This window comes from Osmerus eperlanus, chromosome 12, assembly GCF_963692335.1.
Source record: "Osmerus eperlanus chromosome 12, fOsmEpe2.1, whole genome shotgun sequence".
Lineage (NCBI taxonomy): Eukaryota > Metazoa > Chordata > Actinopteri > Osmeriformes > Osmeridae > Osmerus > Osmerus eperlanus.
The window spans coordinates 13,999,400-14,236,010 of record NC_085029.1 but is presented as its reverse complement, the minus strand read 5'-3'; the positions used below and the strand labels follow the sequence as shown (position 1 = coordinate 14,236,010).

The window sequence follows — 236,611 nt, the reverse complement described above, 5'->3', positions numbered from 1 at the left end:
ATGTCCCTTGTTTGATCTCGTTACATGTTACTTATACAAAAAGTTCATTAATGTTTGGGGAGGGGATAATGGAATTAAACGTTTTCTAAAAAAGGAAAAATGTTAAGTGTGGTTTGTCACTCAATACTTGTAATACTAATAAGAATTATTCAACAACTATTTCAGTGTTATTTGTCACAACTCAGGGAGCCTTGGCATCTGTTTGTATAGTACAGTAAATGAATAATGTATTGTAAATGTTAGATCAGCTCACGTGACCAGCCTTTACTTTTACTTTCATTTCACCTGTTGTCCAAACAACCTATATTAATATTACTGCTGCTGACAGACGAATTACTTTATCTACAAAACACTGGGTCTCAGCTTAGAGATGAAAAAGTTAGTGCTTATACAGTTATATTTTCTATCTTTAAATGAGTTGATTTTATGTACATTCCAGCAGTCTGCCTTCCGTGAAACCTTTGATGAATTGAATCAGTGTAACATACCATTTGATTGTCAAGAACAGCTGGAGCCTTTCTACTCTGATGTAATGTTGAAATACCTGAGCAAAACCTTCTCAACTGGTGAGTGTCCAATTTGTAAAGGGTTATCTTTAAATGTGTCATGTACTTTCAGTTGGACCCACTGACTAAAGCTGTATTATTTCTAGGAGAATACAGTGGCGAAACACTGATTGACATTGGAACAGGACCTACCTTACACAGTGTGATAAGTGCCAGCTCTTACTTTGAGGACATTATTGTTACTGAATTTACAAACCATAATTGTCAAACAATTGAGAAATGGATTAACAAAGAAGCTGGACATTTCAACTTAAGCTCAGCAATCCAATATGTGCACAAATTGGAAGCAACAAGGTAGGCCTAGTATATGCTAATGTAACAAGTTCAGAGATTTCGTGAATTTATCATGATATAATGTGCTCAAATACTAATACATTGGCTAATGTTGATCAATGAATTTGTACAGGAAGAATTGTTTTATCTTTGAAATGTCCATTGTTGATTAAACTAGGACCCCAGCCCATGTCGAACAGCAGCTGAGACAGAAAGTGAAGGTACTGAAGAGTGACCTTCACCTGGAGAACCCCTTCGAACCCATCACAGTAGGATATGCAGACTGTGTAATAACCAGCTTGTGTTTTGATCCTGTTTGTGATGACCCAATAATGCATCTTCAAGCTTTGAATAATGTGACATCCTTACTCCGCCCATGGGGGACATTGGTGATGGTTGGAGTCAAGATGGATTGGGACTACAAGCTACAGAACACCATTTTTCTGGGTCGTGAGAACATAATACAGGACATTCTGAAAGCCCTGTGGTTCCACATAATTGAGTTTAATACTGTGTATGATCCTAAAGGTGTGTTTGTTTATGTGGTGGCAGTTAAGTTAGGCTGATATCACTGCTGTATATGGGCTAGATTACAGTTTTCCTTATGTAATTTGTAAACCTTGTTTTCACTGTAGTTACTGGCTAGGGGGGTATGAGGATGTAGTTGATGATTATGAATCAGCCTTTACTATGTACTTTACTCTTATATTAGATAATGAATAAATTGTTAGATAGTGGTTATAGATGACTGAGTAATGTAAAAAGTTTGCATCATTGATGAACTTGATAAAGATAACTTGATAACTCTCCTCCTACCCACCTCTCCTCCTCTCCCCTCCGGATATACTGAAATGTCTTCCAAATATGCTGCACTGACTTCCGGATATACTGATTGTTTTTTATTGCACAATATCAATGTACAATCTCAATCAAGGAACAGCAATATGCATATGAAAATATATATACCTATATATATATACACATATCGTAATTAAAGCACCATTTGTACCTATACACTTGAACAGGTTTGTGTAAGAAAACATCTGCCTTATCAGAACAGTAAACAAAAACTCAATTTTCAGACTTGTCAGGGGGTGTGCAAGAAAAATAGGAAAATGAAAAACACCGGATATACTGAAATGCCTTCCGGATATAGTGAACATTTTCTCACACTTACATTCTTACTCATCTTTATGAGACTTGAGCGTTTCATACACGAGTGTGAATGTGTTTCATATGCGTCTGTGCCAGCATTTCATATGAATATGTATGTAAATGTTCAGTAGTATGAATGTGTGTAAACATTTCACGTGAATGCTTTTCATATGTGTCGATGCGAGCATTTCACATAATGTGGATGTGAGTTTTTAGTAGTATGAATGCGTGCATAAACATTTCACATTCAAGTTTCATATGCGAGCATTTCACATATGTGGATGTGAGTTTTCAGTAGTATGAATGTGTGAACGTTTCTTATGTGTTTCTGTAAGGACTGAATTATTTCCTAAACGGCCCCTCATATGTTGTTGCTCACTTGTGATGTACATTTAGTTGCTTAGTGAGAAAATGCTTGATTTCTGATGCGAAGTCAAATTAGTACGTCATCTCGTGCTGGTCCAATCGCATTGCACGTTGTATGGGCGTGATCATAGATATATATATCTATGGGCGTGATACTGTAGCATCAGACATAATTACGGAAATGATGCACTCAGTTCGACGCTTATTTTTTCCAACAAGATAGACACATAAAACGGGAGAGAAGTTAGACAATGGTTACTCAACGCCAAAAAAGCATTCTCTCCGCACTCGTCTTTGTAATTGTCTCCATTGTTATTGCTATTGGAAAAACTCAGGGTAGGCGACAATGACGAACATCACATCATAGCCTGTTTGGCTACAACCTGTTTCAGTGTTCGTGACACTATTCCTTAAATTATGGTGAATAATATCGCTAATCCAAGTCCATAATTAGAGTAAAAACATTTGGCAAATACGTTTCATTATTTAATAAAATATTTGATGTTATGTTTAACAGGTTTGTCCAAGTTGTTTTGCTCAACAGTGGCCTCAACTGACCGATTCAAATGTTTACATCCTTGTGTAACAGAGCTCCTGAGCATGCCGAGTCCTTTAGCGAGTACGCTTGGAATCCTTTCTATTGGTGGAATGACGCTCCTTTGGCGAGACATCAGCTCCAAAATTAAAGGACAAAACCGAACATTAAGTAGTTTTCTCAGCCAGTATTTTGCAGTGAAGTTCGTTGGTTGGCTTGGAAAGCGGCAAAGAAGTAAACTAGAAGCCGACACACTGAATGTACGGCAAGTCCAAGAGGAAACTCTACTGAAGCGCTTGCGTAAGAACGCGCAGACATATTATGGAAAGCAGTATGATTTCAGTTCAATCAAAGGTAAAAGGACCTCTTGAACATTGTAACTGTTTACCTGCAAAAACATGCATGAACACTATGCACTGAACACTATGACACACACATATTTATGAGCTATTTATAATATCTCTTAGCTTTGAAAAGGTTGCTAATGAATGAGTACGTAGGTGTAAGCCAGTACAATACCGTACCTATATAAATCTTGTTGAGGTGAAAATATACTTTGCAAGGGAGTCAAATAGTAGCCTACACATTTCCAGAAAAACTTTTACCAGAATTCACAGCTGTGACACATATTAGTATCAGGATTTGTCAAAATGTTTTTTGCATTTATTCTTTCTTAGATTGTGAAACGTTTTGCTTGCGGCATCCTGTAACGACCTACGAGCACTACAGAGAGCTGATAAAACGCATCGCCCTGGGTGAGGACAAGGTCATCATTGCTGATAAACCTCTGATTCTTGCCTTGACCTCCGGTACATCAGGAGCCAGTGCCATGCTACTGAGCACGAAGGACACCAACACTGAGTTCTTCTTACAGGTCAGTGTACAATTGAATAATATCTCTGATTTATACAAAAAACAGTCCTTGCCATTTGCTATTTCTACTGTGGCTGTGTGCAGGTTTGTATTTGTCCCTCATGTCCCTGGGCTAGGGTGTGGCAGTCTGTCTGGATGCCGTGCGGGGGGCCTTCCCTGCCAGCGAGAGCCTCCAGCGCACCACAAAGCTCTTTTACACACCAACGTTTCGTCAGTCAGAGGCAGGGATACCCATCGGACCTAACTCCTCCACCCCAGCCTCCTCACGTCACATGCTCAACCTCTACACCACCCCAGCACCTGCCTTTCAAGTAGGATTAATACAATAACCTGATGTCCCTTTTTGTTTTACCCTGCCTGCTATGCCTGGGTTAGTGACAATAGTAAAAAGATATATACTAACTTCCACTTTTTCAGACCTCTTTTATGTTTCATGGTTCCAGAAATTTGTCTGGCTGCTCCAAAGTGGGGAAAAAACAGCAAGCACCTTGCCAGAGCGCTTGCAGAGCACTCTTCTGTGTTTTTTGAGGCACTTAAAAATGTGCTTCGTTGAAAACAAATTAAAAGAATCTGTATTGTTTTCTAAAGAAATGCCAAGTGGATCCAGGTCCCCAAGTTGACATTGATATTGATGTAGCTGTCCTGCCAATCTTTTTTCCAGGTGCCCAGTGAGAAAGACACCCTTTACTTGCATCTTCTGTTTGCCCTCAAAGACCCAAGTGTGGGCACTCTTGAGTCAAACTTTGCCTCTACAGTCTTCTACGCCTTCAGTGCCCTGCAGGTAGGTGTGACAGTGAGAACCAGTGTGTGTTAGGTTCTTCATATTCATAATTATTTCTGTATCCAAGTACTCTCGAGTAATATGTTAGGAAACCCACCTACAATCCATGACTATATCAATGGCTGTTCCTTCTAGGATTGCTGGCAGGAGTTGGTGGAGGACATTGAGCTGGGTCATATCAGCCAGAAGTTGGCCCTGGAATCTGCTGTGCGAACCAGCCTGGAGAGTCTGATGAAACCAGACCCAGGGAGGGCGTCCGAGCTCCGGGCCCAGTTCCATCAAGGGTTTCTGGGCATTGCCAAGCGCCTCTGGCCCCAGCTTAACCTGGTCTTGACTGTGGACTCAGGCTCCAACCAGATCTATGGAGAGATGCTGAGAGATCACTACTGTCAGGGAGTGCCATTCTACTCACCCTTCTATGCTGCCACTGAGGGTAAGGTGTATTTGTGTTTGTACAGATTACACACAGAGTATTAATGGAGAATAATCTCATTTCCTGTATGTCCGCCTCTGCAGGTCTCATCGGGGTGAACCTGTGGCCTGAGGAACAGCACAGGCGTTATCTGCTGTGTCCTCGCTCAATGTTCTGTGAGTTCTTGCCTGAAGCCAACCTGGACCAGGAACAGCCCAAAACACTCCTTATGGACCAGGTGGAGGAGGGACACAACTATGAGTTGGTCATCACCAATGCTTCGGGTCTCTTTAGGTAAAAAGAAAAGCATGCAGTTTAAATGTGTGGTGTACAAGAACTACATGCTTCCTCTGGCAGGTTGAAGGGAGTAAGAACATTGTCTTTCTCTGTTTTTCAGATATCGTATCGGAGACATTGTGAAAGTGGTTGGGTTCCACAACCAGTGTCCTGTTGTGGAATTTCAATACAGGTGTACAACAAACTTAAAAACATTTAGTGCAATACACATTCTCACACAAGTCCAATGTGGTGTGTATTTAAACGTGTATATGTTAGGGCCTTTATAACGTATGTTTGCGTGTTCCCTTCTTCACAGACGCGGTCAGATGCTGAGCGTACGAGGGGAGAAGATATCGGAGGCCGTGTTTTTGGGCGCTCTAAAGAAAGCCGTGGAACAGTGGCCCGGAGCGAAGCTGCTCGACTACAGCTGTGCTGAGAGCGGCCTTCTGGGTAACACTCCCTTCTCATGGCTCTACTTATGTTTCAAAAGTAGTCACGTTGCATGTACTGTATGTACATTTTGAGAGTGGAGTAACACTTTATTGATCCCCGAAGAGAAATTGCTCGTTGCGACAACAAATGCAACTAAAAATACTATTTGTGAACACCACAAATTGAATTTGTGGTGTTTTGTTCCAGGTGACTCATCCGGAGGCTCAGACCCTCACTATCAGGTCTTTGTAGAGCTGAAGGGAGTCAGGAACATTTCAGAGGAGCAGCGTTACAAGGTACAGAACCACAGTGAGGATTGTTTAGGAGGCTCGTTGCAGAACAGTAGAGGGATAAGATAAAATGGGCTACAATTCAAATTAGTACCAACTTTTATTCAATTGTACTGTGAGTTAATGATGACCACAATGTTATAAGCAATGGTATAATCTTTCTCTTTACATTACATTTTACATTTATGCATTTAGCAGACGCTTTTATCCAAAGCAACTTCCAAGAGAGAGTTTGCAAAAGTGCATAGGTCACTGATCATGACAACGAGATATCCCCAAACATTGCGGGTAGCCAAACATGAAGCATACATTGTGAAACCAAATAAGTCCCAAAGGGAAGAACAATAAGAGCATGTGGTTAAACAAGTTACAATTAAACAGCAAGAACCTCAAAAGTGCAAGAGTGTACCTGTGGAAAAAGCAAGCAACAATAATATATTTCACAGCGAGTACAATAATTTTAAGACAGTTACAACGAACCAACAAGAGCAACAAGTCTCTCAATAAGAGTTATTGTGATCCTGGGGGAAACTAACATCAGGTCCAGCCAATCATTCCTAAGTGCCGTTGTACTCCCGGAACAAGTGCGTCTTGAGCCTTTTCTTGAAGGTGGGGAGACAGTCAGTGTCCCTGATGGGGGTGGGGAGTTGATTCCACCATCTTTCTTGAACGCATACCTTTGTCCTCCCTCCTCTCCGTCAGTTGGACCAGTGTCTGCAGGAGGACTCTGCTGTCTACAAGTCGTTCCGCCTCAAGGGTAGCATCGGTCCAATGAGGGTACACCTGGTGGCTGGGGGGGCTTTCAATGAGCTACGCAAACAGATGATGTCCTTCTCCAACACCTCACCAAACACCTTCAAAATGCATCGTCTGCTGCGCAGGAAAGAGTATGCTGACTTCTTGTTGGGGAAAACCGTTTCCTGAATGTTTGTTAAAAGGCTGTGAGGGAATTTGATTGGACTGAAGACTTTGTCCACCAGGCAACGTAGACATTGCTTGTGGTAATGGAACAGGCCTGTCATTTATAATACTCAGTGTGATCAAAACTGATTTAATTTATCAACCTTTTCTTTTCATTTTAACAGTATTTCCCTGTTTTAATGCAGAGAAAGGTTCATTGCACTGCAGTCTTTCTTCAGGAATTTAATTTCCATGACAATAAAGAAGACAAAATTATACATGGGCTTCAGACTAGGAAATTGCTTTTGCTTGCACATTCTTATGGTTTAACATTGGAGAGCGAGTTGATGCTTTTGCAACAGATTAATTTTATTGAACCTCGGTCAAATATAAACTAAGTATGTATAACTATGCCATGTCACAATAAAAGTGCAATATTATATTTAATTGTATTTATTATTTCAATGCTTTAAAACTAGTCTTGCCTAACAGTAGAGGGCGCCAGTGCCTTAATGATTATTAGTCTTCTGATTCAATCATCTGGATTCATCTGTCACATTCCATCCCTTGATTGAAAATACATTTTCCAATGTAATTCTATGGAGTAACATGGTGAGAAGGCCTATGTATGTATCTCTGACAACACTCAATACAAGCTGGTTTGCATTGGTGTAAATAACCAGTCAGTCCTAGGTTCCCTTTAAATTTCATCCCGAGAGCCTGCCAAGTGCCAATTATTTAATATTAATCTGAGTATGCTGGAAATTGTCATTAGAGGCAAAGCTGTCCAAAACAGTTAGTGTACAATTTTGTTAACGTCTATAGGCTTTGGTGTGTTACATCCCACTCGCCTGCAGTCCTGTGTTCCAAATGGGCCCATATTTTTAGCAATGTCCCATTTCTGCTAAGAACACAGCTCTTGCTCTATTCTCACTTTCTCATGTGATTACAAAAAATATGAACAGATGACAACCTAAATGTACCTCACCAATACCTTTTATCTCTATCCCCTCTGTTGTGTTGTTAGTCATGACATGTACTGTATGTTTGTCATGGTGACCTTCCTATTTTTACAACCCTTGAGAAACACTAATATACATTAATTACAACTAATTACAACATGAATGTTACGTCATGTTAGCTCTTTTTCAACATGTTTCATGTAAAGTATCTGTGACCTGTCGATGTCTAGGCTAGGTTCAAAGATTATTGATTAGAAGCTTTATCTTATGAAATAACAAACCAACGTGTCGGAGCAAGTGAAGCTGGCGACTATGAGACGGAAACTTCTGAATGAATTAATGAATCCTCATCATGAACATGAACACACTTTTGACTTCACCACTGGTTGTTTAGGTATAAACAAGTGATGAGCATCTAAATGTTCAAATATTTTATCCTTTTGCCATACATGTTGGGCAATATTCAACTAACCTAGATATTGTTGGCACCAAGAACCCTTGGGAAATGCAGTTAATCTGCGCTAATAATTACACATACTGTATAACAATTATTTCAGCATGTGGCATTAACCTGGGGGTGGAAAGGGGAAGAGGGGAATCTATAATAGATTACACTCTTTATTTGTGACAAGGGGAGATGGATTAACTACAAGAAGGGAGGACAATGAGTCTCCATTAAAAATTGATTTAACTGAATAGCTGCCAGGGATTAAATAGTATCTGAGAAGACGAACATTACTCTTTTACTCTCTTTGTCTCTCCTGCTTTCTGTTTGTCTCTGTCAGTCTACCCTTTACATGCTATCTCCTTCCAAATTACCATGTTCTTTTTCCTTTCCTGTCACGTTTTTTGCTGTTGTGTCTGTCTCTTTTTTTTTTTGTTATTTACCCCTTTGTATCAATCACATCTCAATTGCTCTTTCAGTCCATGTCTGTAGCTTGGACGTTTTCTAGGTCTATCCCTCCTCTTTACTCTCTCTCTCCCTGTCTGTATTTATACTGTCGGTCATCTTTTCACTGTCTCATTCCAGCGTTCCGCCTCACTGCGACGTTGGGTGCTGTCTGATCCATCGGCCGCCGATATGCCCACAGCCTGTATCCCTTCCCGCCCTCCCTCCGTGTCTCCTTTTCACTCTCTCTCTCTTTACTGCTATATCTCTCAGCCTTCATCTCTCTCTCCCCCCATCTCTCTCTCTCTTGACAGTCTTTCCCAGTGCCCTTGCACAGATCTGCCCATCTGTCTGACATGAGTAAGTAGTGGACCCATGGTCTCCAGTGTCTGCCTTATTCTTAGCCCTGAAACCAGAGAGAAACTGATTAAGAATCGATATACATTATTTTTCAATTCTAACTGTTCTTGATTATTATTATTAAAATTGGTTATTATGAGAATTAGAATAAAAGATTAAGATAAGATAATACATTTTCCCTCAGAAGTATTAGTTCAGATGTATTATTCTGTGATATCTGAAGTGCTAAATGACTAAATGTAAATGTAAGTGCCAAGAGCAGACTGTTTTGGCTTTTGCCCAATTTTATCACATCATAATTTATTGTATTTATTATTATAGTAAAAAATACTTCATATAATAAATTAATGAAAATATGTTGAAAATATTTTCTAATATTACGTTTAATGAAGTTGGTTCTTAAAAAAACGCATCAGATTCTTCTGATGTGTATCAGTAACAATACTCTCACTGATACTAAGCTGTTCAGTCTGTGCGTCAGTGTGAATTAAGATCTGGGGTCAGTTTTGCTAAAGTCTTCACTAAAACATCTCCTCATCTATCCTTTTAATCCGTTCTTAGCAGCTTTCATTCTGGACCCTTAATTCTCTGACAAAGATATGAAGCTAGGGGCATCAGAAAACCAATCATCTCTGCAGGCAAGTTCAAGAAAGAATCCCTCAAAACTTATAATCGAGGAAACGTTTATTTGCCAGGATATTGCTTTGTATTCGGTTGTGCAAATTGACTTGTAGACAAGTAATTTTTTTTGTCTTTAACTTTTTTAGTGTGAGTGTGGGAACCCTTTATGAGTCATTTAGACAGTTTTTTAAAAACCATTTACAGTATGTAAACTGTAAATTAACAATGCAAATTGTTGATTTAAAAAATGTAATTACCATGTAATACATGCAATAATCTGTATATTATACTTTGGGATACCAATAGTATTTTGAATTGATAGTAGAAGTATGGAGTGTAGCCAGTGCAGAAGAATATTATTCTCTCTCTCTCTCTCTCTCTCTCTCTCTCTCTCTCTCTCTCTCTCTCCCTCCCTCCCTCCCTCCCTCCCTCCCTCCCTCCCTCCCTCCCTCCCTCCCTCCCTCCTGTCCCACTGCTTCTCTCCATCTCCCAGAAGAACACAGGTTTCTATAGTGTCAGCAACGATTCTCATTGGCTGAGCCTTCGCAGGAGTGGATGAAAGAGCGGAGAGAAGAGAGAAGAGAGAGAGAGAGAAGCGGCGTGAGAGAGCATAAGAAGATGTAACTGTTATAACTGCCACAGCATTTTGGTAAAAGGGAAGAATGGAGTAAGGGGGGGCACAAGCACACACAAAGACAGAATATGAAAGAAAGCTAGATTTTGGATTCATCAGAGTGAAGCGCATTGGACCAAGAAGAACACTTGCTGCTAGGACTGTTTACATCAACAGGAAGAACAAGACCAATATTACCTGAATGGGCACACCTCAGCAAATCTCTGCCGGATCTCTACTACTCTGCAATTAATCTGATTTCTCTTTGAATCTGATGGCGAATGACCCCCCACTTCCACATTCAGTCTGCATGGAGAAGCATCATCTCTTTTAAATGTGCCTATCCCCCCAAGGTACCGGACCACCCCTGCGCCCAACCTTGACAGACCACCGTGCGGTTCTGAAATGGTGTGACTGGCAGGGCAGTTGCTGACTCTAGAACAGGGTCAAGATGCCAGTGATGAAGGGGCTTCTGGCCCCCCAGAATACCTTTCTGGACACCATTGCCACCCGCTTCGACGGCACCCGTAAGTATTAAGTAATCCTATCATTGTGTTGCTGTAGTAATACTTTTATTAGTTGTAGTAGTGATGGATAGGTCCCCAGTCTTCTAGAATCTCCATGGATGCCATCAGTATTTTAAACTGTTCTGTATATGAAAATGAAATTAATAATGTTTTGGTAAAACAACAGTACTACAGTAGTCTTGTGATTCTGGCAGTAGAAGTTGAAGTTGCAGTATAGTAGTGCCAGTAATGTTAACATGTCTCTATAATATTGTAGATTGTCATAAACATAAAGGGACATTTTTATTTCAGGCCTCAGTGAACATTTTGTAATTGTAGTATTATATCACATACAAGACCAATATCTCTCTACATATGTTGCACAACAGTATTGTCTGTGGTAACGGTTATGAATTAGAAGTTTACTCCTTACAGCATTTTTTTTTTTATCATACAGACACTGCTCTGCTACTGTGCAGCCACACATCAGTATGATGTCTGCATGGCTTGTGTCTCTTGTTTTGTACCTGGTGGGAAGACTCATGGGAGGCTGTATCTCTTTGTAAACAAACACCAAGGGAGGCTAGTGTTTACTTGCTGTCGCCTTACCCCTAGTTCTGCATATAACCCTCTCAAATGCTACATGTTTTGTTTCCTAACAACACTAACCACTTTGGAGCATATTGGACAGTCAGACAGCAACATTTGAATATTTTAACTAGTTTTTCGTTGCTTGGATGTATGTAAGCATAAAGGGATGATACAACTATTATTGCTTTAGTACTGTATTAATTGACATGGTCGGTGATTGTGATACATAATTGCAGTTTCCTTCTTAATAAATCAGCCACTGTAATGAGGGCAACAGTTGTTGATATTAAGGTTTTTTCACTTGCAATTACTGTTGGTAATTTCGAAGAACAATTTGTTCAGTGCTACCCAAATTGATTAATCTCCTAACACTATACAAGATGAGTGTTTACTCTAGCTATTTAATGTCTTTCTAGGTTATAGATAAGTAAATTTATCAACACTGCTGTATCAACAATTTATCAACCCAATATGCCCAATATTATATGTGTTGAAAGATTGATCTGTAAGCACAGTTTGATATAAGAGGGCATAAAACAATTCACGAAATAGCTGTTTGTGGAGAAAACCAAAACAAACCTGTACCCAATCTATCCAATCCGTTCAGATATTAACGAAACTGAGGACGAGGTACAAAATCAACACACCTCTTTTGTAAGTATGGACTGTGCTGTAACTTCCCTATTGGTTTATCACGTACTTTTGATGTGTGATCACTATCCAGCAGTGAATGAAGCCATGATTATCTTAGAACTGATCTCTGTTAGGCTGCCAAAAGGAAGGGAGGCAATTTCCTTTCTGTGCTCTAGAAGTGAGGTCATGACCCAAACTTCAAGTTCACAACAACCTAAGCCAAAAGCCAAAATGCAAAACATATAAACATATAATTTAAATTGATTGAAAATAGGCTCATTTTACTGAGCTGGTCAAGCTCTATCAATTGGTAGGTTCTATAGCCACAGTTGCGGAAATTGTTGTTGATTCAATGTGCTCAACTCATGTTATGGTACTTAGACATTTGTCAGACTTTAGAATCTTTATAAGTTACGTGTGCGGAAGCCTTTTTGAGTATTGAATTGCGCTTGCGTTCCTACAGTCTGCAAGGCAACTTTCCACAGAAGACCAATCGAAACGCCATCAGGCTTTACAATTATCCTCAATCGGCAATTTCCTCATCATATACCTTTCAATTTCGTACTAGTGGCTACTGTTCAGAACTTTGTTTACTTCCTTAAATTAAATTGCGACCTCTAATGAGGACAACCCAAGCTTGCATGAAGTGCATCAAGGAAATAATAAGGCTAGAATAAATGGAAATTGCGGGCTGACGGACACACGCTTTTGATCGTGTTTGCTAGACACCAAACCTGCGTTTCAAAGACTCAGCAAGCTTCTTCCACAACAGGGTTCTTCTGGGTGGCAGCTTGCCCGTGGCTGAAAATAGCTTCCCGCGGTTGCCCGGGAGACTGGGTGCAGCGGCGGTTGTTGAGGGTGCTCAAGCATTTTGGGTTAGTCTATGTGTGACTGATGAGACGTTTGAAGAGAGATTTAGTTTGTTTGATAGAGTAAAATTAGTTATTAAACCCCACACATGGTTTCATCAAAGTAAAGTAGGCAATTGTTTAAGAAAGTCGTCATTTGGAAAATACAGTCTTCAGTTTGTCATGGTTGTAGTCTAGAGACTAATCTTTGTAAGCACATGGCTACAGTAGGTCTACACAGTAGTAGGCCTAATATACTGTTCAACTGGAACTCACATATGAAATGGTCTGTCTATACATTGGTTAGTTTGCCTTTAATACATTAGCATATTTAACCAAAGTCTCAATAGTACAATGTGCGAGTACGAGTGTATATCAGGCTACTACTTATAAATGAGTGTATATAGAATGTGCACACACTCATATATGTGTGTAACATGTTGGCACACATGCTTGCGGTCCCCGTCCCACAGGCGCATAGCTCCACAGTGCGGCCTCGCCAGTAGCAGCAGGCAAACATGGACAACCAGGCTATAGGGCAGCTGTTTGCAGAGATAAGAGTAGGGCTCATTTGCTCCTCTCACACTTTTCCTTGTCAGGCGACTGATAAACCAAAGGGAATGGGCCAGTGTCAGAAGATTGAACCCGGTGGTGTTCATTGTTAGCAGGGTGATGAATGGGTCTACGTGGTCCGCCACTAAGGCTTGAATAGGAAAACAGCAGACAGCAGGCGGACAGTTGAAGTGATTGGGTTGGTTGCTTCTGTCTCTCAGTGTTGCATTTTGTTAAGCAGTGGGATTGGGAAAGGGTAAAGTAACACAAGAGCCTTCTCTGGCATTTAGCTTCAAAGATTTGAGATTAAGTTTGATCAACTGGTTTACAGTATCTAAATCGAGCATAGCACTTGAAACAACGTGGTAGTTATATTAATTGCAAAGCATGCTAAAACCTTTGAAGGATTTAAGTAACTTCGGTTTTAATTGATATATTTGTTTTAATCAACGCTTTGATTTAACAATGTAAAACTCAAGACTTTATGCTATTATAGATTAAGCTACTATAGGCCTACTACAGATTCACCTGATCGCAAACAAAGACAACATTCTGGTCTAAATCACCAGTGACAGGAGACAAACATCCATTTGACCTAATTCCATGTTAACACAGTAATCTCCCATGCTGTCTCAGCCTACTCATTATGTTAAAGGTGCTATTAACCGGTAGACAATGTCATGTGCTTTGAATACCACACTCTTTCACAATATTTTCAATTGATCGACCCATTCAATAGAGAGCGTGTGAGGGCAATGCTACTGTTGTTGTTTGTTTTTAGCATCTAGCTTCCCAGATTACAATTCTTCTATCCGCTGTGCAGATGTGTAATTAAAAAGAAAGGCTACAGCACATCCATTCAATGCAGAATCTGTAAGAGGATTAGATTAGGGTGAAGAACACATTCACAACCACACGAACCTGGCTTGGTTGCATAAAAAGTCATTCAGAAATTCCATTGCATTCTTATTGAGAAATAAAATTGGACACCAACACTTGTTTTCCAACAAGGCACATTGTAGGAGACCTGATGTAAACCTATACCTCTCATCTTTGGATGTTTTCTTCCTTTTTAAGACAACTTTGTGAAGAATCTTGCAAGTGGACAGGAAATAGTATGGGTGTGCTAAAATGAACTTTTCACTCAGAATAATAAGCATTCATCATCCAGAAAGGATGATGAATGCTATTCTTTGTTTACACTGTGGTGCTGCAAAGCATATACATATGGGCTACACAATGATAAACTACTGTCCTATCCTTTGACCCATTTAGGAGACAGATATAGCAATGCTGACTAGAGATTGTTTAAGATATCTTTAGACAAATTTGAATTAGCCAAAGAGATTAATGCTACCCTGAATTGTATTCTACAGAAGTTCACAGTTTACATGGAAGCTGTCGGGATGTGTGTGATTTATTTGTGAGAAGGGTTTTTGTCTCTGCCTGTCATTGTCGATCACAAGGCCTATGTTGGTTTTGTTTGGCCCATTATTCTTTCAGAATGAGACACTTTTGGTGGTTGTCCATCTAGCTATTTCAAGCATAAAATGATCATGCTTGGGCCAATTAATTGAGCAGAGCAGATTCCTATAAAAAGCAAGAAAAGCTTTATGAGATCCAGTTTAGCGTTAAACGCTTGTGTAACGATCACAGACAGCTTGCTAGAGGCCAAGCAAAAAACATCAATTGAAGGCTGCTGTCGAAGTTCAGGATCCGGTTGTTGCGTCTCCTTGTGTAATTCCTCTGTGGCGCGTTTGTTACTGCTTGCTGCACGCCTGTGAAAGCTGTCATCGCTCAGAAAAATCCCCTGTCGACGACTTCCTGTCAAGGACGGGCAATTAAAGAACTAGTATGTGGAAAGAGCTGCTGCAGCTACTCAGCTCATTCATGCTCCTGTGCCTTTCACTTAGGCTCAAGCCTTTTGACATGTCTGAAGAATATGAAGTGGCCTGGTCTGATGCATTGTTTCTCTCTTTAGTATTTAAATGTGGCTTAGTGTGTTAAATAAATCCAAGTGTAACCATTAGTATTTTTCCAATGTCAAAATGGGGGTCTACAATTAAGTCCCCAATGTACTGGTAGTAGGCTAATTGATATTTCTATTCTCCAGTGATTTTAGGGTATTACTTTTTAAATGTATACTGTAGAGTCTTTTACCAACTCCTCCAACAAATACTTTATGCATTCGATTGCTCTTTATAATGGATTTTCTGAGGTACAACAGCTACTGTGCAGCATGCAAGTCTTAGGACAGACATACAGCCTGTAGGTATCAGACAGACCAAGCCATGGATACCTTACACTGATGTAGTCCCCAGAGCGGACTGCTGTTTAGTCCTCTGTAGTGTCAGAGCCTGAAGGCACAGCTAAATGAATGGAGATGGAATCCTAGATAAATATACAGTATATTGTATTATAATGTGGCTGTCTATGGTTCCCCGCTGTCCAAGGTCCTGAGAAGAAAAATACATTAACTGGGGAGAGACCATGTGAGTCTGAAGGGACAGCCATTCCCACTCCTCTCCATCCAGCCTCCAGCCATGCCCAACCTCACACTGTCCCCCTTCATAAATATGCATAAAGATATTATGTTGTGTTAGTCACGATAAACCACCTCTTTTACGCTTACATAAACAATATGTCTTGGGTTTTTTTTGTTCGTTGCTAACACACAGACAGCAACTTCCTGCTGGGCAATGCACAGGGTCACCGTGGCTACCCCATTGTCTACTGCTCGGATGGCTTCTGCGAATTGACGGGCTTCGTGCGCACCGAGGTGATGCAGAAGAACTGCAGCTGCCGTTTCTTATACGGGGCTGACACCAGCGAGCATGTGGCCCAGCAGATGGAGAAGGCTCTGGAGGGCAAGGAGGAGTATCAGTCCGAGATCCGCTTCTACAAGAAAAATGGTGGGTGGAATTTCACATCTCATAATACTATGAGAACACATATTGTTTTTGGAAATGTAAAGGTCCATCAGGAAAAAAATGATCTGTACAAAAAATATGTTTTGTCACGAAACATACTGTGTAAGCTGATGAGGCCCTCTGAGAGTTGTTTAGTAACACAGACAGCACTGTGAAAGTGGAATGTCAATGTATTTATTTTGGAGTAGCCCGCTACTTTCCAGCCAATTATGGTCCAGCAGTTCTGTCCCAGCCAATTGCCTTCGGCAAGGCGGGCTTTCCTCTTTGGCTTATTCAGTGAAACCACTGTCCATCAAACTCAAGCTTGAGTTAAGCATGGAAGTTCAAACAAGGATTAGGAGCACTGTTTCACTTTAATTGTAACAATGGCAGTTTTAATTAGTAAAATGTCTAGTTTCAAGATTTTGCACAAAAATGTTTCATAAAAAAATTCTGAATGTAGGACACAAATTTATTTTCAGTAAAAAGTACACACCAATTTAAGTTTTGTACTTTTTAAATATGAAGAGAGTCAAGTGTACTGTCCCTTTTAGCCAGTGCCATTAACTATGGCAAAGATTTACAGTAGTTCAGAAACAAGCAATCACACCGTAGCAAACACTTATTAGCTTGAAATGGTTTCATTTAGATTTGAATCTAAAGTATCATTTCAAACCCTATACAAGAACCTTGTTATAGTAGAATGCCATGCATGCAGAGAGACTACGGTTACACCGGTTTATATTCCCACAGAAACTTAAACTTTCAGGAGGAAATGGTGTGAAACTCTCTGTCACTTATTACTGAAAGATATCACCAGAGCTGTGCAGGAGGTGATAAGCGCTGTGAAACTCGACCATAGACCCCATTAAACAAGATACTTGTACATTCTAACACGCGTGCACAAACACAAACATGTATGCACACACACTCTTTCTTTAACATACTAGTGTAGTACTTTAACATTCTCTCTCACACATCCTGTCTACCTCCCTTCCTCTTTCCCTCTCTCTGTTTCTCTCGTCTCCCTGTCAGACACACATACATACACATTCTTGCTCCCTGGGAGATGTCCAACATCTGTTTGGAGGCAGAGCTCATCTCTTCTCTAGTTGCTAATGAGCTAGCTAGGTCCAAGAGAGGGTCTGGATAGATGCCCCTTCCTTCTCCAATCTGATTGGCTCGCCTTGTCTGAAATAGAGATTAAATCCTTCTCTAAGCTTGCTTGAACATTAATGGTGTATTGGTTTTATTGCAGCACATTTTCGATTTCGGTTTTGTCTTGTCAGTCTTTACAGTTCTGATGAGTGAATCTAACACAGAAAATGTGTAATTACAAGATATTTGTAATGCTTCAAACGTTTGTTATTTTTTTACGTCTGTCACTGTCAGCATCTTTGCAAACAAAATGAATGCTGTGCATGTTTGTAATATTTTGTTATAAATGTTTGTTCCAGGGATGGCCTTCTGGTGCCTGCTTGACATTGTGCCCATTAAGAATGAGAAGGGGGAGATGGTGCTTTTCCTATTCTCATTCAAGGACATCACTGACACACACGGCAAAGGTCACCACAGCAGCAAAAAAGAAGGTAGGCTACAAAACCTCCAATTGTTTTTAACCAAAAAATGTTTAGTTCTTTGGTCTGGGCATGATTTATGACCCAAACCCTCCTTTGGCCCCAGGCTTTCATTTGGACAGAGTTCCATTGTTTGTCATTGTCACATTCTACTGCAATTGTTTCTTGGCTTGGTATTCAACTGTTGGAGATGAGCCTGCACATGCTCACATGTTTTCACCCAGGCAATAAACAAAGGCAGAAGCAGGAGGTAGTTTCACATGTTTGTGACACCTACTGTAAATATGCATTTGAATTGGGATGGTAAAAGGTACAGGTGAAGCAATTTATGAGTGTGTGAAGAAGATGCGATGTTTCAGTGGCATTTCAGTGCATTGTCAGCACTTTGTATTTACATTCATTGGGTGAATAAATGTTGTTGTCATCTCATCTTGATTCTACAAATACTATTGGCATTAATATCATTGCATGAATTTTAATCAAGTTATTTCATTTTCACATATGAATACATTGGCACCACGTCATGCTTGCCTACTGTCTAAGACCACATACGAGATGAATGGTCAAATGTAGAGGACCTTATGGTTAGGTAGCAAGAGACCTAATGAATAATATCATACAGGTTTTAATCATTGCCTCCTTGATCTTTTCGAACAGTTTCTGAGGACAAGAGGCAGAGAAGAAAGAGTGGCAGCTCTCATTTCAGTGAAGCAAGGAAGCGTGGCCGGACTGTGCTGTACCATCTTACCAGTCAGTTCTCTAGGGGAGGCAAGAGAGAAGTCAACCTGGGAAGTGTAAGTACCCAAACCCCGCCCTCATGCATTATAATTGGTTAATTGATCGATTGGCAATTGGCTATGTGCTTGATTACTTGTTTTGATTGTTTTGAATATTTTTTATTTTTTTCTAGGGAAACTTGAATGATTAGTTATGCAAATATAGCATATATATTAACAAGCTACCCTTTTTGACTCAATGGAGCTATTGGAATTTTTTGTTATAATTAAAAACAGTATACATAATTTGGAATGATTTCTCTTTCCCCATTCACTAATTGCTTGCACTAAGTGCGTGCAGTAGGGTGAGTTCATTACATCATGCATCTCTGCTATAGAGCAGTATATCCATGCGATAATAGATCCCTGGTGAACGCCTTACCTCATGGGTAATTAATATGTCTGCAAGCCTGCTTACCACACAGTGCATTCAGATGTTTTTGAAATTAAGAATGCAATCAGTATCTAAACTGAATAATTTCCACACAAATACATGCAATAGTCTCCTGTCCCCATGTGTTGCAGTGTTACCAACAGTACATTCTGTTAGAGAGGTTTAGCCATCATGTCAAAAGTACTATTATTTTTTATGCAAATATTTTCCACTTTCCCTTTAACTTCCGGGGGTCAGATGGCTGAGCGGTTAAGGAGTCGGGCTAGTAATCAGAAGGTTGCCGGTTTGATTCTCGGCCGTGAAAAATTACGTTGTGTCCTTGGGCAAGGCACTTCACCCTACTTGCCTCGGGGGAATGTCCCTGTACTTACTGTAAGTCGCTCTGGTTAAGAGCGTCTGCTAAATGACTAAATGTAAATGTAATTTCTGAATGAAAGCCATTGTGGCAGAGCACGTTGAGCTTTTCCCACGGCGGGGGGGTCTGTCTCCTACAGGGTGGTGTATGAACCCCCCCCCCCCCCCATGTGCAGTAGTGTCAGATCCTCACGGGAAGTTCGAAGAAAGGTGTGAGAAATGTAACATGAATGCAAAAACTTAAATATGTATTAAAAGAAAGGGATACAACAGACAGTAGCGTGTTTTAAGTCATGAGAATTTACAATTATAACAAGATAAATGATAATCATCTAAAATTAACAGTTAGGTTTTTTTCAACCGTACAGACACCTCACACATCTTACTACAAACTGAGATGAAGGAGGATTGTCACTGTATGACTCAAGTCATGTGTCGCACTCCACTCCTCCCCCAAAGGGATCCTCCACACCTTCAGCCTGAGGGGGATGTGTGGTTTATTTCAGGCAAGCACACCTAGCCCTTTCCTGGGCAACAGTGTGCTATGCCTCCCCCTCGTCTGCCAACATCCTGGTGCTATGCTTCCGATCCCACCTTCTCACAGATGGCACTGTTTACCCAACAGATTCAGACATGCACACACCTGCTTTGAAAACAGACACCTATATATAAACAGACACAACCACATGCTGAGAAACAGCTCACTAGACAAACGCACTCAAGCAAATATAAATACAGAGAAACACCACCTTCAAAAACACTTACTGGTCATTACTTGGCAAACGTATATTAAAGAATGCAATACACTGACAATATTAATGTATTTTTACTCAAATACTGTAATGCCACCCTCAGCAAAGAAAAACCCCACACCTCTTTATTATTATTATTATTTCTTGCTATTATTATTATTTGCGGTAAGATAATGACAACAACTACACAGCCAACAATGAAAACTATTCAAATTAGTTGTTGGTTTCTCTAGTGCCACGTATCTTGACAGCTCATTCAACCGAGTCTTCTTAGTTCCCTTTAAACATTACTTTTTAAACTTCTTGTGAAAATGTCACTGGGGCTAACTCAATATGACAAAATGTCGGCACCAACGATTTACACAAAGCTCCAATTATACAGGAATGCACCAAAGATAACATAAGGAGTTTGTGTGTGTGTGTGTGTGTGTGTGTGTGTGTGTGTGTGTGTGTGTGTGTGTGTGTGTGTGTGTGCGTGTGTGTGTGAGTTTCAGTGTGCGTCTCAGTACAGCAAGCAATTCTGTCTGTACAATTCTGCACACACTGTACACATTCTTTTTCTTTCTGAATTTATCTTCGTATATTTATTTTTATATTTTTTTCTCACACACACGCACAAACACATTCAAACAAAAACTTAGTCACTATCACTTTTGGTCAAAACATCCCAAAGGCCCCTTTTACGTCAGATACATTCAGCTATTATAACCGCTCCCCAAAGCTACGTCTTCCCAGGCTATTCTGTCCCTACAATCTGTATCATCTACATTATTAGATACCAACAGAGAATGGTAACAAGATGCTATTTTTTAAAGAGCCAACAGTTTAACTCTCTTCTAGAACTGTTTATTAAAAAATACATGTCTATATCATCTGTTTATGTAAACGTTTGGATATACTGTGGTCAAAGATTGACATTTTTGCCATGGCTGCATCTGTTCTCTGTTCTACCTGAATGCCCATGTACAAGCCCATGTAGAGATGGATAGGCTACATACAGTACATTCAATACAAACAATCACACCTAGACACACACAGACACACATACCTCCAGACAAACACACACACATTCAGATACGGTCATTTTCAAAGTAATTCTTATCTTGGGCCTTGCCGTTGCGGTACCACTAATTAGTATGGTACACACAGTGCAGACAGTACACACTGTACTGTATGTTAAATAATTAGATTATTATGATGTTTATGTTTGATATTTTTTTGATGTTTTGAACAAAGCAGCCTATTGTTTTAGAACAAACAGTTTTTAGAGAACTATGACAATGCCTTGCAACAAATACTACAGTGGTTACTGATCTTGATTGTACCTTCCTTGCTCGCTTTCTCTCGCTTTCTCTGTCATCTTTCTCTCTCTCCTCGTGTTTAAAGGATTTCGAAATGTTTGTCAAAGTGTTTGTTGTCAAAAGGAATTAATCTTCATCATATAAAGAGCTAAGAAAATGCTGATCACATGGGTCGGCGTTCCTGGTTCTGCCCTTGGAGTTAACAGAGTTGCATACTTAGATTCATGAAAATCTTGTTCCTTTATTCATGGGATCACAGAGCATTGAGCTGAGCAAGTTCTTTCTTCTTTCCATTCTTTCATCGTACCCACCATTATCCATCTTTTCCATGACATCCCCCTGATTGTGCAGTAACTGTTGGCAGTGAATGTCCCCATACCCACGTCAGCCATGCTTGGAATAGCTCTCTAATTGTAGCACATCGTTCCGTGCGGGAAAGGTAGAGAGGCAAGCATGAGAACACCTGTGCAGCAGAAGAACCGGGCTATTAATCAGAAGGTTGCCGGTTCGATTCCGGCCTTGTCAAATTACGTTGTGTCCTTGGGAAAGGCACTTCACCCTACTTGCCTCGGGGGGAATGTCCCTGTACTTACTGTGAGTCACCCTGGATAAGAGCGTCTGCTAAATGACTAAATGTAATGTAATAAGTAGGTAACGAACCATTGGTGCAATTTTGCTAAGAGTGGGCTGCATTCTTTCAAAAACGATACAACAAAACTTACAATAAAAATTTATCATGCTACTATTATTTATATTACTTGAGCTTGACTGGCATTCGGTTTACTGAACAGCATTCAACCAAGTTCTGTGACAGCCTTTGTATGAGTATGTGCAATACACAATACAAGACAGTTAATCAGTGTTTTGCCCTGGTTTCTCCTTTTCTCTTTCTCTCTCCCTCTCTCTTTCTTCCACTCTCTCTCTTTCACTATCTCTGTCCTCTCTTTACTTTGTCTATCTCTCTCTTTCTCGTCTCTGTGGGGTTAAGAACATGCTACTCTAGTCTCCTCCTGTTTTTATATAATCTCCTGTAACCCATTTTCAAATGAGTACACCAGTCTTGACCTGTTTCTTCATGTGAGCGTGTGTTCTGTGGAACGAGACGTATAGGATTGCTTAAGATGAAGTTGAACATGATAAAGCAAGTATGTGGAGTTTTCACAGAAGGTACATTTAATTTTGTGATATTAACGTATTTCTAAGCACAAGCAGATGTTACACAAAACCTTGCTTTGAGTAAAGCTTTACATCTCTATAAACAAGGTTTCTTTACAAGGTTTCTTGCACTGTTTATCTGAAAACCCAGACTCAAATTTAATATGTCCTCTGACTAGCTTCTTTATAGGTCTATGATTAAATGTATAGTATACCAATTCCATAATACAGTTAAGTAAGTAATAAAAACATTAATTATGGTAATGAAACTAAACTAACTAAATGTATTTTGGAGACCCTTCATTTTAACTATCTGCACTTGAGGGACGTGTCGTGGGCACATGCTGTCCACAACACCAAGGACGGCATGTCTATTTGTCACACAGCTGGCTTCTCAGAGCTCAGAGCGTGCTGGGGGTTGTAGTCGAAAGGGATTGACGGTGTTAGGCTTAATGAAGTGCAAAGATCAGATGTAGCCGTGTGAGATTTGGCGACATGTGACCCCCTCAGCTGTACTGTTTTCCTCATCCATTCATCCGACGTACTTGGTCAGATGCTTAAGGGGCCAAAAAGACAAAGGGGTGACCTGACTGATGATTTAAGATCAAATAAATAATTAAATAAAGTATAATCAGCTATTGCTGACTTCTCTGAAATGACATCGTTAAAATAACAGTAGCAGTGGATGGTGATTAGGCTGCTTTGGCTCTGATCTTCACAGAAATCAGGGAAACATCAGAGATTAAATATATATAACTGAGACATAATGTAAAACTGTGACTCTGAAATGCCCCTCTCTCCCTCCCTTTTTAGTTTGCACACTTTGATTCCAAAAAGCAGACCGTGTCAGCATATCAAGGGTCATTAGTCCTGAGACAATTCGCCATATTCCTCTTTACCCTTTCGAAGAGGAGATAAATGGGCTATTGTCCCCCATTCTTCTAGCTGTGTGTGTCCATCGGCCCAATTATCTTCGTGAGGAAAGGCTAACCATCCACCCTGGAGTATCATTTAGTAGATTATACAGGCTGGACACCTCTTGGCAGCTCCTGGAAGCATACCAGAGAAATTCAATTTAATACTTCATTACCCAGACTCCTGGGGCGCGCCTCCCACTACTTTCAACCAAGGCAACATTGTTCTTCGATGAATTACCAGCCATTTGGTGTATTCTCTGTTTCGCCCCCACCCCTTCCCTGTCAAAAGTAATGGCTTTGCTCAATCTCCTCTAAATATTGTTATGTCCATTGTGTGCCAAGTATGTGGTACCATTGGCAGATCTGTGGTGTCATTACGCCAGCTGCACACTCTCACATTTGCCAACTCATCGACAATAACGGCTATTAGATTTTGTAATCAAAAATTCTAATGAGGGCTTATGAATATCAGCATCATTTTTTGAAGTTAATTGTAGTGCTCGGTCAGTATGGCGTTTTCCTCATTTCCTTTAATGAGACTAGATATAGAATTTCTGATGGCATTTAGATGACAGGGAAGCTGGAAAGAAAAGTGCTAATCAAATGATATCTTTTTATGGGTACAGTTTTCCCCTCCATTACTTGCATCCTCATATATGAATCCCTTATTCCATAAAACCACACAAGAACTGGATATATTTCACAGAGTGTGACTTTATCACCGCGTGTAGAGCTCTTCTGCAGATGCGGTTCAGCAGTAGTGTCAACAAGCAGATCAAGTTGATCAACTGCTGAACTTACTGTTGGTGAAACCATTCATTCAAAATTTTTGTATGTCATGAAAATGCCTCATCCTCCACAGCCCCCACAGAGAACCAGAGCCCACACTGACTGGCAATGGCTGTCCTTTTCACCTTAACAGCTGAGCTGTTTTCCATATTGAAATATCAGCTTCCTGTGAACTCCCCAAGTGCATATCTTGACATTTGAGTCATCTATTTTGGAAAAACATTACAGTGTATTATCATCACATTACAATATATTTTTGACAACCGTAGCAAATCTCCCTTCACTGCCTATATTCCTGATGTGTCCATGTTTATTTATAACTGGATGAATTTACTTGACAAGTTATTTGACTATTATTATCCACTCAGTCACTCCATATCGATAATACAAATAAATAAAGCCTCACAGCAGCATGTCTATATGCAGAAAAAAGGTTGCGTTGGTTGTATGTTAAACATTAGCTGGCGCTTTCTTTAGCAGTTTCCATGTTCAAAATGTGCCAAAAGTGGGGTGTGATCAGACAGCCTAACCGTAACCCCTCTCCCACCCCCCTCTCCCACTCTTTTCGTCCCCATCTAGAACATGTTTGAGAAGCCTTCTCTCCCAGAGTACAAGGTAGCAGCAGTGAAGAAGTCTCGCTTCATCCTGCTCCACTATAGTGTCTCCAAGGCTTTGTGGGATTGGATGATCCTACTGGCCACCTTCTACGTGGCTGTTACAGTGCCCTATAATGTCTGCTTCACGCCTTATGACGAGCTGGACAATGCGGCACGCTCCACCATCGTCAGTGACATTGCTGTGGAGATGCTCTTCATCCTGGGTAATATGGGAGATGTCAACTTTAACATATTATATTAAAGGACCGGAGGTAGGAAGGAGGGTACAAGATCATGGGAGTAAAGGGGTATAAGATTGAGTTTTCAGAGCTGGGTTTGAGTGGGTCTATGGTTTCACTTCAAAGGGAAAAATTGTATTGATGCCTACAGTTGGTGTGAAAATACACTATTCATAGTAGAGCACAGTACATAGCAGTCAGCCACAAATACATTTCAAAAAGAAAAAACGAATTTACACCTAGTGATGTGGATGGTTTTTCATTTCTACAATTTACATGCGTTTTCAAAATAAGATCAGCCTTGGGTCTGTTTGCTGTATTCTTATGTGGCACAACACCATGTGTGATCAGTATTAGATTATATCCTTGGTAAATACGCCTGTAGAGGGGTACTCAGACAATGATGAGTCATCGTCATCCAAGCGCACTGTGTCGTTCCTCCAGTGACTGCATGTTGTTCAAAAAGTGTTGGAAGAGGCAGAATCATGTTGGAAAAAGAAAGAGGATGAGGTAGAAGATTTGATGACCTATATTGATGATTCACTTCCTGTTCCCTTTTCAGTCAGTCTTGGCTTTTGATTAGGAACATACAGTATATCCTTATTTGTTGGGGTGGGGATGACATCCATCCTCCTGTTTGAAGCAATCAACACCAAAGAATTAGATAGCAATTAGTAGCCTACATACATAATTTATTATAATGATTTTCAGTCTCCTCAAAGTACTATACAAATGTTTCAAATGACCAATATCAATGACCTAATAACTGCATTGTGCCACATTGTCTTTTGATTATTTGTATTTAAAGTATGGGATTTTGATGTGCAGAACTACTTATTTGGCTTGGAAAAGGAAACTGAAACCAAATCTCCTTTTCCCAGACATCATCCTTAACTTCCGCACCTCCTTCGTCAGCCAGTCGGGTCAGGTGGAGTATGAATCACGCTCCATCTGCCTCCACTACGCCACCACCTGGTTTTTTGTTGACCTGGTGGCAGCATTGCCCTTTGACCTCCTCTACGCCTTCAACATCACTGTGGTGGGTACAGTCCACGTGTGTCAGGAATCATCCAGTTAATGGTGGACTTTAAAGCCATTATCAACAGAAGGGGAAACTGGGCCACTTTGATTGTGTCTCTTTCTCTCACCCTCCTTCTCCTTTTCTGCCTCTCTCTCTCCCGCCCCTCTCTCCCCTGCTCCCTAGACCTCCCTGGTCCATCTGCTGAAGACAGTGCGTCTGCTGCGCCTGCTGCGCCTGCTCCAGAAGCTGGACCGCTACTCCCAGTACAGCGCCATGGTGCTCACCCTGCTCATGTCCATGTTTGCTCTCCTGGCCCACTGGATGGCCTGCATCTGGTACATCATCGGACGGAAGGAGATGGAAAACAACGACCCTGACACCTGGGACATTGGTGGGTGAGGGTGATGTGACTCAGACAGACTGGACCAGTACCTCAGAGGCAAATTAAACTAAACGAAACGAAACCGACTTAAACTAGTATGATATTTTTAATTGGTGGCAAGGACATGGCCTACTATATATTTAGGAAACAGCTGGGTTGAAGGGACATGGCAGAGGTGTGTACTATGTATTTGAGTTACATACTGTCCTCCACATAAATGTGAAATAAGTCTATCTAGAGGATCACCATTACCCACCCACAAAACATACCTCCCTCTGACTAACGCAATACACAGTAACACACATAACTGCATAGAAGGTGAACTTACAAGGACATACAGTATTACTGTATGTCTCCACCTTCCTTTTCACAGACACGAACATTTTCCCATTATTTTGCTGTGGGGCTGCATGAAGAGTCCTACAGGGCCACAGTCCCTCCTTTCTGGGGTCCTAGGGTTATTAATTGGAGAACAAAGTTGGGGCTGAATTACTGCTTGTAATTAGGGACACACCACAGTGAGGGCAAGAGGCCATGGGAGAGAAGGTGAAGTATGTATAATGTGCATGTCCGTGTTGGGGGGAAAGGGATTGTTGTGTGTGTATTGTGTATCCATGTCCCAGCTGTTGAGTGGTGTAAATATATGTGTCTGTATTTATCTGTGCTTGTGGGACTGTACATCTGTGCATGCTTATGCATTCTGAAGGACTGATGCTTTAGTCATTTTGTATGCTGTGGTTTCCAATGTATGCAGTGGATGTGTGTCTATCTGCATTTCTCTGTCTCCAAGGACAGTGTTACATTAGGGTACACCAACCAATTAACTCCAGGCCCTATTAGCCCCTGGAGGACCAAACCTAATTCAGCTCTCTCCCCTGCCAGCCGTTACATTCTGTGGATCATGGTTGTCATGCCAGCTAGCAAAGAGCCAACCAATATCCCACTCATTATACCTAAACATTGAATAAATTGAACCAACAGCTGTCCATGGCCAAATAACTTTTTACACTCTCTCTTTAATTGCGTAGTACTTAAGCCAGACTCACACTGGACAGTTATCTGTGCAAAACACATCACTTTAACAACATGATGGAAGTCAATCTATTTAAGCAACCCTCCATCTAAAACACTTATGATAAGCCTGCAACACTGAAAATCTGGTTATAAACCAGATTATAATTTATATTTTACAGAATCAATTCAAGACAAAGCTGACTAAAACTATGCTTGAAAACATTTTGTTCTGTGTTCCATAGGGCTCTGATCTGTGTGGTATTTCTGGGCTTGACAATGCATTTTTTAAATGAATCTCTATAAAAAGATTTTGGAAATAGACTAAAAACAGACCCACCCCTATGGCCACTACTGTTTTTAGCATCTGTGTCCCATCTATATTAAGTAGCTTAAAATTTTAATTTCATTCAGTTACTATCCTCTTCACTTTCCCCCAGGGGCTGTCTGGCCGTAAGCAAGGATTCTTTTAGGCCCCCATGAGAAAATCCAACACTAGGAGAGTCCAGGGACAGGCTCCCTCAGGAAGGCTACTAGACATCCAATCCAAAGGAAGATGTGCAATCATCCTTACCCAGTCTACTACCCGGCTTGGGGGAAAAACGTGTCGATGGATTGAAAAATGTACATCAAGTACAACAGAAGTGAGGAGCCCACAGACCTTGACCTTCTCACTCAGTTTGCGTTCTTTTGCCCCTCGACATCGCTCCACCTCTGCAGGGTGGCTCCATGAGCTGGGGAAGCGTCTGGAGACTCCGTACGCCAACAGCACGGTGGGCGGGCCCTCGGTGCGCAGCTCCTACATCGCCGCCCTCTACTTCACCCTCAGCAGCCTCACCAGTGTGGGCTTCGGCAACGTCTGCGCCAACACAGACGCCGAAAAGATATTTTCCATCTGCACCATGCTGATTGGGGGTGAGTCTGTCTGGCTACTGCCCACCGGGGGACACCCCCAGGGGCCCCTGGCATGGTTTCTAAGTGAGGCCATGCTAGGGGCACTAACGCAGTAGGGGGGAAGATGACATGCAGTCTAACAGCTTGAAACTAGACTTCATGGTGATTACTTTTTTTTACTGTTTGTTGCAATTACTAGGGAACTGTGTGAAATAGTACCTCTTCTTCGAGACAACTCGAAGAAGAGGTTGTAAAGATATATCTGTAAAATATATCAACTGTGAATTTAACAAGTTAATTTGGGTTTACTGTCCTTTTATAAACTTACAACCCACTCTCCTTCTCCCCTCAGCATTGATGCATGCGGTGGTTTTTGGAAACGTGACAGCAATTATCCAACGCATGTATTCTCGCCGTTCACTCTACCACACACGCATGAAGGACCTGAAGGACTTCATACGTGTGCACCGCCTTCCCCAGCAACTAAAACAACGTATGCTGGAGTACTTTCAGACCACCTGGTCCGTCAACAATGGCATTGATGCAAATGAGGTACAGTAAGATGGGAAGGATTCATGATCCCAGCAGAGATGAACTGTACTGAATGCATCATGGGATTTTTCAGGGATGTATTAACTATATAAGCATAAAATAAGACAGAATTTACCTTTAATCCAATTGGTATCTGGGTTCTACAATCACGCTGTCCCCATTCTATACTGTCACTCCATCAGCAGTAATAAATGAGTCAGCTGACAGTGTAAGCCAACATGCACCACAATCAGTCTTAGACACCAACCTCCTATTCTCTCCTCTTCGCTGTTTAGCTCCTCCACGACTTCCCAGACGAGCTGCGGGCGGACATCGCCATGCACCTAAACAAGGACATCCTCCAGCTGCCCGTGTTTGAGGGGGCCAGCCGTGGGTGCCTGCGCTCCCTCTCCCTGCACATCAAGACCTCCTTCTGCGCGCCGGGGGAGTACCTCATCCGCCAGGGGGACGCGCTCCACGCCAACTACTTTGTCTGCTCTGGCTCCCTGGAGGTGCTGAAGGACAGCATGGTGTTGGCCATACTGGGTCAGTGTGTGTGTGGTAGTGGTGGTGGTGGTGGTGGGGGGGGGGGGGTCAGTGGTGAAGGTTCAAGGTCAGGGGTCATGATTATAGGGTTGAAGATGTGCAAAGCAGATGTTACATTTAGTCATTTAGTAGACGCTTTTATCCAAAGATGTTATAGAATAGATTAGAATGCCATAGAATAGCCATTTCTGAAATTTAGTCTTCTTGCACTGATGTAACTATTGTTATGTTTTAAGATACCAGTTCATTCAGAATGTTTGGCTTCGTTGTCATGAAGAAAGGTTATGTGATACATTGTTCTTAATGTTGGAATTAGGGAAGGGAGATCTGATTGGTTCAGATTTACCAGACACAGATCAAGTGATCAAAACAAACGCAGACGTGAAAGCGTTGACCTACTGTGACCTGCAGTACATCAGTGTCAGGGCTCTGAGGGAGGTTCTGGAGCTGTACCCTGAATACGCCAGCCTGTTCACCGCAGACATTCACCAGAACCTCACCTACAACCTGAGGGAGGGCAGCGAGGCTGAGGTGAGACACACACACACACATACACTATTTAATAACAAATATTTAATATTGCCCCTCAAAAGTTGGAAGGGTGATTTAACAGTAACTGTTTTCACGCAAATGTTGTGTCTGCGTTTGTCACTATCCTTGACTCCCACTTTTGATCCTGCCAATGGGGCTGGCAGTGGGCACATTGTCACAACGATTACTATGCATCAGTGCCAGTGACATGAGTAGTCTCACACAACTGCTAACAGCTCGATGAACAGGATGGATGATCCAATGTATGTTCTGATTGTTGGGATTTGGGAAAAAGAGGCTGACTATGTGTGATTTTGTTGTTATAGTAAACACACACTTCAGTAAACATACCAGATATTTTGAGCATTTCTACCAGGTATTCTAAATAAACACACTTTTTTCATTTCCATGTGTTTTATTAGGACTATTCATGCATTAAAAACAAATAACCGCTACTATCTGGGAAATATGACTGACAGGCCAGACAAAATATTAGGAGAAATTGTCTCTGCCAGACAATGGAGTCAAATGAAGGATATAATCCCTTTAGGTTTGACAATACAACAAAAAAATACAGACTTAAATGACAGATTTCATTCATCTTCCTGCATAAGCTTTTATTCATTTTCCTACAAGCCTGTACAGTTATTAAGACCATATTTCCAGTCGCCTAAACAGTCTTTTGCTTAATTTTATTTTATGTTACTGACTTCCTGGAAGAAGATTTTCAACCTCAAGGATAATGAAATTGTGCTTGCATTCCATTCATAGATCTGAGTTTCCCCTGTGTGCTCTGAAAGCAATTTCAAAGCCAGGCTATAAAAGAAATTCCTCCGAAATAAAATTATAATATTCTGTTGTTATTGCAGTGGTTGTATGAATGGTCCGGGTAGTATGTGGAGACAGGAGAGAGTTGGTGTTGAGGACAGGGTTGGTTGGAAAGAGAGGGTTGTACATGGTGGTGTGCTGCAGCACATGAGCAGTGCTCTAGTTCTCTTCCACCATCTGCTAGGAGTGGGGTCTCTGGCTTTAGGCCAGAGGCACAGGCTCAACCCCTGACAGAATGAAGGAGCGCTAAGTACTGGGGACCTGCTGTGACGTACACACAGTGCTGCAATTTCCACACAATAGCCAGGTTTGTATTTGCAGTGGCAGTGTCTTCCTTAGCCCTGTTCCTGTAACTACTGTCTTGACAGCAAGTCCCACGTACAACCCCTACCACTTATGCATGCTGATTCCACAGCCCCCAAGCATGTTTTAGCCTGTATCTTTCCCACCTCTCTCATCTCAAACCTGTCATGTGGTCTTCTTTCATACTACCGTATTTTACGGAAAATAAGCCGCATCGTGTATAAGCCGCACCCTCCCAGAATGAGGACTTTGAGTTTGTAAATTGGAGTACAAGCCGCACTGGAATATAAGCTGCACTTTCACTTTCATTACGAATCATTCCTCTTTCAAGTAATAAGCCCACGTTCAAGTGTTGAGAATTAAATTAGCTGCACGGTCTGTAGAGATCTTGAGACTAAGCCACTTTTTTGTTCTAAAACCAGACTATAAGCCGCTTCGAAATATAAGCCGCACAAGCACAAGAAAACTGTAAAATGGCAGTACAAGCCGCGGCTTATTTTCCGTAAATACGGTACACTCTTGTCTATATTTCAAATTCTTTACATTACCCATTATTTTATATAATGCCAAGGCATGCACACACATGCATACATATTCAACATACACTAATCCAGTGTGTCTTTATGGATAAATATTGGACATTTTACATAAATCTTTCTCAAAATATATTGTCGACAGTATGTGGGTCAGTGGTGGCATTAGTGTCCCACTGATTAATATTGATGTGCCTTCATGTCTTTGCTGCAGTGATATTAGACAATGGCTAATAAATCAGTCCTGTTTGTATCAGGAAAGGTTTTAATCTTCCTGGGAGTATTTTTCACAGTCCTGAGAAAAAGACTGAAGTACAGGAGATCAATTGGCAGAAGTAAAAAGGTTATTAAGGGTTTTTCCCCTTGCTGCTGAACATAATGTTTAAAACAATGTTCTCTGACTCATATAGCTGAATGTCCACATCCAACTAGTAACCTATTTATAAAATAGTTTGATCAGCACTGATCTCACTCACTAGGATGAAAAGACAGTTTTGTTTGTACTGTCATGTACAGGAAGGAGTCTCTCACATGGGAAGACAAGCCGCCTCACACCAATGCAGCTTCATGTTTGTCATCCTTTCAGCTAGTAATTGCCGTAAATTGCTAACAATTTCCCACCATGGTAGCGGAAAGAGGAATGTTCTCTGAGCTCCTGCTGCCATCAAGTGCAAAAAAGGACCAATTATGTGATTCAAGGGTGCATGGCAATGATCTCATTTCTGGAAACAAGGGATAAGACACTAACAAGGCGTTGCATGGTAGACAAATCTAGTGTTTTAAAGCACAATTATAAGAGAGTTGCAGGTCATACTTTTTAAAGAAAAATTGAAAAGATTAGCTGGATGAACACAAAATCCTGTGCTGCGTAGTTTAAACATTTCCATTCTCTAAATGGTCTGACAAACGAGAGGGATTTAAGATAAATAGAATAGGCTACATAAAATGTCCAGTTTTCTCTATAAAGAGTAAATGTGTAATATCAAGTCTATTGTTGCTTTTACAGGGCCTCACTAGGTTCTCAAAGTCACCCAGACTTCCACACGTGAGTTGCATAACCTTCAGTTTTCTATCTCTGACCACTCAGTCGTGACCATTACTTCCCCATTGTTTATCCATCATAAACCTGCCTGCCACTTGCAATATATTTCAAATGCACTGCTCTAGCCTCAACACAATTGTAAGGAGAATTGCATACATTATTGTAATTGTAAATTTTCAAGGGTGTGTGTCTCGGTTTTCAAGGTAAAAGCCCTCATTTTCTGGGGCATGTTGCTAGTGAGAGAGCTATTGGGGTTAGCACCAGTGCTAGGACCTCCCCTACAGGTTGAAACTCATTTGGAGCAGAGAGGATGGTTTGGTCCCAGGGGTCGACCCACAAACTAGGTCGATAGCTGTTCTAATGGGGAACCTTATGAGCTACTTCAGGCTATAGACTAGGTTGTTCATACCATGAACTTGTCCATATGTTTTTACATTTTTTATTAAGACATTTTCCCAAATATAATTTGCAGGAATTCAGTGGCAGTGAAAAAACTATACCTAACTATAAATCAATACACGTTTTTCTGTGACTACCCGTAAAACTGCCTTTCTCTCCCAGACCACCAGAGCTTCAACCGAACACAAGCTGCCCTCCATAATAGAGACCAAAGGAGACGATCCAGACGACTACTTCCACCCCTCCCCAGGGTCTCGCTCTCGACGCAACCTCCTCCTGCCCAGTCTGAGCAGTCCCGTTCGCCGCACCTCACTGGGTAACCTGCTGGGCGACGAGCTTCGCCAGTTCAATGCCCTGCGACGCTGCCGCTCCCCCAACCTGAGCCGTGGCCTCCGGGGCCAGAGTCTGTCCCCCCAGTCAGCCCCCAAGAAGGAGCACTGCACCCCCACTGCGGTCTCCTCTGCCAGTCCCCCAGCTCCATCAGGGGAGTCTGGGAGTGGGAAGAAGCCCACCAAGCTTCTGATCCCCAAATTCAGCTGCTTCGGGCCCCCGGACCTCAGTCCCAGGTAGAGAATAACATAACTTATGTTCCAGTTGACAAACTCCCCATAAAGGTGTTTTATCAAGATAAAAACATTAATTAAGCAGCACAAATAATGGATGGCAAACACGGTTCCCAAATATGTTCCAATATATAATGCCGGTACTGTCGTTCATAACAACCTCATGGTGTACTGTACCTGCAGCAAAAGTGTCAGCAGCGATGCATAGCTAATGCTAATGGATTACATTCACAGAGCATCTTTCATCATCTTTCAGCCATCAGAACTCTACGGTTACTTTATCAACCATGCACCTTATCCACCTCCACCAGCCGTCCTTACATATTTATAAAGTATCGGTAGGTTACCCAGTAAGCCTCACATGTACATGTGGGTAATACAGTAAAGTGGCCCAGTGGAGTCCGGTGTCCTGCAGTCCCAGACAGGTAGCAGGGGACTCGCCTCCGGTTAACCCCAGATGGGTGCCTGCCAGTGCAGGTTTTCATCATCGGCGCCTGCTGCTTGGGTCGTTTGGCAATGGACGATAATTGAAAAGGCTCTTCTGTTACTTCACCCTACCCTCCATTCTGTCCCTTCTCTCTCTCTCTCTCTCTCTCTCTCTTTCTCTCTCTTTCTCTTGCTCTCTCTTTCTCCCCGACAGGGTTGTTGATGGTATCGAAGACAATGGACAGACTTTCCTCTTCAACGTAGAGCAGAGCGAGCCCAAGGCAAGCACAGAGGGCGGTCTTGCTCAAGGTAACTCAAACCTCCTTCAACCACACACTGACTGCCTTGACCGCACCAACAGGGAATCTCATTTGGACACCAGCTGGCTGAAGGTGAAGATAGGGTTCAAACCGAGGCCACCATAATGTGGTGCCCTCTGGAACATGGTAGGTTAGGAAAGATCAGCTGGCAGCTGAAGTGTTGAAATGAAGGGACCCAGTGCACTTGAGGACAACAGGGTACAAAACAACATTAGGGATTTTTACTTAAATGAAAACAGTCATTTGTTGTAAAACAAATCCACATTCATCCCAAATGCTGCAAAGTGGAAATGAATGCAGTCAGCCTTTGCTTTATTTGGTGACAATTCTTGGTTTCTGGATCCTGAACATTAAGATGGGGGATTAGGCTTTTAGGCTTATAGGCAGGGTCCACTGTCCCTCCCTGCCCATCATGTTTCATGATATGGTAACAGACTGTAGCGTTGTTATTGTAACTGTCCCATTGAAAAAGTGCTTACTGTACAGTACAAGTATAAGATTCATTCACCCATTTGCAAGGGAAGTGCATTGACAAGCATGAAATATGTTCAACACACACATTTCATGCTGTGTACTGTATGACTCTCCTCATTTCTGTCATTTCTGTCTCACCTGAACAGACTCCAGGCAGGTGAATGCCACCCTGCTCCTGGAGACAGAGGAAGTCCGACAGAGCATCAATCAACTCAACCAAAAGGTACAGTTAACCTCAGCCCAGATAGACCACCGGCTGAACCAAATGACTCATCTATCTGTAGTCCTAAAGAGGCCACGAGCCCGGGTCTCCTTTACAGTTGTCTAAACATCGAAAGGTTCTGATAACTTTAAAGGGAACACATCCAATATTAAAGCCTTAATGTATTTCAGAACACGTTATCCTCCCATATGTGCGGAAATCACCATGCCTTGCCATTTCAAAACTCTCCACATTGAAACAATATTTGAAGATACAAATTGTGTTACTTTAAATAAATAATATCAGAATCTCAAACACAAAAATGTGTAGATCATTTATAGTAGGTATCTAATCTCTGTATTACAGGCACTTATTGAAGAAAGAAAACAGCCTACTTAGTGTACTAAGTAGTAATTAGTCTGCAGATCAAATCTTAACCCCCAATTATAAACCGACAGTGATAAATTAATTCCAAGATAATAAATAGTCTCTGATATCTATCTTAGGTAGCGCAGTGCATCTCTGCGTCCTTATGGGCCAGTACTAGGCAGGTGTGGGGATACAGATGGGCTTGGGTAGGTACTGTCTGAAGGAGGTATGGAGGTATTAATTAATCAGCAGGGGTTCTTCTGCAATGCAGAGGAAAAGTAAGGAGTCGCTGACTCAACAATACTTGGAATAAAACAGATGAGAAGCCAGCCTTACTCACCCTCCCACCCCAACCCCCCTCACCGCATCCTTCCATGTTTCTGTCCACTTTCCTTTCTATTTAGGACAGGTATCGCCTTTCCTTCTCTCATTTGAATTTAGCATTGGGATCCTATTTGAACTAACATTTCACTGTACCACTCACCACAGATGGGCAATTTGAACCAGGAAGTGTCACAGCTGACCAAGGACCTCCATCACATGATGCACCTTCTCCAGGCCCATGTGGCTGTGAACCACTACACTGCCTCCCTGTCCTCCTACCCCTACGGTGTCCACATGGTCTCCAATCCCACCTCAGCCAGCAGCGGCATGGCCTATAACTTGGCACCAAGCCTGCACCTTCACCATGACGCCGGAAGCCTGGAGGGACAAAGCCACCACAGCCATCACCCTGGAGAGCAGTGGATCTACAGTGGAACACCAGGGGGTGCCGACTCCGGTAGTACCCAGCCAGAGGGACACTACCAGCCCCAATCTTCCAGCCCAAGGCTCTTCTACCAGCCCCATGTCATAGACTCCACACCCAGAGAAGGCCCCTGCCAAAGCTCCGGTTGCTTTACGCCACACCATTGGACAAGCCCCTCCTCACATAGCCCAGATTTCCAGGATTGCAGCCCTGGTCCAGATCCTCTGACTGGGCTTGAAGACCCAGAAGATATGGCTTTGGGTGCTACTCCAGTTGGCATTAGCCAGTCCCATCATAACTTGTGTCTCCAGCCCCCCAGTGGCAGTGGCGATTACTTGCCTTTCCCTCCCACGTCTGCCCATAGTCTCCTGGAGTCCTCGCCCAGCTCCAGCCCCTACCTTTACCTGCCTTCTAAAACACACCTGCAACCCCCCAGGCCCACGCACCGGATGGATATTTCCACCGTTAGCTCGGACTGTCTAGGTCATGACCTCACTCACCAGGATACAACCAGTCTCATGCTGGAGGACACCCACCTCTCCATTCACCCCGTCCCTGCATCTCCCCCCTCCTTCCTGGGGCCGTCCTCAGTCTGCTTCCAGGACTTAGGGTCTGACGGCTGTGATGCCAACCTTCCCCTGGGGGAATCAACATCTGTGGGACATACCAGTCTGGAGTGCCTTTTGGGTAATGGGGGGTCCACCGAGAGCCGGGACAGTGCGAGTCCATCATCTCGGAGATCGAGCATTGGTGTTCAGACTCAAAGCACAGAGCAGTCTTGGTGTCTGGACCTGACAGACTAGATTGTATGGTTATATGCTGGTCACCACAATTACATTGTCTGTCTATAGGGAGTTTCAATTCAGTTCACTGAACAATTTAGTTCAGTTTGAAGTGACTGCACTGTATTCTTATGTATGGTGTGTTTTGCCCCGTTTTGGGGGATATAATATCTGACAAAATCTGTGCAATTACTGCAATACTATGCAACAGCATGTCATTTGTGCATTACTTTGGCTTTGTTAAAGTGTGCTTTGAATTTTTCTCATTTCAAATACTATTTTGTCTTTCATGAGGCCAGTCAGGATAGTTTTTAATATCAATGTTGAGAAAACATTTCAAGTTAGAAGTATTTTTTATGAATAGCTGGAAACAGGAATGTTTTGATGCTAAGTTGGAGAGTAGTTCTTACATAACCTTATTGACTGAAACCCCCACAACTAACAGCAGTAGTAAGCAGTTCTCATAAACACACTATGTCACACAGGTATAACATTTTGTAAATTAGTAACAGATTTGAAGCCATGTCTACATAATGTACATTGTGCAACCAAAATGTATTCAAGTTAAGAAAATGTTATTTTCTTATCTATTTAGTGAATCTTTTATAAAAGAGAGAAATCTGTCAAGGCATTATAAGGCATCATTAAGAAGCCAGATCCTGTTATACACTTATTGTCATAAAATTGTTAATGATGCAAGATTTATTTATGTATTTGCCTAATATTTATTTATCAAAGACTACCAGAGGCATTACTGTAACTAAAATATTAAGTTATTACAACTTAGTGTAATGTTTAAGTGGAAGTGGTTGGATATCATGAGGTTTGATCCCTTATGAATACAATAAATTATAGTTATCTATATTTACCCAAATTTGAGGTAAGTATACAATATGTTTACCCTGTTCCACCTTAGCATGGCATAATGCACAACATACATTATGTGAGATTTTTTGAAATGTAAATAAGTGGAAAAAGTAGACAAATAAATTGTCTACCTTCGCATCAACAGTCTAGCAATGTGTTCTGTTAAGAACTGTGTATTGCATTTTTTTTAAACTCTGAAGTGAAATAATTGTACATAAACTTGAGGAGTTTGCTGTTGATATTATACCCGTTACCTTCTTGCATGGTAAATTAGCTCACTCTTTTTCCTAAGGAAAAGGTATCTGGTATTTGCATGACTGATTGAGACAGACTGATTAATATGGTTGGACGTTGTTACCTACAGTGTACCAATGTAGCAAAAATGTAACAACATCAATATACATACTGGGAATGTAAATTTGCATAATACAAAATATACATATTTGTTGTTTGACATTTGTTTGTCTTTTTTCTAACCAAAAATAATGCTATGGATACAAGTATAATCCTGCTTCAAAACATATTCACATCTGTATTTAGGAGAAAATCTTAAATAACATCAACATCCAGGATCATAAAATAATTATAGAGTAATAATAAGAGTTATGCTCAAGACCAATGTCAAGCAATTCCCAAAAAACCACACAACAAAGGTTTTCAGTCAAGCCACTGGTGACATATCATTTGTGTCTGTTTACCTAAACCCCGGGCTTATTCCTTACTGTTTAACATGTGTCATCAGAGATGTATTGTTAGCAATTGATGCCACTAAATGTCCAGTAATTAACAGCTTACATAGTTTCAAAGGCCTTGTAGTACCTATTACGTGAATGATTTAAAAGTTGTCAGCTTTTCAACAATGGCCGGCTTTCATCAAGTCGGAATTAGTGACAGTTCAAAGGCAGTTGCACTTGCAGGGCACAATGGGATAGTCGTTTTGTAACAGACAACTTCTTACTTGCAGCAACAAGTGTCTGTACAATGTATATCCTAATACTTTTCTGAAACTCTAAGATATATTATACATGAAAAAATAATACCTGGTCTATACGAATTGTAGCCTACCTTGCTTTTTTTGTGGTAAAGGGATATAATGGAATGTATTTTTAATTACATTAGTAGGCTATGCAGTACAATGCAGCTTTAATCTATAACATTCAAAGTGTTTTATTATTGTGTTTCTGCTTCAGAACAATTTGTACTCGTAGGGAAACGTTTGTCTCTGTATGGAACAAAAAGATAAAAATAGACACTGGTGTACCTGCATTAGAATAATAATCGCATTTATCTGACTGCAAGACACCAGATCTCGGTACACCTCCACCGTTAATTAGACCATTGATTCGTGTTACAGGCAATTAATGACCAAATTAGGAGAGTCGGTATATTCCCCTTTGACTATAGGCAACGTTGCATTGCAACTAGGATTGTATTTTATTTGCACGTTCTCAAACTAAACAAATCCCAGTGGATTGCCTCCTGTTTATCGCGCTCTCACCTGTCACTCACGGAGCCACAGCAGCAAGTGATGGCGCATAATGGCCCGTCACTTTTTCACCTGCTTGTCACTCATCTGCTGTCGCTTATGATCGTAGCTGTCCCCCTCACCGCTGCAGATATCTAATGTCTTTCCGTGTATCGTGTTCGCAGTGCCCTCAGCAACTGCCACTTCTACTAGCTCTTTTGGGTGGCACAGTGGCAACGGTTTCAGTGCCCAAAGCCCTCAACCTGGTAGGTTGTAATGGTTCATTTATAGTTTGTCTGTAACCAACAGACCACATGGTGTTCGAGGTTATTAGATACACTTACCTGCTCAACATCCACAACTTGAGAATTGGGTTGGCTAACCATGCTAATGGTTTGTTAATGAAAGTGCTTTATGCACTTGAGTGGGGTAGTTGGCGAGGGGGTAGCGTTGAGGACAGCCACAGGCAGGGGCCGTTAAGTCCTGTATCGTATCTGCCAGGTGGTCAAAGGTGCGTGAACTTACAGTAGTAGGTCACGTCATATCAAATCTAATTGTGTACGGTTAAAGCCCTGAATTAGCCTAGCCCCTACGCTTAGTCAACAAGGATAATTCATCCCTTAGGGTTAAGGAATCTTAGATCAGCCCTTGAAAACTGTCATGGCAAAAAAAGTATGAATTACACATTTCAGTGGCTATTCTGACGCAGGGGCTATTCAGCGAATTTGCATGTATACTATCCTACTGGTTCGAATAGTGTACAATAAATTACCTGACCACATTTGGTACTAAGAAAAAAATCAGCAAAAAACCTGTCACCAGTTGGACACACAGGCCTACACTTGGAAAATAACATTAAATGCGAGAGTGAAAGAAAAAAAAAGGTCGTTGAGACAGCCTCCAATGTTCGTCGAGCAGCGTTTCCATCGGGTAGGCATGCATAGACGCTTCTTAAAGTTTTTAAACAAGTAGTGCCATCCTGTGGTGAAACACGGTCAGTAAGGTTCCCATCCTCCAACAGGCTTGTATAGTTAAGGGAACATGTACAGAATGAGTACAGTCCAATTTAACACAAAGCAGTGTGATGTATTTTGTACCCACACACATACAGCTCTCTTTGACTGGCATGCCAATAAACATAATTCCAGTGTATCTCTATGTCATTTTGTTTCCAGGAATCGCATTGAATATCATAATCTCCTTGATGTTAACTATTAAACGAAAGTCTAGCATGGGATTGGTCAAGAGCTCGTATCAGGTGATGGGCGAATCCCGGAATCTCGGTTATGCAAGGCGGAAGTAAGGACTGGGTTATTTGCTAAACTGAAAAGTGTCCGAAATAGAAAACACAAGAAACATATACCATTGGGAATCCTACTTCTACGATTTATGTCTGTTTTCTGATTTTGGTAAGAAAATCTCGTGCATCTCTACACCATTCCGACATGTTTATGTATCCTGCGACATATTTGTATTTTCCAGTTGTGCTAAGCTAAATAGCTAATGTGGCTAATGTTAGCTCTCAAGCGAAAAAGCTAGCCAGATAGTATGAGCGATTCCGACTAGTAATGTGTCACGAGATATGCCAAAATAACCGAAACTAATATGAAAACTAGAAAGTTAACTAGCCAATAGGTGATCTGATTACATCTGATCTTCCTGTGTACACCTTTGCGTGCGTTGAAGTGTTACCTAGCCAATAGAATATGGACAGAAAAGGAAAGTTAATGTTCAAATAACTGTCAAACCGTCCTTACCTTAGCCACAACATTACTAAGTCATTTAAAGCCACATTTATTTCGCAGACTACAAGTATTAAAGCTGGCTGGATACATGCAAAGTGAGCCAGGTCTAACGTTAGTGGCCCTCTATTAGTTCCACTTACACCTACACCTTGAGGGACTTTCCAGCCAGCCTACACCAGGAACTGACCACCGAACAGAGAGTGCATTAGTCAGTTAGACAGGCAGCTATTTTTAGACTAGATGTCCTAAAGGTAATTTTCAACCACATTTTAGGGCTTTGTCAGACTCTAAACTAACCTCTTTACATTTTTACCAGATTCCAGGTTCCAGATATCTCTGATTCTACTACCCTTGCCGTGGCCTCCAAAACCTACCAACAACTTTTCAAAAGACTTCAACAACCTCCACCCGTGCTGCCTAACTTTTTGTGGCCCAGTCCAGGCACCTCTCACCAAGGGTAGCCTCCTCTCAGCTCCATGGCGGGTCGTGGAGGACCAGCGAGACCCAACGGTCCAGCAGCTGGAAATAAAATCTGCCAGTTCAAGTTGGTGCTTCTAGGGGAATCAGCTGTGGGGAAATCCAGTCTGGTTCTGCGCTTTGTCAAGGGCCAGTTTCACGAATATCAGGAGAGCACTATTGGAGGTAAGGCATTGCATTTGGGTGGTTAAACCATTTGTCTTATCAACCTCTGTCAAAACAATCTGGTGGTGGTTAAAGTGTTTTTAAAACTTTGGTGCTATTTCTGAAACAAATGATCAGCTCATGATCCTAGCATTTACAGAATGAAACATGGTACAGATGGTCATGGTTCCAAATAGATACCAGGGCTTTGCTCACTCGTCTTCATTGATAATATGTCCGATGACAAAAGCAGGGTAAATTGCGTCAAGCGTCCTCTGGTCTGTTTAGACAACACAATTGATGCAGCTTCATTATGCAGTAAGACTGCAACAAAAACATCAAACTATGTATCTTTTGCTGCATAAACGCACACGATAACCATCACTGACCCACAACACAATGTGCATAAAAAAATGTATCCTATGTATAAAGTATGTGAGGGGTCAAAGGATACAACTTGCGTTATTGGGCTGTTTTACTGCCAATGGCGTCAGGTGATTGAAGAATTTTTTGCTAGCCGAGTGAAGTGTTAAAAGCTTACATCCAGTAGATTCTGTGTTGGATCTTTAACTCTGAAGTCGCAGGGCCAGTCTAGTGAGTTCATTGTGACAACTCAAGACCTGTCTGACAGGCTTGGGTAACGTGGTAAGATTCAGTACCCTGAAAATGTTTGCTTTTCTAATGTTCATACTGTTTGTGAAACTGTGGGGCTTAGTAATTCCTGTTCCTGATGAATCCACTTGTCAGTAGCTTTTTTCCTCTTTTATACTGTCCAATATTCGTTATCTTCGTCGCCTTACACAATTGAAGTTATGTAACATAAAGCCCATTGTATCAATGTGTTTTGTCAGAATATCAGATGTTATTAAATACCATGGTTGGGATTGGAATACAGTTCATTGTTCCTCATCAAGGCCTTTGAAGTTTGCTAATGTTGACTCTACTTGTGTGTGTGCTTCTAAATTCATTTAATGTATGTGTACCTAACCTATTTTGCTTGTTGGCTGACTCAAAGCAAAATAATAGCCTCATTTCCATGGTCCACTGTCCTGATGTGAGGAACTGCAACTGAAAGCATGTCTCCGCACAAAGGCCCTTCATTGATGGCTAGGCTTTAGTATCAAGTTACAAAAGTAAGGTTGACAATGGCATCATTGATCGAGTCAGACGTTAAAAAAACAAAATTAAAAAAATCAAAGTTTGTCAGTGGCTGGGAGACAATGCAAGCTACGACAGTATTGGTATAAGCTAATCTCAACTGATAAACCTTTTTTATTTTTTTATTCCAGAAAACATTCTTGTCATTTTCTGTGCGGTTCTCTTTTTCTTCCTTCTTTCCAGCTGCCTTTCTCACACAGACGGTCTGCTTGGACGACACGACAGTCAAGTTTGAGATTTGGGACACGGCCGGACAAGAGCGCTACCACAGTCTGGCTCCCATGTACTACAGAGGAGCCCAGGCGGCCATTGTGGTCTATGACATCACTAACACAGTGTGTTTGATTGTTGGTCACAATTTGTAGCCCAGAATTAGTTAAATTGTGAGATGAAAAGTATTGAAACAAATCTAAAATGAACATGCAAGATACGAATAAATAAAAATCCTCTCATCCTAAAAAAAGTCACATTCTATTAAATATCAGAAAACAACCTTATTTGGTCAATTGTATGACAATTTTCTGACTAAATATACAGTTGAATAGCATGAATGAATAGATTGTCATGTTTTTTCCAGTTAATGAAAATAGACTGAATACAAACTGATTGTTGTTGGTCATGTTATGGCAGGATACTTTCACACGAGCAAAGAACTGGGTGAAGGAGCTGCAGAGACAAGCCAGTCCCAACATAGTGATCGCTCTGGCTGGCAATAAGGCAGACATAGCTAACAAAAGAGCCATTGACCAACAGGTAAGTGTGATATCAACTATGTGTGTATTAGTCAGTATGATATATCAAATGTGATATCAACTATGTGTGTATTAGTCAGTATGAAATGGTATACTACATGGAGGTTGATGTTTACCATAGACTGAAAAAATAAACTAAAAAAGGGAACATGTATGCCGTGATATGTATACTCGAGGTTAATGGGCCACTCCGGTAACAACAAAAAGTGTAATAGCGTTGTTGTTTTTTTTAGGAAGCACAAGCGTACGCTGATGATAACAGCTTACTCTTCATGGAGACCTCAGCCAAGACTGCCATGAACGTGAACGAAATCTTCATGGCCATAGGTAAGAATAACATGACAGTTAGACAGCTTGTCTAAATGAAAGAAAAACCATTGAGAAGTATGAAAAGCAAAGGGGGTTCGTTACTCGGAATCTTGTTAATTAATTCTCATTCTTAGTTCTAAGTTGTCTTTTGCTGTGGCTAAGAAGTTGTTGTTTTTTTCGCTGCAGCCAAGAAGCTGCCCAAGAACGAGCCACAAGGTGGAGCTGGAACAGGGGGCCGGACCAGACCTGGTGTGGACCTACAAGAACCTGCCCCCCAGGGTCGCAGTGGCCAATGCTGTGGTGGGAGCAACTAGCCAATGGAAATGAACTTACCAAGCGAGCCCTGAACAACAATGTTGTCAGGATGACAACCAATTAGAGCCCAGCGAGGGCCGGAGACCGGAACCACTTAGCCCTCCGCACTTAAACTGAGATTACAGATGAGATTTTCTCTTCCCCTTTGATTGAAAGGAGTGTTTAAAAAAAATCATAAGCTACCACAGCCCTCTCTTATTTCTTTTCCATGTTGTTCTCTCTATATATCTCTCTCTATGTCTCCCTATATCTCTCTCTATATATCTCGATCTCTCTCTCTTTTTATATCACTCTCTCTTCCCCTCACTTCTTTGAATCTTCTTCTCCCATAAGCAACCTATTTGTGTTATTTAATTCAAATATTACCTGGATTATGTCTTAATGCTCTTGAGGAGTGTTATCATGGCCATTGCTGTAACCTTCTTCGTGTCCAGCTGATGGGTGCATGCTACATTTTCTTTATTTTCTACCCCACTCCGATCTTTTCCTTCCGTGTTGATCTTCCTCATCTGGAAACCCCCAAAAGATCCTCAAAGGGGAAAATGTGTCTTAACACCTCCCAGTTCTCTCTCTCCATTTTTGTAAATTAACAACAGCCTTCATTGCAAAGACCCTCAGTTTGTTCCTGGTCAGGAGAGATGGTCAGGAAAACCACATGGGCCTGGTAAAGCCACTGTTGTGGCGCAGTAGTGTATAATTTCATTGGATACACCTAATGTGATATCTCTGATCTGTGCATCAAATTTAATTATGTACCCAATGTGCATTAACACCTATGACATCAGTCATTTTTAGCATCTTGTGTTTTTTTGAATCTGTAAAGTAAATGTGAAAATAAATTCTAAGGCCAGAAGAAAAAGTTTGTATGTGGTGAAAATAATTGTCTAGAATGTAGATGACTTCTACATCTTTATGAGTTCAGATTGGACTATATATAAATACTTTTCATGAATAATTAGCAGAATAGGGCATACCAATGATAAAAATGTCATTTTAGTAAGAAGTGCAGCTATTATAATAGTACTACATACGTTTTACGTTTCCAAAGAATTACATTCCAGTGACATTCAATTTAAAGTATCCCAAAAAGAAAAATCCTCTGAAAAATATTTTTAACTTTCATTGGCTTGCTGTTTCTGCTTTGTGAAGAACCCCTACCGTGGTCCTTAAAGGAACTCTACCAACCAATCTACAAAGGGATAGTATACACAGAAAAATAAGGGTCACCTCGCGTCACATGACAATCCTCAATCTTCTGTTTATTTGTGTTTTGCTTAAATAGTTCTGCAGGTTGAAATTATTTTACCATATCTGACATTGTCTCTAAATGGCCTTTGGACTTCCCCAAGACTGCACGTCATCTCTTTGTTAAAGTATACATGTCAGGGGAATGTCCCTGTACTTACTGTAAGTCGCTCTTGAGTGTCTGCTAAATGACTAAATATAAATGTGATGTATAATAACAAAAGGTTTTATGCTGTGGCATCAATAGTAATTTTGCCTGCTGCAAAAAAAAAAAAATCAGGTCCTGCAACAAAAAAAAAAAGGATAATTTTGTTGTCTAAATAGTTGTGCTTATTGCATTTGACCAGTAGATGGCAGGACAGCACTAACTTTGCTTGTAATTTCTTAGTTTGCCAAATAATTCCCCTGAAATGCATTTTCCATAGAACACATTTTTCATAGAATATACCATAATGTCTGCAATGCTCTGGTATGTTACGTAATGTTTTGTGTAGAATTATTTTAATTGAATCACCAAATAAAATAACTCCAATGGTAGATAGGTTGATTGAATAATGAGAGCCTATTCACTTTCTTTACTAAATAAAAAACGTGATCCGGAATTTAGTACAAAAATGTGTCCTTTTAGGCTATCATTTGGCTGAAGAGAATATATGTTTGTGTGTGTGTGTGTGAGAGAGAGAATCTATAGTGTACTTTTGTTACCGTGAAACAACATTGAATATATTAGTGTGTGGTTTACCTGTGAGTGTGTGTTGCTTTGTGAGAAAAGGCTTTGTGTGTAGCAAAAAACTTATCTAGTGTCTTGCAGGAGACCTGCCAATTCACAGCTGTAGCTATAATCCTCTAAACTGCCTTTTTTGTTTCTCCAGGTTAATGCAGTGACTCACTCTTTAGATGAACTGTGCTTTTATGCTTGGCCTTGTTTTTTTTTGTACAATGGTACTGTGAATGGCATTGGTTATAATGTAGTGAACTAATGACAATGTGTGCTCGCCTAGTAATTCAATATCCAATTTGCAATTGTGCTAATTGTGCTATTGTTTTCTAATACCATAAGTGGTTAATCTGTTTGAAAAATCCTTCTTGCATACTTAATTTCTTGTATAGTGGTATATATGTTGGATGGATTCTGAAATAGACTACAGAGTAAAGTCTTTCAAGTCAGATATCAAATGCCACTGAAAACTGTGGATAGAGAAAATCATGACACCTAAACATAAAAGGTTAAAAAATTGTGGTTTGACTGGCATCCAAAGCATTACTTTAAAGTTTCAATTTTTGAGAAGGTGCAACAAACTGGCACTGTCAAGATTTTAAATTGGAATGGGCGTATATACTGTATCCTGTCAGATCACTTTATGGTTGAGATTGCAGCTCAAATAAAGCACCTTTTTTACAACACGTACAAACATACTTTTTGGTTGGCCTGCCACATGCATGCAGACACTGTTCCCCGAGTAAATGATTTCTGATTTGGCAGTACTGTCAATCTTTCATTTTGTGAAAAAATAAATTAATTTCATACTACACTGCTGTTGTGAATCACAAAGGCAAGCACTAGTATGAATTTAAATGTGTAGATGTAGATAGAGAAAGAGTGCAAGACATGGAAAATGAAAATAAATGCTTGCCCTATAGATTTGATCCTAAATAATATTCTCTTTATTTTCCATTTTCAGCCCATCAAAATGGCTTAAATTGGTAGTTTGGCCCATAACTACCATGAACATTGGTTGTCATAACAACAGGGATTTTTGAATTAACCTCCCGGCACATTCTGTGCTATGGTGGACCCAATGAACCATTTCTGTTCCCCCCCATCTGTCAGGTGTGAGTGCAGGGGGTGGACCCAAAATGCAGGGTGAGGCAAGCAAGTAAGGATGACAACACAAAATATATTTATTTTTGTCAAAAACTCAGGAACAGGAGGGTATACGCACAGGTACGACAACAACAAAGCGACAAGGATTGACAAAGGGAGTCAACACATATACAGGGCAGGGTGATCACACAATGGATAACAGCTGGGTGATTGGAACGAGAGGCAGGAGTGCATGGAGCTAGAAAATTGCGGACCTGGACCGGACACACACACCCAGGGAGACAGACAGAAAACACTAGGGCAGGGAGAACTAAGATAACAAAAGAATAACTGGGGCATGGCCGTGGCCAGGACACCATCAGCACGTACGAGCTTAACTGAGGTGATACCTATAACAAAAGTGGGAGATCCATCAATCACTTGTCTAAGGGAAATGGGTTTGAACCCCAGACTTACAGTACATCAATAATGTGTTAAAAACGTGCAAAGAAATGACCTTGAGAATGTCCCCTTTTATTCAATAAAAAGCATGTCCCTCCTGTTTGAGAAAAAAACGGAGTAAGTGAAAACCTCACCACCAAATCCAGATATGCCAATGAAATCCACAGCTCTACCAGATTTGTAAATTATCTTGCCATTGCAGTGAGCAACACATCTGAGATAGCCTGAGCTGTTCCTGATATGATTCTTCCATTTTCTTAGGTAAACACACACTGGGCAAATGCCAAGGGCATTCAGAGAATGAGGAATGTGTTATCTTCAGCTTTGGCAATGATGATGTACCATATTCTTATCCTGCAGTAACAAGACAAGTCTCTACTATGTTCACTTAAAATATCCCAGTCGGCTGGAATAGTTTGTTAAAAATAGCATTCTTATTTATGTTTCTCTTTTTCATCATTTTGTGTTTACCCAAGCTCTAAGCATTAAGACAACGTGTGGCTCATTTATAGTAATGTTCTCATCAACCTAAATGTGTTTGTTTTGCTACAAACACATTCAAAAACATACAATTTTTTTATTTTTTATAATTCTGATTGTGTACTTGTGTGTGTACTTATGTTAGTGTTGATTATCATGTTGTTGTTTTTTTACCAGATATAAGGCCCATTTGGCCATTCCACATGTTCAAATGTATATCTATTTTTTTACACAATATTTAATGTATTGACCTTATTCAGACCATTTTTTAATCATCAATCAGTTTTAATCCCATCTCAATTGCCACCCATGATCTGGGGTCATACCATTAAGTGACCTTGTTTCATCAAGCAAACTGTAATAAGATCTTTCAGAGCTGCGAGAGGGTCAATATTTGCTTGTCTTTTGCTCTCTAGCTCTTCCTCCAAAGTCTTTGATACCACTCACAATTTAACATTTTTCGTCTAACTTTGAAGGGAAAGATAGATCGGCATGTATGCACTTCAAAGCCTGTTACTGTGACAACCAGGTAAATTGGGACGTAAGGGTCTGTGGGGTGGCAAGGTTGTGATTGAGATAAGCCGTAGGAGAAGTATTGAGGGCAGACTTAAAATGGCTCCAAATTAAACCATTCAAGATAATGCACATGTACAAGTATTGTATTTTTATGCACTTTAACATCTCCTTGCCTTTTAACTCAACCCTATTTTAAAGCACTACATGCTAGAGACTCTGTTCAAACCTTGAGATACTCAGAACAAAAAGTTTATAAAGGTTATGTGTTTCCACCTGCCAGCATCTTGAACTTTTGCAACTATTCATCCTATAAAACTGTATAACTTGTCACCCATGGGATATATTTTCAGTCCCCTCTCAATCATTTCTTCAGATGGATAATCTATTAGCACAAGATTATTGCTTCTTTATACACATTAGATAAGATTTATACTTCCATTATATGGGAGCTCACAAAGCCTGTGGATCAAAGTTATGGGAGCAATACTTTAATTCACTACTCATCAGTTCTTAAAGGCTAGACTCTTCATTAACTTCATATTGATTTTTACTTTTCTCTCTCTCTCTCTCTCTCTCTCTCTCTCTCTCTCTCTCTCTCTCTCTCTCTCTCTCTCTCTCTCTCTCTCTCTCTCTCTCTCTCTCTCTCTCTCTCTCTCTCTCTCTCTCTCTCTCTCTCTCCCTCTCTCCCTCTCTCTCTCTCTCTCTCTCTCTCTCTCTCTCTCTCTCTTTCTTTCTTTCTTTTGTGTGTGTATGAACACACACTTTATTTTTAGGGGAGCCTTCTCGCTGGTCAAGCAGGGTTGCCAGAGGACTTCCAGTGCAAGGACATAGCTCAAACTCCAAGTATGTTTCCACAGCACATACATCACTGTCTAGCTGACAGCTGTCCCACGCACAGAGAGCGACGCTGGGTAGAGCTCACACAAGCATGTGCCCGTAGTGGTATGCTTCCAAAGTCACCCACAGGCATCCGCTTTTGAACGCAGCCCAAAAATGTTAATGAGGAGGGGCGATAAGGCCTGCATGGCAAAACAAGGCCTAAAGGTAGAGAGAGATTTTTTTTACATGGTGAAGATGACATGTGGTCTGTATTTACCTTGACCCTTGAAGTCATTTGTGAGTGAGATATTAATAATGGAAATGAATACTTATTAGTGTCTATTAAAAATAAATTCTGAATCATGCGATAAGATTTATATGAAAGACCCTAAAGGATGGAAATAAAATGACCACCTCAATCCCAAATCTAATTTTACAGATACTTTAGCTTCTACATTCTGTAAGCTGGCAACAAACATTTTTGAGAGAAGAATATTCTCACATTCAGTAAACCAATATATATATATATATATATTATGTGGTTCTTAGGTGGACATAGATATCCATAACCAAATATAATTTAGAAAATGTATATTGTCTAAAATACTCGAAACTGTTTGGCCCAAGGTCAATGTGCCACTCAGATAATTGGATCCCACAATCACAGTGTGTTCTTTTACTAGGCTATATTTGACTATAGATTGGACTTGGTCTGTGTATTATTGTCCCACCCATTTATCCTTCTGCATCACATCATCAAAAATCTATAATTGTTTTTTAATGCAATATTTTAACACCCTAGATTGATTTGAACTCTATCGGGATCTGTTGAGTCTGAAGACAGATGACGTTGACCCGTTTTTCTCATGTTATAATCATTCGAGACAACTACTGAGCACACACTGCATCTAGCGGGGGCATAACAAGCGTGGCTGTCTTGGCGCGCTCGTGACACTTCCAACGCTTCCACTGCACCTGCAATTCGCGCCGCAACAGCTGACAGACACCGAAATGTTCAGCGGCAGCGCAAAAGGAGGTACTCTGAAAAGGTCGAGAACAGGTAAGATAACATTCGTATACCAACCCAGAGTCTAAATAAGTGTAATATGTTCAATTTTACCGCAGAATATATCGATTGAAGTGAAAGAAGCAACCAGTCTATTTTGTGCCAGGTGCCACGACATGGCGCGTCTGTGTTTTTTGATGTGGGAGCTTACAGTGACATGTAGTAGACAGTATAACTGTAGAGAAAGGCTACAAACAAGACCGATTTTTAGAACAAAACCTCTTGATTCGACCGTAGGCTACATTGTTTGTCTTAAATTGGTCTCTTCGTCTTAAGTTAAGGTCTTTAAATAAGTTTGAAATGTGTCATGCGCAATTATAGGCTATGGACTTACCTATGTAACTGTATTGAAGCCTAATTTAATAATAGCAGTTGCAAATATTACAATTGATTCACTGCAGTGCAGAGGATGGGTTTGTGATTTACTCTCAAGTGTTTTTGAAAAAGTTAGTAAATAATGTTATTTAGGCTACCTTTTGAAATCAAGTAGCGCCGCCAAATTTCCGAAGCACAGGTCTGGCTGTTCAGTTTACACATTTATAGAGAGTTTGAGTACAACTTCACAGGGCTTAGGCCTATTCATAACAGAAGATGGAGAGAAGACGTCTCTATTGTCCGTAGCTATCTGTGTGTGCGTGCACGCCACTTGTCCATCTAAAATAGGCTGTGCTGGAGAGCTAGAAAAAGATGGGGCAGTGAGCAAAGAGACTGTTGCTAATCATAGACACAACAAACATCATGCTGAATATTTCATTGGGGTTCCATTTGACAAAAAGCTCACTGTCCTGCTGTACTGTCTCAGCGGATGCCAGCGTTCTCCCCTGGCTGTCGAAGGCGGAAAGTGCTGAGCGAGTGGTGCTGTTGAATTCCTTTAAATGGCCTCTCTGTCTTTGATACAGTAAATGTTCGTGTCAGTGACAGCTTTCCCAATTGTTCTGGTGGTTGAATAGACCATTTATATTACAGAAAGTGATTCATTTGAGAGTTTTCTATTAACTTGTACAAACATTGCCCCTCACTTTTGGTAGTGGTAGCTTTACAGAAACAGTAACCGCTCATTAAGATCCTTGATTGTATCATTGCATCACATTATGGTGCACTGATAATGACACGACACAACAAATGATCCAAAAACATTTTAATTGACAACTAGACTTCCTGAGGCCTCCAGGAGATTGAAGTCCTGGGCAGCAGTCTACAAATGATCAACAGTTCATGGGGAGTCCAACTGTGACACACAGGCACAACATATCTCTCACAAATACAGTAGCATCTCTACTCTATCTTTTGACTTCTCATTTAAAGGCATGTTTCTCATCCTGTGAGTGTTGCCATGGATTGCTCCATTTCCACTCAAGCTGAGTGGGCAGGGCATCTCCAGTCATCTACCGAGAGAAAGCAGGATCGTCATCTTATCTGTCCCCTACAGACGACCTCTGCTTCTTAAGGCTCTTCACTGCACCGCCTACAAATGTAAATGTCATCAAATGATCCGTAATGTGTGGACACCTGGCCCATTCCAACGACATGTCCATGCTATTATTCTCAGAATAGAAAAGGAGTCTTGCTGTCTTTAATAAAGCCCCTGTTTTCCCCACTGCCCACTCACTTGGTCGACACAGTTGTTTTCATTTACATTTAGTCATTTAGCAGACACTTATCCAGAGCGACTTACAGTAAGTGCAGGGTCAGTCCCCCGAGGCAAGTAGGGTTAAGTGCCTTGCCCAAGGACACAACATTATTTTGCACGATGGGGAATCGAACCGGCAACCTTCTGATTACTAGCCTGATTCCCCAACTGCTCAGCCACCTGACTCCCGTTTTCAGCATGATTCCGCAAGATAGTGTGGTCACTCTGCTCCAGCGTGTGCCACTGTCCACTGTGCTTCGTAGGTGAGAAGGCAGCTCATCTGAGCCAGCGATCATCTATCTTAGCCGTGTGGCTATGACCCTACAAAGACACAGACTGGGGCAGTGGTCGTTTATACATCGCCACCGTGTGTATCTGATTGGATGGCTGGATAGGTGTATTAACTCTTTTTGATACCTGTCCTCTGTGGCCTTCTGTTTCTCTCGCTCTTCCTCAGCATTCCTCCTCCAGCTCCCTCATCTAACACATGACCGTGCTCGCTGCAGATAACACTCTTTTCTCCTGGGCATGAGCCAGGAGGTTCCAAGCGAATGCACTCTCTCGGTCCCCTCCCCTCTCTTTCACCTCAGACAGAGCATGCACTCTCAGCTCTGGACGAGCTCAATGCCACAGCATTTCATCGCTGTCGTCTGTCTCAGTGAAAACCGTCAGCTGTGAAATTGAGAATAATCATGTGGAACAAGATTGGAGAGAGAGCAGCGTGGGCTCAAACCTTCTCTGCCATAGGATTCATGGTGCAGCTGATAAAGTCTCCCCTACTCCCTAAAGGACATCCTCAACCATCCAAGCTCATTTCCTATCATTTAAAAAATATATATGTTTATTTAGATTTTCAATCTAAATCAAGATTATTTTTATTTTTTATCTTTTATGTGTCGTACTTGACTAGGCATATTGAAAATGGGTAATTTGATGTATTTCGTTTGCTTCTTTAATTACATTTTTAGTTTTTTAATGTTTTGTCTGAAAATTTGGTTTTATGTTACAGTTCGCTTGCTACTAACCCCTTTCTACTAACAAACTTTGTACAGGAAAGGTGTCTGCTTTTCATGTGCTCCAGTTAGCCCATCATGCATTACGTTTCCTAGTTAAATCACTGGGGGGCACGGCATCATAGTGGAATATGTTAACCCTTGTGTTATCTTCGGGTCATTCTGACCCATCAGTCATTGTGACCCACCGTCGTATTGCGACAAATTTACCTCATACAAAAACAAAGTGAAGCATTTTCTTTTAACTGTCGGGCTGTCTCAGACCCCCCACATTGGAATGGTTAAAAGAAAATTATTTTTATTTGTTTTTGTATTGGGTAAAATTGGGTAAACACAACGATGGTTCGTTATGAACCTTTGGGTCATGTGACCCGAAGGCAGCACGAGGGTTAAGGGGACTGGGGGCAGGCTATGATGGGGTCACCCCCTGTCCAATGACACTTGGGAGCCTACAACCATAATCTGTCATGTTTTGCCCTTGCAGACGAAAATGCGTCAGGCTACTTTAAGGGTATTCTTATCACTTTGCAATCACCTGATTGTTATAAAAGACTCCTGAACAGATTGCTTTTCCACAAATCACTCTGTCACCCCATCTCTGTTCCATCTCTGTCAAATAGTCTTCCATCCTTGAAGGGATAGAGCAAAGAGTGATTTTGGCTGTGATTATGAGTCAGTTGCTTGTCTCTCACCACATATTCCCAGTTTAATCCTCTCTTCAGAGCTTCCTAGGACCTTTGCCTGGTGGCACTGGAGGGAAGAGAGTGCAGTTTCCATCATCTCTGTAAATTCTCTGAAAGAAACAGTATATGGATCTTAGGATAGAAATAAAATCTTTTGGGACACTTGAAATGTGAAAATTGCCTAAAAAGGATCAATAGTCAAGTAAAATAATTGAACAAGTCAGTCGATGCCGAGCTGTAAAGTGCTCTCCAAAGAGTAACAACTGCCTGAAACAACTGGCTTCTTCATTTGTACCATTCAGTCCCTGAGTGGACCATTTTCCCAATTTTTGCTTCATCAATTGCACCTCTGCTGTTAAGTAAGCTACAGTAAATCTTTCAGGTTGTCTTTGGTATTTGATATAGTCTAGACCCGCCATCTGCAAACTATTTCTGTGTAAATGCAGTGTTTCACTTAAGCTGTCAAGATTAAGACTTTAGGCTAAACATAATTAAATCTATTTGACATTTAAGCAATACATGAGAGGGAGTACGTTATTGCTGAATATATTAGCAGGGCTGTGATTATGACCTATGACCTACAGCCATGCTGATATTCAGCAATTATGCACAACCTTGAGTATGATATTGATTTCATACAACAATTCTACAAGCTCCATTAGTTAACAAAATGACATCAGATTATGATTTGTTTGTTTATTCAATCATTTATTTGGCTCTGCTAACACAAAATAATTCTGCCACTGGACTGGGATTGGACTGTTGCCAAGCAACACGTAAACATTTTCCTGTCCACTAGTGACAAACGGTTGTTAATGGAAGCAGATTGATAAGTTTAGTTAAAATTCCCTGTGCTGTTAAATATGTTCATGGAATGCCTCGTCACATCAAAATACTTGATCGAAACTAACTTTAATCAAAAATAACCTTATTGTTCCAGTATTACTAATATCCTTGGGCACATCTGCAGTAACACATGAAGGGTGATTATTAAAGACTACTGTATGCATCACAAAGACCAACCTGTCTAAAATATTGTACAAGACACACACAAACACACAGCCCCCCCCACACACACACACACAGGCCTTTAACGTTCCTGGCTTTCCCCATAAGTCCACATGAACCTCTCAGTGTGTAAATATGGTACAGAAAGGCTCTGTATTCTGTGATCTTAGGAACATTCTTTAAAGTCACCTCTCAAATAGGCCATTGGAGACGAAGTGAAAGAGATGTAAAAACGTTAAACTAGATTTAACTCTACCAATCAGGATAACAATGTGGTGTGCTTACGTTTAGTGCAGCAAAACCCTTTATATTGCTAAATTACAGATTCAATGGACTGAACTGAATTAAAAAACATATGCTTTACTGGGACTTAAAATGTATGGAGCTGGTTGGAAGTCTGTTCTACGCTCATGTCGCTGTAAAAGGATAAACCTTGAGGGAGATGCTGGCAGTGGGAGGGTGTGATATGGTTCATTACTTACACATCCCCTAGGGGTGTATGGTGGGCTGGGCATAGGTTCAACACAGCAGGCAGATGTGTCTGCAATCGAGGGGTGCGACTTTGACCTACCCCCAGGAGGAATGTCCTTTGCAGCAGTATGTAATGGCTAGAAATGTAGGGGTTAGTTAAGTGGAAATTGCTAACTTATACGCTTTGTAGCTGTGACTAGCAGCTCCATAGCTCACTCTAGCGGTCAGGTTGGTCGTGACTTGGTCGATCGGTGGGTCAGTCGGTCCGCTAAAATTGCGTGCGTGGTCATAGCTATTGCGAATTTGCACTTGTTTATTACAGATTTACTCACAATTTCAATTCATATACCCAAACTAAATTATATTTCAAACTGTATGTTCCTCATTAAATCCATACAGCTTGAGTGACAAAACCCTCTATGACCTCACAATCACTCCTCTTCCTCGTACGTCCTCCTCTCCAACAGAGGTAAGTCTATACCAGCCTCAGCAGCAAACCTGAATGAGGACAGGAGGGGGCGGTTGGCAGACTGTGTCTCAGATCCAAAGAGATGTTTTTCTCCCTCTTTCCCAATCTCTCGCCTACTCTTACCGTATCATTTTGTCCAGAGGGGAGGATGTATTTTTTTTATAAAACTGTATCCCCAGCTGAGTCAACCGCCATTTATGCATTTGTGCAGTCTAGAGTCTAGGGGAGATCATCGTCAGAGGACAATAATGGATGGTTCACAGTAGGTGAAAACAGCACACAGCCAAAGCTAAGCACCAAGGCCACAGCACGACAAAAGTTCTCTTATGAAACAAGATGGTTTTGTTGAACTTCTTCATCTGAGTGTATCTATTGGCACTAGCAGTCATGTGCACAGTACCTTTGGACATTGTTAGAGAGTACTTCCTCTTCCACTCAAATTCTGTTCTTATAAACTCCTCATTGCATCAGCTTTCTTTTTCTTTCTTTATTTTATTGTATATTTTATTTGATTCTAATTCCACTTAGTACTGCTAGTTTATGTACCATTAGTATAGATAGTCCACATATTTAAATTTTAGGTCCCTATATGTTTATTGTATGCACCTTCCTGCCAAAGTAAATTCCTTGTCTGTGCAAACTTTCATGGCGAATAAATCCCATTCTGATTCTGATTCCCATTGCACTCTGTTTTGAAATATGACATGGCAGCCCTCAGTAAAACTGTAAAATGTAAAATCAAGCAGCTGTGGTTCCAGAAAAGTTTTAGGTTCATGTAACAAAAGACTTGTTGTCAATTCATGTTTCATTTAATTTTGGTCCTGCTCGGCTACTTGACTATCTCAACCAACTTGCTTTGCTCCTGAATTTGTCTTGGGGATAATAATTGTGCTTATTTGATGTATCAATCCGTTTGCTACACTGTAGTCATTTTACTTTTGTAATTGTAATATCTCTGGCATTGATGTTCACAAGAGCTCTGCAATCAGAGAAAATTACACTTGACAGTCATTAGCATGGCTAATGCGTGCCTAAGGGCGTCAGGTGGCTGAGCGGTGAGGGAAGCGGGCTAGTAATCTGAAGGTTGCCAGTTCGATTCCCGGCCGTGCCAAATGACGTTGTGTCCTTGGGCAAGGCACTTCACCCTACTTGCCTTGGGGGGCATGTCCCTGTACTTACTGTAAGTCGCTCTGGATAAGAGCGTCTGCTAAATGACTAAATGTAATGTAAATGTAATGCAGTGCCTTTAGTTCTTGTGATTGTGGTTAAATAATGAAAGACTGTTGAGGAGGGATAGACTCCACTGCCCACTCACTCAGTCTCATTCTGTCAAGCACTGCATCCCACGCAGGGTGCTGCTTTCAGGTCTGGGTAGTAGAGGAACAAACGTCATAACTCTAATGGGGGAAAGAGATGGACAGCCGAGTGTGCGTGTGCACGTTCCTGTGTTTGTTATTCTTTAGTCATGCGTTTTAGACTTCCCTCAAAACTTTCATAACATGAATTGTGTCTTTGTCAACTGAATACAGGATGCTGTAGTGAGGCTATATTTGGAATGGCCATTCACCTAGGTCATTTGTCTGTATAGTGTTACAGGTAGGGGAGAGGAGTGAAAGTTGGCTGGAAGAATATCATTGTCAAGGCCAAAAATAGACTTTGCCTGCTTTCACCTTGTCCTATTTTTCAGGGAATTTTCTCACTTTTAGCAACACACATTGCAAAAGTCACCGTTTTGAACACCTCTGTGTGTGTGTGTGTGTGTGTGTGTGATGGCTAATTAGCTGTGGGACATACTGCACCTCAGTGCTATCAGACAATTCTCGCTATAGGGTTCCACGTCATATTTGTTTTTAAGGCCCTGAGAAGTTCAACTTTTCTGACTTTCCTGTTGTATTTTGAGTTTTCTAGATCCTTTTGCGTCATATATATATATATCTGCTAAATGAATAAATATATACATAAATATATTTGACATTGTCCATGTACTGTAAGCTACTTTCATTGTACCCTAAACAAGCAAGGATTTACCCGACTCTTCCCCCCCCCCTTTCATCTTTTTAATAGGGGTGGGAATCTTGTGGTACCTCACGATTCGATTAGAATCGATTCTTGGGGTCACGAATCGATTAAAAACCTTTTTGCGATTTTTAAAATAACGAAAAATAAAAAAATAAAAAAACATATTAAATAAAAAATTTAAGTGAATCGCTAGAAGACTTAATTGCGATTCAAATGTGAATCGATTCTTTCCCCCACCCCTACTTTTTAAGCATCTTGGCTAGGTTAGGCAGTGCTTCTGTAGGACTTAACACACCATGTAGCTGGAAATTCTACCGATTGGAGTGACAGGTGTTTTCAACAGGGAATTCAGATAACTGAAATGCAATTACATTTTTCAGGTTAGGTTTCCAGATGAGTCATCACTGATAATTACTGTTATTGGGAATAATTGGGTGAGCAGAGGAGAGATGTTGTTTTAGCTAAGTCAAGGTTGGCTGGATCTGCACTGATCCAGACATGATGTGAAAATGGCATAAGGTAAAAAAAGGTACCATGGTGCATTACTTTAACAGATATGTCTACACAAAATCAATTATGATCATTGTGAAACATTGTATCCTATATATAGAGCTGGCCTGAATGCTAAATATGTTAATTAGAGGGATGTGTGACTGAAAAAACACTGATCAGATGTGTATAATTTAATTGCCAGTTATGGGGTATTTACAATGCCAGTTTATGTTCCAAAGGGCATTGTGATAAGTTGTGATAAAGCAGAGTAATGAGAAGATTTTCAGATTTTAAATGTAAGTGTATAACTATGATGCGGGTGTAGTTTCAGAAACCTTGACAAGAGCCATGTTTCCTGGGCCCAGTGCAGACTGAAAGGCCACAGTGCTGAGCAGGTGTGCCTAAACTGACAGCCATGTTAATCAAGGGGGATTAGAACTCTAGGGAGTTTAAATGGGATGGAAAACCATTTAAATGACACCTAACTGTAGTCATCCTCTTAGTCATCCTTCTCTCTACGGCTCGCTTGTGTCACCCTCCACAGCTGGTCTCAAGGCCTATATGTCTGTTGTAACTGTATTCCACTGCTGGTCTGCATGTTGCTTTTGTAGTCAGATGAGGGTGGGGTGTGTGTTGACATGAGAGGAGGGAGTTCTGTACATGACACTTGGATTAAGATGTCATCCGTGCAACTCACTATTGAGATCCAAACACTTAGATCACTTAATCAGTATCATTCAAGGGCAAATGCTGTCTGCTTTGGCAGACAGCATTTGAGGAAGTGGATGGGTGGCCTGGTCTGGTCTGCACAGCTCTGTCATTGATCTAATGGGATGCAGACTTGAAAGACGGCATAGGATTTGGTGTGAAGGAATGTGGAATGCACACTAACATCACAATAAGACCATGGTTGAGTGTGATGTTAGTGTTACACTCTATTATTTGAGGGTCTAAAAGTGAACATGTCTGGGAAAGCTTACACTAAATCCTCTAAAGCCTCTGGCTAATGGAAGTGCTGTTTAGAAAAAAAACATTAAGGAGGAGGAACACTCTTACAAACACCCATCCCCCTTAACAGTTCATTTCAAATGTCAGTGACAAACTAGCAAGATTTATTCTTATCCATTCTTAGATCACAAATGATTCATGTTTCCCAAAAGTCACCTTGCAGGAGTAACAGCCAACAAAGTGTCAAGGAAAACACCTATGTACACTACAAATAGTCTAAAAATGATTTAGATACTGCCTTCTCTTGTTAAATGATCAGTTTACCAAGAGTCTCAGTTTATATTCTATATTATAATATCTCAACACATTTAGGGCATTCTGAATGTAAGTCTTTACATTTTTCAATATATTGTGAACTCTATGGATTACTTCGGTGCCTCAGAAAAAGCCTGTCTCTCGTTCTGTAGCTGATTAGAGGATGAAGGCTCTTGGGTTCCCCAAAGAAGGAGGAGGATTATAATGCTCAAACTATTTATGTGGGATGAGGCATAAAAAAAGAACCCCTTTCACAGCTCACCACTGCAGCACTCCTTATCTTTCCCATTCAAACCAGCATCCTATCCTGCACATGATCATCAAATGGCCTACATTTTGTATGAATCATTAGATTAGACTGGCAGGGTTTCATAAAGAAAGAGAGAACTACGCAAGCAAGCCACTGCTGTGTGCCATGTGTAGCGGCTTCAATGAAATTGAAAAGTCAGGGTGTTTGAGGCCGAGCTAACAGTAATGGCGAATGCAGGTGAAACAAGGATTTTGCCGTTAGTTTGGTGTCAGATGACAACTTGCATTATCGTAGACCATGTTGTGATCCTATTTCTCGTCTGAGGCTTTTTCAGCTCAGGTGTCTGGTGTTGGATGAAGACACTTTATGGACTTGTTAGTAATCAGGCTGACTGATTGAATGTTTGATGACAGCATCTTTGTACACATCATCATTGCGGACAGGTAATGTGGGAATGTTGAGTCAGTCCCAGTGCTAGGGCCAGTGCTCTCTCAGATGTCAGGAGACAGATACCCCCAATCTGTCCTGCCCATGTTTGAGTTTGGGCACTGATCCCGTTCCCTCTCACCCCTGCTACTTCCTACTCTTCTACCTCATTTCTGTAACCCTATTCTGTCTCCCTGCCTGTTCTCCCTGTCTGCATTTCCATCTGACTGTTTGTTCCTCTCCTCTGTTCCTCTTATTTTCTTAATATCCCTCTTTTTGTTCCTCTGAATCCCCTCAGTCTCATGTCAGTTTATCTTCCCACTCGTTTGAGCCTGAGCTTGAACATTGTCACCTGCCTGGACTTGTGGAAATGCTGTTTGTGTTTTCTCCTTGTTGTGTGTTTTCTAGCCCCTCCCCCCCCCCTGCATCCTTCTGTCCTCCACTTCTCCCAAACATCACTCTGATACATTTTCCCTTTCTCATCTGTCTCTCAGTCCGCTGGTCCTTCTCTCTCCGCCCTTTCCTGTCGAGCGCTTTTCCATTCAGCTGTATGGCCTAGCTCTTGTCCTTGACTTGATCCAGTGTTCTTTCCTATGCTGGATGTTTTCCAAGTGCTTTGGCCATGATTAGAGGCTCGCTTGGTGTCCTTAAAGTCTTGTCACCTCCTTAGCACAAACTCCGACTGTGGAACACTCTTAACTTCTATCTTTTTATACAGTAAGCTGCCTGTCTACATGGGTGGGTTTTTGTTATTTTGATATTTGTCCCACTGGACAACATGCAGAAACGCATCGGAAACGTTTTTCTGACCAGTACAGATAATGTCTTCATTGGAAATACCCTTTCTTTCTTTTTGTAGGTTTAATAAGTGTCATGGTATGGTTGAAATAGACTTTCAATATTGAGATTACAGACTGTTAGAGTCACACAAAATTAGATAAATGTGGTTACACTTTCTTTCTCAGTTTTTTCTCAGTTTTCTTCGCATTTTTTGTTTTCACTACAGATGTTAATATAGAGAATCATTGTAAAACTTTTCTGCAGTGATATGAAATCACTGTGATAAAAAAAAATGGCTTACGTTCTATGTGGTGGGGTTTTGATGGTCTATTGGAATGGAAATGTTGCATTGATCTGCCATCAAGGATTCAATGTCTATGGTGAACCCAGTCAAACACACCCTAATTCTCCTTCACACCCTCACCTCTACCATCGGCCATCTTGTTTTATTCTCCCCTTTCCTCCACATCGGCCCTTCAGACATGCAGTGTTTTATCGTTCACAGAGAATGTCAGAAGCAAATGCCACAAGATGACAAACACCCTGCGTGAGTTTACTGCGATCCTCATGAGAAGCAACACAGCATGTGTCTGAATGGCCACAAAGCCAATATGAAAATGTGCCTGGGTAGAGGAGATTGCATTTCTAGTTGTTGTGCCTGGATGTGGTTAAATAGAGCAGTAAAACTGCCTCGGCATGTCAACCGTCTGTGCAAGGTCTGCGCTCTCCTTCACAGGGTACATCACAGACTGTACGGTAGGTCTGTACTTTCCCTCTTTAAGAGATTAAACCATTATCACGTCCGTTTTTTAGACATGTTGCATCGGTACACAGTATTTCAATAAAGTTTACAATCCTAATACCACTTTCGGAGCCAGAAGACCAACATGAGATACTTTTTATGAGACGTCCAAAGATAACAACAAGTTAACACAGAGGTGTAGGGGACAAATACGTCTCCGAGGACACATCGCTGAGGTCACAGGTCCTGCGGGTGACATCTGTTGTGTCTTGGTGGCTATGTTGGATGCTGCTCCTGCCTCTGGTTGGAGGGGCTGGGGGCTAGGCCTGATGAATGGAGAGGCCCTGACTGACATGGGCTGAGGTGTGAAGGAACGTGTAGGCCTGCGGAGCAAAACAGCAACTGCTGCCCACACCCCATTAATCACTCCTCAACTATGGAGGCCCTCGAGGCTCAGACAGGGCCTCATTTTCATGGCTGTGGTTAGAGGGACGGAACTCATAGCCAAGAACTCAAACAGTAGGACAAACTTTTTTTCGTTGTGTGCGTTTGCTAGTGAGCGTGTCCAATTTCAAACTCTTGTGGAATTATTAATATTTGAAGTTGGGTGTGTTGGGGGTGGTGGTGAGTGAAAGTTCTACCGTTGGTCTAGTGAGCCACTAAGCCTTTTGTTATTGTAGTACGATACACAATGCCAACACCGTAATATTTATTCAAACAGTGCTCAAACATAAACAAGTCACCAGCAATAGAAAAAGCTATATAAATTTGACTTGTATCCTAAAGGAGAAGCCATTCTCCTCTGACTTGCCTGCAGTAGGTCATAGTTAGCAGTGGGGGTCTGCTCTTTGTCTAAGTATAGCCTGGGACTGCAATCCCAGAGAGGACGCGTGAAACAGATTGCTTGCTTATAGATCCTATCTATCTCTCCAGCTTGTCATGTTGACCATGGCAAAGACAAAGGACTCTGAGTGGATAGTACTTGGGTATAGAGTGTGCGTGTGTTTTTGAGGTTAAGGGATTGTGTGCTGGTGTGTTGCTATGGGAAAGGGTGTATGTAGACATGAGTACTCTAATTAAATAGATGGCATGTGAGGAACCTGCTGCTTCTTTGCTCTGCTGTTGAACACTGTCTTTACATTTACATTACATTTAGTCATTTAGCAGACGCTCTTATCCAGAGCGACTTACAGTAAGTACAGGGACATTCCACCAAGGCAAGTAGGGTGAAGTGCCTTGCCCAAGGACACAACGTCGGTTGGCATGACCGGGAATCGAACTGGCAACCTTCGGATTACTAGCCCGATTCCCTCACCGCTCAGCCAACAGACTCTGAGTGTCTTTAATCTCCCTGCTGTGTAGAGTATTAGTGTCACGGATGCCAAAGCTTGTGTGTGTGTATGTGTGTGTGTATCTATGTGTCGGTTATCTCCCTGTTGTTGTGGGGTGTCAGTGAAGGATGCCAAACCACTGCAGACATTTGTTTGGATTTTTGCCAAAATGGAAGCAATACTAAGCTAGTAGGCTACTTGTTAGTGTGATCGTTCCTTAACTTGCAACAACATGTGCTGACGTTCGTTTACAGAACACGTATGTATTCCTAAACAGACCCAAACACACTGTTCTCTAAACGATTTGCATATCTGAGTCACACACGCACCAATTCACGCTCCCTCTGCCTCACAGCCCGAACTGAGTCTGTGAACACAGAAAGGGAAGAGCTTTACCCCCACACTGGGTTGACAACAAAACAGAATGAATCAGGGTGTTTAATGAATCACAGTTTTGTTGTTTTCTGTGTTGGTGTGTTTTTGTGTACGTGTATGTGTGTGTGTTTGTGCGTGCATGACTGTGTGTGCATTGTCTAAGAGGTACTGAATATGGCTTTCCAGCCCTGACTCATCCTGCAGCCCTTTCCAGAGTGTCTCCTTGTCCTGTCTTGGCTCTGACTGGGGTGGATGAGTATCATTACATCATAAGGCTATCTCTATGTCATGTTCCAAAATATATCTGAGAATGTGGGAAAGGTTTGAGCCAACAACGACTCACTCAAATATAGATGTGATAGATCTATAATCAGATTGTAATTATCTAATTTAACGTCAAGATGACAGGTTTTCTCTCTCTCTCTCTTTTTTCTCTCTCCTTGTCTCTGTTTCTTTCACCTCTCTCTCTCCCCTCCTTTTATGACCTACCACCAAAACAGAGCAGTGCATAGTAATGCTCCTAATGACAGTAAGCAAATTGGATGAGCCCTTCCAAAACTGTCCCGGTGTCTCCACCCGTAAGTCAGAGGCACGCTGTTATGCTGCCGACACATGGCCCCCTCATATATCTCTGTGGTCTTAGGGTTAGCTTGTCTCTGGTGATTGATATTGGAGAGGAGGTAGGAGTGTATCTGCCAACACAAACACACTCACGCTGATGTGTCCCTTCTCACCAGTGTTACCATGAGGACACACAGGACGATTTTGCTCTGGACTCATTTTTCTCTGTAATCATTTTTCCGTAGAAAGATTTGTCAAATTGGAGGAAACTTTACTGTCATAATACTGAAATACCTTTTTGGGGAATGTTTTGATGGATATCCTGAAGTATCTTTGAGAGGCTACGTAATGACACAAGTATACTGCTTCAATGTTAGTGTCACTGTACATCAGGTTCTCAGAATAACACTTTACACATGCTTCATTTACTAGGCCTACACATTTAAGCTTTGATTAGCTATAGGTACAGGTACAGGAATGTCAATCCTTTGTAACTATCTTGGAAAGGCTTTTGTTTAAGCATAGGATCAGAGTGTAACTCTTTACCCTCCGCCATGCTCTCCACAGTCCTTCATTAGTCAAACCATGTTAGCCCTCACGCAGAGCCGTCACAGACCCAGCCAGCCCATTAAACAGATGGAGAGAGCAGGTGGAGAGAAAGCAAGCCTGTACATTTCCCTTGGCAGTGGGCAGAACAAGGTGCCAGTTTCAAAACTGCCCGTCAGCTCCCTCCTGATCCAGCCCCGTCAGGCTCCTCACTGTGGCCCGCCAGCCTCTGCTCGCCGCTTATCACCCATAATGCCCTTTGAGGAGCGGAAGAGGCTGATTCGTAGCGATGACAAGGCAGCAGCATGCAGCTGTTGGAGGTTGTAAAAGATGACTGTATTTTGATACAGTTGTCAGGGGCAGGGCACATGTACTAGTGGGGCACATGAAGGACTGGGGGTAATAGTCCTCAGATCTTTTTAATGTATTTTTCTAGCATTATAAACAGGTCCCGTTTGGTGGACAGGGCTACAAGCAGCTGTTTGAAGCAGTGACAGATGACTGTAGTTTGATATGGCTTGGCCTACTGTGATTGGTCAGAGCAGGGCGTGTAGGGTCAGTTATCATCGAGTATCAGTTTCATGTACTAACTGATGAGATTTAAAGCCTTCAACACACAAGTCTTTTGAGTGCAATACGTCTCGACCGAGGAATCACAGTAGATCAGGGTAGCAGCAACACTAGTTACACTTCCAGGTAAAAGCCTAGTTCTCGGTATGAATGTGAAGGCTCTCACCCGCTTATAATCTCAGCCTCTTTCCCAGCCACAGACAGACTCACACACCCCTCCTCCTCCTCAGCTCCCTTCATCCATGTCAACTGATCAACTGTCATGGCTCATGTCATGTCATCCATGTCAACTGATCTGAGAACAGCATTCTGTCACCTTCTTTTACGAGGGGGTCGAAGCGCAGAGGGAGAGAGCACTGACATAAACCATCCTTTACAACCTGCTTTTTATGTGCCTGTCTTAGACACATCATGGTTATTCTCTGTCCCCAGCCAGGACAGGCCGATGAGTGTTGGTATTTACAGGAGGGCAGATATGTCATGCTAGCCTGCTGGGGTGGATGTATCGTAGAGAAACAAGACTTTGACAGTATCAGACCCTAGACAGCCCTGCTATTTTGGTAGGTGCGGTGTGTGTATTGAAATTGTGGCATATTTCTGCGTTCCTGTGTGTTATGTACTATGTTGGTCTGGGGGAATACTTGTGAACAGCTGGCACCAAAGAAGCATCCAATTCATTGTTCACGTGATCTTCCTTTTAATTATAGTGCCACTTAAGGTTATGTGTATGGTTTGGCTCTGTGCACCTACCTTAGTGTGTGACTGACTGTACAACTTTATTTGTCCTCAATCACCAGGGTGAATCACAATGAATACCAACCATTCACAGGTAGCCTAAATGGAAAAAAGTGATTTGTATGTGAGTTAAGTATTCCCACACTTCTACATTCAATGAAATGTGTGTGTATGCCCGAGGGGGGGTGGGGGGGGGGGGGGGGGGAGGTCTATAGCATGCTCCAGGTGGTGTATCTCTCCTGTGCCAACCCCTGGTCCCACTGCATTTAGGCCAAGCACTACCCTTCCTGTCTCCACACAGGTGCCAGAGACCACACTAATTGTCAAGGGGAACTCTGCCAAACCACAACCCAAATGGCTCCAGCTGTTCCTGGTCAACCTTTTAAAACCTGTTTGCTAATGTGGCATTCTCTTTGTTGGCTGCGCAAAGCTGGTCCTCAAAGACCCCCCTATGTTCCTGATTTAATTTCAACTAATCACACAATGATGACTAATTGTGCTGGTCACTGTGTAGTGTTGTCCACTTGCTTCCATGTAGGCGGCTAGTTGCAAAAATGGCCAGTGAGATGGCAGCGATATATTCGCCAATAAGGCTCCATCGTGTTGGCTGTGAAAATGGATTTTAAAGCCTTGGAATACCTGGAAGACAAATTAGTTGGAGTAAATTACAGAATAAATGGTGGCTCTGGAGAACCAAGATCAGGACAGATACACACACACACACACATCTTATTGGTTAGCTGTATTTTGAGGCTGTTTTATCAATTCTGAAATAGTTACAATGACTGAATTTAAATGGTCCATGATTGCAGCGGTGCATAGATTAGAACTCATTCAAACAGCATCATTATAATTTCATTAGCATAAGCACAATGCAGAAGATTCAAGTATACTTAACTGACATTCTGACATTTACAACAGACTTCTTATTGTATGGAGTGTGATTTATGCTGTCAGTCATATAATCACAGTATATTATAGGTATTAGGCTTAGTGCTTTTAAAAAGTACTTTATTCCTGAAATAGTCATCCTTATATCTCCATATCACACACCAGATTTCCCACTTTTATTCAAGATAGTATGTAACAATAGGCCTATAGGATTTGTTTCAAATGTGTTTGAGAAGCTTTGGGGATGTTTACAGACTGGCTTCAATTGAAAAATCAATTATCAATTGAAAAATCAAGGAGATACTTATGACTTAGCTTATGTACCCTCTGTATTTGTGTTACAAATAGGTCAATGTTGTGTAGTGGCAGGATGGATAGCCTGTCTGATTGTCATGTTAAGAGCCAGAGATATAAGGTTGAGAGGCTGTTCACCATTCTTAAAACCTTTGGACTGGAGATAATGGTACATGATCACCCCCTTGTGGAAGCTTGAAAAAAAAAGCTCCTAGAAACTGAGCTTTTGCTAAATGTTTAGCTTAGTCATTCTCTCATCATTATTTCACATGGGCCTTAAAAAGTTTTTTTTTGATTCCCTGTCTTTCAGGTATGAAACAACCCAAGACTGCGGGTCTGCTGGAGAACAGCCTGTCTCCGTGGGCTGATGAAGAAGAGGAGGATGAAGGGGAGAGGACTCTGTCTTTGGAGAGACGGCCTAAGCGTGAGCGGCGTCAGAGCAGTGTGACGCTGTGCAAGGTGTGTAACATCCAGCTCAACTCTGCAGCCCAGGCCCAGATCCACTACAAAGGCAAGACCCACCAGAGGAGGCTCCGGCAACACAACAAGGCTGCCGCCCTGAACGCACACACAGGTTGGTCTGTCAGATGGAATACGCTCTCTAGATATGCCCCAGTTGTAGGATCAACTTTTCATGACCTCAGTGACCTCATGACAATCGAGGGGATTTTGTGAGGTGCATGAATTGCTTATAGTACATGTCTACTGTAAAATTCAGGCTGGAGAAGTAATGTTCCGTGTGAATGTGCACATTTCAACCCTGTACAATTTAGCAACCGAAAAGCATATTTTGTGACTAAAGACAGCCACACAAATGACTGGAGGCTCATGATGTGGCCCATGAATTACCCCTCTGTTTCCAAAATGCCCACACCTGTTTCTCTAATGAGTCATTTATCAACTTCCATTTTTACTGCCCGTGTCACCTAGATTCACTAACTCTTCCCACCAATCAGCAAGCAGAAAAACATATAACGTCACAATGGACTTTTAGACAGCACTAGTTAGTTTTGATTCATCACACATTTTCTAAATCTATTGTCTTCTTACAAACTTGCTTCATCATCTTAGAGTTATACTAGCTGAAGTAGATTATCTGAAACAATGTCCTTGAAGAGCTACACCCCTCCTTGTATTTTGTCATAACCATTTCAATCATAATGATGCATCCATTGATCAGGTACTGGATCATAATGATGCATCCATTGATCAGGTACTGGATCATAATTACTTTGCCTCCTTTAGGGGTAGGAGGATGATGAAGAGGTTGTTTTAGGGAAACGTTTTACATGCTGTATCTGGGGATATTTTTAGACTGTGCTTTGGGCTTTGCTTTGTCAGAGGCGTTACAGTTACCCTGATTTCTTAAACCGATTAAATCTTTGTGCACTGTGTGTGTGCTTCCACGCTTTAAACATATATACACAATAATGTATTTACATTTTGTATACTGTATGTGCACCTTGCCAGTCATTTCTCACACTACCAAGAACATTGCTAAAACTAAGAAATCAAATTTTCCCCTGCCCTTTCTGATTTCGTTTTTTTTCTCAAATCTACTTTTCAACCTTGCATTAGTTCCAGCCTTCCTCCATACGAGATGCATCCCTGCAGGGCTCAGCTATGTGACCGTCCCCTTCTCCTCTCGTCTGAAAGGTCACTGCTTCTCTCCTACTTTAGACGCCTGTGGAACACAGGACAGGCTTATTCACCATGGTGCGATATTCAGAACGTTCCCTACACAAATGTCACTGACGAAGCTCAATATGAACTTTTCTCTGTTCTCCTCGAAATAATTCATACTCAATGTTCTGGGGAACACTGTGACACTGTCTTACTTTGTGGTAAACACATTTCATTAGTTGTTATGGCATCTTTTGCCAGTCACCAGTCATCAATTGTCAAATAACAAAATGCAGTAGGATGATGTTTCAGGATGCAATGTTTCAGTTAATATCACTACACAGTAGTAACTTGAAACACATATAGAAACACAGTAGCAATATTTTTTGTCAAAAACAGTTTACCGTGTATTCACAATCACATGACAGTATGACATTTATGATGACATTTGATAGTTAGCTTTACAGCACTTAGTAGGATAGTATGTGTTACATTACCACAATTTTTACGATAACATTTTTAAGATAATGTTTTGAGTAATAGCTCGGTTATAAAAGCAACAGGATTATTTGCAGAAACCCCGACTGATTCTGTGCTTTTCTTTTTAAGTAGTGGTCAAGTGTATGATCCTAGAGATCACACTTGGTGCATCACATCTTCATGTGTAGGAAGAAAACCAACCCCAAGTTAACCAGCCTGACACCACAGAGTTCCTAAGGGTTCCAGCAGTCCTGGGAAATACATGTCTGCATCTCTGGTGACTGGCTGCTTCTATCAACACCTCATGTTCCCTCCTTTCCACACCTGAGCCTAAAGCTGCAAGCTGTTGACTTAAGTGTACATCTCTCTTTAGACTCTTTAGTGTGTGTGTGTGTTTGTGTTTGTGTCCACAGTATGTGTTCCTGCAACTGTAGAATATAGTTGAATAGTGTATAAGATATAATATGTAAATCAACAATATGCAGTATATAGTAGTTGAAATACAAGTTATAAATATGGTGAGAGTTATCCCAAATGAAACGGTAAGCATATTACAGAACTTAAAAAACAAACAAATCATCAGACCTACAGTAATGCTGGAGGCCTGACAGGACAGTTCCAAGGACAAATTGCTCTTGGCAGCTTTGCCAGCAGGCTGGGGCATCATGGTGCACAGAATCAAAAGACCAAACTCACTCAGCCTGGACACATGTGGGGTGTGAGAGAGTGATAGCGTGGCATGCCACTCCAAATCCTCTACAACACACACATACAGGAAATGTACACACACAGACACAGATTCCTTCCTACGGTGTCTTTCACATTATGACAACCAAGTAGGAAAAAGAGGGCAAGCCAAGTTTTCCAAAATGACTGTTGGTTTAATTTAATCTCTAGCATTGAGTCTGTGCCTAATAATCTCCTTGTCTCTGGCTGTGTCTCCCCCATGGGTGAACCAGCCCTTTTTATTTGTCTTAATGAAGTGAGTGCTCAACTGAAAGTGGGTTTTAATAGGATGAGGTCCCGCCGGGGGTCATTTCAAAGAGGAAGACGAGGAGGCTTTGTGTCTCTCTCCGTGTTTCTGCTTCTTGCTGTCTTCCACATTCAGAAGACTGATGTGGCCCAAACTTTGCTGAACTCAATTGCTTGTGCTTCAGATGCGTACCATACCCACTTATTAGTTGCTACATTGTAAACCGCACACACTCTGGGGTCTGTATGGGGATGTGGCAGTGCTGGCAGCTGGCACAGGGGGCACAGCTGGACTGGCGGTCTCCCTGGCAGGGCTGTCGACGGTTCACCGACCCTGGCACCATGATGCCAACTGACAGCGAGGATCTGGGCCCAAGAGTTTGAAGAGAGGCAGGGATAGAGGGAAAGAGAAGAATGTAGAGTGTAATAGAATGTAGGCTGTGAGGTGGTTAACCCCTCAAGTTTCTGGTCAAAACAGTGTTTTGTTGATTGTTACAGTTTATAATGAATTTGCTTTAAAGTGATGTGTATACATTTGATAGATTTTTATCCCTGAACAAGATTTCCTTACTACATCCTCTCAAGGCTTATTTTTGTTCTTCCACAAAAGATGATCTACTATGATGGGAAGTCTATGATATGTACACATGGAAGCAGACCGATACCCACATACACTGCAGTACTTAAATAGAACATCTATCAGCATGAGTCTGTTGTGTGTCCTCATTTCACAATGATGGCGTGAAGAGCCATTCTCCACAGTCACGGATGTAAATGGCGATTAGCTGGTTGTGTGCATGCGTGAAGGGTCTTTATCTAAATACATATCCATATATATATATATCAGATACAGTTTCAGTAGAGCTTTCTCCTTTATATCAATCCTGCATCTCTAAGTCATACTTTTTAATCTCTCTCCTTCTGGTACTTTATATTTGCTGCACCAACACATCTGCGATAGCTTCCCCTATATGTCTGCTCCAGTCAACCTTTACTGTACATGATGTGTGCTCATTTACATCTACACTGGATCTGGAACTATCATTTTAAAATATCTTGATTAAAACCATACACATACAGTACACATGTGCACGCACGCACGCACACACACACAGACACACACACACACACACTAGTGACCATACAACATAAAATAGTCAAATTAATTCTCTGTTCGTGCTTTCTGCGCAGACTGTGATTCAGCTTGGGGGGATCTTTGCAGATTCATTTGAATCCAGTGGCTTGAAATCAAGTGTAAAACTGTCAGTGTGCGTCAGCATTGAGCTCCCTCGCTGCGCTTATTTGGGTCGACAAGGAGCAACAGTGAAGCACAAGCCAAATCCACCCCGGCGTGCATATGACATTGTGTCTGAGGCTGTTGAGGGGGCAGGACAGGATGGAAATAATTCCGCTTTATTCAAATGATATTAATGCATCTGGAATTATAATGTAAATCTATGGTACAGCGACATTTGGGAGTTTTGTGAAAGGCATTCTGTGTTGAGTCTTGGAATGTTGTTGATTGTATCTGAGCTACATATTCTTGTGTGGCCAACAAACTCCTCTTGGAACTGCTGATTAAAACAAGGTTTTCTTGCTATTATATGTTTTTTAAAGGCATGCCCTTAGTAATGACTCAAAATTCAAATTGGACAATACTTTTGAGACCTGAAGCATGAAAACCGTTACACAGTGCTTCAGTGATAAACTTGTGGTTTTCATTGTTCGACCCACTGATGCTCAGTGCAATGAAGCACTGCACTGTTTCTGGACATCATTTGCTTACCTCATTATTCTGATATCAGTGAACTGTATTCTAATTTACTCCTGCCGGCTTCTAAGATTTCCTTTGGAATTGAGTCGACTGCATGCGTAACAGAGGGGTTGACCTTATTTTACCTCATCTTTAGATATGACACAATAAAACACACCATATAGCTATTCTGTCTCCGCTTGTGTAACACCATTGACTCCTGTTTCTGCTCCTTCCTTATTTTTGAACAGTCATGATTGTGTCAGAGACCGTAAAGGGGTATGAGTTTCAACTTTCTATGTGATGTATGAGGACAGTGGTCACACACCCAGTACTCAATGGGAAGTATATGCTGGGATTAATTGTTCCTTTTTTAAGGAATTTTCCTCCCGTTGAAAAACAAATTAATCACACCAATTGAAAAAAAAAATCGGACATCTGATGGCAGGTCTCCACATACTTGAGTCGTCTTCGGGGTGCGTTTTATCGGGTTATTCACATTGTACTGGCTTCATTGGCGCTGGAAGATATGGAACAAGCGGGACTCGGTGCCCTTCTTAGTGTATGTGTACCTTTCCCACACGACTGGGTGCAGATATAATGTTGTATCATAGTCAAATATATGCATTTTTAGGCATGCAAAGAACTTCTTAGAATGTGCATTGTTGTTTTTAAGAATTTCAGTTAGATGTATGTGAGGGAAATTACAATTAAGTGTCTTTGGGGAAACATGTACTGGTAGAGAGAGAGAGCGAGAGAGAGAGAGAGAGAGAGAGAGAGAGAGAGAGAGAGAGAGAGAGAGAGAGAGAGAGAGAGAGAGAGAGAGAGAGAGAGAGAGCGAGAGAGAGAGAGACATCCTGTTTTCAACTGTATCCTCACTGAATTGCTCCACCTCTCCCACTCTCTTTCCCACTCTGCCTGTAGCCTGATCAGTGGAGCATGAAGCTTTTAATTGAAGCGCATATGTATCATTCTTGCGAGCTGCAGCAGATTGGATAAGAAATGTGTCATTGACTGAAAAAAGACTGCCGTTGACTGAAGAAGGCAAAGGGGAATAGAACAGAGGGGACAAGAGACAGCTCTTTTTGGATCTCTCGAAATACTTCACCCCGACTTCGATATGCTTGCAGGACAACGTTAATATAAAGAGAGATAGATAATTACAGAAACTACGATATCATTGTTAAACGCATGTGGCCATGCTGCTTGGTAAGTAACTGCTTCCTCTGTTTGCAAGTGAAGCTCATGTTGTTATTATTTTCATGTCATAATCCAAGTCTTAAAATAGACAGAAGCTTACTCATTGTTAAAGCAAACATGTAGAAACATATTTACTGACAGAATATATTTTTTATATTATTTTAAGAAAATACCCATTTATTTGTATTAAAATGTTTTGCCCTCAGTCAGATAGATGTCATGCAGGTAGAGTGTAAGCCCATATCCAAAGAATGAACAGACTTATAAGTACAAGCTTGGTCAAACCACTTATCTGTAATTTTTTACAAATTAATATTCTGTGGTTGCCATTTAGACTGTGCGGTGCAAAATGACTATTCTTTAAGTCTAGGCTATAGTGTCTGAGTGTGATGTCGCTTTAAAACGACAGTCAAAGCTGATATCAAAGCTTTGAAAAGAAGAAAATCACTGGCAATTATGTAGTCCCTTCCCCTGGGAAATATGCCCTGATTATATCACATAATTGGAGCCTATTAAAGACAATAATTGAGGGATTTATTCATTTTTATTTAGACCTAGATGATTGATGTTGATTGCATTTGGACAATCATTGATTGCATTGTTTAGTATTTAAGGAGTTTAGTCAGCCCCAAGAGACAAGACACAAGACATATACATAGAATAAACCAGCTCCATGTAGTGCTGTAAGGAGAGTACTTCAAAGTGGCATAACAGGATTCCCACCTCAAACACTTTCCACTTTAAATAGAACATTAGCGAGATCAAAGAAAAGCAGTTGGAGAGCATCTTGGTAGTTGCCTTGCGGATGGTGCAGCTGTTTCTCTTCAATGGCTGGTTGTCTACCAGACTACCACTTATTTAGAATTTCATGATTGCAGACATTGTACACATTCTAGCCTAGTCTGAATCTCAATGTGTGAGACATTTGACAGTGTGCCAAAAAAAGGACGAATAAATGAACTCGTCTCTTAAATTTAATTCTGGTTTTAAACGCAAGTCAGGATTTATGCTCCCTTAACCAGACATGGAGCTCCTCAGTAGAGCTATAGTTTCCCAGTCATACTGCTAGTTTGCCTTTGACAGTGCAAAAATTTAAGTTCAATGACCTTTACTGTTAATAGGACATTTTGTAACTGCATAAAAGGCCATTATTGATTGCAAAAATGGTGGTGGATAATTGCACCCTCTCATAATTCTGTCACTGATGTTGAAATCCATTCCTTCCTCATCATCATTCCTTAACAGATTCTAGACCCCGGTAGGTGGTGGCACATCGAGGGTGCAATTAAGTCTCCCTGTGCTCACCATAGTGCCCCCACCACCCTCCTCTGTCATGAGCCACATAGCTGACACTGACAGTCCCCATCAGTCATCACACAGTGGTGACAGCATGGGCTTGATTAGCCTGTCTGATAATGGCATTGGGAGCTGGCACACACAGACAGGCTTGTCTGATTACCCCCCTGGGACTGGCATATGTTACACCCACCGGGGTGACATAGGCAGACAGTGTTCTGGTGACAAGATTATGAACTGTACATTCTAGAATAATTTGATACTCCTTGTCGTTTGTCATAGCTTACGTTTGTGTATCTTTATCAGTAGGTTAGCCTAATTTATGTTTGCCTATCATGAGCTGGTTTGGTTCCTAGCCACATCCCATACAGATAATAGGGGGGTCAGATGGCTGAGCGGTTAGGGAGTCGGGCTATTAATCAGAAGGTTGTTGGTTCGACGTTGAAAATGACGTTGTGTCCTTGGGCAAGGCACTTCACCCTACTTGCCTTGGGGAGAATGTCCCTGTACTTACTGTAAGTCGCTCTGGATAAGAGTGTCTGCTAAATGACTAAAAGTAAGTAAAAGTAAAGTAAATAACTACTCAGCATGTGGTTTGTTTATTTGTCTTAAACATTTACCTCAGCGTGATAGTAAAGTCAGACTGACATGAAGCTAGATTTGGGGGTTTACTGCGCCAGCAGTAGTATTTGATGATTTATTGTAGGTATAGAGAATATTGGAATTTCTGAAATGGCAGAAGTGGATACACCTACATTTACCAGTATTCTGCAGTTGTCCATTACTGCCAAACTCATTGTGCTATTTATTTCCCAAACAAAATACATTTCAGTGTGCTTTAGCTATGACATCCTGTAAACAAAAGCATACTGAGATTAATAATGCTGACTTGGCATCTCACTGTTGCAGAAGATTACCATACTATGTTTCTTTGCGTCCATTTTACTGTGAAATTTGCGGTTGCATATTTTAGGAACACTATTGTGAGACTAAATATATCAAGCTGGGTACAAACTGTGACTCAGTTATGCATATGTGCAACATTTTTAATCCATGCAATGCCATTTGATAACCATATAAATCTCTGAATAGGTAGATTTGCAAATTCTGGTTGCTAATTTTAGTTTTTGATTATTACTGAATGTTTATTCTATACTGAGTTTTAAGTGTATGATAATGAGAGGCACACATGCTACCTCCAAATGACTCATGTGCCCTAACCAAATCAGAACTATGTGTACACAATCTCAAAATAAATCTGCTAACCTACTGTGTCTGCAAGTATTGTGCCTGTCTATTCGTTTAGCTATATCAATTATTTTGTTTCATTTTGTTTTTTTTTCCTCACTGGCCATAGGCCGATTACCACACCTTGTTTGGCATCCCTTGGATAATTGCTTGAGCAAAGGTGCATCATCAATGAAAGTAATTAATCATAGACATAAAGAACATAATCTCCCAGAAACTGTTGTAATGTAAGACACACATAAGAGTAGACTGATGGGCCGGTTTTCAAGAGGTCTAGAGGCAAGGCTGGTGTACCAGGCATAGAATAACAAGCATTGTATAGAAAAAGGTAAATTGGCCAGTTCGACTTTGATTGCCTCCCTATATTTGGAGCTTCTACCTCTTGAAACTATAATCCAGTCATCATGCAGTTGTGTCTGCAATGCTCATAGGTCACCCCTTAGCAGAACAGCCGACATTAAATGCTATTGGGCACTGTCATATAGTGCTATAACATGCTGTGTATAAGCCATGAACAAATATGTAAGCATGTATTTTATGACAAATGGAGTTATTGTTTCGTTGTTGTTATATTTTGTGTATTTTTGTAAGGAACAGCAACCAATCGAGGTCAGAGAAATATATCACAGTTGACTTTCTTAATATTATGCAAGCTTTGTGAATTGGGGACACTTAGGTTTCAATGACAAAAGATCAAACAGTCTGTCTAAATCTGTCAGGGTGCATTGTGCATGTGCATTTGTTCTGTCAGGGTTGCTCATTTCTCTGGCTTGCACTGTAAGGACTCCATAGAGCTTTGCTCTATTCCCATTCCTCTCAGGGATCGTGGTTAGAATTCACTTTGATTCATTAAACAATCATTTCAGACACAAGTTGTTGTGACAAACTATAATTTATAATTTATTTATTTATAATTATAATAAGTTAAGTATTATTTGGATGTATTTTATTATGTTGTTTTGCTGTCATATTTAGACTATTTGACCTTCAGGCTTTTCAGGATAGGAGATTCATAATTAGGTTATACTTATAGTAACATTACTGTAGCGGTTCTCCCTTGCTGACTGCATGTGTGCAGTGGTTGCTTGACGTTTGTATTGGGTTTTCTATCTACTTAAAACAGTGTTTCTTTCCAGTTTTTAAATGGTGACGAAATGGTAAAGCTTTATAGTTTTGGCCAGGTATTTGACTTTCTCAGGTAGTACATTTGCCACTTGCACAATCAAATATACTGTCCACACACACAGTCACACTGACTTAGTCAGCAGTATGGGTTCACAAACTGAATCTGCTTTGGCGCTGATTTGAGTGAAAAGGGTGCCACAGAAAGTGTTGAAGTGCCATGACAACCAAGCAGACATTTTTTTACGTGCTGAAATATGCACGATGTGGGCTGCATATGGCAAACTCACCTAACTTCAACACTGTATGTAGAAATGTCAAACACATTCCGATCGCTTATAATCAATAAGGTGACTAATCCACTGCAATGAATATCAGTTTTTCTCGTCTCTGAAGCAGCTGAGAGAAACTCTTGAAGCCTCTCGGCTTCCCTCTCACCCAGTCTTGTCGAAGCACAGATGAACATTAATACTCTGAATGCCTCTAATTGAGAAGTACATGAGGCGGATAAAGAAACAGACGGATGTGAAATATGTTTGGTGGCGCATCAGCCAGGCGCCATTCACCACTCTGATTGGCCCTGCCTTATCTCAATGGGTACAGATGGTGCTAGTTTATTTTTAGGGGTATTCAGAGGTTCTCTCATTCAGGAGGTCCTGCAGCTCAGTGTGCCAAGTTCAGCCACCAGGGAATTGTTGCAACAGAATCAACAACAAAAAAACGTTAGTGTTGTTCCATACTCTTTTATTAAGAGTGAATAAGCAGGGAGAAAACGGCACTGTTTAGCCGCTAAATTGACAGTGAATCACTTCTTCATCACTTGGGTGTTGTAGCATCTAATCTCTTATTCATGTCCTAGTGTGGAATTGATTAGGAAACTTCTCACAACTGCAACTTCTCCTTGCAGAGATCATCATATTTTTTTACGATTGTTTTATGATTGTTAACTCCTTGTGCATATTAATTACATGGTTGAATATGATCTTAACTAAAAATAAGACAATCACATGACATTCTGTTCTCTGTTATTTGTTGTGTTCTTGAGAGGTTTTCCTGTAGACTTCTGGGTAAGTATTTTTGCTTTGAGCATTACTCTCTAAATAGCCTGTGAACGAGTAGAACAAGCATGACTCAAGGCTGTATAAAATGTACCAGACAAGTATTTGCACCACTGGGCTGTTTCCTGTAAAGCAGTGTCTTACATTTCTTTGTCATTTTCTTGATTGTTGGAGCAAATATCAGTATTATAACAGAGAAAAACGTTTTTACCTGCTAGTGGGAAGGGACATGAATTAGTGTCATAATGTAGGAATAGATTGAAGTCATTTTTTATATACTTGGATTTGACAGAGCACACTGTTTGCGTCAATGACACAAGGATAATAGCAGTGCATTTAACCTTGAAAGATTTATGGCTATGTAGTCTATGTTTCAGGGTACAAGAAGGAATGTCCTGTGTGCCATTGTGTAAAACAGAACAGATTACCATGGGGATGGAGGAATGTGCTAGATGCTGCCCCACAGGTAGACATTCTAACTAAGCCTGAAGGCTTGCATTTGTGTGGACAGTGACAATGAGAGAGAGCATTTGTATATTGTCTGCCAGTTTTGCAGACTAAATTTTCCTGAAGTTAATCTGTTCAAGACCATACAGCATGGAGACAAATTAGCCATTAGTATTCCACTTAACTGCCTCCCTTGAAGATCTCCTTCAACCTTTTAGTGTTGCTGTCAATCCACTTGTCTAATGGATACTACAGTTGAGCTGCACCTCACTAATGTCACCATCATTATTACATAAGCAGAGTGCATTAACAGTTTCTCTTTTGAGAATTGATGGAAAACCATCTTAATATCTTGGTGAACATAATGTGATTTTTTTTTATATATATATATATATATATATATATAATGTATGTGTGTGTATTCTGTGACTGTACTACATTTTTCTGTCGGATTTTGCATACTTTGTTAAAGGTAGTTTAAGACTATTCTATTTGATTCCAAGTGGGGTCTATTTATTCAAGTACTGTAGACTTTAGATAGCTTTCTGTGGCTTGAGGTATACATATTAAGTTGTGCAGTGATTTCTAAGAGATGATGATGTCACAAACAGGAAGCTTCTTGTTTTTCCCCACATGAATTGTGTGTTTGGCCTTGGGGCAAGATGGCTACCTGAGTGATGTGAACAGCTGTCTATCTACTAGAGCTCCTAGCGCTTCCACAAAGCTAGAGGAAGCTGTGATTTTATATTTTTTAACTATAAAATGCTAAATTTGGATGTAGACGAAGATGCAGTATCTTCTATTTGGCTTCAATTCAGGGCCACATCTTTTAAATTAGCCGTCTGGTTCTGGTTCTGGCTCAGGTTGCTAAATTTTGTGGCAAAAAAAGAAGACAAGAAGTGACATTTGACTTCGTAGAGCATATAACATGGACCTCATGTTAGTTTCTTCAAGGATCGCAATGACTCTTGCTTAGAGTCTTGCTGCTCTTGTTGGTTAGTGGTAACTGATTTAAATTGTTGTTCTCGCTGTGAAATATTTTTTACTGTTGCTTGCTTTTCTACAGGTATACTTGCACTTATAGCGATTTATGTTGTTTAATTGTAACTTGTTTAACTACATGCTCTTGTGGTTCTTCCCTTTGGCACTTATTTATCTTGTTGTTCTTATCAGTGACCTATGCACTTTGTAAAGCTCTCTCTTGGAAGTCGCTTTGGATAAAAGCGTCTGCTAAATGAATAAATGTAAATGTAAATATATATTTACAATCTCTTCTGGCAATCTTAGTTTTTTTATTGCATCTGACCGATACAGATTATGATCTAAATACTCAGTGCCATGTCTTGTGTTACCTTTGTCACTCTCTTGATCCATAAAGTGTTGTTATGTGTTGTGACCTACAAAATAATCAAATTCAGCGCACGATCCCATGGTAGTCACATGTTCTGCAACGACAAAGTCAGACGCTGACTTTGTCGTAAAACTGTAAAAAGTACACAAATTTAAAAACTAGAAGTCCCTGTGTCATCATGTTTTTCAAGCATCAGTCTGCACAAGAAAGGTTGAATAGAGTTGTCAAAGGAATGCTTTTATACCAGGTAATGACTAACCCCAGGAAGATGTTCCTGAATGGTAGCATCAGGTATGAAAGAATGAAAGAAAAGCTCTTCTGAGGCCCTGTCACTTGGATTCCTATCTATGAAAGTGTCCTCGCTTCTTTCCTCCTCAAAAGGGTCAATTTTTACTTTATGTGATTGCACTGATGTTTAGTCAACCAATGAGTAATACTAGAAATAATAGTGATTAAGCTACTTGCTGAGATTTCCATGTGCAATAATTTCTTTGACTCATAATCCTTTATCCCTTGCTCTATGACCGTGATCCTTGAAGTGCCCTACAATTTCCATAAAGATAATATCTTTGCTTTGAAATTGAAGTGTGTGTGTGTAAAGACAGAAATTGAATATTTGACAAGGTGGTGTCGACTAAAAAGGTTGTAACAGATTACTAATCAAAATGGGCTCCACACATTTCACTATTCAGAGATTCTCAACCTGATTTTAGTATTTATATGATGACATCATCATCTCAGTGAGCTCTAATCAGTAGACTAATGTACTTTTCTTTCTCTTTCTGTACAATTCTTTTTTTTCCAAAGTCATTAAAAGTAATTGTTCATACATTCTTCCCTTTTTATTCGAAACCTTTTTTTTTTTACTTTTTTTTCCAGCCTTTCAAAAAATATTTTGGGATAAAAGTAAAATACTAAACTTTCCCCCCCCAAAATAATCACCCTTCCCCCCCCCCCCCCCCCCCCAAAAAAAAAAGTGAAACATTTTTTTCTAAATTATTTTATCAACTTTTCAAAGTACTGATATCAGAAAAATCCAGTACAGTAACAGTCCTTCCCATCTCTGGTATAAACACAGACACACACATTCCCGCTCTCCTTTACTGTATTACTGTCTCGGTAACTCTCTGCCTCTCTATCTGATGAACAGTCAGAATATTTGAAACACACACGCAAAGGTGGAGGACAAGTCTATTTAATGATTTCCAAGTGCTATTAATGTGTGTTGGCTTTAATGTCTCATAGGGTCCAATCAATGTCCCATTCACTTCAGTCAAGATCAAGGGGAATGTAATTATCTATTTCATAACTGTCCTTGTTCTCGTTTCTTCCATCCCTACTGACTCACCTCTGGGAGTATAGAAATGCAAGTGGCCTGTTGAACAATAGGTTAGGTTTTTATAATGGAACACTTCACTACTTTTGTAGTCTCCAGAGGAGAGGAAATTGGCTTGGTTCAGTTTTGGACAGGCTTCTGTATAAGCTTGTAATTATTGTCGTAGTTATGGCATTCTAAAACTTGTTCCAAAAAGTTCAGTCAGCCAGGTTTCCATGGTTTTTCAAAAACCCTATTCCTTGTAAATTACTGATTTGTCCCCTGTTGTTGACCTCCCTCAGTCGAGCTACAGGTGTATCATTTATATCTTACTTTTGGACTATAATGCCATAATGGGCTAACACTATCTGTCCTCACAGGTACTATATCTCAGGCCAACCCCCTCCTGGCTTCCCTATCCCTCCCAGGACGGCCCCTACAGCCGCAGCTAGACCTCAAGCACTTCCTGCCTTTACGGGTCAATGGCTCCACCCCCCTCAGCCTGTTCCCCAACTTCAACACGGTGAGATTCTCCAAACACAGAATGCAAGCACAAACGTCACACCCTCACATTCACCTCATATATCCTCACAAACAAATACACAAATACTCTCAGAATGAGAATCCAAGACCCAGAGTGACCCTTAAATCTTGACAAGGGGTGCTAAGAAACATAAGTGCTAAATGTACCAGATGCTTCCGTGCATGTAATTGAAAGTTTGTTGTCTCAAACACTGTCTGTTCTTCCAGAATTTTTAAGCTATAAATATGACATATCTTACACTGTTAATTAATGTATTTCTGCAGGAATCATGCCACAGTGATATTTTATGGTCAATACGTTTCAGGAGTTTTACTCAGGGGGAGGAAACAACAAACAGGCTGCACATTACTGAATAGTATGACTTAATAGTTGGCCAAGCTAACCTCCATCTCCACCCATGACAGATGGACCCAGTCCAGAAGGCAGTCATCAACCACACATTTGGTGTGGCCCAGCCCAAGAAGAAACAGATCATCTCTTGCAACATCTGTCACCTGCGCTTTAACTCCACTGTAAGTCATCTCCTCCTAGCTCCTCGTCAATCTAACCACAGTTGTTACATCTGCTAGATTTAACGCTGTGTATGAGTAGATATGTGTGTGTGTGTGTGTGTGTACATATATGTAGTAATATGAGTATTATGTGATTAAGCTTTTGTAAAGTATGTCTGGAGACTTGCTTGTTTTTGTAATTTGAAAGTGTGTGTGTGTGTCTTGTCATTATTGGAGTGTCCATGGATTCTAAGATTGAGCGAGTCAGTCCACTCATCAGCAAGCACCAGCAGTATACCAAGACAGTGTTGGTGACTGCTTTTCTCAGGCTTTTCAACAAACACACATGCTTTCCCCCGCACACTCATATACACACTACACAACACTCACACAGAAGCCCAGGCATATCAAGGGGATTATCACTGCATCTGCTGGCTGCTCCATTTATAAGAACTCATTAGATTTTTGCCACTGTTCTGCTCACCAAGGGAAAGAATTGGCTGATCTTAGAGGCTACATTATCTAAGAACTGTGTAATGTTTAATTGTTGTATAATCTTTACAATTTGTGACAGACTTGCCAGAGTTTTCAGATCCATGCAGTGAATGCCCTGTGCCCTAACCCTGACTTTGATGAATCCAAACTCATTTCTAGACATTCTACATTCGGCCAATACTTTCCAGGATGACTCGTGCATGTACAAAAATGTGTCTGTGTTAGAATCTTTGGGGATTTTTGGTACATATTTGTTTGTATATAGTGAAAAATAAATGGACAGAATTAGAATGAGACTTAGTGTGGGCCAAGGACATTACATCTACTGTAGTCTTTCCCTATTCTTTATCTTTTCTTGCTCTCTCTGTTTATTGTTCTGTCTCTCCTCCCCCAAAAAATTCTTACTGATGATCTGCAATCACACCTCCAATCTAATACTTCTTTCCCCCAACTAGAAGTGTTCCATAGCAATTTGTTCCATAGCAATTAGAATTAGAATGAGACTTAGTGTGGGCCAAGGACATTAAATCTACTGTAGTCTTTCCCTATTCTTTATCTTTTCTCGCTCTCTCTGTTTATTGTTCTGTCTCTCCTCCCCCCAAAAATTCTTACTGATGATCTGCAATCACACCTCCAATCTAATACTTCTTTCCCCCAACTAGAAGTGTTCCATAGCAATTTGACACTTTTGACACAATTTGACATATTTGGCCACACTTGTAAAGGTCAACTTTGCGTTGCCTGGAGACGTTTTGCTAACGTGCTCTCTTCCCTCTCCGTGTGCTTGCAGCCAAGTCGAAAGCTTCTGAGTGACCCTGGAAGTGGAAGCGTGGATCGCAGGCATGTACAGGCCCCACTAGGGGGCACCACTCACAGGTGGTGAGGTTAGACCCGTAGTTAATGTAAAGTTCCGCCATTTCAGTATGTGATCCAGACACAGGAATTTGTTCGCACTACTCGTAACATTCACACTGTGCCGTGAAACATATTCAATGTTTATAGTGTTCATACTATTTTGACATACTAAATAGTATGATGTTATGTGGATGGGGATGAAGGGCCAGATTCAGTTTGGAAGGCTGGTTAGTCACGCTGAATGGTTATTGCTTGCTGACATTCAACGTAGCCAGGGGTCCATGTACCCAGACCCCTGGAACACACACTTTGACCCACTGTTGTAACCTTTTGATCTTTTTTGACACTGGGTTTAAGGCAATGTTTAAGAAATACAAAAACGATGCATATGGCAAAGGCAAACACTGGAAAGATTGTGTCTCATAATTTTTGTTCTGTTAAAATTGTCAACTTATTTGCCAAGACTACATCTATTTTTTTACTTTATATCTATCTTTATATCAAATTCAACTAACCAATGCCACAATCTCTTGTTTTGAGTTGCACCATGCATTGATTTGCTATGGAAAGGCAGATGTTCCTCCTTTCACAAACTAGTGCAAAGAAGCCTACACTTGCAACCCACATACTTTTTCTTAGCTTTTGACTAATGTCTAGTCTTTTTTGTGCTTCACTCAATTGGGGATATGTTTTGTCAAAGAGGTAGTGTCGGTCCATTGTTTGAAGGCATACCATCTATGCATATGGTTTCCTCTTTGTTTAAATGTATGTTCATGTTTTTTCTGCGTGAAGTTGGCACATTTGCATACTGAAGTGTATTTAAACTTTGATATAACAAGCAAAGTTGGAATGTTGAAGGTATGGAGCCTCTCTGTGTGTGTAGGTGTTTCAACACTTGAGTGTAGTTTGTCTGTGAATGTTTGGCTTCAGTTGTATTTTAGTTCAAAGGATGTCTTTTTTGCATCCTCTGGTTTATTGTGAAAAAAAGAGATATGTCTGGGACAATTGGTCACGTTGGTCTTTTGGGATAATAATTGGGATTTGAAGCCCTTTTAGAATTTTGAGCTCATTCATAAGATGCATTGCAGGCATTGTGGTCAACAACAAATGGGTGGAGGCCAACACACATCGTCAGAGGAGAAATGGACAAAATTATCAGATGAGATTTGGTAACCTCTGAATGTTGACTGATGCGTGTTGGTCTGCCTGTGCAACTGTGTTCCTGATTGTATGATTATCCCCTTCTAAGTCAATATCTCATTATTTTCCAGAACGCTATGGAGCCATGAGAAAACAAGGCCATTGCAGACACAAACCAAACCATTTGCAGCAACTGGAATTATATCATTAGGGTCACTCGGCCATTGTGTGATATGACATGAGCTGGGATCAGTAACCATCGTGATTCCATTCCACTGAGGATTTGAACAAACAAATAACGTTCAAATGTGATAATATTTGACAAAAATGCATCTGCTTTAAACAATCAATTCATAATGGAGACCTTGAGTGTTGGAGACCTACACACTCTGCACAGCACTCCGGTTGTAAACTACCACTGCTCTAAAAATGGGATCTGTGTTCTTTTCTCTCTCATGACCAGAACCAGGCTGAGGCCCACTACAAGGGTCACAAGCACGCTCGCAAATTGAAGGCCATGGACGTTCAGAGGAATCGACAGAGGGGCCAAGGCTCCATGGCCGGAAGGGAGAAAGAGAGGGACAGAGAAAGAGAGAGAGGGAAAACAGGAGGGATGGAAACTATACCAGCACTGCTTGATACCAGTCTCACAGAGCCAGAAGGTATCACACCTTTCAATTTTGAATCACCTTTATCTTTTTTATTTTCTTTTGTTACATGTTTGACTCATCCTACCTCAAAATAATTACTGGTAATTGGATAGTTGAAAGTACTTGAAAACTGTCTTTAACCTGGTCAATTATCCTCAATTAGTGTTGTCTATTATATAAGATAATTGATCACAACACGGTATTAGGACTCAACAAAAAGATGATCCACTCGACTTTCTGTGGCTGTCAGGGGCCAGTTTGGACCTGTCAGCAACACAGATTAATTGTGATGAAGGCAGGGGTAATCATGAGATAATCTTGGTAGTAACAAGGAATTAACAATATCAGATGTCTTCATAAATATTTTGCTATTTCTGTTTGTTCTCATGAAAGACAAAGCATGTATTCCTAGAACTGTGGTGGAAGTACATTTCCATATAGTGTTGCTGCCCACAAATAATACATAATACATTTAGTCATTTAGCAGACGCTCTTATCCAGAGCGACTTACAGTAAGTACAGGGACATTCCCCCGAGGCAAGTAGGGTGAAGTGTCTTGCCCAAGGACACAGCGTCAGTTGGCATGACCGGGAATCGAACTGGCAACCTTCGGATTACTAGCCCGATTCCCTCACCGCTCAGCCACCTGACTCCAAGACAGTAGTCACCTCCCTCCCTAATAGTTTGTATAAGACTGTGTACAGTATGTATATAAGGTCACGTTTATAATTTCTTCTCCCATCAGGCCTCCAGTCCATTCCTAAACCTGTACAGCTTGAGCTAGAGGACACCCAGGGGACCCTGCTAACACCCACGTCCACCACCAAGCCCCCGCCTCTGAACACATCCTCGCCGCTCCCCGCTCACGTCTCCCCTGCCTTGCAGCTTTTTGAGCTGACGCCCAACCGAGGCACAACGGAGGGTCCTGGCCCTGCCACCGATCCAGCTGTTGACATGGACCATCCAGATCCCCTCACGGGCCAGGGAGACTTCCCCATACTGGGAGAAGAAGAATCCAAGGAGGGCAAAAAGAGCCCGGAAAAGCAACAGCTCCACTGTCCTATGTGTAAAGTCACTGTTAACTCCAAGTCCCAGCTGGAAGCTCACTATAGTGGTAGGCTATGTTAGGCTAGTGGTAGTGAACTTATTGATTGTTATTCTCCAGTGGGCTATTCAAGCACCATGAGGGTTTTAGCGTGCTAATGTTCTTTGTTTGGTGTGTCTGTTGGATAAACGAGGCTCCAAACACAAGCAGATGTTGGAGGGGCAGGCTGGCGGACAGGTACGACGCAGGGTCCAGGTGATGTCATTGTCCCGGGTGCCCATCAAAACCAAGCAGCTAATGAGCAGTAACCGCATGGGCATGGTCAACCAGATGTTTCACTGCAAGGTCTGCGAAGTGTCGGTCAACTCTGAGACACAACTTAAACAGGTGGGCAAGAGATGGTTCTGTCGAATGAATGCTTGTGAGGAAATAAATAGTTGTCCTTCGATTCTACTCTCCTGATTGCAACCTCCTACTGGGCAAGATGTGAATACACACAATAGAAGGAACCTACTGTGAGTTTTGACATACTGCTTCTTCTTTTTTTTTGCATTCTACGAGCTGTAGGATTACTCTTATCAAAAGTCAAACTAGCATGAGAGTGTTAATGCTAGAGAGCTAAGAATGTTTACGTATTACATTTACATTTGAGTCATTTAGCAGACGCTCTTATCCAGAGCGACTTACAGTAAGTACAGGGACATTCCCCCCGAGGCAAGTAGGGTGAAGTGCCTTGCCCAGAGGCACAACGTCATTTTTGCACGGCCGGGACTCAAACTGGCAACCTTCTGATTGGTAGCCCGATTCCCTAACCGCTCAGACATCTGACCCCCCTAAATTAACGTTGTTTCACTTCCTTCAGCACATGAGCAGCAGAAGGCACAAAGACCGTTTGGCTGGAAAGCCTTCCAAGCCAAAGTTCAGTCCGTACACCAAGAGCCAACCTAACCCTGTTTTAGCGGTGAGTATCTATCCCTAACACACACGCACACTAACAAACTACCCCTCCTGCCTCGTAGTACGCCCTCACCCCAGTCGTGTACATTAGATGTTCCCAAATCTAGCTAGAGCTCTTACTCTTACTCTTACTTCCATCCCACCATTTTCTCTCCTCTCTACAGACTTTGAGATGGAGTTTTCCATTTGGGGCGGTTACACCCGCCATGGGGAAATTGGCCAACCACTGTCTACCCAACATTTTCTCCCCTCAGGTGAGGGCAGGGGACTGGGTGGACAGATGTAGGCTCAGGTTTGCAGCCGTGAAAGCGATTGTCTGTATTCCTGGTCCTTAGAACCCATTTCAGTGCAGGCATTTGTTCCAGATCTGCACAGTTTCAGTAGCTCAATTAATTTACAATCTCTCAGTATTTGATCAAAGTATCAATTTGCTAAAAAAGATATCGTATTTCATGGCAATACGATATTAAATCAATTAAACAATATAATTGATATAATTAATGAATAAATGATCAATTAACCTAATTTAAAAAGTGAACACCCAGGTAGCTATGAAGATTCCACAAATCTGAAAATGTCTGCATTTCTATCAGATGCAATAAGAAATCATTTTAGACATGCTATTTTTTAGTGAGAATCGATTTTCATGTTTATGTACTACAATTTAAAAGCCCAAGTTAAAAAGTCAATCTGTGTCCTTACCTAACCTAAAATATGCATTTTGTGCCCATTTCAAAAGCCAACCATGATTATCTCAGATGCCGACACAGAGACACACAATATTAGACATACTGTAGTGTACACACACACAAAATGTACACACACATACACATTTTTTCCATGTCCCATCTGTGGGCTTAATTAACTCAAATCTATCCAGCATCATTCCTGATTGAGAAAGAACTTGCACCTGTAGTCTTCTTCCCAATAATACCATCACAACAATATCTCTGCAAAATGGTGAGACCAAACCCTCTGGAGAGGAGGTCTGTTGTCTGCACATAAATAGGAAACATAATATGGCACTTGCTTACACATGGGCACAAAGATACATGTACACATACACTTTATCACAGACACACACACACACACACACAAACACACACACACACAAATTAGTTTGTATTTGTTCAGCTGTTGGGCAAGAGGCATTGTCTCGGGCCCTAGACACATTCTTGTCTGGGATATTTTAGGCCAGTCTTTGAGGTTGCCAGAAATTCACACTGGGTTTACACTCTACAATGGGGATTTACATTGCTTTTGACGGTAATGTTGTAGTTAGCTCAGAAAACATATACCAGAATCAGAATATACTGTATATTACTGTTAGTTGTATTGGACTTGATAAGGAAAATAAGTAAGCTACTGTATGTAATTTGATTTATCAGTAGTTAATACATTGATGCAGTTGTGTTAGTGTTCTTTTTATGGCATAGACATGGGCTAGTCAATCAGTCAGTATTTAGCTAACAAGAGAGGATTCTTTTACAGCACTGCTACAGAACACAAGAATAAAACCTCATAACTGAAGAGTCCTATTGTATTTATTTTCCTTTCCAGACCAAACTAGCTCTGCAGAAACACCTGCCCAAGACCCTGCCAGCAGGCTTTCTGGCCAGTCATCTGAACCCAGCCACCTTGTGCACCATGGCCTCCAGCCCCCTAACCCTCCGGCCGTCACCAAGCCCCTCCACCATCATCCAGACCCCTCTGCTCAGCCCCGCACTCTTCAGGCCCGCCCCGGGGCCCCTGAGAGCCATGCATGCACCTATTATCTTCTCACCATATTAGCTTACCTTAGCTTACTACAACAGCATTGTTTTTCCCGGACTGATCTAACTAATGTTAAACCAGACTGAAATAACCTGGTGGAGCCTGATGGCCAAGCTAAGCGGCTACTTAAGAAAAACTATGCAGTGAGGGCAGCATACCAGCATGCGAAGTATCACAGGCTCAGGTCACTTAAAGAATCTCTTCTTGTGAATGAATACCCTTGTGAGAACAATAAGATATGGCTGGGGTCATTCCCCCACAGCAGGTCTGGACTGGGACTGAAAAACGGGACGGGACTTTGAAACGCAGACCAGCCCACGGCCGTGTATTATTATTATTATATTTGTATTTTTTTTGCATTATGCAGCGGCCGTTTGACCGGCCTTTCGGGAAATCTCCCGACTCTCCCGACGGTCTGCCCCAGAGTGTCACCCCTCTACTCCACGCTCTCCAAAGACTATTGACTCATTCTCCTCGAGGTCTAGATGCTTTTGGAAGCTATGATGATTTTATTATGATAAATTCTTAGATTGTGTTAAAAAATGTGTATATTTATGTTTTGTATGTTAGTGGGTCCATTGCCAATAGTTCCTTTACTGTAGAGTATTGACATTGTTGTGCTCTGGGAGTATAACTTCAGATTTCCCTGTCCAGTATTAGTCCAAACAATACTTAAAGACCATTTTACTTGTGTTTTTTAATGTTTGTTCTTTTAATAATCCAGAGAGCTGTGTTAATATCTTAAGAAAAACATATAAGCTTGAGAAGACTACAGACCTACATCTGACTCGTCAGGGGACACAGAAGAAAATTCATAATGGGATATGCAGTAGGCTAACACTGAAATGGCACAATACGCTGATACAGAGAGATGTTTATTTTTTGGGGCACAATTAATAAACTGACAGTACATCTTAGTTAAACTGCAAAACTGGTTTAGGGTAGCAACACTGGTTAAGGTTTGTGTTAGAATGAGGCTTATAATGTTTTTTGATAGTTAGTTTTGATGGTTAGCATCTCAGAAAATAAAGTTCTTGCAGAAAGATGAGCAAAGGTTTTCCCACTAGCTTCTGCACTTTCCATAGCTTGGTCTCTCTTTCTCTCTCTGTCTTTCTGTCTGTGCATCTCTATACAATCAGCCGCAGTAGAAAAAAAGAGACCCACAGTTCACTGACACATGGCTGGCTTTGGTCCAAAATGTGCAATATAGAGCCTGAGTATCATGTTGGCTGGCTCACAAATCTGAGTGTTTTCACAAAACAATAAAGATAATGTATTTTTAAGCTGCTATCACCCCCCTGTAACATCATCTCCTTTTGCTGTGCAGAACTTTTAAAGCCTAAGCAATATTATGTGTTTTGAAGTTGTATTTAAATGTCAAATGGTGAATCTCATGGGTAGCCTAATTGTCCATCCATTGCAATACTGTACAGTATTATTGGTCTCGATAATGTCTATGTACTGTTATAGTTGTATATGACCTTATAAAGAAAAATTATTTGTTTTTTTTATTGTTTCCTGTGCTACTTAGATTTTACACATTGTCACAGACCAGCCTAGTTAAGACAAAAAGAAAACATTTTAACGGGACAACCTTATTTTAAGCTACGTTAGTGTTGTTAAGCTATATTCACTTTCTAATCGTTATTGTTAATTTTTAGCGAAGTCATTTTTGGTGAATTAGAAGTGCCACGTTGTGGCAGACGCCAGTGGATTGGTCTGCTGTAAGAACCAAAATTACAATTTCATTGGTTACAGTTTTACGTCAGCTTATTCTATTTCCCTATTGGTGGGAATATGTCCTATCCAGTAAAGAACTGACATTTTTCGAAACTCGCAGCGGGCATTGGATTCCTGTTGTGGGTGTTCACTTATTTGGTATTTTTAACAACTGAAACTACCACAAACATACTTTCTGGCTCACTTTTCATCAAGAATCTCGGGTGAGTTTCAGCAGTAACAGCTACAGTAGAAGATTGTTTACACTTAAATCGCAGTGGTTAGCTACGTTGACGCAGTTTCTTTTAGCAAATACATAGTGCTAGCTACAGTAGCAAACAGTGCTGTTGCAAGCTAGCATTAGTACTGTTGCTGATTACCACTGGAAACCCAAATAATGGTAAGCTAATATTATTACAATTTTACCATGAAGCAATTAGCGTTATCTCTATACTGTAATAATTTAAATGTACTGATAAGTTTTGCCTCAGACTAGAATAGCAGTCATTATCAATGACAGTGTGACAATAATTTGATAGACATAAGTTAAATTAAACTTTTGCTATTGTTAGCCAAGCAAACACAGGAACGTATTGTGTCATAAGGTAGGCTATTTCTAGCTAAAAGATACACATTTTCGTCGACGCTTTTATCCACAGCCATACAGTACAGTACTTTACAGTTGTGGATTTGAACATAACGGCTTCTTGATCTGCAGTCAAATAGTCCATACCCGCTATCCCTCCCTTAATCTGATGCCGAGGTCAACGACAAAGTTTATGTTATATTGTTGTACAGTATATTAACTTGATTAAGGGTGTGATAAACACTTAAATGTTCCGGCTATATTACTGTAATGTATTTTATTGTGTAACTTCCTCTTAACCTTCGTTCACATTACCTATTCAGTAGCTCGTGAGATGGTAACACCAAGCATGCGTTTCCATTCATGCGAGGACTGATGGAAGCAACATTTTATTTCATTTCATATTTAAAGTGGTACTCCATTTCTTTTTCTTACAGACCACGGATAAGGAGAATCTGGATGTTTTCCAGGGATTCACACACAACTCTCTGAGTCAGAAAGCACTGAATCTTAACCATGGCTCTGGTCTGCAGAAAAGGGCCTTGAAAGATACAACTAATGTCAAGGAGTCACATTCTACCAAATCTTTGCCTGCAGATAAATTACAAATCTTGAAATACCAGAAAAACTTGCCTATCTTGTCTGATAGCAGTTCAGAGAGGTCTATGGCCAGTCAACCAACTGAGGAAACAGCAAACCTAAGTACCTCTGGTCCAAAAGTATGGGTGGAGAATGACTGCAATGAAAATATTCCTCCTTCCAGGGCCACCTCTTATACCTTTGCTCCCAAGGTCTCAACTGAAGCAGGTGGTCGGGTTAGACCACGCTATATTGTACCACCTGAAGTGAAGGCCCTGTCAGATGCTGTTAATACAAAAAGTATTTCTAATTACTTGGACACTCTAATGAATCCCTCTATGATTGCAGATGAAAACATCACTTTATTGGATGCATCTGTAAATTGCACAGTTAATTCTGCCAGTTTTAAACCTAAAACTCTAGACGAAGATTTTGAAGCAACCGATAGTGTGAGCTATTCACCGCAGAGTGAAGCGCAAAATCTGACTGTAGAGGTGGTCCGGTCTGCTTCATGGACAGAGCCATCCTCTCCTTCAACATCTGCTGCAAAGTGTGACAATACAATGAACTCCCTTGAGCTTTGTGCCGATGTGATGGGTGAGGTCCAAGTTCTGTCAAACTCAAGCATAGGCAGTGAGTCAAGTCAACTTGTTGTCCCAGAAATCGCCACTGAAGCAAGAGGTGAACTGCTTCATATTCTGCCACCCTCTGTGAAAAATAAGACTTTCTCTGACACTACTGACATCAGTGTCGGGGATGCAACTGTAAACAGCACAATGAATGATTTCAGCTCTCCTCCCAAAACTCCTGTATCCATGAGATTAGAGGAAGAGGTGGTCAGTAAGGCAGAGGTTGACAAACCTATAGCTGCGGAGGGCAATTTAACGCAAACCATGTCACTCAATAGCTCAAGCTCCTCGAGAGTGAGTCTCGATGGCACTCACAATATATCTACATTTGAGGATAAACCAGAAATGAAACATTCACTGAAGTGTGAAATACAGAATCGGACTGTAGAGATGTCTGAAACGCCGCTCCCAATGACTGAAGCCGAGTGTAACAGCAAAATGATGCAGGGCACATTTAACCTTTGTGGGGAATCAACGGAGGATCTCCAAATTGGGTCAAACTCAACGATGACCCTTCCCAAACATGTCTCAACTACTGAGTTACCACAGACCAACGTCAAGACCGTGAGCTCCTTCAGCAATACTTTACATCCTCCACTTAATAGTGCAACCACTTTCCTGGAAACTGTCCACCCTTTGAACAACACGTTTGAAGCTCACACATCAAACCTTAATGTTGCCACTACTGAGATGGAAAAGCCCTTAAACACATTTAAAGCTTGTCCTCCAGAGGAATTTAGTGTTGCAACCACAGTGGATGATACAGATGGGGTAACAGCTACCCACCAGAACAACACTTTTGAAACCAACATTTTCAACCAATTCAGTGGCATGACCACAGAGACTAATGGTCAATCAATTAGCCACCAGAACATGGCTGTAGAGGCCAAACCTTCAATGGCAATACTTTCTACAACAACAGGGGCAGAGGCTAGCATCAAAATGATTAGCACCAGGAACAACACCTTTGATACTCAAGCGGCTGACGTTCAATCTTCAATGAAACTCCAAGACACATTTTCAGAGTCAGCAGAAAGTGTCAAGATGGGTAGTCCTCACGACAAGACATTTGAAGATCCAATGTTTCCAAAGCTCGATAAAACAACCAAAACGACGGAAGACACAGTCAGTTGTACAGGCACTGAGGCAGAGGATAATGTGAAGATGGTTGGCCTTCCGAAAAATGCAAATGAAGCTCAAATTCCATTGCCGCTGACTGGCACAAAGGCAGAAGCTAATGGCAAGGCAGAGAATAACCTTATGATTCCCCTGAGCATTACTCCACCATCACTGCCTGTTGAGATATTTACTACTGATGTTGACAACAGTGAGCAGAATATGCATTCCATGCCAGATCGGTCCTGGAAAGACATCTCTGACAGTCTGTGTAATCAGAGTGTGGAAACGGAAACCAATAAAGCCACATTCAGCTTGGATGGCACTCTAGAACTAGGAAATTCCAGCTCACTGATCACTTCTACACCCATGCCTAATTCCAGAGTAGCCCAATTAAAATTTGAATGCGAAGGAGGTAAAACCTCACATGAACAACAAAAGCGCTGTAGTGATGTTCTACTTAAACCGACTACACAGTTACCTACCGAATCCAACATAATCAGTAATCGGAAGACATTATTTAAACCCGGAGCCCCCACCAATGTCAGGTCACTGAAACCCCCTACTAGACCTGCATCCCAGCTTCCATCTTTGGCTAGCCTGCCAAAAACAAAGTCATCCACCTCAGGTACCTCAGAGCTACCAGTCTTTGCTCTACCAGATGCAAGAAGGATCACTCGGGCCATAGCTTCCAGAAATGCTACAGCTGCTGTCTCACAGGAGGTATGAATGGGGAACTAAGGGAAGAAGACTTGACAACAACATTTAGCCTCAAGGTTTTTTACTTAAATGTAATTGCTTTTTCAATGCACATAACAGTGTAGTTGAAATTAGTTTCAACCATGTGTTTTCGGAATCGTTTGATCACAGCATTTTGTACATTGGCCCTCTTAATATTAAATTAAAATACATTTCTAGTGAGATATTGTAGGATTGTGTGTGTATATGTATTAATATATATTATGTATTTTATTTTTTAGGGTTCAATTTCGGCCTTGGGTGTACATACTGCAATTCCAGGTAGGCAATCTTTGAAATCAGTTGGTTCTATGATATACATGTAAACAATACTGCATGTTATCTTACACTAAAATCTTTCTATAGAATCCAAGCTGCCTTCCATTGGCTTGAGGAAACGTCCAACCTGTAGCTTACAGTCAGGCATTCAGAGGTCTTTGCCCCTTCCAATACCCCTCCCAGAAAGGGCCAGCGCAGTGTCCTCCAATGACAAACCAAGTGGCATTGCAGGTATGCTCATTTGTTTTGTAAATGGCTCTGTACACTGTAGCACACACTGTAGCACACACTGTAGCACACACATTTCACTTGCAAATCCTTCCCACAGCTGCCTTGAGGTCAAAATCTAAGACTGTACAAACACATAAGCAAGGCCAGAAGCATCTGTTGACCAGCAGTGAGGCCTTCCCATTGGCAAAGAGGAAAAAAATAGGTAAATATTAGTCATCTAGATAGAATACATTTTTTTAAAATTTTAATTGAATTTAATGAAATTTGCTTTTGGAGATGTAGATCTGCAGATATAGAAGTAGGATCATTTTTGTTTTTAGTGATGGAATGCAGGTACTGTGTGTTGTGCTGTGTGTCTGATGCGAATATGAATTGACTTGGCTCTTGTCTCTACTTTAGTCCCCCCTTCCAAGGGTGCTGTCCCATCAGTCTCAACCCAACCAGCGAACCCTCCAGATGGTAAGGCTATTATATTGAACCCAATGTTTCATATTTTCAGCAATTGTGGTACTGTGTGTTTTGTAGAATTGCTTTTGTAACCTAGTATCCATAGGAAGATACATACAAAGAGAAATGTCTGGTTTCATAAATGCAGAAATTCTGGGCCAATCCACAAGCTTTGGAGCTCAGCCTGCAAGGGGAGCTAGAATCCCGAAGAGACCTGCATCTAGCCTGGCAGTTGTACCAAAGAAACAGAACCCTGGTGAAGTGCTGCACACATTACAATGGGTCCTTTGTCAGTGGAGGGCAATTAACAGGGCTAATAATAACCTAAAACCCTAAATGTTGACATTCATTCACTTATTTAACTATTATAAGTCCATCTAATGGCAATTCAGTATGCATAAGCCACTTTATCTCAGTATCCGATTGCACTATGTTGACCATTCACGCTGCTCATTATTCTTATTTTTATATATATTTTATATTTAAATTGTTTTATTCTTAGATTGTTTAGTTCTTAGAAATAGTTAAACTTTTGTACTTTTACTTAATTTAAGATCTGTTTAGTGTTTTGCACCTCCCTGCCACAGTAAATTCTGTGTTTGTATAACATACATGGCGAATAAACCGAATTCTGATTCTGATTCTAAACATGCATGTTGTTCAAACTGGTACTTTGTTTTCAATTGAAAACACTTGTTCTCTGTCTGTGTTTAACGTTTTTATCCATGTTGTCTAAACTAGGTATCAAACACTTATCTGGTACGTTGACTTCAAAGCAACCCACCAAGTCGATTTACCAAGCAGGTGAGATCCTTGTTTTATTGATGTGAAAAACTGCATGGTTAAAGGTGATATGGTGAAGGCATCTTTTACTAAATGTAAAAAAATATATATAATACACAGAGACAATGACACCAATTGTTTAAACTATTGCCTTTTATAGATATTATTACATATTATTTGTTTATTATTGTTTTTTGTTGCAGCAAATATTCATTTACTTAGCACTTGTCTCTTGTTTAGCTCCCACCACCAGGGGTGCTGTTCCATCAGTCTCAACCCAAACCTCTAACTCCCCAGATGGTAAGGCTCTCATGTTAAAAGTGCTTACTTAACCCTTGTGTTATCTTCGGGTCATTCTGACCCATCAGTCATTGTGACCCACCGTCGTATTGCGACAGATTTACCGCATACAAAGACAAAGTGAAGCATTTTCTTTTAACCGTTGGGCTGTCTCAGACCCCCCACATTGCAAAGGTTAAAAGAAAATTATTTTAATTTGTTTTTGTATTGGGTAAAATTGGGTAAACACAACGATGGTTCGTTATGAACCTTTGGGTCATGTGACCCGAAGGCAGCACGAGGGTTAATCCAGTGTTTCATCATTTCATAATGCCTCTTGTGATACTTTGTTCAAAACTACACAGCACATTGGTATTGGTGTTTGAATAGGTTTTCATTTCAATTGTCCTGCAGTGTGTGCCAATTGCCTTATCCTTCAACAAGAACTGGAGCAGTGTCGTCAAGAAATCAAAAGAGTGCAGGAAGGTATTATTTCATTTTAAATAATTTTTTTCCAGAGATGGCAGTGTGAAGAAAATTTAATCAGATTTAAAGTGGCGAGGCATTTCTAATTTTTCAATCTCATTTGCCACTCTTTTTTCAGAAATGCGAAACCGAGACCAGATGAATATGTGAAGGAATACAAAAACGGATGTTACAGTTTTTACTTTCCAACAATCTAATAAAATATTTGCTGCTATGTCTTGAGTCTGAGTTATTTTTTACTCAAAATAGAATATTATATGCTGAAGAGAATATGTAGGTATTTGTTGTGCACATGTGGAGGAGGCATATGCCCATAGAAAACTCCCAATATCCACTGAGTGTGGCACACACCAGGACAATTAGATGTTGTTCTGACAATGAAAAAGAACAATCCCATTGCAATTGATTCATGATAGTCTCATTACTGGCCCTTAGAGGGGAGTATGAACCACTTTCAATAAAACTAAGTTTATGAGATCCCATTATATAGATACTTTTCTCAACTTGCTATTCTGACCAAAAATTGAAACGTAAAACATGTTTGGTATATTAATGGTATGGTACCATCAAAAACAATGATCTATCAGTCCCTGATGTCTTTCAGTAGGCCTACTTGCAGCTTTGTTTGTGGAATTGATGGAACATTAAGGACGTCCTACGCCAATGAAGTTGATCACCCAGGAAATTGCGTTCCCTCGTTCTTCTGCGGGGGAAAATGGCAGCTGTTGACATCGACATGCCTATGGAAACTGAGGTAGAAATCCTAAACGAAGAGGATATGGAGCGGTAAATATGTTGTGTTTGATCAAAGTTGCTGAGTTTATGTAATTATTTAATTTGATTGTCTTAAGTTTGATTACGATTCTAAGGTGGCCTACTGACCTATTTTTCTATTAAGGCCTAGCTACCAGTAGTACCAAACTGTCCTGCTAGGAGTATAACCAAGCTAGCTAGTGCTAGAAAACATACAATTGAATAGCAGCACAATGCTGCCTAGCCATCCGCATGGCTAGTCTGGCAGGTAGTTGGGTAGTTAGTTAAATATTTGAAGCTTTAGGATGAAATTACTTGTCTGAATAGACAAATAACAATAGATAGTAGATGTAAGGACGATGAGTTAAGTCGATGGCTAGCTATAAGAAAGAACGTCTCCCAGAAAGCCAACCAACTGTGTTGTACTTAGAGCTAGCTAGCTAGCTGACCGAACCTTTCCAAGATTACTAAGATACATTCTCCGAAGCCTCCTCTAGTCTTAATGTTTAGACGGGCAACTACTGTAATATTACCATGACATATATCCGTTAGTTGACTAGCTATTGTTGTAATTTGTAAACTCCCTGATCTTTAAATTAGGCCGAACTTTATGAAGGTGAATTGAAGGGGTAACGCTAAACACCGGCAGTAAGTTGAGTGAGACGCATGAGACAATCACGCTCAAGTCGAGAACCTTCCATAACTGTTTCGACCTTATCGTGTTTAGTAACTGTACTGTAATCTAGCTACTACATACACGACAATACAGAACAGTATCTTAGATTGCTAATTTATCATCAAAACATTTAGTCAGAAGCGTAATACAGTGTCCATCTGATTGACAATGTAACTAGTATTTGTTTGCAACAGCAAGCTACCGCTAGTGAAGCTAACCTAGTGCTAGCTAGTAGTTAGCCGGTGCTGCAACCACTACAGTACTAGCTAAATGGCACAGCTAAATTCATAACCAGTCTAACGTTAGCTTGCTACAGTAGGTGATCATATGTATTAGCATGTTACAGACTACATCTGATAAAGTTGTATTTTGTATCCCCCTGGACCGGGATGGACATGTCCATGATTTGGATTACATAAAGAGGATCAAATTGCCTCGTAAATAAAGCGACGCTGTAGCCGATCAAAACGAAACTTAAGATCACAAATGTCTGTCTTGTCTACTGTCCTTAAAGGCTTATCCCTGTCTTATAGCATACACACACTCATACCTAGTTGTTCTGTTATCTTTTACCCTCCCCAGTGAAGCAGAAGGCTTCAAGGAACAGGGAAATGCTTTCTATGTCAAGAAGGATTACTCTGAGGCATTCAACTACTACACCAAGGCCATCGGTGAGTAACAGAGTATTCTTGATGACACTCAACATAAGGAACAAGTGGCAAGTCTGGTCCTCAAATATGCTGTTTTTCTTTGCCCCATGACTCATAAGTATGACTGACAACTAAGATGCTAAATGTGTTCACTTTGAAATCTTGGTGCCTGCTAGCATTACTGTCCTAGTTGAGAAATGAACCACTTTGTGCCCTTCACAGATGCATGTCCCAAGAATGCGAGTTACTATGGAAACAGGGCAGCCACCCTCATGATGTTGTGCCGTTTTCGAGAAGCTCTCGAGGACTCACAGCAGGCAGTGCGTCTTGATGACTGCTTCATGAAGGTCAGAGTTCAGCAATTGTGCCATCGCAAGAAAGGAAATTGGTCATGTATAGGTTGTCTTATCTGTTCCAATGTTATGATTGACAATTGAACCCTGTAGTAGTTGAATCATGTTGTCCTTTATAGACCTGTTGTATTAATGTGTTGACTCATCTTACCATAGGGCCATCTGCGAGAGGGGAAGTGCCACCTGTCACTCGGAAACGCCATGGCAGCCAGCCGCTGCTTTCAGAAGGTTCTGGAACTCGAGCCCAGCAACGGCCAGGCGCGTCAGGAGGTATAGCCAAGTAGCTTCAATAAGTAGCGAATAATATCACCTGTTTTAGTTTGGCATAGTCCTTTGGCTAGTAACCAACTGATTTGACTGATTGAAATATCTCAATTGTAGATGGTCTGAAAAGTTATAATATATACGTCTTACAAGAAACAAGCTCCCTAAAAGGTTAATCCTCGTTGTGCTTTTCAGCATAAAAACGCATCTTCAGTCCTGGAATATGAGCGGATGGCCGACTTTGGATTTGAAAAGAGGGATTTTAGAAAGGTATGTTACACCTGACATACAATCCAACCAATGAGAATGATGATGCTTCATGCTCTCCTCAGTCCATTCCAATCAGGGCTGCTGATGTTTTTCTTCTTGTCTCATGGTGGTTGGTTGCCTAACATCTGTCTTTCCATGCTGCAGGTGGTATATTGTATGGACAGGGCCCTGGTTTTGGCCCCTGCTTGTCATCGCTTCAAAATTCTCAAAGCAGAGTGCCTGGCTCTTCTAGGCCGCTACCCTGAAGCCCAGTCTGTGGCCAGGTACTCAGGATTTTACAAACACTGCTTTATATAAAGAATTGTTGTGTAAAAACTTCCCATACAAAGATTTCTGAGATCTGTATATATCACTTTGGATGTGAATTAATTTGCTGCCTTAATGAAATCCATTACCATCAACCATGATGTATATTAACTATAATGTTATTTTTGTAAAAAAGGCTACTAATTAAGGTTTCCTTAAATGCTGTTTTCTTTCCAAGTGATATCTTGCGCATGGACTCCACCAATGGAGATGCACTGTACGTACGTGGTCTTTGTCTGTACTACGAGGACTGCATCGATAAAGCTGTGCAGTTTTTCGTTCAGGCTCTTCGTATGGCTCCAGACCACGAGAAAGCTCGTCTCGCCTGCAGAGTGAGTGTACACGTTTTGAACGTGTTATAATTAGACTTTCCTGGCATCTATGAAATGAAGTCTGAAGAAGTTAATTGTTGTGAATATTACGTGCGTTCAGTTATGTTGTCTTCTCCACCCCGTCAGAATGCCAAAGCTCTTAAAGCCAAGAAAGAAGAGGGCAACAAAGCTTTTAAGGAGTGTAGCTACGAAGCAGCGTACAAGCTCTACACGGAGGCCCTGACAATAGACCCCAACAACATCAAAACCAATGCCAAGCTCTACTGCAACAGAGGCACTGTGGGAGCCAAGGTGAGACTGCGACTACAGCATTGTCATCAGGATGCAACCAAGCATCCAGCTATTTATTAATTTAGGTATCCCTCATATGCTGTAGGCCCATTAGGAAGAATGAAAGATGGGGATAATGATAAGCAAGGATGGCTGGTACCGGGACAGTATTGTGAGATGATTTTGTTGAATAATGCAACCACCTAATTCACTTCTCTTCAATCCCACTCTGTTCTATCTGCTCATTCGGCACATGAGCTAAGCTAGTTCAGGCATGGCACTCGGGCAGCGTGCGTCATCCACTCAGTACCACACCCGTGTTAGTCAGCACAAGCCCCTTGGGCCACGTCCGATAAGACGGCATTAAAAGGCCGTGCGGATACACACACACCCCGGTTGTTGTATGATCAGTGCTACTGCCACCATCCCCTTCTCCCCCTTTCTGTCTGTATGTTCTATCCATCAGGGGGGTTATCTCTATTGCTCCCTAGAGCTTCCCTTAGATCATCCACTCCGCCAAAGTCAAACCTATTTCCATGTCATGGTTATCAATGAATGGTCAAATATAATACGTGAGTGTCTTGACTGAACTGTATATGCTGTCCCTCAGCTGAAGAATCCAGATCAAGCCATCGAAGACTGCACAAGTGCAATAAAACTGGATGACACTTACATAAAGGCCTATTTGAGACGATCCCAGTGGTAAGCCATGCACATAATCATGATGCTTTTTAGAAAAGCTTTGTGAATGAACTGAATTTTCACAGTGTTGCTATTCGTTGGACTTTTCTTTCCCCAGTTACTCGTAGGATGGCGGACAAGTCCTTTTATGGTGTACATGACAAGTAACTGTGGTTTTTCCATAGTTATATGGACACTGAACAGTATGAAGAAGCTGTGCGGGACTATGAAAAAGTTTACCAGACAGAGAAGACAAAAGGTAAATAGCCTGGACATAAGGCCGAAGGCCAAATATACCATCATGATCTACCAACATGAGGCAAGTTTGTTCTTAGTCCATGGCCCAAGAATGTAAAGGTGATGAGAGGCATTGAAACATTCTCTTGATATTAAAATCCTAGCAATCCCAGGCAAGTTTCTTGCAAATGCTTCAACACTGCAGCGGTTGTCTTCCAGGTCGTATCTGTTAGTGTATAGTCATTGTGCATCTTCTTCTTGGGGTCGGAGAGCACTGTAAAGGCCTTACCCCCTCTTTGATCTTCCTATCCGCTAATTACAAAAGGCAGTCAGGCAGGCTATTTAATGAAAAATTTACCAGGGAATGCTACGCTTCCCAACTTTATCTTGTTGCCTTAAAAAAAAATGTATTTTCCTTAATATGTTTGCTAATTTCTCAAATTCCAACCCTGTTCCCCCACCCCTTATCTATGTAGAACACAAGCACCTACTGAAGACCGCTCAGTTAGAGCTGAAGAAGAGCAAGCGGAAAGATTACTACAAGGTGCTGGGGGTGGGTAAGCAGGCAACTGAGGATGAAATCAAGAAGGCCTACAGAAAACGGGCCCTCATGCATCACCCAGGTAATCCTACACGCGGGGACTGTCAGCAATATATAATTTGCCTTGAGTAAAAACAATCCCTATAATTAAGTAACCCTCACGTTTGGTTTTTCATGAGGCTTTGCCATGAAGATATTAATAACAAAACAAAAAAATATATATATTATTCAATTTCTCTGTATGAGACAGAAACAGAATTGAGACGGAAATGTTTTTTGAATGAACCATGCGTTTGCCTTTCAGACCGTCACAGTGCAGCCACCCCTGAGGTGCAGAAGGAAGAGGAGAAGAAGTTCAAGGAGGTGGGTGAGGCCTTCACAGTGCTCTCCGACCCCAAGAAGAAGATGCGCTACGACAGCGGACATGACCTGGAAGACGAGGGCTGCGGAGGGGGAGGTCAGTGTTGCAAACTCAAGTTTCTTGGGTCACGGACAAACTCTTGGGCCCAGATCATTGGGCCATGGACAAAGGACAAACTTGCCTCATGTTGGTCGATCATGATGGTACACTTGACCTTTGGTCCTATAATCGGAAGACCAGGCTAAAAATAATGTCTGTTTGTTCTAGTTTCTTCATGCAAGTGAGAAGGTTTATCTAGAATAATATATTTAAAGTAGCTATTTTGCTTTTTACCTCAGATTTCGATGCCAACAACATTTTCAGAGCCTTCTTTGGTGGCCAAGGGGGAGGATTTAATTATGAATCCAGTCAAAGTATGTATACTGTTCTGAGCATGGTATTCCTTTACCTTAGTAAACGAAAAATAACTTGATGTATTTAATCATCAAGGAATCTTTTTTCGTTTTCGTTTCCCCCCTCTCCAGATTCCGCACCTGGAAACTTCTTTTTCCAGTTTGGTTAAGAGTGAAGAGGATACTTCCAAGGAATGCTGCATCCCTCTGGTGGACAAATTAAGTTGGACGCACGCTCGCAACCTGATTTTTATACTTCAAATATTTTGCAAACAAATCTCTTTCACATGCTTAAGACACTCTGAGTTGATAGCAGAAAGAGAGATGTTACCCCCTATGCTTAGAATTATCCTACACAAACACAGTTTACAAATAACTATTCAAATTAAAACCAGCAGTCACTGCAGGGCAACTGGTTTTTATCAACAAAGGTTATTAACTGTTGTTTAATTATAAACTGACAAAGGGGTTTTTAAGAGGTTTAAGAACTCAAATCCTCAGGAAATTTGCTTAGTATCTTTTTTTTCGCAATTAACACAAATGCATGTCTTCTACAGGTGAAATGAGTACAGTATTGCCAAATTCACAGCTCTTCATATAATATAGATAAATAATTTGTGCTGTACCTTGAATATGTTTCATAAGTAAATACATTGTTTATTAAATTCATTAATTGGGAGTTAAGGCCTCTAAATCTTCATAAGTAGTTTATTGAATATGATGCATTCATTTAACAAACATTAGGCAGATTAGGATCTTTGATCAGCTGGCTCGGTCCAAACCCCTGTGTAAAGTGAAAATGGCGCTCTGCAGCATTTGAGGGAAACCTTGTTTATGATCAGTTACTTTTGTTTAGTTTTTTCTTTCACTCCTGCAGACTGCAGGTACAAACTGCAGGTTCATTTATATACCCTTCTGCACATCATCGCATTCATACATTTTACTGGAATGTAAAGTGTTAATACATGTGTTTATAATGTTCAGTTTCCCATAAGTATATTTATTTTTTATTGTATATTCTTATCCATCTTAATTATAGTGTTGATTGGTCTCCCCTGTTTTTCAGTACTACCTAGTCAATAGGCTGTAAACATTCTTTCCTTACCTACTTCTGCTTTAGTACATTTTGTCTGTTATCCTATAAAAAGGCCAAAATCTGTGTATGTGAAGTGTTTAATTTTTTTTCTCTCAGTTTTGTTGACTACTCTGTGTCCTATGTGGTTTCCATGCCATTATTGATGCACCTGCTCTCCACTTCCTCACTTATCGTCACTGGACAATATTACAACTGTCCACTACAGTGGTGCCTTACCTGCAGAACCTGCTGATGTGGCTCATAATCAGCAGGAGAAGGTTGAAAAATTCCCTCTTGATGTGCTAAGCGACTTATGATTCCTTGCAATGTGCAGTTTGAACTAAGATCTGGCAAGCTGTTATCTAACCACACATGAGATGAAGGATATTGCCTATTTGTTACTGGCATGAGCTGGTGTTTGTTCTAAAGAAGAAAAAAATATAACAACCAGTTAAAGGGTGTCTAAATTTGCAAGTGGATACTTGACAAGCAAGGTCCTCTTTTGTTAAGTCTTGGAGATTATCATCACGCCATGTACCTGTCATGCACCTGTCATGCATGTTTGGTCAGTATATTCTCACTGTCAAGCTGCCGGATAGTACGTTGAAAAACGTTTGATACATTGTACATTGTCATGGTCCTAGTACCCGTGTACCATTTTTAAAATGAATATGCCACTGTAATAGGCCTACAGTGTTTTGGTAATAGGAAAATAAAGATTCGTCTTTTACTCTGTAAACATTTATTTTGTTTGAGATGATTTACTTGTTATGTACATATGTCCAGTGACAATACTATCATCAAACAATGTGAAGTATTTTGTTTATTTTAACCTAATTGACAATTTCAAGAATCAGGTTTATCACAGAACTGTAGTTGAGTCATTCGTGCAGGCAGGTGGATTTTTACTGAATACTAAGACTACCAGGATACCGGTAACGTAATTATGACAAAATAAGGTAACCTTCAATAACGTTTTACCCATACATTTCAGTATTGTAAGTTGGCAAATACATTTTCTGAAACTACAGACGAACGAGCGAATTCTTATTAGTGACTTGGGTATGAGGAAATTATTTTGAATAAATGATTTGTCTGATTTCATATTGCGTTATCGACACGTGATTGTGTCGACCAATGGGAACAGCTAAGAGATCGTGTAATCGTATGGCCAGATTATGGGGCGACAGAGAGAAGTGGCATGCGTGGACTTCTGTATTTAGCGCAGACTGGTCCATTTAAAAACTAGACAACAAGCTCTTCAGTTGCTTTAAGGACACGACCCCTCCACTTCTAGGACGTGGAAAATCTCATATAAAAAAGGTAATGTCCCATTTTCACAATATATTTGAACTATTGAAGTGTACGAACAGATCTATATCCCGGACGAACATCTATCGTACATTTAGCCAGCTAGCTACTGTAGCAGCGGTCGCTACATGCGCACTATTAACTTGCGTGATGCAGCTGAAACATGAAGTGACTGCTGGTGTCCGTGCCAGATCTGAGCTGTCTATTGCAAGCACATCTTGATTTTCAGACCAGTGACAATGCATATTTAATCCAAGTCCTAATTAGTGCTACATATTGATGCTGAATTGATATAGTTTTTCCTGCAGGCTAAGCTAACAAACATCCAGTTATTTAGCTAACTGTCTGGGTAGACGACAGCTTTTCTATTCTATTTGTTTCTGATTGATCGGGAGTTACTTTTCTAAAAGTCAGTGGCTGGAATACCGAACCCCGACAAAACTATGCTATACTCGCAAAGTAACCGGCCATGATTGTTCCTACTGTCTCGACTAAGTCAGTGGTTAGGCTTGGGTCCTCAGCATCTTCTCTAACAGTCCCCTCCTTGGCCCAAATGGTGTGTAGCTAGGTATTTATGTTGCCAGCAAGGCTTCAGCCTTTACCGAGCAGTTTACTAGTTTGGTTGCAAAAACAACGATGATGGCATTTATTGCCATCTGTCACTGGGAAATTACCTAGCTGTTAAGTAGGCCCATGGTTTAGGCTTATTGTTGGTTAATGTGTAGATGAAGTGATTGTCGTCATTGTTGGTTTTCAGATGGTCCATAACTTGTCTGCAGTAACTAAGAAACAATCAGTTAACAAGTTAAGAACCTGAGCAAGTCATTACAGGGTAGGGATATGATAGGAGAGTAATGTGCTCATCAATAGCCCTATATTAGTAGTTATGGCATTTCACAGAGCAAGTACAGGAGGACTGTTAAAACAATTTCCACGTTTTGGAGTCTAGAGCCCATCCTGTGTTTCCACAAACGGAAATTGTAAACTGAAGGCTCTAGATTGGCCTTTCAGATCAATGAATGGGTATGTGAGTAAAGCATTGCTAGAGTTGGACAAGCTTAGCTGGTCTTTCAGCTTACATCAATGTTTTGGGAGGAATGTAAACTACCGGTACTGTATCCTTAGCGGAAGTCAACTTTCACAAGAAAGGCCTACAAATAATTTTGTCATAATAACACAATATTCATAATTTCTACTCATCCTTTGTGAATATACAATAGTCTTATGTAAAATAACCTTATAATGTCTGATAGTTGTCATGGAGCTGTGGATAAGCAGTTGTATAATCTTTCAAATCTAATCTAAGGCCTAGGTTATGTATAGTTTGTTCAGACTATCTGTATTGCCTCTGTAGTAGTGAACTCGGTAGCATCCTGCCTGTCCAGTTTTACATGACGTTAAAAAAGACTGAACTGACCAATCCAGTGCTCTTGTTTTGGATGCTTGCTTTGTTAATTTAATTCCTCATTGTGGTGTTTTACACCTATTAATTGATATTGGAATATTACTGACAAAGTATTGTTGGCAAAATCAAATTCAATGGTCGTTCTTTCCCTGTCTCTTTCTGGAAATGTTCTTGAGACTTCAATAAAAGTCATCGTTGTTTGTGCAAAATAACTACCGTGCTGTGTTTAAAAATGTTGGTGAGTCCTTGACATTTGATCTGACTAATAAAAATAAACATGAAGGTCCTTTTCGTTCAGCTCAGTACAGCATGTGTTTTGAATTAGCCTAGGACTCCTACGATTGAGTTTGCATCGGTAATGTGCCACATACAGTGTGCCTTTTATTAGCTTTCTTGGTTTGTGTACAGAACATTCTAAGGTGTTTTGTTGACTGAAGGAAGGGGACCGGAACTTGGTGTGTATGCTAGCTGTAGAAATTGTCTGACTTTTGTTGATGTTTGATTTGAATTTTTGTAGACCAGTTGTTTATATATAGGGTCATTCGGATGATGAAAACCTAAACATGTGCAGACATTGGTGTGCTAGCCTTTTCCCACTGGAGTCACTTGAACAGAAATATCAGACATTCTTTTCGAATGGATGCTTCTAGAGTTGTTTTGGGCTGAACAATTGTGATAGATCATGAGAAATCCCAAAATGTGGGTGAAATACTATTTAATGCTACTTCTAAGCTTAGTTAATATGATTTTTTTTTCATCTTAACAAACTTACTGGGAGTCAGGTGGGTGAGCGGTTAGGGAATCGGGCTAGTAATCAGAAGGTTGCCGGTCCGAATCCAGGCCATGCCAAAATGACGTTGACTTCACCCTACTTGCCCCGGGGGAATGTCCCTGTACTTACTGTAAGTCGCTCTGGATAAGAGCGTCTGCTAAATGACTAAATGTAAATGTAAATGAATTGGTAGTATTGGCTGTACTCTGGTCACCATCACACTACACACATTTTACATGTAAGGCTGGGGGAATCTTCATTGTCAAATGTCTATCTAAAGATCCTCCTTCTTGTTGGTTGGAGTACCTACACCCAGCATATTACTCCTAGACTGTTGCTGTAAACTGATCCAAATTATTAATTTAGCTTAATTGCTTATCTGAAACACAGACCTTCTCTTGATTTTGTTTTGTCTGGTTCCCATGGAGCAGTCCCAATGTGTTCTTTGAGAAACTCTTCACACACCGATTAGCTTGTTTGACTGGACATGTTTTTTTATGACCCCTTGTTCTCCTCAAGCCACGCTGTATGCAAACTTTTGTTCCAAAGCTCTAAATACAGTGCTTTAATAGTCCACTAGGTTGTTAAAAAGTCACATATTCTAAATTCTGGTAGAATAAATTATTGGGACAATTTAATGTCCGGTCCAGTTTGTCATATGGTATATGTTAACAAACCACAAGCTGCCAAACTATCAAAAGATAGTCAGTCAGAAGCACTTCCTGTTCATAAAGGCTATCTCAATTCATATAGGCCAAGATTAACAGACCCCCTTTCTCTCTTCCATTCTCCTCCCCCTCACTTCCTCAGCGAGTAGCAAGTGATTCATCCATGTCTGCCAAGGCCATCTCGGAGCAGACGGGGAAGGAGTTCCTCTACAAGCACATTTGTACCTCGGCAGCCGTTCAGAACCGCTTCCGCTATGCCAGCGTCACCGCGGAGACCGACTGGGGTCGCATCATACAGGACCACCCCTGGCTGCTCTCTGAGGTGAGGCCACTCCGCTCACTCCACTTCCTGTCCTGCATGAAGGGCGTCAGGTGGCTGAGCGGTTAGGGAATCGAGCTAGTAATCAGAAGGTTGCCGTTTCGATTCCCGGCCGTGAAAAATAACATTGTGTCCTTGGACAAGGCACTTCACCCTACTTGCCTCGGGGGAATGTCCCTGTACTTACTGTAAGTCGCTCTGGATAAGAGCGTCTGCTAAATAACTAAATGTAAATGACCAGCTCAAAGCTTTGTTTTCCAGCATTGTTTATAGTTTATGATGCACTTAGACTAGGATGCAATCCAATACATTTCAGTTTTTAAATTACACAATATACAAACAATTCATCATTATAAGATAGGCTGCTATTAGGGCTGTCAAGTAAGGCAAGGCGAGGAACTTTTATATTGCACATTTCATACACGAGGAAGACTCAATGTGCTTCACATAAAAACCCTTGATCAACCGCATCAACTAAAATGGTATTTAGATGCTAATCTCCCCCTCCCGCCCCGCAGAGGTTGGTGGTCAAGCCAGACCAGCTGATCAAACGTCGAGGAAAGCTGGGCCTGGTGGGTGTCGACCTGGACTTGGACGGTGTTCAGGAGTGGGTCAGGCAGCGCCTCATGAGGGAGACCACAGTGAGTTGATGGACCTTTCTCATTCGTTATACAATATTGCAGTGACATAGTTGAGAGGCAGGTACTGTTGGGAATTGCTCGACGTATTCTTCTATGCAGTTGTAGGCAAAAAATAATTCTACTGACCAGTGTTGATTCACACTCTGGTTCATTTCATGTCGTAAAAGGGAAAGCTTAAGGAATGAAACTTGTCTTGCTTGCCTATCAGAACTGACTATGGTGGAGGAGTCGCCTCATCTGTGTGTGTGTGTCTCTCTGTCCTTGTTAATGCTGTGAATGTATGGCATGTGGACGGGTGGGTTTTTTTTCTTCAGGGGTAGCTAATCCACAAAGCACTGTGCAGTGCTATGCAGGCCAGCTAGGGGGGGAGGGGGAGAGGGGGGAGAGGGGGGGGGAGGGGGAGAGGAGGGGAGAGTGATGCCCTAGGCCCAACGAACAAGGACAGAACAAGCAGAATGTGTGTCTCCTCATCAGGCCACTATAGATTAACCAGCCATTTATTGCTTTCTTATTGTTGCCACGTGTGCTGTGATGAGTATTAAATGAATAAGGCATGTTCTAAATTGAAGTAGCACAGTTGACTCCAACTGGAAAATAACCATCTAATGTGGTAATATGAAAGACTGAAGAAGAAGGAAGTGAGAGCCATGCAAGATGTCCCATCTTTACCCCATGAACACAGTTTACCAGCACCTGGACAGGAATTGACAGCATGCAAACATGAACATCTTAGGTTGCCATTGGTCTTTAAATCTTGGAGCCCAGAAAGGTTGGAGTTATGTTTAGCGCTGGAGGGGTTGAAGGGTATGTTATGTCACTGTTGTGAAGCTATTTTGGTTGCTCTAAGAGCGGGACGCTGTCAAAACAGCTGCAATGGGCTGTAGCTTTTCCATTTCCTTTGTTCCTCAAGTGTTGGAAGTACATTTATGCACAAGTTTTCCCCCCAGTATGTGATAAATGAAAGGAAATTCTTCTAAAAGAATGAAGCTTCCATATAATCCTCCCATGAAGTTGATCAAATATATATATATATGTATTCACAGGTGGGAAAAGCAAAAGGCGTTCTAAAGAATTTCCTAATCGAACCATTTGTGGCACATACACAGGTAAGTGTCGGCCTGGCTGTACATTCTCCAGTAAAGTACATCTCCCTCGTACATTCTCTGAGTGTGTCTGCCACTAGCTCACCCCTCTCCACATCTCTGCTCCCGCAGGAACAGGAGTTCTACGTATGCATCTACGCCACTCGTGAAGGTGACTATGTGTTGTTCCACCACGAGGGCGGCGTCGACGTGGGGGACGTCGACGCCAAGGCCCAAAAGCTTCTGGTCGCCGTGGACGACAAGCTAAGCGTGGACTCGATCAAAGAGCAGCTGCTCACTCATGTACCAGAGGATAAGCAAGAGTAAGAACCAATACACGCGCTGTCTGAAAATGATCATTGCGCAAGTGCTCAAATGAATCCTATGGCTCTGACGTTACATTGACTGCATACAGTAGGTGTGTATTTGCTTCATGGGAATCCAGTCTCCAACAACATGCAAGCGTCATGCTTGGAGGATCTAGTTTCCCTTTTTGGAAGAACAGTTCTGGGAATTATCTTTGTGCTTTTGATTAGACATGCTGTTATGGACTTCTGGCCTCTCACAAGCACTATATATTTTATTTGTTTTACTCCTTTACCTGCCAGCTGGGTACAAATGTAGGAGAAGCAGGATGTTGTTAACCATCTAGGCCATTATTATCAAGAAAATACTAATGGCTTTCTGTTTGTGTTTTTCCAGGGTTCTGGCCAGTTTCATAATAGGTCTTTTCAACTTTTATGAAGACCTTTATTTTACCTATCTGGAGATCAACCCACTTGGTACGTCCTCCTGGCTTCTGTGCCTGAAAAACTGTAACCTTCATGCTATTCAAATGGAAGCCTTGTCTAGACTCACAATGGCTTCTTTCCTTCAGTCATCACCCACGATGGTGTGTTTGTTCTTGACATGGCGGCCAAGATCGACGCCACAGCAGATTACATCTGCAAGGCCAAGTGGGGTGATGTGGAGTTCCCCCCACCCTTCGGCAGGGAAGCCTACCCTGAGGTGAGATTTTTGGAGGACAATGATGATTGGGCCTGGGAAAGTGAGAATTTAGACAATATCTGAATTTAATCATGAGTAAGGGCATGCTGTCGACTGATGCACATGCAGACCGTGCTAACTCTTCCTGGGTTATGTGCATGGGTACCCCTGTTTTAGGAGGCATATATTGCAGACCTGGATGCCAAGAGTGGTGCCAGCCTGAAGCTCACCCTGCTGAACCCACAAGGTCGGATCTGGACCATGGTGGCAGGGGGAGGAGCCTCTGTCGTGTACAGGTACAGGGGAGAGGTCGAAGCAGAATGCTAGTGGTTCTCTGCTGGTCACATGGTGGCGAAACCTCACTCCTTCTCCTCGGTGTAGTGACACCATCTGTGACCTTGGCGGCGTGGATGAGCTGGCCAACTATGGGGAGTACTCTGGAGCGCCCAGCGAACAGCAGACCTACGACTACGCCAAGACCATCCTCTCCCTCATGACCAGAGAGAAGCACCACGAAGGTGGGCTGGCATGAGCCATGCTTACCTACAGGCAACTTTTCTTTATTTTTTAGCCCTCTAGCTCTTTCATGTCATGTTCTTTACGACTTTTGTCTCTTTTGTTGACAGGGAAAGTTCTGATCATTGGTGGCAGCATCGCAAACTTCACTAATGTGGCAGCCACGTTCAAGGTAAAACTTGCAAGCAGATTTTCCACAACTACAAGTATAGTACTTTCATGTGGACACAACTGTTAGTTTTGTGTTGAAAGTTGAGATGATTTGAATGAGCCCTGACCTAACCTCAACATACTTGAACTCTTGTTTTGACTCCCCTTTGACCTCTGACCCTCGTTTTTCTTCCGCAGGGCATTGTCAGGGCCATCAAAGACTACCAGGGACCTTTGAAGGAGAACGAAGTGACCATCTTTGTTCGTCGTGGCGGCCCTAACTACCAGGAGGGGCTGAGGGTGATGGGAGAAGTGGGTGAGTTCTGAGATCTAAAATCACAATTTTAGGTCCTTGAAAGTAGAACATTATAACAACATAACAATTTCTAGAACAGAGAGTTCACACATTAGTGTAAGACAAGTTGTTTCTCCCACCACACACAGCCACAAACGGGTTTACCAGAATGGAACATTGTAGCCTTTAATTATAAGAGATTTCTGCGTTTTCAGAACCATAATGGACCCATAATTGTATCCATGTCCCCTACAGGGAAGACCACTGGTATCCCCATCCATGTCTTTGGCACAGAGACCCACATGACAGCCATCGTTGGCATGGCACTGGGCCATCGACCAATACCTAACCAGCCTCCCATGGCTGCCCACACCGCCAACTTCCTCCTGAACTCCAGCAACAACGCTGTTGTACGTCTATGTTGCCTGATTGTTTCCTTGCTTCCTCTTCCCCTCCTCACTCTTCTCCTTATCTCTTCCTCCTCTCACTGTTGCTCACTCCTCACCACTGTCTGTTTCTCTCGTCCCTTCCCCCATAACAGCCAAGCTCTCACTGTCACATCCAGGTGCTGTTACCTTAAGCATTGACATTAGAGCCCCGTCAGTATAGTAAATGTCGTTTTTTCTCTTAAAAATGCAAGCTTTTTATGTTTAAATGCAGATAGTTTTATATTCCAAATGTAAAATTAGTCAATGAAGTTAGAGACACAACCTTCATCTGCTACTCCAGATTTAGATTGTCATGGGTGATCCTACTAATAACTAGCAGTTACTGCTAGTGTATGGATTTGCTTTTAGTACAAAAATAGCAAGCACTCTACTGTAGATCTTTATGTGTCCACCTTTGGTCCCCTCCTTCCATTCAGACTCCAGCCACCACCAGGACAGCATCGTTCTCTGAGCCCAAATCAGCCAACGATGCCACGCCAGCCAAAAAGCCCAAGGAGGGACTCCCAGCAGGTAACCGACACACATCCTCCTCCTCTTGAACCTTAGACTTTTTAAGACCCAGGGTGGCTAGGCCTCATGCGTCGTCTTACACCACACACCCCCTTACATTTCTGCTTTCTCATTCCTGCTGTCCCGGCTTTCCCTTTCACCCTTCTCTCTCTACCTCCACTGTCATCTCACCCTGTGTTTTTAATGTTCTTTTTCCTTCCCCTTTTCTCCCTGGTTTTGGTGCACTTGGCTACCTCCTGTATCATATTCATATCTATAAGACAGTTTAAATTCTCTGCTGTGGCCCTTGAGGAGTGCAGGTTCATTCACAGGAGACTGCAAAGGTATGTTTAGATCTGCATCCTGACTGCCTCCAACCATTCTGGTCCTTTCTGGTGCTTCCAGTTGCACTTTAGACATGCATTGTGTATTGCATTCTGTGTATTATAAGCCTCCATTATAGCATTTCTGAGGCTTTCAGTGAACCAGTTAAAACGCACACGAGAGCCAGATCCCAATGTAGCGAATGTAGTGACATTTGATTCTGATGGTTTTGCTCTTTATTCTTTTGTCTCTTATGTGTCATTATTTTTTTGTGTTGTCCCCCTTTGGGTCACAGAAGCAAAGGCCTCTTCAGGCTGCAGTGGAGGTAGGGAAGGGTGTGCTAGTTTGCTGTTTGTCTTTCCCTTGTCCTCTGTTTCTCCACCCTCCCTTTCTTGATATAGTGCTGGCCTGGGACAAAAACACTGGGACGTTTAACCCTTGTTAAACTGCCTTCGGAATCGGGTCACATGACCCAAAGGTTCATAACGAACCATCGTTGTGTTTAGCCAAATTTACCCAATATAAAAACAATTTTCTTTTAACCTTCACAATGTGGGTGTGGGTCTGAGACAGCCCAACGGTTAAAAGAAAGTGCTTCACTTTGTTTTTGTATGCGGTAGAGTTGTCGCAATACAACGGTGGGTCACAACGACTGATGGGTCAGAATGACCCGAAGATAACACAAGGGCTAAGATGCACTTAATGACAGGGTCTTGCTTTGATTGGCTAGTATGGCTCTTCAACTATTGGACCAGTGTTTTTGACCTGGGTTTGGTACAATGTGGTCAGTGTGGCTTTCCCCTTCCTTGCTCAAACACCAAGTCAAAGACCTGTGCAGACAAAATGGGAATTCATTCCAGAGACTTGAAAATGGGAGGGCTCTGCTCTCAGCCTTGTAAAGGCGTGTTCTTGGTTGCCTTCTCAAAGATATTAGACGATTGCTTGTCTGTGTTTTGTTGTATGTTAGTTTAAAACTGGAAACAAACTTTGTGGGTACACCAAGCCTGTCTCCTTCCATTGTGTTTGTGTCTCCTGTAATGTGTGACACCTTCCTCCCAAGTAACATGTTTGAACAAATAACATCTTAAATATTTCCCTGATATTTGTGTATGTATGATGCCCAAATAATATCTTTACATGGTTGATCTGTTCACGCCTCAGTGTTTAAATTCTTTTTTTTTTGCTTGCTCTCTGTCGCCTTCAGCAAAGGCGACCACACTGTTTAGCAGCCACACCAAGTCCATTGTGTGGGGAATGCAGACGCGGGCAGTGCAGGGCATGCTGGACTTTGACTACGTGTGCTCGCGAGACGAGCCCTCAGTGGCTGCCATGGTCTACCCTTTCACGTAGGTCCCGCCAAAGCCGTGACTAGCAACAATTGGTTACTGCTGTCGATCTCGTTGCAGTACCCATCAACCCAAGCTAGATAACCACAAACCTCAGTTTGGAGCCATTACTGTTTATATTCAATTAAAGTTTAATATACAGCACACAACCCTTTCTTAACCATGCAGTGTGTTGGCATGGGAACTACTTTACACTTTCTCTTATAAGCCATGAATCTGCTTACTTAGTGGCGACCACAAGCAGAAGTTCTACTGGGGCCACAAGGAGATACTGCTGCCTGTGTACAAGAACATGGCCGACGCCATGAAGAAGCATCCTGAGGTGGATGTGCTCATCAGCTTTGCCTCGCTTCGCTCAGCTTTTGATAGCACCATGGAAACCATGCAGTACCCACAGGTAAGGGCTAGGTGTTATGATGTGCCTGATTTTTTACATCAGACACCTACCGTAGACCAGAGAATAATCTTCATTTAATTTTCATTGAAATATTTGCATAAATTGATATACTTTCCCCCTAGATTCACACCATCGCTATCATTGCTGAAGGCATCCCTGAAGCCCTAACCAGGAAGTTGATCAAGAGGGCAGATGAGAAGGGCATCACAATCATTGGTCCAGCCACGGTAAGCCCAGAGGGGAAATGCCATATTCAGCCTTTCATCATTTCTGTGATCCTGAGGTCATACATTGTGTCACTGTCCTACGTTTGGAGTAAACTCTCAGGAGTCGCAGTATACATGGAGTGAATAGAGCGACGTCTCAAAGACAATTGAGTGTTTGATCAGTCTAACGTCATCTGTCCAGGTGGGAGGAATCAAACCAGGCTGTTTCAAGATCGGCAACACTGGAGGAATGTTGGACAACATCCTGGCCTCCAAGCTGTACCGACCTGGCAGCGTGGCCTACGTGTCTCGCTCGGGAGGGATGTCCAACGAGCTCAACAACATCGTCTCCCGCACTACCGATGGAGTTTACGAGGGGGTGGCCATTGGCGGGGATAGGTGAGGAAGAAGAGGGAAGGGGTTTGCAGGTTTTTCTTTTTTTTGTTTTACTTTGTCACTTTTCCTCAGGCTATTACCTGAAAAGTTGATTGCTTGTATTGCTTGAATTCATGCTTCCTTATTACTTATCTCATTGGTCTCCAGGTATCCAGGTTCTACATTCATGGACCATGTCCTACGCTACCAGGACACTCCAGGGGTCAAGATGATTGTTGTTTTGGGAGAGGTAAGACGATTTTACTGTAGATCATGAAAGCTAGTCATGGCTTCTACGGGTATTTACATTTGTCATAGACACTGATTGAATGGTTTCCAAGCATTCCTTTTGCTCTCTTTCTCTCTGTCTCTTAATCTTACTGTGCAGATTGGAGGCACAGAAGAATACAAGATATGTGAAGGCATCAAGGAGGGCAGAATTACCAAGCCAGTGGTGTGCTGGTGTATAGGCACCTGTGCCACCATGTTCTCCTCCGAGGTCAGTGGGGAACTGTGGCAGGGTTAAAGGTTATCAATGTGTCTGTTTGGTTTACCAGTAGGTTGAAGTCTAAACTTGAGGTTGAGATTTGAACATGTGTGCTCTGTACTCTTTCAGGTTCAGTTTGGCCATGCGGGAGCCTGTGCTAACCAGGCTTCAGAAACTGCGGTGGCCAAGAACCAGGCCCTGAGGGACGCCGGGGCCTATGTTCCCAGGAGCTTTGACGAGCTGGGAGATGTCATTAAGTGAGTTCATGAAGTGTGCCATTTGAGATGTTTTGGCTTGTGGTCATTTGGGATTGAATTCCGTTCTTTAAATCCGACCCTATGAATACATGTTGACAACTAATGTTTGTGTTGGTTCAATTTATCAGGGTGGTGTATGATGAACTTGTAGCCAAAGGAACCATTGTTCCTGCTCAGGAGGTGCCTCCGCCCACAGTGCCTATGGACTACTCCTGGGCCAGGGAGCTGGGTTTGATTCGCAAGCCGGCCTCCTTCATGACCAGCATCTGTGATGAGCGCGGCCAGGAGCTGATCTACGCTGGCATGCCCATCACTGAGGTGTTCAAGGAGGAGATGGGCCTGGGAGGGGTGCTGGGCCTCCTCTGGTTTCAACGGAGGTGAGCATGGAACACATCTGGTCTGGGCTCCTGTCTGTATATTCTTAAAATGTTACCTCCCGTGTATGCACAACATTCTCACTACAACCCATGTCAGTCACACTGTAATATCAAAGATTAGGTGAGATACAATTACTAGTTTGTCAAGTATTTAGACAGGTGCAAAGTGTGGTTTTGGCTCAGCTTGCTGGGTCATGTGTTTGGAAATAAAGGACTGTTTGGAATGGTATAGAATATAGATCATAACAATTGATCAACCTGTGCACTGTCCATCATTGAAAAACGTAATCTAGTCTCACATAAATGACCCTGCAGGTTACCGCGCTATGCATGCCAGTTCATTGAGATGTGCCTGATGGTGACAGCGGACCATGGGCCTGCGGTCTCTGGAGCTCACAACACCATCGTCTGTGCCCGGGCTGGCAAAGACCTCATATCTAGTCTGACCTCTGGCCTACTCACCATTGTGAGTAGTTGACTCTCATACACAATGGATAACCTATTCCACAAGACACAAGGGCCACTGTTATCCGGATGTGTTGGATCTTCACTGAGTCTTGTGTTTCAGGGGGACCGGTTCGGAGGGGCGTTAGACGCTGCCGCAAAGCAGTTTAGTAAGGCGTTCGACAGCGGAATGCTCCCCATGGAGTTTGTCAACAAGATGAAAAAGGATGGCAAGCTGATCATGGGGATTGGACACAGGGTCAAATCTGTGAGCAGTGTTTTGATTATTCTGTACCCTCCTGCAATTGCATCTTTTGACCAACAACCTTTTTGTGTTTGTTACTTTTCTGATTAAGTGACATTTATTTGTTGATATGTTGATAGATCAACAACCCTGACATGAGGGTCCAGATCCTGAAGGACTTTGTGAAGCAACACTTCCCCACTACCCAGATGCTGGACTACGCACTGGATGTGGAGAAGATCACTACATCTAAGGTAGCAGGTCCAGTTCACCTTTCACCAACATCTCCATGTTCTACCACAGAAAACATGTTTGCTTTTGCCATCGTTCCGATCAACACGTGTAATAAGCATATATTTTCTTTCTAAATCGTTTTGTAATGCTGGTTTACAGAAGCCAAACCTAATCCTCAACGTGGATGGTTTTATCGGAGTGGCCTTTGTGGACCTTCTCAGGGCATGTGGTGGCTTTACACGGTAAGATGACTAGACTATGTATCACAGGAGCACTTGACTTGGGCCATGCAGCTGTCAAAATCCATCAGTATCTTTCCATATATTCCATGTAAATTTCCAAAGTGCTGTTACTGTGTACTTGTATCACTTCTCATCGTCACACTAACCTTTTGTGTACTGGCCCATCACGCTGTCCTTTGCTTACGTTGTGTTTATGCTGTGTTCCAGAGATGAAGCGGATGAGTTTGTGGAGATTGGTGCTCTGAACGGGATCTTTGTGCTTGGCAGAAGTATGGGCTTCATTGGTGAGTTCCATATTGAAATTAAAGAAAGCTTGGTATGCATAATGTTTATCTTTCTAAATAACCTGCCCTAATATCTTCCCAGCTCATTTGCAGCTATATTGCCAGCCTTCTCTGAGTTTGACCTAGTAAAGGAATGGACTAACACACTTTTTTTTCTGATTATAGGTCACTACCTGGACCAGAAGAGGCTAAAACAGGGCCTATACCGCCACCCGTGGGATGACATCTCCTACGTCCTTCCGGAACACATGTCCATGTAACCATGGAGATTGATGTAAATCTTAAACGCGTCTGGATGGTAATGCCCAAAAAGGACAGGCAGCGGTTCGCACCTCTCTACCCTTCTCTTCATTCACAACCGCTGCCTTGATTAAGACTGGGCAGGATGATTCCAGATAGATAGTGGGAAATGGTGGTGGTACACTGGGAGTTTTACTGAAAAAGGGGAACCTTTGCTTCTCTTTGCTTCTTTTAGTCAAGTTATTCTTGATGTCTAAGTTATTAAATTATGAACAAAGAACCAAAACAATGCACTCACCAAATGTGGTCACTCTGGGGTTAATTGGTACTTGATTGTCAGTGCTTTTGGGTGAGTTTGCCCTATCTCAAAATTGGAATTAGCAGCACAGTTTATGCCTTACACCAGTGTTGTAGTCTGATTGATTAATCCAGTACTAAGGCATCCTAAAACGATGATTTATGTTCATCTTCCAGCACATAAGTATGTATAGCAATCGTGCGTGTGTCTCATGAAACTGGTTTGATTAACGTGGTGATTTCCTACGTTTATCCTGTTAAATGTGTCCAAGAGGCATGCACTTGAAAGTAGGCATTTTTTCTGGGGAGCTTTGTTGTGCAATCTTACATTAACACTAACTTACAGATCTACAAACAATGATAGGGGAACTGTACAGTTCGCAGACTATTTGTGAATTGGGAGATAAACATCAGTAGTTAATGAAAGCACAAAACACAAGTAACATGTTATATAAGTTTGTGTGCATGTCATCCATGATTAATCCGGGTTTCCCTCCCACAATAAAACGGTTGCTAGCCCACTGTGGAGTGTACACTGGGTGTTAATGATAGCGACAGGGAATACAATTTTACCTGAACTTTAATGTGCGTTTCTGGCACTGCCTTCACCTACCCACCCTCCAGGATTTGGAGGATGGCCTTCTGTAACTCTTGAAATCACAAATTAGGCTGTTGGATGATGATAAAGATGTATTTTCTTTGTTTTATGATGTCCAAATCACAAAAAGAGAACGGTTTAAATGCTTTATGAATGTGCCCTGTGAGTCTTAAACGCACCTTTTGCGAGGGACCATGAAGACAGTGGACTTTAAATGGAGTGTCGTAAACATTATACAGCTACTAGACGACTGCATTTAGTGGGGCTCCTGTCAGTTACCCATTTTTCTTTCTGTGAAGAACGTTTAATGTACACAGGACTCTTTCCACAACTTTCTGGCAATGTTTGTTCTCTTTGTGCTTTATTTTATTTAAATGTTATGTTTCTGCTTTTGTAAGCCCAGAATTGTTATATTGTAGTAAATCTTAATTAAAAAAAAGACTTGGTTAACTTTTTATCGTGGCTCCTGGCTTAACATTTTTTATGTATTTATCATTGTAAAAATTCCTGTACTCATTATATAAAATGTGTGTACAGCAACAAATGTGTAGGACAGTGTATTTTTCTCTGGAGTGTAATCATATAAAAAAATATGTTTCGTGTTTTTAACTTTTGGGGGGCATTTCTAACACGTTAATCAAATATTTCTGTAGACCGGCCATAGTTTAATCGTTTGTATTAACATTGGTATATATTCAATTCTGTATTTTTTGCAGTATGAATGACCTACGGTCATAATTTATTGACGTTGTTATATTCACCTTTTTTCGACTCTTGTAAAGGACATACATCACACTGCGGCTCACTCAGTGACCCCTCCCACTCTGCATATTAACTCACAAACGTCACAACGTGTACTTCCTGCCATCACTACGCATGTCCAGATTTGAGTATTTGTTTACTTGTGTGATATGTGCGTATGACTTCTTTCCTAACCTAGTTCATAATATTATTTTGCGATTGCGACCAACATCTGCTGCAATGGCAGCCGCAGCACCGAATCCAGAGGACACAAACCGAGGCGGAAACACTGGAAGCAGCACAGCCGGGACGCTCGCGGCGGATGGAGAATCTGAAGAGGCTGAGGAGTTTACGTCGTCGACCCACTGCTCTGAGCTCTCTCGTCGGCAGAACGAGCAGAGGAAGGCCGGTTTGTTCTGTGATGTAACGTTGGCCTTCAGTTGCGGAGCATCCAGTGACACGGTACAAAGTTTTGAACTGTCTGCCCATCGCTCGGTTCTCGCCGCAGCCACAGACTATTTCTCTCCCCTACTGGGAGGACAGTTTTCGGAGTCGCTGTCTGGCCGGGTGAACATGAAAGAATGGAGTTCTGAAACAGGGCCAGACCCAGAGACAGTTGAAAGCGTCATGCAGTTCATATACACAGGAGAAATACGTGTCAGTACTGCCAATGTGCATGAGGTACTGGAACTTGCAGACAGGTAAGCAAAATACACACACCACAAACAAACTTGATGTAATGATTAACCATAATGCATTATTGATTGCGTGTGTGCAACGCAATTTTTCATGATTCAGGTAGAAATTGACAGTATCTTGTTAAGGCTTACTATAGACTTAAGCAATAGAGATATTGTTTGGTTGCTTGGATCAGTTTTTCATATATTGTATTATTTGTGATGATTTTATATATCAGATTCCTGCTGGTGCAGCTGAAGAACTTTTGTGGCGAGTTCCTGAAGAAGAAATTGAGCTTGACCAACTGTGTAGCCGTGCACAGCCTGGCTCACATGTACACTTTGGACCAGCTAGCACTGCGGGCTGCTGACATGATAAGACGCAACTTCCACAAGGTCATCCAGGATGATGAATTCTACACCCTGCCTTTCCACCTGGTCAGGGACTGGTTGTCTGATGCGGAGATCACTGTGGACTCAGAGGAAGTGCTGTTTGAGGCCATTGTCAAATGGGTGCAGCGCAATGGTGAAGAGCGGGATAAATATTTTGAGGAGCTGTTTCGACTCCTCAGACTTCCACAGATCATGCCCACCTACCTGACACGGGTGGTCAAGAAAGAGCCTCTGGTGGGTAATAACGCTGCCTGCTTGCAGCTGGTGTCAGATGCCGTTGAGGGCCATGCCATTCGCTTAGAGAACCTCAAATCAGCGGACCTCGAATTCTGGGCCACCTACATGGCAGCCTTCCAGCCACGCTTCGGACAGAACATGGACGTGATCATGGTGGTCGGGGGAGTGTCCGAGGGCGGTGACTACCTGAGTGAGTGTGTTGGCTACTTTGTGGCTGAGGATCGCTGGGTCAACCTGCCGCACATCCATAATCACCTTGACGGTCATGCTATAGCAGTAACAGACTCCCATGTCTATGTTGCGGGCTCCATGGAACCAGGCTTTGCTAAGACAGTGGAACGCTACAATCCAAACCGCAACACCTGGGAACAGGTGAGCAACTTGACTACCCGCAAGCACTCTTTTGGCCTCACCAGCATCAAGAACATCCTTTACAGCATCGGGGGCCACGGAAACTTCAGTCCGGGGTTCAAGGACGTGAGCGTGTACGAGCCCGAGCAGGACAAGTGGCACAACCTGGAGTCGGCGCCCAAGATCTTACGGGACGTGAAGGCGGTGAGCGTGGAGGACCGCTACGTCTACGTGACGGCACGCACGCCGGTCGACACGGACAACGAGGACGGGCTGAAGACGGTGACCACGCGCTACGACACAGAGAGCCGCCAGTGGCAGGAAGTGGACTCCCTGCCCCTCATCGACAACTACTGCGTCTTCCAGATGGCCGTGGCGCCGACCAATTTCTACCACACGGCCTCCTGCTGCCCCAAGAGCTACGGTGTGCAAGACGAAGCGGCAAGGCAGAAGATCAGTGCCCGCATCTCGGACGACATCCTGGAGAGCCTGCCGCCGGAGGTCACCAGCATCGAGGGCGCTGCCATCTGCTACCTGGGCGATGACGTCTTCATCATCGGCGGCTGGAAGAACAGCGACGATGTCGACAAGCAGTATCGCAAGGAAGCCTACCGGTACTGCGCAGAGAGGAAGCGCTGGCTGCTGCTGCCGCCCATGCCCCAGCCCCGCTGCCGGGCCACCGCCTGCCACGTCCGCATCCCCTACCGCTTCCTGTACGGCTGCCAGCGCTACCCCATGCCCCAGAACCTGGCTCGTCAACGGGATCGCATGCAGCAGATGCAGCAGCTGCACCGGCGCACCCTCACCTTGCGCAGGCAACTGCAGTCGCAGATAGAGTGCTGAATTCCCTTCCATTACCTCTAGAGGGCAGCGTTTCTCACAGCACCAAATTCACATTCTGTGTTTAGCTAGGACTGTGCCCTTTCTGTGCCACCGGTTGTTTTTTGTTTTCAAGTGAAGAAATGTATGGGGTTGAATTTGCTCAGGTCTGTAGGAAGGGAGAGAGACTTTAAATAAAAAATGTTTATAGAATTGTGAATGACCCGACAATGAAAAATGTAAATATTTACATATTTATTCAAATTATGTATCCAATCCAGAATAATTGAGCTTGCTTTTTGGCCTTACATACTTAGATATGCCTTACCTTGATCCTCTTATTCTGTTGTTGGTTTGACAGTTCCATTCCAGCTGAACGTGGATTCATTGGCATTACATTTTTTCACTGTGATGGCCTACATGACTTAATGCTCTTCTTTAATGTTCTCTGAGAACATGCCAGAACATAGTGTGGCCAAACAAGTCCATGTTGCTTCTTTACAGTGAAGGGAATGGGCTTTAGATGATTCTTGTAAATTACATTGTACTGTTAAACAATGTTTTCCAGTAGAGCTGACGGTTGCATTAGCTGATGCAATTCAGGCGTTGTGTACAATTGGTTAGGATCGTTTGCATGTTTGTACCTAATCGGAAACCAAGGGTGGAACTTTTGTGACTAGTACAAGAAATATCTGAACTAGAAGAGTAAATAAGTTAGTGTTATGCCAATGTGTGAAATGGGTATAGGTTTGAGAACTAAGCTTTAATATTTGTCCTCCCCCCCTAACCCAAATACTAAATTCCTTCATGGCCTTCTTTGCACTACATATTTAAAATGATGAATGTGCTACATGATTTATGTGGTTTATCGGTAATATGAATAAAAAATATATTAAAAAATAATAAATAACTCATAGCACATACAATCTAAATCAGCACTAGAAATCAGGATGGAACAAGAAGCACTTAATTTGGAGACGTTATTCTATGTTTGTCTCCCATTTTATGGATATGCTACATGAGAAACCTTAGAATATGTGTTAATGTTCCAAATATCACAGTAATATTTATAACTGTAGCGTGCTGTTATCTTTAGATCTTTAGAGCATGCTGTTTTCTTAACTTATTCTGGAAGGGTGGATACTTTCTCTTTATTTTGTAATATTGGGTCAAATGTGGCTTTTCTTTGGATTCATTACAGAAAGGTAATATTCTGTATCATCATTGCTCACTTGCAAATAGTTGGGTAATTAAACGACTGTAACATAGTGGTACCATTGTTATTTAGAGTAGTTCTGTTGTTCCCAAGTAACGTAACATTCATTGCTGTTGTGTCATTCCCATATGCTAACAAGCATGGCTACCGGCACTTGAACATGTGTTTGTGTTTTGTGTTGAATTACAGTTGGCAGTTGAAGAGCTTACATTACATTTGAAATTGCCACTGATACCAAAATGTGATCCTCTAGCCATTCCATTGACAGGCCAAGCGCAGCTGTAATTAACCCAGTGTACAAAAAGAGCCCAGCCATTGTTTGTATACGAGAGTTAGTAGATTAAATATATTCATTCCTTAATCAATTAAATTGTGTTAAGCCACTGTTGTTTACCATACATGTGGTTACTGTTACATTGTGTGATTGCTGCTCTGTGGCTCCTATTTTTCTTAAAATATTTATCTTGAAGACTAGAGAAACCTATTATTGTGTCCTAAATGGATCTTCAATTGGATGTGCTTGCTCTGAGATTCATGAGCTCTGTAGCTACCACCATTGTCTTTTAATTCACAGTGCTTTACATTCCCCCAAATTAATAAATCTGTGTGGATATATATTTAACTGGGAGATCAGTAGCCTCAATTGAGATCCTTTATTTACATCTACCCTGATTTTACAACACAGGTTACACCATAACTAAACTTAGATTGTATACCAAATGTACATTACATAGTCCAGTATACGATTATATTGTTTGCTGATTTGTAAATGCCATTTGTTGGCCGTTGAACTTGTTTGCTTTCATGGATTGGCAAAATTATACCTCCCTTATTCTTAAGGAGACATTAATTACATTAATCTAAATTAAGTATCAAAACAATGCCCTATTCCTTCTGCTGTCTTATTTGTTCAGTAATGTAAAATATGAAATGACCTTCATGTAAACGTTTTATGAAGCACAGCTTGCTGTAAGTGTTCATCATCTGAAATAAAAAGATATTTCATATATAGCGATAGTATACATTTTATGTTGTGTAAAGATGTAACAAAATGCAGTTATTGAATATTTCAATTCAAGAGTATTTAATATGCAGTTAGTGATTTTCATGTGTGCTTCCTAGGTTTTAGTATAAAATAGTCTCGAGTGGCAAAATTACTATGGAATATGTTAGTTCTTTTTGTTTACGTTTTTTTGAATTTTCTGAAGGTCACTAAGCATCTGGCAGGGTCATTCTGGAGGATCAGTCACACTTTGTGCCCAGAGGCAGGTGTGCTCTCTCCTTCACCACAGACCAGAGGGCTGTCACGTGGGACTATGTAATCTGCTACATTTGGCAGGCCAGGCACCACACAGCAGCTGAGGGCACTCCGAAGTGTAGCCATGTCTTGGGCATCATACCACTCATCCGTCTTATCGTTGTAGCATTCCACGTTGACGGTGGTGTTGAAGCCGTTGAATCCTCCCACAACATAGAGCAGGTTGTCTACCACCTCAATGCCAAAGTTGCTACGTGGGTTGAACATGGAAGGCAAGGCTCGCCAGCTGTTGATAAGTGGGTTGTACACCTCTGCAGTCTTGAGACGGTTTGCACCATTAAAACCTCCAACCTAGTTGGATATGAAAAGTATGAATTTAAATCAATCCCTGTTATTCACAATAAGGAACAGAGCACCATAATCTTTTAAGGTCAACTCATTAATTCGGGTAAAGCACAGCGTTCTATTTTATCACTTTATCTTCAATGTTCAGTCATAAAAAATAAAAAATACACACCCCTCTTATGCCTGCAACCAGTTGTTTGTTCAGCTCTAAAGCCTCCACCTAAGATGTGTGGTGAGACTTACCGCATAGAGTTGATTGTGGTAAACAGCAATCCCAACCCCACTTCGTCGGCAGTTCATGGGTTTAATCAGGGTCCACTGGTTGGTGTTGGGGCAGTAGCTCTCTGCATTGAATAGGCACTCTTCCCCGTTGAAGCCTCCACAAATGTAGACCTGACCCATGAAGTACCCCCATAACATTCAGACATAATTGACAAGTTTTTATAATGAAAGTCGTTAACGGATAGGTGATGTCCCACTTTCTTAGTGAAATGTAATTAGAATAGTCTCCTACAGTCTGTGGTCTCCTGCTTGTACCCACCTGTCCATTGAGTGTGGCAGCGCTGGCGTCACTTCTCCTCATATGCATTGGTGCTATGAGGGTCCATTGGTTGTTTTCAGGGTCATAGCGCTCGACAGAGTTGATTCGCAAACAGCCATCAAAGCCACCCATGGCGTAAATGTATCCATCCAGCACCGCCACACTGACGTAGCATCGCCGCGAGTGCATGGGTGCCACCTGGTGCCAGGTGCGTGTGATGGGGTTGAACTTACGTACGTCGTTGAAGTAGTCCACACTATCAAAGCCGCCGATGCAGTAGACAAAGCCATCGAGGTACACTGTGCCATGGTAAGCCCGAGAGGTATCATTTTGGGCCACCTTTACCCAGCGGTCAGCCTTTGTGTCATATGCCTCAATCACATTGGTTGGACTGCCACCACTCCAGCCCCCGATGGCCAATAGGATGTTGTGGGGAAGGCGAGGGCGGGACATGAGGTTACCAAAGTACACATTGGAGGGTCCATGCATGTTGAGCTCATACAAGGCCTTCAAGCCGTTGAGGACAATGGTTTTGCACTCTAAACTTTCCTTTACAAGAGGGTGATTCCTGATGCTCTCTAGGAAGTTTTCAGGGGTCATCAAAGCCATACGCACCTATATAGATGACACAATAACAAATAGCTTGGTTATCCAAAGATAGTAGAACCGTTGACAAATCCCCTTACACTGTACACATCTTTTCCACACACGTTGAACATGTTGCTTGCTTACTTTCCCACCAATCAAATATTAACCTTAAAAAACACTGTCAGTGAAGTGAATCAAGCATTTCAGGTCTGTATGACCTATGACACTGTCTAAAGAGGAGACTGGCACCTTTGGCAGGAGCACAGGGAGGGAGTTCTTGCGATTTGAGATATCATGAGAGACCCATCGAAGAATGGCCTGGTACACTTGGTCCTCCTGCTTGGCATTGAGGTTGTCTTTCTCGATGAGGTCACAGAGTTGTGCCTGCGACAGCTCCAGAAACTCCTCAGACACTTCGGCGATGTCTTCAAAGTGGTGAAGGGTGAAGAGGAAGGCCTTGCGGCGTAGTTCGGCACAGGAGTAGAAGTCGGCAAACTTGCAGATGCCTATGCAGTTCTCCAGACACAGTTGCGACTCCAGGAATTCGCAGCAGGCCTGCACTATCCCTGTGATGCAGAACTGGTCTGCAGCCTCCAGGAGTCTCTCCACATTGTCCTCAGTGACAGGGAGAGCTCCAGTGTAGGCAAACTCAATAATCAGCCGCATCATCTCAGGAGTGATGCCAGGGATGGTATACACACTCTTCTCTGAGTTGTTCCAGCCACTGGTGAACAGAGCACTGTCGGAAAGTATGTTACATTTCAGTTGTTAGAAAGTGTTAAGACACATTTGATGAAGTATTACATTACAGTATATGGGTACACCACAGAGATAGGTTTGTTGATCAAGACTATAAGTCCTTATTGATCATTAAAACAATGTAACTGATTATTTTATCAACCATTTCTAAATGGACAAAGATTCTTACCGGAAATAGGAGCTGAACGCACACAGGATATTCTTATGTGCTTTGAACTCAATCGCATCAACTTTGATGACCACATCACAGAGCTGCCCCTCCAGCCGTAACTCATTAAAAATATTAAAAGCCACGTTGGTCTTGTCCATATTGCACTTTTTAAATATATTTGAAGTGGTACAGACCTCCACGTTCTTGGCAAGTTTAGTGTGTGCAAAAAGTTTGATGGCATTGGGAGAAGTAGCTGTGTTCCAATTCTCCCCAAGTTCTAGAGTGTCCGTGCATTGATACATCACAATGGCATGTCCATTTCTCTGTGGATGCAAAGCAGTAGTCATGTTGCCACCTTTACCATGGTAACATGGCCAGTTTCTCATTAAAAAAGGTAGAGCTAAATGTCATATTAATGGTGTCTACCGAGCATAAACTGGATCTCTTATTTTTATATTTATTTTACCATTAAAATACCTAAATGAACATAGATACATGTATGACATTTCAGGAATAGTAATGATAATGTTGCAGTTTTTTTTGTGTGTGTTGTTTTTTGCTTTAGCAATCATAGATAGGAACATAAGACACCGGAACCATAGTTTCTAATGTAACTGTTCAAACAGGGACGCTGGAAGTGGTACAACGTTATCTTTAGACCAGTAAACAAAGCTTACTGGGCACCAATGTATCAACGTTTTAGCTATTTTTTTTATATTTATTGTGTATAGGCTACGTACCTTTCACCGCGTTTTATGAAAGTCTATTTTAAGTATTTCACACCTCCTTTTAAAGGCTTACAATGGTAAGTAGGCTAAACACTATCTGTCAGCAGCTAGCAAGATAGCTAAATTGCAAGCTTGCGATATTTCAGTCAAATGATACACTTTAAAATTCTATTTCTAAAACCACATTCTTATGTAAGATTCCACGTAGTCACTGTCCCCTATGCAATGCTTAATGCATAGCGTGAAGAAATGGTTAGTTAGCTAACGTTTCTAGTATAAATTTAGGCTAAAGGGTTATTATTTTAAGGGCAAATTGTTTTCTTGCCTTTATTTAATGATTGTTTTGTGTGTGTTTGAAACTTTCAAAAGAAATTGTTACATTGTTGTTCATTGCACTGTAAATCCAATTTAAACCTCTTTTCTTGGTTTTATGCTCAGTTAAACCACATACCCTGGATTAATATGCCAGTGCGGACTGCCATTGCAATCTGGCACCAGCTGACCAAGTATGAGGTCAGAATTTTCTCTGCTCTTTAGAATGTTGCTGCCTTTAATACATTTCTATATGTGCTTGGACTTAGAATATGTCCAGTTCCATTTGCTTTGAGTTGTTCTTACCTTTCAGATATTATGTTAAATAATTTGTATCATAGTATGTGCACAAAGCAGTGCATTCGCAGCATACATCCGCTTGGCTGTAGTGTCATTTTATAGTAGTTTGAGGTTAAATGAAATCTTGACCTCAGCCTATTTTATAGATCCCTGACTTGGCCAAGTCCTCAGTGCTGATGAGGGACCGTAGCAGAGTTGAAGAGACCATACAGGCCATGCACAGAGCTGGACCCAGCACCCTCCAGGTAGCACAAACCACAATCTGATCCCACACTGTTCTGTATAGATGACATACATTACTCAGTGTTCATCCTGGCCATTCATTTCTATAGGTAAGCTTGTCTCAGCTGCCCTTGACACTTCCTTTATTTGTTCTTTGGCGGGACTAAACACGTCTGGCTAATTTAACACAAACCATAGATTACCAGTTTTCCTTGCCCTAAGATTTAGCTGGTGAAAAACCATCCTGAACTTATCATGTAATATGAGTGAGTGGATGTGTACCATTTGGGTGTAGGTAGGAAACTGTATTCTAAACATGGTTGGGTCTCTACAGGTGATCTCTGACTTTGATATGACATTAACCAGATTTGCTCACAACGGTAGGAGGTGTCCCACCACTCACAGTGAGTACCACAAACCCCGGTCAACGCAGGGTCCCTGAAGAAATAATAGATTGACCTAACATTCTCTTAACATAAAAATGAGTATGCTATTTAAACATCTAACACAATCTTGCAGATATCTTGGATAACAGCTTCATCCTCAGTGAGGACTGTAGGAACCAGGTGAGCTTATGACAATAATGTAATAAAAGGAGTACAGGTCTAAAAAAAACAACATGTTATCTATAGTATTGTTAAAGAAGACGTCTGAATAGCTCTCACACCTCTGTCTGTAGATGAGGGAGTTATTGAACACCTACTACCCTATTGAGATTGATGCTGCCCGCACCGTTAAAGAGAAGCTGCCCCTCATGGTGGAATGGTAGGAGTCTGACAGCACAGTGCAATCACTGCATGCACATACTGTATTCTACATCTAAATGTGTAACACACAGGCAGGTGTCGGTTAACAGGGTTTGTTTACTTTACTGTCCACTGCATGCTGTCTCTACAGGTGGACCAAAGTACACGAGCTGCTTATCCAGCAGAAGATCCGGAAGGACCTGCTGTCCCAGGTTGTGAAAGAGTCTAGCGCCATGCTCAGGTCAGCCCCACCATATCATAATGACTCTCTGCTTACAAGGAGTTGTCCAGACAGTATTGCTAGACTGATTTGTGATACTTTGTGTATATTGTAGCAAGCTTAGAAACAGATGAGTGGCTCCTGATTAGGTAGACAGTTGTGCTTTGCTTAGGAGACAACAATACTACTTACTAACCGAGAGTGAGGTCATGCCGGGAAATATCAAACTGAGGCTTCAACGTATCGACCGAGCGATCAGTAGTTAATACTATTCCTTCTCCTGTGCTGTTGATTTTTCCAGGGAGGGCTACAAGGGGTTCTTTGACCACCTGCAGGAGCTGCATGTGCCTCTGTTGATCTTCTCAGCTGGAGTAGGAGACATCCTGGAGGAGGTGATCAGACAGAACCAGGTCTTCCACCCCAACGTTCACATCATGTCGAACTACATGGATTTTGATGACTGCGTAAGTGCTAGAAACCTTTGATGCAGATCTAATTCATTTGATCACGAAACATGCTAAACAATGGTTTAGCGATGCCAATGGTCTTATTGCCCATGTCAACGTTTTTTTAATCAAATGTCCCAAACTCCACACTACTTAAGGAATCTTTTTCCCCAGTGATGGTCCTTCCTGACCCTGGTTCTTTTCCAGGGAATACTGCAGTCCTTCAAGGGCCAGCTGATTCACACCTTCAACAAGAGGGAGGGTGCCCTCCTCCACACGGCACACTTCCTGGAGCTGAGGGATCGCCCCAACGTGCTGCTGCTGGGGGACTCTCTGGGAGACCTCACCATGGCGGACGGAGTGGCCACTCAGCACATCGTCACTATTGGCTTCCTCAACGACCAGGTGAGGGGACTGGGGACTAGGGACCTGGTTGGGGTCATTTAAACATGCAACCTCCAAGATTCACTTTAAAGGTACCATACACACTTGATGGACTATGGACTGGTAGCTTGCAAAACGGCACGTAATGAACCTGGTGATTACTGGACTTGGTCATTGGCTGCCGTCTTGTTTTTCCCCAGGTGGAGGAGAGGAAGGAGTCTTACATCAACTCCTACGACATTGTCGTGGTGAAGGATGAAACCATGGATGTCCCCAACGCTGTCCTCAACTACATCACCACCGGCAAGTGAGGAAATGGTGTGACAGGTCAAGCATGGATTACTTCCTGTTTGCATAGGGGTGCCCCATTCTTGTGACACCCGTCACAAGAATGGGGCATTCGGCTAGTTCTACACGGTTGCTCCACAACGCTGTATGCTGGAGCACCCTCAATTACCTCAACCAGTTAAAAGCTATATAAAAAAAAGATGTTTACTGTCACTGTATGATTGGAGTCCTACCAACATTTCTTGTAAATCCCAATGTTGGTATCCAGCTATGTTTTTTTAATGCGTTGGTACAGCATCTCTACATCTCTAAGTTCTCAATGGAGAACTTATAGATGAGCTTACCCTTCACTAAAATGCATTTAGTCACAGAAGAACCTCAAAATGTAAGATGTTATTTAATAGGGGTGGGGAATCTTTTGGTACCTCATGATTCGATTCGATTCTTGGGGTCACGATTCGATTTTTAATCACATTTCGATTCAATATATGCTTACATAATTTTTTTTTTTTAAATGTACGATTTTTTCCCCCCACCCTTATTATCTAAATCTATTTCCCAGGACTTAAGGAGTAGGTTTACAACAATGTATCTTTTAGACACTCTGATGGAGTACACAGAGCTTGTGAACCACAATGGTGCACCTTTTTATTTAAACTTTTACCTAGATGCATTTTGGAACTGTGTACATATGTATTTGATACTGTAATTTTGAATGACATATTTTAAAGTTGTGGTTTATCTCTAGGAATTAGGCCACTGTATGTCTGGGAAAGTGACTGCATGGAAGTCATTATGTTGGTATTATCTGCAGCTGCTAGGAAACCATTCCATAATTTTTTTGCACATACCCAGAAATGTTAGTTATGAGAGAAGATACATTTTTATCCCCAAAAAGTTTGAAATTTTCTGTGAAAAAAAAACTTTATTTCTTTAGAAAATCAGGGACAATGAAGGTGCTGTTAGGAAGATTGACTTCTTCAATCTATCACTCTTTAACATAACTTTGTCTTAACATGACCAAACCTTACCATGAAGAATTGTGCTTCTTTAAGAATACTTTCCACAATTTGTGTCAATGGAAATATTAAACAATTCACTTGGTAAAAAGTCTTAATTTGGATGTGGCTTGTGTAGTCTGTCCCTGAGAAAGAGGAAGTGTGTGTGTCGTGTGTGTGTCGTGTCTTCTCATCACAACTCCTCGTGCATTGCGTTCTCCTTGTCCTCCTCCACCTTCAGTTTCAGCTCGTCTGGGGTGATGACTCCATCTTTGTTGCGATCCTGGTTTCTGAACATGTCAGCGATAACTTCATCAGGGTCCGCCCCTGGTTTCATACGACCTTTGCCCTCCGCTACTTGTTTTTTAATGAATTCTCCAAACTTACGGGTTAGAAAGAAGAAGTGGGGAGGGAAGGGAGAATGAGTAGGAATTTATATGAATTGAATCATGTGTCTTCATTACAAGTAAATCTAAACCATACTTTACTTTTATATTACTGTTTTGTTAACAGTGGCCTATCTGCATACAGTAGCTGTCTAACCTACTGTATTTCATCCAGGTTATTGTAGCACCATACCTCCTCCACAGGAACCTTCTCATTATTGTCCATGTCCAGGGCTTTGAAGAGTTCTGCAGGGCTGTCCTCAAGCCACACAAACAGGTAGCCATCTGGCACACCCTTCTGGAGACTCATCAGCTCCAGCTCAAACTGGAGGACAGCACTGCCCGGCACACCAGACGCTGAACCCGGAATAGAACACACTAGTGTCAGCTGCTGATAACAGTTCACGATGAAACAGTCGGGTTGTATCCTAAATGCTATATTTTGACAGTAGTTAATAGCATTGCATCCCAGTTGTTGAAACGGTAAGGTGGATGGGAAGGTTATCACCTCCTTTCTCTCCGTGTCCAAGATGCGGTGGGATGATGACCACCCTCCTCTCTCCTACGCACATGCCCCGCAGACCCTCGTCCAGCCCGTCAATCACCTTGTCCGCTCCCAGCACTGTGTCCTGCATGTTGTCATAGTCACTTCTGACAAGTCAAACATGAATAGAGGAAGGACACTGGTTAGGATAATGAATGCCACCAGGCAAGACTAACCAGCTATATACTTTCTGGATTTAGCTAATGTAGCCGTCTGAATCACAGTTATGCTATTTGAGTTATGCTATTACCATGCTATGCTGGTAGCATGGTATAGAAGGATGACTTGGCTGTGGTCATGTGAGAGTAGGACACAAAAACATCAACATATGGCCTGATGAGATCTGGGCTTACGAGGAGAAGAGGAGTGTGCCGTCCAGCAGGGAGCAGTTGTAGTGGTAGTGGATGAGGTCATTGATGTCGCTGGTCTCGTTGCATACCTCAGGCTTGTGTGTTACCTGGATCTCCACAGAGTCCTTGGGGTTGTGAAAGTCGATGACGTGGATGTCAAAGACCAGCACGGCTGAGCCTGGAATGTCCTGACCTGGACGGACAGAGAAGTGACAAACTTAGCTGTGGACTGGAATACAAAAATAACAATGATCGACAGGTTTTCTAGACAAAGACTAATCAAGAACCCAAGAGAAGTCTGTGGTAATCGGCCTGCATGCATATGCTGAAATGTGTTATTCTAAAACATCTACATCAAATATTCAGGGGCCAGAGATGGACCAGGGCTCTGCACTGCTTCTCACTCACCTGCTCCCTGCTCTCCATAGGCCAGGTGAGGTGGCATGACGATCCTCCTCTTCTCCCCAACACACACACCCTGCAGACCCTTGTCCATGCCTGAGATAACGTAGCCCATCCCAATGTAGGTGTTGTATGTGCTGTTCCTCTGGTAACTGCCAAAAGGAAGAGGAGAGAAAGATTCAACATTCACATTAAAAAACGCCATACACATTTACAGACTAGGATTTAGTAGTAAGATATGTGGAAAGCAATCGGAATGCTGCAACATTAACAAGCTGTCATTAAAACAATAATATTTTAATTTACTTTCCAACATGCTCAGGCACATTTCCACTTTCCATTGCGTGCAGTGCAATGGCATCCTCTTTATGTACATTGCGTGCAAGCACAAGTTCAGAGACCAATACGCTAAGTAGCCTGAAGATACCCTAAGGTGGCATCAATGTAGTCTATAGCAGTGTCCTCACTATCCATATAGGTGTAGTAAATATGTTAATGGTCAAAAACCGGTAAAGGCAAGCACCACCTGCCAAGCTTTGGTCGTCTCACACAGGTGCTTAGGTGCTAGAGAATTTTTGCATCCTAGTCCTTGTGATTTATGTTTTGGTCTTCCTGATCTCCAATTTAGAGAATCTTGACAGTAAACATAAAGAGCAAACATCTTGGCTCGGCCCACCAACCAATGAACAAAGCTTACCTGCTGTCGAATGAGACTCCGTTGAGGAAGCTGCCATTGTAGTGGTAGCGAATATAATCCCCAGCCACAGATTTGCGCGTACAGGACTCAGGCACTTCCTGGTTTTCCACAGTGACATCATCCTTGGGGTTGTACAGATCCACTAACAGGACATCAAACACTAGTGTGGCCTGAGAGGGGATATCTGTGCCTGATGCCAGGGATGAAGACACAAGCAGACACAAATACTCAGTATTGAGTATTGGTTCAAATTCACACTGTATGTGACTTAAGTTTGTTAAGGTAAAGAGGCACTGAACTGTGTGAGTTGGTGCTCTGTTTCTAGGTCTAGAACACAGACAATTTAAAAGCTGCCTGGTCCTTAAAGGACTTCAAACTACCTCTCTAACAATTGGAATGGTTTCCTCTAATGTAATATTTTAAATGTTTTTTGTATTTTTATAAATTATGTTTCCAGCAAGCCTATAGGTCTATTTCTCATGTATAGCTAAATAAAAGTCAACATTCAAATCAGAATTAACTTCTGAAGCAATCGGTTAACCCATTTCCATGTTCCCTCTCCTATACTTACCAAATCCTTTCTCTCCATAGGCCAAGAAAGGTGGGACTACAATATTCCTGATCTCCCCCACGCACATGCCCAGTACACCCTGGTCCATCCCCTTGATCAGCCAGCCCTCACCTACCAGGCCATCTTGGGTCTGTTTCCTGGTGTAGCTGGGTGGGGCTCATACAAGCGCATAATCAACACACACCCATTTCCTCACAAATACCTGGACAGCACAACACAGACAGACAGAAACATGGGCTACCATTTCAGAGGGTTGTGAGAGATTGTGGTGTTCATCATCTGGTTTGTTTCTGTGTGTGCCAAAATAAGTAAATGATGGTTTAGCAGTTCTAGGCTACATAAAATACTTTCACACATACTCTTAAGCCAAAGCCACAATGAGTGCCTGTTTCACAAACTGCATGTTGATACCATTACGGAGTAAATTCTGGCTTCCATTTACCAAAATCACCTGTGGAAAACACATCTAAGATCTACACAAAACTTCTACTAACCCTAACAGTCTACTTTGGATTCCTATTATTTCTGTTGTCTCTCTTACTCTGTCAAGAATCGTCTCACCTGGAGTCAAAGGGGGTGCCATTTAGTAGAGTACCGTTGTAATGGTAGCGCACAAAGTCAGTACGCTTCACTGAGCGCAGGCAGTTCTTGGGTGTGCTGATGGTAAGAGTTGCGACTAGGTCTGCCGTATTCCATATGTCCAGCAGGAGAATGTCAAACACCAAGGTGGTGTCTGGGGGCACCACATCACCTGACAGAAGGGAAATTAATAAAAGTGTAAAAACATTTTTGGCTGGCAAACAATATGATTTACAAATATTTAAACAACCACAGTCATAAAATGCTGTAAATAAATTCTGCTAAGTAAACGACATATGGAAATGTAAATTGTCGCGATATCATGAAGGACGTGGCAATCGGCTACCTGCGCCTTCATTGCCATAGGCAAGATGTGGGGGCACAGTCACTTTTCTGCGCTCGTTGACGCACATGCCCTGGATGCCTTTATCAATGCCAGCGATGAGGCGTCCTGCACCAGTCACACCGACTGTAGGGACTCCTCTTTTATGACTGTGCAGGCCAAACCAGACCATGAGAGGGAGACAAATGCTTAGAGGAGAAAGAGGTAGGCCTACAGAATAATTTGATCAGTCTAAACATGAGGACGAGAAGAGCTAATTAGAACAACATGATTTATCGAAACATTCAGAACAGATGTCCGTGAGGAAGCAAATCAAACCAGCGATAAAACGTGGGCCTACTTTTAAAAAGCGTTCATATAGCAAAGAGAGGCCGAGCTATTTTGGCAAAGGATTAGCAACGCAAAAAAATCCCGAATGCATGTCACAAGAACAACAAAGATGGTGAAAATGTAAATCTTACCTCGAGTCGAATTCTTTTCCATCAAGGAATGTCACATTGTAATGATAACGAACATTATCTCCACTTTTCACTTCTCTAGTACAAACTTCAGGTATGGAATATCTGTCCACGACTACATCTCCGAGCGGACTAGGGTTGCACTGAACATAACACCAAGTATTTAGGAGCAAAACAAATATATACTTTGCAAACATTTTAAATATAAGCTATTTGAATCCTGAAAACGGATTCAATGCACGAACAACTAATCTGTTGGTACGAACTGGCCCTGCATCCGTTTAAGTAAATTGCATTCACACACGCACACACATTCAGTCGTTTCTGTCTAAAGAGGGAGTACAGAGTTTAGACGGCACTTTTCCCAAGGAAGGGGGGGCTCTCCCTCTAGCAAGGAATGTTGTAAACGTGGACAGTCTCCAGTTAACTTCTAGCGGTAATGCGCAAAGCGGGGCGAGGGCGAGTTTTGCGACAGCCATCCTTATATTGAACAGTGGGAACCTTGTTCAAAAACTATATAAACTCGTTTGGATTACATACAGTAGTCTATTGTAGCTTTTTTCGTTCCAAAATGTGTCAATGACAAATAAAAAGTATTGCGTGTCACATCCTATCTTCTCTTATTGCATAATGATTTTAATAGTTAGCCTAGGAATTATATGCTGTAGAAAATAGGCCTACGTTACGGGACTGGCCTTCTAGCCTAATTAGGAATTAGAAATCTTCATCTGTTACTTTCTGTTCCCAAGAGTAAAATAATGATATTATTGCATGTTTGAAGGTCAAGCAAGCGATGGATGCTTTTGAGCACAGTTATAAAGCTTTAACAAAATGAAAGATAGGCCTATATGTCAGAGCCCTACTGTAACTTGTCAATTGTAATCTTTTTAACATATCTGTACTTCTACTTTGGTGAAGGATGTGTGTACTTTTGCAATCTCTGACAATAGCCTAATATATCTTAGGCCTACTTATACGAAAGCATGTCATTTATAGGCCTACATGACAGCTGGGCGTCATGTAGAAATCTGATACCACAGACCACTATTCACTATTCCCCTGGACCCCTAAGCGGTTTACCAGTCTTGCTACTCACTAAAACTCTGTGGAAAACAATTGTAGGAGCTATAAGAAGACGTGACTCACTTCGGGAGTATGACTAGTCTGGTTAACAATATCCAATGCGTTAAAAGAGCTCTATTTTCAGCTGCATTTCTGTGTTGTGTTTGTGTACTGGTCGCGCAACTTGACAATTTTAGGACTCTCCCTCAAGACAAGCTCATGCCCCTTGCTTTTGCTTATGGACAAGCCTTGGACCACTATGCTGCAGAGAGTTGGACAGACTGCATCAAATATATGGAACTAAGTTTACGGTTACATCGGCTTCTGAAAGACAGCCTGGCTTATTGCATTAGACATTGTAATGATACGAGCCATAACCAAGAGGAAAGTGTCTTGGTTACCAGTGACCTTCAAGTGTTCTGGCGCGTATTGATGCGAGCGTCATGTCATAAAAAGTGTAGAGCGCATTTCCCTGCGCTCTCACTCCCTTATCCAAGGAAAGAGGTCATAGAGGATTTTGAAAGAAGGTCGCCCTACCGCTACATGCATTTTGCTTATTTTAAGGTAGGCTATAGTCAGAAATAAGAAATTATTAGATGGCTTATATATTAATTAGCGATTGCTTACCCAATCAACTATAGAATAGTTATTTTTCCATATTTCATCAACTGATATTGTGATATAGGTGCGGAATATCCTGCAATTACTCAAAGCATTATATTTGTTGTTGCACAGTTTGTTTGGTAAAGTAGCTCACTCGCTGCTCCAGTATCGATGATGGCGTGCTTCCAGTTGAAAAAAAAAATACTCAAAACTTCATAAACTGAAAGTTGGATATGCGAATCCGTTAATTCCTTATTAGGCTATGACAAAACAAATACCAAAACATTGTAGGCTATTCTAATGAATCTTCCAATATCATCGGCTTCACACCAAAGCCAACAAACATCAGACCTCCTGTGCTACACCTATCATCAATTAGGCTTACCTTTGAGTAGGTTACCATGGCTACTGAAATGGCTCCAACAATATTTATGTGAGTTGTTTTCAAGTTCGTTTGAGTGAAAGTAGAGGGGGATAACTAATTGTTCACACAAACAAAAATTGTTCCTTAGATGAATGACCTACAGAAGGCTGTATCCTGCGCCCACACTTATCTACAGAAAAACCCAGATGATCAGCTGATGAACCAACACATGGACCACTACAGAAGTGAATATGACCTGGATGGCTTCCTCATCGACCAGGAAGAACAACCTTATGAGGTGAGGGCAAGATGGCTGCTATAACCAATCAAGTGGCTCTCATCAACATGATCTAGTCGACAGCTTTCACCAACCCTCTTGATCTCTCACCCCAAGGGCAGCTTCCTGAAAGCTGTAACAATTTTCAACTCTGGAGATTTCAGCAACTGCATCAAACACATGGAGCAGGCTCTGAGCCAGTACCTTCACCAACACCAGCTGTGCCATGCAGGGTGTGAGGGGGCCAGTGAGGTGCCCCTCCTCAAAGATCTATACCCCACCCTGGCAGGTCAGTACATGATAAAGATGTTAGGTGCATATTGTTTTTATTTGTTTTGAAACAAAAAATAGTTATGGGCTTCAGAGGAAATCATGCTTATTTTATTTCCAGTTGGAAATTATAGGCACAATAGCGGAATTAGAAGTTCCGATGCTAGTTCAATAAAATACCCTTTCCATGTAATTAACACATCTTTTAATAGACTTTTCACTAAACAAATCTGTTGCAAGAAATGTTGCTTTCAATCCATGTTCACAGTCCAGTAGTGAAAGCGTCTTGGTGTAGAATAAAAAAAAAAAGGGAATGTCCACCATGTTTAACAAGCTTTACTGATTACCCAATGTGGCTGTCCAAGTAAATTGAGAGAACTTACCGGTATATGAAATTAGCTTTTTGTAGAACATTGTCTATTGGCTTGAATCATTTACAGTTCCTGTGCGCTACAGACAGTGGGCAACCCTAACCCAGCCTGACTCACTTCCTGCCTTCTCTCCCCACAGATACCTATGTAGAAGCACTGAGGTGTAAGGTGAAGTGTGAGAGCAAGTTGATGCCTAATGTTGGTGGCTACTTTGTGGAGAAATTCATGGCCACTATGTACCATTATCTGCAGTTTGCTTACTATAAATGTAAGTACCGTCATGTGAAAAGTTCCTTCTTCATCGCATTACTTTTCTCTGGTTGATGAAAACTGGTGAAATAATAATAATCCTGACATTAAACTCACAATTAGGTCTCTTGATATTGTAGCTGAATAGCAGTATAGCTATAGCGCCATTGCACCATTGTTATGGAAAAAAAGTATTTTCCCAAAAAGGACACGTATGTAAGCAGGACTATAGATAAAATATTCATAGATAAAACGTAAAACTCTCAAATGCCACCTGATCACCTCCACTAGACATTACTGTCTCTCTGTGTAGTAAACGATGCCCGCAGTGCAGCGCCATGTGCATCCAGCTACATTCTCTTTGACCCAGAGGATGATGTAATGAAGCAGAACATTCTGTACTACCGGTCTTACAGCCAGCAGTGGAGCCTAGAAGACAACCACTTTACACCTAGAGTGGTGAGAGCCATTTACTTCATCAAAGCTCTGTGTGTTGAGTATTGCATTTGAATCAGAATATTAAATGCTGATGTATTTCCTTTGATCAGGAGGCCCAGAGGTACTATAACCAGACCAGCCTGCAGAAGCAGATGCTGGCATTGGCAGAAAAGTACTTGCAGTCAGATGGGGAGGTCGGTTTGATGAATAGTTTTTGGTTGTTCAATATTCCAATTCTTGCAAGTTGACCTCTGAACTTTTGAATGAGCTTGACCACATTGCCAACAAATTCTTAATTAAGTATCCTTATATATTGTGAGGTGATATAAAAACGGGATCTTAATGGATATTTTAGTTTGATCAAGTGGAAAATCTAGAAATGTTCTAAAAGTACAAGCTTTTGTGTGTTCTTTTTTGACAGGAATTTTTGGGCCCAGAAGTAATTGCAATTGAGTCCCCAGAGTCGCCCGATGTTGAGTTTGAGGGACCTGGAGATTATGAAGAATCCATCTATGCCAAATGGTGGCAGCCAAAGGGAAAATGGGACATTGGAGATTCTGATATGTGAATGTAATCTAAAACCAATGTGGACCAAAAGGGTTTTAAGGAAAACCATTTTAGGTCACTTGCTTTGACTAGTAGTATACATTGCTGCATAATTGGGTTTACATTTTACATTTACATGTAGTCATTTATCAGACGCTCTGACTAACAGTAAGTACAGGGACATTCCCCCCGAGGCAAGTAGGGTGTAGTGCCTTGCCCAAGGACATAACGTCCTTTGGCACACACCGGCAACCTTCTGATTAATAGCCCGATTCCCGAACCGCTCAGCCATCTGACCCTGGTTGATGTGGTCTCTGAAAGATATGTTTACATGTTTAAGCTTTTCAAAACAAATTCAAAACATTTTTATTCAATTTGAAGTGAAAACATGTTATCTTAAACTGAGTAAGCTTAATCTATACACCATTAAACACACATCATGCTCATAGATGTTATTTCACATTTCAACTTTATTTTGTCTTTGTCATCACAGTTTCATTGAAATGTCATCAACTGCCCCTCTATTTGAATGTCTTAAAAAATATATGTAGTCAATAGTTACAGTATCATAGTAAGTTGATTCCAGAGCTATGATTCATTATACAGTTGCATGTGAATTGAAAACAAGTAATAGGCTCCATAATAAATGTAATTAAACTTACTGGTCACACATGAAAAAGCATAATTCTATCAAACTCAGTCCCAAAAACAGTCCTGACTACATGACTTCAGAGCGCTTCATCACTATGTACATACGATATGTAAGAAAGGAAACCCTAGACAAAGTGGTTATGCACAATTAAGTAGGATATATACAATGTACAAAGGTGCACTGAAGAAATGTGTACATCCAGTTGACAAGATACATTAGTTGTTTTCCAAAGTACACTTAATTATTTAATAAATCTGAGTATGTCCAATATTAATGGTTTTATGGTATATTTGTCTATATTTTATACATGTCCACTCTAATTTATGAATATATGTACAAAATACACATGGGACGTACAGAAGATGCTTTACACTTGTACAAGGCTGTTTTGTGCTCCTGGAGTGCTGATACAATGTGCCAAGACTAGGTGGGGTTCATATCATCAAAACAATGCTTAGCAAAGAACACATTTAATCATTCGTAAATAACAAAAGTGACCAGTTTTAATAAATACCAACCAATATCCTGTATTATACTACCTTGTAGTAAGTTATCATTATCCAATGAAAATACACACATTATACAAAATGTTTGAAAGAAAACAGCATAATGGATAGTAGCCTGAGATTAAGGGGTAGTTTTGTGGCAGTGGTAAATAAAACACCTAATATCAATCACATATCTTGTTTTTGCTGTTTCACATATTTATCCTATTGATATTTTTCAAGTTGTTGGGAAGTCATGAAGGAAATGTTGTGACAAGATCCTTGAAACAGGAATCGACCAGTGTAAGTGGCAGTTTTCTTGGTGTTCTAGCACTGATATTCTTCTACTTTTATGTAATTGTGACATTTTACTGACAAAAAGACTAAATAGAAAGAAAATATTCTAACCTTCAAAGTGACTGAGATCAGGCTCTGTGGTTTCAGAGCCAGATCTCTGGGAGGCTGGATTAGACAAGGCACAGAATACACTGAAGAAACAGGATTCAAAATCTGAGGTCAGGCTATCAGGAGATTAAATCTACAAATAATGGCAAAACATAAAATTTACATTCATTCTTTTGAGTATGAGAGTCAAACGGTAGCTCAGTCCTCACCCCAAAATATCATACTATAATAATATAATTACATACTTTTCAGCTGTAGTTCACGCTGCAAGAACATGTGGCATCTGACTGTTTACAACATGCCAATAATGCAGGCTAATGAGGCTACTATTGGAATGTAAAGATTTAATTAAACTGGCCACACCAGCTGGGTCTAGAAGTCAAAGGGCAAGGCACAAGTGGGCCTTGGTCAACATCTTGGACAAAGTAAAGAATATGGAAACAATAAGAAAGGCAATATCACAGCAAGATATCTTTAGAAAAACATATTTTTCAGAAAACTACTAAATGTTGAACCCCGTAGCATTAGTCTATGGCAACCTTGATTAACATGACAGCCGCTTCAATAGGAACACAGACAAGCATTGATGTTCAAGTTATTAAACGTCATACAGTATGTATGATTTTATACAGGAAACATATTTACACCCTAAGGAACCCTTCAGACAAAAATGCATTCACATACACATATTTGTCAAAAGTGTTTAAGTACTATAACCTTTTGAAGTTGAACTCCTATGCAAGATCTTGAGCAACAGACAATAAAAATTACAGTGGATCATTTCCCCCTATATCATTACAATAAGTCCTATAAACAATAGTGCCTTTTCATTTATTTATTTTTATCTGTTGTTTTCTTTTCTTTCTTAACTTAATGATCATCTGGATGTTGTTAGTACAACATAATATGCAATATATTTCATAATCTACAATCTAACAATTGTTCAGGTATAAATGCTACTGGCAGTGTAACTTTTAATGGCCATATCATCCGTATGCTCAAGTTTATGAAGTTTCAGTGTCCTGTTAAACTTAATGAACTGACATTACTAGATACAGTACACTCAGTTCCAAAAAAATGTTGTATGCTTATTTAGTCTTTGAACATACAATATTCTTCTATTCAAAGAGAACCAGGAGGGAGATGTGTGGCACACACCATCTACACTTCCACTCTTAGTGGGAGAGTTTTCACAGTATGGTGAAGCTTGTTTCATTGTGAAAGTAATGTGTGAATTTGTGTGCATTGCATTCTAAAATTCAAATCTGCATACAGTAAACCTTTACCAAATGAATTCATTAGATATGCTTGTCTACAGCTCATTTGGATCCACATTGTATATATTTAACATAATCAAATTATATCTTTACAATTTGAGAAAAAGTTTAATCTTGTTTAAAAAAAACGTTTTAAATATGGTTCACTACCCATTTCATGGAAATAATACATATCATTTTAATTCCTATTCAGTTAAAGTGAATACATTCCGCAAGTGGTAGTATTTGTAAATGAAATACTGAATCAAGCTCAAATTAATGATCATTCCTGCATTTCATCATCATCTCCCTAATGGCTTCTTGGAAGGGCTCAGGTTGACCCTCACAAACTTGTGCTTCCCATGGCTGAGCCGGTCACATTTCCCTGCCGTCTAAATGTGTGAAAATCTATGATACAAATATACAGAAGCACCCATATCCAGCCTACATGTACGCATAATCAATCTCTATGGATTAAATGTTATACAGTGTGATACACATTCTATAGAGTGTGCATGTGCAATCGACTATCTAGCTAGGTTGTCAACCCGTGCAAAGTTACTTTGTCGACACTGGTGCGACAAGTCTTTGCTCAATCGAAAGCTTGAGATATACATTCAGACATTCTGCATATTATGTTTGATTGAATTACTGATTAAGGAAGGAGAGACTACTGATTAATACCGACAAGCAGCATCATATGAGGTAAATGAATACATGTATTAGTTCAGTTTAACTACACAATTTAAATACTTGTGCTTGATTCACAAGCAAGCAGATCAAGTTGGAACCTGGAACTCTTTCCTAAATAGTGCTAAAAATACCAAAACCAGAACATAAATATATATAGTCTCACTCTGTGTCTGATGATGTGCAATACATCAGCCGTGGGAGAAGTATGAAGGTATGGAAACCATCTTATTAGTGAGATATAACTTTACCCGCATCCATACATGGATGAAGTGATTAATGAACTTTTACTTCTTCTTTACAAACAATCCTTTAAAGGGGGGTAAAGCATAACAGTCCAATTAGCAGGTAAGACTAACTGTTCAATCACAAGAAGAAGAAAGATAAACTAATGATATCAGTAAAGCACTTATGTAAGGGGAATACAGATCTGGGTCCCCTTCATCTGGTTTATGACATTCTCCAACACTTCATCAACAATGCTTAAGAGGTTAAACTGTGGGCAAAATGGAATGACATAGGAAGGCCTCCGACAAAGAAGCATTACATTGAAGATGTAGGCAATACAGCGTGGCCATTGCCTGACAGGTATTCATATCTGGCTGGAATGTATTTCAGTTTGAAACCTACCGAAGGCAAGAGGTGAGACGATTCAGGGATGAAGGAACGACGTGAAAATAAACAGAAAGAAGTTGAAAAGGAGGATTGTGAGAGGTGTAGTTTGAGAGTAAAGATAATGGAAGACATCTTTGCTTTTCTTCTCAAAGTGGATAGGACACAGTGCAAGGAAGACAGGACAGCAGGTGGACACACTTTTCAGCCGCCTCCAGATCTAGAAGGAAGAGAGAGCAGAAAAAGAGGAAAATAAAGAAAAGGGCTTGAGAATTTTGAAAGAAGCAGATGAAAGTCCTCAATAGCAAAGCTCTTGAATCAAAACAAAAGCAGAACAGTTTGAAAAGGCACTTTAAAATAACTACTTTTATTCATTCTTTACATGGACAGCTGATCAGAGCTTTAAATACACTATAAAAAGCCAATGTGATCGAATGCGTCAATGTCAAATGTGTACTTGGGATGCGAAAGGAACCTCTACCACAGATAATCATTAATAATGACATTCTCTGAATGGCAGGGAAGATAGAGGCAAGCCTATCGAAACATTGAGAGGCTATGGGGATGACTTGACTGCAGTCATGGGTCTAGAGGACATCAATATGGGACTACAGAGGATAAGACATGACAGCATGAAGATACTGAGGTTGATTTGAGCTTTATGGAGAATGCTGTGACCTAGTGGTGCAATAAGTGGTTTACATAAACAATAAATCAGGACAGTGGGATGATTGAAGTGAGTCAGACCATGGCCTGTTGGGCGGGATCATACCTTCCTCTTCGGATGTTTCTGTATCCATGGCAGGGCAGCGAGAGGGGGGAGCAGGCGGGGGTGGAGAGAGAGAGAGAGAGAGAGAGAGAGAGAGAGAGAGAGAGAGAGAGAGAGAGAGAGAGAGAGAGAGAGAGAGAGAGAGAGAGAGAAAGAGAGAGAGAGAGAGTACAATAAATGCACAGAGTTGGAGGAGGTAGATTTCACACATAGATGATGTGCACACATGAAGCCCCAGTAACGTCAGCATGTTAGCTACAAGCAAACAGGCACAAGTATGTCGTGTGAAAGACTCTGGTCGCAAGAACACCTCAATAAAGTGTACCTTAACAACATGAGGGAAAACTCGGATCCTGACAGACATTCGTTTTACTTTACACAATGACCATCTACAGTAGTTTCACATGGGCCTCTACTAGAGCACTCAGGTAAATATTTGACATGTAATTAATGTAATTATTACTTGAACAGCAGTGGCAGGTGATATATGTAGCATTAAGAAGCACACAGACACAGAAAAATGCATGCCACAGTGAGGCATGCTACAGGTCTTACTTAAATCCCCATCCAGTTCCTCCTAGGACAATAGCTGCCAGCAGGATTGCCCCTGCGATGGACCCTATTATGATATTGGTGCCACTGGGACCTGTGCAGAGGGGAATGGGAAAGGAGAAAAAACACCAGATCCCTAATTAGTTTGGTAAGAAAGGTAGTGATTAAACAGTGTGTTCTCAAGGGGTCAGCTGGGTATGAACCTTTGTATTTCTCTGGGCCCTCTGGAGGAGTGGGGTCAGGGATGGGATCGTACACGCTGCAGTCCTTTCCTGTGTAGTCTGGATCACAGATGCACTTCACCTCATTACTACACGTCTGCAGAGGAGAGAGAGGGAATGAGTCACATCGCAATGTACTAAACAGGAAGAACAGACGTTGTAAAATATATTTAAGCTGCTATATATGCTGCTGTTTCACACTACATCTTTTTTACAAATGACTGAGTGTATTGCTTTTGAAAACGGGAGGAATCCACCCTTCAATGAATGTAAAGTACACCAGCCTGCTACTGATCTGACCCCAGGAAGTGAGAGACAGGCACATGACCGTACACACCCCATGGTGGGAGCAGACCCGGGAGGGGGAGGAGCCGGGGCAGGTGCTGAGGTTGAAGGTGTTGACGGGCAGGCAGCGGCGGTCCAGGCACATCATGTTGGGCCCGCACGGCGTCCCGTCCTCAACGTAGCCCAGGTCGGAGCCGTCCTCCAGCACGGCGTGACCCCCGCTGGATACACCAGAGGAGACACAGTGAGACACAACAGACTTTACACTATCCGAATGGTTACCATAGTTATCATTTGATGTTTTGGTGTTTCTGTATCGCTTCCTCCCTCCCTCTTGTCTCTCTTATCTATCCCAGTGGTTCCCAACCCTGGTCCTCAGGGCACCCTAGATGTTTCCCTGCTCCAACGCACCTGATTCAAATGAATGGGTCGTTATCCAGCTCTGCAGAAGCCTGCTTATGACCATTCATTTGAATACGGTGTGTTGGAGCAAGGAAACATCAAAAACATGCAGGACAGGGGTGCCCTGAGGACCAGGGTTGGGAATCACTGATCTATCCCTCTCCTCCTCACCGGCAGTCCAGGTACTTGTTCTGGTGGTAGATGGTCATGCTGGTCAGGTCCCCCTGCAGCTCTCCAAAGCTGGGCTTGGCAGACATGTTGGTGCACAGCAGAAACCCACAGAGCACGTCCCTGAGATAGACACAGAGAGAAAGAGAGACAGAGAGCAAGAGCTTAGATATATCTGACAGTTGTTGATACATGTACAAAGACAGAGGAGAGTCAACTCAAGGCACGTGGTTCATAACCAATGTTCACTCACTGCTTATTGCACTGGACCCAGCTCTGTCCACTGGAGTCTCGTCCACAGTTGCCCTTCTCTGTGCCCTCCGAGTTGAGCTTCTCATAACAAAACCGATCAGCCGAGTCTGAAACATCCAGGGTTAAAGGTCAGGCTACATCACTGCCATCGCTCATTTTTGTGCAATTCTGGTGTGACCAGCAGAGAGCATCAGCAACTGAAAAATACCCCCTGTAGAAGTTAATGATGCTCAATAGGTTTTTACATCATACACTTTAGGTAAGCATGCTTTAGTATACAACGGTAACACGGAGTCAGGTGGCTGAGCGGTGAGGCAGTTGGGCTAGTAATCTGAAGGTTGCCAGTTCGAATGACGTTGTGTCCTTGGGCAAGGCACTTCACCCTACTTGCTTCTGGGGGAATGTCCCTGTACTTACTGTAAGTCGCTCTGGATAAGAGCGTCTGCTAAATGACTAAATTTATTTTATTTATTTTAACACAGAATAAGGGAAAAAAAGTGGAAAAGAGAAAGAGGCTGGCTGGATACTAACTGTGGCCCCAGAGGGTCTTGCACTGGCCATCTCTGGTCTTGCAGCGGCCCCCGTAGCAACGTCCCTGAGAGAGTGAGAAAAGAAAATCAGAAAAAGACAAACCATTCAAAAAGGCAAACTGCATGTTTGTATTAATCCTCTCGTTGGGTCACAAAACACGGCTTGTGTGTTTTCCTTTACCTGTCCAACGTCACACATGTACCCATCCAGTTTGTGGACATTATGAGGACACTAGAAAGATAAAAATGACACATTGACTACTTGCAGTACGTAGTCTAACTGTCACATAAAATCCACATGTTGAGTAATACTCAAGTCCTGTTGTGCTCACCTGACTGGAGTCTCCTGTACACATCTCAGGGACGTCGCAGTCATTTCCAGTCTCACGACACGTCACCCCCCTAATCTCGTACTGTCACATCACCACACGCAGAGAGAGAGAATGTCATCTATGTAGTAAATCCATATGTGACAAACAATTCACTACAATTTGGTAAAATACAGTGTAAGCAGACTCTTTGCACACAAACAGTACTAACATATTAATATTTGTTTTTGAATATTAGTAGACCAAATATTTATTAGATATTAGTTACAAGTGGTAAAGACTTTGTAGATTTTTTGAGTCAAGCATGTAAATGCTGTTCACAACATAGTTACATACAAACGGCTTTGTCATAGTATCGTACAGTGTTTCGTAATAGTAAAGTCTCACCCTGCAGTTCCTGCAGCAGAGGCCGTTGCTGCACATGGCATCATGGGTAAGAGTACACTTCTTACAGCAGGCCCCTCCGCTGCGCCCACACTCCTGCAACACATGTTTACCTCACCTTTTGATGCGCACGTCTCACAACAGTCATGGCAGGAGGCCTCATTCCTTTTTGCACGGTGCATGCGGTGATGTGAGGAGAGATGTACTGTTTGATACTGGATGTGGAGTTCTGATGGTGACTCACCACCTGAGATCCACAGTCACACTCCTCGCCCACCTCCACAAAGCCGTTCCCACACTCTGGGGGATCCAGGAGCTGGAGACACAAGAGGTCGGAGGCCAGGGTTCACACAGGGTTCACACAGGGTTCACACAGGGTTCACACAAGGTTCACATCTTTCCTAAGGTGTAAATCCACATCCTAAGGTGTGAGTCCACATGAAAAACAATGTAAGAGCGCTAAAAATCCAATATCACAAAATGTAATACAGAACAGTACATTTAGATCACCTATATCTTGACTCACATATCAAACTCAAACATTAGCTAATTTCACAGCTCAGGTGGCATCTCAAAACTAAAAGTTCCATCACCACCAACCCCAAGCACTCTTTTTACCCCAGCCAGACCTCACCTTGCTGGGCTTGTTAAAGAGACAGCTGCCCCCTCCTAGCTGGAGGAAGCGCAGGTATTCATCTATACTGCAGCGAGAGAACTTCCTGGGCAGGTAGTACCTGATGGATACATTCTTGTGTGAGTCTAAAAACTGCCCATCAAACATATTGACCAATAGATGACAGACAGTAGAAGGGTTTGACAGATATCCTTGAAAATGCCATAAATACTCTACATGACATAAATAACTACTACTAATATAGAATAATTCAACTGTATTTAAATGATCTAATGGAAATCAAAATATATTAAACATTTCTAGAAGGTGCAATAACTAAAAACATGATTTAGGGTGAAAAAATTTAAGTTGACACTGCAGACACAGCACAAATGACCAACTACATGAGAACATACCCTGTATCCTCCATGATACACCCCAGCCATGGGTCTGGACACCTGCAATCTCCTAGACACAGACACACAGGAAACACTGTTGTTTGACCCTAATCTAGCCATGCCATGAACTATTTTCTAAAAGGTACTCCCTGTCTTTCCTCCACCAGGGGGAGTTCTTTAGCAGGGTGGCAACTCCACTCACCAGCAGCCGGTCGCTCCTTGTTCCACATCATGCCAAGGTTCTGGCCCAGGCTCTGGCACAGGGTAATGGCCATAGGGCCCACGTTGCCATACTGAAACACATACACAGAAAATGAGTGATAACACTCCCACACATCGCCAACACATCGCCAACCAAAGGGCACAGATTGATGGGCACGTGGATTTACAGGCTAATCAACACTCAGACACGTCAGTGAGAGACAGGCACATGAGCAGCAGTCTGACTTCTATAACGGGCAGATTCTGGAATCACCTTCAGGACACAGACTGGGTCACACCTAGTTCTAGAACGGGTATGAAGACAGACAGTTCCGAAAACAGAAACGCAAACTGATGTAGTGAACAAAGACTAGCGGTCATAGACTAGCTTAAACAACCCCTTGAGTACACAGACACAAGAGTGGACGGGTCGTACCTCATTGACCCCCCCACCGCGGGTCAGGGAGCAGATTCCTCCGATGTAGGCTGTCCCACTTCGACTGCTCAGGAAGGTTCTTCCCCTACAACACAGGTACCAACCACACAGTCACACCTGCTACCACACAGGTACCAACCACACAGTCACACCTTCTACCACACAGGTACCAACCACACAGTCACACATGCTACAACACAGGTACCAACCACACAGTCACACCTGCTACAACACAGGTACCAACCACACAGTCACACATGCTACAACACAGGTACCAACCACACAGTCACACCTGCTACAACACAGGTACCAACCACACAGTCACACCTGCTACAACACAGGTACCAACCACACAGTCACACCTGCTACAACACAGGTACCAACCACACAGACACACATGCTACAACACAGGTACCAACCACACAGACACACCTGCTACAACACAGGTACCAACCACACAGTCACACCTGCTACAACACAGGTACCAATCACACAGTCACACATGCTACAACACAGGTACCAACCACACAGACACACCTGCTACAACACAGGTACCAACCACACAGTCACACCTGCTACAACACAGGTACCAATCACACAGTCACACCTGCTACAACACAGGTACCAACCACACAGACACACCTGCTACAACACAGGTACCAACCACACAGTCACACCTGCTACAACACAGGTACCAATCACACAGTCACACATGCTACAACACAGGTACCAACCACACAGACACACCTGCTACAACACAGGTACCAACCACACAGTCACACATGCTACAACACAGGTACCAACCACACAGTCACACATGCTACAACACAGGTACCAACCACACAGTCACACCTGCTACAACACAGGTACCAACCACACAGTCACACATGCTAAACCTGGATCAGGTATATTTTTTAGCAGTTATAGCAGACTTGAGAAAATGCTGCCCGATAACGTACGTAGTCTAGTAATTAGCTAGTGCTGTCCTCGTTGCTGCAAAGACACCCGTGTATAGTACTTACGAACCATAACCTGCGCTTGTTGCTTTGTGTTCACGTCACCAACCCCATCCCTATGGCAACGTTCTGGGCTATTAGTGGAAAAACTCACGAGAACAGGTGTGCTGCATCGCTGCGTTCCTTGATGCTCTCCTTCCTGTATTTCATGAAGTCGCGCAGGGTCAGCAAGGGGTCGTCGCCCACGGAAACCATATTCTGGGATGACCAAGTTTCCATGGCAACCAACACTATCCTGGTGTTGAGTTGTTCTTTGTAGATCTGAGATCAAAAAGGCGACAAGTACGACAGCAGCAACGAGATTTAAACTAGGAGAGGAAAGATTAAATCCACTATTTGTTCAATGCAAAGTCTGAAAATACAATCCGATTAATTTTATACTACTTTTGGCAACGTTTCACATTAAGTTTAGATTAATAACCATGTAAATACACAGCAATATCTATAGTCAAATTTAAATGTACACTGAGAAACTGTTTGTGTGTGTGTGTGTGTGTGTGTATGTAAGTGTGTGTAACAAAAGTGCCCTCACCGCATCTGCCATGTTGACCACCGCTTTGGCAAAGTTCCTTGTCTGCGACGTCGACCTACGCAGCTGAACAAACTGTGAGAAGGATAAGCAGGCAGAAGGGGGCACAGCACAATTATTACATTTCAGCATGAAGGGAAATTTGCATTCAAACTATTCTCACTTCGTTTTTATATTCGAAATAAATAAACGGTTGATCTGTTCATAAAATCTACAAAATCCCACTGGGGGAACTGACCAGGTCATGATCGTTGACGATCATCAGCTCTATGTACTTGGTCTCCGTCTGAACCGTGCGATGACCACGACGAACCTACAGGGGGCGACAGAGAGCCTCACAACCTCAGTCCATTCCAGCATGACTGTCACCTCTGTCACCTTTGCAGAGGACATAGTCACCAGCCACTGCAGGTGTAACTTTATAGTCTATGTCCTTGAAAGGCACATAAAAGCTTTGATTCATTTCCAGCATAAACTCATCTGGTCCAATTTTGCAGAGTGTCTGAAAAGTGATATCTGTCTCAGATTACTTTTAGATTCTACTCTTACTACTCTGAGGCCGATATGTAGGAGTCTGTATGTCCGGCATTGGGCCAATAGACAAACTGAATTGATAGTGTTTCAGTGTTAGATTAAATGCCCAACACTGTAAAACATTGATTGTACAGTGTACAGTCTATGGGTGGTTACCAGTGTGTTTGTGTGCATGTTGTGTGTGCTGTGTGTGTGTTGTGGATACTGAGTGTGTTTGCGTGTTGGTTGAATAATAGAATGACCATGGGTTTTAATCTGTGTGTGTGTGTTAAGGTGTGTGATCAAGCTCACACATGCATGAATCACCTGTCTCTTTGTGCGTCTCAAACCCTGAGAAAAGACGGATTCCTCCTGTTCAAACGAAACCTTGTCACTTCCACCTCCTGTGTCACCTTCCACCTCCATGTCACTCTTGATGCCTCCCTCAGTGTCACTGCTGTTCACTGAACATCCTACAAGGAGAGAAGAGGCATCTTCAGCGAAAACCGCACAGTCATCAGTCTGTGTGATCGATGCAGCTATGTATTTTTGTCCAGTGATCTGGAGGAGGAATCAATATCCGGCAGACAAGGTGGAAAAAGGAGGAGGGTAAAAAATAAGGGATGAAGTAAAAGGACAGAAGAGAGAGAGAGAGAGAGAGAGAGTGGTGGGGTGGGGAGAGGTGGGGATAGAGGGGGAGAGTGGAATGGTGGGAGTGGTGGGGAGAAAAGGAGCGGAGAGAGGAGAGGGGGAGTAGTGGGGAGAGGGGGAGAGGTGGGTAGAAGGGGAGGAGTTGTGGGGAGAGGGGATAGAAAAGGCATGAAGAAAGGACAGTCAAATAGAGTAGCAGAGGAGAAAGGAGGGAGGTTAGTGTTGGGTGGGGAAGGCGTGTGTGTGTGTGGGGGGTGGGAGGAGTGGAGAGAGGCCATACGAGACAAGGAGGACATGGAGGACAGCCAGAGAGCAGGAGAGAAAGAGGGAGAGTGAGGGAGAGGGATGAGTGTGTGCTGTAAAGAGAGGCAAGCATGCTGAGGCAGGTTATGGAAGAAAGAACCTCAGCAGGAGATGAGGTGGTGTGTACAGAATGACTGAAGGAAGACTCAACTAAATGCTTTGTGGTTTGAGGATTGGGGCTGTCTGAAGGTTGTGTACCTGGGCAGTGTTGCAGCAGCAGGTCCAGATCAGGCATACGATACACAACGTGTTCGCTCAGCTCCTGCAATCCACACAAAGACTTTCAATAGTAAGAATATCACAGAGATAATCATGGTGAAAATGCTAGGGTAACATTCATGTCTAAAAAATAACCTCCAACTACGAAATTATGAAAATGAAAGTGTTAATATTTGTTTTAATAATGAATTTTGTTTAAATGTAAATATACATTAACTAAATCTGTTCACACAAATCAAAAAAATATAGGGTTAGGGTAATATTTATAGACCCTGAGATATGGATAAGCTCATAGGTAGATACTGTAAGTGAGGCCACTTGACTAATAACCCTTCTTCCCGTGCAGTAAGCTGCCCTCTGTGTTAGCTGAGCGCTCATATGAAAAAAAGCACCATAATGCATAATTGATCCCATAGATGGGCTTTCATTAATGCAATAGCATTATTGGGCACTGCACAGAGAGGGCAAACTTGAGGAGCAGCTAAATACTTCATGAAAATGACCCCATCTGAGGAGGGGAACAGGAAGGAGAGAGGAGGCCATCAGATAGTTGTGAAGGAGAGAAGAAGGGAAGGAGAAGTGACTCAGGCCCACACATCGATCTGCCTTTCCAGTCAATGTAATGGAGCTATGCCACTATTACCACGGGTCCTAGGATCTTAATGGATAAGTGCTCACTCTCTTCCTTTCCTTCCCCCTCTCTCCTTTGTCCATAGATAAAATACTTTGTATAAATGAAGGAAATCAAGCAAAACTAAAAAATACAAAACTCTCAGGTAAATGTCAGTCCCATTTTAGCATTTGACTTAGTAGTCAGTGTGTACAGAAAGTCATAGTGAAGTACAGTACGTACTGTTTGTTGCAATATCCATGTATTTACCTTTAAGTAACAGCCTCTCTAAATACAAACTTTATGGAGTGTGGGATTTTTTACATTCTGAGTAGAATTAAACATTTTTTTTTTTTGCTAATCCAAGACAGGGACAAATGACAAATGACAGATGGGACGAAAGGTTGAGAAGCTCGCTTTAAAGACCCCCGTGAAATGGCACAGCGGTGGTGTGTTACTCTCTCTTTCCCTCTGTCAGTTTATATCTCTTCCATTACCTCTTTCCTTTCTATCTGCCTGTGCACTATTGTTCTTCACTCTCCATCTCTATTTTTTACTTTGCATGCCTCTCTCTCTCATAAACCCAAATTGCACATGCAACATGAGAAAAGACGCAGGCATATCAGTAGGATTGTGTTTCAAATCAATAATTTCAATACTGCAAGACAAAGTAGAACTGACTTCACTGCCAGTAAGAAGGAAAGAGATATTGGAAGACCAGCAAGAGAGAAAGACTAGTTGGAGAACAAGGGAGTGCTGTGTGAAATACCCCCTGCTGAATTTTCAGCAAAACAGACTTTTAGATCCATGTAGTAAGTTTGAGACACTGGCATGAGTTCCACGTGGGGGTAACCTCTCCCCTTTCACACTCACCTCACCGCTGCCATTGAGAACAGGCTCGATGCCATAGGAGAAGTTGCCATCGGAAAACATCCCACTGTAGGAAGACAGATAGAGATATGTGAGGAAATAGCATGTGATTGTGTAGATTAGATGGTTCGGTTCAAAAATGTAGTCTGCCGTCTAGTCGGTCGACTCACCGTAGACCATGACAGGTAGACATAGCCACCCAGGAGCCTGGTACCTCTCTCAGCTGACCATGGTAATAGCAGTGCTCTCCTCCCTAGCAACACACATGCGCGAGCACACACACACACACACACGCCTGTGAGCTGCTGTCCAAGTTTCAAATTCAACTGAAATGGAAATTCACAAAAGCAATTGTAACATAACACACAAACACTCTCACACAGATATTGATATCAGTGGTGATTTGACGTCTGGGACTAAATGACCTGCTTGGTCAACAGAGCCGTATCAATGACTACTGTAAAACCGAGTTAAACCACCACAGAGAAAACCTACACCTATTGTGGCAACTGATGCATGAGGACCAAAGATTATGCCTTTGAGTCGAGTTTCATCACGGAAAAGGTACGTGTGTGTGTGAGAGAGAGGGATGGGGTAGTTTGTAGTTTGTGATAAAAAAGGTTGAACATTTTTTTCAAAAAACAAACAATGTAACATATTGATCTCACATAGGTGAACATTGGTTATAATATTTGAGTGCCATGCACTACAGTTTGTTTGTGGTTGGGTGTGATGGTGTGTGTGCAAGTATGTGCGTAAATCAGATTTCAGCATGTGGGGAATATGAGGAGTGTATTATACGTTTGTGTGTGTGTGTGTGTGTGTGTCCACACGTGAAGTGTGTTCAAGAGGGTGTCCGGTGTTTGTAATGAACCCCAATAAGTCATGCATGTCACTTGAGACCACTGTCTGCTAGCATGCTCAAGAGCACAAAAAGAAAAGCAGCGTTCAAGTGTAGCAGCATTCAACCCTCAGCCAGCTAAACAACTGTGAGTGGGGGTGTTTTGTACGCTTGGTCAAACTTTACTTCACATTTGCAGTGAGCTTTCAGGTGATTGTTTTTGATTGTTTGAGAAAGTAAATGTCGAATTTCTGGTGCATGATGCCTTCATGCCGTATTTATGATGCCATACATGTCGAACTGTCTGGTTTCATCTGCACAGATTTGAAAACACAGTATGCAACTTTAAAACAACTTCATGAAGGATGTCACTGAAAAGGCGTTCCTCCACATCTAGTCACACTGTATTAATGCAAATGAAAAACATTGCAATACAGAGAGTAGCCTTCTTGCCTGAGTTGTACCCCAAATAGAAAGAAGCAGGTCAGCTAGCCATGATGAAGCTTATTCTAGCTGGCTAAGCTTAGCCTCAATTAGCTATCCATTATAATACTTAACTCCATTAGCCTCCACTGACTTGCCAAGCTGAACCTTAGAGTCAGTCCTTGTTTGTTGGAGACAGTTTGGTCATTCAGACTAATTGCAGAGAAACCCCAGAGCACTTAGGGCTGGGCTAAGATAAATAAATAAAGGGTTGGATTACGAGGGGAAGTGGAGGAAATCTGATTGCCTCACACTCCACTGCTGTTGGCTGAGGAGGAATGAGTGTCTTTTCAGAAAAGATGCCAGAGATGAATGGGAGTCTGTCTGTGTGTGTGTGTATGTGTGTGTGTGTGTGTGTGTGTGAGAAGGGTGGGGGTGTTGCTCTGCTTGGTAGGATGAGAAAGTACAACGTGTATTTCAATAGAGGTTCAAATGTTATTTATACTTCCAGAGAATGCTGTATAGGTAGAAATGCATCAAAGAAGGGAAAACTCATGATGGCATACAGATGTAAATCATACACAGTGTACACAAATGAACACACACACCCTTTAAGAGAACAAACTTGGTGAAGGTGAGGTTCTGGCACAACTCTGACTCAGCACTGCCGACTTTGCATGTCGGATTGTAGTCAATGAGCAGAATAAAGGACACTCCATTAGGAACATTAAAGCCTAATGACATGCTACACTACTTCCTGGAACACAGCCAATAAAGAAGTACGGGGTTAATGACCATATCAGGGGCTCTCACACCAATTTGCTATTGACCAGCTATTGCATAATACATTTTACCTATGAATTCAACTATAACCACAACCTACCAAACCAATTTGAGATTGGCCCACTACTGAGGGTGTTATCACTAAAAGCCCTTGGTACCTCTTAAGGTTACACCTTGCCAAACACATGGGAGTGATTGCATCGCTTACTGTCGCTAAACTTCTGCGGCCTAGCTATTCCTGTCTGGAGGAACAAGATACCTCTCTGACCCCTCTCCAATCCCTCTACCACCGCCACACACACACACACATCCCAAATGCAGAAACACTACACAAATGCACACACACAAACATACTTTGCTGACTACTTGACTCAACAAAGACTGCAGACAGAAAAGGACATCATGTCCAATGCTCCTGTCTAAATCCTACCCCTCCTACTTAATTCACTTCCATTCAAAGCCCACAATGTCATTGAGATTCTACCTTGTCGACAGGCAGCTGCAATGACTTGTGATGGATCCACGGGGACCCATAAAAAGAGATATACAATGGCAAGGGATTTATGACCTGATCAATAGAATGACACAAATCAAGAGGTGGATGGGAGCATGTTACGTGGGAGAGGATTTGATCACGTTTAAGATGAATTGCTTGAGCAGCACATGCGAAGCTGCGATCCTGTGAGAGCGCATGTACTGTGCATCCCGTGTCAGCTGAGTGTGCTTGGGTGAGTTGCTCCCATTGAAAGCACCGTCGTTGGGGCCTACTGTAGAGGTTCACTGGCAATTACTCACCATTAAATATTCTGGTCCAGCCTTTGAAACACCCCTCTCCGCCTTCCTCTCTTCTCTTTCACTCTACATATCTCTTTCTATCACTCTTTCTTCCTCTCTCTCTCTCTTCTCTCTCTCTCTAATGGTGAGTTGCAGGACCGGCAAAGGAGGGCCGGCTCTGCTGACTGCTGGTTGCCATAGCAACGTTGCTCTGATTCGTCAGGTTGTGGCCAGAGAAAGAGACAGAGAAATAGAGAGAGAGAGAGAGAGAGAGAGAGAGTGAGTGAGCGCAGGAACATAGATGGAGGCAGCCAGATAGAGGTAAGAAAAGAGAGAGAGAGAGAGGTAAGAAAAGAGAGAGAGAGCTCCCAGGGTACTTGGCATGAACAGAAGCAGTGATACAGAAGCTGTCTCTGACCGCTTTTCAGCTCTGCCTTTTTTCCTGTTTCCTATTGTGGTGCTAACCTGGGCAGGTGAATGGCTGTCTGCTGTATTGTGTACCACACATACCAGGCTCTGCAGCGGCCTGCCCTCCTCGTCAAAGTGACGCTCCACATAGTCTGAGGACAGTAGATTGCTGAAGGAGGAAAATATGGAAAACGAAGAGAGAAAAGGAAATACATTTTGTTATTGGATTAGAGAAACACACGTAAAGTGGTTTGCAAATTTTTTTTTAAGCATAATGTTAAATTACAAGATGATTGAGGCATATAGATCACTACAAGAAGATATTGGTTCAATGCGTACAGGGCTTTGCAGTCTTATGTACAGTGTACAGCATGTACCCATTACCCACAACTGCCAAATCTCAACAAATTATATTTGATTTATTCATTAAATTCACAACTATTAAAGCAAGAGTTGAGTTACAGCATCATAACTTCAGATGCTTTGACAGCACTACAAATGCAATCCACTAAAATAACGTTTACGGCAGGTCGAGTGAGGAGAGGGGGAGGACATGGGAGGATTTAGTCAATGAGCCTCCAGCTTGTCCCTACAGTCGAGGGTGGGAGTGGGATGCACAAGGCTAAACACAGGTGGGTGGTGTTGTAGGGGGAGAAACAGCTAGTGAAGCAAGACTGGGTACATTATGTGTGTTATCTTTTTCTGTGTATCTGAGCTCACTACCAGTTACCATGCAGGTTTTTTTCTGAATTTAAAATAAATGGGCAGGGATCAGGGATTAACTGGTCTCGTTTGTGTGTGTTTGTGTTCCTGTGTGTGTGTGTTTGTGTTCCTGTGTGTGTGTACGTGTGTTGACTCACTGGTTGAGTTCCAGGTCCAGGATGAAGGATCTGCCAAAGGCCTCTATCAGGAAACTGCTCTGGGCCAGATGGACAGGCTGAGGGTGGGATGGAGAGAGAGAGGGGGGAGACGGGAAGAGGATGGAGAAAAATAACACACCTAATTTGGAATGGCTGAGGTTCAATAAATGTGCTGTACTAATCAGCTGCTATACCTTCACAAAATCAGGGGTGAATCAAATGTACTTATTCAAACTTTGATAGATATTTGCGTTCAATGAAATTTGAACCTGTTAGGCACTGAAGTTTACTAGTTTTAGTGTAATCACAACAACATCTGTGAAAACAACGGATTAAAATAGCTAACTCTGAAGTAAATCAAACATACTTAAGTTACTACAGTCGCAAATTATTTCTGTTTTTTCTTTTTCCTGGTGTTGCTCACCTCGAGTTGAATGTTTCTTACCCGATTAAAGTGAATTAGTGTAATGATTATCATCAATTCACAGTTAGGAGGGTCAAGTTATAACATAAGCACCTGAAAAAAGAAGAGTGGATAGTGCTAAAGAACACACCCTCAGATCCAGAGGATGTCCCAGCTCTCAAACCCTAAGTGAGCAGAGCAGCTGCATCCATTCATCCTCATCAGTCTCCATCCACCCTGCTCCACTGCAGGCCTCATCAGCACAGTTCAATAGTGCTTCAAGACTCACTGTATCAACACTGCTGGGTGTTGCACTGTGATACCCATCATCATCATCAATGTGACAGTGGGACTAAATAGGACCATAGTCTGGCCCTGTTACCTGGTAGGGCCTGAGGCCCACAGTCTAGTGCTGCACTGTGGGGAGGTTCCTCAGTAGAGTTGTGATACAGTAGGCAGAGGCTGCCTGGGATAAGGAGAACTGAGGGATGAAGATTTATGAGGTGGCACACAGCCAAACCCCAGACAGTCTAATTAAGATGGGGCATATTTCAACTCAGTTTGTGACCATCAGAAGCTTGAAATCTGGGTGTTTTAACAAGCAGGCCAGTGATATTCTGCCAAAAAACTATCAGTCTTGTTTATTTATTTGTTGCCCTTATCGTTCTCTATCTGACCAGTAGTTCACTGCCAAATGGACTTCATCAAGTTATACAAGGAGAGGAGAGAATTTCAAAATAAACATCCTACTCTGTTTTCTATCAAGAGGACTCTTGGCTATCCAACCCATTTGGCTGTAAAATATTCAATCAAAACTATACTGCCTCAAAGAAACACACCTAAAGGATTGGCCTTATGGTATAAAACTGAAACAGGATTTTACTTTCAGTAACTAGTAAACTGAAATGTAGGGTTTCATGCAGGTCGCCAGGGGAGACAGACAGACATGGAGGGCAGCTCAAGGTTGGGGCTGTATTAGAGCAGCACGGCCGGACGCTTATTGAGTGACAGGCAGTAATCATAGCTTGAGTAACGGGAGAGGTGAGGTGGAGGTGTGAAACGTGATCACCGGGACGGCAGCGGGCGGACGCCCTCGACACAGCCCGAGGCCCTGATTGGTGGGGTATCAGGTGTGGGGCACATGTATGGAGGGATAGGGGATTGTGGGAATAGGGCCCGTGGGAATGCAGTTGGGAGATCGAGGCCAGAATGATTAAGAACAACCTTTTTGACCGTGCAAGAGCAAGTTGAGGTCAATTGCATATCCAACCAAGTCAAGGCTAAAGTATTCTTATGATGAGAGATGCTAAGGGCAATAACATTCAATTCTATTTGGGCTGTTGGCGCATATCTAATAACTCTGTTATGACATGTGTAGTTTAATACACAAACTCTTGGACTATAACAGTACAGTATGTATTTGAAAACTATTGCAGATGAAAATGAAACTGGCATGTGATCCAAGGATACCCTTGCACCCTGCAACTATCCATGACATGGTTGGAAATGTGAAAGCATCTGATACGTCTGGCAATAACAATTATATATTTTATATGTAATGTGCCTTTCATGCACTCAGAGCTACAGTACAGTAAAAATCACCATCATAAAACATTACATACAATAGCAATAAGAACCGACACAGTTACATCATCAATTAAAACCCTGATACGCCTGACATTGGCAATATTTTTTAGATGGAAAAAATGCTGCTTTCGTAATGTGTTTAAAGTGCGTGGCAAAAGAGAGTTGTGCATCAAAGAGTACACACTTGAGACAGACACAAAGTCATTGATCTCTACACCTTAAAGTGTATGTGCATTTGCTTATAACTCATTTACTAGAGAGCAGATTCATAATCAAATAACTAACCTTACAATTCCTAGCTCAGGTCTTGACCTGAGAATCCTCCTATGTCATTAATCCTGTCCTTCTGTGGAGGATCAGTCAGTATCACCTCCCTTCACATCAAATGGTTTATAAATCATTGATGATGAAAATCCTTCTGCACAGCATTGAATAGTGAAGGCATTGCTAAGTCCAAGGAGGAGTAATTGGATGTGATTTGTTCATATCTCATTTCATTTGAAAAAAGAAGTCTTTTTTCCTAGACATTTCATTTCGGAGAGGAGCTTTTCAGAGAAACCTTCCCTTTCTGTCTGTCTTGCAATTAAATCAATATACAAATGATTTATTGAGCACAATTTCATAGAATTGCAGCCACAATAACAAATGCTCAAAACTTTTGGGTAGGCCTACTTCATGATAAGTAAATCTTAAACAAGCTGAGACTCAGAGTTAGAAGAACTTTGAAGATCACTAAATCAGTTCGTTCAGGACTTAAAGATTTTGACCTTGGGGTGAAAAGTATGTAATAGAACTTAGCTAAATTCAGGCCAGGTGACAACTCAGCTTGCCATTGGAGACTTATTATGAAGACTAAAATTCAACATGAACGAAAGTGTTCTAGGAATTTCCAGGTAATTGTCTTATTTTGAAAGAACGCTTACCAGAGTTCCTGCTGTGAGGTTCTTTACCCGAGTGTCGAGGTGACCGTGAACCAGTTCTCCTTCGGCATCGATCTGTTGCACTAGTCGTTTGGGATGAGTGACCTCCTCGGCAGCTGGTACCCGTTCCCCCCGGTCTTCTACTGATTCCCATTCCCAAACGGATCTCTCCCGCGTCACTGAGCTGCCCCAGTCTGAATACAGTACATATATACAATTGTATATGGGGCAGGTAGGACATATAGGGCTGGTGATCAAACAATTTCCCTTTGCTGATTATAGTAATGAAATGCCATTTCATTGACAGTGAAAGCAAGGTGGCGTTGATATAGTCATGCTTATATAATGCTATTGTATTATGATATTTATATAGGCAATGCAGTCCCCCAAGAACGGGATTTACTGCGTAGGTTTTACAACCTGTGAGCCAATATCGGAAGCGCGCTGCGGTGAAATTGTTGATGCTGAAAATCTATCGCATTGGTATGACAGACGGCATATAGATATGAACAACCAAACAGACCTAGACAATGAATTATTGCTGTCAAAGTATGTCAAACGGTATAGGTTGAATTTGTAGGTAACAGCATTATTCGGCTCCCTCCCCCCTTACCTGTCACGGCAAACCGTGCACTCACTGCAGCGAACACCAGGCATCGCACCGCCAGCATGATGCTCACATAGTCCCCGAGATTTGCATGTAGCAACACCGTATATTAAAATAACCAATAACAACCAGAGGACTGGTGGCAGGTGATGACAAACAAATAGAGCAGGGTGCCTTTCAATGGTGTATCCGCATTTCTCTATCATATACTCAATCACAACCTAGCAAGCCATTTAAACACATCCAATGTTTTTTCAGACAGCTACTGTCGGAATCAAGTGCTGGGCACAATGTACTCTTAAGCTATATTTCACGATACCCGCTTCAGTCTACGTGCGAGGTTGTGCGCGTAAATGTGGTCTGCCTCCAAGATGTTGGAAACAGTGGCACGAATGCGCGCTCGGCCGGCGAATCCGCGTTGACTAGAACACGTGGGCCTTGAAATACCCTCCCTCTCTGGAGCATCCCTCATCTACGTTAATGTCCCTCTAGGAAACCTCCACCTGCAGCTCATAAGTACAGGCACCGTTTGGATATTATACTCCTGCCTTAACGATTAGAAATAGCCAACAGTCGATAAGGCTCGGAATGATTGACAGCTGTGTACACAGACTTATCCAATCATGTTAGACCAGTTATTGTCCAATAAATTAATTATGCAATGCCAACTATGAATAACATTTCTACAACATACCTACCATCAATATGATATATGTATAGACCACCTGTCTGCAAGATAAACAGACTATGAAACAAAATGCCCTATTTACTAAGCACCACACATTGGTTACAATCACAACAAGCGACTTTACTTTCAAAAAGTATAAGACTCAATTAAACCATTTAACTTGACAGCAATATACCATTGAACCACAGTCACATTTTTAAAGATCCATAAGAGATAATGGAGTTAGACTGAGAGGATAAGTATCATATTGGGTGTCAGCTCTATAGACAGGGTGGTGAGCCAAAAAGGATATATCGACCCATCGCTGCCCTTCATCAGGCAGACTCTCAGCACTTAACCCTAACCCTCTCACACATCAGAGACTTCACTTCCTGCTCTCTCAAGCTCAGTCAGCATTTCCACTGATGACACGCACTGAACCTTAATTCATTTCAGTGACTCTGAACTAGAGGAGTACTTGTGATGTTTTTTTGGGGCACTTTACAAACACAATTATGAAAATAAACTGTTAAAATATTTATTTTAATATCAAAACATGATCAATTTACATTTGGTAGCACTCAAAAGTGGCACTGTTAAAAGACAGGGTAGGAGCTTAGTAACAAGCCAGTGCAACGAGGAAGTTCACTCGGAAAAATGCATGTGTAAATTTCCTAAAGCAAATTATTTTTTATAGAAATCTGATATCCTTTTGAGATCAGAGTCTCTATACATTTTTATTAAATGGAAAAAACGTGCCAACTACCCTAAGCACCTCAGTCACAATATCAATAAGGGGCAAAAAATATATCCAGTTTCCCAGCCCTCCAGAACAATGACAGGTGAAAGCAGTATGATGGTAGATACACCCTCCTGGTACAATGTTACACATAGAACACCGTATTCCTTTCACCCTCCCAGCCTTTTGTTGGACCACCTTCAAAATAAGAGCGAGCCATTTCAGATTAATCAGTCAGTTTTCTGGCTTGGAGCCTGGAGTCCTTGACTCACTTAACGTTTAGCCTGTTTGACCATCTCCAGAGGTGGGACCCGACCCAGAAACAGCACTCTAGCTAATTGGGAAATGCCCCCACCTGCAAAGCCTCATTATTCTCAATACCATTGTGTGTTCTGCGCACTGCAGAAAGACACAAGTCAACACAAGACATGAAATATGGGCTGGAGCTCTACATGGATTAGGGATGGGTCAAAACACAAGGACAATAGAAACGGTCTCCTTCTTAGATTCCTAGATCTAATACTGACATTCTAGACACAGTTTCTGTTGTTGCTTAGTTCACATTGAGTGAAGTAGATTGTTTTTTTTTTTAAACCTTTTGTTAGATTGAATATAGTCAAAACCAAGGTCAATGTTGTACTTCCACACTCTGCATCACAGTCCTGGAGAATGCCAAGGGGGCAGTTTCGTCCCCACAAAGTGAGGGCGGTGAGACAGGCAGCCGAAGAGCAGAGCTGAGATGTGAATTGTAGCTAGTGTTATGCATCCATGTGCATGGTCTCTGTAGCATCTCCATATCCAGCCCACAGCGCCCCTCTATGCTTGGGAGGAGAGCTGGGGCAGGACCGAGCTGGAACACAAGCCCACAGTCCCAGTCAGAGTTGGAGGATGAGGGAGTTGCCAGGTCAGGGATGAGGGCCGACTCGATGCAGACAGAGGAGTAAGACTGGGACAGGGAAGGGTGGGAATCTTGGCTGGAGGCGGGGCAGAGAGTTCCATCTCTGGGGGAGATAAACCTGCTGTTTGGAACATCTGGACAGTTCTGTTGTCTTATACAAATGTCTCGAGAGGGGTTCCTATTACAATATGAGCCGTGCACAGCCGGGTTTGATATCCTGGGAAAGGTGGTAGCAGCAGGGAAAAGGAAAGTAGGGTACGTGGTACCAAACTCTTCTCTCTGCAATGAATTTGTTGTTTTGTCACCCACCACTGCAGGACAGCTTTCATTTGCCAGGCCACAACTGAGCCCAGACTGATGACTGGTGTCAGACCTACCTTGGTCTATGGTATCTTGTGTGTGTGAAATCATTGTTGGACATCCATTCCCATCGAGCTGTTTCACAATGTGTTCGTGAGCCACAGTTCCACCAGTTTCCACCGGCTTCAAAGTGACTTTAACTACTGGCTCATGTGTCGATGTGATTAACATTTTAGCTTCTTGCATGGTCCAACCAGTACTAAAGCCTTGGCTTGGGTCAGACCTCTGACATCCAATCAGTGACGTTCTTCTCCTCTTGTTGGCACTGTGGTCAGGGCTCGCTGACCTGTAGCGTTTCCTGGGGTTGTGTTTTGTGCTACAGGCTTGAAGGAGGGACTTAGACCTACCGATGCCCAAGCCCCCACTTCCTGCCCTGAGGGCCCGTCCAAGTGTGAGACGGTCGTCCCCTACAAGCAGTCTGTCATGACTCGGTCCTTCTTCCTTATGATCCAAACAATAAACAGGAAGGGGAGGTTGATGGAAAGCCACCTGGATAGTCCGATGACCTGGATCTGATTCCAACAGCACTACGGCATCTTCTATCTCTGGGGGCTGGTGGAAGGCTTGTGGGCTGAGGACAGGGGGCTCGGAGTAGGGGCTGTGGGGCTCAACGATGTCAGATGGATCCAAACATTGAGGGCTGAGGGGAGGTGGTTGGGAGTAGTGGCTGGAGGGCTGGCCCGGGGGGTCAGGGCATGGGGAAAGAGGCCCAGGGTCAGGTGGTTCTGTGGGTGTGGCTGGCCTGGTGATGTGGTTGGGACACTCAGCCAGGATGCAGGATGGTGAACCTTGGATCAGCAGTGTCTGGATGGCATGCTCTGTCTCACTTGGAGTGTCAGTTTCCAGGTCAGGAGATCTAGGGGGTTGCCACACAGAGGAGGAACAAAAGAGGAGAGGAAAATCACTTAGCATATGCTGAAAGATTATATTACATAGATCTATTTTTATATATTGTGGCACAGATTTAATAGTTGTACTATTAGAATTGAAGGCCTTGAGGAAATGTGCTGCCACTGTTACCAGTCAGGTGCACTCACCTCATTAGTGTAGCTGTTGGCTCCTGTATTGGATCAGGGTCGAAGCCTGGCTGCATGTCAACCACCAACTGCTCCACCACATTGTAGTTCGAAGAGTCCTGCACAAATCGACGGTGCTGCTCTGACTGCAAATGCTGCCGTGTCGAGTAAACAGCATTGGAACGGTTTTAAAAAGTTTAAAATATTCAGTACAAACGAGACAGATATAGAGAGATGAGAACAAATGTTTTGCCTTTAACAAAACACGACAATGCCAGCAATAAATAATAATAACAATAAAAAAACATTTATGTTAACTATACATACATATATTCAAACATCCATCTCACCTCATCCTGATCCTTGAAGGGCTCATGACAGCATTCGCAGTAGCCCAGGTTCTTCCTGCGTGCCTGGGGTACACAGGAGAGTGATGGGGTATGTAGGAGCGGGGTTTGAGGTTTGTCTTCGCTGGTGCTAACCCTGACTCTGATGAGAAAAAGAAACAAAAAAGGCTCATCTACCAACACTGACATTTCTCTAAATTCAAAAGCCAATGGAGATGTTCAGATGAGACAAAAAAATTGAAATATATATAAATGACAATGCTGGGCTTGGGCCAGGTGTGAGACAAACCTAGCTTTGTTCTGGCTCTGCTCTTTGACCCTCTCAGGCTGAGGAGGTGGAGGGGGCTCAAAGGGACTGAATCGGCAGCCATGCAGGTGCAGAGCAGGGAAGACCATGGACTGCAGATGCAGGGGCTTGTATTTCCTACTCCCAAAATAACAACATGAGATTAAACATATACATACACACACCAAATATTCATATAATATGATCATTGCATAAAAATTATTCAACAGCAGTGCACGTTGAACAGGGATACTGTGGATGAAGGCTACATCATTTCCACCTTCCTATGTATCAAACAAACAGGCGACACATCCAAAAGGCTCAGATGCCATGCGCTTTCTTTCCCATTGGAAAAGGCCAAATCCATCGGCAATAGCCTCTTTAATTAGCTGAAATTATAGGACAGCTGAAAAGATCTGTTAGCGCATTGGAGATCCCCTGCCACGTTCATGCCACAGCAGTGCTGCTTGAAAATGCAAGGCAGACAAGAAATCGTATCCTCCACTTGAGCCTGTGAGCCCCTGGGGAGCAGCTTTGCTCCGTTGCACTTGTCACATTACCTGACAGGACTCCTAAACAAGTTCAATTAAGAAAATCAGCCCCGGATGAAACATAAGGCTTGGGACTGGCGCTGGGTGGGGTGGAAAGGAGAGAAACAATGCAGGGCACCTCCACCACCCAGAGTGTGGTTTCCGATGGGCCCTTAGCAACCGAGCGGCGCACTGCATCTGTTCCTCTGCTCAGCGTCTAGAGCACTAACACTGTAGCATGTCTGGGAGATCTCCTCATGGCCTCCTTGGAAACGTTTGGGTCACTTTCAAGTTTAATTCAAAGATTTCTTTTATTTGGCCTCCTACCTCTGCGTTAACAAACCGCCTATTGCCAACTTTCTTTTTCAATCGACTGGTCATTTGACTGCTAGTAAGTAAAGCAAGTCCATGTGCTGAGAAGTAAACTGGGAGCTCCAGCAGAGACATTGAACAGGCCCTCTCTATGCTCTCTTTATTCCTTCTGAAGGTCACAATAAAACTTTAAAGGCTAGCCATGCTCCCCACCTGCCTACGCTAGTAGAGACTATGGTAGGGGGATTATGGGATGGGATGAGGAGAAAGGTGAAGATGCCTTTACCTTAGAAGGGTCAGATTAAGTTGAAAGGTATTTTTGAAAGGGAAAACATTGGCACAGCAGAGACACAAAGGCCTCAGTGTCTTGTTGCACTCCACAGAGGAAGTAGGGTTGTGGAACAGAGAACTGCTGGACATACCGAGAGAGGAAAGGGCACTCACCTGCATATGTCCTCAACTTTCAGGTATGGAGCCTTCAAAGCAACGGCTGAAAATAATTCAAAAGTATGAAAAGAGGAAATGTTGGAACAACAAATGTTGTTTTATAAAAACATCTAATACACATATAAGTCAAACGGTGGATGTTTTTGCTTGAAAATAAATGTACAGCAACCTAAAAAAAATCAGTGGATGGCTACTGACCTTTGACTACCCGTGTTGTAGAACACTTTTTGGTATTCTTCTGCTGGATGAAATAAATGATACATTTTAAAACAACAGAAACACTATACAAAACAATCTCTTTTCTCTAAAACGGTATCACATTTTAAGTATTGATTAGAGTACAAATAGGATAATACTTAAGCCTGAACCATATTACCTCTGGCTTCTTGACCTTGGAGCACTCAACTTTCAACTGTTTTACAAAAGAAAGGAAATCTTCAACTTCATTAAGGACCATGGTGTTTATGTACTATATGGCGCCATCTTCTGTTTGCTTACACTCAATACAAGCATGTCTATATCATCTATATGCATTAATTTCTTGTATAATTCAATCAACATATGATTAACAATTAGGTTACAACAAATTAAGTTGATGATGTGATTAATTAAATGAAGTAATGTGCAGTGAAAAGGATACCATCCACATGGACAATCTTCACACCCCATGAACTAGCATTGGCCAGCACACTTCCACCCTGAAGTCGGTCCTGCAACATAAATCTACTTCAAAACAACAGTTGAGCACCAATGAAGTGTCAACTACATCCTACAGTACATCCATTCAACAACAAAACTCAGCACTACATATTGTCAATGCAAAACAGCATCATCGTGCACTTACTTTATTGCGAATGGCTTTCTCTAGCAGGACTTTCCCACGGCTGCCACACATCTACAAAAACACAGGACAGGCCAGAGACATAAGCAAATTGCCTACTCTTTGTTTGCAACAAAGAAAACCTTTGACAAAAACAGTATAATACCTCAAGGCCCATTTTGAATTCCTGTAACCAAGATTATGAATCTAAGAATTGTACTGTAAATGAGGACAGATATAATGTAAACGTCAAAAGCAGTACATACCATTGGTCTAGGGGTGCCGGGATGATTCCCTTTGCTGTTGATGAGAATACCTTCTCGCTGTTTGGAGGGGTGGGGGGAGCTCACTGCCTCACCTCTCATCCCGTCAGACCCTTCTCGGATGGCCTCCGCCCTCGGACCCTTGAACCCCTCCGGGCTTCCAGTCACCACACAGCTGATGTCCTTGTGAAGGAAATCCTCAACTAGCTGCAAGGATCAGGGGGAGAAATGGTCTCATTGCAAACCATTGTTTAATGTGGTTCTGTGCTATAATCTATGCATGCATGCCATGCACACTCAACTGTACTTATTTTCAATCAATAAACTCTACAGTTTAAACGTATTAATTAAAGTAAATACAGTATATGTGGGTATCTATTACCATTACGTAGCTACTACTTCAACCTACACATGTACAAAACCTGCCCTCCAGTCTCCTTACCCCTCCGAGGCTGGAGATGGCCTCCAACAGCACAGCTGCAAGGCGACTCTTGACAGAATCCAGGTAGAAGGATTTCCCCTCCAGCTTCCTTTCCCCGGAGGACAGCACACCCAAGTGGTGGTTTCTCCCAGATCGATTAGGCTGCATGGTGGCGGACCCTCCACCTCAAGCCGCGCTTTAACTCTGCTGCTGTTGCTTATCACTCAGACTAACTTAAATCTAAAAACAACCGAATGGACAATGAAATGCGATCAATAAATGTCATATCTCTTTTAAGGTTTGACACCAAAACAAGTTATATAGCTAACGATACTAAGATTACGTTACGTAGCTAGGCTATTTAAATTGCATTTGAACTATCTATCCAACACTAGCTGGTTACTTGCTAACGCGTTGGCATGCTATCAGTAGCACAACACTAGTAGCAAAGAGTATAAAAGACCAGCTAGTAGTACAGTACTTAGCTTTTGCTAGCTAGCACTAGCCTAGATGGGCTGCAAAGAGCTCATGGGCTCTTTGTAGCTAGCTAACTAACAGAACACTACTCCAAATATAGATACAATATTGAACTTACTTTGCGATTGAACTACAGTTGCAAAAGGTTTAATGAACCGAAGGAAAAATTCCCCAAATGGTAAAAAGACAGTCAAATTTTTACTTGAAGCCGCAACCGCCGATTTCAAACTCCCCTCCATCTGTCATGTGACGTGAACATATTGTTGTCTACGGCAAGCCAAATGCCAAATGGTACAACTAGTGGAGCATTGTAGCTACACATTTAATGTTAATGTAGCTAAGGAAGTGAAGGGCCATTATTACAATACATCTAAGATTAGCAGAAAGCATTTTAGAATAATATTTGAAAGATGGCTATAATAATAATTATGCTTATACAATACGCTATTAATAAAATAAACGATTTGTAAATATACATGGTAGCATACTTCTTTATGGATTCACATATTTGCAACTTCTATATCTGAATTCTAGTCATAGGTTTTAGCTGACTCAAACATTCAGTTAACTCTGATGCAATTAGGCCAACAGCTTATCTCACGTTGTTCAGTTTTAGCTGACTCAAACATTTAGTATCTTTGATACAATTAGGGCTTTAGCTTATCTCACTTAGAAATACGTTTTACTAATGACTATCATATTGCATACTCAATTCTTTTGGATCAAAACCATAAGGAGAATGGAGATGAAAATACCACAGAAAATACAATATACTATAAACCTAGTTTATTTATATGGCATTACAAAAGAATTCTGAGCATGCACCCTGTTTTTCTTGTAAATTGTAAAATGGAAACATTGGCATTTTGCTTCTGTACTGCGTCTGGGCTTTAGGTATATTAGTCAGATGTCTCCGGTAAACTTTTTACCGGTCCAATCAGCGAACAGAGGGAGTGGCTGAGAACGATGACGTTGATGTTGTGCGCTAGTTTGAGTTGTAGTTCCGTAATGGTTGCGGAGAAAGCGAGCGAAGCCATTCGGTCCGTTGTGGCAACGCTGCCAAATATCCAGAAGTTAAAGCCGGAGCAAGAACAATCTTTGATTCCCACAGGGCTCGTTTGATTTTCCAGCTAGCTCCGTTAGTGGTGAAGGATTTGTCTAAGTCGAACGCTAGAGATTGGTTATGGCAGATCCAGAGTGGCTCTGGGCAGATCCAATAGTTTAAACTTCAACAGAGTACCCGCCTTCAAGGAAGTTAATCGCTTGTCAATGGAGCGAGCCCAGACTCTCTGTACAAATGAAATGTACGAGAGTCTGGTTAGGACTACAGTGCAGGGGGTTTGAGCTTTAAACTTCTTCAACATATTGTGGTATTAAACAGCATCACCTCACATTCATGTAAAAAAGTGAAGCAAAATATCCACAATTTTTTTTCTTTTTATATGGAACATTGTCATCAACTGGATATTTTCAACAAACTATAAAACATACTTTTTGAAAACCAAAGTGCTGCTTATTTGCCATTTCCAAACACGATCAAACAAAACAATAACTGTCATACACATTATGAAAATATAAACAATGCTTTATAAAATTCCTTTCAACAAATATGGCTAAATTATTCCTCAAACACTCTTAAACACTAACAAACTGCCCCAGCAGTTCCGCATAAAACAGTAACTGGTCTTTCCTAAACTCTCTCCTATACAGCAAGACTGTGCTATACAACAGAAATATTACATATTTGTATTGAATATTTAAAGAAGGAAGGCAAAAGTAACATTTGACAATTGGCACAAAAAAAGAAAAAATAATGGCCGCTGGCATAAAATCAAACACAACCCTTTGCATTTGCTCATAGCCAAATGTTTTGCTGCTTTAGAAAGTAGCTCTTCTGTTATAAAGACAGTTATCTTTTGAAATCAAAGACACAACTGTCTTTGATGAGTAGCACAGAAAACTGTAGAGTAACTTTGACCCCTGGGTGGCACCCAAGAGACAGAGGTACGACGTTGTTCAACTAACAATATAAACCTCTAGCTAAGTTCCTTTCTCAAAATAAAATTAAAACCACATGAAAAACAAATCTTATTTTAGGTTTGCATCTATGAGCATTAAGGCACTTTAGATGAATACATGGATACAGCATACAACATTTCTTCATGGAAGCAGAGATAGTATCATAGCACCAACAACAGACATGGAGAGTTGTCTGAAAATGTTTGTATGATTCATTATTCCTTTCTTTTTATGGCAGTCACTTCAATTAACAACTAGACGATATTCGAAAAACACCATAACTGCTACAGCCTCCAGTAAATCAAAACAAAAAATTTGAATTGTCATTATGCTGTACGTGTGTGTGTGTGGGGCATGCTCATTTCGCTCATGCTCATTTCGAAAGCAAGAGAAACCAATCTTTATGACCTGTAGCAACTCCTGGAGGCGTCCATTTTTCTTCTGCTTGTATCTTTCTGCTATCAGATCCACTCGGAGCCTTTGCCCTCTCCAGACTTACTGCTGCTGCTGTTGCTGCTGCTTCCTCTATCGGCCTTGCTCGAGGCATGCTTTGAATTTTGTCTGTGTTTGCGGTCACGGTGGGCCTTGCCGGGAATGCTATGATTCTGCTTTTGGCCGTAGGCCTGGATTGCTGCCTCAAGTCTGTCCTGCGCCTGCAGGATCTCTTTCTGAAGGACCCCGTTGGCATCACCCTTCCCACTTGCTGGGAAGTTGTCATTGTTACTAGCATACTGACGACGTTCTTCCTGGGCTATGTTTGCGTGGTTCTGCCGGCATGCCATCTTCGCATTGCTGAGGTCAGTGAAGGGAAGCTTCTCCTGGTTACCCGCTGGCAGGAGAGGTGGCTTGATGGCAATATTGTAGCCTGGCGGTGCTGAAGGTGCGTTCCAGGAGAAAGGGTAGCTGCCGTATCCTTCCCCCCCGACTCCTCCACTACTTCCTCCCTGGTTTCGAGCAGGCTGCTCCTCGGGCCCCATCGGACCACTTACCAGCCCGTACAAATCATCCTCAGACAAGGGGCCGCGTTGGGTGCGAAGGATGTCGCAGATGGTGCCCACCCCGAGGTGGAGCATCTCCCACACGTTCAGTGCCAGGCAAAGCAGAGAGACGGCATACATGATGAGAAGGAAGATGGTTTTCTCCGTCGGGCGAGACACGAAGCAGTCCACGCGATGAGGGCACGGTCGCCCGGAGCACACGTAAGTGTCGGGGACCCTCAGGCCGTACAAAGCGTACTGTCCGCCCAAGAAGGCCACCTCCAACAGGGAGCGTGCCAGCAGCTGGACGACGTAGATGCGCATCAACCCGTCCTCCTTGATTCGTTGTCGTCCGTCGTGACGCACCTTGCCTTGGCCTTGCCCGTCGGTGGCCCCTCCGGCGGCACCCTTACAGCCGTCGCTCTCCGCCTCGGGCACCTCGTAGATCATGGGATCCTCCTCCTGGTCGTCCTCCGCCTCTTCAATGCCCCGATGCTGTCTCCTCCCTCCCAAGTAATGCTTCCTGTGCTTCCGTTGGGACGGACCACCCTCTTCCGAGTCCCCCCGACCCTCCTCCCGCCTGGCGATCTTGTTGACGGCATAGCCCAGGTACATGAGCGAGGGCGTGGCCACCAGGATGATCTGGAACACCCAGAAGCGGACGTGGGACAGCGGGGCAAAGGCGTCGTAGCACACGTTCTCGCAGCCCGGCTGGCCAGAGTTGCAGACAAACTTGCTCTGCTCGTCGTAGTAGATGGATTCACCGCCGACAGCGGTCAGCACGATGCGGAAGACCACGAGCACAGTCAGCCAGATCTTGCCCACAAAGGTGGAGTGGTTGTGGATCTCTTCAAGCAGACGGGTGAGGAAGCTCCAGCTCATGGTGGTGGTGGTGGGGGGGGGGGAGGGGTTAGAGAGAGAGAGGTGACCCACACACCCCCTCACTCCTCACTTGCAAGCCTCTGAGGAAGACAAGAGAAAGAATAGATGGAAAGTTAGTTTTTATTCTGAGTGGAGTTACTGGATGGACAATGGAGCATAGCAGACATTACAGAAACATTCGTAGATATAAACTTTAAATTAGAATTGAATCCCCAAATATTAAGACATGTAAGGACGCATGACTGGCAAAAGAATATTCATCAGTGGTAATAGTGGAGTAGACATACGTATATCTAAAACATTCAGTCAAGTTGAGGTGAAATAAATAGTGCCTTGTCAGTATGGTTAGTTTCAAAATTCCACTACAAATAAGGACAAACCAAAGAAACCTCAGAAAGACAAACGACCCTGGAACATCTGCCTGTGTGCTGTCCAGACAGGGCGCTGATGGATTTCTGCGTCCGGGTGTGCGTTTGTGGGCCTGTGTGTGCATAAGCTCTGCAGGAGCCCCCTCCAGCAGATTTTCACTGTGCCCCCTTTAACCTGAAGACACTGGCATAGAAATGAGCGCCTTTCTATAGAAGACACATGCTTACAATTAGCCAGGGCAGAGTGTCAGGCCGGTTATTCATTGTTCAGGGTTTCCCGCAGAAAATGTGTTAGTTAAGGTGGTAGGGTGGGGTTTGGGGCGCAAAAAGTTTTTCCTCCAATGCGTTCTGCAGAGAAGGGAGACACGGTTTGGAATGGAAGGGAGAAAACAGGACAATGGCGGATATCGCTATAAAAAAAACCTGTATGTGTTGCTTAGGCGGCCGCCTTAACTGAAAAGTGCTGGGGGAAACCCTGATTATTACCATGTGGAGGAAGGTAAAGACCTCTGCGTTGCAGAAGAGAGTTTCCATCAGCAGTAGCATCTATAAGCAGACACAAACACGTTCACATCACACGACACACGTCCACAAGCTGACAAACACATCTCGGTTCCCACACAATCACACAGGCAGGGTCGAATGCCTGAGCTGGATGTATATAATTTGTACAGTGAGCTAACAGCTACTGTACAAAGTTGTCTTGAAATGTATAACAGAAATAGGGCCCTGAAAATCTGGTCCACTGCACTTTGGAGTGTTTAAAAGTATTATGGTGGTCGGTATAAAACAGGTCCAAAGAAACAAATAGCTTGCCAGAGACAACACAACTTTTTATGGTCTGAAATATATGGAAAAGAAAAATACCTAAATTCTGCACTTTTAGAAAAAGGCACACTACAAAATTCAATATTTAACATTTGATGCCTCCTCAAACATCTGCCAAGAGGTAATCTGGAACATGTTTGAGTATTAATACACTACACACACGTGACTCCCTCACAAAGGACCTTCACAAACCATCCTCAGACGCAAAACTAAAAAGCAATAGTCTAGTTGAAGTATGCACCTGTTTTATATAAACTAAATCAACCAATTCAGTGCAAAAACACACTCTGTCTGACCAGACAAAATATAACAGTCTTAAATGAATGTTGTTTAATTGATGTATGTCAATACTCTCTCTATCCAACCTTCTTCTGTGTAAAATAAGGTAAGAATATCTTCTATATCCATAACAACCTTTTCCTGAGTGCTTGCCCAGCAGTGTTACTCTGAAGAGCAGATAGTGTCAGTGATCAGTATTAGTTAAAAACTAAATGACTGCATGAGAAGTTGGTCTGAAGTACCAGACAATACTTCTAAATGAATTGAACGGCTTAAACTTGCGTGCAGTAGCAGGAGGTTACTCTGATAGCCCCCAGCAGATGAGACGAGTCTCTGTGTCTCAGGTGGTCTTGGAGGAATGTACAAATCCTCCAACAACACTATCAGGTCACTTGGTCAAAGTCTTTCTTGGTTGAATGCCTTTGGAAAAATGAACATCATTCAAAATATATATTTTTCTGGCTAGTCATATGAATGTATCTTTATGTCCTAGAATTTAATTTATCCATAAACAAGAGACTATTATGGATTGAAAAGATTGGGGAAACATAAGTGATCAGAAGAATGGGATACAGGCAGAGGGAAACCTAAAACAAACTTTCTACCAACAAACCTAATAAAATCAGATAGATTATGATTGGACAACATGAAGTATCACCCAAAGATCTGACTCTCATAATCAAATCATTATTCCGATTATTAAAAATGCATGGCGCTAAAGAAATAAACATCGTAATGGTCAAAGTAAAACACTGAAGATGTGGTGGAATTCAACATGGAATAATCAGTAAATGATCCAAGTTTTCAACCTACTCTGTAGAACAGTATTTGCTGGTTTGGTCTAATGTTCCTTAGTGCATAATTAACCTTGACAGAAACCACTCTACTACAGCTCCCTGTGGAAGAAGACATCACTGCGGGACATTTACTGCAGCTTTCAATCTCCATTCTGTACATTTCATCCCACTAACAAGCTCAATTAGAACGATTAAAACCTGATTTGAACCGGTGACATATTGAGTGTTTTAACCCTAAAAAGAAGGATGCAGGAGATGATTCATAACCTTTAGTTGCATGTTTCCAGAGTTTTGTATGCAAGCTACCCTGACCTGCTGTATTGGTAATGGGATTTTAGTGAACTTTCAATATAAAAAAACAATCTTCACAATTATTGTTGATCTCAGTTGAGAAATCCCTATCACATAGACAGAGAGAAATGTTTTGTATGGCTGGTGGTTAATGTCTCTTAATACAAATAAATAATTACCACACATATATAATAGTGAAGAACAATATGCTAGGTATCAGAATGCCTATAGTATTGAGTTAAGATTTCAGCATCTGAAGCAATGGTACAGTTAAGTGTCATGGAGAGATATTGGGGAGGTGAGTACTTGGCTAGAGGGAAGAGACATTGCATTTGGATGAATTGAGTTTGACAAGACAAATTGACATATCACAAAGGCATGCCCTGGTGCAAAGGCAATAAGTTAGTTTTAGACTGTGGGAAGGAGAAAGTTGTACAACATCAGCAGAAAAATTATAATAGAAGGGGTGAGGACAAACGCAGAGCAGGCGTGTGCGTTTAGAGGACATAAATAACGGCCAGTGCAGAGGCGTAGCCTAAGGTAGGCCTGGGTAGGCACAGGTAGGCCTGGGTAGTCACAGGTAGGCCTGGGTAGGCACAGGTAGTCCTGGGTACGTAAAGTACAAAAACTGAAAAGATGCTTATCCATATTTTTCTAGGCCTGACCAAAACGATTATTCTGGCTACGCCCCTGGTCCAGTGAGAGAGCTCAGAGGTAATGCCATCCAGATTTTGAATAGTTGTAGTGAACCAAATAATACTAAGAGTGATTTTTGTTCTGATTTAAAGGAGCAATTTGGATGAGGCTATTCAGAGACTACACATTTCAATACTACTAAAACAAAAATTGGTGTAAGAGCGATTTCCTTATGGAAATACCGTTTGTAATGGCCATGATGTCGGGACAGAGTTGTTTCCTGTTCCTGGTGAGGTTTGAAACGCTGAAACCTTTTCCTTCTGTACCATTCCAACTACTTCTTATCTCCAGTAAGCAGGACGTTAACCTTGTCTATGTAACCTGTTATCTTTAACCAAACAACAGAACACAATACAATCCATGTGTAACACAGACTGACCTCTGTAGACGTGGAACAAGAAGATGACGGATAAACCGTGTGACTAAAACGTGTGAATCACAAACATGAATGTTATTATGAGGACAATCCGGTGTGTATGCAAAACAAATAGAATGATATCGGAGGTCTGTCTCCAACTGGTTGGAAGGAGATGATGACACGCGTCACAGAGTGAAGACAGATGGAAGGAGACGGGTTGAAGTCTGCAAGGACATGAGACTAGTTTTCGGCACGCAAGCAAACTGTTGTGCCAGTGGCGAGCATGACGACACAACGACAACATCCCAGATCATCACGATCAAGATAATCACCCACAGACCAAAGTCTCACAGACCCCTAAACAGGGACAAGGACAACTGTAACTACTTGGAAGTTGAGGACACACAAGTGTGCGCTGAGAGGGACTAACGGAGGACGGCGGGCGTGCGACTGCAACGTGCAGCGGGGGAGAGAGGGAGGCTGAGCTGAGAACAGGAGACGGACAGTGGTTGACTGAGGGATGATCCGGGGCTGTGTCCTCGACTTCTCCATGGCCCTCTGAGCTTCCCAGGGTCTGGAGTGACTTCTTGACATCGCCATAGTGACAGCTGCTGTCGGGTAACCGCAGTCATGTTGAACACACATAGGGCTGCATATGTCAAAATTCTCAGACGTTGCCATTACTCCCTTCCCAGTGCATGTTGTGCGTGGGGGAAGAAGGGAAGAAGAAACTAAACACTGGAGAAGGGAGTCAGATGGCTGAGTGGTGAGGGAATCGGGCAATTAATCAGAAGGTTGCTATGTCGATTCCTGGCTATGCCATCCAAATGATGTTGTGTCCTTGGGCAAGGCACTTCACCCTACTTGCCTAAGGGAGAATGTCCCTGTACTTACTGTAAGTCGCTCTGGATAAGAGCGTCTGCTAAATGACTAAATGTAAACTAAGGATACAAGCAACAGAAAAACGCTTGAGTCTTCTGACGCTGTCTGTCTGCCTTCCGTTCACAGACACGCAATCAAGAAACAAGACATCAGTCTTTTATGTTATGCTCCGATAGAGCTCTTCCCTGGCAGCAAAGGGAATGAAGCTGGCACGTCGTCAGTCGTATTTATCAGAAAACTTACTGCATGGATTGATTCACAAATCAAGTTTACTGGGGAGTTTCCCTAGGTTGTGCAGTGCAGAAACACACACACACACACACAAAGCTACACACATTACCCATCCCTCACATCGTGTTCTCCAAATAACAACTTGTTTACTTTAATCGCAGTACATTCAATCCCTTGTCTAAACCCACACTTACAGTACACAAAGGGAAGAGTAATGATAACCAAGGAATGTCTAACCATAATTGCTATTGTTACAAACCGTTCCCCAGAGCGTAGTAGGCTAACGAGTACTCTACACATTCCCTCCATAGGGTCCAGTGCATTTGCCTGCCATGCTAACACAGTACACAACATAAACTGTGCTGTGCATACTGTTCTTATATAGGAGAGTAAATATCATTTCTTTCAAACAGTAAGGTTGGGGAACACAGTAGTTCAGAAAAGTTTCCGCAATTGATATTGCAGCGTCTGTCGTGTTTACATTTATAAGTAGAAAATTGTTTCATTACCCGCTTCATCGTTATAGCTAATGTAGAATAAAACGGATGTTCTTAATGACCAAAAATCATGAGTTTTAAACAAAATCTATTTGTCTTATATTTGTCATTGATGCACATCTAAAATTAGATGTTAATACAGAAGATAGGATTTAGGCCAAGGAAAAAGGACCATGTTTACCGACATGTCTTATCCACTTTACCTGCTGGTTTCTATTCTAAACCACATTCACATTTTAATTCAAGCGCTTTTTTACTGTACTGTTTGCGTGCAAATGTACACATGACAAATGGGCAACTCAGGGATAGCTGCACGGAGCTCTAAGCAAACATTTCCACAAACACGCCAACAACAACCACAGGGCTCATTTAGAATTGGTCTGGTTATTTTCCTTTAGCACCACTTGGCATGGAGAGGAGACTAGACTAGGCTATACATCCCAGAGAGCATTTTTAAACAATTAAAAGCTGTTCAGAAATTATAGGATATATCCTTTCTTGTGAAGTAAGCAGTTATCCCATCTTATTTTGCAGAACATTGAAAACAATTTTTTTTTGCACAAAATTCATCTGGCAGTCTAATCTAATACATCTACAGCTCTTCGCAATACAACGCCATCCTTTTCCCCCAAACAACCAATCAGGCAAATACTGAGATCCGCAGCAGGCTAACTGTTACCCGCAAGCCACTGTTAGCCGAGGGAAGAAGAGGAAGACAGAATGAGTCTCTCACCCCCCCCCCCCCCCCCCGCCCCGAAGACAATTGAAATAAAAATCTGTGTGCTTATTTTAGCCTTAAATAGCCTTAAATATAGCTTGGCTGCAGCCGAACACACTTCTGTGTGCTGTAATTAGTAGGGGTGATCTGAGGTGAAGTGTAGCTCAGTCAGTCAACACAACAGCTGAGAAGGTAGTTGAGTAGCGGCACAACAATCCACACTTTGGAGGAGGGTCATTTGTTTGCCCGCTCACCTGCTGCAAGGTGGGGAACTGGCCTGGAACTGGCCTGGAACTGGCCCGGAACTGGCCTGGAACTGGCCCGGAACTGGCCTGGAACTGGCCCTGAACTGGCCCGGAACTGGCCTGGCTCCACCTAGTTACAAATGGGGTTAGATGACAACCTATGCTTCCATGTTACCTTCTTTTTATCTCATTGTAGAACTACAGAGATACCCTTTAAGAACCTTAATCTTGCCCGCTGCCATTCATCTGTCAATAGCTATCTGTTTAAGTGCTAATGAATGCACCCAAGTTACAGAAGTCATGATGGGACCCTCAAAAGGTTACGATGTGTGCGTGTGTGTATGTTTGTGTACCATAGCCTACGTGAAGCCAATGTCCCCTACCCCCTCCGAACATTCAACACTCATATGCATTCACGTGACAGAACAAACGTCACTTGCTAGCGAGGAGGGGGAAAGAGACAGAGAGAGACAGAGGGCAAAGTGAGGCACGCTTAAGGATACACTTGATCTGTCCTTTGAACAATGCACAGCACTGCGTTTAAACTCCACGTGATGACGACATCACAACACATGAAGAAGGAAAAGCCAGCCTAAGCGTTGTTTCCATTCGGGCAAAAAAAGCAATCCTTTTGATACGCTCCCATTTTGATGTCGTGGAGGTTACTCGGGTGACCACACAGTCTAAATCTGCTACTTCAAGAGGTCTACCTAACTGAGAAATGAATGGAGGCCTGGACGATTTAATGACCTGTCTCATTAACAGTAACGCAGCCTCTTAAACTTACACCATCTGGCTGGATTGTGTAATGTCCCGTGTGTTCTGGGCATAGACTGGATGCCAAGGTGTTTCCCCAGGAAACCCCCGGTGTGCAGGAGAGAGTGTCTGCATGGTGTATATGCTTGGTATCAGTGTATGATGCATCTGCCTCATTCTAGGGACATTTTTGGTTCATCTACAAGTTGTGTAACACACACACACACACACACACACAAACATGGAGGCATGCCCAGAGACACACCTGTGCGCACACAGGATGACACACACAGATCATTTCTGAGCACCGGCCACTGCAGTCATCTGGATAACACTTCTCACCTCTAGTTTTCATCAGCATCATTTAAACTGCTGCTGCACGTTGATAATTACCTAAGAGTTCAAAGGCTCTTAAGCGCAGATGTCTGTGCTTAAAGGTGCTCTGAGATCTTCTCTTCTCACTCTCCCATTTACAGAAAACGTTCTTTGGCATTTTACAGTGAGTGAGTGAGTTTGTCATGTGGAAGTGCAATAGAACTGGAGGGTTTGCAGGCAAAAGCAGTAATGCCTTTATTGAAAATACCACATTTTGTAGAGTAATAAAATGTAAAATTGTCTTCCTTTTTTAGCGAGGCTTGAGGTTATTTCTCTTTCTGGGGCCCTAATGATAGGTTCTAATGATGTGGTTGGTTGGAAACATGACTATATAGTAAAACTGTGTAGAACAGATGTACATTTATTGTAATGTCATAAATAGAGGTTCAAAACGCTTAGTAGACAGTTATTATTAATAGTGTATCCTAGGCCAAGTCTTTCCTCAAATAGGTTTTGATGTATCCAAACCAATGCAGAACAGGAAGATATCTGGCAATTGAATATCCTCCAGTCAAAACTAGTGCCCAGTTTCCCAGACATGGATTAAGCCTGGTCATAGACTAAAAACTCCTTCAATGGAGATCTTCATGACATTTTTCCTCTTACTTTAGCACTATGCTTAATCCATGTCTGAGAAACTGGGACTAGATGTACTCTAGATGTACTAGGATAAACTGGGGCCAGATTAGCTGTAATGAGACACACATACACACACACCAGCGTTCTGAGCACAGACAATAGGCATCCCAGTCCATTCACAGCCTCAAACAGGGTCTCCATTGAGCACTATGACCAAAGCCACATTCCAGAAGCTGCATCTATAGGATATTCCTCTCGGTTATGCCCTCCTCCCCATCATGTCTCATACCCAATGCTTCTAAAAACGCTTCAAATCTCTCAGTTGCCTCTCAAGGATCACCCCTATATCTCAAGTGTCATCGTTTCTACAATTCCATAACACTCCCATCATTTCGACTCTTAATAACATCCTCTGCAAAATACTCCCTTCACCTCCCTCCCCCTCCAACACAAGCACACAGAACCTCATAATTAAGCATGTAGCCTGAGGAGGGATTGTGTGTGTGTCTCTGTGGAGCTACACTCATTAAGCCCTCAGAGTGACACGCTTTACTCCTGGGTGTCGGAGCACTGTTTGGAAGGGCACAGAGGCACTTACTTAGCCAAGCTGACACACCAAAACATAAAAGTTAGCTGCTGTCACATTCTATATATGTTCATCACACTGAACACATTTAACTGAGACTAACAAGGCACAACTGACTAGCAACTGCTAGGATTAATTTCTACAAAATTAACGTTCACAAGCAAAACGGTCAGGCACACTAATCAACAATACAGCAATGTTAGAAATTCTAGACTACTTGTTACTGATGTGTACTGAACGATTGTGAGGTAGTTAACTTTGGATATTTAACGCTACCTAAATACAGTCTAAAGTAAGAAGGAAATCTACTCTCTACTGTACTGTATGTATATGCATACTGACAACAAAAAAAGAGGGCTTCAGTGAATGAGCCGTGTCAGGAGAAGTTATTGATTGGTTGGTATGGATTCCTTTTTTGTTCAATTTTCCCAACATAAATAAGTAACTTCAAAGGGGAACAAATACCCGGGACACCACTGCCTTCTGGGACCCCGGGTAAAAACACCACAGGGAATGCAGGGCACCTTCCCCTCCCTGCCTGCCTGTCTGTCCCAGACCAGAAGCCTCCGCCTCCCCAGAGCGCCAGTAAAGTAACTATTTGTGGTTTGGGAGTTGAAAGAGCAACTCGTCACGGTAAGTGCCTGGCTATGAAGGCCTCAGGCTGTGAGAAGCATGGCTTACAGTCTCCGAAGGGCTGCAGAATGAGGCTGTTAAGATGCCGGTTGACATGGTGAGGTGCTGAGCTGTCGGGACGGTGCCTCTATACTCTCAGTTCCATGTCTTTCAATCTCTTCACTTTTTTACTCTGTGTCTTCTGTCCATCTAATCCTAGTTCAACATTGGATTTAGGACAGTTATTTACAAAGTGTGTATGCCACGCGTATGTCAAGTGTTTACAATAGTAAAAGGTTTAAACAGCAAATCTATACTTGACAGTGCCACATGGATTCAATGTGACTCTCTCACGATCTGATCTAATTGTGTGCTCCTTCAGATTTAAAAAAAACTGCCTTTTCAATTTCTACTTCAACTGTAACCACATTTCCAGGATAAACTAAAACATTCTCTCACACTGTGAGCAAGACAGCAGATTTGACATGTTTTTGGTTGCATTTATTTTGTATTCACACTGTGCAAGGTTTTGTTGAGCATACAAAATCAGCGTACATTCTTGCAGTGCAAGAACAAGGCTTATCCTAGAAACATGATTACTGTGTTATGATTGAATAGGGCCAAAAGTCAGTGTTCATTAAAAAGTAACTTGCATGCACCAGCAAAATTTCGACAAAGTTGAGAAAAAAGTTAAAACATATATTTATATACTCGGATGGCAGCAATGGGGAACTGAAAGAAGGAACCAATTCCAATATCTCTCGTAGTGAATGGAGTAAAGAAAGCCCACCTATCTTATGTAAGGTTCAAGTATAAACACATTTGGGGGGTCTGGCAATTGCTCTTGTCTTAGTAATATCAACCTTCGTTTCATTGTTGGCTCAAAATAGCAGTCTGCTGCAAGGCCTCTCAGGTACCCTTTATAAGCAACATTTATCAGACAGATGCAGCTACAATTCAGGAACGTGATAATAGCCTAACTGAATAACCGTAGCATTTTGTGAGTTCTGTTTGGTCAAAGAAGAAGCAAGACATGAGTATTAAGATTTTAAAAGAAAAGCTCATTTACTATTCATTGAAATCCCAGACTAGCTGGATGACTACAGAATAACTAGTCTCAAACTGAGTGTACTTATCCAGAGGCAGGCTGGGGGTTTTGTGAACATCCACTTTGATGAACTAAAATTGCCAATAAAGGTTCTGACAATTGTATAACTGTGTCAAAAACATTCATGCTTATTCATTTCTAATAGACAGTAAGCGTTAGTTTACTTACAGTACAAAACGATTTGTCGACACTGATGTGATGCTCCTTTTGATCCTGACACCCTGCCAATCTGGTAGGGGGGTAAAATGTGTGTGTATGTGAACTGCTGTTAAGATCAAGCTCTTAGGAAAGCAGTACTTCATTGCTGGAACCTGCCAGGTGAGCAGACACCCCTAGGGCCAAAGAATGAACCGGACCAGGATTTGGGCTCTGTTCATGGTACTACCAAATCTGTATAGGAAGACTCAGGATTCAAGCCAAACACAACAACTTCAGAACAAAAGTTTGTTAGAAAAAAGGAGGACCTCTAACACTTTTCCCTAGTACTCAGAACAGTACTTAGTAACTAAGAACATAGTCAAAACCAAAACCAGACCTATAATACCATTATCAGACAAACAATTTGGAAAGAACTCTAGTCTGGCTGCCTGATTAGTTTCAAGTGTCATTATATTGTCTAAAAACAAAGTTTGGGTTGGGTTTCAGACAGTTGGTCCCCTCACACTGTCCCTAAACCACAACTTGATGCATAATTCCATAGAGTGGTGTGGCCCAGCTGGGATGTAGCCCACCCTACTGAACAAGGGCGAGATTGATAGGCTGGTGCCCAGCTGGAGGGCAGGCTGTGAGGAGGGAAAGGCATGAAGGGAATTGTTGTTTGGGGTTTAGTCCCTTCTGATGGGAAATAACACATGGATGACCATGTATGGCTGGATGGTCTCTTGTTCTCAGAAAAGGGCTCTCTGGACAAAAGCGTGCACACAGACGCAAACACACACATACCCTCAGACATTTATCATCTGTCAATGCTATTATTAGTAGATCCATGAAGTCGAGTCTAACTGAAAGTAACGGTTTCAACAAGTGGCTAATGTAAGATGAGTACTACATATGAGAAAAAACCCACAGAATGGGGAAATTGTTTAAGCCTGCTGGTAAGTACAGTCTCAACATGTAAACGTACAGTGTGACCATACATAGCATAAATGTGACTCCATCTAAACATGACCTTAGAGAGGAGGAAGGCAATCTCTCTATGTTAAGAGGCGGTTAAGTGTATATGATGTGGTGGTGGGTTCTGACAAGCTTGAATGTCTGTGATAAGCAAAGCTACTTATGTTGCTAATGACCGCTGAAGTTTTAAATCATAAATGTCATTTTGATTCACTTAGGCCAGATACACAATGCCCAAAATGCCCACATGAAAAAAATATCAATTTTTTCAGATGTAGATATTTTCCTCCGCTCATGATAGGCCTACTTGGACATACAAACAGATTTTTAAATCAGGTTTATATATCACTATCATATCATATCACTATGACCTGTACCTGTTTTGTCTTCTGTTCCACTTGTTTGCTTGTCAGTCCACTTGACTTGTCAGATGTTCACACTACAGACCTGAAGACAAGAGAACAGAGAGGAGCCTTGATGATAATTGAGGTTCAGTCTAAGTCCAGGTCATGTCCGAGTTAGAAACACAGCATGGGACATTAAATACTATTCAATGAAACCAAACCCGAGAGCAGCCTACAGGAAAACACATACTTTGCTCTATATTCATGTTAATGGCCCTGAGTGTCTGAGTTTAAGTTTGATAAACGACATGTTCGACACCTGACTGTTTCACATCTACAGTAATAAACAATTGTCCTATATTACTATGAATAGGTAGAAGTACATGTACAGCAGTAGTTGGAGAGCATACTTTTTGATGAGGCTTAACCTTGCATTCATTGTATGCATTGCAATAAAGTGTGTCCGCCAAACAGCTGGGGTCAGATGGCTGAGCGGTTAGGGAGTCTGGCTATTTATCAGAAGGTTGCTGGCTCGATTCCCGGCCGTGCAAAATGCACCATACTTGCCTCGGGGAGAATGTCCCTGTACTTACTGTAAGTCGCTCTGGATAAGAGCGTCTGCTAAATGACTAAATGTAAATGATGGCTTGGTTTAATCAAACCAGTGAACAAGCTTGTTGAAACGAAAGCATATTTTAACAATTTAGCCAAGATACAATTCCCGTCAATTTTTAAACCTAATTTAGGTTCAATCCAGACTCAGCGACTGTAACGTTAGCCACTAACCGCTGCCATCGAGCTAGCAAGCTAACTTGAATTAGCAGTAACCAGCATACCTACATAAGGTCGGAAATTAAGCTAAATAATAATAATATAATTTACAAATGGAAAACAATATTCTTGTATATTTGACAAATTCTTCGGAGATACCCTGGTCAAACAACAAAACTGCGGGATTAGTCGCAGTGTAGGCAACCTTCGCTCAATTACATATCCAAAAATTGGCACGTTGGCTTAACTACAGTACCTACCATACACAGACCAACTGGCTCACGTTCCGTCTGTGGAGTGACTGACTGGCTAGCAGCAAAACAGCTGGATGATATCTAGCCACGACAGTCCATGCGTCTCGAAAGCTAGCAGTAATTATTCTCAAACTATTTCAGATGACATGTGCGACGTATATTTCCGAATCAGATAGCTACTTGAACGATCCAAATGCAAGCAATCCTGAAAAGCTGTTCAACTAACGAAAACTTTCTTTTAAGAGAACAGTGAGCAGCACAGAGACCAGAGAGACAAGAGCTCGAGGACGTCGGTTTTACTGTGCAGATGCAACTAAATTAAACTACTAAAACTTCCACAGGAGCTTGTGATGTCATGTGGCATTACAAACTTTGTTGTACTGTTTTTGCCCATATTTGCACATTTATATTATCATTCAAATATCAGTGAACACACATTAGGCTATACGAAACGTACGTGACTAACCTGAATCTTTGTCAATCACTTACATTGCTGAACAGATGATAATCTTATAACTGAAGATGCCGATTTCTTCTTTAGCGAGTTCCACATAAACTACTCCATTATGTTCTCCTCCAACATCTAACCTCGTTTTCTGCTGCAGAAATGTTTGAGGAAAAATACTGTAAGCCCGACCATTGGGTTGACTACTTTTTACAGTTGGGCGGTGGAGGAGGAGGCGGCAAAAAGAGGGGAGAGGAAGGGGGGCAGGTTTATGGTAGTTGAACGTCAAGTGGGCTACAGTCATATCCCTCTGTTCTCAAATAAAATAATCAAAGCTGGCTTTAACTACTAATTTAAAATGTCGTTTGTTGTTTCTCGGTAAATCTCATAGTCTCAAGTTGTTCATCCGTTTTTTTTGACTGATGAGATTGGTTGGAATTTAGTGAACAGGTTTGATAGGACAACCAGTTTGAGTTTGTAGATTTGGTTGAGTGATTTAGATATTAGGTGAATGAATGAACTAGATCTCCCTTTACTTCTACCCACAAATGATAGCCTACTTCAAATCTGACAAGAGAGCATTTTGTCTCCCTCCTATCTTCTCTCACATTTGCAAATTGACTGCCATTGCTTTGGGGAGTGACTCCAAAAACAATTCGCTTCACCTTTGGCCAGAACAGCACATTGGCTATAGCATTGGACTGCAAGAGGAATCGAGCACAGAAAGGAGAAACATCTTGAGCCTAATCAGACTGATAGCTTTTTGGCATAGAAGCACAGAGTCTTAATTCAAAGTGACCTCTTAAAAGCCTGAAGTTTCTTCACTGAATTATCTCTCACCTAAGAGAGTAATTGAATGGAGGAAAATCAATGGGTTATCCACCAGCCAATCATCAGATAGCATCGGCATTGTAAAGTGCTTTGACAAGTGGGATTCCTCTGTAGTGTAGTGAAAAGGGAGGGACCTATCAGACCAAGGAAATGCCAGTACCTGAATATTGATAGTGAAGAAGGAGGATAGCGAAGGAAGAAAGGGCTGATGATTTGTCATCGTCCTTACCAGGCTTGACACTGATCAAATTCCCCACTTGTTCAATTACAGCACTGAGGTCACTGACAATTGAATTTAGTCACAAGTTTTGACAGTCCTAGACACAGAACATACCCTCTCAATGGCAAATGTGATATCAATACCACTTGGAATGAAAGATCAATTATCAATTATGTTTTGGTTGTCCTACACTGCCTAAAATGTTTAAAATACTACCTCAACAGAACACAAAATACCCTGGAGGAGACGAGAGCAAAAGCAAGATCAAGAGCTCGAGATAGATAGATAGAAACTAATAAAAAAGAAAAGATTATAATATAGATAGATGAGAACTTTATCTAAGAAAGATCTGAGCAAAAGAAAAGAGGAGGGCAGTCATAACAAATAAACAGATCTATCACAATCTAAAAAAGACAGAAAATGAAAGAAGTCTGTAGTAGAGTCAGTCTTGCTGAGTCAAATCAATTACTCAGCTGAGCTCAGCAGCCTCTCAGCTCTGCAGAATGCGCAAAGTGACACAGAGACACACAAGGACCAGACGTCATCTGCATTGCTGAGTGGCCGCGGGCATCTCATGTCATACTCAGTTAAAACAAGATGGCAATTTCAGATCAGCAGTATTGCTGCTGACAGGTGTAGTGCCTGTGTACTCTTTAATGCTTGTCTAAATTGTTATATTTCACAGAGCTTTTTAAGAATTTTACTCTTTAATGCTCGCTCTTTGAAAAGGTTTCTATAGTAAATTAATCTTGACTTATTATGTGGACTGTGAGCACCATTATGACTATTTTTATTACTATAAATGGAGTATCTTTATGAAATGGTTGGTGTATAGGCAAACCATAGATATTCTTTGTCATAAACAGAACATTAAAGTTGAAATAGGCTTGACTACCCATTCTAATTAAAATACCTTGTCTACCTGTCTGAGAATTCACCTCAGTGATGTGTTACAGAGTGCCCTCTCAGTTCCAAAATTCTGTTGTTGGTTTATCACAATTCCGTTTCTGTCAAAAAATCTAGTAATTTATCGCCATCTTGTGGTCAAAATATCAATGTGAAAACGATTTGATGGGGTTCTGTCAAACAAACCTTTCAGGCATCAGTGTTGCTTTTTTAGAGGTCAAATATATAAATCTATACACTAAGAAACAGCATCAGTGATTTTTGTTTTACCCTTGTCTGGGAACCAGCAAAGCATCTGCATAAAGGTGACAGTAATACAAAGAAGAAAAAACAACTGCTCAGTTAGTTAATGGCTTTATATTCCTATTGGTATAATAGTATGTGACACACATTATCTCGTTTTTACAATGTAGATACACATTTACCAGAACATTAAAACACAGCATAGTCTCTTTAAGTAGAACAGTGAAGAGGATCAGTTCAGTATTGCAAGAAGAGTAAATGCCGGTCAACACAAGATTGTAGCACTCGTCCAAACCAGAACAATGCACACAAACACACCAAGATCAAGGAAAATCTATACATTAGCGAAGAAATACCCTTGTAATGGTTATTCTTATTTGTGTGGCCCATAACGCTGTACGTACCAACATTTATAACACCGTAAATTTAAAGGTCCTTCTGTGTGTATTAGCTAAAGGGGGTTATGCCAAAGAGTATTGCACCATTAGGGGAATATTTTGCTTTCACTCTTTGTTTCTTTACTAACCCCCCAGAGCACTAATACTCATCATGAATCTCACTATTGCACATAACTCCGAATTAAAATAACAGATCTAATATCCAAATGTAAAAGAGGTCTAGAGTGTATTTCTGTACATGTAATCCATGCAGGAAACACTCAAAGCCCATCATTCACAAACTTATTGAATCACATAATATGTTGTCATAAAAGAGTAAATCATTGTGATTTACAGTAGCTGATTGTTTGTCACAGCTAATTATCCAATAAGCAATCATGCAAATATGTCAATTTCTATTGCTATAATGAATTCATGCTTTAAAAATAAACTCTCCTTTCCCTGAGAAACAAAAAGTGAAAAGACAACTCAAGATGTTATTCAGATTCTGGATCTATGTATTAATATCACCAGGCTGAATTCCTAAATCATCTTTTCAAGTGTTGTAATACATTAAGGTCACTATTTAATGACAACATGTCATCCAGTTGAGTTAATCTTGATTAGTTGAGGAAGCTAGATGGATTTGTTACAATGGATTGATGGGTTCAAGTGTATGAAAACTCAAAGCCATATCATGTTTTTCAAACCAAAACCCATTACCTTTTTTTTTCTCACAGCGCTTGACAGCATTCAATATACTTGTAGTATATTGAGTTTGAATTAAAAGTTCACTCCTCAAAATCCTTTAAATACTGAAATGAGCCAATGCTGATTCTCTAAATACGAGGGTTACATAAATTGCTTTTCTCTCAGTGCAGATTTTTTATTTATTTTGAATTAAAAGTTTGTATTAAAATATTGTTTACGGGAACCGAGTTCAGGGAGGGAAAGTATGGTCAGAAATCTGAAGAGACCACATTGATTCATCTAGCATAGGAACAGAGTATGGATTGACATACTGCAAGTGTTTCACAAAGCTCTCACAGTCCAAGGGTGTACGTACACAGCATACAGGGCTACAGTGCAAAGTGTACATAGCAATCACTCTGCATCACAAGACGGTGTGAGTTACCTTGTATAATCAGCCTGTATATTAGGTGTCAGTGTACGTGCCAGTGTGTGTACCACAGTGTCACACAGTCTTAGTGTCACCCTACACTAGTGTTCATAGTGCGTTGTCCTGGAGGGACTCTATGTGTGTGGCCTTTTGTACCAGACAGCGCTAGAACACCTGATTCTACTGTGATCAACTTATCAACACGGTCTTTATTGGATAGCTGAACTGCTGGTGTTGTGGTGTACAAGTGGTGCAGTTAGCTGTCAACAGAGCATCCCCCCAGCACTGTGACACCTAGACCTAGTCCTGGAGAGCTACTGGAAAGCTTTAGCGGCCTACCTTACAGGTTACCACCAAGTTATGTCAGACTTAGCATCCAGTCATGATATGCTCAATGCTATTCCAGGCTAAAGTTGGACAGAAGCAAAAGTTCTTACACATCCTCAAAGAACAATAGAGAAAAGCACCAATTTATAGTACAGCTGTTTCTGTTATGTAGTATGTCAGGTCAGCAACAATTTAAACGTATTCAACCGATAGAGTAGTAATTAAGGCTTTTTTTTGCTGACTCCTCAGTATTAGCTTAATCCTAACACTGCACACTCTCTGGCTCTCTAAAACCAGGCCATACGGGGCTAGCACTCTTTTATAGCTCTCTCTTTCTATCCTTTCTCTCCCCCTCTTCCCCTTATTGTTGTTTCCCACCTCCTCTCATCTCTTGTCCACTATCTTCTTCAGGTAGTCCACCACATCCTCTCCAGTGTCCCAGGGGACCACGCTTGCATGGAAGCTAGCAGGCTTAGCCTCCTGCATTTGGGCCAGCAACCTGTGCATGGGAAACTCTCTCCGGGGGAATGCTGTGTCCTTTGGACCCAGGGCCAGGGAGGGGCAGATGTCGTTGGCCCCGTCCCCGACATAAAACACCCTCTGAAAGGGGCAGCCGCGCTCTTGTTGCCGGCGAGCCAGATAGTCCTGGAGGATAACCTGCTTGCACATGTTCTCAGGACAGCGTTGGCAGGAGTGGGAGTGGAAGGGCAGCAAAATCAAACCGCCCTCTGGGTTGAAGCTGGCTGGGTTGGTGAAGATCCTCTGGAAGAGATGGCGAGCCCCAGCATACTCAAGCCACGCCTCGATGAAGTACATATTGGCATCAGAGACGACGACCATCTCGTAGTCCTGCTGGTGGATGAGGAGGTACTGGAAGAGGGCCAGGAGTCCAGGTGTGGGTGGGATCTTTTCAATCACGGAACGGATGGAGTCCTCAGACACACCCTGTTCAGCCATATAGGCCAGCACACGCTGCATGTGCTCATTGTAGTGCCCTTCCCTGTAGGACTCTCTCAACCAGTCAGGAAGCTGCTGGCCTGGTGCCGCCTTCACAACGGCGTCATCACTGTTCTCATTGACGATGGTCTCGTCGAAGTCAAAAAGAACCAGGAAGCGCCTGGGTGAGGACATGGAAGGGGAGGGGCCAGATGGGGCAGCCATGTTGGATTTGTTATGAATTGCAAGGTGGCTCGTTCTGACCTTAGAAAAACAAGGAAGTGGAATAAATATTTCAATACATTTTAATACTGGGTAGAAAGGTCAAAATATACACACCAATTTTCAAGAATTTGAATTAGTTTTCTAAATTAATTTGACAGTTTAGGAGTTATTTATATCCTTACCGTTAAAAAAACAACTTATGTTCTAGCCACATACAGTAGCATTAAAAAAAGGTGAAGGCAACACTGTATGTATATGCTAATCGTGCCAAAACCAGTTTTCTGCTGTCGTGCCATAATCTACTGGACTGCAGTATGGGTTCTGCAAGTGACTCTCTTTGTGTTCCTACTACACAGTCAATTTACCCAACAAAGGTCACAGCAATAAGAAGACACTATAATTAGTTCTAACCAAGTCCCAAGGGACAGGTCATATCTAGTGGAGGAAAGGAAGAGATGTTGCACAGAGATAGGAAAATGGGTGGAAAGGGGACTAACCAGGATGTATGCCAAGCAAAAGAGAAACAATTATGAGCCAATTCCCACACATTTCAATAGTGTTGTTTTTAGTGTCCTGGAGAGTGCAAAATAACATGTCAGATGGGGTGCAATATGGGAATCTATCTATAGTGCTGAAAATGGGTTGGGAATGCTTACTCACATCAATTGTATACATTTACATTAGTATACAGTTTTGATCTTGGAATCGTGCCATAAAAGCTGAGCTAGGCTTCAGGCACAAGGCATCCACTGTTGTGGACATGCTGTAATTTGAGTGAGGCGAGGGGGCTGGGCTTGAGGATGTTACATCACTGCATATCTTGACCATATGTGGACCAACCATAAGTATAGACCCCTGCAATACACCCTGCCCCATGTCTTTTGAAATCTATTGGCAAGGTTCTCAATCATAGTTGAAACTGAATTAACTGTCAAGTGTGAGGAGTCCTTGAACCAAGATAATCTCAATATAGTACACTGATTTAATCCATTATCGTCCAGGCTTTATCGGCTGGAGCATATTAAATCAACAGCGTTCTAAGCCTAAATGTGCAGATTTGCAATGGTGCAGTCCCAAACAAAATCCCATAATGAATCAGGTCAAATGTTGTCTGGATTACATTTGTCAAACTGCCACAAATATTGCATGGTCAAGACTAGGCTACTGCAAATACAAAACAATACAAAAACGACTGATGTTAGTCGATTGTGATGAAAAAGTAAACAGCACTAAGGCATAACAGTTTATAGGCCCAGTTAATAAATATTTCTCAACGCCCTGCGTGAAATCGAATGGAGACAAACATATTGCACATGCCAATACAACTCTTACGCATCTATGCAGATAACCGAAGACCCCTCTCTATTTCCACAGTCGCTGCCTTGTCATTGGGCATATTAAGTGACTAAGCTATCTAAATATACACCCGAAGATCTATTCTCGCAAGCCACTGACGCCAGGACATAGGCTACCCTTGAAAGTCCTAAACGAAACCCACACTACTCTCCGATTTAGATGCATGGATCCTGGCGTTATTGTTTGAGAGTCAATTTGACATTAGACACAATCGAAATGTAAAATCAAATCACACACGCACACTGATAAAATACGATAATATGACATAAAAAATATACCGGTAAACATGTGATTCAAATGGTCAGCTATATGCCCCTCGTCTCGAATGGTTGGTGCCCGGTTACCGCATCCTTGTATCGGCAACGGGACATTTGCTTCGCCTCGCCGGGTAGCGGGGGCAGATGGATCAAGTGCATTCCAACTCCCCCTCCACGGGCCGTCAAAACCAAGGAGAGCGCAAGCCTCGATGACGTCTAGGCTGCTGCCCAATGACGTGACAACAATGTGCGGACTTTGAAGGCGGCTCGTGTTCATCCAATGAGCTTCAATTGCGCGGTAGGATCTATAATGTGTACTGCCCAAACAGCTGTGGTCTATATAATATATAATTTCAGTTAAATTAAATAGACTAAATAGATTGCATACATAGAATTCACCGTCAATTCAGTTCATTCACACGAGACAATTATTGGACAACTCTTGAAAGAAAATAAAAAATGAATCCATATCAATGAAAAAATGTAAGACTACATGTAAAGACTAGCCTATAGACTGCATAACAACATGTAACAGGACAGTGAATGCACACAGTAGGCCTATAACTTTATGTCAAATAACCTTCAGTGTGACCTCACTGGTCTCTTTAGTTTGATAACAGGGCAATATAGGTCAGGATTATCTTGTGTCAAGTTACTGCTAACACAACCCTATCTTAAACTGGTCAAGGTCCTTCAGTAGTTCCCTGCAGTATTGACTGTCAATCATTTTTTGAATTAAAGTCAGTACAGAATGTGGACCTTCTTCCTTCTTCAAGCATGGTTGTTATGTAGGCTATTCAAACTGAATGTCCTCATTTAAATGAAAGATGTAAAGAATATCTATTGATAAAGTTGTTCAATGAGTTGTATTTTTTTTTTTATACAACTTAAACAATAAAATAAAAAATACCTAGGGCAAGACTGGAACAAAACATTATACAATAAACGTGGTGTAAGAGTTAAACACCTGTATACTTAGTGGCTAATAAAGAAACAAAGTCTATAAGTAGGCTTCATGTCTACCTACAAGTTTGAGCATTTCTGGGGGAGATACCAATACTCTGTTATTTACATGTAAACACACACACAGAAAGAGAGAGAGAGTGAGAGAGAGAAAGAGAGAGAGAGAGAGAGAGAGAGGGGGGGGGAGAGAGAGAGAAGTAGATTACAGCAGAAGCCTAGTAGAGTAAAGATTAGTGTGTGAGTTAATCTTTCCAACATAGCATGTCTAAGCGTATTCCAATGTCTATTACCGATTAACAAACCGCTTTAAGTTCTGTGTAACTCTACAGCATTCACTTGGACAAGAGTTATCTCTCAGCTTGGATAAAGCTACTGTAAATGTCCAAGAATAAGAATAAATTCCATTTATATTGAGCTTAGTCTGCGTGGAATGTACTGTTGGGCTCCAAGATTGGCATGTGTTGTCCTGTGAACTCTACCAGTACGAGAGGAATTGATGACTTTAGGCACTCATATTTTCGAATTTTTGAAAGTTATAATTAAATATTTACCATAGGATACCATAGGATACAAATTCTAAACAATCCAATGAGATTTGGCAATATGCTGCCCTCACACATGAGGCAATGAGGACCTCTTGTGGCAATACCGGTAGGCTTTATTGTTACAGTTTCACATTAGGCAATGTTTTAAAAGCGTGATACGACGGACATAATAACAAATGTAACATGGAACGAAATACGAACGGAGATAGTTAATTTTATATGCTGTTGTAAATGTACAGATACACTTTTTTCTTACGTCATCTCCCAACGGCGTAAGCTTACTTTCAGTTTCAATTCTTGATAACACAGACACTCGGGTTCGACAGGTAAGTCTGTTTTCAACAGTAAAATGCTAGGTTATTGATGTTCCTTATGCACTTCATATGACAGAGGAAAAAAAGGTAAAAGGAAGCAGACGGCTGAAAAGGTATAAACTGATCGAGTGTCTTAACTTGAAAGTGCCTTTCAAGTTAAGACACTCGATCAGTTTAACCATAGCCTACTTGCTACGTTATTTTGTTGTACAATTATTTGTTCATAAACTCGAAGTAAGACAAATAGGCTAGCCTACATAGCCTACAATAGTGTGTATTTTCGTTATGCAGTGTTAGAACAGTGATTTAAGTATCTCATGATTTGTGCTGTTTATATTTCAGATTTTTCTATGTGCAGGTGTCCAAGTAATGGCAGTCACGTAGCCATGTTTAGGAAGTTTTAGTGTTATAGCAAGCACTATAATTAAGTAGCCAACGCCTTGAAATATTCTCAGCATTCTTAAAATATTAGATAATTTGTCCATTGATATAACGTGAGGCATTGAAACCACTGGTTGTTATGAATATTACAATGACTGTAATACAGTTTATCATCAGTTGTATTTCATTGTATAGGCATATGAACTACCTTTGCATATCTGTGGATCTTGTAGTTCATAAACAAGGATGGATGATCGTACTATAAGAGTGTGTGGGCTACCTGTAGACATCCCCAAGAACAGATTATCGGATAAACTGAAGATTCATTTTCTGCGGAAGAAGAATGGAGGTGGAGATATTTCATCTATCACATTTTCCGAGACAACACCTGGCGTAGCCCTCATCACTTTTACGGATTGTGGAGGTGAGAGATCAACTTGCTTGATTGTATAATAGAAAACATTGACAATAAGGTATATTTGCTAATAGAATAAAGATTGCAACAATGCATTTGCACGTTGAAGCGCAACCTGTGGAACCGCACTGTAAATAAAACTTTATGTGAATGTCAAATACTTTGTTTTTCAGTTGCTCAGAGAGTGATTAGTCATGGCTTTCAAACATTATCAGTGAATGACATACTATACACAATGACACTAAGTATTCTCCAAAAAGAATTGGACCCAGATGAGGTAAGAAGTGTGAACGTTTCACATGTGAATCAAAATGTTCACGTAATATTGCAATAGCTAATTTTGTATGGTATTATCTCTAGATTTTCATTGACATAACAGTGAAAGTGGACCACAGCAAATTGCCTGGGGGAAAGAAAGCACTATCCGACATTTTAGTCAACTTCCCTGGCCTAAAAATGAACTTTCAACCGAGTGATGACCTATGCATTCTAAATGGACACTACTCAGAGGTCCAGGCACTGATTAAGTATATGCTGAGTGTGATGAACTCAAAAAGCACTAAGGATATACAGTTACCTCGATCAGAAGTCCTAAGTGATCAGAAAAAATACCACTCCACCAAAAGAAAAGTGAAAAGTCAAAGTGAGAATGAGTTTGCTGAACAGCGTTGTGGAGTTGATATCTCAAAATGTTCTAGTTCAGAGAGGAGTCATATCCCACCACACCAAGCGTCTTCCACTAACCGCAGTGTGGCATCAAGGGCTGGAAAGGCAGGAACATCACAAGAAGACTTCTCCATGATTATAGATACTGATATCTTCCGCTACCTCCAGCATTGCTCTAAAGAGTACAAGAGCATCCTGGATCGACATGGAGTAGAAGTACTGGATGTAACCACCAAGGATATCACCACCCTCTACCTACAGCTCCAGACAGGAGTTGATGGGGATGTGGAGTGCATGGAGCGAACACATGTGGAACTGGGTAGCTTGTACGAGAACACAGAAGCACAGCTTCGAAAGGTTTCGCTTCCCAAGGGAGGTCTCCCAATTCAGGGGCTCCAACAAGCCCTTGATGTTGTTCTTCAGACGTTCCCAGATCTAATGATAAATGAGGACAAGGTCAATGTCTATTTAGTCGGTAGTGGGACTGATGTGTCAGAGGCTAAGCAGTTCCTAATGGACATAGAGGCACCGACAGATGAGCATGGTCCAGATAAGATCAAACTTCCTAATATATTTGTTCAACCCTCTGGAACTGTATCCCTGTCTTACATGCCGGAAGCCCAAGTAGATCAGCATGACCGAAACAAAGGGGCAAAGGTGAAAATGGACACCAATTTTGAGAAGGTAGTGAGTTCTGATAAATCAAAATGTACTTTTAGGTCCAGCCGGGGTGAGGTCAAAACTCCTGAGGATGATCTGACGTATCCTCTTTTGATCACAAAACCGAATGAAAAGGAAAATCTGAGCCTTGACTGTAGACCTGTGTCAGAGATCATGAGTTTGAAGGTACAGTCATCACTTTCAGCTTACAGGCCAGAGGATTTCAAGCCCTTGATTGAAACCGGAGAAGACACGCCATTCATGAGGAATGGACCTGTCTCCATAAACAGACTTACACCGTCAAGCTTTTCAAATTCAAACAGAGCCAAATGTGCTGCCAACTCTGGTAAATTGCAGAGTAACTCACTGGACTTTGTACCGACATCTGTTTACAACGTAGCACCGACAAATTCTGTTGAGCAATCAAAGTCAGGCTCCACTCACAGGAAGGTCAATAGTTTCTCTGTACCAGAAAGGAGCAAAGGAAATGGAAAGACAGACCACTTAGGTGTCTATTTACAGGGAAAAATGCCAAGCTGCATCTCCAGCAGCCAGAAACCTGTGAGGTGCTCGGAACCTTCAATCTTCAGTGTGGATGTGGAGGTGCCCAAAACTAAATGGCTATACCTGAAACAATTTTACCTCACAGAAATAGAAGATTTAACCTCTGACTTGCAGATGAATGAAGATAATGCAAGAGGAAAAGAGATCATCCTCAACCTCAGAGGAGCAGACGCCGCAAACGTTGGAAAGACTCAGCAGGGGTTGAAAGACCTGGTCTCCAAAGTGTGTGAGGACTTCCACACCGAGGAACTGTTGAAGGCACATGTTGGTGTGTCTGACTCTATGACTGTTGAAGATGTATGTTGTGTGGTAAAAGATAAATTTGAGAAAGTGCTGATCTTACAGATGACCAGAAGCATTTTTGTCTTGGGCCCCAAACTGCATTGCCAAGATGCAATGTTGGCCCTCAAAGAGTTGTTTCTCAATGGATCTGAGGGGGAGAAGTCAGAGTCACCTGTTTTTAATCTTCAACAGGAAACAAAGCAAGATGAAGATTTTACAAAAGGAATGGTTACCGAAAGTTTGGCAGCTAGAACCAATAAAGAAAATGCAGTGAGTGCAGCCTTGTGTCTTTGGTGCCAAGGAAAAGTCAACCCTCACTGCAGAATGTGCTGCCATTCAGATTCAATTGATATGCAAAGCTCCCATAACAAGCACAGTGAAGTAAACCAACGTGAATACAAACCAGTTGGACGCACAGTTGAGAAACCTGCTCTGCTTTGCGTTTGTGGGAGCACAGCAGAATCTGTAACCTTGATGGCTTGTGGAGTGAACTTATGTTCAAACTGTAAAGAGAAAGTACATTCCAAGTGCAGGGTATGTACTAAACCTGAGGAGAGTGTCAGTGGGATCAGGGGCACTATGAGCTTTACAGAAATGTCCTTCAGTCTGGCTGGGTACCACAGGGATACGACACGGAAGATAACATATACTATTCCTGATGGCATCCAGGGGGTGAGATAAATCTGTTATTTGATCTTGAAGATTATACCTTTTTTTAAGCTTATTTGAAATGTGTGTGTAATTTCTGTGCAATTTTTTATATATAACACCTAAATTCACAATTATAAGATGCATGAAAATTGATTTTCAAGAAACTATCACCAATGTTTAATGTGAAAAATAACATATTTTACCAGATCAGTTTTTATCAGTAAAATATTGCAGGCATTGACATACTGTACATCTATATCCATGCCACTTCTGTTACCTATTTTACCAGGCAGACCATCCAAACCCTGGTTCACCATTCAAAGGGGATATATTCCATGCCTACTTGCCCATGAATGAGACAACCAATAAACTAGTGTCGTCCCTAGAGCAGGCTTTCCATCAAGGCATCACCTTCTGTGTGAGAGCAACAGACTCCGGGGACAAGGTCACTTGGGGGAGAACCATCCCACACAAGACCAACATCGAAGGAGGAAAATCCAAGTAAGTCTTGACCTGGCAGATGGAAAAAGTGTTTAGCATGCAACAATGAAAGTGCATGAGTACACTAGTACAAACAAAGTGCACATCTAACACTCATAAATGACCTTTATCTTCTGTTGTTTGCTGTGCAGGAATGGGTTCCCAGACTCCAGCTATCTAAAATGCTTATCTGAGGCATTGACATCTCAGCTTGTGAAAGAGAGCAAACATCTCAAATAAGAAAACCTGAAAATTCTACTGACCAAATTCTGAAAATTCTACTGCATCTTACCAAATATAATCTTGAGAGTACCTGATTGTGGTCAACTGTGGCAATGTAGAGCATAGCCTCAACGCACTTCTAGGACTATGCTAAACTGTCCTTTTCATACATTTTTCATGAATTGTCTCCAGTGAATGTGCTACACTTTTTGCTTTTTTGGAGGAAGGGATACCTCACTAAATTGCTTCTCCAGAAGTTTCTTCAATTTTTTTATTGGGAGTTTTTCCTGTTCTTGTCTAAGGGTATGGGTTTGATATATGATCTTTATCTGTGGGAAACTGTAAAACACTTTGTGACATTCACTCTAAAAGGTGCCATACAAATACAATGTAACTTTAAATTTGTATATCACATTGATTGTGAACGTATACATCAATAATAAAATATTATGCCTTATTGTAAAACTTTACAATAAAGTCACATATATTCAGTTTAATGAGGGTGTATAGAATAATTTCTTTGAAATGCCTTCTGTTACCATACCTGACTTTAAAGTAACAACATGGGCAGTTTAACTGCACTCTTATTTTCTTATGAGTGACTCCCAATTGTGTTACGTGTACTGTGCTGTAGGTGGAGCACTTGTAAAAAAAAAAAGAGAAAGAAAAAGCATTGCAGATTTGTACACAATATTCTGAACCGATCAAGTACTGAATAAGTTCACACATTAACCGGTTTACATATTGCGTACTACATATTGAGTCAAAAGACATGTCACACATGCGTTTGGCATTTATTCTTTTCAGAAAACATTACAGATAAGGCAACAGGGCGATAGGGCACCAGTGCAGGAAAGCATTACAGGATATTGTGACAAGCAGATGAAGTGGTTTAACCTAGTTTCAAGCTCTGCTGATAAATTCATTTGATGAAGTTAAATACTTAGAAGCAGATACATGTGTTTTACAATAAATACAGTTAATAGTGCCGTTTGTGTAAGAGTAAATACTTGGAAGAATCATATTTGGCAAACATTTTCAGAACATTTTGTTTTCAGCACCTAAACCAACACTTTAGAGCTCCACAATAGAACCACCTGCTGTACTACTTGTATTTTAGTACACAATCCTAAATAAATAGTAACTCTGTTTCCTAGTTACAATCCCATTCCCCTTCATCTGACATGATTCCAGCCAGGTCTTAGCTCACACCAGTTGCTCGGATGCCCGGAAAAATAGGAATACAATTTCATACAGGAGAAAAATCAAACAAATTAAAAAATGTACGGGAACATTTTACATTTACATTTCCAACAAAACAAATGTTTAGATCAAAACAGCGATAGCAGTGCTCTACGGTGAAGGCTGTGAAAATGGCTTGGAGTGGAATGTGTTGAGCTGGTGTGGTTTGGATGGGGAGACAGGCTTCCTCTTTCCCTCCCTCGCTCCCTCCCTCTCTCGCTCCTCTCTGCTGCCCCACAGCAATGAGTTACAGCCACAGCTGGAAAGAACATCTGCTTCCTCCACACTTCTATTTCATATTAACCATTTGGAGTCATTTATCTTAGCCACTAGATACAGATCCACGGATATGAAATGGAGCACTATGAAGTCATCACAAAAACATTGATACCACAAGATTTCCTCAGACAAAAATACTATGAACTGCGATGCATATGTGGGTCTTGTAATGAATATTGGAAACTTAAAGTATAGGACAACAATTCTTATGAATCAGTTATACTATAGGATTGTATAGGACTGAAATAGGAATGTTGAAAGACCCAATAAGCAAGCACAGTTTAGTTAGCAATCATGTGGTTTGATACAAAAGTCAAGTATATTCCCCATTCTGCTGTTCCAAAGGCCAGTGGGGGTTGATTGACCTGGAAGAAGACAGGGTTAATCCTTGAGTCACACAGAAACAACCTGGGATTTACTCACAAAGTAGAGGAGGCACTGTAAATACTGACAAGCCAACAAGGACCATTAAAGATGAAGAGAAACAACAGAGTGCACTGAGGGTATAAGTACAACAAAGTGTGATCAGCGTCTTGTGCCAAAAACCTTTACACACAAGGTCAGTTAAGCATGGTTGACATTGTTAAGCATTGAACAAGGCAAAGGAAGTCCAATTTCTCACTTTTTTTTGTTTTTACGTTAACTGTCAAGAAAAAGGAAAGGGGAAAGTTGGCTTGCAATTGATTTGGCACACGTTTGGTCAGGAAAAGGCAATCAATCAAATGACAATGTAACACTGGTCTTCTGGTTCTCTTTAGACGGCCAAATCACATAACACAAATACTGTATGCATCCATTCAAACACAACATGACACTAAAAGAGAGCATGCAAAATGAAACATCTAAATCTCTCTTAATACAGATAAACGCGCAAACACACATACTGTAGATGTACTAGACACAACCATCTAAACATCACACACTTTCCATTAAGCACTGACATAAGTTTTTTTAAGAAGGCCGGCTTTCCAATTCATAGTTTAAACACAATTTCTGCAAGCTAGATCAAGAAAAGCATGCAATATGAGTTGGATATTAGAGGGCTACTTAAGTGACTTGACTGTAACGGCTAAGAGAAGTTGGAACACTTAACTAATTTTTTCCATTGAAGGCTGCAGTGGTGGAGGCTATAAAACAAATAACAAAGCCTCTTGTCTGAGGATCTTTCTTACAAACCAGAGGGTTCACAAATAGACTTAGGTCAATTGTTTCAGCAAGACAAGGCCACTAGTTTCATCAGACAAGACAGGGTCAAATACAATAATACTGTCTTATACCTGAGGTGCACTTGATTTAGTATACCAGAATAATGAAACTAATGGAACAGTCCCATAAGTTAAAATACTCAGATAAAACAAATGCACCACAAATAGTGTCAAATACATATGTCTTTCACCCAGGTCTATCAGTAGGTTATATGCTGGACAGTCTAAATAGATACTGCCCCTAAACACAAATGAACAGCTACTATTTAAAATTCAACAGTAACAGGTCACATTTTAACTCACTGGTCATAGACCTGCAATTAGGGGCAACATCATCCTACATATGAGAAATAAACAGCATACACATTATTAGCAAAGTTTAGCCCATTGTCACTTTTTTTAAATATATTTTTTAACTATGGCATAGAGAATACCTGTAGTTAGAGGTGCTTGATAATTTTATTCAACAACTGTCTCAATTCTTCTCTTTCTGGTTGTCTTCTGTAGGAGCCTCTTTCAGGTCTTTTTCTGTCTCTTCTTTTTTGTCGTCCGTGGCGTCCGGCTCAGGGGTGGATTCAACCTTCTCCTCCTTCTTAGGTTCAGGAAGCAGAATTACTTTTCCAATGTTGAGGCGATCATGCATACGCCTCATTGCATCACCCACCTGAGAGAAAAGACAGACAGGCACACAGGCAGACAATCCATTTTTTTGTGTAAATGACTCATAAATGACTCATGGATCAAATCTCTGTTTTTTTCAGATAGGGAGTGAGACGGAAACTGGTATTTTTATTATGTTGAAAACATAAATGTCTCGCTCAAGATGACTTGTATGGCCTTTCATCCATGTCCACATAATATGACATATTATTCTGCTTATATACACGCACAACATAGACACACATGCAGAACTTATATCCACATAAACATGCTTTCTATTGGCCTTCCTTCTACAAGTGTCACTCCAAAATTCGATTTCTGTCTACCCCAACCCTGCCTCATTGTGACTCAAAACAAATATGTCCTAAACGGCCGACACCACGGCAACGAGTCTGTCACCTAGCAACTGACGTCGAGGCCCATTTCATCTGATGGGGGTGACCGTTGTTCGCAGTTTGACACGTCAGACACAGTACATAGGAGGGGGTTCTGGGCTGCAGCTGCAGAGATCATTTGCACCAATAGTTTGGAAATCTGATTACTGGTATATGATACACACTCCAATCCATTCTGACCATCCTTTCATCTTACAGATTTGTGGTTGTGTATTTATGTATCGATTCAAAAGAATGTAGATAAGCAGTCAAATAGTAACATAGCAACAAGAGTCATTTCCTCTTCTCACCGAATCAAACTCTAATCAGCCTGACCTTAGACCCACCTCTCCCTCCTCCTCGGGGTCCAGACCAATAAGGGTGAAGTGGTGAGTAATAGGGAGAGACGACCAAGCCTCTTGGTTGGTGATGACTAGTTGCCATGGAAACCTTTACAATGGCTCAGGTAAAGGAATCAGCTTGTTTTGCAATGATATTACAGAAGCACCAGAAGCACCCCTTTGCAAACAACAGCCGGCAGGCCTCCGTCCTCTCTCATCGCAAGCCCATAAGTGTGTGTGTGATGTTTGTTCAACAGGCTTGGCAGCGTCCCCCGTGTGTGGATGTGATACCAAATGATACTACAATGGCGAGCGAGGTGTAAACATATCCTTTCAAGGCAGTCGAGAAGAAACACTTCCCACTTAAGTGATTACATGAAGGCAATATGTCAGCTTGTTTAGACTGCAGGGATCCTTGGAGAGCTAGGGCATCTGCTTGATTTGTGGAGGAACCTGGAGCCACCTTTAAGGTACAGTTAACACAGACAGTCATGGAGCTAAGATTACGATTATTACTTTAGTAATACACTTGGGGACATTTTATTTGCAGTTCTGGAATTCATTGAGTTCTAATAGCTGCTATTTAGAGTTACGGGCATGGAAATAAATGACTGCTTGTTCAGATTTTTTTTGACCATGGCGGTTTGTGGTTTGTAACTCCCTTGCATCAATTGACGTTACCATAACAATATACACAATACTACAATAAGTCAAGGTTCCAATAAATTACAAATAAAAGAAACTTAGTGGAACTGTATCATCAGTTGAATTATTACATTTTAAACAAACACAGTATGACCTTTATAGGGGATGAAGTCAATTATCCCCAAGGTAGTTTGTCATCAAGCACTACCCCTGGATACGTCTACTGTACATCTTTATCAATGCATGGATAACAGTGTTTGCTTGTGTACATCCAGTACCCAGAAGTACATTTGTACATGCATGTAAACACACAGACACACACAACCCTTATGACACTCCAGCCTACCTGCTCAAAGTGATAGGTGGAGTCAATGCGAGGTTTGATCTTGCCCTGGTTGTAGAGCTCCAGCAGTTTGCCCAGGGTTTGGAAAATAAGCTGGTCATCATTCAGGTAGCCCAGGTGGAAGCCACACACTGCCTTGTTGGCATGCATCAGCCGCAGTGTGTTAATAGTGAATTGGTTGTACCAGGTCTTCGCCAGGGCTAGAAGGTTCTTCTTTTGACCGGTCACACAGTTGGCGGCACCTGGAAGATGGAGGGATAAGCTGAAAATCTGTGTCTGTGCATCTGTGTAGTTGATGGTTATAGATTGGATTCCAGCACATCATAGCTTCGTTATCTACTTTAAAGCCTTTAAATACTTTTTTTGGTGCAAATTATGAATTGTAACTTGAAACTATGTTGATGTATATCAGAGTATATCAATTTAGAGTGGGGTTGTGTTTCCTACCAAACACTATGAGCGTGCCCATGGGTTTCAACAAATTGAAGCCTTTGTGGGTGTCTGATCCTCCAAGAGGGTCCAGAACAATATCCAATCCTGAGACAGAAACGAGAGAGTGAAAGAGAGAGCGAGAGAAAGAGAGAGAGGGAGAGAGACGAGAGAAAATAAAAAGGATCATTAACCACTGAAAAGCACAGCGACACCATTGCAAAACATAATTTGCAAAGCTCCATTTGCTGTATTTCTCCACACGGTCCTGACTGTGATGCCGGAAGGCACAAAATGGCGCCACGTACTGACGACTCTCTCGATGACCTCACCGTTAGGGCTGATATTTCTGATCTCCTCCACGTAGTCCCGTGTGCGGTAGTCAATGGGGTGGGTGACCCCACCTTCCCTGATGGTGTCGTGCTTGCTGGCTGACGCTGTGCCGAAAACGGTCACGTCCTTTACCGTTTTGCAGAGCTGGGTGGCAGCGACGCCCACTCCACCTAGGAAGAAAGGGGGGAAAGGGGGGCAAAGCACAGGGGTTTGGTTGAGGTAAGAGTTACAGGATGTGGCATGATGGCCTGTGCCAGATGACAGAGATGATGTGTGATGGAGATTCAATTTTGTATGTCCGTCATTCGTGTCAGCAGTTAACAATGAAATGAACTGATGGAGGCAGTCTGTTACGTATGACGGGGGTAACTTGATGGACAAAAAATATCCACGGCTGTAATGTGTATCATCAATAAAGATCCATCAGAGTTAGAAGGGAGCCGTGCATATTGATCTTTATCTCAACTCTGAGTCCAGTAAGTGAAACCACAGGCCTATAAATTGTGGTTCAACCCAGTGCAGCCAGCTCCATCTCTTATTTAACAGAGCCAAGGCTACCGTCCATCTCTGGAGGCAAACTGCTGTGTCACTGGTACAATTAAACCCTTGGAAGCTTTTAGCAAACCTGAGAATTCTGCTTACCTGATAGACTCGCCCCTTTATAGGGGTTACTTAAAAAACACTTCCTAACACTTTGTCCACAAAGCTAATGGATCACATGACACAAGCTAAATCCTACATCGTATATGTGTGGATGTGTGTGGCTCTACCTAAGGGGACCAGCCTAACCAACCTAACTAACCTCAAATGACCAAACAATGCAGACAATACATTACAGTAGATACTGTAAATGAACTGGAATGACTTATTTTGGAAGTGATACTGTAGGCTTCTGTTAGTACTTTCACTGCCCATCTATTTCAATGCCCTTCACGTACGTAAATGAGTGGTTTCAAATGTGTTGTTTTATCACCGTCACTGTTAGCCTTGATTGCTTGCAGTTTCCTGAAGGTAGTCTACAGTACATTTCTAACCCGTTAATATGTGTAATATGCGTCCACTGTCAACCAATCTGATACATTTTTTTTTTCCAAGGCTACATTGGAATCCCCAAATTCCAATGTCCATTCCAATCCTGAGTGTAACCAAAGCAATGACGCATGATAGTGATCAATGTTGTCATTTCTCTAAGGTGCTGCATGTCGAACACAGTTAACTTCAGATGGAAGCAAGGTAGGGTTACCATGGAAATTGAGCCACATTGTTTCAGGGCAACAGTCGAGTAGCCAATGCCTTCTCTGCCCGCCCACAATCTGGTCGTTCATTGGAAGGCCAGGGGCAGCATCACAAAGACAAGCATATTCACTGGTGCAGATCAGAAGGTTTTCAACCTGCTATGTGTGTGTATGTGTATGTGTATGTGTATGTTTATGTGTGTGTGTGTGTGTGTGTGTGTGTGTGTGTCTGTAAAAGCCAGAATAGAAAAACATTTTCACCAAAATATGAGAATTATGGCTCAGGGTTCAGTTCTGAAGATTGTATTGCACAAGACCTGCCATTTAAGATCTTGCATTGCACATTAACACAGAAAGTGACAACCTAGTTATGAAATGATAAAAGGTACCCTACCCCCACACATTACACTCCCTTACATGTGTTTCACATATGCACACAAACAGCATTTCCTCACCTCAAAGGACACCATACGTCTTTGGTTTTCATTTCTGGGTTAAATGGCTACAAGCAACCAGACCCACAGTACCTGGTGTTCAGAAAAGGTCTACTGCAAAATACTGCAAGTTGTTCAGTCTGCAACGTCATACTGCACATGCCATCTTCTACAGAGCACAACCAGCATGCCTGGCGACTGGGCCTTCACACCCTGCTGCTGGTTCGGTTTCAAATGTTTGTGAACAATTATCCATATCTGAGTGTACGGCAGTCGCTTAGTGAATACACTGTGTGCTCGGGGTTAGTTTTACCTGCAGCCATGTGGATGAGGATGCTCTGGCCTGACCTACAGTTGGCCATCTCAAACAGCATCAAGTAGGCGGTGAGGTAGTTGATGGGAATGGCAGCACCCTCCTCGAAGCTCATTTGCTCAGGCATGATGAGGGTGTGGTCAGCGGACACAGCCGCCACCTCCTGCCACAGACCGCTGCGACTCATCGTGATGACGCGATCGCCAACCTAGGAGGAGGTGGAGGGGATACGCAATAAATTCCTGTACAGTGCATGCTTGGTCAAGTGGTCAAGTGGTCAAGTGACTGGTTTGACTCATCTCCCATAACCACAAACTCTCGACAGGTCTCTAAACTTTTGAGAAAATAATAATTGTGTTGCTTCTTATTAAAATCAGGTTTAACTGTCTTGTTTTCTTTTCGCCAGCTGTGTCTAATTAAGAAGGCAGGATCAATATTAAAGATTTTTTCAAACATTTCTCATATGTCTTTTATATGGGGGGGGGGAGGATCTAGGAAAGCACTTTGGACTCATCGGTAATGTTCCCTTCATGCTTAGTCACCCCACTGAGAATCCCAGCCATTGTACTGATGTTTTGAAGTGTTCCAAGACACAGGAAAGAGGTCTGATCTGTCTCTGAATGCATGACCACTTCCTGTTTGTATTGCCTGAGGACCTTAGGGTTGGTCCTCTTCCTGCTGCCCTCAGTCGTGACAATAGATTCTCACACACTCGCATGTCCACTCTTAAGTGGAAGTGACAGACACACTCCTGCACACGCAAACTTGGAAGCGCACACGCGCTTTCTCTCTCTTTAAAGATTTGTTTTGCAATCGGCAACAAGAAACTACTTGTGACTCCTCGATCACATTACATTTACATTTAGTCATTTAGCAGACGCTCTTATCCAGAGCGACTTACAGTAAGTACAGGGACATTCCCCCGAGGCAAGTAGGGTGAAGTGCCTTGCCCAAGGACACAACGTCATTTGGCACAGCCGGGAATCACACTGGCAACCTTCTGATTACTAGCCCGATTCCCTAACCGTTCAGCCACCTGACTCCCATTGCTTCTCATCAGAAATCATCCGAGCATGTGGGGGTCATCTACCTCAAAGACTATGAAAGGCAAACCACAAAAAACATCATGGTCATGACAGTAAGAGAAAAGGACAATTCTGTCAAAGGAATCCAATGGATGGTGTGATTTGCACATTTATGAGATATGGCGTGAATCAATTAAGAAGATCATGGTCTCTATTAAGACTCAGTGAAGTAAATAAACTCAACTAATCCTTTATGATAGCAAGTGTGATGCTGGGTTGATTGAAAACAGTTAAGGATTTACACAGACCCCTTTCTCCCTTTCCAGACCCCAAGGAAAAGAGTGCTGAGTCAAAAAACCTTATCTTTAATCCTTGATATGAAAGGGTTGCATTAAAATCAGATCTGGGATCAAATCCCATCTGATTACCCGCTCCCTCCACTCCATCCTGTTAACTTTAATGAACTGATGCAGTTACAATAGGGTGAAAATGCTAAATGGTTGACAACATACTATCCTACCGAAGCATATGAAAGAACATGCTATGATGGTCAAATCAAAACACCAAAGCCTACTATGTTAAAAAAGTCTTAATCGTTAATGATATTTTGCATTGCTGATGGAAAATATGATTAAAAAAAGACTTAAATTGCTTTTCTGCATCCACTGTACCTTGAGGGTATGAGACCGGAATGCATTCCTCAAGAAGGTTAATTCTGTTATGGCTGACACCATTTTCCAGGGAAGTACTTTTCTCCTAACCACTTGGAATAACTCCAACTCTATTGCCAGCATCTACTGCATCTGGTCATTTCAGTCCCCTAGTTTTCCTTTCAACATATTGTTACTCTGTAAAAGGCACATCTGCTTTGCTTCAACTCAACAGGGATTTTATGTCTTTAGAAACTGCCGCACCCCAAAGTCCACCTCAGGACAGCCTCACTGATTTAGCCAAAATACACAACTCAGCTCTGCCCAATGAAAACAGGTCTAAGCCTTCTCTCCAAACAGTCAGACAGAGCTATTCCTTATTGTCTACTACAGCCTTGTGTTGTTGTTGTTGTCTGTGATGGTTTGGGATAGTTGTTGCTCCCAAAATGAGCAGCTAGGAATGTGACACTCCTCCTATGGGATTCCTGTTTATGATATAAAGGGGAGGCATAGGAGTGTGGCAAGGAGGAGAAGGAATACATTCCTTTCCAAACTTGACAATGTGGGACATCTGTTGGTTTGAGTCACGGGGCTGAAAGTATCACACTTCAGACTAAGAGAGACTTATGCACAATCCCTCTTCCTGATGCACGCTACAGACATTCACACATGGGTTATTATCTCATCTGCCATTAATGCATGTGGAGACTCTCTCTCTTTCTCACTCAATGAAATACACACTTCATATGCACAGACTCCAGCAAATAAGCAATAAAAAATATTGCTTATGTCAAAGATAAATATCAGAGCTCTAGATCAAATAGCGGATCATATCTTCGTGTCTGCCCTTTAGGTAGGTTTATGTATACTCTGGCTTGCCATCGCCATATTTCATTTCACCTACCCCACACCCTACATCCATCACATAGGTAACACATTATGACAGGAGTAGAACCCCACCTCTTTAATAATGTCATGCCTCAGGTGTAGGAAGCTTTATTACGTTTAATATGAGTGGGGAGTTAGGTGGCTGAGCGGTTAGAGAATCGGGCTAGTAATCTGAAGGTTGCCAGTTCGATTCCCGGCCGTGCAAAATGACGTTGTGTCCTTGGCACTTCACCCTACTTGCCTCAGGGGGAATGTCCCTGTACTTACTGTAAGTCGCTCTGGAAAAGAGCGTCTGCTAAATGACTAAATGTAAATATGAATACAGGGTTATCTAACCTCTTTTATGGAGGAGGATGGTAGTCTACTGGAATCACTACCACTAGGGAACAGAAGAAATGAAGATATATGGGGTTACTATGGAGTTAAGGGCAAAGGGAGACTGAATACTGCTCATTTGTCCTTGGTGACTTCATTGCATGATTTTTCATTTCAGAGGGACAAATCAATTCCCCTCAAATAAGTAAAAAAGTAAATGGACATAATGACTACACACAAGAATGAACAAAAAATCTATCATATGTAGGCCTAAAAGAGGCAAAAGATTATTATGACCATGAACAGTTATTACCTGCTGAAATCGTACTTTAAATGTGTCATTGTATATTTAATTTCGGAAGTATTTTTGAGAAATGCCAAAGGATACGATATATTGGATTGGTCGGGCCTCGCCCTCAAGCGTCTCCTGACAGTAGGCCCTATGGTCAATTCTAACAAGCAAATACAGGCAGCTTAATAAAAACATTTACCATAACATATGACTAAGTAGGCAATTGAATAGCCTATGCAACACTGGTAAGACAATGATCATGCATTTTATAAACTTTGATAGATGGCCAGATGAAACTTGTCGAGTGATGGGGAGGGCTAATGGGTATTGTTTCAGACTCACTTTTCTATCTGTCACTTCTTCTCCAACGTCTTCAATCACCCCAGAACATTCCATTCCGGGTGTGACCGGTGGAGAAGGCAAAAGCTCATACAGCCCCTGTCTCCCCAACAAATCCGCGAAGTTCAGACCGCACGCCTTGACCCGCACTAAGACCTCACTGCTTTTCAAGCTGGGCTTGCCTTTTTTCACCTGAAGCTTAATTTTTTCATAACCTCCGTAGCCCGTTAGAACCAAAGACCGATACGTAAAAACTTCCTCTTCGGGCGCCTTGTTTGGCGTCACCGCAGGTGGGTCCTCTGTCACTGGGATCTCTGCCGCGTGGGCTTCTGCCTCGGGCGTTTCAGCCTCTTGGGTTATTTCAGATGGAGGTTCCAGAGGTGAATCACCCGTCTTCTCCTGTTCAGTAAGCTGCTGCTGAGCCGGTGCCTCTTCGCCAGACATGGTCCAAATGTTTCTACTAACACTTCTTTAATTTGACTGATTTGCGGTTTTCTATGAAAAGGAGCAGAAAATAACTTTATCAGTAAACCAAATGATTTGATGCGATTAGGCTATTAGAAAACGTACATCCCACCGTAGCCTGATGTAGACTGCCAAGCGCTTTCAACAGGTTATTCTAAGAGGTGGGGAGATTTTGTGCTTGCGCTCTAGCCAAAATAGTGACAGCTCTGCTCGTTGGCAACGGGTTGGAGAATAAGAAGGGCTACGTAAGATGTGGTAATTGTCAAAACACGGAAAACGGATTTTGGTCAAAAGAGGAGCGAAAAGGAGTGACGTTCATGAGCTCGCGTAGCAACAGTAATATCAGAAATCAGTGAAGCCATTCCCCCTTCGAAGTTGGTCTCAGAAGATTCCAGTATGTGAAAGTAAACAATATGCTAAATATAAAAAACAGTCTGTAAAGCAGGGTTCACCATTGAACTAATTTTGGGGCTTATGCTTGGAAAGGTAATAGTGTTTTAGTGTTCTGTGAAAACAACATTTATTAAAAAAAAAGACGCACTACGTTTATAATATAATAACACGTATTTAGAAAACTGTGGAAGACACTTTGAGGAATTGCTGGAGGAGATGTTGTGATAATTTTCATTCTGTCAAACTAACAGGAAGTCACAAGGGTGGTAAAGATGTCGATTTGCAGGAAATGCCAGAGTTAATCTGGACAGACAGCCTATATTTAAGACCTTTATGCCAACCTTCTCCCTCAGGACAGGAATGTTTAAGAAAAACTTCTGGGTCTTCTTATAATAATCCTTTTGTGTCCTCTGCACCAGGGGTTTGATAATGAGGAGAGGAGTGCCCAACCACCGAGGCCCTCCAGAGCCAGGCAACAGAAGGTGGTGTGGAAGAAATCCAAAGCCCGAAAGCACTTTTAAACTCTGAAACAATAGCAGACCAATGTGCATTATTAAACATCAACTGCTATTAGTTTACAGTGTCTAGGTCTCATCTTGCAAGAACACTTGGATTTATGTTGCGTTGTTTTAGTAAGATTCATGATAAAAATAAAAATATAAATTCAGTAAATGTATGTCACCAGAAGATGGCGATCGAGGCTCATTATTGGTAAAAGTGATGAAGCAAGTTCCTTACCCTTAACGGACATGATAATTATCTATATCATAACAGCATCACATGTGTCAGGGATGCTAATGCATGGGAAATATATTCTAGCTATTAATTGTATGTCTCTGCTTTAAATTGACCCTTTACTTTTTTACCACCCCAGTTGATGATGACCCACAGTGTTTTGTTTCTCACAAACTGCTTACATCCACACTGTTAGTGTCACATTTGTTTGTGTTTGTGAGCTGAGTTCATGATGGAGTGTAGGCATGTTTAAGGGGGGATCCTAATATTTTTTAATCACTTCATAACTGTAATTTATCTTACAACCACATTTTGTTCGGTTCAGTTCACGACACTATAGATGTTCTATTAATTGTTTTATTGGTGCCTCTTCTGTGGACTGGGTTATGTTACCTTACAAAGCAGGGTAACATTTAATTTAGTACTCGAGGCCAGTGACATTGATATCACTCCATAAGTGTACGATGTGTTGATATAGAGTAGGTTATTTGAGAGGTAGACACATATATTCATTATTTGTCGGCCTAATGTAATTGTGACGGTATGATGTAGCCTATTTCACATGCAAATACATAGGCTATTCTTTCATGTGCTTCGTCATTGGGTGTTAAGCAGCTGATGGGCGGGGTCAGAAGAAAAACCAAAACACTAAGTTCTGCTGAACAGCATTCGCCACCGCTTCACCGTGGGAACTATGTCGCAAAGGTGAGACTTCTCGACTAGTTCAGTCTGTCGGGTGAAGCGTTGGGGACAAAACACTGGACATTTAAACCGAAACAGATTAGAAAAGTACCAACAGCACTTTATTTTGTGAATTTCGACGTGTTTATCTAAATGACAACGAAGTGCCACGGAAAAAACACACTTTGACGGCACCATGGAGAGCAAAGGCAGCCGCTGTAAGATCGTGGTGGTCGGCGATACGCAGTGTGGCAAAACTGCACTACTCCATGTCTTTGCCAAAGACTCTTACCCAGAGGTACGTCATAATATAGAATAATTCTTTTAACGTTATAAATAAGATTTCATTGACTGTCATACGTTTAAACCCAAACAGCTGGATGCGCTTTTACGCAAAGCGCGCAGCACCACCTTAGCCTACCTACAATTAAACGAGATTGTAACCCCAAAAAGTTTTTATTTTAACAGTTTTCATTTCTAGTGAGTTTTTCTGTGACATGCTGAGTCATTAACAATTGGATATTCACCTGCAACAACTTAAAAAAAGAGAGAGACTTCCACTTTCCTTAACATGAAGACAGTACCAATGAGTCAGTCAGCCATTGTTTATATTTTTATATGGTCCGAGACAGCGCTATAGACATTTTCCAAAATTGTATTTTTCATATAGTATGCTTTTGAAAATAGGTCTGAGTACATAATTATGTTGTAATGAGTGGTAACTTTCTCCTTTAGAATTATGTTCCCACGGTCTTCGAGAACTACACGGCCAGTTTCGAAATCGACAAACAGAGGATTGAGCTAAACATGTGGGACACGTCAGGTAAAAACGGATTATTTTCTCGCAGTTGACACACAGAAAGATATTGACAGTGAGCCGCCATGGCTCGTATGTATTATTCTGTCCAAGACATCAGGAGTGCCAAAACATTTTGTAATTTAAATATAAACCCATGGGAACATTTAAATACATGTCTGTGCAACATGACATCATGTTTGTATTTATTTATAACACCGCTTAACAAAAAGTGCTCAACTAAATTTCCGCAGTACTAAATGGTCAAATATTGAGGTTTAAGTTCTCGTTCCATCGAATAACGATAGTACATTTTCCTCTCTACCAACCCTAACGCCCCAAAACCTGTTCCAAAATGAGTGGAACTTGACAGGTGAGAAAAGATCCATTTGCAGAATCACAGAAGTTATGAAGACAGCCAGGATAGATAGACAACTCAGAGGTTAAGAGTAACCTAGAGGCTCAAATGTTTCTTTGCTTGGGAAGTTACTGTTATTAGTTATATAACTGCATTTACATTTAGCAGACACTCTTATCCAGAGCGACTTACAGTAAGTACAGGGACATTCCCCCGAGGCAAGTAGGCCTTGCCCAAGGACACAACGTCATTTGACACAGCCAGGAATCAAACCAGCAACCTTCTGATTACTAGCCCGATTCTCTAACCGCTCAGCCACCTGACTCCATAGCATTTCAGTGACACCCATTTCACCAAGCTATTGAAAGGATAACACCATTGATGAGTTACAGCACCAAAAAGGAATTCACCTCATCTGAAGCAATGTCATTGTCACCGATTGGTCATGGTGCCCCACCTAAAACTATGCATAGACTATTAACTGTCATCAGGGAAATATTTGACCCCTTTTTGTGTAAACACTAAAAGGGGAAAACAACAAAACAATAAAGTAAAAAAAAGCCTTGTTACTTGGGAGACAGATGTTAGACCAGATGTCTAGTTAAACTTAGGGCTTATCTGGGAATATCCCAGTAGACAGGTGTTTTGTCACCCACACCAGCACTTCCAGCAGTTACAGTGACTTGGCACACAGATAGGACAGAGTAAATGGAGGTAGGAATGTCTGGTCTTTTATGTTTATCTTGGTTTTGTGTCGTGTCAAGTACATTGTATTGTTAGGTAAAGTGTGCCATAGAATGAATGTGTATACTATCATCGCCGATGATGATGTGATCAGCAGTGTTGTGCTTTGTAAAAACGGTCTGTCTTTTTTGTTTGTAAACACGTTTGAATATGCAAAGGTGACAATTCATCCACGTGGCTGAATGTGTGTGTATCTACAGACATGGACACCCGCTTAAACAGTCATGTGCAGACATGCGTGAGATACAGCCAAGCGCGTGAGTGTATATGTGCTTGCTAAAACACCAAGTTAATGTGTTAAAGCCTGGCAGCAGGTGAGCAGAAGAACGAGTTCTGTGTGTGTGAAGGTGTGACAGCGTGAGGACTGGAACTGACATGGCAGGCCCCCACATCAGAGCCTCTGATGTGTAGGCTACTGTAACACTGTGTGGGACGCAGACCTGGGTTGCCACCACTGAAAGCAAACACCCACAATCCTCATGGGTCTGTCCCAGGATCTGTCATACTGTCGGCCAATATTGCTTTAATAATTTGAGAAAGTCATAACTCATCATTTCCGATAGTCCTTTGGAATCACCTCGTTTGTTTCGGCGTTTCACACTCGCCATTTAGTTCCTTCTGTCCATTGGTCTTTCTTTTTCATTCCTTTTTCATCCCTCGTCAATGTACTCCTCTTTTCTATCCATCCTTCTCCCTTTGTCCTCCCACCATTTGTTTCCACCCTTTTCTTGCTGTCTTTCTCTCTTGTACCTCTCTCATTTTCACCCTCCTCTCTTCCTCTCCCTCGGCTTACTGTAGCTAATTAGTGAGTGAGGCTGTTGCAGGCTGGCTGTAGCAGCTTTAGGACTACTGTCGGCTGCAGGGCTGATGGAGCTGAGGGGACAAGGAGAGAGAGTGGAGTAGGCAGACGGAGAGGACAAGTGCAGTGGAGTGGACTGACGAAGGGGACAAGTATTCAGATTACTAGAGTGGAGTGAGATGGAAGGCTGTACAGTGAACGTGTGAACTGAAGTGGATGTTGACTAAAGTCGAGATGGACCGCGGTTTCTTATCATGCAATGAGGATGTAAAGTATAGTAGGTGCAGTCTTTTACACCTGGGATGTCAAGCAGCATCACACCTCATTCAATAGAATCATCAAGACATTTCCAGAAGTCAAGGTGAAAAATGACAAGATAAAAGTGGGCAGACCGAGTGGAGTGAGGTGAATAGAGACAGACTGTATAATGTGGAGAGAGACTTAGCAGGTATTAGAGGTAAGCGAATAGGGGAAACATGGAGTGGGCTTGGCAGTCTTAAAGGACGAGCTAGCGGTGCCAGCTGCTACACTGGAGCCAGAACTAGCTTTCAGAAATAGAGTGGTAGTAATTAACCGTACGCTTGTATCTCCTTGCTGCCTCGCTGACCAAACACTTGCCCTCTGTCGCTTTCATTCTCCTTCTATTTGTCACCCAGCACGTCTGGGCATCAGTCTCGCTACCTCTTCCTCCTTCACTTTCACCCGCTCCTTGATTGCCCTCTGTCTCTTTTCTCATGGATTTGTTTTCTCTTGATATCTCTCTCCCCCTCCTCTCTTTATCCTTTCCTCCCCAACACTCCATCCTCTCGTTCTGTTGCTTCCTTACCCCTCGTTCTGAGTCTAAACAAGGTCAGGAGTCTCACTCTGTTGGGCTAATGCCTCTTACCATCATTGCGCTTGATTAGCCTAGCATCGCCCCTAACTCCACCTTCGCCTCATCTCACCATCTCTGTCCCATCCGTCCACACAGAAGTCTAGATGGAGCCACAGTCACAATCCACATTGCCACAGAAAGCTTAAACTAATCTGTTTATGCATTGTGACAAAAGACTGACACATCCACCAGAGAAAGGAGGCTGGCACTTGGCACAAACCATTGATCCATCACTATTATCTAACAATTCTACAAATTGAAAAAGCACCAGTGGATGAGCTGGTGGATTTTAGGGCGGATTTGTTCGTGTATGTTTGTGTTATTTTGGGTGTGTTGGTCAGGGATTTATCTGCAATTCTGTTACATGCAGTTTCAGTATCTGGCTTTTATTAGAATGGTTTGGATTATCTGATGTTTACTTTGCAGTTGCCTTGAACTGCATTGAATGATGTGTAAACCCAATTATGGAGGGTTTCAGTATTTAAATAACACAACTAAAAGCCCATTCATACCTCAAATTAAACTATACCATTCAACTTAATGATGTGATGTGATTTAATGTTTAAGATACCCGTCAATCCACCCCACAATTAATTGTTAACCATGTGACAGGCTTACATTAGATACTGTAGGAGTCAATGGAAAAACCTACACAAATGAGCAAAGTTGAGTCAAAGCAGTCGAATCAAGACCAGGAACTCTAATGCTCATCTGACATTGCCAAGGAAGTGCTTTACCAAAACACTTCCTCCACCACCCTAGCCTGCAGCCTAGGTTCTATCTTTGCACAATCTGTCAGGGAGATGATGGATATCTAAGCTCTCTGATACTAATGTGCAACAAAGTCTCTCACAGAGAGCTGTCATGAAGCAGAACCACCACGCCCAAAATACTGTGTTTGTATGCTTAATAACATCATGCTAAAATACAGTACTACCTGGAGTCTCCTGAATCCGCAGTGACATTCACTAACAGCACACCTGCTCTGAAGGGCTTGGGTGTGGATTTGATCTAAATGGTCAAGGAAAATGCCCAAACACATACACTTTCTCTCTCTCTATCTCAGCCACACCTACCACAATTTATAGATTACTGCTGTTATCCAAGCACATCCACAGTCTCTCTCTCTCTCTCTCTCTCTCTCTCCTCTCTCTCTCTCTCTCTCTCTCTCTCTCTCTCTCTCTCATCTCTCTCTCTCTCTCTCTCTCTCTCATCTCTCTCTCTCTCTCTCTCTCTCTCTCTCTCTCCTCTCTCTCTCTCTCTCTCTCTCTCTCTCTCTCTCTCTCTCTCTCTCTCATCTCTCTCTCTCTCTCTCTCTCTCTCTCTCTCTCCTCCCTGTTGAATTGCACATGGTGAAGGAGACCTACTCTGGTATTAGCACACAACACATTATCATTAATTCATGAGGTGGTTTTATGACCCCCCTATCAGATGTTGACTCCCTGAAAGCACACCCTCATGCACTCAGGGAGACAGACAGGGGAGTGGCACCTGCTTCCATTACAGGAGCTTAGCATACCCATTTGTATGAGTGTGTGTGTGTGGACTTTCAGGTGTTTGTGTGTGTGCGGGGGGGGGGGGGGGTGGATGGAGGGACAGACAGAGACAGACACACATGAAAAGTGCTTCTAGCTGTGAGTTTCCAAGTCAAAGTGCTTCGATGTTGTGGATAAACCAGGTGTGTGTGTGTGTGTGCACGTACTCAAGTTGTATATTACGCTGGCTGTGAGTAAGTGCTTGGGTGAACGAGAAGAAAAAGAAGGGTAAGAAGTGTGTGTGTGTGTGTGTGTGTGTTTACATGGTTGTGCAAGTAAGCAAGTTCCCGGAGGGAGCAGGCTCTCCAAAGTGCTTGTGACTGAATGAATGAAGGTCAGGTTTAAAAAAGGAGTAGACTGATAAATGACTGTCAGAAAGTGTGTTTAATGTGAGCCAGTCCTGTCTAGATGGTCTGATACTCTCCTGGTCATAGAGCCCATTAGAAACTCAGGGAACATTGAAAATCAATGGGCCAGATGCTTCCTCCTCACATCCTCATGGGAAGCACTATCCATCTCCTCACTTGATAGACCCTCAGACTGCTTTGAGACACACACACATGCGCGCGGACACACATCTACTGTATATAGACACACAAGACTAAGCCAAATAGGGGCACTCAAGGGCTCCATCCATCTCTTCCACAGACCCCAAACCCATTCTGTCCCTCATTCATAATTCAAGACATTGCCCTGACCGCACAGGCCTATCCAGACAATATCGAGCCATTACTGAGAAAAGTTGTGGGAGATCTGCTGAATTTCTTCTCGAAACTGTGAAACCAGGTTCACAATCATTTCCTTTTGTTTCGTTTCCTTTTTTTGATGATTATTAAAGTTAATGTAAATGGATGAAAAACAGGATACTAAAAGGCACTGGGTGGTTTATCAGATCAATTATTCAAATGGAGTAACACAAGGAACATGATACAATGATCTGAAATGCAGAACGATTTTGTATTGCTTTTGTGCAGACCACAATGTGGATGTGCAGAAGTTTATTGAACACGAGGTCTCTAGCGGTGTCGATATTTGTGACGGTTGCTCTGCTTCTGTGGAACCACTATCTTCCTGGCAGAAGCAGAATCTGCTCTGGGATTGGCTCAGCCCAGCTGGCTGTGGTGCATTTTTCTGGCGTACCTTTCACTTTTGAATTCTGTGTAGATGTCCTCTGGTTCAAATAATTGTACGATGAAAAAGCATAAACGTGTGTTCATCTAACAGCAGGACAAGCGTGCAGGGAGCGGTGTGACTGAGAACATTCACACACAGACATGCATGCATGCTAGAGTGTCCGACGAACAAATTCAATCTTTGTATTTTACCATCCATGCTGTTCTTCCTCCAACGGCAGCCCACAGCAGTGGACAGCCATATCAGCGGGGCCTGGGGACACATTCCAAGTGCTCATGCCCATGTCTCGGTCATGGCAGAGGCGATCCGTTCTGTGTTGCATGTTTTTGTAGTGAGGTTCTTTTTGTGGAGAGAACCCATTTGAGTAGGGGGTGAACATGCTAACCACATAGAAAGGATTGGTAGATAGCCCACGTGAGCACCAGCAGGCCTGGACACAACATGTCCCCAGGGCAACAGTGCCCCACCCCAAAGGGAGTAGTGCTATCTTTCCTTTTTGCTCAACCAAAAGTTTCATATGCTAATGTTTGTTTTTATCCATTTTTTTCTGAGATTATTGTAACAACTGTAAGGTAAGCTTAGTCACCGTCACAAATAAAAAACTAATGGCTCTAGAATATCCTGGGCCTAATAATCCCTTAAAAGGACCATTGTTTATGTTGTTTACACATACCATAGGTATTTGTTTTGCTGATTATCCATGGAGCAAACACATCCCGAATCATTTAAATGAATGATTATCTGGATGGTGTGTGCTCATAAACTGTGCAGTACTTGTAGTGTCATCTACAAGTCATCTGCTTGTAGTCTGCTGTGTCTGGAATATGAAGCAGCTGTTAAAAGGGGTCCACTATGGCATTTCCTTTCCTGATTTTAACACCTCAGTGGCATTTCTCATTTTAATCTGCGGTGTACAAAATGGAAAACATGAAAATAGGGAAGAAAGAAGATATCAGACATTAGACTTTACATATGAAAAGGGCACAGGACTGAAATTGAAATTAACTTTCTGGACCACTGTGTGTTGTGTGTGTGTGTGTGCGCGTGTGTGAGAGTGTTCCGTTACAGTGCTAGCCCTGCAAAGTGTGTGAATATCCTGCTGAGATTCTGTTTCTCCAATCTGTGATAGTTTCTGTGTTCAGTGAACCAAACTTATTTCAGTATGCTAATCATATATGGCTAATCTGAATAGTAGCTGCCTTTGTCTTCAACCAGTTTCCTCTTGGTTGTTTTCAAAGCACCACACTGTGTCCATATCTCCTTCTGTACTCATGATTTCCAAGGAACCTAACAGGATGTGTACAGGGCTTAAGCCCAGCGGGGTGAATTGATATCCAATCAGGTAGCGTCCAGTAAAATGAATGAAATCAATAGTTTGGGACTGTCTGTGGTTGCAAACCTCGAGTCAAAGATGGTTCTGAATACATTAGATTGGGCTTCAATACAGCTATATAGCTCAGTTACCTTTGAAAATATAAAGGAACTTACCCGTAATGGACTATTTTCAGTTTGGTTCTACACAAACCACTGCTTTGGAAATGTGTCTTAGGGTCAGGATGAGAGCATGTACTTTCAACCCTCTCAACCCTAAACAGGTGTTGTGCTCCAAGGCTTCACCCCATTACCTGTTTTCATAGCATTAGAAACAGCCTTTGGGGGCGTCGGTTAATCAGATGTTTAAACTGCAACAGTTTAAACATCTGATTCCACTTCCTCATTGCCAAATAGAGCCGCCAGGATTCCAATTTCATCAAGGTGAATCATTTATAAGCTTTTGTGTGCAAATGTTTTGGAATTGACTCACTGTTTGTTGCATGTCAAGACAATACACTGCGCTTTTCTCTCTGTGGGAAACAGATATTGCCAATTAATTGTCACCTCAGAGCTCTGTGCACGATGCGCATGAAAGCATATCACTTAAAATGTATTTTACTGGGAAACAAAACACCTAATGGGAGACAAAACGACTACTAAATATAGGCTAAACCCTGTCAAACACAGTATTAAATCGTATTACATAACAAAATCAGGGAACAACACATGCTGCCAATGCAGAGACCACTGCCAACCAACTGAGGAAAAAAACTACCCAAAGAGAAGAAGAATGCACCTTGTTAGAATCAAACACATGACAACACATGACAACCCCATGGAGTGTCACAGGATGCCTTGGCCATTTTCAGTTCATGCGTGGCTGCATACTGCTGTATACCGTACCATACCGAAACATACCACTTTGACATTTCACTAGGCATATACCCGAGATTATATATAATCTATACAAGGCTATTAGGGTAGGGTTAAGGCTATTACAGTGCTATCATATGTAGTCATAGAGATCATGCTTTGTGCCATTTTTGCTGATTATTTTTGCTTAGTTGTTTACTGACTGCAGTATGAAAGTGTATTACAGCAACAGCATTTTTCCCTCAACCTGGTTGCATACAGTGCAAACCAGTAGCATTTTGCAAATAATGGGGTTATAGAGAAAGACAGATGGACTGCCGTTTAAATTACATATGTGCTTCGACAGCAGGCTTGCCCCCTGGAGAGTGTCAAACCACAAGTCCGAGGGAGGGTCAAAAAGTTAAAACATCAATAAACATTAGCTTCTGTTGATGAGCATGGATTAGGTCAAGCCATGCCACCATGAGATCAGGGACTGAGTTTGTGTGTGTGTGCGTGTGCGAGAGAGAGAGAGAGAGAGAGAGAGAGAGAGAGAGAGAGAGAGAGAGAGAGAGAGAGAGAGAGAGAGAGAGAGAGAGAGAGAGAGAGAGAGAGAGAGAGAGAGAGAGAGAGAGAGAGAGAGAGAGAGAGAGAGAGAGAGAGAGAGAGAGAGAGAGAGATGAGAGAGAGAGAGAGAGAGGAGGAGGGGTGGTGTTATGTTATTGTTCACTAAAGTTGATTTTTACACAAGCAAATATCATATAGCCAACATGTACAGCTTGCATCTGTTCATTAGGTTTCCACACAACATTGTGAACATCAAGGAAACCCCTGACAAAACTGTCTGACTTTCTAGTTTGTTTACATCCCTCCATTCATGTTCAGAACAATGTTCTTTCTTTTCTGCTCAGGTTGCTACGATACTGTAATGCTACCTGAAAATGTCTGCTGCTTTGGCAATAAAACACAAACACTGGTGGGCGCGATAAAGTGAATCAAAAGCGCATAAACAAAGAGAGATAAATATCTCTGTCACAGAAGGCCACAGTACTAAATAAGAAGCACACTTGGTTTTAATTAGGCTGTAAATCGAAGCTGATCCTCTGTCATCTTTATATGTTATCAAACAGCTACTGTTCACAGGCTAATGCAACGGCCATTTTGTTGTCAGCATCTTAATTATCTTTGACTTTTATGGGAAAGAAGCTTCCTCCCCCGTTATTTCTGCTTGAAAACAGAAAGCAAAGGTAAAGAGGCATAAATCGTTTTTTTTAATTATATAATGCTGTAATGGAATTTCATCAACCTATTTTTCGGCATTCAACATGTCTCATTTCTGCTGTTCTGGGGGGTGGAACACATTTTAATTGTTTCTATCAACAACAACAAAATCCTCAACGGGCCTATAAAGTGTGAATTGGCAGTTTAATCACATTTTATCTAAATGTAGCAATTAAATGTTCAAAATTGTTTACAGTAGTTTCCCCCCAAAAAATGTTTACAGTCCTTTTTTTTTTTCTTCGTTTCTCTGAGAGGAACTACAGCTTACCTGGACAGACATATTTTTGTGCATAAATCTCTGATTTGGGCAACTCAAAAGCTGTGTTCCAGTACAGCTGAATCAGAATCAGAATCAGAAAGGGTTTTATTCGCCATGAAAGTTTGTGCATACAAGGAATTTACTGAGGCAGGAAGGTGCATATATTAAACATATAGGAATCTTAAAATGTAAATATGTGGACTAACTATACTAAGTACAAACACAGATACAAAGGTGTAACTAATACTAAGGGGATTTAGAATAAAAATATAAAATAAAATGTAGTAGCCAAATAATTTACAATTAAAAAATTAAAAAAATACAAATAGTACAAGAATTGTTATGCAACTGTAAATAAATATCTCCTAATTAAAACGTAGGTGGACCAGCAGAACCCACCACAGCTAAGCTGAGCCAATTCCAGAGCATATTCTGCATCTGCCAGGCAGAAAGTGGTTTCACAGAAGCAGAGCAAACGTCGCAAATACCGACACTGCTAGAGACCCTGTGTTCAATAAACTCTTAAACATCTCAAATCCTAATTTTGAGTGATAGCAGAGGCTCCCTGCACATCCACATTGTGGGCCACACAAAAGCAATAAAAACATATTTCTGCATTTTATGTCAGTGTATCATATTCCTTGTTTTTACCCCATTTGAATATTCCATTTGATGTGCTCACATCTGATAAATCACCCAGCTCCTTCTAGTATCCCGTTTCTTTGTTTCTTTCCCATTTACGTGAATGTAATAATCCTTGAAACAGGGAACAGAAACACTAGAACAAAGACATTTTGTGAACCTAGTTTCACAGTATTAAGGAAGAAATTAAGTGGGTCTCCCAAAGCAATCTCACTCCGTAAAGCCAATGTATTGTGTAGAAAGTCATGTCTTGTATTATGAATAATGAGGGAAGATCTCAGTGGTATGTATAAATATAGCTAGCTGATATATTTCAACATTCAGCATGCACACATTTTAGCTCACTAAATACATTAGTCTGCATAGTTTTAGCCTATATAGCCTACTGTAGGGTTTGCTTACTTACAAAACTGCTGGCCATGCAGTACTGCAAAAGCCTCTGTGTACTGTGTCCCTTGCCATAAGCCCAAATTGGATCAGCGATATTTCAGAAGTGGCAATAGGTAGTCAGGGAACAGTTTTATTGTAAAATCTCAAATGTAAATTTTTGAAACAGACAGGCTGGTTGACTGTCATTTTGGTTCACTTTGAGCCATGCATTTTTTATGCATGTTTATTAATGTTTGAACTACAGCGTCTGGTGCTGGCACAACACATTTTGGAAAAAGTGTACTCTGCAGAAACTATTTTTAACTTCTGAAATAGATACATTGAAACAGAATGCACTTAAGCCTTCCCTATCTCTTAGGCTTCATACATTTAAATATTTGTTTTAATACCTTAAATGATTTATAAGCGACACATTCATTAGTCTCATTACCTCAAGAGAAGACATGACACTAGTTTGAAAGTCGTGGCACAGTAGTTCACTTTTTTTCTCTTCGGTCATTTTTTCATTATTGTGTCAAAAACGGGCAAGCTTGCATAGAGAGAAGCTGTGCTGCAGCTGGCACAAGGAGAGTCCTGATGCCAGGGGGTTTATGGGGACCATAAGGAGGGCATGGGGTAGAGGCAGAGGGGGGTGTAAGGGAGCCATATGGGTATGTAGCAGGGTATATGGGGACCGCAAGGGGTCCAAGTCCCTGTTGTGTGTCTAATGTGAACAGCATGGGAGACATCCCAGTGTGCAAGCGAGTCTTGCTGGCCTCACACTGCGACTGGTCCAAAAGAGCAGATTTAGGAAGGGGAGAGTTGGACACAAAGGTAGAGGGAATGAAAGAGGGAGGAGATGTGCGGAGGGGAGTTACAGCTGTTCAGAAGGCACTGTGGAGAAGGCACCCTTGCACTGTGCAGCACATCCACCTTTCTCTTCTAATCTTTCTTTATCTTTTTCTGATCCACGCTTCCCTCTCAGTCTGTTCTTTTCTCTCTTTACCTTGCTCCCCAAAGCCCCCTTTCCCTTTTTTTCCTGCCAAGAATCATCCTCGTCTGCAGTGTGCCAGAGAAACCCCGGAGACTCTGGAGGTTAGTCAGGGAGTCAGACCATGTAGAGAAAGGGTACGGCCTTTAGTTTGACCTTTCTGGTCGTATACACTCTTGTCATTTTCATTTGGACCACATCTCCACATCTCATACACAAGCATGCCCACGTCTGTCTGAGCTACATCTGTCCCTCATTAAGACAGTTTCCTGGCAAGAGCTGTTTCTAGCACACAGTGAAATGGGCGAGTCGGTTAGTGTGAATAGTTTGCTTGCAGATATTTAACTGCAAAATGCATGCTTGAAGGTGGTTTTGGTAAACGTATGCTCTTCCCTTCAAGCTTGCATCCTTTTGTTTCGATGCTAATTACATGCGGATGTTTGAGATCAGTTTGTGTCAACTGTATGTGGTTTGTATATTTGAGGGAACCTTAGCTGTGCCTTACACTTAGTGTGTCAGATCGTTTAGGGTTTAAGTCCAGTTTTTTATTGTGTTCACTTTAAATTATATAATTAAAATAGTAGTGTGCGTACTGAACAAAACGGGCTGTATATTCAGTGTTTGGCGTCATTTTCAGTGTTGTGCTTTGACTCTTTGTATCCATGTATAGGGATGTGTGGGAGCCTGTGCTCGCATTTGGTCAAAAGTCTGTCTCTGCACATTCTAGCCCAGACAGGTTTTTGTGCAGTGCCCAGAGTCATGTGAGAAGTGACAATGGGACATGGTATGGGTGACAATAGAGATGGCGGCAGGGGGAATTGTTCCTCTTACATATTCAGCTGTCCCCAAGAATGTGCCCCTCAGTGTCCCCTGGCCAGATCACAGGGGGAGGGGCTCCCCCTCATCGAATCCCATTCTAAAATAAAACATTACAAAATTACTCATAATGGTATAATAATCTTAATGTCAGGTCAGTCATAATGAGCAGGTATGACAATCTCAGTTTTGTCAGATCAGACATTTTCACAACACTGTAGTGAAACATAAGAACAATCTTGTCAATGTAGAAAATATGAATACATATGAATGATGTGTTTTTGTGTACCCGCAGGTTCGTCCTACTACGACAACGTTCGACCGCTAGCCTACCCGGACGCAGACGCCGTCCTCATCTGCTTCGACATCAGCCGACCAGAGACACTCAACAGTGTACTGAAGAAGGTCAGCGCACTAGGTGGCCATGTCAGACACTGGCTCTATTTCATTCAAAATAATACTCTTAGGCAGTCGAGGAAATTGTGTTAATTGTCAGTGATGGATTTTGCTGTACTAATCAGGTCAAACTGTCCCCCAAAGATTTCCAAAAGTTGATATGTGTGTGAGGAAATGTGTGGGAATGCAAAATTAGAGAAAATTCAAATAATAACAATTATTAATTCAGATGAATCACAATGGTTTCTCAGATCCACAAACTCTACGTGACAGCTAAACTCGAATTGAAACAATTTTTTTCTACTGGACTTACAAAGGAAGTGGCCTTTCAGTGAGTCACAAGGCCAAAGCCCCTTCAGCAGGTCACAGCGCTAATCAGTTCTGGAACGGCTCGTATTCACCTTTTGGTTCAAAGACACAAACCCCACTGAGTGTGTGGCGAATGTCAGCGACGTGGGAACACGGTAGGAATGTCTTTCACTGTGGAGTGGACATTCCTATTGTCAGCTTCATTGCCCACCGATGACATCATCATTGTAAGACTAAAAACGTTCAATTGTTTCTGTACCAAACAATACTGTCAGTTTTGTTTGGGGGTCCACTTGAAGCCCAACTTGACCCCTGACCCCTATAGAGATACCCAATAATCTTTAGCCAACAGGCCTATGAGTGTTGAATACCCAATTTGACAAAAGATGCCTACAATTGGGCTCTTGACCCACGACAACCTTTCAAGTGCCAAGCATGCCATTGTGACATGGTCTATCTATTCAGGGCTTTGATTCTAAACATTGGCTAACTAGGAAATACCACCCAAGAATATATAAAAAAAACAAGTGTTTTTGTACATTTTATGAGTGCTTTTGTTTTGGTAATGGATGTGTGGTCATTGCATCACATCCATTTTCTTGTAGAATGTAGCTTTCGTTATGAAAAGCTCCCCAGTAGTTTTACTACTGGCCCCTGACCTTCTGTACATTTCTCAAGAGGGCATCAATCCCACCTCTCCTTCAAGTCTCCCTCCCAGGCCTTCAACTATACTTTTATAACCAGTGTTCACTCATTCTCTTTCTCCTCCTTGGAGGCAGGTATGTAGTCCATAACAATATGTATTTTCTCTTTCCTGAAGCCTGCATGTTTACCTGGCCACATCCTTCCCATCACCCTCTCTACCCTCTAGATTTGCCTTCACTGCCCTCTCCCTCTCTGTCCTCGTGTGGTTTCAGCTTTCTCCAGTGTGAAACTTAGACTCTTGAGAGTGATGATGTGGAAGCTGTTGCACCCTGCCCCGAGGCTTGCTCTGTGAGTGGGAGAGAGAAACAGAGTAAAAAAGAAGAGAAGAACACGGGAAAAGTGATAGAAAGAGAGCAAGTTAAAGAGAAGAGTGGAAGAAATAGAAGTGTGTGTGTGAGAGAGAGGCAGGCTCTCCGCAGGCCCAATACCAACCCTTCCGTTCAGTACACATCCTGTATTTCCCACAGCCACTTTTATTAATATTGCCTGGGGAAAGAGGACTAGCTAGCTGCTTTCACTATATTGGAGGGGTTATATAACACAAGCTGTGTTGTAATCACAGGCTTGATCAACTACTGGCCTCTGGAACTCTAGAGGATGTTACCCAAGCTAAGTTGGGATGTGCACGCTGGTGGGATACATCTGTGTTGTTTTGGGAATATCACATTGCATTTTTGAGTGCAGTCTGATATTAAGATACAAAGCACAGTGTACTCGAAAGAACAGTTATGACCATCATGTATTAATGCTAATCAATAATATGCATTGGATCTAATAAATAAATTATATAATTATTATATCAGTAAACCTATTTGATTTTCTTGCCTATGACAAAGAAGTTCTTACTTTAACAATAACTGCCCACAGCCCCTCCTTGTTTACAAGTGGTCCTCTGTTTAACTGATAACCCTTTGTCAGAGACAACAGCCCTCAGTGAGTATACAACAAGCACAGGGCATAACTGCTGTGACACAGGCGCCTAGAAAGAGAGGAGGCCTTTGTCTACAGTATAAACAGAGAAGTATCGTTCAAAGTGACTGCCCCTACATTAGCATGAAGGGATAATGAAAGCAGTCAGATAAGGGAGAGAAGGGGAAAGAGAGCGAGGAGAGGAAGGAACAGAATGAGAGAGAGAGGGAGAGAGGAGAGAGAGAGAGAGAGAGAGAGAGAGAGAGAGAGAGAGAGAGAGAGAGAGAGAGAGAGAGAGGTTTGAGAACACTGTCTCGGTCCTAATCAGTATTATCTAGCTAGCTCGTGCTAAAGAACACTACTCATTTGTTCTGCAAACATAGTCATTACTGCGAAGAGCCAATAACGCGAATGGTCATTCTTTTCTGAAGTCAACACGACACGAGATAGTCACGTGACAACTCTCAGATGTGTATTGTGCGACGGTGACAATGACTACATTTAGCTTTTCCCAGATGTGGCTGGGGAAAGCAGTATTCGTGTGGATTTGAATCCATGTTACATCTACTATGCTGCATGTATTTTTCTAACAGTGCACAACATAAATCTCTTTTCTCCCATGGATTCATACCTGTCTTGGTGTACTTGTCTGACTGGTTCTGTCTGTCCTCTGTGTTTCCACACAGTGGCAGGGAGAGACCCAGGAGTTCTGTCCCAATGCCAAGGTGGTTCTGGTGGGCTGCAAGCTGGACATGAGGACAGACCTCAACGTGCTGAGAGAACTGTCCAAACTCAGACTCATCCCCGTCACTCACGAGCAGGTGAGAGACACTTTCCACAACTCTTTCCGCAGTTGCCCCTTGGGATGAATAAACAACCTACCTAACCTCTTTTGTCAGATATGTTTCTCGTCTCAAGGGGAACACCTGTGTAACTGAATCTCAGATCAAATGCTGGATAAAATACTTACTGCTCAGTGTGTCACATGTACTAGTACTGGACTTACTGGAAAAACTCAATGGTAGGAATGCTGTTTTACTGTCATGTCAAACCCACATCCTGCAACTGTCATAAGTATGCCACTTGTCAAAACAGATCAACAAGCAACATCTCCAGCCAGAGCCCAAGCATAAGTACTGGCCCAGAGGGTCTTAGTTCTAATGGGACTGCTTTATTCTGTGCCTGTCATTCGACAGTCCGAGACTGATGAACATCAATTCCAACAGTGTAGAATTGACAGGTTTTGTAATGTACAGCAGTAGGTGCCCTGCACAGCCAAATACAGTAGATACTCCAGGATGTGTGCACCATCAGAATGACAGATTAATGGAGCTCAAATACAAAACACACTTCACAATGGTAGTCCATGTACCTGTTCATGCTACACAGACCCCCTCCCCTCCCCCATTCTACTCTGGCATTAATACATAGCACACCCATTAGGTTGTATTGTAAAGACTGCAGACCACCCTTTAGGAATTCTAATGTAACTTGCTGCAAAGAACACACTCAATATTTTACCTCTCCTAAGACAGAGAACAGCATGTGATTGTACTGCTCAGTCCCTTTTAGCTGACACTCTCATTACCTCCTTCCCTCTCAATCCGTTCACACAACACTGCTGTTGTAAGGCATTTTTAGACAGACACATGATGGCATTACCTTACCAGGACAGTTTTTCCATTGTTTCAACAACATCATTTGACTCCAAGAGAACGCACTGTGAACCAACAGAAGCATGAAAGTTACGCGGCTAACTGAATGTTCTTTAAAAATATTAAAAGAAATTGAGCAGAAGGATGAGAGGTTGAGGAAAAAACTGATAACATGTACACTGGAATCATTTCATTGTGTTATCCTCATCACAATAAACACAGGAAAGTCTCATCAAGTCATTACCACAGGAAGACTGTTAAACGTTATAAATTCTTCCCATCAGATTAGTTTCATCCAGATGTCTCTACAAAAAGTAGAATAGACAAAAAATACTTTGACTCGCTTTAATGTCTTGAAATAGGCGAAATGAAACCTAAATTGACTTGACTGGACCTACTATATGATAGAAATGAACCAATTCCACTACATTTCCTCTTTGTTTTACGATAATCTTCTTAAATGACCTCCGAGCTAATGATATGCAAGAGGGTGAACCGTCTCCTCAAAGACTTCTATTCAGAGGCCTGTTTGGCCTCTAACGAAAAGCAAATGGCAGTAACGTGTGACTTTCACGCAACTGAACGGGTTCTCTCCTACAAATTCAATCACAGGGGAATCTGGGCAGTTACAAGGATGAATGTTGCGTGAACTCACACGCCTTCTGCCATAATTTGCTTAGGGTCAAACAGAGAAGTGTCGGTCATCTCTCTCAGTGCCCGGTGACAGAGCCGAGGCCTTGCTCTGAGTTCAAGTTGGATTTGTAACCAGAAGCAGGATAATGAAGCTGAATGTTTGTGAAGGAACGAAAGCTGAACGGATGTTTTTTCAACACAACATGGCACATGACAGTAACAGTGATTGCGGCTGTTGGATGTGCTTACAGTGTCTCCTTTCACCTTTAATCAAATCGCTAAAACCGTCTGAGCGAGTGCAAGATACAAACTGTGAGTGTGTGTGTGAGAGGGACGATACGAGCGGAGGAGAACAGAGTAATGCAGGGCGAGATGCAGGGAGACCTTGTGACCTGGAGTAGGTTTGTGAGCCCAGATCAAGCACAGGGTGCATCAGTCTCAGAGTAGACTCAGTTTTCTGCTCCAGTTGGACAGCTCTATGGCTCCTGAATATTTCAGAAGACTGTGTAAGGTTTTTCCTCTCATCTGTCTGCCCACCTTTTGAGTCAGGGGAACATGATTAGGTTGCATTTCCTTTTAAACTTTTGACTGGTTCTGTACATATATTTTAAGTTTATAAAATGTATATTTATTGCTATTGAAAAGTACTTGCTGCTATTCTTACCAAACTCAGTGTAACTGTAGTCAGAGTATTCTACTCTGCAAAAGCACTACTGACAGTTTTGTGGTTTCCTTGTTTCCAGGGCACCGGTCTGGCCAGGCAGATAGGGGCTGTGGCCTACGCAGAGTGCACCTCCAAGTACTCTGAGAACAGCGTCCGGGACGTGTTCCACGTCACCACGCTGGCATCTGTGGCGCGCGTCCATCGGCCTGTGTCACAGCTCAAACGCACCGGCTCACGGCGGGGCCTCAAGCGGGTATCCCAGCAGCCTCCACGGACTGAGATCCTGGAGCAAACCCCCGCCATCAGAAAGGATCGAGCCAAGAGCTGTACGCTCATGTAGGGACGGACTGTACGAACTGGCCCAGAGGGTGTACAAAACGGACATTAATTTTATTTATAGGTTTTTCCTTGTTTCCTTTGCACTGCAAAAAAAGACAATGAATACAACAAGGATTGCAATGCTGAAGAGTGAGGGGACTTTGTTCATCATCAACAAATGTTTCCTTTTTCCCCCTTGTATAACTGTTTTTCTGTACATATGTCTGGGTCGGATCCTTGCCACTTCATTGCCACATTTTCTAACAACCTCACACATAACAGCAAAATGAAAGAGAAACAAACCCAAACGAGAGATACTACTGTAGCTAATGCAAGAGAATTAAGGCGAAAAGGAATGTAAGGGGAGGAGGATGAGAGGTCTAATGAGATTGATAAGGGAGCCCTTTCCATTAAGTTGTTTCCTGTCTTCAAATGCCATTTTCTGTGTCAGTGTTCATTTACAAGCACAAAATGATGCACGCAAAGTGTTCAGATTTAAATGTCAGGGAATGATGTTATCGTCCCATTCAATCTAATGAGATAACTAGATGGTTAGAAGCCCAGAGAGACACAGAATTACAGGGCTGATGACACTAAAAACCACAAGTGCTTTCAGAGGAAAATAAGAACTAAAAAATAAGACTTTTACTTATCACTCACCACTAAATATAGATGTGTTTAAATAATTGTACAAAGTAAATAATAATGTTTGCGATACGTTGCAATGTTGGGATAGGAAGGGGCTGTTTAACAATGTCTTGTTTGTTTGATCCGGAAATTAAAAAAACACCTGCTCTGCTACTCTATGTACATTTTCATATCTGAGATTCATAATGAACTACTGGTTCCAATAGACACACTGAAAGAAAGTAACCAGTAGATCTTTACATATAGTGAACTAGTTTCCATCTGGTGTATTGCTCTTGACAGTTTATCCTCATTCCCCCTTTGTGTCCCTCCTCGCACCCTCCTGTCCTGATCAGGGCCCCCAGCCAGTTCTTGCTTCTGTGAGCAGCAGCAAAGTGACATTTCACAGCGTCACTATGATGTCTTCATGTACTTGTGAGTGCGAGGTCACGGAACACTGGCCCGGGGCAAGGCCAGAGCTGCCCTCCAGTCCACAGAACTCTCTGGGAAAACTGGTTCAGACAAGAGCTACTGACAACCTGCTACCCTGTCGGCCTTTAGCCTGAAGTCACATTGTAATCTCATGACCGAATACTTACTATTCGCCGTATGTCTGCCTATAGCATTTCCAAGTTGTCACTTTACCAGTCAGTAAAAAGAAAGGTTTGTCCTTAAAAAATACAACATTTATGTGTTTCCTAGCTAAATAATTATGGTAGTTGTCAGTTGTAAAGTAAGGTGATGTGAATTGTCAGGGATGAGATACTACGTAGCCTGCAGAAGTAAAAGAGCTCATCCTTGCTGGATGCTTCAGTAAACATCCAGGTGAGAAAGGTTTCTTTAAAGTCATTGTGCCCCAAGTGCCCATAGAGGGTCTGTAGCTGTTGAAACATCATTGTTGATTCTGTAGACATCCTGAATTATGTCATCTTCCTTAACGTGAGCGCACAGGTAATGTCCATGTTTAGCAAACAGTCATCCCTCTTTTTGCTTGTCCTTGTTGTTGCTTTACCGCTTCCTCAATGTCACCAGACACACACAGCCCAAAGCAGAGCCTGCATTAGCTCTCGGAGATGGTGGGCCTCATTTACCTCCAACACACACACATACACTCACCCAACACAAACAGCTCATTTAGTCTGTTTTAACACAAAATAAATTGCATCTACAGCTCAACCAACCTCCGAGAGCTTGACCGGCGATGTCACAGCTGAGAGACCTTCTCCAATCCAACCAGCGTGCTGCCAACTCGTACATACAAATACCATACCGAGAATTTATTGCAGCAGTACAGGTTTCAGGGACCCCGGTAGCTCCTACCATAGATGGTGTTCCTTGTAGTCAAAGGACCCAACAGACCTGCTCCCCCCGTGTGTTCGTAGCCAGCACCTCAGCCCCGTCTGTCACTGTGGCCTGACACATCCATCCCCCTGCCTGGGGACAGGTCCACATTCCTCCCATCATCCCCCCAGTCAGGCCACAGACTCAGCCACCCGGTGACTCACAGCCCCGAGTCGACTCTCATAAGCCACTGAAGTACGTATTTTACAACGTGTGATACGTGTTCAGAGACACTGGCAACTCCATTAGCAGAGGCTAAAATTAGACTGTGCATGTTAGACAGACATAGCAGGTGAATCCTTCCAGCAGATTAATGATAGTGATGAATTAGTAATGGTTCTGTTTTCCTTCACACACACATACATGCCTACAGTGAAGACCAGACCTGTTTAAACTCCATCTTGCCAGATTCAGCTGTTTCTTTCCTTTGGGTATGGGTCCCACGGTACAGGCTAATACATGTTACCCTCTAGTAAGATACATACCAGGAAACTCACAGTTCCACGTCCTGTCACAGAGGTCTCCTCTCTGTTTCTTCTCTTCCCCACTGGCTTGGACACAATGTTTCGTACAAACCACTGCCGTGGTGCGTCTCCCCTGGGCAGGCCCCCCCATTCTCAAGCTTGATACAGGGCTCCTGCTGCCTGGGTCCTGGGGGCAGGGACAGCTTGTGGTTCTCAGGAAGCTGTCTGAGCAGAATAAACCCGAGGGTATTGCAAGCACCTGCATGCAGTTTGTAAAAGTAGAATACAGAGGTAGAGGGCAGATTACCCAGCTAAAACATGAACTTCTCTTGAACTCAACTGCGGTGATAAACGTTTTGGGATAGGTTTTGGGAAGGGTCACCACAGTGTTTAGTTTTGGTTTAATTATGGAGTACATATTTAGCTTTGCAATTGTTATACATTTACATTTAGTCATTTAGCAGACGCTCTTATCCAGAGCGACTTACAGTAAGTACAGGGACATTCCCCCCGAAGCAACTAGGGTGAAGTGCCTTGCCCAAGGACACAACGTCAATTGACACGGCCGGGAATCGAACTGGCAACCTTGAGATTACTAGCCCGACTCCCTCACCGCTCAGCCATCTGACTCCCGATGAGTTACATTTACATTTAGTCATTTAGCAGACACTCTTATCCAGAGCGACTTACAGTAAGTACATGGACATTCCCCCGAGGCAAGTAGGGTGAAGTGCCTTGCCCAAGGACACAACGTCAGTTGGCATGACCGGGAATCGAACTGGCAACCTTCGGATTACTAGCCCGATCCCTCACCGCTCAGCCACCTGACTCCCCGCTTATACCCTGCTGGACAATCATAGCCTCCACACACATGCAATATAGGCATAATCAAAGTCACACACCTAGCCACCCACAAAAGCTCACGATGGGGGTCCATCTTTCATTTTAATCCCACCATAAAGTTTCACTGATCAGTGCCCACACTTGCTCAGCCCTCCTGCATCTTTAATGGACTCTCCTGTTTGCACTGTCAGCTATACAACTACAACTTAATGCCTTCTTGGCCTCAGGAAACAGATCTAGGATAAGTCTACTCAATTAAAATCTTAATGTTTACCATTTGTGACAAATCAAAATCCGCTGAATTTAGATCTTTAAAATTGTGAAATGAAACAAACTTCATCCCATAATTAAGATGTCCCTGGCTATGACAATGTCATGACATGATTGCCTTGTCTGCAGGAGAGAGTGAGGCATTATAAATGCATGACCCATTTAAACAGCATGTAAAATTGAGCAGATTAAAGATATATGTTGCCTGTGTCCACAAGAGTCTGACTCCTCCTTCTGCTCTCTCCACAACGAGGTACAACGTGGAGCTTCTGGGTCTTCACACTCACACACTCAGACTCTCACACACACACACTCACACACACACAAACTCAGACACTCACACACACTCACACACACACTCAGACTCTCACACACACACACCCATCCAAAATCTCACACCCACACAAACACAAACAATTTCACATGCTAGGTTGACTGAAATAAATGGATATTTAAATTTGACATCACTTTCGTTTGTGTTTGAATGCTATTGGTAATGCAATTCCACATGTCAACGCTCCTTTAATAATTGCTGAAACAGCTCTTCAACACCAGCCACCACACATTACAAATTCTATGATTTTATTCTGTTTCATCATTGGGTTTGCAATCGAAGAGCCTTGTATTATTTCACCAGAACGCCATTTCTAATAATGGTTTTACGGTCGATTTTATGGAAATCAACCTCAAACTACACCTAGTCATTTTATTCAATTGTGTCATATTCTATTTAAACAAATAAGCTTGTTTAGGGGCACCATTTCATTTTTTTTCTGATTCACGGCCTTTTAGCATTCAGTCCAACACAGCAGTATCC

The 236,611-nt window shown here is 41.9% G+C and overlaps 19 protein-coding genes across 35 annotated transcripts; 12 read left to right on the top strand and 7 right to left on the bottom strand.

Moving 5' to 3' along the window:
* Positions 1 to 2,532: 2,532 nt before the first annotated feature.
* On the top strand, positions 2,533 to 7,143 carry ghdc (GH3 domain containing). 2 transcript variants are annotated; one of them, XM_062475292.1, is made up of 11 exons: positions 2,533 to 2,696; positions 2,950 to 3,249; positions 3,573 to 3,769; positions 3,885 to 4,079; positions 4,430 to 4,549; positions 4,685 to 4,982; positions 5,066 to 5,255; positions 5,359 to 5,430; positions 5,557 to 5,690; positions 5,880 to 5,968; positions 6,665 to 7,143. In XM_062475292.1, the coding sequence occupies exons 1-11, from the start codon at positions 2,612 to 2,614 to the stop codon at positions 6,884 to 6,886; spliced, it is 1,902 nt and encodes a 633-aa protein (XP_062331276.1). In that variant the 5' UTR covers positions 2,533 to 2,611; the 3' UTR covers positions 6,887 to 7,143. The 2 variants fall into 2 exon arrangements, with proteins under 2 accessions (XP_062331276.1, XP_062331277.1); XM_062475293.1 differs by having other exon boundaries at positions 2,641 to 2,780.
* A 3,057-nt stretch (positions 7,144 to 10,200) lies between these two features.
* LOC134031635 (potassium voltage-gated channel subfamily H member 4-like) lies at positions 10,201 to 38,374 on the top strand. Its single transcript, XM_062475344.1, has 16 exons — positions 10,201 to 10,834; positions 16,116 to 16,349; positions 17,804 to 17,935; positions 18,581 to 18,717; positions 24,941 to 25,181; positions 26,078 to 26,235; positions 26,401 to 26,608; positions 28,331 to 28,525; positions 28,857 to 29,056; positions 29,332 to 29,581; positions 29,898 to 30,112; positions 32,783 to 32,821; positions 33,380 to 33,783; positions 34,421 to 34,515; positions 35,147 to 35,223; positions 36,061 to 38,374. Exons 1-16 carry the CDS (start codon positions 10,759 to 10,761, stop codon positions 37,120 to 37,122), a joined length of 3,723 nt encoding a protein of 1,240 aa, XP_062331328.1. The 5' UTR covers positions 10,201 to 10,758; the 3' UTR covers positions 37,123 to 38,374.
* A 2,265-nt stretch (positions 38,375 to 40,639) lies between these two features.
* LOC134031240 (ras-related protein Rab-5C-like) lies at positions 40,640 to 45,192 on the top strand. Of its 2 annotated transcripts, none has more exons than XM_062474792.1 (6): positions 40,640 to 40,842; positions 41,502 to 41,820; positions 43,141 to 43,292; positions 43,588 to 43,710; positions 43,943 to 44,036; positions 44,205 to 45,192. In XM_062474792.1, the coding sequence occupies exons 2-6, from the start codon at positions 41,655 to 41,657 to the stop codon at positions 44,330 to 44,332; spliced, it is 663 nt and encodes a 220-aa protein (XP_062330776.1). In that variant the 5' UTR covers positions 40,640 to 40,842; positions 41,502 to 41,654; the 3' UTR covers positions 44,333 to 45,192. The 2 variants fall into 2 exon arrangements, with proteins under 2 accessions (XP_062330776.1, XP_062330777.1); XM_062474793.1 differs by having other exon boundaries at positions 41,495 to 41,820.
* Positions 45,193 to 50,604: 5,412 nt separating this feature from the next.
* LOC134031436 (zinc finger protein 385C-like) lies at positions 50,605 to 90,597 on the top strand. Of its 4 annotated transcripts, none has more exons than XM_062475055.1 (10): positions 50,605 to 50,719; positions 67,585 to 67,848; positions 81,520 to 81,662; positions 82,088 to 82,195; positions 85,128 to 85,326; positions 86,060 to 86,428; positions 86,553 to 86,746; positions 87,222 to 87,320; positions 87,481 to 87,570; positions 88,877 to 90,597. In XM_062475055.1, exons 1-10 carry the CDS (start codon positions 50,671 to 50,673, stop codon positions 89,105 to 89,107), a joined length of 1,746 nt encoding a protein of 581 aa, XP_062331039.1. In that variant the 5' UTR covers positions 50,605 to 50,670; the 3' UTR covers positions 89,108 to 90,597. The 4 variants fall into 4 exon arrangements, with proteins under 4 accessions (XP_062331039.1, XP_062331041.1, XP_062331040.1 ...); XM_062475056.1 differs by lacking the exon at positions 50,605 to 50,719 and adding an exon at positions 62,436 to 62,490; XM_062475057.1 differs by lacking the exon at positions 87,481 to 87,570.
* A 303-nt stretch (positions 90,598 to 90,900) lies between these two features.
* On the top strand, positions 90,901 to 97,175 carry LOC134031763 (uncharacterized). 2 transcript variants are annotated; one of them, XM_062475477.1, is made up of 11 exons: positions 90,901 to 91,032; positions 91,832 to 94,441; positions 94,699 to 94,738; positions 94,823 to 94,966; positions 95,064 to 95,168; positions 95,366 to 95,425; positions 95,562 to 95,669; positions 96,155 to 96,217; positions 96,437 to 96,496; positions 96,890 to 96,961; positions 97,080 to 97,175. In XM_062475477.1, the coding sequence occupies exons 2-11, from the start codon at positions 92,060 to 92,062 to the stop codon at positions 97,109 to 97,111; spliced, it is 3,066 nt and encodes a 1,021-aa protein (XP_062331461.1). In that variant the 5' UTR covers positions 90,901 to 91,032; positions 91,832 to 92,059; the 3' UTR covers positions 97,112 to 97,175. The 2 variants fall into 2 exon arrangements, with proteins under 2 accessions (XP_062331461.1, XP_062331460.1); XM_062475476.1 differs by having other exon boundaries at positions 90,919 to 91,208.
* A 413-nt stretch (positions 97,176 to 97,588) lies between these two features.
* LOC134031173 (dnaJ homolog subfamily C member 7-like) lies at positions 97,589 to 104,867 on the top strand. The gene is made up of 14 exons (XM_062474703.1): positions 97,589 to 97,747; positions 98,973 to 99,061; positions 99,263 to 99,387; positions 99,550 to 99,663; positions 99,853 to 99,927; positions 100,072 to 100,190; positions 100,412 to 100,565; positions 100,692 to 100,856; positions 101,446 to 101,537; positions 101,702 to 101,775; positions 102,230 to 102,376; positions 102,599 to 102,751; positions 102,994 to 103,068; positions 103,180 to 104,867. The coding sequence occupies exons 1-14, from the start codon at positions 97,677 to 97,679 to the stop codon at positions 103,215 to 103,217; spliced, it is 1,491 nt and encodes a 496-aa protein (XP_062330687.1). The 5' UTR covers positions 97,589 to 97,676; the 3' UTR covers positions 103,218 to 104,867.
* Positions 104,868 to 105,291: 424 nt separating this feature from the next.
* Positions 105,292 to 120,011, top strand: aclyb (ATP citrate lyase b). Of its 4 annotated transcripts, none has more exons than XM_062474391.1 (29): positions 105,292 to 105,450; positions 108,425 to 108,600; positions 109,116 to 109,238; positions 110,282 to 110,344; positions 110,453 to 110,643; positions 111,023 to 111,102; positions 111,198 to 111,328; positions 111,485 to 111,603; positions 111,689 to 111,825; positions 111,934 to 111,995; positions 112,172 to 112,289; positions 112,524 to 112,678; positions 113,134 to 113,227; positions 113,488 to 113,550; positions 113,826 to 113,855; positions 114,735 to 114,876; positions 115,105 to 115,273; positions 115,396 to 115,500; positions 115,682 to 115,878; positions 116,023 to 116,104; positions 116,243 to 116,353; positions 116,471 to 116,598; positions 116,727 to 116,975; positions 117,291 to 117,441; positions 117,544 to 117,687; positions 117,804 to 117,917; positions 118,057 to 118,139; positions 118,347 to 118,423; positions 118,589 to 120,011. In XM_062474391.1, the coding sequence occupies exons 2-29, from the start codon at positions 108,442 to 108,444 to the stop codon at positions 118,681 to 118,683; spliced, it is 3,372 nt and encodes a 1,123-aa protein (XP_062330375.1). In that variant the 5' UTR covers positions 105,292 to 105,450; positions 108,425 to 108,441; the 3' UTR covers positions 118,684 to 120,011. The 4 variants fall into 4 exon arrangements, with proteins under 4 accessions (XP_062330375.1, XP_062330377.1, XP_062330378.1 ...); XM_062474392.1 differs by having other exon boundaries at positions 105,297 to 105,445; positions 108,421 to 108,600; XM_062474393.1 differs by lacking the exon at positions 113,488 to 113,550.
* Positions 120,012 to 120,432: 421 nt separating this feature from the next.
* On the top strand, positions 120,433 to 124,637 carry klhl11 (kelch-like family member 11). Its single transcript, XM_062475021.1, has 2 exons — positions 120,433 to 121,000; positions 121,216 to 124,637. The coding sequence occupies exons 1-2, from the start codon at positions 120,435 to 120,437 to the stop codon at positions 122,798 to 122,800; spliced, it is 2,151 nt and encodes a 716-aa protein (XP_062331005.1). The 5' UTR covers positions 120,433 to 120,434; the 3' UTR covers positions 122,801 to 124,637.
* Positions 124,638 to 124,991: 354 nt separating this feature from the next.
* Positions 124,992 to 127,927, bottom strand: LOC134031402 (kelch-like protein 10). Its single transcript, XM_062475022.1, has 5 exons — positions 127,653 to 127,927; positions 126,974 to 127,463; positions 126,137 to 126,751; positions 125,839 to 125,988; positions 124,992 to 125,601 (listed from the first exon to the last, which is right to left on the bottom strand). The coding sequence occupies exons 1-5, from the start codon at positions 127,790 to 127,792 to the stop codon at positions 125,239 to 125,241; spliced, it is 1,758 nt and encodes a 585-aa protein (XP_062331006.1). The 5' UTR covers positions 127,793 to 127,927; the 3' UTR covers positions 124,992 to 125,238.
* Positions 127,928 to 128,260: 333 nt separating this feature from the next.
* Positions 128,261 to 131,779, top strand: LOC134031406 (7-methylguanosine phosphate-specific 5'-nucleotidase-like). The gene is made up of 10 exons (XM_062475025.1): positions 128,261 to 128,439; positions 128,801 to 128,875; positions 129,121 to 129,219; positions 129,531 to 129,600; positions 129,716 to 129,762; positions 129,876 to 129,961; positions 130,094 to 130,183; positions 130,464 to 130,626; positions 130,816 to 131,013; positions 131,193 to 131,779. Exons 1-10 carry the CDS (start codon positions 128,437 to 128,439, stop codon positions 131,301 to 131,303), a joined length of 942 nt encoding a protein of 313 aa, XP_062331009.1. The 5' UTR covers positions 128,261 to 128,436; the 3' UTR covers positions 131,304 to 131,779.
* A 354-nt stretch (positions 131,780 to 132,133) lies between these two features.
* Positions 132,134 to 136,963, bottom strand: fkbp10b (FKBP prolyl isomerase 10b). The gene is made up of 10 exons (XM_062475023.1): positions 136,612 to 136,963; positions 136,154 to 136,299; positions 135,790 to 135,979; positions 135,229 to 135,374; positions 134,658 to 134,847; positions 133,967 to 134,112; positions 133,562 to 133,751; positions 133,173 to 133,315; positions 132,858 to 133,021; positions 132,134 to 132,660 (listed from the first exon to the last, which is right to left on the bottom strand). The coding sequence occupies exons 1-10, from the start codon at positions 136,803 to 136,805 to the stop codon at positions 132,472 to 132,474; spliced, it is 1,698 nt and encodes a 565-aa protein (XP_062331007.1). The 5' UTR covers positions 136,806 to 136,963; the 3' UTR covers positions 132,134 to 132,471.
* Positions 136,964 to 137,746: 783 nt separating this feature from the next.
* Positions 137,747 to 141,234, top strand: LOC134030771 (endoplasmic reticulum protein SC65-like). Its single transcript, XM_062474066.1, has 7 exons — positions 137,747 to 138,234; positions 138,786 to 138,935; positions 139,032 to 139,203; positions 139,695 to 139,823; positions 140,118 to 140,263; positions 140,353 to 140,436; positions 140,664 to 141,234. Exons 1-7 carry the CDS (start codon positions 137,764 to 137,766, stop codon positions 140,808 to 140,810), a joined length of 1,299 nt encoding a protein of 432 aa, XP_062330050.1. The 5' UTR covers positions 137,747 to 137,763; the 3' UTR covers positions 140,811 to 141,234.
* On the bottom strand, positions 141,213 to 163,104 carry adam11 (ADAM metallopeptidase domain 11). Of its 3 annotated transcripts, XM_062474065.1 has the most exons (27): positions 162,752 to 163,100; positions 162,142 to 162,332; positions 159,229 to 159,305; positions 158,471 to 158,537; positions 155,310 to 155,392; positions 155,143 to 155,206; positions 153,639 to 153,702; positions 152,814 to 152,959; positions 152,212 to 152,286; positions 151,977 to 152,048; positions 151,539 to 151,705; positions 150,429 to 150,513; positions 149,994 to 150,084; positions 149,810 to 149,861; positions 149,415 to 149,514; positions 149,025 to 149,096; positions 148,784 to 148,876; positions 148,400 to 148,480; positions 148,249 to 148,299; positions 148,069 to 148,132; positions 147,539 to 147,644; positions 147,289 to 147,408; positions 146,768 to 146,936; positions 146,413 to 146,527; positions 146,213 to 146,303; positions 145,661 to 145,678; positions 141,213 to 145,108 (listed from the first exon to the last, which is right to left on the bottom strand). In XM_062474065.1, exons 1-27 carry the CDS (start codon positions 162,807 to 162,809, stop codon positions 145,093 to 145,095), a joined length of 2,388 nt encoding a protein of 795 aa, XP_062330049.1. In that variant the 5' UTR covers positions 162,810 to 163,100; the 3' UTR covers positions 141,213 to 145,092. The 3 variants fall into 3 exon arrangements, with proteins under 3 accessions (XP_062330049.1, XP_062330048.1, XP_062330047.1); XM_062474064.1 differs by lacking the exon at positions 141,213 to 145,108 and having other exon boundaries at positions 145,237 to 145,678; positions 148,784 to 148,873; positions 162,752 to 163,104; XM_062474063.1 differs by lacking the exon at positions 141,213 to 145,108 and having other exon boundaries at positions 145,237 to 145,678.
* Positions 163,105 to 164,240: 1,136 nt separating this feature from the next.
* dbf4b (DBF4B-CDC7 kinase regulatory subunit) lies at positions 164,241 to 170,605 on the bottom strand. Its single transcript, XM_062475474.1, has 12 exons — positions 170,447 to 170,605; positions 169,873 to 170,091; positions 169,434 to 169,637; positions 169,192 to 169,242; positions 168,988 to 169,057; positions 168,724 to 168,782; positions 168,546 to 168,588; positions 168,345 to 168,390; positions 167,062 to 167,196; positions 166,776 to 166,914; positions 166,447 to 166,580; positions 164,241 to 166,265 (listed from the first exon to the last, which is right to left on the bottom strand). The coding sequence occupies exons 2-12, from the start codon at positions 170,017 to 170,019 to the stop codon at positions 164,780 to 164,782; spliced, it is 2,514 nt and encodes an 837-aa protein (XP_062331458.1). The 5' UTR covers positions 170,020 to 170,091; positions 170,447 to 170,605; the 3' UTR covers positions 164,241 to 164,779.
* Positions 170,606 to 171,681: 1,076 nt separating this feature from the next.
* LOC134031800 (gap junction gamma-1 protein-like) lies at positions 171,682 to 174,268 on the bottom strand. Its single transcript, XM_062475523.1, has one exon. It carries the CDS (start codon positions 174,204 to 174,206, stop codon positions 172,809 to 172,811), a length of 1,398 nt encoding a protein of 465 aa, XP_062331507.1. The 5' UTR covers positions 174,207 to 174,268; the 3' UTR covers positions 171,682 to 172,808.
* A 15,366-nt stretch (positions 174,269 to 189,634) lies between these two features.
* Positions 189,635 to 194,351, bottom strand: LOC134031581 (probable phosphatase phospho1). 2 transcript variants are annotated; one of them, XM_062475283.1, is made up of 2 exons: positions 194,159 to 194,351; positions 189,635 to 192,558 (listed from the first exon to the last, which is right to left on the bottom strand). In XM_062475283.1, the coding sequence occupies exon 2, from the start codon at positions 192,522 to 192,524 to the stop codon at positions 191,748 to 191,750; it is 777 nt and encodes a 258-aa protein (XP_062331267.1). In that variant the 5' UTR covers positions 192,525 to 192,558; positions 194,159 to 194,351; the 3' UTR covers positions 189,635 to 191,747. The 2 variants fall into 2 exon arrangements, with proteins under 2 accessions (XP_062331267.1, XP_062331266.1); XM_062475282.1 differs by having other exon boundaries at positions 189,635 to 192,563; positions 194,159 to 194,350.
* Positions 194,352 to 195,839: 1,488 nt separating this feature from the next.
* Positions 195,840 to 200,777, top strand: LOC134030799 (uncharacterized). 4 transcript variants are annotated; one of them, XM_062474115.1, is made up of 6 exons: positions 195,840 to 195,971; positions 196,536 to 196,764; positions 196,929 to 197,032; positions 197,116 to 199,599; positions 199,868 to 200,079; positions 200,211 to 200,777. In XM_062474115.1, the coding sequence occupies exons 2-6, from the start codon at positions 196,587 to 196,589 to the stop codon at positions 200,296 to 200,298; spliced, it is 3,066 nt and encodes a 1,021-aa protein (XP_062330099.1). In that variant the 5' UTR covers positions 195,840 to 195,971; positions 196,536 to 196,586; the 3' UTR covers positions 200,299 to 200,777. The 4 variants fall into 4 exon arrangements, with proteins under 4 accessions (XP_062330099.1, XP_062330100.1, XP_062330098.1 ...); XM_062474116.1 differs by having other exon boundaries at positions 195,845 to 195,971; positions 196,574 to 196,764; XM_062474114.1 differs by having other exon boundaries at positions 195,869 to 196,072.
* A 276-nt stretch (positions 200,778 to 201,053) lies between these two features.
* On the bottom strand, positions 201,054 to 212,304 carry LOC134030800 (synaptic vesicle membrane protein VAT-1 homolog). Of its 2 annotated transcripts, none has more exons than XM_062474119.1 (6): positions 211,626 to 212,303; positions 208,114 to 208,321; positions 206,131 to 206,301; positions 205,817 to 205,906; positions 205,373 to 205,611; positions 201,054 to 203,670 (listed from the first exon to the last, which is right to left on the bottom strand). In XM_062474119.1, exons 1-6 carry the CDS (start codon positions 212,064 to 212,066, stop codon positions 203,482 to 203,484), a joined length of 1,338 nt encoding a protein of 445 aa, XP_062330103.1. In that variant the 5' UTR covers positions 212,067 to 212,303; the 3' UTR covers positions 201,054 to 203,481. The 2 variants fall into 2 exon arrangements, with proteins under 2 accessions (XP_062330103.1, XP_062330102.1); XM_062474118.1 differs by lacking the exon at positions 201,054 to 203,670 and adding an exon at positions 204,617 to 204,844 and having other exon boundaries at positions 211,626 to 212,304.
* A 1,568-nt stretch (positions 212,305 to 213,872) lies between these two features.
* LOC134031394 (rho-related GTP-binding protein RhoN-like) lies at positions 213,873 to 233,267 on the top strand. Its single transcript, XM_062475013.1, has 5 exons — positions 213,873 to 214,194; positions 214,632 to 214,719; positions 226,956 to 227,065; positions 229,666 to 229,800; positions 232,011 to 233,267. Exons 1-5 carry the CDS (start codon positions 214,093 to 214,095, stop codon positions 232,269 to 232,271), a joined length of 696 nt encoding a protein of 231 aa, XP_062330997.1. The 5' UTR covers positions 213,873 to 214,092; the 3' UTR covers positions 232,272 to 233,267.
* Positions 233,268 to 236,611: the final 3,344 nt, after the last annotated feature.

Excerpts from the sequence above, each read along its gene's own strand:
- ghdc (XM_062475292.1), top strand. The coding sequence starts at position 2,612 with ATGGTTACTCAACGCCAAAAAAGCATTCTCTCCGCACTCGTCTTTGTA. Across the intron at positions 4,080-4,429 it reads CCCCAGCACCTGCCTTTCAA|GTGCCCAGTGAGAAAGACAC; the intron begins GTAGGATTAATA and ends TCTTTTTTCCAG. Across the intron at positions 4,550-4,684 it reads ACGCCTTCAGTGCCCTGCAG|GATTGCTGGCAGGAGTTGGT; the intron begins GTAGGTGTGACA and ends TGTTCCTTCTAG.
- LOC134031635 (XM_062475344.1), top strand. The coding sequence starts at position 10,759 with ATGCCAGTGATGAAGGGGCTTCTGGCCCCCCAGAATACCTTTCTGGAC. Across the intron at positions 29,582-29,897 it reads CATGGTGTTGGCCATACTGG|GGAAGGGAGATCTGATTGGT; the intron begins GTCAGTGTGTGT and ends TGTTGGAATTAG. Across the intron at positions 32,822-33,379 it reads AGTCACCCAGACTTCCACAC|ACCACCAGAGCTTCAACCGA; the intron begins GTGAGTTGCATA and ends TTTCTCTCCCAG.
- LOC134031240 (XM_062474792.1), top strand. The coding sequence starts at position 41,655 with ATGGCGGGTCGTGGAGGACCAGCGAGACCCAACGGTCCAGCAGCTGGA. Across the intron at positions 43,293-43,587 it reads TCTATGACATCACTAACACA|GATACTTTCACACGAGCAAA; the intron begins GTGTGTTTGATT and ends ATGTTATGGCAG. Across the intron at positions 44,037-44,204 it reads CGAAATCTTCATGGCCATAG|CCAAGAAGCTGCCCAAGAAC; the intron begins GTAAGAATAACA and ends TTTTCGCTGCAG.
- LOC134031436 (XM_062475055.1), top strand. The coding sequence starts at position 50,671 with ATGTTCAGCGGCAGCGCAAAAGGAGGTACTCTGAAAAGGTCGAGAACA. Across the intron at positions 85,327-86,059 it reads CAGTCTCACAGAGCCAGAAG|GCCTCCAGTCCATTCCTAAA; the intron begins GTATCACACCTT and ends TTCTCCCATCAG. Across the intron at positions 87,321-87,480 it reads AACCTAACCCTGTTTTAGCG|ACTTTGAGATGGAGTTTTCC; the intron begins GTGAGTATCTAT and ends TCCTCTCTACAG.
- LOC134031763 (XM_062475476.1), top strand. Across the intron at positions 96,497-96,889 it reads AACCTCTAACTCCCCAGATG|TGTGTGCCAATTGCCTTATC; the intron begins GTAAGGCTCTCA and ends ATTGTCCTGCAG. Across the intron at positions 96,962-97,079 it reads AATCAAAAGAGTGCAGGAAG|AAATGCGAAACCGAGACCAG; the intron begins GTATTATTTCAT and ends CTCTTTTTTCAG.
- LOC134031173 (XM_062474703.1), top strand. The coding sequence starts at position 97,677 with ATGGCAGCTGTTGACATCGACATGCCTATGGAAACTGAGGTAGAAATC. Across the intron at positions 97,748-98,972 it reads AACGAAGAGGATATGGAGCG|TGAAGCAGAAGGCTTCAAGG; the intron begins GTAAATATGTTG and ends TACCCTCCCCAG. Across the intron at positions 100,191-100,411 it reads GAAGCCCAGTCTGTGGCCAG|TGATATCTTGCGCATGGACT; the intron begins GTACTCAGGATT and ends TTTCTTTCCAAG.
- aclyb (XM_062474391.1), top strand. The coding sequence starts at position 108,442 with ATGTCTGCCAAGGCCATCTCGGAGCAGACGGGGAAGGAGTTCCTCTAC. Across the intron at positions 110,644-111,022 it reads GTACCAGAGGATAAGCAAGA|GGTTCTGGCCAGTTTCATAA; the intron begins GTAAGAACCAAT and ends GTGTTTTTCCAG. Across the intron at positions 113,856-114,734 it reads CTCTTCAGGCTGCAGTGGAG|CAAAGGCGACCACACTGTTT; the intron begins GTAGGGAAGGGT and ends TGTCGCCTTCAG.
- klhl11 (XM_062475021.1), top strand. The coding sequence starts at position 120,435 with ATGTCCAGATTTGAGTATTTGTTTACTTGTGTGATATGTGCGTATGAC. Across the intron at positions 121,001-121,215 it reads GTACTGGAACTTGCAGACAG|ATTCCTGCTGGTGCAGCTGA; the intron begins GTAAGCAAAATA and ends TTTATATATCAG.
- LOC134031402 (XM_062475022.1), bottom strand. The coding sequence starts at position 127,792 with ATGGACAAGACCAACGTGGCTTTTAATATTTTTAATGAGTTACGGCTG. Across the intron at positions 127,464-127,652 it reads GCGTTCAGCTCCTATTTCCG|TGCTCTGTTCACCAGTGGCT; the intron begins GTAAGAATCTTT and ends ACTTTCCGACAG. Across the intron at positions 125,989-126,136 it reads CTGCCACACTCAATGGACAG|GTCTACATTTGTGGAGGCTT; the intron begins GTGGGTACAAGC and ends TTCATGGGTCAG.
- LOC134031406 (XM_062475025.1), top strand. Across the intron at positions 129,220-129,530 it reads CTGGACCCAGCACCCTCCAG|GTGATCTCTGACTTTGATAT; the intron begins GTAGCACAAACC and ends GGGTCTCTACAG. Across the intron at positions 131,014-131,192 it reads TTGGCTTCCTCAACGACCAG|GTGGAGGAGAGGAAGGAGTC; the intron begins GTGAGGGGACTG and ends GTTTTTCCCCAG.
- fkbp10b (XM_062475023.1), bottom strand. The coding sequence starts at position 136,805 with ATGTTTGCAAAGTATATATTTGTTTTGCTCCTAAATACTTGGTGTTAT. Across the intron at positions 133,316-133,561 it reads GGCACACTCCTCTTCTCCTC|AAGTGACTATGACAACATGC; the intron begins GTAAGCCCAGAT and ends TTGACTTGTCAG. Across the intron at positions 132,661-132,857 it reads AGAAGGTTCCTGTGGAGGAG|TTTGGAGAATTCATTAAAAA; the intron begins GTATGGTGCTAC and ends CTAACCCGTAAG.
- LOC134030771 (XM_062474066.1), top strand. The coding sequence starts at position 137,764 with ATGACTAGTCTGGTTAACAATATCCAATGCGTTAAAAGAGCTCTATTT. Across the intron at positions 138,936-139,031 it reads AGGAAGAACAACCTTATGAG|GGCAGCTTCCTGAAAGCTGT; the intron begins GTGAGGGCAAGA and ends TCTCACCCCAAG. Across the intron at positions 139,204-139,694 it reads TCTATACCCCACCCTGGCAG|ATACCTATGTAGAAGCACTG; the intron begins GTCAGTACATGA and ends CTCTCCCCACAG.
- adam11 (XM_062474063.1), bottom strand. The coding sequence starts at position 162,809 with ATGCTGGCGGTGCGATGCCTGGTGTTCGCTGCAGTGAGTGCACGGTTT. Across the intron at positions 149,097-149,414 it reads TCTTTAACAAGCCCAGCAAG|CTCCTGGATCCCCCAGAGTG; the intron begins GTGAGGTCTGGC and ends TTGTGTCTCCAG. Across the intron at positions 147,645-148,068 it reads CAAGACCCTCTGGGGCCACA|ACTCGGCTGATCGGTTTTGT; the intron begins GTTAGTATCCAG and ends TGGATGTTTCAG.
- dbf4b (XM_062475474.1), bottom strand. The coding sequence starts at position 170,019 with ATGCAGCCTAATCGATCTGGGAGAAACCACCACTTGGGTGTGCTGTCC. Across the intron at positions 168,783-168,987 it reads GAAGATTGTCCATGTGGATG|ATTTCCTTTCTTTTGTAAAA; the intron begins GTATCCTTTTCA and ends ATGAAGTTGAAG. Across the intron at positions 168,391-168,545 it reads TACAACACGGGTAGTCAAAG|CCGTTGCTTTGAAGGCTCCA; the intron begins GTCAGTAGCCAT and ends AATTATTTTCAG.
- LOC134031800 (XM_062475523.1), bottom strand. The coding sequence starts at position 174,206 with ATGAGCTGGAGCTTCCTCACCCGTCTGCTTGAAGAGATCCACAACCAC.
- LOC134031581 (XM_062475283.1), bottom strand. The coding sequence starts at position 192,524 with ATGGCTGCCCCATCTGGCCCCTCCCCTTCCATGTCCTCACCCAGGCGC.
- LOC134030799 (XM_062474115.1), top strand. The coding sequence starts at position 196,587 with ATGGATGATCGTACTATAAGAGTGTGTGGGCTACCTGTAGACATCCCC. Across the intron at positions 196,765-196,928 it reads CACTTTTACGGATTGTGGAG|TTGCTCAGAGAGTGATTAGT; the intron begins GTGAGAGATCAA and ends TTTGTTTTTCAG. Across the intron at positions 200,080-200,210 it reads ATCGAAGGAGGAAAATCCAA|GAATGGGTTCCCAGACTCCA; the intron begins GTAAGTCTTGAC and ends TTTGCTGTGCAG.
- LOC134030800 (XM_062474118.1), bottom strand. The coding sequence starts at position 212,066 with ATGTCTGGCGAAGAGGCACCGGCTCAGCAGCAGCTTACTGAACAGGAG. Across the intron at positions 206,302-208,113 it reads CCTCATCCACATGGCTGCAG|GTGGAGTGGGCGTCGCTGCC; the intron begins GTAAAACTAACC and ends CTTTCTTCCTAG. Across the intron at positions 205,907-206,130 it reads CAGAAATATCAGCCCTAACG|GATTGGATATTGTTCTGGAC; the intron begins GTGAGGTCATCG and ends TTTCTGTCTCAG.
- LOC134031394 (XM_062475013.1), top strand. The coding sequence starts at position 214,093 with ATGGAGAGCAAAGGCAGCCGCTGTAAGATCGTGGTGGTCGGCGATACG. Across the intron at positions 214,195-214,631 it reads CCAAAGACTCTTACCCAGAG|AATTATGTTCCCACGGTCTT; the intron begins GTACGTCATAAT and ends TTTCTCCTTTAG. Across the intron at positions 214,720-226,955 it reads AAACATGTGGGACACGTCAG|GTTCGTCCTACTACGACAAC; the intron begins GTAAAAACGGAT and ends GTGTACCCGCAG.